This window comes from Rhipicephalus microplus, chromosome 3 (assembly GCF_043290135.1).
Source record: "Rhipicephalus microplus isolate Deutch F79 chromosome 3, USDA_Rmic, whole genome shotgun sequence".
Taxonomy (NCBI): domain Eukaryota; kingdom Metazoa; phylum Arthropoda; class Arachnida; order Ixodida; family Ixodidae; genus Rhipicephalus; species Rhipicephalus microplus.
This window is the reverse complement of record NC_134702.1, coordinates 41,305,506-41,593,863: the sequence shown is the minus strand read 5'-3', so window position 1 is coordinate 41,593,863 and position 288,358 is coordinate 41,305,506. Positions and strand designations below refer to the sequence as shown.

At 46.5% G+C, this 288,358-nt stretch overlaps 8 protein-coding genes across 21 annotated transcripts in view; 4 read left to right on the top strand and 4 right to left on the bottom strand.

Moving 5' to 3' along the window:
* The window catches only part of Rbp (RIMS binding protein), a 419,392-nt gene extending 410,315 nt beyond the window's left edge, over positions 1-9,077 (bottom strand). For all 5 annotated transcript variants that reach the window (XM_075889336.1, XM_075889331.1, XM_075889334.1 and 2 more), the window contains exon 1: positions 8,472-9,077. The gene's annotated coding sequence lies outside the window, so the exon portion shown is untranslated. The remainder of the gene's footprint in view (positions 1-8,471) is intronic.
* On the top strand, positions 8,448-81,168 carry LOC119161743 (carbonic anhydrase 1). The gene is made up of 9 exons (XM_075887827.1): positions 8,448-8,677; positions 27,663-27,802; positions 61,298-61,372; positions 62,733-62,897; positions 67,121-67,269; positions 73,506-73,598; positions 76,509-76,736; positions 77,562-77,683; positions 80,973-81,168. Exons 1-9 carry the CDS (start codon positions 8,448-8,450, stop codon positions 81,061-81,063), a joined length of 1,293 nt encoding a protein of 430 aa, XP_075743942.1. The 3' UTR covers positions 81,064-81,168.
* A 6,817-nt stretch (positions 81,169-87,985) lies between these two features.
* Positions 87,986-90,400, top strand: Vkor (Vitamin-K epoxide reductase). Its single transcript, XM_037426977.2, has 3 exons — positions 87,986-88,314; positions 89,067-89,176; positions 89,773-90,400. Exons 1-3 carry the CDS (start codon positions 88,127-88,129, stop codon positions 89,979-89,981), a joined length of 507 nt encoding a protein of 168 aa, XP_037282874.2. The 5' UTR covers positions 87,986-88,126; the 3' UTR covers positions 89,982-90,400.
* Positions 90,401-94,878: 4,478 nt separating this feature from the next.
* Tfb4 (transcription factor B4) lies at positions 94,879-120,404 on the bottom strand. Its single transcript, XM_037426990.2, has 12 exons — positions 120,255-120,404; positions 120,025-120,095; positions 119,359-119,465; positions 119,122-119,246; positions 117,606-117,668; positions 117,440-117,498; positions 117,296-117,370; positions 116,827-116,880; positions 115,605-115,673; positions 109,888-110,023; positions 97,767-97,803; positions 94,879-95,063 (listed from the first exon to the last, which is right to left on the bottom strand). Exons 1-12 carry the CDS (start codon positions 120,262-120,264, stop codon positions 94,988-94,990), a joined length of 882 nt encoding a protein of 293 aa, XP_037282887.1. The 5' UTR covers positions 120,265-120,404; the 3' UTR covers positions 94,879-94,987.
* A 283-nt stretch (positions 120,405-120,687) lies between these two features.
* On the top strand, positions 120,688-126,286 carry ox (ubiquinol-cytochrome C reductase complex subunit oxen). The gene is made up of 2 exons (XM_075889330.1): positions 120,688-120,948; positions 126,121-126,286. Exons 1-2 carry the CDS (start codon positions 120,802-120,804, stop codon positions 126,157-126,159), a joined length of 186 nt encoding a protein of 61 aa, XP_075745445.1. The 5' UTR covers positions 120,688-120,801; the 3' UTR covers positions 126,160-126,286.
* Positions 126,287-128,834: 2,548 nt separating this feature from the next.
* Positions 128,835-151,356, bottom strand: Snr1 (SWI/SNF related, matrix associated, actin dependent regulator of chromatin, subfamily b, member 1). 3 transcript variants are annotated; one of them, XM_037427003.2, is made up of 10 exons: positions 151,164-151,356; positions 150,950-151,055; positions 145,633-145,759; positions 142,491-142,625; positions 134,987-135,124; positions 133,873-134,000; positions 133,392-133,558; positions 131,136-131,326; positions 130,063-130,194; positions 128,835-129,248 (listed from the first exon to the last, which is right to left on the bottom strand). In XM_037427003.2, the coding sequence occupies exons 1-10, from the start codon at positions 151,242-151,244 to the stop codon at positions 129,209-129,211; spliced, it is 1,245 nt and encodes a 414-aa protein (XP_037282900.2). In that variant the 5' UTR covers positions 151,245-151,356; the 3' UTR covers positions 128,835-129,208. The 3 variants fall into 3 exon arrangements, with proteins under 3 accessions (XP_037282900.2, XP_037282918.1, XP_037282908.1); XM_037427021.2 differs by lacking the exons at positions 142,491-142,625; positions 145,633-145,759 and adding an exon at positions 145,905-146,031; XM_037427011.2 differs by lacking the exon at positions 142,491-142,625.
* A 3,651-nt stretch (positions 151,357-155,007) lies between these two features.
* LOC119161752 (carbonic anhydrase 7) lies at positions 155,008-166,868 on the top strand. The gene is made up of 6 exons (XM_075887826.1): positions 155,008-155,041; positions 155,651-155,812; positions 157,349-157,497; positions 159,560-159,649; positions 161,061-161,372; positions 166,626-166,868. The coding sequence occupies exons 1-6, from the start codon at positions 155,008-155,010 to the stop codon at positions 166,866-166,868; spliced, it is 990 nt and encodes a 329-aa protein (XP_075743941.1).
* Positions 166,869-167,645: 777 nt separating this feature from the next.
* Positions 167,646-288,110, bottom strand: LOC119175965 (NAD kinase). Of its 8 annotated transcripts, none has more exons than XM_037427071.2 (11): positions 287,986-288,110; positions 183,419-183,502; positions 180,323-180,452; positions 179,677-179,785; positions 174,841-174,926; positions 173,091-173,193; positions 172,077-172,177; positions 170,307-170,406; positions 169,124-169,281; positions 168,397-168,479; positions 167,646-167,938 (listed from the first exon to the last, which is right to left on the bottom strand). In XM_037427071.2, exons 2-11 carry the CDS (start codon positions 183,424-183,426, stop codon positions 167,770-167,772), a joined length of 1,047 nt encoding a protein of 348 aa, XP_037282968.1. In that variant the 5' UTR covers positions 183,427-183,502; positions 287,986-288,110; the 3' UTR covers positions 167,646-167,769. The 8 variants fall into 8 exon arrangements, with proteins under 8 accessions (XP_037282968.1, XP_075745441.1, XP_075745443.1 ...); XM_075889326.1 differs by lacking the exon at positions 287,986-288,110 and adding an exon at positions 286,010-286,151; XM_075889328.1 differs by lacking the exon at positions 287,986-288,110 and adding an exon at positions 250,719-250,762.
* Positions 288,111-288,358: the final 248 nt, after the last annotated feature.

Here is a 288,358-nt window from a genome sequence, read left to right as displayed (position 1 = left end):
TAACTTTAGAGATAACAACTGGCGAGCTTCCACGTCTCAAGACCACGATGCGATCACGAGAGACGATGTAGTGGAGAGTTGGGGTAACTCCGACGACCTGGCACTTATTAACATGCACTTCTATGTACACCACACTCTAGCATTTCGCCTTCATGGAAACGCAGCCGCCGCGGCCTGGATTCAATCGCGCGACCTTCGGTTCAGCAGTCGAGCGGCATAACCGGTAGATAAGCGTGGTGGGTATAGCTTATACCTCATCGCATACACCAATCTCTCCTCGCAAGTGCGCCTAGCTGTGCCGAAGCAGTGAAGAGGCACGCGTCTATTCACCTTTTCATAAACGCCTCCCTGGGCGCCACCATAGCCCTCCTTGGGCTGTGCGAATCGGCGCGTCCCCTCGAAAATGCACTGACAACGCTGCGCCCTTAGCCTTTGTACTCCCGCGCACAGCCCATCATGGCGGTGTTTTATTTCCTTCCTGTGAAAAGGTGTATATGTACTCGAGAATTGGTAGAAAAGGACAAAGCCCCGCCGCGGTGGTCTAGTGGCTAAGGTACTCGACTGCTGACCCGCAGGTCGCGGGTTCGAATCCCGGCTGCGGCGGCTGCATTCCCGATGGAGGCGGAAATGTTGTAGGCCCGTGTGCTCAGGTTTGGGTGCACGTTAAAGAACCCCAGGTGGTCGAAATTTCCGGAGTCCTCCACTACGGCGTCCCTCATAATCAAATGGTGGTTTTGGGACGTTAAACCCCACATATCAAACGTAGAAAAGGACAAAAAAAAGGGAAGGAAATGACCGCAGCTCTGCACACACACCCGGCGAAAATACAGAGAAAAGAAAGAGCGAAAGCGTGAGAAAGAAAAAAAACGGTATAGTCCTCGTCATTCGGTGATCCGAATGACCTCCCACAAGCGCGTGCGTTCACCTTCCCCCGTCGCGTCGCCGCTGTGTGCCAACGGAGCTCGCGCACGCACACACACACATCCGCACTGGGCGTGAAACAATGCGTGCGCTTACACATTGCGCCGCAGCACCTGCGACACAGAAGCGAGTAAAACACGGCCGCAGTATACGGTATACACACCGTGTCGGCGGCGGCGGGATCTACACAGTCACCGCTTCCGCGAAACCCGCCGAGCCGTCCCGGTTACCCGCTTTCTCTTTATTTTTATTTTTTATTTACCGCTTCCCGACACAAAGCCGGCACGCGCGGTTTACATCATTCGTTGCGCGACGAGGTTATGCAGCAAGAAACAAACACACAAACACACACGACAACAAAAACTCAAAGCGTGATGCGTCGCGCAGGTCTTGATTGATTGATATGTAGGGTTTAACGTCCCAAAACCACCGTATGAATATGAGAGACACCGTAGTGGAGGGCTCCGGAAATTTTGACCGCCTGGGGTTCTGTAACGTGCACCCAAATCTGAGCACACGGGCCTACAACATTTCCGTCTCCATCGGAAATGCAGCCGGTCGCGCAGGTCTTTTAGCATTGTGTGCACGCGGCTGCAATCGGAGCATGCATTATGTACGCGACCAGTGCGATGTGTAATGGGTGTAGGTGCGTAGTATCCGCTCAACGGCACCGGAAAGGTATACGGAACACCGGGCGCGGCGCGACGGACCACGCGGGGTCGCCGTATATTTATAGATATCGGTCGAACAATCGGCTGACGTGCGATGCTGCGTAACGATACCTCTAGCTGATAATAGCTTTTCGATCCCACCATCAGCTCCAGGTCCGATACCTGCGGGCTGTTTGCCCCCCCCCCCTCTCTCTCTCTCTCATCTATCTATCTATCTATCTATCTATCTATTTATCTATCTATCTCTATCTCTCTTTCTTTCTCTCTCTCTCCTGTCACTGTTCGCGTGAGTGCAACCCCCCCCCCCCTTTTTTTTTTCCTTTATCGCTCCAGCTGTAAAAATGTAATGGTTGAACGATGCGGTTAAACCAGGTTTTCCGCGCGCCAGCTGGGTTTTATTACTTTCTTAAGGAAAGAATAAAACCATTGGTTTATATAATTCCGACATTATTCGGCATGTCTTATTATTATATAAAGCATTCTAGAAGTCTACACACCTCGAGTCAACGCTGCGACAAGTGAGCCAACGTGTTGAACCACAACACACACAGAACATATACGTTACTTGGTGCAGTCCAGGCGCTCTAGGCGCGAACATACAGTTAACTTGAACGCAGCCTACACCACTTAGCGCCAATGCAATTTTGCCAATATTATAGGCGTATCGATAGAGAAACTTGAAGTTGGCACATCGGTACGGATGTCACTAGTTGCCACTCGCTCCCCGGCTCACTGAGAACTACTCCACTGCTAGGCAGACATTGACATGGGGGGAAAAGTGGGCTAGTTGGTTTATCTCCATGGTTAAGTCAGCGAAAAACAAGCGACAGCGTGTGTCCCGTGTCTTCGTCTCGTGTTGCCATTTTCTTGCGCTGCTTTTACCACAAACACAGGCATAACCCGTTCCAAACAGCGACCATGCTTAAAAGTGTAACAAACAACAACGAGAAGTAAGAGATTCCATTGTTTGTGTTTTTTATTGCCTTTGCCCTCGTATTCGCTTCGATGCATTCTCTCGAAACCCATCGGACTACACTCAATAACTATAAAGGGTTATTGCCACGCTTGCTTTCGATTGTCTTGCCCCCCCCCCCTTACCCCCCCCCCCCCCGCCACACACACACATAGCTCTTACCTCACTCGCTCCTCTGCAAAAGCGATGCGTGGCATCGACGCGATTTGCACGCCTTCTCCTCTCTTGAGTACTCTCCTTCAACGCTTTTCCCCGATATATTTGCTGTTTTCGTCTGAAATCTTTACCGCACACTCACTGTCTTTTCAATTCGGCAAAAGGCCCCCGAAACGCCGCGCAGCCAGGCGTTTCGGAGGGGAATCGAAGAAAGTGAGCAGTTGAAGAAAGTAAGTGAGCAGCAGGTCGGGCTCCGCACTGCCCGACCTGCCCACACACACTTTCTCTCCGTTGTCGCCTTCTTTTCTCCTCACACTTGGACCTCGTGTGTTTTAGTGCGTTTGCGCTGGAAGCGCCCTTGCTGACCTCTCCCCTTGTCCACCTCGAAACCGGACGCGCGCTGCGCCCCTGAATGGATGCGGCGTCGGCCATCATCATTACAGTACACAGACGCGCCGCTTAATGTATACGCGGGTGAAATGTAGCACCCGGAATGCAAACGCAGAAACACGCGCGTTCACCCTTCTGGAGTTCTCACAAACCGAAGCGTGATAGCACTCCACTTTTATGCTTTTTTTTTCATCGTCCCTTCACTCTCTCTACACTCCTTTGTTCACATCCTCGCGGGGCGGAAAGTAGCGCCGACGGTCGACATCGTGCGCGCCCTTTTAATAGAATAGAATGGAGTCAGAGCACGTGAAGCGCAGCATCGTAGCGCTTTCTATACAGATGCGCAGGTACATAACCCTGAAAAGCGCGAAGTGTGTTCGGTGTAGCCAGCTCGTACGAGGCGCATGCAAGATCCATAAGAAAACGTTACTTTTATACCCTATATGGGCCAGTGACACCCCTCCATGCTATAAACTACTCTATAATACCACACGCGTCGATAGACTTTCCTTTTTCTTTGGGGGGGGGGGGGGGGGGGGGCTCTCTGGGCGTTTTTTGTTGGGCCGAGTGCAAATTTTGCTCGTGAGAAGCAATTAGATGTTTCGCGGAGGTCCTTTTGTTGCGAATATGTCCCTTTGTATTGGCCCCATAGCAGTAACACCACGAATGCTACAGGTATGCACTGCCTATATACGTATATAAAGGTTATTATTGCTGCAGGTTTTCCTTGCTTTGGCGCACGTTTATCGTTTTAGTTTAAACAGCGGGACTTTGAACCTTAATGGCACGACGTTAAAGCGCGAGCCCTAAACAATACGTTCACAAAGAGAAACGAACTTATTACGTCCCGTAGCTGAACTGCAAGCGATGTGTGAGAGTTATTGCGCTAGGCTTACAACCCTAAGCATCCACACCGAAGACCTATAGAGCGCGAGTCGAACAGTCCATGAGGCAGTTTTTTTCAGTACTGAACACTTATACGCGATGGTAAATTGCGTAGCTGGGAAGGATGACTAATGAGAAACTTCCAACGCCTTCCGCAGCTATTGAATGAGTCAGCAGGAATGCCAAACGTTCACCGCGTCGCTTTTCTATAGCTGCTATGTCATTATAGGAGTGCACGTACAAGCAGTCGATTGTCACATACTGCGGCGTCGTCGACTGCAGAAAGCGGAACGTAGGCGAACTTTAAATATGGCATGCTACGCGCAATCTCTCAAGTTTTTCATCGCTAACAAGAGACAAATTGTAGTTTGTGAAGAGTAAAAAAAAAGTAGTCGAACAGCGTTACATGAAACGAAGGGTACGAGCAAATGCGACGCCTTTCAGATCTGAAGCCAAGCTCCAGAGCCTTGGTGCAACCCCAGTGTCAGAAAACAAGGTCCCAAGATCTCGACCTGTGGTTCGGCGCACGCGCAAGACTACGAAAGTTCTAGCGTGCCAATTGAAGAGGACCGGACTTCACGACCGTTAGTGAACTGCTAGCGTGAAATGTAACTTAGAAGTGCGGCAGCTTGGGCTAGTTGGTATGGCATGACGATAGTTATAGCGCGAGAACAAAACGACGACACAGAGACAAGAAGGACACGAAAGACGATTGTGTTTTGTGAGTTCACACTGGCTCTTCATTCTTCTTTACTCTCTATTACATATTACTCCCCTTTTTCCAGCACCTCACGTAACCCACCGAGCCAAGAAGTGGACAACCAGGTCAACCTTTCTGCCTTTCCCTTTCGTTTTTCTCTCTCACTCAAGCGCCCGAATTGGGCGTCCAGTACAACATGCAGCTTCGTCTATATATGTGACTGTGGTCTAAATTTCCGGAGCCCTCCACTACGGCGTCTCTCATAATCATATGGTGGTTTTGGGACGTTAAACCCGACATACCAATCAGTCGTCTACATGTGACTGAAAATAACTATATATCGATGAATTAACCTCGTCGGCTCGCTTCACAGTTTACACGCACAGCGCAACATGGCTAAATTCTCACGTATAGCTGCAGCTACGAACCTCGCAAGGCAGCGAATTAAGCTTTGCCACGTGCGTTAAGATATGCCCAAACTTCATCTCCACAGACCCTCACGTGTTCCTATCACAAGTTGCTCGTCGGTTCGCGAGTGCGTGCACTCGGTTGGACAATGTTATAAACTGAAATTTGGGTCGTAAAGGATGTATTTCCTGTGACTCGCCTAAAATTTGTTTCTCAGAGATCCTCCAAGTAGCTTAAAAAGTGAGATTTCCAAGTATCATAAAATATACGAGTGATTATATAAAAAAGAAACACGGCCTTCGAAAGTCATACTAAATGCCAAGTATTTTTCTCAGTTTAATGCATAAAATAAAGAAATCTGTTGCGTAAAAATCCCTATTTAAAAAAAGAACACATAATACACATAGCATCTTTAAAAACTATCACATTTCTCCTTCAATTCACGCTCCATGATAGGCGATCAAAATGTATACGCTGACCAAGGGTGCCACACCATTAGGCTGTTAAGTAGTCTGTGGGCAATATGATTAAACGGAAGTTGTATGAAATACTTTTTCCAGAGAACGATCTCAGACTTTTTTTTTTGCGAAGAATTTTTTGGAGAAGTTGAAAGAAAACGGCCTCTGAATTAAAAGGAATGTACGAAGGAAGAACGACTTTTGAATACCAAGATCCAATATAGAATGCTTTCTCATTTGTGAGCAAGAATATATACAAAGACATAGCAAAAAAACAGACTTATAAAAAAAGAAGCAAGGAAAGACATCACTACGACATTCGACTCATGTCTTGCAGCATCCAACGCCCTTATGAGCCGAGTCAAGTGAGTAAAGTTAATTGTAAGCTTCACCCACACCCATCCACGTCCAAACCAAAGATGATTTGCATAGATACAACACCCAATTGCGCTGGCTCCTTTCCGCGACGTCAACTACTTTTCGCGTGAATCGGAAAGGCGATTTTCCCATCAGACGCGCGTGTCCATGTCGCTTGTTCTGGGACAGAACCTCGAACTTCCCGGTAACTTGTGGGAGCTCTGAATGAAGCCTTCCAGAATATATTTTTTTTTTCAACAGAGGGGGTTGAGGTTTCAGCAACCTTTAAGTCTGTTCTAGCATGCATTTGTGTGTGTACGTGTATTAATTGATTGATATGTGGGGTTTAACGTCCCAAAGCCACTATATGATTATGAGAGACGCCGTAGTGGAGGGCTCCGGAAATTTCGACCACCTGGGGTTCTTTAACGTGCACCCAAATCTGAGCACACGGGCCTACAACATTTCCGCCTCCATCGAAAATGCAGCCGCCGCAGCCGGGATTTGAACCCGCGACCTGCGGGTCAGCAGCTGAGTGCCTTAGCCACTAGACCACCGCGGCGGGGCTGTACGTGTATGCATGTATAGAAAACATTTTGGGGGGGTGGGGGGGGGGCAAAAAGGCGAGCACCCCCCCCCCCCTCCCTATTGTCTATGCCTATTCCACCTGCTGCACTCCCCGAAACGCATAATTTCACCTACCTGTCTTCTCCAGTGAGGGTCCAATAACTGCCCACACATCGCATGTTAGAATTGAAACGATGATTTCGGTTATAAGAGAATATAGGGCGTGCAGACACGCCTTTCATTCATGTATCCTATTTTCCTTTGCGATGAATTCCAACCGAAAGACCCGACCTTACTTGGTTCTAAACGAACACTTTGTTATATGCGAACAGCGTACTTGATTGATTGATTTGTGGGGTTCTAACGCCCCAAAGCCACCATATTATTATGAGAGACGCCGTAGTGGAAGGCTCCGGAAATTTCGACCACCAGGGTTCTTTAACGTGCACCCAAATCTGAGCACATGGGCCTACAACATTTCCGCCTCCATCGGAAATGCAGCCGCCACAGCCGGGATTCGATCTCGCGACCTGCGGGTCAGCAGTCGAGTACCTTAGCCACTAGACCACCGTGGCGGGGCGCGAACAGCGTACTTGTATTCAATAATAGACAGCTATTCGATTAGTATACTGAAATTGCAAATATTCAAACAAACGCCCAATTATACTTTTACTTGCGACGACTCAGTTGGCCAACCACTCAAATATTGCACGTATGGATTACCGGTTGGAGAAAAACAGTGTTATAGCAAATTATCCATTAAATCGAACAAGGCTTTTACAATACATTTACAAAAAAAAATCATCGTGCATGTTTAAAACGCAGTCCACAGACGACTTCATGTATAATTCTAAGTTATTTAACATGCTTTCGTAAACTTGAAACCTTGCGCGAGATAAACAGACCTCAAACGTCAGTTATGTTCGTTGTAATGAAGATGTCGTGTATTTACCAGTTTAATTTTTATAATTATCCGCGTTTTACTGCCTCCAGCGTGTTTTAGTTATTTTATTCGTGCTTGAGAGCCGTTTATATTAAACTGAGTACATCGATCTCGAACAATATATATTTAAAATCGGCTTCTCTACGATACTAGCAACTGTGCACGCGAGTGTATGTGAAGGAATGCGAAGCATCCTGTTGGAATTATTGATGAAGGCTATATTGTATGAAAGTTCATTTAGAATGGTTGCCGGATCAAAGAACAGCTTTAATGAAACGCACCCGATATAACCGCTCGCTAATACCGTGGGTTTCCAACACACATAACGCGCGCCTTTCCAGTCAAGGCATTTGAGGTATAGACCAAGATTAACATCCGCTCACGCGATTACGACTGCAATCAACATCACCAAGAACCGCTTAATCAAGCAAACGAAGTCCGTGCATTCCTTTCTGTCTGCGCGCTCGGCAGAATGACAGTGACCGTTCGCGCATATAATGATTACAGGGGTCGCATCATCCGAGTGTAATGTCGTAGGTCACTTCGGTAGATATCAGCCCTCGATATGTCAGCCGAAATAGGACCACAGCGTCAGGTATAATTCATCATTTATTTCACGTCAAAATTTTAGACAGCATTCTGACAGACGGTTGTGTGCTCACTTGTATTTGTGTGTTTCTGTCTTCGTGTATATCTGTTTTTCTTTTGCAAAAAAATGTTTAGCGAGTATACGCCGAAGCCTTCGTGCACTGAAAGTTGTCGTTTTTGCCTATCCTTCGGCCGTGAATGCGCAGTTCTTTCCCCTGTTGTTTACACGTGCGCATTCTCATTCGACTGGGCAATGTCAATGCTCCAAGCTAAAATACCAAAATAACGGAGCTCCCATTATTATTTTTTTCACTCCTTCGACGACTGCAATGAAAACAAAACACGAACGGGCGCAGCCAACCAGAACCAAGGCGTTACGGCGGTAAACAGGTTAGTAAAAGCCGGCTGGCGGGGTCAAAGTGGAATACGAATGTGGCGCTGCTACTATACTCACCGTCAGCGGCTGAAACCGCCGGACACAGGTGTTACGGCTGAGGCTCGGCGACGGCAACGTAGCACGCCTGGCGCGCGGCGACGGCAGCAGCAGGTGAACAACATCCAGGCCGCGGCACAAGCATCACCACCGCACCGATTCGCACGCCTATTCGGCACTCGTCGGCACCCACTAACACTGGCAACACGGTCGCAGGCACAGCACCGGTGCGATCACTGGGCGACGAGATCGCGCATCGCCGCACTACATCAGCACATGGACGGGCGACGGACGGCACGGCTTCACGCGCTCGCTACAAAAACACACCACCGTGTAGTAACAGCCGGTATCGCGTCACCCACTCACCCGCTCAGTAGAAACTCGGGATGCGCGCCGCCTCCCGAGCAACTCGGCATCTTTTTTTTCTGGATGGAAAAAACGCGGTCTGCGATGCGTCGTTTCGTCAGAGCGATGGTGTTTCGACGGTCGTGTTTGAAGAGGTTCATTTAGGCGTTGCCGGAGTTGGGGAGGGGGGCGATGAAATGCCGCGTCATTACCGTAACACGCGCACGATACACGAACACGCGCTACCACAAGCCGTACCTATCGACGGCGGTTTCGCGGCAAAGAAGCAAGACGCGGCGGCAGCTAGCAGCCGGCACGCTGTGCGTCGTCTGCACAGGTTTGACCCTCGAGTAGGCCGCCCATTGGTCAGCGAACCGCTGAGGGGGAATTCAAGAAAGAGAAAGAGATTGAGGAAAAGGAAGAGAGACAAGCGCGGAAAGGAGGAGACCGAGCCTGAACAACAACAAAAAGTGTGCGAGTCATCGGAAAAGTGAAAGAGAAAAACATACGCGCTAAACAAAAGACGAAAGAAAAGCGGTAGTGGTTGCCAGACGGCACACGCTCTTCCCCGCCGGTTTCACGCCTAAGCCTAGATAAGCGCATGCAACGCGCGCTATTTCGTTTTGGGCATGTGCTGGTCGCTTCTCTGGCGCGCCGCCTCGGCTCAGCGCCTGACAGGTTTCGGGGCGTATTCGCCTGTCTGTTTCTTCAACGCCGGCACGTGTTCGCTATACTTTATCGTTTTGTTTTCGAGGCGGAAGCAGAGCAAGATTGCTCTAACGTATGTGTTTCGCGAGACACGTTCATCTGGCGTTGCATCCGCAAGTGCGAAAAATAGTGAAAGGAACCCTCGCTTTTATCCCCAGAATGCTGTTTCGTATTCCTCAACATGGTTCAGCTGTAAACGGCTACAGTGAGTAAAAAATTTGGCAGATCCCACGTACTTGGTAATCAACGTCTTGCGAAGCGTGTGGAGGGAAGGGGACCGCGTTGCAATTTTTTTAATGAGCAACACGTCGTGAAATGATGCTAACTATATTTAAAAAGATTGCACGCCCGGACATATGTTGAAGAGTTGTAGATGTTTATATAAACCAGTTGTTTGCGCTTGCGCAATGATGTCAACTAGAACATGCGTATTGGCAACACCGGAAGCTGACATGAAGCAATAATGCTTGCGAAGATGCTGGCCCTGGACACTGCCACATAAATCAACTTCAGCGCATGACAGCTAACCACAATTGACGTTAACCCGACGTGACGGCTGTATCAAAGGAGTACATAGGCAATGTTTATAAAATTTGGTAGGCAGCACTGCAACCACTATTCACATTTCACGAAGATTAGCGTCTAATTGAAAAGTAGTTCGGATACCTGGCGTGGTAACATGCTCTATTGCCCCGCCGAATGCTTGGGTTCAATTCCAGCTTAACGCTAGCCGTTAAAATTGCCCTTGTGTGTTCTCGTCGTTCCTGGGTAGATACCAAGTGTCAATCACCTGTGGCACACACCCGCATACCAGCGGCACATGCCCGCCCATGGGTATGTGCCACTGTTTGGCGGGAAGTGTTTGGCGACGTACGCGACAGGATTGTGACATTAGACAGGTCTTGCTTGACCAGCGCGTCATATTCGTCAAAATCATCTTACCGTCCCATGCTAATTTCGGTTCACGCAAAGTTAAGGGAGTGATAACAAGCGCACCCAAACGTAAGCGGCTAGATAGATAGATAGATAGATAGATAGATAGATAGATAGATAGATAGATAGATAGATAGATAGATAGATAGATAGATAGATAGATAGATAGATAGATAGATAGATAGATAGATAGATAGATAGATAGATAGATAGATAGATAGATAGATAGATAGATAGATAGACAGACAGACAGACAGACAGACAGACAGACAGACAGACAGACAGACAGACAGACAGACAGACAGACAGACAGACAGATAGATAGATAGATAGATAGATAGATAGATAGATAGATAGATAGATAGATAGATAGATAGATAGATAGATAGATAGATAGATAGATAGATAGATAGATAGATAGATAGATAGATAGATAGATAGATAGATAGATAGATAGATAGATAGATAGATAGATAGATAGATAGATAGATAGATAGATAGATAGATAGATAGATACGCTCAAAGTCGCCGAAGTTCGCCCATCCGCACCGGTTGCTGGCGGCCAAAACATGGGTTGCCGCGCATTTTTTTTTTTTTTTCGTCTGCTCGCGTGACGCTGGGAGAAAAGCAGCAATTTTTACGCGTGCATACACTCTGGACAATTAAAATGAATAAAAACCTCATTTTGAATAAACTTAAAAGTATAATGACGATCTTTCGCTACCTGACTGCGACAGAAGCGTGCAGGTCAGTGCAGTTTGTACACCAGCGAAGCGAGGTTTTTTGGTGCAAATTAACCATCGCGGTGGTGGTGTGTTGCGTGCTGTTCTGCGAATCAAGGCAAGGGAAGACTCCTTATCTGACTTTTCATGAGTTTCCAGTGACCGAGGTCCATGAAAAATGGATCAAGGTGATTTCTGTGTTGTAAAGGACTACGTGTCTCTAAAAGAGTGAGTTGCTGGGCTGGTTGGTGGTGCATGACAGACTGAAACTCATATTAGCGCAAAAAAATAATAAACCGACAACCTCAAGAAAGTAAACGACGACGCACTATACTCATAACTGCTTATTAACAAACAAAAAAGATGACATGAGCGCACATATGGCAACCATGTCACTACATGTTGTTATGCAACTAGGTTTTGAAACACAACCATTGTGTGAAGAATTAGCGTTGAATAAGTTATTTTAAGTGCTGCTTCGTTTCAAAACAATTGCAGAGTGTCTTTAATTGATTATTCATGTACCAGCGATCTACATTTGCCATTTGAGACGAAGATATTTATGCGCAAAATTATCTGTATTAGGTTGTTTTCTACGCGTGCCGGACGCCGCGGACACTGTCAAGTGTCATAATCTTTGCCCTTTTATGCCCAGACAGTAAATGCTGAGTGTAATCCAACGGCAACAAGTCTACCATTGTATACACATATAGCTGGTATCAGGAGTTAAATAAACATTTGGTGGCCAGCGCTCTTTTACAACCTGTCTACGTCGTCATTCTTTCTTGTTTTGCACACTGATACATGTGTTTGTACCTGATTTGCGATTCTATTTGAAAAATAATGCACTGAAATGTCAACTAAAATGCAAAAGAAGATTCTCAAAGTCACATGAAATAAAATGATTCAAGATAGCCGTCACATTTACTCAATTCACGATGAAGCTCTTCTCTAACCTGCGGCAAACCATGCATTCACTGGCGCTCAGCTGGGGTAACTCGAGCGCCCCCTAGGCAGCGAAGTTCGGAATCCGAGCCGGCGAAGGCAGCTCCGTAGACCGCCGCCAGCTGGGCAGGTCAGGAGTACAGTAGGTCGTGGTTTTGTGGGACAATATGGCCGTTGAAAACGTAATTGTTAGATTGCGGTGACATTGTCGGAGAGAGCACTTTCTTCAAAGCCCCCGTTTTCATACGTTGTCGTATTAAGTCTAGGCGCGTCTGAAGAGCCTTTAACGTCTCGGCGATCATATATCCTGCTCCGACCCTTGCTAGAATAATCTTGTGCTCGTAAACGTCAGCTTCCTCCATCTCTGCTTCCAAGTGATCGATGTCAACTGTGTCCTCTACTTCCCTGTCGATTCTTTTGAGTTCCTCATACTGCTCAATCAAAACTTGGTGAATACGTCGTAGCTCACAGATTGGTGGGCGATCCAATTGCCCGAAGACGTTCGACGTCGGCGATGATCTGCGTGACGGCCTAGCGGGTTTGACTCCGCCTTTCTTAGAGGGCCTCCATGATCCGGTCCAGTGTCGCAAACGTGAGAAGTCTCTGGCCAGCCGTGTCACGAGGCGAAGTCGGAGTCAACACGGCATCCATTGCAGAAGGTTCGCACAACGAATATCCGTCACTTCTCGGGCTGTCGTTCTTTATTATCTTGTGCATATCAGGCCATCGTCGTGAAGGGCGAGTCAGTACTGAGCCGGAGAAGACGTGAGGGCTCCCGTCTCGCGGGCCTCCAGATGGTGCCTGCACTCACGGGGCTGCGCTGTCAAGATGTACGTTGTTGACCTATGGACTGCTTTCACTTGTGAACATCGGGCCGTCGTCGTGAAGGGCGAGTCAGGACGGAGCTGAAGTAGACGTGAGGGCTTCCGTCTCGTGAACCTCCAGACGATACCTGCACTCACGTCAGTCCATGGGTGCTCCTAGTAGTCTTAGTTGCAACCGGAGTCGTGCTCCTAGGTGACAGCGATGGTTAGGCCTCGCACATCAGCTTAAGCCACGGCGACTTCACAAAAGTCCTCAAGGCTACGACTGCGGTCTAAATTCGTGAAGGCGACTCCGTCTCACCTCTGAAGGTCCTTCCTCTCGGGTTTCGCGGCACCAAACTGTTGAGGAAAGCAACTAGCCGCCGTGCCCGTGGCGAAGCCCACCCGTTGACCTCTTCTTGTCTTGTCTTGTCTTGTCTCCTAGGAGATCTTGGCTCATACCCACATGGGGGATTGGCCACACTGTACCTCATAATAGATCGTTTTTTACAACGCTTGCTAAAAAATAAAGAGAAATTATATAGGAACAACATTAATGTTCCTTTGAAAAAACGTGAAAAATTGCAGAAGAATGCGATAAACCAGATTATATAAAACAAATTAACAAGAATGAGGAAGGGGGAGAAAGAATTGGATATGTCCGGCAGTACCACTAGCAGCGTATGCTTCCGGTTGCCTGAATGAATTTATGTAGCGCTGACAGAATAGCACTGCGGCCCACACCCGACTGACTGGCTCCAAACGATAATAGGGTGGATGTATTGACTGGTAATCCGAACATACCAATCGGTCTTTCAAGAATTATTCGGCCCAGTGAGGCGAAGCGGCGGCATGTGAGAAGAAAGTGATCTATCGTTTCCGGTTCATGTCAAACTACACATAAGTTAGTTAATGAAAATCCTGATTTGTTGAGATAAAAATTTAACAGAGGAACTCTACAGCGAAAGCTTGTGAGGGTCACCTCACATTGACGGGAAAGGCATTTTGCGGTGTTCCATGTGAATTGCAAGTGCCGAAATTCTTCAGATTGTAGAAGCGACGTTTCGTTGATTATTAAGATTAACAGGCGTTTGAATCGTTCGGCAGTAATAAAAGGAAACTGTGGAGCTACTAGCACCACCGGGAAATTTAAAGATGCCGAAGCGAGCGAATCAGCAATTTCATTTAGTTCAATTCCAGCATGCCCCGGGACCCAAATAAACCGAACTTCCGATAGGCTATGCGGTACGATAGACCAAAATATCCTGAGAAGAGGAGAATCCTTTGCGGACGTGAGATGTGTGCATACAGACAAAGCATCCGAAATAATAATAGCTTTTGATTGCTGATAATTTAGTTTTCGAAGAGCCAATGTAATAGCCAGGAATTCTGCGAGATAAATTGGTGTGAAGTCAGGCAATCGGAGCGCGAAAGACCAATTAAGCTGATGAGAAAAAATACCTACTCCAGCCTTCTGAAGATTTTGCGTTGCGTCCGTCGAAATTACTACGTATTTAGGAAAATGACTGAGATGGTCTTGAAAGAGGCCCTCCAGAACATGCTTTGGAAGTAACTTGGCATTTTTTGGAAAAATATCATCGAAAATTAAGTCAACTGGCACCGAGCATTGGGTTTGGGGGGTTAAATGCCGTAGGGAAACGTGAAGATTTGATAACAGAGACTCGACGAAAATGACTTGGGGTCTTTGATAACGAAACCACGGGCGCTGAAAGAAAGAAACTGGATGTTGGATGAAAACTGTCTGTGACCAGAAGAAGGGTGCATTGTAAAGTTTTAAAAATGTTTGCACAGTAAGCTGTCGAAATCTAGCCTCAAGTGGAATGATTCTAGCTTCCAAATAAAGCACGCTATTCGCGACACACCTAGGTAGCCCGAGACACAGCCGCAGAGCTTGCCTTTCTAGCAATATAAGAGGTCTTAATTTGTACTCAGCACTTACAGAAAACAGAACGCAGCCAAACTCCAGAATCGGGCGTACGTAAAGTTTGTATATCATAAGTAACGTATCCCTGCGCATCCCTGACTTCCTATTGCAAAACCGGCGGAGCAATCCTACGGCGCTTTCTGCTTTACGGGTGTTTGATTCTATTTGTTGCTGCCAATTTAAATTGTCCACGTAAACAATACCAAGATATTTTAGCGCTGTTACTTGTGGAATCGGATCATTTCGATAATGCAGTGAAAGAAATACGGGAACGGATACCGGAAATACAAGCAGAGCACATTTGCTAACATTAGGTGAAAAAGACAGCCCGCCAAACCATACCTCAAGCTCACTCAAATAGGACTGTAAGATTTGATACAAACTATTGATATCTCGGGATGACGAGAAAAAAGCAATATCATCGGCGTAGACGTAAAGAGGAACATTTTTATGAACGGGAATAGATGATAATAATATATTAAATAAAAGAGGTGACAGGACTGATCCTTGCGGAACACCTCTTGTTTGCTTATATAAAGCCGAAGTAATTTCCTCGTGGCAACAAGAGAATTGTCTCTCAAAGAGAAACTCCTGAATCCAAGATATAATGTACTTGGGAAGCTCACAGTCCACTAATCTTGAAATTAATGTACTGTATTCCACACTATCGTAGGCTTTTGCGATATCTAACGTGACTAATGCAGAAAGCTCACCAGATACTTTTGCAAGGCGAATTCGGCTTTCCAAATCAGCATGAGCCGACCATATAGAGCACCCCTGTCTAAATCCTACTTGCCTTGGTGAAAGGATGTCCTGACGAGCGATGAATTTACTGAGCCTTCTATGAAGAATTCTTTCAATTATTTTTACTAGGTTTGAAGGAAGTGAAATTGGCGAAATGTTATCCAGGACATATCTGAGGCTTAGATTTTTTCGCAGCAACACAACTTTAGCAATTTTCCATGCGCTTGGAATCCATGCGTGCTGTAAGGAGCCGTTAACAATATTCAAAAGCTCCTCGGGATGGGAATTAAATATCAATTTAATCATAGAGTTTGTAATCTGATCTGGACCGGGAGCCGCTTGCTTTACAGTTAGTATGACATCTGCCAGTTCAGCCATAGTGACCTCCCGAAAGTCCGAGGTTGCGCTTTTTAATGTCACAGGTCTCAAGCATGACGAAGCGAAACGCGCTTGAAGTCCTTTCGCGATGCCCTCTAACAAATCTGTTGTCTCTTTAGGAGACAGCACTACTGAATGCGAATATGCTGGTACCTGCGTCGATTTTTTGTTCCGGAGAAACCTGTACAGGGCAGATCTTTCATCAGGTTTTGATAAACGCGAATGTAAGTCAGAATTGTGTTTATCTTTAGCTATTGCAACTGTACGTTTGAACAGCGCTGCGTGGAATTTATAGTCAACCCAATTTTTCGGAGTATGGTTGTGGCGTAAACGTTTCCAAGCAGCCTTACGTCGCCTATACGCAAGCGCACAATCTTCATTCCACCAAGCTGAATTTGACGGTGTGCTGCCGTACTTAACAGTAAACTCTGCCGGCTGGACAGAGTCACTTACACACTCTACGACTGAAGCAGCTCTTTGCTGTCCGACGCGTCCTCTCAATGACGAGAGCGCAGAGTTTAAAACAGTTTTATAAATTTTATAGTTGGTGAACCGTTGTTGCCGGATAGCAGAGGTAAGTTGTGGTAGCATGATTTCATAAGTAATTGGTACATGATCACTACTCGTCCCATTATCAAACGTTTCCCACGATGAAATCATAAACTGGCCACATGAAAATGTTAGGTCTAATGTTTATGAGCTTATCCCGCGTAGAAAGGTAACTTGTCCAGAGTTATGACAGCGAAAATTATTATCCTGCAACCAATTCCACAATCTTTTGCCACAGCCATCTGTTTTAAGCCCCCAATAAATGTGATGCGAGTTAAAATCCCCAGCCAATAAAATTGAATTTTACGAAGAATTCTTGATAACACAATCTAGGTGATCTGTGCGTCTTACTCCATTCGGAAAGTACGCATTAATCACTGTAATCCTGTTGGAGTCAGGTAACAAACAATCTATTTCTAACAATTCACAATCCGGACAAATATGTTGAAAAGTTACAGTAACATGATGACACATTTTTGAAGATATTAGAACTGTAGCGAAGCCTCCGAACGCTGAAATGGGTCGAACTCTTGAGTACCTTCTAGTGGGGCTACCCAACAAGGACGCCGCTCGCGCTGGGAGCCCGTGCTTGGCTGTGACTGTCGCCATTACATATTCTCGCTCGTTGCCGGCTAGTAAACGCCTTAACAATTTGGTGGAGAGTGCTGCGATCCCTGTCTATGCCTTTGGAGCTACGATCACGTACCCTGCCATCTACTATGTACCACGACGCTTCTCAGCAAACGCCTCCTCCAATGCCACCCCCTTGTCCCGGTGTCCCCAGAATCCGCGATCCACCCATCTTCACTGGCGCTGATGGCACTGACGTGGAGGACTGGCTCGCTATTTACGAGCGCGTGAGCGTCCCCAACAAATGGGATGAGGACGGCAAGCTGACCAACTTGGTATTCTACCTTACGGGTGTTGCCAGTTTGTGGTATAACAACCACGCGTCCGATTTTGCCACCTGGTCCGATTTCAAGACCGCAATCATCAACGTCTTCGGCCGCCCTGCTGTCCGCAAGCTGCAAGCCGAGCAGCGCTTGCGTGAACGTGCTCAGGAGGCTGGTGAGTCATTCACGAGCTATATTGAAGACGTCCTGGACCTATCCAACAAATCTAATCCCACCATGTCCGAGTCTGAAAAGATCCGGAACATCATGAAAGGCATTGACGATGATGCCTTCACGATGCTGCTCGCCAAAAACCCCGGCACAGTGGCTGAGGTCATCACACTGTGCCAGAGCTACGAGGAGCTCCGCCGGCAGCGTTCGATGACCCGACGCTCCCCACCACGAGCTGCAACGCTTGCTGGCTTGGAGGCCAGTTGTGACCAAGTGGCGTTGATGGCAGAACTAAAGTCCTTCATCCGTGAGGAAATCGCACGTCAGTTCTCGCTCCTGCCCTTCGCCCACCAACCGACTGTTCAACAATCGCCTACTACCCTTCTCCCGCCCATCCGTCGAACGATTGAACAGGAAATAGCGGAGGTAATGCCTGCGTACCACCCCCCACAGCCTCCGGCTCCTGCGCCCCTGAGTTACGCGCAAGTGGTCGCCAGGCCGCCCCAAGTCGTTCCAGCAACCGCCCCTCTGACTTACGCCGAAGCTGCCGCTCGACCTCCGTCCTTTGCAGCGGGTGTTCCCGCTACGTATGTTGACGTAACCCCTCAGCCTCAGCTTCAGTCCACCATGCAGCCACCGTTCCGTCCATCAGCCCTTGCGACGTGGGTGAGACCTACCCCGGTGAACAGATGGCGCACACCCGACAACCGGCCCATCTGCTTTGCGTGCGGTTACGCCGGTCACGTGGCCCGTTATTGCCATCGCGTACAGCCGGCTCCAATTTCTTCACCTGTTGCTGGCCAACTCAGCCGTCCTTATCGCGATGAACCACCGTCTATGCCACCTCGATCTCGCCCAGGTCCATATCGACGATCGCCGTCTCCACGACGTCGTTCCCTGTCCCCCATGCGGCCAAGTGCGGCAGCTCATGAGCGGGAAAACTAGTCGTCGCAGTCCCCGAGGCAAGGACTGCGACGCTATCGCAATGTGAAAGCCCTCAGAGCAGCCCCTCGAATGTCATTGACGTGTTTGTGGACGGTGTTTGTGCATCGGCGCTTATTGACACTGGAGCTGCCGTATCAGTTATGGACGAAAAACTCTGCCGCTTACTTCGAAAAGTGACGACGCCACTTTCTGGGTTATCCCTCCGTACTGCAAGTTTGCACCGCATTTATCCTACAGCAGGGTGCACAGCTCGCGTTGTCATCCGGGACGTTCTGTATGTCGCCCAGTTCATCGTCATTCAGGCATGCTCTCATGACGTCATCCTGGGGTGGGACTTTCTCTCCCGCCATGACGCCGTCATCCATTGTGCCACCGCCGAAATTGAGCTCTCACCCTTCTCGCATTTGACGCCAGAAGACAGTCCCCCGACACTGAGCAAGATTCTAACGAAAGACGATACAACAGTGCCTCCAAACTCGACGACGGCTGTGTCTGTCTACTGCGCTAGTCTCTCCGACACCATTGGACTTGTTTCGCCATCTGACCGCGCTTGCAGCAGGAGAGGGTTGCTAGTACCTTTCGCGACCGTGCAGGTCAACCAGGGCAACACTGCTATTTTTGTAACCAACCCGTCCCCGTATGCTGTTACCTTGCTTCGAGGGGAATGTCTCGGCAGAGTGGAACCAGTCGACGACGCACAAGTCCTGGACGTACCCGATGACACGCGCGGTCCCAGGTCGTGTACCATCAATGCTGTTTCCACTTCTGATTCGTCATCTGCTGATGTATTTGGCCCCTCCATCGCTGACAACCTTACGGCCGTACAGCGTTCCCAACTTCTGGACCTGTTGCAAGAATATCGTTCTTCTTTCTATGTCGGGCGAAGTTCTCTCGGTCGCACGTCCGTTGTTACGCATCGCATCGACACCGGTGCCAATCCACCTTTACGGCAACGTCCATATCGCGTGTCGCCTGCTGAACGTCGAGTAATTAATGATCAGGTTGACGATATGCTCCGACGCGATGTTATTCGGCCCTCGGACAGTCCATGGGCGTCTCCTGTTGTTCTTGTTGCGAAGAAAGACGGCTCTGTGCGGTTCTGTGTGGACTACAGACGGCTCAATAAGATCACTCGCAAAGATGTTTATCCACTGCCACGCATCGATGACGCGATTGACAGCCTTCATGGAGCCGATTTTTTTTCTTCTCTCGATCTGCGCTCGGGGTACTGGCAAGTACCCTTGGCTGACGACGCTCGACCAAAGACCGCCTTCATCACGCCAGACGGCTTGTACGAGTTCAACGTCATGCCGTTTGGTCTATGTAATGCACCTGCGACCTTTGAGCGCATGATGGACACCGTTCTGCGCAACTTGAAATGGTACACGTGCTTGTGTTACCTCGACGATGTCATTGTCTTTGCTCCGGATTTCTCCACGCATCTCCAACGTCTGAAAGAAGTTTTCGCACGTGTGAGCAATGCCGGCTTGCAACTAAATCTGAAAAAGTGCCGCTTTGCAGCACGGCAACTCACCATACTGGGGTACGTCGTGTCCAAAGACGGCATTCTTCCTGATCCTGCCAAGCTTCAGGCCGTGGCCGAATTCCCCAAACCTGCATCTGTCAAAGAACTGCGTAGTTTCGTGGGCCTGTGCTCCTACTTCCGACGCTTCATACGAAATTTTGCCACGATCATATCACCGCTGACGAAGCTCCTTGGAAGTAACGGGCCCTTCAATTCATGGTCATCCGAGTGCGACGACGCGTTCGCGAAGCTCCGCCATTTGTTGACGTCGCCTCCCATTCTACGCCACTACGACCCTACAGCCCCAACGGAGGTGCACACAGACGCCAGCGGCGTAGGCCTCGGCGCTGTCCTGGCGCAGCGAAAACCCGGATTCCCTGAATATGTCGTAGCATATGCAAGCCGTACGCTCACGAGAGCCGAGAAAAACTACACCGTCACGGATAAAGAGTGCCTGGCGATCGTCTGGGCTCTTACAAAGTTTCGACCTTATTTGTATGGTCGCCCATTCGATGTCGTCACCGACCATCATGCACTATGCTGGCTTTCTTCATTGAAGGATCCCTCAGGCCGTCTCGCCCGTTGGTCTCTTCGCTTACAAGACTACGACATCCGCGTGCTGTACCGCAACGGACGCCAGCATGCTGACGCCGACGCCCTCTCGCGCTCCCCTCTGCCTGAAGGTGATGTGCTCTGCTCAGTATCCACGGCTGATGTTTCTGCCATTGATGTTGACATCATCGCTACCGAACAGCGAAAGGATAATTGGATCGGCACGCTCATCGACATGCTCTCTGATCCATCCGCAACGCCATCCACGCGTGCCTTGCGTCGTCAAGCTCGCCATTTCACCATCCGTGACGGCCTTCTACACCGACGCAATTACGACGCCGACGGCCGGCAGTGGTTACTCGTGATACCCCGCAGTCTGCGGTCAGAAATATGTGAATCCTTCCATTCAGATCCGCAATGCGCGCACTCTGGGGTATTCAAGACCTACCATCGCATTCGACAACGCTACTTTTGGCGCGGCATGTACCGCTATGTGCAGCAGTTCGTTCACTCTTGCCTCACTTGCCAACGCCGTAAACCGTCAGTCCACATGTCGCACGCCGGTCTGCAACCGTTACCTTGCCCTGACCGTCCCTTTGGGCGCGTAGGTATCGATTTGTACGGACCACTTCCTCTGACGTCGGCTGGTAACCGCTGGGCCATCGTTGCCGTTGATCATTTAACGCGATACGCCGAAACCGCCGCTCTCCCTGCGGCTACTGCGCGCGATGTTGCGTCCTTCCTGCTGCATCGATTTATACTGCGCCACGGACCACCCCAAGAGCTTCTCAGCGATCGAGGCCGTGTCTTCTTGTCGGAAGTCGTCGAAGCCATTCTGACGGAGTGCCATTCTGTCCACCGCAAAACTACTGCTTACCACCCACAGACGAATGGCCTCACCGAACGCTTTAACCGCACCCTCGGCGACATGCTTTCTATGTACGTCGCTGCCAACCACACTGATTGGGATAATATACTGCCCTTCGTCACCTACGCCTACAACACCGCCCCTCAGAGCACGACTGGTTTTTCACCTTTCTACTTGCTGTACGGAAGGCACCCGTCGCACACCATGGACACGATACTCCCGTACACGCCGGATTCATCTGAGTGTACACCGATTTCCGAGACAGCCAGGCTTGCTCAAGAGTGTCGCGAGCTTGCGAAGACTTTTACAACGCAAGAGCAAGAGCGGCAGAAGAGTATTCGTGATGGCTCCACCACTTCTGAGCCCACGTTCCTTCCTGGTGCGCTTGTAGGGCTCTCGATCCCGACATCTGCAGCTGGCCCCTCTTCCAAGCTACGTTCAAAATACGAAGGCCCCTACCATGTCATCGAGCGCACCTCACCCGTCAACTATCTCATCGAACCCGTTGAACAATCTTCGGACATGCGCCGCCGTGGGCGAGACATCGTCAACGTGGAGCGCCTGAAGGCTTATTATGACCCGCTCATAGTAACGAGCTGTTAGGTCGCCAGGCGGCTCCCTCTTGGACCCAGGGGTAATTGTAGCGAAGCCTCCGAACGCTGAAATGGGTCGAACTCTTGAGTACCTTCTAGTGGGGCTACCCAACAAGGACGCCGCTCGCGCTGGGAGCCCGTGCTTGGCTGTGACTGTCGCCATTACATATTCTCGCTCGTTGCCGGCTAGTAAACGCCTTAACAGAACCAATAATCCACCTCCTCTACCTGGCCGATTCAGTCTAAAAGTTCGAAAATATTTCAGAGTAAATGTTTGGTTTACTGAAAGCCAAGACTTTTGAAGTAAAATTCTATTAGAATTTGTTTGATGTATGAGATAAATAAGATCTGTGTAAGCGGAAGATACGGAGTGACAATTCCACTGAAGAACTTTTACAGGCGCTATGATGGACCTAATATAGTTGACTCTACTGCAGAACGCAAAACGTCCTGCTCATTGTTGGTATCAGTAACAACTTTTTTTGGTTTTGACATTGACAAACTGGTTGGAGACAATGGAGCATTGCGTCGTTTATGAGTGATATTACCAAGCCTCATGTCGCCAAACGACCCACTGGGCCCCACAGGGGTCGGCGACTGAGTGCTGATGAGCGTTTTAGGGGTAACATCTTCTTGACGCCGATTATTTTGTTCATTGTCGGGGTGCTCAGCTTCACCCTGGACCATGACAGTGTGTGCAGCGAAGGAGGGAATAAGGCTGTTTAACCTGGCGGCGAGCATCTCGGTCAGACCTTCAGCAAAGGTGTTGAAAAGCCGTTCCATAATCATCGGCATGGCCTTATCTATCGCTGCCGACACTGCGGAAGCGACCGTTGCTTCAATTGACCCACATTGGCGTGACGTAGCAGCAGCGTACCCCACTTCGCGCTCTTTAATGAAGGAAGTTGCCTCAGACCGAGAACAACGGCGTTTCTCCAATATATCTAGAATTTGTGTTTCACGTTCTCGAGCAGGGCAGCTATTGTCCGTGGCTGTGTGTGCTCCATCACATAGGCAACACCTGCAGTTGTCTACCTTACAATTTGACGCGGCATGTGCCCCACCGCAATTCGCACATCTCAATGAGGACCTGCAAGCATTAGCGCTATGTCCAAATCGCCAGCAGTTACGGCATTGCAGTGGGCGAGGTGTCAATGCCTCTACACGGAATAGATAAGGCCAGGCCTTCAGTTCAGAGGGGCGTGTGAGACCAGCGAAGGTAACGATGACGCTTTCAGTAGGGACTCGCGTATCACCTAAAGGTTTGGTGCATCTGTAGACAGATGTCACGCCAGCCGGAGAGACCATCTTTAAGAATGCCTCACGACTAATGTTAGTTGGAACACCACGAACAATGCCCTTCACGTAAGCAAGATGAGGGGGGATAAAAGCGCGAACAGCAATGCACGCAAATCTCGTGGTGGCCAGTAAGTCTGTTAAGCATTGAATATTTGAAGACCTGCATAGTATGCCAGTCTTGCCGAAACGCCTCACCTCTGAGATGTCTAGAAAGTGACCGCTTATGTTGCGAAGTTCTTGAAACACCTCCGTTTCACTCAACCGAATGGCTCCACCATCAGTGGGCACAAGGGCGACAGGCAAACTGCTTACGCCGTTCTTGAGGAAACACTCCAGTGGTACCGATTCAGCGGGGCGACTAGCCGAGCAGGGCGAGCCCTAGCCGGGGCCGGAGACCGGCATTGATGGCTCCTGAAAAATCAGCAAAAAGAAATTCCACCGCTAATAAAGAGCCAAAGGTGATGAGTGTGGCCGATCCCCTCTCACAGCCGTGCAATCGAAAGCGCCAACTACTGCAGGAACGATCGCCTTCTTCCAGAAGCCAGATGACAGCTAGTGCGTAGGCGCCCAGGAAACCGTTCTCGGTCTTTATTCCAACCACAGCTTTCCCGCTAATGATGATATTACCACTCCTCGTCTTCTACATAATTTTCAACATCTCCAAACGCTTTCTTGGTTTTACGCTTGATTTTGCACCATCCTTGCTCTTTCCTAAACTCCGTCGGTGATAGCTCCTCTCCATCGACTTGCACGCCCATTTCAGACGCCATCCATCACAGCGGATCGGTAGTACCGGTTTGCGACGCCGACGCATCAGGCCTACCGTACCCGTCTACTGGCTTGTCGGGCCAGCGTGACGGTACGAAAAATGTTGTCGGGGTAGCCGAATTGCGGGCTCACCTGCCTAAAGCTGGTATCGGGAGAGTCCGCAAGACTTTCGCAGTCACTTGGGAATATCTAAACAGAATAGCAGGCAAGTAAATGTCGAAAACCGTAGAAAATCAGTGGAGCCGATGTGGAACGCGTCCACACTCCATGGCCCCTTAGCGACCACCCTCAAACGGCTATAATCAACAATAAATACAAGCACTGCCCACAATGTCGCGGCATGCTTATCAGAGTGCAAGGGTGGTTTCTTCTCAAACTGTAAGCACGTTTTCTATGCTACTGTAAATAACAGGCATAACACAAACTAAAGGATCGTCGTTCCTGTCTTCAGTATTACATTCGGCGGAGTAACGATGTGAGAACATTTGATAAAATTTGCCAAAATGTTCGAAAATTTTTTATTGAAAACTAGCGACCAAAACATGTGTATGCATTAACACACTGCTTGGGCTATCTACCAACATTTCATGCAAATTGTTTGACACAATTGTTCGCTACTGTGGCAATACCCCCCCCCCCCCCTGAAGTACGGGACGGCTGTATGCTCTCCCATAATAGAGTACCAAGTACTCTAAATCGTTAACAACTTTTTCTAAACACACTACCCCCCCCCCCCCCCCCACCGCACTTGACCGCAATAAAAGCGCCTTCACGAGATTGGTGATAGTGTGCACAGTGTTTGTGGTATGGACGCGCCGCTGCCTCGCGGAGTACAAAGGAAAATCGGTGAGGGCAGCCTACCCGGCGGTTTCCCGCGCGAAACTGCTCGTGTGGCAACACCTGAGCGAGGAACTGGAGACAAATGGAGAAGAAGCCTTCCTTCGCCGCTGGCACACTCGGTTCTTTTACACAAAAGATGGGAGGCTCAAGTTTCCCATTATTCCCTACTGACCTGCCCCCCACCACTCCCAGACCATCGTCTACCTAGCGCAACCATTTAACAACAAATAGGGTAATTTTTAGTATACCTCCTCCCCCCAAATAGGTGAACACAGGCGAATCCGAAGGAGCTGATAGAGCAAGAGTTGCTAGGGTTTACAACCCAAGGCGAGTACACACATTCGAGAAAAAATCTTCCCCCCTCCCGTGCGCAAAAAAAAAAAACCCGGTGTTGTTGTTGTTGTTGTTTTTTAAACACGTGGTGAACAGCCCACCCCTGTATGCTTTTTTTGTTACTTCACTGCTTTTGTAAAACCAAAAGCGTCAGATGTTTGTGTGCAAATTCTTAGTGCAAAGTAATCAACCCTTATTATTGTAAAGGTTATTCCCCCCACGTTGCTTTCGAACGCCGCACAAGTGAATGATTTATAGTGGTTTGTAAACACAACAAAAGTGTGATTATAGCTTTTGTAATCAATATTAGTTCGAACTCTGGCCGATAGGTGACAGTCCATGCTCTCTCGGTTGGCGAGTGTACGACGACATGGTTGTAAAGAGACAAATGAACTTCTCTTTGGTGTACAAGTTTACTCTCGTGATCATCGAGGGCATACGGGGCGGCTTTACGCTCTCCCATAGTAGAGTACCTAGTACTCAAAATCGTTACCCACTTTTTCTGAACACACTGTAAACTCCCTCAAGTGTGAGACCCATGGGACGGCTTGCTGCTCTCCCATAGTAGAGTATCAAGTACTCAAAACTGATACCCCATTATTATAGCACTATGGTTCAGCACTACCAAAGCTACGGGATGTAAGAAAGCCACATACTTGCCCAGTGAAACATAGTCCCAGATAGATATGAGTGCCTTGAAATTGGCAGGATTGTCTCAATTTGGCGTTTGTTTGGTGTGTGTTACGCGACATAGATACTCGATAAGTTTTTCTTCATCGCATGTATTTCCTACGCACTTAATGATTTGTGTGGGTTACCGGCGGTAACAATGGTTATATATAAACGTGGCAGCGCTTATGCACAAGCGACCGCCCGCTTCAATCCGAACTTGCTCCTGCTAAGCGGCCACAACAACAAAGACAGGGTGAAATCAGCCATCGATCTGTTCAATCTTACTTTGAGTATGAAGCATCAGGTACGTTTTGTCGTTACAAGCGAGATATGCTGCTTGCGTAGCCACATCTAAGCCTAACGCGCCAAGGCCGGTGCTCGGGTTGTGTCGCTTGACCAAGAACCCTGAATCTCCAAATATCGGACGTGCAACCTCGTACAGCGTTCCGCGCGTCGGATGGTCCTTCGGTGATACAAAAAAAAAAAAGATAGAAACGAAGCATTGCAGCGAGAGACCCGAAGGAACGCGATGACACAGAAGCAGTAATGCCAGAGCCCCGAACATGTATACAGCGTTGGAGAGCCACAAAGTGAAGTTATCCACAGGCATGCCTGAGCGTCTGCCAATCTTCCGCAGAGCCACAAATCGAATTGTTAAGACCTCACGCTTCCTCAAGTTGGAGTGTTGTGACTTGTTTGACAGTTTTACTTATTTCGTGAGGCTAATAAACCATGCACCCATGTTACAACATGCAATGAGCGTGCAAGGGAAATTCGGTGGGCAGACGCCGTCAAGACGGTGAGCAGACGATACGGCGCGGAATAATACATGTGGAGGGGCTCATCGCCTTTTCCTATTGGCTGGGGGCCCTGTAGCCTCCACAGGACTGAATGGAACTTCTGAAACAGAGTATATGGGCGACAAACGGGACTCGTTTACTTTATATATATATATATATATATATATATATATATATATATATATATATATATATATATATATATATATATATATATATATATATATATATATATGAGTACTAAGTGCTCTAAGTCATTAACTCCTTTTTCTGAACACACTAAAGGGGCTGTCTGCCTGCATCAGGCCATCAATCGCTTCAAAATTGGTTTTCCTGTGTAAGCAAACGTTATGATGTTATGTTGAATATTAAAAATGTGATCTGCATATAGAATATATTTTTCCAAGCACAGAGTTTATATGCAAACAATATGTGGGTGGGGCTTGTATATATTCTAAGAATGTGCCATAACATAGCAAGATGGCTGTTTTCCTTCTTTCTCCTTGCCGCAATATAAGTACAGTGGAGCACATGTATGCAGACCTGCCACGGTGGTCTATAGCAGCTAAGGCTGCTGACCCGCAGGTCGCGGGATCGAACCCCAGCCGCATTTTGATGGAGGCGAAAAAGCTTGAAGCCCGTGTGCTTCGCTAGAGTCAGGCGCCTGTTAAAAAAAAGAAACCCAGGTGGTCGGAATTTCCGGAGCCCTCCACTACGGCGTCTCTCATAATCATACGGTGATTTAGGGACGTTAAACATAAACAATTATTATATTGCAAATGATGGAACAACCAAAGTGAAATTGTAGTTCCTGGTGAGTTGAGTTGAGTTGAATAAACTTTATTTGCCCAACGGTTGTTGCTGTGCCCGGGGCTATTTAGCTGCCAGGGACACATTGTTAAAGGAACATCTTTTGAGGTCCTCGGCGACAGCCCTGGACCACTGTACGGCCCACACCTAGTCTTCAAGGGCCTCGCTGAGAAGGGCAGCTTGCCATCGCTCAGCAAGGCACCCCATTTCGGTGGGTCCCTCATTTGACGTCATCTTTTTTTGTGGCCTATCTAAAGAACTTGTTTCTCAGCCGATTAAGCAAACCGTTTATAGTGAATATGACACGCGGTAAATGATAAGGGCAAGGTGGGAAACGGAAAAATAAAAGTGATTTCGCGTTGTTTCCACCGGGAAGGTACAAAAAAGGCGAAAAGTACTAATTTTTTTTATTAGTGATAATATTCTTTTATTATCACTTTGAAAAAAAAAAACATCTCTGAAATTCTGAATTGGCCTGCCAATTGAGCTTGCAAGGCAGAGCAGACTGACAGCAGACTACAAGATTTCATATATATAAGACCGCATAGATGCAGACACTTTTTTAACGTATCTATACAAAATAAAGACGTGCTTGTACGACAGTGCAAGACAAAATAAAACTTATACTAACACAAGTAGCGTCACCTAGCCTGACATTTGATCATACAATAATAGGACAACATCAGATTTTTGATCACGCAAAGAAAAGAGAAAAAAACACAAGAAAACGAAAAATAACATGACAATGCATTATAATGTCGTTCTGATGCGTGCTGGGTAAAAAAGGAGGAGAAAATGTTAAAAAAAACATGAAATTATATTTCCTTTAGTACATCAAGGGCAACGCGTAGCCTGACGCAACATAGCGACCTTTAGGTTCTTATGCAGCCGATGCCTTTATCCGAGAGAAAAAAAACAAGCATAACCAAGGAGTTACATATCAATGCGACGAAGAAGTCGCTTCTGTTTGAATTTTGATTTAGCACGTTAAACGCTCGTAGGTACAGTTTATTAAAGCAAGGTGGTATGAAGTAGCTCCGAGTGCGCTGACCATATCTGGTGGAACAGCGAATTCCTCGAAAACTGTTTTTAGGTCGCTCATCTCACGCAGTGAACCCGGAACCACGAATCTGAATCAGTTGCGTCTCTCGATCAAGTGCACTAACCAAAAGGCAAGTTACTGGCAATGGCAGAAAACTAAGCGATAACTTTTCGCAGTATGTTATGAATCAGTCGTGTTCTTCAAGGAAGTGAGTCGACTTTCGGCCATCGGTGCACACGCTAGCACCAAGAATAATCAACAGAAAGGTTCTGCAAGAGGCGTAGGGCAAGGCTCGGGTTCATTTATTTATTTATTTATTTATTTATTTATTTATTTATTTATTTATTTATTTATTTATTTATTTATTTATTTATTTATAAATACTGCTGTCCCATGCCTGGGACATTGCAGGAGCGGGTACAGAAAAATCAACGAAAGCACAGAAACAAACAATAGTGCGCACAAATTTATGTGACTAACACATAAAATTTTTCCCGAACTCTACAGTGTTCATTCTACGCAATGCACCATCAAGCTTGTTCCAAACTTCCACCACACGCGGAAAAAAAAGGAGAATTTGAAACAATCCAAATGAGACCTGAAGGGTACAAGGTTCAAAGCGTCTGTACTATACGTGTTGTGCGCGCTGGTATATCAGCGAAAGATCAGAACAAAAGCTCGTGGTACAGCGTGTGCGATCCGAATAACGGACTTGTCGCGCTGAGAGTATTCCTTATACGTAAACGCCACACCTTCGTGAAGAGCTTTTCCTCAGTCGCTTCCCGTTTATGCTTAGACGCCGCATGCGAGCTACCTTCAATAGCTACTTGTATTATAGGCGTGTCCGTTTCTTAACTTTTTTTCAATCTTGAATGCTCTTGCTTTTATGTCAACTTATTCCACAACAAGCGCTGTTTGGCGATTATGAGTAATCACTGTCCCATTTCCAGCCACAACCTGTCTACCGTTTGCAGCTCAGTGAAAAAAAAAAAAAAAACAAGGGCGCGGACCAGGACGGGGAGAAAGTTTCGCCTTTGCATTTGCAAGCTTCCGTTCTTGCTCTGATGTTCGCGGCGACGCTTCAACCCACTCAATATAAGAACACCCTAACGAGCCCTCGCTCCCACATTCATACGTGCGCCTTCAAAGCAAACCACTTCCAAAAGTGGCTCACAGGACACCCATCGATCAGAGTATAGCGACACGTCGTTTTAATAAAGCTCACATGCATGCGAGTAATGGGATAAACAGAGCTAGTTGGTGCAGGATGGCTTAGCGTTGCGCTAAGGAAATTTAGTGCTCCTCTGGTTAAACTTTGGTTTGAAGTGTTACCCTATCATAAACGCATCGCTAGTCCATCGTATGCGAGCGACTCATACGAGAAGGAAGTGTATATATGTGTCCCTGCATTTGGCTTCGGTGACGTCCGATGGCGTCCGATAGCCCTGATACTGCCCATCCATCTATATAACTCATCCATCCATAAACGTTCAAAAAATGCTTATGGATGGATTGTACAACTTCAGTGAACGCCCGGCAAGGTTCGCGACCCGAGCTTCTCCCACATTTGCCCCCGCCGAGCCGTGGACCAAAGGCGAGCCCGTTTTGACCAGCACGTCGTTGCTTTTACGTTCGTTTTTATGGTCGTTGCCAAAGTTATGGTCATTGCAAAAAAAATTGTGGGGGGGGGGGGGGGGGGGGGAATTTAGCAGCATGCTTATGGTAAGTGCTAAAGTGGCTGAAGTGAGAAGACGTTCAACAGGAAATATGACTTGTGTATATATGTCGATAGGTGGACCTGTCCATAAAGTTCCCCATAAGTACACTAGAGGGTGCTCTGGTGCTATTGTCTACAGGAGCTGCAACGCACGGCGCTTGAGCGGGTATGGGAATGATGGGTATAGTACACGGATTGGTCTGATCTTCGTTCTTCTAGCTGCGTTTGGCTTTGCGGGGCTTAAAGCATGCTTCGTTGGGAAATGACTATCAGCAAATGTTCCGAAGTTGTATTTCACCACTTTAACCGTTTACGCTCACCAAATAAAATCAAGTCACGAAGTTCACAACGGTTCATTCTTTCATCCGAAACAAGAGCAAAACACTTCAATAAACAAAGCTTCAAGTGCGTTGGAAGCCCGCAAGCACAAATACTAGGAAGATCTGTGTACTATACCCATAATTCTCATGGTCGCTTAACGATCACAGCACCAGAGTTCCGTCTAGATAGGTTTAAAAAACTCTATGAACCTGTTCTCGTGAAGGCGTGTACACACACACATGCGTGCACAACGTTTAGTAGAGAACATCAGCGTATATTTACCGCAGCGAAATAAGCTGACTGCCATGCAGACAAGAGATACCACCGCTAGGGTGGCTAAAACACCAGAGAACGCCGATAGCACCAGAGAACACCAGAGAACACTAGAAAACACGAGGTAGCACCGCTGTCGCAGATGATGCGGTTCAACACCATCCTCCTCAAGCGCCTGCGCATTCGCCAGCTGCTGCCGGTGCGCGACTGCAGCGCTGGCCGTACCGTGATGCCTTGCGCTCCGAGATCTCGCCTAAGTGTGACACAAACTGTACGGAACACTGATTTGCCTGCGCATCTTCTATATTTATCTTGCGTATTTCGTGCGTTCTTTTCTAGTGTTTATGTGCAATATTTTCTTGTTTCCGAACGATTACCTGATATTTTTTATCCTTTCTGTTCTTTGCTTGCCCCGCCGCGGTGGTCTAGTGGCTAAGGTACTCGGCTGCTGACCCGCAGGGCGCGGGTTCGAATCCCGGCTGCGGCGGCTGCATTTCCGATGGGGACGGAAATGTTGTAGGCCCGTGTGCTCAGATTTGGGTGCACGTTAATGAACCCCAGGTGGTCAAAATTTCCGGAGCCCTCCACTACGGCGTCTCTCATAATCATATGGTGGTTTTGGGGCGTTAAACCCCACATAATCAAATCAATCTGTTCTTTGCTTGTGATTATCTCATCTGTTTTGTGATTATTCATATCCTGTTCTATAGTTTCTTTTCTGCTGTTTTTATACTAAGCTATTCTGTTCTTGTACGATTAATGTTTATATCTCTCTATCAAGAGCACCGATTTCGGGTATCAACAGCGGGCAGTCCAGAGGGCGGCGGTCGGACTTGGCCTGACTGTCCAAACGCGGGAGCGGCCCGCTGGCCGTTGAGTCGTGCACCTCAGGACTTCTAATAAAGTTTTGCCTCTATCCATCTCTTTCTCCTGACGCTGGCGCATCGCTGTCACTACGCCGGTCTACGCTTGAACTTGAACTTTATTTTCGCATCTATATACATCGTACGGATACTAGGAATACAGACGAAGTCACATAATGGCATGACGAGGTGTGTCCCCCCTTTCATCATTTTTTAAGCGACAAACATTAGAGGGTAAAAATGAAAAGTACAATACATAAAAAGAGTTATGTTCATATATAGAAAAAAAGAAGTGGGCATAAAAGACATGGCTGAACATTGATTAATCCAAAGAAAAACGTATTTCTGCGTCTTCTCAGAGAAAACACAGTACATTAGAGATAATTTGAAAGCACTTGTATCACAAACGCCGAAATAAATAATATACAAAGTTTGAAGCGCATCGCTATACACTTCAACATAAGGCCTCGAATAGACGAATTCGGTGACGCTAGCGTCCCAATGCGCCTACCTGCTCGGCTTATCTAAGTTCGTGACGCCAACATGAGACATTGTCTCACGTTGGCGAGACATTACAACGTTCATAACGTCTCGCGTGGCGAGACATTATAAACGTTGGCGAGGCAATAATACTATAGCTACGGAGCAGCTCAAAGAACAGGCGGTTTTTTGCCTGACTGCATTTCGTGTTCGTGCACGGAGCAGTTCGGGTCGTGGAGTGGAAATGCTCCGCAATCAGCCTTGTCGATTACGACGTGGGAAGGAGTACAAGCTCCACCCGCAGCTATTTGCAGGCCAACGCAAATGAATTTCGCAATCAATCAATCTCTGTCCAACCACGTTAGCCTGTTTTCATGACGTCAAGCACTTCTGCTGGCTTAAACACTCCTTAAGCTCCACCCGAATCTTTAGAAAGATAGGTAGACGATTTACAGTAGACATGTACTGCAGTATAAAAGCGGTCAGCAGTTCTCAAAAGATTAATGGGATTCTAATGTAAGTGTGGAAATGCCCGGGGGGGGGGGGGGGGTGAAGTGCAGTGCTAGCATTACCTAGAAAATTTAGTTCTTTAGTTATTCTGTTATAGTGATGATCATCTTTACTTGACTAAATTAAGGATAGACAGGCAGTTTTTTCGTAGAAAAAAATTCTACGATTGAGAGCAGTCTGCCAGCGACATAGCCTGATATTTAGTATCGTGGTCAAATGAAGTTTAGCTTACGGAAACAGTGGCTACATTTTTACACTAAACACTTCGAAATCACATCAGTAGAATTTATACAAACGCTAGACGCGATTCTACACAGACTTGAATAATACACTGTGCGCTGCTACGAAACCATGAAAAAAGAAACTTTGTGCTTAGAACAAATGTTCTGCGATTTTGAATACGATGTACTCTACTATGAGAGAGCGTTGAGCGGATCCTGGATGAAAACAACCTATAACCTGAGTTATGGAGCTTCGTAAAAAAAGCGAAGAATAGAGTGTGTTTAAGAAGTGGTTAGCAATTTACACTACTTGGTACTCTATGGGAAAGCATAAAGTCATCCCGTGCACACTCAGAAGGTGCGTTTAGAAAGAGTGGGTAACAATTCACGGTACTTGGTACTCTACCATGGGAGAGATGAAAGCCAGCCCTTGGGACTCACATTTGATGAGGCCGCATCGTCTTTAGAAAAAGTGAGTAACAATTCAGAGTACTAGGTACTCCACTATGGGAGAGAATAAAGCCGTCCCAGGGATCCTCCCTTCGTCAGGGGATGAGGTATACGGTGTGGTCAGAATAAAGGGATAACAATTTCGAGTACCTAATATTCTACTATGGGGGAGCATAAAGCCGTCCCGTGGGCCTCACACTGAGGACAAGCCCGATCGCACGGAGGAAGAACGGGTCCCACCGTCAGCAGATTTAGTGTTCCCATATAGTGTAGTCCATGATTGTGGTTATATCAGAAGAAAAGAAAAGAAAGGTGCCGACCCGTAACTGTCTCTCCTTACGAGGACACCTCAACAGGTCAGCAGAGGAATGGGATATGGGGAATAAAAGATATAGAGAGAAGGAATAAAAAGAATAGAAGGAAAATAGATGGATAAGAAGCCGCCAGCCAGCGAGAGGAAAAAAGAAGGAGATAGGAAAGTGGAGATCCGGTCGAAGCAGTCCAAGGGCGGGGTGCCACAATGCGAGAGCTGCACGGCATCAGGAGACCGCGGAGGGCGAACCAGTCGGCGGGAGCTACGCTGAAGTCGGAGATCGCGAGGGCACAACCGTCCAGCTTGAAATCCTCCGAGCGAATGAGTGTAGTCCATGCCGAGGTGCATGTGTTAGACACCCCAGTATTACCGTATGTATACGCAAGTTCACGTTACTGGTTTCAGTCGACCAGCATGAAGGACCCTACAATTATTATCAGATATTTTGATATCAGTACTCAGCCCCACACAACATATTAGTCGAGAGAGATAAACTTTTATCTTCAAATATTCCTAGTGTTCACATGAGAAGATAGAACTTGTGCTTCAAACGAAAAAAAAAATGGCAGCATATCCACGGAGTGAATGATGGAGAGTGGGGCGAAGCATTCGTCCGTCCATTCGTTCTTGCTTCCGTCCGTCCATGCGTCCGTCTGCGTGACCGTCCATGCGTCTATCCGCCCGTCCAGGCATGCGTCTGTTCGTGCGTCCGCCCCTGCGTTCGTCCATGCATACGCCTCTGCGTGCGTTCATGCGTCCATCCATGCATCTGTGTGTCCGTTCGTCCATCTATTCAACACTCCAAGTACCACCATCTCGCATCTTTTCACCATATATTCTCCATATAGAAGCACCGCCATCCAGCTGACATTCCAAGGACTAAACGAAAGGTGGCACACGCACACTTTCTTACGGCTTGCGCTTCGGGTCTACTTCCCACCTTTAACTACCTCGAGTTCATGGTATATGCTAGTTCACTGTATTCATGGCACTGCGGTCCAACGCTCGCTAAACCTTTCTAAAACCAAGGAGCTTACGCCCAGCGAGTATAACGTAGCAATTTTTTCCTGTCAGATAGCGCCCAATGTACATGCCAATGGCTGCTAATGGGAAATGAGAGACAAGAGAATTCGGCTTTTACTTTCTTACGGTTCGCGCTTCGTATCTACTTCCCACCTTTATTTACCTCGAGTTCATGGTATATACAAGCTCACTGTATTCATGGCACTGCGGCTCAAACGCTCGCTAAACCTTTCTAAAACCAAGGAGGTTACACCCAGCGAGTATAACGTAGCAACCCTTTCTTGTCAGATAGTGCTGAATGTACATGCCAGCGGCTGCTAATGGGGAATGAGAGACCGGAGCATTCGGCGTTTAGTTAACGCGCACGCCGCGAACTTTTTATTGTTCAACAAAGCACAGGAGAAATCTCCCACCGGCACCACCTTGCAGGTCGAAATGTAACACTAGTTACACACTACGACTACGACTACGAGGGACGAAAGGGTGCCGCTTTAAGAAGCTTCGTCCCTAAAACAGTTGACACAACTCGCAGACTCAGTGAAATACAGGCGCACTGAGTTTTTGTGGGCGGAGCGAGTTTTGGCGATCTCGAGTGGCATTGTGCCGCTGCGTACTTGTCGGCCGTCGACGGCGGCAGTCGTCGTTCTACGCCGAGCGACACTCCTAAGCCGGGTGCGACGACCGCGAAGGAACATGTCCGTGTGGTGTGAACAATAAAGCCTTGCGCACGTGTGGTACTGCCTGTTCGACATCACGCTGAACTCGTCAGACCATTATAGAGAGAGAGAGAGAGAGAGAGAGAGAGAGATAAAGATGCCAGGAAAGGCAGGGAGGTTAACCAGACACACATCCGGTTTGCTACCCTGCACTGGGGAAGGGATAAAGGGGAGAAAAGAGGTTGCAGAGAGATGAGGAGGTACACACAATCACGAGCACACTCGGGGAGCAGACACAGTCTACAGGCGGTCGCTCAGGTTTGTTGACTTGAGGTAAAGTAGCAGTGCTTTAGTTGCTTTCTGCGCAACTGAGGCAGATGCCCAAGGTCCTAGTATCTTCTGCACACAAAATGGTCCGGGGTCAAGTTGATTCAAAACCATCCGGAGCTGGCATCGCTGTGTGTCGTAGCAAGCGCAGCTGCACAGGACGTGTTCGATGGTCTCTTCAGCTCCGCAGTAGTCGCATGTAGGAGTGTCTGCCATACCAATGCGAAAGGAGTACACCTTTGTAAATGCAACACCCAACCAATTGCGGCATAACAGTGTCGCATCAGAGCGGGAAAGTTGTGATGGTAGCTTTAGCTTGAGCGAAGGATCCAGTTCATAAAATTGACAAAATCTCGATAATTAAATAGGAAGGATTGGCTTAGGCTGGGGCCCTAGATTTTTCTTCTTATTTTTTTAGTGATAAAAATGGCGCATTTGAACTCAAGCTGTATTCGGGTGAATTTCATTAATAATGTGTCGCGTTTCGCTCGCTAAATATACGATTGGATTATGAGGCGGTTCATAAAAGGAGTTGTTCAGATAATTTCGGCTTCCTTGGGTTCTTTAACGTGTCCAAACATTGCACAGTACACGGGTCTTTATCAGTTCGCCTCCACCAAAATGCAGTTAATCACTTCCGCCAAGACATTCGGTGTCCGAGGTCTCATATGACACGCTTTTTAAGCAGTACCAGTAGCGAAGTACGCCGTAGTTTCAATTGTAGTAGCAATAGTTCAAGTTAAGCTGTCAGGTTTTCTCTATCATTTTGCTGTATACTGATAGTCCTTCGAAAGTGCATAAGAGGTATGAAAGAACAGCTTGCGAGGTCTGTTACGCCACCCTAGTTATTCCCACGTTCAACAAGCCGTGCGCAGTCCGTTCATCGGTGAATGGTTTCCGTAAGCGGTATCGATAAAGAAATGCGAACAAAGAGACCCGAGGTCACGGCGTAAGATACAAAGTGTTTGTATATTACACCGTGCTCGAGGGCAATGTCTGCATCGCCAACCATTCAAAGGACAAACCCTCGTGTCTACTGTGTTCACCTCCAATGCACTGTGTTTAGCGATTTTGATCGCCGCTATACCAATACAACCATCTAGCACGGATGGATTCTCGTTCGTTCGTGTAAATGAAAATAGGTGTTCAGAAAAAGTGGGTAACAAATTAGAGCACAAGGTACTCTACTATGGGAGAGCTTAAAGCTTCGTTCCTGTAAATGTGTGTTAAGAAAAAGTGTGAAACGATTGCGAGTACTTTATACGCTACTAGAAGAACAGTAAGCCGTCCCGGTTTTAGAAAATTTTATTTCCGGATATATCTCACATAGCTTATGTGTTTAGAGAAAAAAAGGGTGACGCTTTAGAGGGGGTTTGAAAAAGGGGGTAACGATTTAGAGCACAGGGTACTCTACTATGGGAGAGCTTAAAGCCGTCCCCAATGAGTCAGAAGAAACGAGTACTGTTTAGAAAAAGTTTATTCTTTCATGGGACGCAACAAACCTAAGAGACAAGCGTCTGTATAACAGGCACAATAACACACGAAAGACAAAGCACAACATACACTACACATTTAAACTAAAGTGTCCAAGTCCGTAGGATGTCCATAGTCCGTTGTACTAATAACTGTACATATACTACGTAAATGCACTAATCACAATATGGACAATGTACATGATGATATATGTACAGAATTTACAAGACTTGGTGAAGATGTTAGAAAATATGTACAACAGGTATCAATATTCATAAAGGTTACATAACTTACAGCGTTAGAATGAAGTGCATATATAGGAGAGCTCACACCCATATTGAACACAAACAAACACATAAAAATAGTAAGCACATAGTGATTACATGCACCAATCAGACATTGACAGGTGACCTGGCTATAGGAACCAGGCCAGGTGGAAAACTAATTGAACGCGTCTGTCAACTACGGACAGAAAGCGGCACGACCATTGTCGCAGAAATTCTTCCTCCCCAAGGAAGAACAATTCCTCCGACAGAAACGATATGAGTTCATAGTAGAGGCGTTCCAGTATTAGAAAAAGAGCACGACGACGATGATCTGCCGCAACAGCTTCGCACCTATTACGCCATAAACAAAAAGCTCCCGCAGCTATTAGAAGGCATGCAAAGCGACTACGCGGGCAGCGACCAGATGTTACAAAGCGATTAACACCTAGGCCGCGAAAACTAGTGTTAACTGACTTCCAAAACACCTTTGCAATGACACATTGCTGCAGCATATGCTGGTTAGACTCCTGTAACGGGCAGTTAGGACAAGTGGAAGATGGGACCATGCCCCACCTCTCCAGTCTGTCCCGTGTTGGGAGTACTCTCCACCCAAGACGCCACATAAAGTCACGGAGGTGACCAGGCAAAAACAAGGCCGTTATCGCGCTCCACTAGACATGTCTCGATCGTGCTAGACGGGCTGGAGGAACCAGAGGAAGCAGAAGAGCCGCCGTTGTATCTACAATGCGGCTTTCAAGAATGTCCACATCGGGACAAACCTGCTGCGCGTGTCGATAAAATGCTACTGCCGTTGAGTAAAATGCAGGTACGTGAAGTGTTTGCGGTGCAGAATTAAGCCGTGCATCTGGTAGTAAATAGCGTAACTTGGTGCCTAAGAAATAGCAGGCGAGATCACGCGCGGGGCACTGATCTCCATGCAACAACCGAAGTAAGAATCGTAGGGCAAGCAGCCGGCAGCGAACAGAGACGGATGGGAACGCGAATCCACCGCAGTTTCTCGGTTGCCCAAGAGCTGCTCGGCAAACCAGCTCTGTTCCACCCGACCAGAAAAAAGAGCCAATGAGGGATTGCAACGACCTGGTGATTTGTAATGGGGGCTGTAAGACATGAGATATATACCATGCACGGCCGCAAAACACCGTCTGTGCTAAATGCCTTCTTTCTAGCATCGGTAAATCACACTCTTGTGCTTCCCGGACGTGTCGTTTTACATCATCGACTACTGAATTCCACAAGGAGGCTGATATGCCGTAGCAAGTATAATCAAGCCCCAGAATGCGAATAGAGTCACTTTTTTGAAGACCGAAAAAGGAACTTAGACTTGCGTCTGGTGAACCAATGAATAAATATCGACATTTGGAAAAATTTAACGCAGCACCTGAAATCGTGCCATACGTAGTAAAAAGTCGTAGGCTACGGGATAAACTGTCCTCATTCTTCAAATACAACGTGATGTCATCAGCAAATGCTGTCACTGTCACGGTACCACTACCTGGAAGAGGAAGGCCTCTAACGTAAGGATCAGCGATTAGCGATTGAAGGAATGGTTCGAGGCTGAATACAAAAAGCGCAGGGGATAGAGGACACCCCTGGCGAACACCACGGGTAACCGGAAATGGCGCACTCTCTAAACCATCAAGAAATAACGTGCTGCGTATATTTCGGTAAGCGTTTCTGAGAAGCTCGACGAAGTTTTGTGAGAAGCCAAATGCTGTCATTACGCTAAATATAAAGCTATGTTCGAGGCGATCGAATGCCTTTTCCTGGTCAAGTGAAACCAAGAGTCCCCGAGCTGATCTTGCTAACGTGTACGCAACTATATCGCGCGTAACAAAGGAGAGACTGTGGATTTCTCTTCCAGGAATAGAGCACGCCTGATGATGACCTATTAAGGAGGGCATCAGGCTTCTCAAACGCCGAGTGATAACTGCCGCGAAAGTTTTATAATCAACGTTGAGGAGCGTTATTGGTCGCCACTCCTCTGGGCGAACTGACGATGGGTCATGTTTAGGTATTAAAACAATTCGACCATCGCGAAAGCTATCAGGAAATTCAAAATTCTCGAAGCAGCGGCAAATAACAGAGGTGAAAAGGGCACCAATGTCGTCCCAAAACGTTAAATAAAACTCAACAGGCAACCCATCTGGCCCGGGAGCCGAGCCACGCTTCATGGAAGACAGTGCCTCTTTCACTTCGTCAGCTGACGGACTTGTGCACAGTTAGTTGTTCAGCTACTTCAGATGAAATTTGAGGGAGCCTACTTAACATTGTGGCTGTCTCGGTGGTACCGCGATGTGATGACATTGTCGTACGAGCCATGTTGGCAAAGTGAGCTAGAAAAACTGATTGATCACGTGTCGGCGGTAAGGCAGTGTGTAAAAATCTGGCCACCGGAGTTCCTAGTCGACTCGACGGGTTGAGAAGCGAGCTTTTCGCAAATCGTAGAACCTCAGGGTGAGCGCAAGGATTACGTCTGCAACGCCAAGCAGCCGCCGTCAATGACGAAGCTGCAATGAGGCGTTGAAAACGACCCCTTAACTCTCGCTGCCATGCGCGCATCAGGGGAGTTATTCGATCAACCCGAAGAGCAATACGCAGCTTTGTGGCAGTGTCCGCTAGTTCTTCGGGCGTACGGCGTCTAAGGGCCCGCCCTGCTACTGAGCAGTGTAAACGCCACTGCGTCTTGAGCGCGTCCCACACCTCCGGACCGCATCCCAAAAGAGAGGCGCGCAAGGTTCTAGATAAACTGGAGCGTGTACGCGCGTCGTGCAGAATGCGGATGTCAAGACGCCAAGGTTTCACTGATGATGAAAAGGGAAAGTGAGCCTCGAGCGTCACTGGTCGGTGGTCTGATATATAAACATGTGATGATGGTAATGTTACTACATCAGAGGGCGATACGTAAGAAGCTAGCGCGCTCGGCACATAGAAACGATCCAAACGACTAGACGATGTGCTACGCCGCCAAGTCCAGGCATACTGTGGTCCATGCACTAGTCTGTACGTATCTGTCAAAGAGAAATGGTGCACTAGGCGACGCAGCTCTCGCGCGTTCCAATCAGAGCGACCCCATCCTGGACCTTGCACGTCAGCTCGCGTGTCTAATACACAATTAAAGTCTCCAGTGAGTATTACATGACGACCGTCTAGAAAATACACGTCCAGGTCACGGAAAAAATTGTTAGACATCACTGCTTTAGCTGGCCATAAATACACAAAACACGCAGCTTGAAGGATGATAGGACGCAGTCAAAAGCCAATACCCGTCCGAACGCGTCATAGAAAACATGATGATTTCGCAGAAGAGCGCGGTTAAAAATAATAATTCCAACTCCAGAGAAGCGAGATGTCGCGAAGGAAAAATAACAGCCTAAATTAAATGCGCGTTTGAATGCACGAACGTGGCCAATGGTGAAAAAATTTGTTTCTTGTAAACACAGAATATCACAATGTTCTGCGCGGGCTATGCTGATAACCTCGGCTTGCTTTACTGGGTTACGGAACCCTTGAACATTTAAAGAAAGAATTTTCAGGGTGTCAGCCATATTGAAAAAAGATGTGTGACTTACCTGGTCGTGTTTTTCGATTCGGTATACCCCGGGGATTAGTCCGGGGGAACTGGAGTACGTACACTACACAGCACAATTCGATCCTCTAGAAGAGGGTCGAGGTTTCTTCGGTTGCTGGAATTCGGAGCGGCTGTCGTGGGTGCCGTCCGAGCTGGTGCCAGACTTGTGAGCACGCTTGACCTCTCGCGGGGCTTGCATTTCCACGTCACAACTGTCTGGGCTAGAAGGGAGTCCGATGCTACTGTCGACTTCGAGGCTGAAGCTGCTGTCTGACGAATCAGATGGTGGTAGGGCTGCAGCGTTAACGTTGTCGCCGCCTCCAACGACCTTGATCACGGATTGCTTATCGAGACGCGTCAGTAAAGAACTCCCATGGCATCTTGCTACTTGTTCAAGGGAGTCACGAGCCTGGCTTTCGGAATGATCCAAAGGGCTTTGCTCATTCGGTTTTAATTCTGTTCCAGGCGAGACACCAGCGCCCGTAGATCTCGCAACGTCAGCTTCTTCTGGGCACTCAGCTGCTAGGTTTAACGATGATTCCGGTGCCTCGGTGCCTACCAGCGCTTCTTTCTCGGCTTGCGCCGACGTCGAACATGGCACGACATGTTTGTCTGGGACAGACGCGAGGTCAATCGCGGTGGCTGTTTCTATTGCTGAGATTTGCAGACGTGGCGCGCTCGGGTTGGCCAAGCTGCACACTTCCTCATCTTTTAATGGAGCTCTCATAATCGGATTCTGGCGTTCTTCTAATACAGCTTCGGGTTCTCGTTCATCTGTTGCCGTTGGTGACACGGACGGTAGGGCAGGAAAGGTCCCCGCAGTAGCATCATAATATGAACCACGCACAGGGCAGACGGCGGTAGGGTGGTTATCTCCACAACGTCGGCAGGGGCGGTCGCAACCTTCGCTTTCGTGTCCATGCACACCACAGCGACCACAGAATGGTGCTGTGCACTGTGCTCGATAATGACCACTAGAGCCACACCGACGACAAACACGTTGCAGACCACGGTAGTCGAAGGTGACTCGATGACCAGAAACGCGAAGATAGTTGGGGACGCGATTTGTGGGACTCATTTCCATCCGGACATAGCGTGTGCCTGTGAGAACTCCGCGTCTTGCGCTCATGACGCCAGCGGTCACAGTCAGTACCTTGCCTTATGGGGACAAAACCTGGACGAGTACCTCGTTGGAGACGAAGGCTGGTAAAAACAGGCAGGCGACGTTAGTTACCTGCGGGCCGACGGGAACGACAGGGATACGCTCGCCACCGATGGTCAGGTAGCCAGCGTCGACGATGAGAGTCATGGAAGCCATGCTCTTGACAGTTACTTGGAAGTTCATGCCTCCCATGTGCTGAACGCAGTGTACCTCTGAGAGGCCAACTATTGAGGCCGTCGCGTCGACGACGGTCTCCGGACTAGTCCCCGCAGGGACGGCAACGTCGAAGGCCTGCGCCTTCGAAGGCGTCCACGACGTCGATGGCGCCATGGCTAGATGAGGAGGACGTCCCTGACGTGGAACACGCAGGGACGTCAACAGGATCACTTCCTCTGCGTCTTCCTCTTCTCCTTTTACAAGAAGTAGTGATGAAGTTGCGCGTACAGTACTGCGCAACAGTAACCACACGGTTTTTAAATATCCGTTTCGTTGCTTGCGACAAGAGCGACCCGGCGGACGATGCCTGAGCTTTTACTGTGAGACCCGCGGGACGGCCTTAAGCTCTCCCATTGTCAAGTACTAAGTACTCGAAGTCGTCACAGTACTGGTGCACACAGATGCATTGTTACGCATTTTTGCTGATGTTGGGGCGAAGCAGTGCACATTGCCTCATAAATCATGGCCTCTTATTTTGCTCTGGTTAACAGCCTTTCATTTTATTCTCGTAAACATTTTTTCTGCCCCATATACTTTCATTGAATTCTGGTTAAATGTTCACGTTTTTCCAGCGTTGTGATCTTTTTACTTGTTGGTTCTGATTAACAGAATTTTATAACATTTTGGTGTTTCACAAGTGTTTCGTTTTCAACAGCTGCTGCAGACGCCGGGCGGCGGTTTATCCAGGACGGTTTACGGACGGGGGAAAATTATACAAAGGGACCGCCGATTAGGATCGCGGGTCAAAAAGCAAGAACAGGAACCGGCAGCTTATATAAAGCGAGGTATAACAACGAAAGATAAATTCAACGGAGCACTCAATGAGCCTTTTGTCTTTACGCTCCGCCGCCGCGGTCCGGCACACGTGTAAGGGAAGGGAGTCATCGACACTGACCCTTTCCGACCGTGGCGATACAGAAACGCCGGCAGAGGTGAAAAAAAGAGAGAGGGCGCCCACATAATGGCTGTAATCCCGGAGGCTAGCCTCGTCACGCCTACCCAGTGTTTCCTTCCCTCCGCGAACAGCGGAGCTGCCATCGCTTTTTCAAATGGTCACAACGCGAACGCCACTGCACACTCGCGCAGTATTGTCAACGAAATACTCAAACCTGCCGCAGGTTGGACAGGGATGCAGGCTTCCGAGGAAGTATACAGCCGTACTCTGACCTCTTTGTTTCTCTTCCCCTTATTTTTTTTTCTGGGGTGGAGGCCCGGCAGAGAGAGAGAGACAGGTCATCCCGGAGATCAGAAAGAACGTTTCATACATTGCGTATATGTGATCTTTGTTCGTAACGATTATTTGAAACACGTGCGAGAGCGTAGCGAGGTTCTGCTACTGCTGTCAGCTATGAAAAAGATCAACTGGGCGAAAAAAGAACGCCTTTAGAACGGTCAAGCCCGTGAAGGGTGCGAAGTGAAGGATTGGGTATGAGGGGATTGGGGGGATGAGGAGGCAGTTGGTGTATAAGGGCCAGCGTCCAATGGGCGTGTGATGTTTCTGACCTGCGGGTGCTTGATCTGAAGCTAAAATGCGGCGCCTCAGACAGTTTCATTGTGACCTCTCTCGAAGAAAGAGAACCGCGCTGAAACGGACGCACTGGCTCCTGTTGCGCCGTGCAAGCCCATGGCGAAGTCAGATCCGGATCACTATAACAGCCATGACGATATATGCGATGGTTGCGTCCACACTATATGACGATCGTACTATGGTTTGTGGGTTCAGTATAGCGAACTCTCAACGCAACTAAATCTTCTCCCACACTCATTCCCCGATTATTATGAAGCTTATAATGTAGGTGAAGTGGCCAACATTTCTAGTTCCATTTAAATGACCTTCATTGTAACTTTGTTCCGAATATAACTGTTCTCTCTCTCTCTCTCCCTCTTTGTGTGTGTTCTTTGCTCTGTGTAGTCTACAAAATGAGCATTTGCGTGTCTTCGTATGTACCAACCAATACCGAGGAAAGCAGTGGTGCAAGGGTCGTGCTTATACCGAGGCTCAATTGGTGGCGCAATACTACCAATTATAGTTTCGTTTTCTTCTCGGTTTCCAATGTTGGAACGACGACACGTTGGTTTCTACGGACCTTCAAGTATGACGACGTTTTAATTAACGCATGCTAGAGTGTATACACGAGGAACGTTAGTAGCAAATAAGCTCGACATACGATTATGCAGTTTTCATTTAGAATGCGTTTGAAATTCGCCGTGAGAAAGTTGTTGACCCCATAACACGGGCGTATATACGCTCTCTCCGTGAAATTCTAGTAAAATTGTTATGCGCGCCATTCTCTTCGAATGTCACCGCTCCTAACGAGAGCTGAAGCTTTGATTTAAGTGGCGGATGTTGAATGCCCCCCCCCCCCTAAAATATAATCGCAGCATTTTTTAATGAAACTCTTCTTAAAGAAGGAATTGGGATTGAATCTCGAGCTCCTCTGGTATAAAATATGGTGGTTTACATACAATAGGCACCACAGAGCTTACCGCACAAACATGTCGCGCCTCGTCGACCAGCATAAAGTCCGTCTGTTGCGCCGTAGTTTGTCGCGGATAAGCCACCGGCAACAGAAAGGACGGAGCCCTTCATGTGGAGGGGGAAAGAAATAAGCGGAAGAAATACGCCCTTCTTGTCATCCTGCAAGCGCATCTGTCATTCCTAAACTATTAGGAATAATCTAGAAGCCTGTATAATATGAGGGAAAATTCGCCGCTACCCCACACTGCGAATGTGAACGTCCAGTGAAGCCGTACCAAACGCCACTAATGCTGACGGGGACTTCGTGGTCGTTGTGGTAGACCGTGATTGGTTCTGCGACCATTTTCAGCTATAGGTTAATCACGGCCGGTCTGGAATATTCCACGAAACGCTATAGCACGCCTTTTAGTCGGACCATGGGCCAAAAGGTTGTTTTTCGTCGAGCATTTTATTCACGCTCTCTAATGTCATTAATTTCCCACACGGACGCACGGACGCACGCACGGACGGACACATGGACGGATGGGTGGATGTATGTCTGTCTAAGACGGAAGTCTTAAAATGAAGTGAGTATGTTTGTGGATGGGTCTCCCTTTCATATATAAAAGTGGTAAACACATTCAAAGAGAATGAGAGTCACTTTACGCCATTCGAATCTCTCGTGTGAAGTGCAAAGCAGCTGCTTTTTCACCTTTACTGGGAACACGCGGAAGGGTGTTCACATTGTTCAGCGGCACCTTATGTGTTTTCGATGCTTGTTTTGTGGTTTTCTGCATTCAGACGAATACTGAAGCTCTGTGCTGTATCCCTGATTACCAAAAAAGACATATCGTTTGCCTGCAATTGTTAAAGGGCACCTACACCACCCAGAGGAGGCATTGCAGTTGTTCACGAGTTTACAGCAAACGCGTTCGTCGGTTCTTTTGTACACCCAGGGCTCTTGGTACTCCGAATGCCCTTCCTCGGCGACCGAGGTGAAAACGCAAGGAGTGGGCGCTTCTTCTAACAGAGGAGCCCACGACCACCTGATGGTGGCTTAGGGGCCCTTCAACCTGGCATTTTGTGTATCCTCCTTCCTCTATACCTTCTTGCTATAAGGCCTCCTTGCTATATCATACAACACGTGACCGTGCAATTCTTTACTCTCTACCCTCCTACTTTCTCACCTCACCATCCTCGCGTATCTTGATTACCTCTGCTGTACCCTTAAAATCATGACTATGCAATGGCTTACCATCTCCCCTTTTACTCCTTCTCGGTCTCCATTTTCCACCAATTTTCCCAGTAAGCAAAGCGATCGCACAACAGTGTCAAGTGGTTGCTATAGGCAACACGCAGTGACCTTATAGCCAGGCACCATGTCTGGTCTACGCTATGCGGAGAACGAAAAGCCTCTTTCAACAGCTCCACCTGTTGAAAGAGGATTCTCCACAAGTGCGACAGAAATTATTCACAGGAGGACAGCGGATAGTGGGCAAGGAACTGTTTCGCATCAGTTAGACTCGAAGAGACTTGATTAAGTGTCGCATGGTAACGTGCGTGACGTGGGTAGAGACGCATTGGTGGTGCAATCGTCGACCAGTTTTGCCATGATAACCTACTTGCATCATCATCATCATCATCATCATCATCATCATCATCATCATCATTCATTCATTCATTCATTCATTCAGCCGACCCCATTGCTTTCGCATTCATTATTCATATTGATCACCCTTTGTTTTAGAAGAAGGAAAAACAGGGCGTTATACCATCATGCTACCCTAAAGACGTGCGTTAGAAAGTGCAACTATGCGCACGTATTTAATTGCTATACAAAGGCTCAGAGATGGCCAGACGTGCGAATTTGTCTTTTGTCAAGGGATTTGTAATCCCGATGTGAATTGCGGTAGCACACATATAATTTTCGTATCAGTCAACGAAGGCGTCCATCTTACGGCCTTTGCAGTTCCTGCAAAGACCGTAAGATGGACGCCTTCGGGGCGATTACGCGACTCCATAGGTCGCGAGAATTGAGAGCCATTCACGTAACCTGGTTGATCACTCTGTGTGTGTGTGTGTGTGTGTGTGTGTGTGTGTGTGTGTGTGTGTGTGTGTGTGTGTGTGTGTGTGTGTGTGTGTGTGTGTGTGTGTACATGTGTGTGTGTGTGTGTGTGTGTGTGTGTGTGTGTGTGTGTGTGTGTGTGTGTGTGTGTGTGTGTGTGTGTGTGTGTGTGTGTGTGTGTGTGTGTGTGTGTGTGTGTGTGTGTGTGTGTGTGTGTGTGTGTGTGTGTGTGTCAATACTAGTACACGCCTGGGTACGCAACTAGAGTTATTGTGTATGCTTAAATACAGTAACTCTATACGCAACTTAGTGGCGGCGCCATCTCCTCCACCTACTGACTAATGCTACAGTTGAAAGGAAATGTAGGCTTCCGGCACCAAACTGATTGATAGTCCTCTTTCTTGATTCTCATCAGCACTTCCATGACCCAACAATAAATATGCAGCAGTACTCGTGCCGGAACCGAGCCCCACAAATCCTTATTACTTTTTGCACAGCCTGTCGGCTCGGTCTTCACGCATAGGCTACATCTGCGGCACTGGACACCTTCCCCGTCCTGTCCGCCACACAAAATTGGGCATGCCCTTCCCCCTGAGAGCAAACAGCCAAAATGTCCCCGTCATTCTGAAACTCGAAGCTCCCCCCTTCCACCTTTCTCAGTAAAAAAAATCCCAGCATATCCACGAGGTGAATGATGTTGAGTGGGTCGAGGCAGAGGGATGGATGGACGGACTCACGGAAGCACTGATACATGAACGCACGGACGCACGCGCGGACGGACACAGGGACGGATGGGTGGATGTCTGTCTGTCTGTCTGTCCATCTGGCTGTCTGTCTGTCTGTCTGTCTGTCTGTCCGTGCGTCAGTCCGTCCATTCGTCCGTGTGCCTATCAGTCCGTGCATGCGTCCATGCGTCCGATCACGTTCGAGAATGCAGATGGCGCGTGGGTAACACCGACGAGACGCGAGCCAAGGAAGCCGAGCGCAAGCGTCTTCAAGGCGCCCTCCGCTCTGCTTCGCCTTTGGGAGAAGCAGGGGTGGCTACTACGACGGACGCGGGACTAACCCACACCCTAAGGAGCTTCGCCCCCAAGATATCTCGGCGCTGTCCCTGATTCACGGACAGCCCACACATATTTACCCGAGCTCATCATCTATCATGTCTAAACTGGGCTGCGCATCGTGTCTCTCGTGCTGAAGAGTCACGTTAAAACCTGGCGCATTCCATTTCTTAAGCTGGAACGTAAAAGCGCTGTTCCTTTCAGACATGATAAGGCACTCTTAACTTGATCTGGTCCAAGGAGGATTGTGGTCGCTTTGGTCGTTTCTTCCCGTTATCCAATACTCTGTCATAAGGTTGACGTGTACTATACGAACGCGCCCGAATTTCGTGATTAATGGATATGATAATCCGTTCCCAACGGTGCTTCACAACGCCAACCCGGCAATATATCCAGTCCTCGTAAACGGTATTACGACATAACAGCATGCTGCCCGTACAAACAAGCGGTAGCCCTATCGAAGTAATCTCTCTAATGATAGATAATTAAATCGATCCAGCCGTGCGAAGGCCCATATCACCGAACTGACGCTGGTATGCATACTACACATCATATCGCATATCACATCGCAGAACACGTTCCTCAGCGTACAGTTTCCTACAGCGGCGGTGGCGGCGGCTTATAGTAGCTGCGCGGGGGCAAAGCCGACGGTGTCGATGCACTTGGCGCGCATGCCAACTAGCGGTCGCCTTCATTTCTCGGAACAGCGCATACCGGAGCAGGAAGGCATCGCAACGGGGCGCGACTCTTGTGAGCGGACAACGCGCGGTCTTGAAAGAGCAGCAAAAGAGAGCGAGCGTGGTGGTGTCTGCGGGAACGGTAATACCGGTTGCGCAACCACCTCCGGCAATGTGAGGGGGAAAGGGGGGTGTTGCATAAACGACCCGGACAGCATACGGAAGGGCGGCCGATGTACACTGGACGCCTCACACTAGTAGAGTAGAGTAAGGGAGGGTTGGAGAAGGTGAAACGGTCGCCTCGATTGGTGGGAGTGGCAGAACAGCAGGGGCACCCTGCGGCCGTAGGCCATAAAACGCCAATCTCTAGTACCCCCCCCCCCTCCCGCCCCTTCCACCCGCGTCCTACAACCTCCACAGAGAACCCCAAACTACCATCATACCTCGTACGACCTGGCCTAAAGCAGACACCCCGCTATGCAGAATTCTGACATGTGACCCCCAAGCGTGGTCACTTGGCCCAGCGAGTGTGTGGGAGGTCATCGCGGGCTAGACGGCGGTTTAGGAACGCGCGAATCCGTGTAGAAGGTTGTGCGGTGAATAGATCAGCTGTTCTATAGTTTATATGGACGAGCTTGTGTTTCGCGTGCTTCTTGGCTGCACGTTTTCTTTAAAACGGTGTGTCATGTTGTTGTCTACAATTACTTGTGACCGCTTTTTCAGCTAACGAGCTAACTAAGAAATTTCCAGGGTAAAAACGGGATCGCATACACCGTAGAGCAGAGTGGGTTGGAGATCAATGGGAGAGGCATTCGTCCTCCGGTGGATTTAAAAAGCCGAGAAAAGGACAACAACGACGATGCGTGAACACAATTATGGGGTGTATGCACGTACATATGCACCCTATTAGATGTATATGTGCGTGTACACCTCAAAATATGCACGTGTACACCCAAAATAAAGGCTCCGATAAGTGTACTCTTCGATAAATTCAGCTATCGTATTTACTCGTGCGCTACCAGCATTGATTAGCGCTTTTTCTTATGTGGTTCTTAAAGGAAAAAGAACAGAAAAGTGAGCCCCTCAACTGTCAGCATCAGAGTGCGACACCTCAACAGTAGCTCACAATGGATGGGCTAAGAAGGGATTAAAAGGATATGATTAAAGGTATACAGATAGAAAGAGGAAGGAGAGGGGGAGGCGCAGGGACTGCGAGCGACGGAAGTAAAGAGATGATAGGAAAGATGGGCACGGTCGCAGGAATCCGAGGACGAGGCACCACTCGACGAGAGCTCTTGTAGGCGTCAGGAGATGGCGTAGGGCGAGTCCAGTCAGCCAGAGCTACGCTGTCGTCGTGGTTGGAGATCGGCGTCAGTAGATGGCGTAGGACCAACCCAGTAAGCCAGAGCTGCACTGTGGTCGTAGATCGCGAGGGCACAACCGGTCGGCAACAAATCCAGCGAGCGAGTCGCCGATTAGCGCCACTTGCTCATAGAGGGTAAATGACGGCTAATGTATAGACGAATGTTAGCTATAAAGACGGTTGAATTATTTCTAATGATAGTGTGGGGCTGACTGCTAGCAAAATATTGGCTAGTGTGTGCTACCTGTCAGTAAATGTTGGCTGTAGTGATGTCATATGCCGCTTCAAATAACGGCTAGGGTTTGCTGAATGATAGTACATGTTGGCTGATTTGTCGAGGCATCGGTTGGCCGTTGCTGAAGGAGCCTTAAGCCACCCATCATGTTTGGTGTGTTTAGAAAAAGTTCTCAACAACAATTTAGAGTACTTCGTACTCTACTATGGGAGAGCATAGTAGACGCTGACACTGCGATGAAAAGCTCAGCCGGCGGGTCAAACGTTGCAGAGGTTATGTCAGCCTTTGTCGCGCAACTACACTTTGTACTGGTCGCTTCACAGGTCGTTTTCAAGACAGAACCCGCAAAGCGACGCCAGCAGAACGTCAGTGAGAAATAGTGTTGCTGCACATTTTGCATTTACTTAGCAGAGGCTTATTTTAGAAACTCCGCTATTTTTCATCGCCAAGCGCGAGGGTTCCTCCCTCCGGCGCAGCTCAGGCGCTTTCGTCGCTACGTATGAAGGGGGAAACTCACTGCACACGACAAGTGGCTCAACTTTTAGGTGCGAAGCTCCTTAAGGCTGTGCGTCCCCTGTATGTAGCCACCTCTCGTTTAGTTCTTGCAGTGTTCACTAGATGGCGGTACTTGTAGCTGATGATGAAAAGATGCAAGATGTTATAAACTAGACGGTGGTACTTGTAGTTGATGATGAAAGATGCGAGATGTTATAAAATAGGAATCATGTCACATATGGCGCGTGTCATTGGTAGAAGGCCATCGTTCGATTTAGTGCGACGACGTACGCTAGGGGGAGCGTTGTAATAAAATCGAGTGGGTAAAATGTACGGAGGATTCATGGTTTGCCAGCTTTACTTCCGGAGCTTCGCCCACTCATCATCATTCACTTCGTGGATATGGCGGCACTTTTTTAACACGCAAGATGTCGATAAATCGCAGCAAAAAAGTACCACTCATGTCGCCCGCCAAGTTCACGAATTTCCCTAACGAGATCCTGCTCCTGACCAGCAAACTGCGTGCACGCTTGCCTCAAACATTGACGTCATCGACAGGTTGGTAAAGAGAGGAGTGGCAACACTACGAATTGGAATCGCTTGGTGCCCGTGCATGGCCTCCGAGATGGCGAGCGTGCGGCGTGGAACCCGCCACGCGCCCACCATCTCGGAAGCCATGACCCGTGCTGCGCATTTCCTCAGGTTTCACAGCACTGAAGCTACATTCAGCACATGATTTAGAACTACACCAACCACTACACAGTTGTTGTTTTTTTTCACATCTACTTTTGCAACTTTACTCAGACAGTGGCAAGGTCTTGTTACTGTCTTCAACGCCTTGTTAGTCTTCCTGCTTAAAATTTTTTTCTTTTCTGTCCCTTCGCCAGCCCCATAGTTTGCCTTTGATGTATTCGCACTGCACGCGAAGCAGGAAAATTATTCTCTGCACAGAGAACTGCCACAGAAAGCCTAGCCGTATACAATGCGGCTAACAGAAGCGTATTATTAGCGGCGAAGGTCCACATTATTTCTGGTACGAAACACAGTTAGAAAATCATTTCATCGACCTCGGTAAGCGCTACGCCGTCATTAGCGGAAGAAGTCATTTTCGCGAGTCTACTGCGGTCGGTTCATGATTGCCAGTTTGGAGAGCGCGCGGTTTTTCGGTGGCCGACTCTTGTTAGCCGCAAAAGTGGACCCCGAAGCTAAATATCCAATGACGGCCTACGTGCGTGTTCCTCACAAAAAGAAAAAAAAATGCATCGTGCTGTGAAAAACAACATTTGCACAGTATATCTATTATAATTGCACGAGTTTTCGAAGCCCTCAAGCACAGTTTCTTTTTTTAGTTTGTAACCTTCATTTTGATGCACTGGAAAATGTATTGGTGTCCCTTCGTGGTTTCAATAGCGTTCTCATTCACAATCACCATACATAAGCTACACCAGGGCAATTGCAATGTCACTGTAATGAATAGAAAGAAAGAAAATAAAAACGACTTTCATTTTCACAAATCTAGCGTATATAATGTGAAATCGGGAAATTCTCGAATTTGAGGTATACTGAAGTGAGAGATTTAAAGTGCCAAATTTCAGATGTCCAAAACGTCGCGTTTTGCTACGTCATGACGGCACCACAAACTTTGGCGACTTGTGACGGCATGATGACGTCTTAAGGTGACATCATCCCGTGCCTATTTTTATTTTTATTGCACAAATCGTGTTGCGCGAGACGCCATTGGTGAAATTTCACGTTTGGTGAGTCACAGAATGGTTTCGCCTTAATAACACGTGTACGACTCAGTACCACTACATTTACTAAGGGATGGCTGTAAACTGGCGGGGGGAAGGGGGAGAGATTGAATTACGCTTTGTGGTTGACCTCCCTCCACCCCCTCGAAGTGACGAAAAAAACATTGATCGGTGAAGGTCGCCATCGTGACATCACATGTAAATATTCGTGACGTCACACGGCGACGTCATCACCCAACGTAATCGCTTGGTCAAACATGGGCCGATCTCGGAGGCAGTGCTGCTGCAGAGCCACTTGAGGTGCATAAAGCTTTTGGAAAAGATGTGGGAGGCAGGGCGGAGAAATAATCTTACAGACTAAGAAAATAAATGGACACTGTTTCCGCTTTTGAGTCGCCCTATAAATGAATGCACAAGGGGCCGTAAGACTACGTCGCTGTGTACATACAGAAGTCTTTCCGCGGTTGGCACGCTTCTATCTCGATCACGCAGCTTCCAGTCACCGCGAACGCGTTCTACGGGAAACCAAGCTGACATCAGCGTTGCGGAGCTGGTGATCCTGCGAACAGTGCAGCTGTGAGAAGGACAATTGAACGCGTTGCTCTCTAACGTCGAGAGTCATAAGCGTCATAAGATCTGAAATTAAGGCTATCCTCTTTTTTTTTTCTTTTGCCTCCCCCCTGTCGCAGCGCCCCACCTTACGTCATTATACGGGGCAGGGATTGCGCCCCCCTCTCACCGCCCCCCCCCTTCCCGTGCGGGCGCCTATACCGAGAGTACACCGTCAAGAGCGAGCATCGTATGCGAAAAAGAATGCACTTGTTTTGATGCGGACAAGCAAGTTGTTGCTGTGAAGGAACATGTAAGGGAGCTATTGATCGTGAGGTCTTGAAATAGGTCTTCAGGGGGCATGAAACATGTATAGATGACAAAATACCGGAATTCTGTAACACATTAATAAAATAAAGCAGAAACTCCTGCAGCAAGCTGAAATTTAGCACGATAACTTAAGCAATGTGATTTGTGAGAACGAAGCAAGAATGCGAGCCATAACTCGGTCGTAACTTAGCCAGAAGAAATGAAAGTTAATCTTAAAAGATCACTTACAAAAACAAAATACTCATGTTGAAATGACACATGAGTTGTAAATGATGCATTTGGCAAGTTCAACGCATCAAGATGACCCGCCGCAGTGGTCTAGTGGCTTAGGCACTCGGCTGCTGACGAATCTCGGCTGCGGCGGCTGCATTTTCGATGGAGGCGAAAAGGCTGTAGGCCCGTGTGCTTAGATTTAGGTACACGTTAACGAACACCAGCTGGTCAAAATGTAAGAAGCCCTCCAGCACATCGTCCCTCAATCATACCGTGGTTTTTGCGACGTTAGACCCCAGCAACTATTAATATTAACACACGTGGATGACTTTAAGTGTTCTCACAAAATTTTGCCCACACACAATCTTGTCCGAAAAGCCATTCTACTAACGGATAGCACGTGAAAGAGCCGTTACGTTACGTGAAGCAATAACAGAGATGTAGCATTGCGCACGCCTGCTCCACGTTCCTTGCGTACGTATGCGCTATTTTCAAAATATGCAGCCTTGGAATACGGTTCACAACGTTTGCGTTCACTCGTGTACACTAAACTCTCGAAATATGGCGTGCGTTATCTTGCCCCGACGCGGTGGTCTAGTGGCTAAGGTACTCGGCTGCTGACCCGCAGGTCGCGGGATTGAATCCCGGCAGCGGCGGCTGCGTTTCCGATGGAGGCGGAAGTGGTGTAGGCCCGTGTGCTCAGATTTGGTTGCACGTTAAAAAAACACCAAGTGGTCGAAATTCCCGGAGCCCTCCACTACGGCGTCTCTCACAACCATATGGTGGTTTTGGGACGTTAAACCCCACATATCAATCAAACATGACGTGCGCACTCAAGAGGTTAGCGTGTGATGCATACACAGTGGCGACAACGGCTAACGAAAAACATAGTGTATACTCTATTGCAAACTGCCTACAGTACGTACTCGTGATCTTAGCGTATTACGCATGCACAATGACAAGAAATGCGAGGAATTGTATCGCAAAGCTTTGGGTGTACAATATGTTAAAGCTGCCTAGAAACACACGGTGCAAAGCGCGCAGGGTGGACGTTGACGTATACGCAGCCAGCAAGAACTTCAATAGGCGAAGTTTAAGGCGTGTGTACAAAATGTGTGGTATTAGTGCGAAGTAAATTACAAAATAGCCATGAAAGAGCAACGTCGTGGGGACCACTGTCAGTGGCTGAACTGATAGGTCATATTTGTCAATTGTGTTTTGCTACAGTCGGGGAGGTGCGTTTCTGTGCATCCTATATCGACTGTCTTTAATTGCTTATGAAATCTTGCCTACAACAAAGCTCAGGTGCGACTTCGAGCTGAGGACATATTAAATCAGGAGAATGTATCACGTCGCTACAGCCAAGGAAGTACGGTGCCAAGGATCACGCGCCCTAATTGCGTCATATAACGAGCGTTACATGAATAGCTCGCTGTGGCGTGATAGAGAAGAGGCCGTGTTGTAGCAGGAGCAACGTGGGAAGCCAGTGACGTCATTCGTGACCCAATCACGCGTGGCATCCCAGATGATTTGGTGACGTCATGCATAACATCTTACGTTTGGTATGTTAGGCTAGGTGTTAGGGCGGGAATGTTATATAGGTACATCTCACTCGAGGGCTCCATCGTTGTTCTTCCATAAAGGACACTAACAATCCGCCCGCGTCATTGTCACGTTGAAGATCGGGTTAACAGCAGCAGCGAATAGGCTGCGTTGACATGACGTCATTGCAGCTCCCATGTAGTGAAGTATAAGAAGCTGCCGAGCCCGCGTAGCGTCAAGCGCAGACTATCAAACTGACAGGTTTATACGTGTGTGAGGGTATACAGAGTGCTTGATCGTCGCGTGCTCTATTACGACTTGTAGTCACGTTCAAGCTGACGTCGCGGAAGAGCCGACGTATTTCCGCTTCGCAGAAGGGCACGCGCAATGCCCCCTTCTGATTTCGTCAAAACGTGACCGACTCGCTTATGGTATCCAATTTCATTTCCTTCGCGGCTGTTCGCAAAGCGAACAGCCGTATGTGGCTAGTCGATGGTGGCTAGTCTATACGCATCACATCTTCACGATGCGACGAGAAAAATGCGGTGATGCCAGTCTTACCATTTGTCGGCGGCGGCCGCAGGCGGTCAACTTGTCCGAGATGGAAGGGCAGAAGACAGCTTCGATTGGCTCGACGATTGGCTTCGGGCCGGCGCGTACCAGAAGGCCGACCATGATCGTCTGCTTGAATGCACATGCACGCACTATACGGTGCACACACACACGCACGCACACGCACGCTACACACGCGGACACACGTCGCGTCGTCTGCTCGGAGACGTCAGCGTCGTCTGCTAGAAGGCACCCGACGTCGTCTGCTGCACCCGCGACCGGTCAACGGACTGGCGGTGAGCTGCGGCGTTTCTCAGGTGGCGGGGGGTGACCGGCGCCACCGGTATGTGCGTTTGTTCGTGTGCAACACTCTCGTAACACCGCCTTGCCGAGCTGCCACCGCGCTTCTTTTGATGCTGCTCTTTTACTTCACGGCCGCTCGCTTGTTGGCTTTTTGCTGATCGCTGCACGGCTTTCGTCTAACGCTGGACACGGCCTCCTTCAAGTGACGCGGAACGCTGAGCAAGCAAACACGCTCGCGACGCAGTTGAAAGAGCACGGCTCGAGCGGAGTGTATGGATTTGAGCACGGCTGTGCGACGGAGGCTTTCACAGAGTCTGGCCGCAGATTGAATTACTTTCGGCCGTTGTGCCGTGACAACGCAGTAAATCCACGAGGAAAACGGTTGAGATTGTCTGTTTCGTTTAATAGGCTCTGACGTTCGTTAAATGACATTTCGTTTCGCTTTCGAACTTTTTGTTGTTTTCCTACACGAAAGTCATCTCGCAACGTCCAACACCTGCTGTTCCAGGATCGTGCAGGTATACACTGGTATGCCGCGAGATTGTCCTGACGCGAACAAAAATTCAATTTACTATTCCGTTCTGCATATACAGCCGGCAGTTGAAGCATGAATGTCAAGGTTAGCTTTCTAAAAGGGTCGCAAACACCTTGCAGTCCCTCAGCTGAATAAACGGGGGACCTAGTGATTGGGTCGATTGTTGTCTTTAACTTGATGAAGTCGAAAACAATCTTGAAGTTTCATGTTTATCATTTGCAGTACATCTTCTTTTTTCTTTCTTTTCCCCTCTATATTTCTACTCTCTCTATTATGTAACAGCGGTCTAGCGGTCAACCATTCTTATGCGGTGCGTGCCAGCAGTGGAAGCTAGTCGTAAAAAACATCAACATTATCAACATTACAGTGATTAACCGTCGGAGATTTTTAATCATATAAAATTCTATCGGCAGACTGTACATTTAAACAAATTTAGATGCATCTGAATCAGGGATAACGTGGAAAGGATTTAAACATCTAACGTCTCCTCGTAAAAACCATTGGTGTCCATAAGCATAATCGAAAGTAAACAATTTTTAGTTTCGCTGCCTTGCTCCCTTGGCAAACCTCTATAGTAGGCTGGTTTCGCGGTATCGTCTCTATGAAAATTCTACGAGGAAGTTGAAACTATAGATCATCATTATTTTTTTGTCTTGTCAACGGTAGCATGTCGCAAGATCGAGAAAGTGCTTTTTGAAGCTCGACCAGCTTAACTTGAATAGAATTTAATTTTTAAATATTTGACTATCTTTAGACGCATTGGTATTTGGTTAAGGCCACATAGATGTTGTGGATGTGATTCTGTTTTGTATGTTTCCTTACAGTTATAATTGTGTGCGCTAAGAAATCATCTCCATGACGGATTCTATATTTAGTACTCCGAACTGATCTATCAAGGTTAGTCGTCCGCTTATTTCACCTGGTCGAGCGACAACACAACATTCATAGCTTCACTTCAATGCGATATGAGATTTTTGACGATTGATAGATATGTGGGGTTTAACGTCCCAAAACCACCCTATGATTATGAAAGACGCTGTAGGGGAGGGCTCCGGAAATTTCTACCACCTGGGGTTCTTTAACGTGCGCCCAAATCTGAGCACACGGGCCTACAGCATTTTCACCTCCATCGAAAATGCAGCCGCTGCAGGCGGGATTCGATACCGTGACCTGCGGGTCAGCAGCCGAGTACCATAGCCACTAGACCACAGCGGCGGGGCGATATGACATTTTTGTATGGTAGACAAACAAAGTGCTACATTTTTGTAGTAATGGCATTATTACTAAAACCACATTACTAAAGCTCTAGCTAGTTATTTCTCCTTTTGTAGCCACTGCTCTGGAATACAGCTATGGTGATGTTTCCTTCGCCAATGAGGAATTTATCATGCCGACTAAAGGAATATATAATCCTGCCAAGTTCTGTCGCTTTCAAATATGTTATTACCAACAATTGGCAACTAAAATGAATATATTTTTGGTGATGTGAAACGATTGTTGTATTTACAACATGGGCGCGCCAGCTAAAAACAGAACATCCAACGAGAGAACATGATCATGATGTTTTACATGCACTACACGGTCAGTGCTCGCATCTAGGAAAGTTGTTACCCTGTATAACTTAATAAAAATATTATTCCACTACTCATTCAATTCCCTGCACTGTGTATGAGTCATGTTTAGGGGGCAACAATAATCAGTGAGTCCGTTAACAAACTTTACTCGGGTCCTAAGGAACCACAGTGTAGTTCGTGTTGCGGGTCGCCCCCACGTTCGCGCCGGGAGACCACAGTTTTCCGCCCGTTCGCGGGTCCTTTGGACAGCCCTCAGTTGTCCACAGAAACTGCCACTTGTCAAGGCTTCCTCCCAGTCCTCCTGTTTATTAAAATAGGCATTTTGTAACGCTGAGCATTGCCAGAGCATGTGCGCTAACGAACATCAGATCTGCCACGGTGGTCTAGTGGCCAAGACTGCTGGCCCGCAGGTCGTGGGATTGAATCCCGGCTCCGGCGGCTGCATTTTCGATGAAGGTGAAAATGATGTAGGCCCATGTGCTCAGATTTGTGTGCACCTTAAAGAACCCCAAATGGTCGAAATTTTCGGACTCCTCCACTACGGCATCTCTCGTAATCATATGGTAGTTTTGGAACGTCGAACCCCACGTATCCATTAATCAATCATGAAAGAGAAATATTGTGTTATGTGTTTATCACTGTATATATCATAGTCATCACACGACACCTCGAGTAGCTTGCCAGGTGAAAAACCAGGCATACTTCTCCAGCTCTTCATTAAAATATTTCTCTCTCTCTTTTCATGACACACAGGGCAGTAAAAATTTATGTCGATAGTCGTAGTGATGATGATAGTACATGCCGTGGATCACATGGCATTATTATGGTGGTACATGCCATGGATCACATGGCACGTGCCCAAAATGAGGGAGAATGCAAGAATCGGACGGTTGCTGTTCTGGTTTAGTCGCTTTGCTCAAGACAACAACAACTACCCGATTCTTGGATTTTCCCTCATTGTGGGTACGTGCCGCGTTATCCAAGGTTATCATCATCACTAACATCGCCAGGTCTGTGCGCAGCAAGAGTACAACTAAAGCTGGCTGGTGCAGGTAAGCTCCCACGTCATTTGTGCTCGTGGTTCGTAGAGAACGATACGGGAATTCCAAGCCCATTGTAATCACACACTTTGCAGTTTGTGACGAAGCGCTGACACATGCTTGAAACCACAGGCTCTGCACGATTCGTCGAACACTTACATGGCCCAGAGTTTTTAGAGCCGTGAACGTGAAGGAGAGAAGCTCCGGTTTATGTTCATGTGGCCGTGTGAGTGTGCAGAGCGCCCCATCAAGGGAAGGAGAGAAAAAAACGATGTTTCTTCGCAGCCCCCCCCCCCCCACGCATTCTCCTGATGAAAATAAAAATGAAGCCATGACGAACCATTCACAGTCTTTTGTGCCTGTGTTTGGGAAGCTAAAGATCAGAAGTGAACAGTTTTTAGTACGCAACATCAAAAGTCATTGGCCGCCATTACCACTGAAAACATGTGTAATCATAACCCTGCTTATTTAACCATCGACGAGACAGTTACGACAGACAAGTGGTGCGGAGCACACTGTCATCCCCTCACCCCCCCTCCCTATAGATGTTCAGTGCGGGGCGTAGAAATGTAGAAGTCCGTTGAGGTGTCTCGACAATTTTAGATTCTATAGTCGTTTGCCCACATTTCGTGCCCGACGTCGGACGATGTCTTCACACTACCGTTTTCTCTCCAATTTTGCATCTTCAGAGCACAGCAGTGCTGACGCCGAATGACGCGGAATTCTGGCAATGCAGCGGGTCTGAAACGCTCCAAATTATTTGGTGTGGGTGTTTGCTGATGACCCGTCGCCATGGACGGAAAACAGCTGGCCTTCGTCCTACTCTGGCAAATTGTTGGTATGACGTTTGAGGACTCATAATTTGCTATCTATCTATCTATCTATCTATCTATCTATCTATCTATCTATCTATCTATCTATCTATCTATCTGTCTGTCTGTCTGTCTATCTATCTATCTATCTATCTATCTATCTATCTATCTATCTATCTATCTATCTATCTATCTATCTATCTATCTATCTATCTATCTATCTATCTGTCTGTCTGTCTGTCTGTCTGTCTGTCTGTCTGTCTGTCTGTTTGTCTGTCCGACTAGCTGGCTGGCCTGGCCTGGCTGGACTGGCCTGGCCTGGCTGGCTGGCCTGGCTGGCTGGCCTGGCTGGCTGGCCTGGCTGGCTGGCTGTCGTAGACTGAATATTTTATGGATTTTAGGGGCGAAGCTCCTTGGGGCGTGGGCTGTGCGTCCCCTGTAGCCTGTATGTAGCCACCCCTAGTTTAGTTCTTTCAGTGTTCACTAGATAGCGGTACCGTCCTCTGTATGTAGCCACCTCTAGTTTAGTTCTTGCAGTGTTCACTAGATGGTGGTACCGTCTCCTGTATGTAGCCACCTCTCGTTTAGTTCTTGTAGTGTTTACTAGATGGTGGTACTTGTAGCTGATGATGAAAAGATGCAAGATGTTATAAACTAGAAAGCGGTACTTGTAGTTGATGAAAGACGCGAGATCTTATAAAATAGGAATGATGTCACATATGGCGCGTGTCATTGGTTGAAGGCAATCGTTCGATTTAGTGCGGCGACGTACGCTAGGGGGAGCGTTGTAATAAAATCCGTTCGCTGTTGGCGCGCGCTCGGAGTCGCCGGATGGATAAGGCTGCACAGCGGAGAGAGCGCAAGGCGGCAGCAGCGCGCGCTCGCAGACAGAATCCCGATGTGCGAGCGCGCGAGGCAAGGGACATCGCAAGCCATCCATCGTCTAAGAACAAATAAAAGTTGATGTGTGTATATACACACACAGCGTTTCTCACGTCTTTACATGATGATCGACTGGGCGAATTACACGGAAGATTCACAGTTTACCGATGAATCCCTCCGGAGCTTCGCCCATTCATCATCATTCACCCCGTGAATATGCCGTAATTTTTTTCATTTAAACTACATCACGTAATCTTCGGTGTTGACAACAATTGACTGGCCTCAATATCTTTTAAACGAACAACCTTGTCATTATGCCCATGGTCATGCTTCTCCCATCTACGTATTTTCGTGTATTTCTCATAAGTTGCGCAGGGACTCGTGCGTGAGCGGTGGCATTACTACGTCCCCAAATGTCACATCCCAGGGCCCCAGCCAATCAGTGAGTACATTCGCCATGCAACGCTTACCTCGACCCCGATTCAAGGAAAATGTTCGTACTTACTTTGATTGCAACACATTCTACGGGCCACAGAGGCCAAATATTGATAAGGGTAACAAGTGACAACACGAATGTGCCGATATTAGGCCGAAGATAACCGCGACTTGTGCCATATCATATCGTTGTTTTTGCGTAAAAGTCCTGAATTCTTTATTTCATCTCAATATGTCATTTTCCCGACCACAATCGTAGTTATTATTATTATTATTATTATTATTGTTGTTGTTGTTGTTGTTGTTGTTGTTGTTGTTGTTGTTGTTGTTGTTGTTGTTGTTGTTGTTGTTGTTGTTGTTGTTGTTGTTGTTGTTGTTGTTGTTGTTGTTGTTGATATAAGTAGTAGTAGTAGTAGTAGTAGTAGTAGTAGCAGCAGCAGCAGCAGCAGAAGCAGTGGCGGCGGCGGTGGCGTACCAATGAATTGGTTCATCTAGCAGACTTGTTGATTTACTATGTGATTGATTAACTTATCAGTCGATTTAGTGACCGAGTGGCTCGCGTGGTTGCTGACCACCTGTCCGATAAGTTTTCTGACCTATTGATTCAATTGTCAAGTCAATAACTGGTTGGTTAATCATTGTTGAGTGGCTTGACCCCGTAATGTAAGTGCACAGTGTTGCATCAAGAACAATTAGGAGATTGTTCGCTTCGATTTTCAATTGTTAAAGAAAAAAATCCTCGTAAGTGCACATGATATTGTCTGAGTTAAAGCTTAATCAATTCAATAGCTTAATGTGCAGCAATTGCTTAATAACTATTCAAACCTAAAGCATCACTTGGAAAACAAAATGCAACCGTGGGCTTCAAACTCAACATCGTACGTTCGCTATTACAGGGTTATTAAGGGGCTTCGACTCCTCATCAAAGGTAAATATGACTGTTGGCGACATCGGCATCAACACGAGTGATGCCAAAAATCATGATGTGATGAAGTCACATTATGACGTAATCATGATGTCACTGGTCACCGTATTTTGGACGTGCTACGTTATCATTACGTCACGTCACTACATTGTCACATATGACACCTTCACTTCAGCAATAGTGGGCCGATACCGGAGGCGCTGCAAAGCCACGTGAGATGCAGAAAACTGCCAACACCTCTGATCCCGGAGGCCATTGTAAACCACTTTGTATGCACAAAACTTTAGTGGGGAGGGGCGACAATCAATGCAATAGCCTTAGCAGAAATGGAAGAAGATAGCTTTCGCCTTCGAGTCGTCTGAAGTAAATGCGTAAAGGACTGTGCAAGTTTTCATCGATTGATTGATTGATTGATTGATTGATTGATTGATTGATTGCACAGTCCCCCGCGAGTGGGGCCAGGAGTGGAGCAGCTGCAACGGCGACAAGCAGTCTCCCGTGCTCCTGCTGTCGCACAAGTCGATCGGTGTGGCGGTGCCGCCGCTGCGATTCCAGCACTTCTCCACGCCGCTCGCCAACCCGGTCGTCTACAACACCGGAAGAACGCGTAAGTATCCAGCATCGAACGAGTTCCGAGATTGCCTCAGTGCAATCCCGGAGGCCACTATGTCTCCCTCGGAGGATTGCCAAATTTCTCCGCTGTGTGGCAGCAGCATACCGCAACACAAGAAAAAAAAAAGAGTACTTGGAGTGTGTTTCGGCCACGGAACAATGGTTTCCATGTGGCTTCGTCGAAAGCTCGGCTATCATCATACCTCTCAGAAATGCAATGCCACCCTGATCTCGCGCACGTCGTTCGTGAACTGTAAGTGCTGGGACCGCGGTGATAACGTAGTAATGCAAAGTAGATCACGGTTACAGTTGCACGGCAGGAAAATACCCCAAATACTCTGTATTTCTTTTCTTATAGTGTCATCCATTGGCAGATTTGGAGCACTTCCAGTAATACTTTCTTATGCTCCGTGCGGAGCAAGTCTCTTCCATTGGTGGATTGAGAGTGCTCCCTGTATGTTCCATTGGCAGATCTGGAGCAGCTCCGTCGCCGAGATCCACTCCACGGAGCGACTTTTTCTACTCCGAGAAAATCGGTCGATTTGACCGGAATTCGATGGCGCCCCGTGCCTTAAAACGGTGCCAACTTTAGGCGCGCCAACAGATGGCGGTAGCGTCAGCTGCGCCTCGCGTGAGATCTGACCTTTTGCTATAGCGTAGCGTCGCCGTGCCCAGCGTGCCCACTCAAGCAAGCGCGCATCGCGTTCCATTCTGACTCTGCCATTTGCTCCAGAGGGAGCGCGTGTGTTCTATTGGTAGATTCTCCTCTGTTGCCCTCCGCCAGAGTGGTGTGCTCCAGCGCAGAGCTCGTGGGTCACTCCGAGTCCACCGATTGACATCGTCATTAGTAGAGGGCAATCCGAAACAAGTTGCAGAATCGTACGTGTGTTTGGCCTTTCGTGTTTGTTCAAAGTGAGCATAACATTACCTAATACGCTAAAACGCTAATGATCCATCTCACATCTTGGTATGTAAAAATACGTCCAGTGCTGCTGTATCTTCACTCTAGAGTCTCGCTTTATCGTACAGTTAAAACAACCTGAGAACCCTTCATTAAATGCCCAAAGGGACTGGTACTAGGTAGAGGGCTCCACATATCTTAGTAACAGCAGTCCGAGGCTTTAAGACGTGCTGTCATTCCCAGTACAAAATATGTTTTTTGTCATCTCCCAGTGGCCCTCGTGACGGGTTTATGCTCTCCCATAGAAGATTACCAGGTACTCTTAATCGCTAACGACTCATTCTAAACCAACATGTCTCGGGACGGCTTTCTGCTCTGCCATAGTAGAGTACCCGGTATTCTGAATCGTTAAACACTTTTTCTAAACACACCTGTGCCTCTTATTACTCAAATGTTATCATTTCTGGTACGTAGTTTAAACAAACTTTTTCTGAACAGTAGGGTACGGAAATTACGTCGAATGGCCTACATTTTGTTCTTAACACATGCTTGCTTTGCTTTTAATCATCAGCGCGTTTTCTCATACAGCTTATGCTCAGCCTGTTCAACCACCATTTAACTACATCTACGACCACATACAACAATGGACGCGCTCATTCAAACACAGACAATAATATCTGTCTCGCAACAATATTTACAGTTCAGCTGCTTAACTTTTCGTTATGCCGAGTGGCGTCACCAGAAAACCATCATTATAATAATAATCATCATCATCACCACCACCACCATCATCATCGTCGTCGTCGTCATCGGGAACCGGCCAAGGAAGTTTTACAAAACAAATGGCAGCATATCCACGGAGTGAATGATGGAGAGTGGGGCGAAGTATCCGTCCGTCCATTCGTTCTTGCTTCCGCACGTCCATGCGTCCATCTGTGTGACCGTTCGTGCGTCCATCCGCCCGTTCGTGCGTGCGTCTACCCGTGCGTCCGCACGTCCATCTGTGCGTTCGTCCCTGCGTTCATCCATGCATCCAGCCCTACGTCCCCCATGCATTCATCCGTCCGTGCAGCCATCCATGCGTCTGTCCATGCATCTGTCTGTGTGTCCGTTCGTCCATCTATTCAACACTCCGAGTACCACCATCACGCATCTTTTCATCATATATTCCTCATATAGAAGCACCACCATCCAGCGGACATTCCAAGGACAAAACGAGAGGTGGCACATGCACACTTTCTTACGGCTTGCGCTTCGTGTCTACTTCCCATCTTTAACCACCTCGAGTTCATGGTATATACTAGTTCACTGTATTCATGGCACTGCTGCCCAACGCTCGCTAAACCTTTCTAAAACCAAGGAGGTTACGCCCAGCGAGTATAACGTAGCGACCCTTTCTTGTCAGATAGTGCTCAATGTACATGCCGATGACTGCTAATGGGGAATGAGAGACCGGAGAATTCGGCTTTTACTTTCTTACAGTTCGCGCTTCGTATCTCTTTCCCACCTTTATTCACCTCGAGTTCGTGGTATATGCAAGTTCACTGTATTCATGGCACTGCGGCTCAAAGACTCGCTGAACCTTTCTAAAACCAAGGAGGTAACGCCCAGCGAGTATAACGTAGCAACCCTTTCTTGTCAGATAGTGCTCAATGTACATGCCAATGGCTGCTAATGGGGAATGAGAGACACGAGAATTCGGCTTTTAGTTGACGCACACGCTGCTAATTTTTATTGTCCAACAACGCACAGGAGAAATCTCCCACCGGCAACACCTTGCAGATCAAAACGTAAGACTGGTTACACACTACGACTACGACTACGACTACTACATGGGACGAACGGGTGCCGCTTTAAGGAGCTTCGCCCCTAAAAAAGTTGCTGGAGTGGAAGCTCCTGCAATGCTTTGCCAGCTTTTTCCCTCCAAAGATCTCCGAAACATCCTTTTTTTCTGGTGGTGCCCACTTAGACATCAAGTGGCTTTGATTTGTTAGTCTAAAGGATACGTTAATTATAAATTAAAAGATAGTTGTTTCCGATAAAATTATCCGAGGAGACTAGATTCGGCGACTTAATCTCCAATAAATTTTGCCTTGAATTCGAGGCATACGAAAGAAAAGTAGCAATGCAATGACGCACTTTGAGCACTATCTCAACCGGAAAGGTTGCTAAGTTAAACTCATGGGCGTGCAAGGAAAACACTCTTTTTCAATTGTTTGAAGTATGGATTCCAACTTACGGCAGACAAACAGACTTCCCTGGTGTCGGGGTTAGCGTGATCAACTGGGGTTTCTGTTTGCTTTTTTAGCGGGACGGCTACTCTCCCATAGTTGAGTACGGAGTACTCGAAATCGTTAGACATTTTTACTAAACATTGGCGAACGCCAACAGCTCATCATGCCCCTAGTAAGATGGCCATAGAGTAACATATGGCTGCCGCAGCCGCTATCTTATACGGTTGGCATTGCTTCACTCGTGGGCAAGAACTTCCACTCCAGCAATTTTTTTTAAAACCAAGCGCGCTCCTCTTTTCGTCCTCATCTTCACCCTCTCCTTCACTCCCAGAACACGTGCGCCTGTGTGTCCGGCGTGGGATGTAACAACTCTGACGAGGGAGAGAACGAGTGTATTGAGAGAACGAAAGAACAATAATATTATTAATTTTGGGCGTTTAACCTCCCCAAACCGCGATATGGTTAATAGAGACCCCGTAGTGCAGGGCTTCGGAAATTTCTACCCCCTGGGTGCACCTAAATCTGAGTACACAGGTCTAAAACATTTTCGTCTCCACCGAAAATGCGGTAGTCGCAGCAGAGATTCGATCACGAAAAAAGGTAGATGTAAATAGAAAAGAGAGAGAGGGAGAAGATTACAAGACAGGGAAAGGAATAGAGAAAGAAAGATACCCAAAAAGAGAGAGAGCAAGCGTAAGTATTGTATAGTGTGGCAAAGGTGTAGAAAATAGAAGAGAAGGGGATGGGAAAGAGAGAAGGGCAACGCCATCATCTGGCTCCACTGCGCTTCCTCAGTCTTAGCATCAGTGTAGCACGTAGCTGCCCCAAGTTCCCTCAGAATGGATTTGCAGTGGGGTTTTTCGGCTGATATATGTGGCTTATAGCTTGTAGGGTTTCGGGCTACCGCTAGCCCGATACCCCTCAGGGAAGACACCGAGACAGGCTAAGTGAGGGGGGTTCATGTGAATTTTGCCGTTTCTGCCCCCTTCGAGGTTAATAGTGAACTTCTTTCATGTCGACATGACTTCGCTTCGCGCTGCACCAATTGGTATTAGGCATTAATCACTGCTCTGTCCGTTGCAGTGCGTGTGCGCGCGTCGATGCCGAAACCGATCGTGACCGGAGGACTTCTGACGGAGGAGTACGTGTTCGATCAGGCCGAGTTCCACTGGGGCCGGGACGACCACAGCGGGAGCGAACACATCGTCGATGCGCTCAGCTACGCCGTCGAGGTGGGCCATCACTGATTGAGGGAATTCAGGCCGATATATGTGGCTGATAGCTTGTAGGGTTTCGGGATGCCACTAGCCCGGCACCCCTACGGGAAGACACCGAGACAGACTAGCAGCCATCTTTACCTAACCGGTATCCGGCCGCAACTGCCCGCTGCCAGCGGCTTCCGTGTGCCACGGGCGCACCCGCTAGCATCATTCTCCTCTTCTATACAGTGCGCTGGCTATAGTGAGCTATGAACCCCTTCACTGTTTGTTTAGATTTACAAACACAGACCTGTTTAGAAAAAGATTATTTACAGCATGTACAGAACACAAAGGCTTCATACCATTCCAGTAACAGGACATATACACTTCGGCACATCTATATTTCACGACTAACATCACTACGTTACAGTGAAGACATTTGCTCTAATATACATGACAATGTTGGCATATAGGTACACAAGAACTCAATGCAATATCATGATACAATGGTATAACGATATAATAGATGCAATGAAACACCATATGTAACAAATGAAATCATATAAAACAACTCAACGGTCGCTGCTTAGCTGGCTTGTTTAGAACACATTGATGACAACTGCTTTCGTCTGTTGATCTGCCAGAATAACATTAATGGGCGAAAAGAGCGTTAGAAAATAGCCCGCCGATTTTCTACACTTTTCTTCCCTAATTTGGCAAAATATATTCAAGTAAGTGTTCTTTTGGGCTACATAGAAACAGCAAAATATTGCTTTGAACGTTTCGCACTTTCTTTTTATCTGTAAAACTGATAAGAGACTTTCCTTACCCTGGAAAAAACGTAAAAACGACCTTTCAGTTTTGACGTTACGATCTGGTAAATGAGGTACCTCATTTACCAGATCGCAAAAAACTTCCGGTCACGTGACCGGAAGTTGTTTTTGGGCACAACGCTTGCAATCTTGAAACTGCGTATCTATAGTCGTTGGCAACCTAAGATTAAATATATAGGCTCCGCCCACGAGGCCGCATCGTCCTTATTTTACATGCCTCGGCGCTACAGAAGTAGTTCCCAAACAACGGCAATATTTTTTTTCCAAATACAAGCATTATCTTGCGATCTTTCATTGATATTGAGATAAATAAACCAAAGCTCATTAGAAAACCTGTGAGGACACGGAGTTCAGCGTCAGCTTAGCCATATATCTGTTGTTTAAATCGCACCTTCTACCACGCTCACCTCACAGTCGTCGAAGAAGCAATGTACATCTCTCGAAGGCAACGTTTTTACGCAGTACCTAAAAATAATGTCACTGGTAAAGTGAAGGTACAAAAAAAAGAATACTTCTTTCGCACTTTCAGAAAAACGACACAGGGACATAATTTTTTTTTTTCAATTTTTATGTTGTCTAAGAAACTTTCGCTGCCAAGTTTCTTCGCTATCTGCTGTAACTATAGGCGCACTATGACTAAAAGCGGAGAATGGAGAAGTGATCTGAGATTGACTTCGTGATTTTCGGTTCTTGTGCTGCCGTAAATACCGAATGTGCACCCCGCGTTTTGTCATCTTGTTTGAGATATGACGTCTTCTTGCAAAGAAATAAAAGCACGCAACGCACATTGTGTTTAGCAGTGGGAATCATCGCATACATTCTCGTTAAATATGATTCCAAGGCGATGTACGCGGCTAAATGGCGGTGACTAAGAGCTGTCGGTTGAACTTTTATATTCTTGGTCTGACAACTCTCACTGGATGCTTTTCCATGACTCGCATCAGCCCTTTAATATGGAACGTTTTCAAAACACGACTCAGCTTTGCTGGAACAGGGGTCACTACCTTCTATGAGTGTGTCTGTGCTGGCAAGAGGGATATCTCTCTCCAGTAAATGGGAGTGAATTACACGCTTGAGATTGTTTTCACAGTGAAGTGCAATACATCCTTCATGTTTTGTTACACGGGACTCCAATTTAGTATAAACCAGTTATCACTACGTAATACATGCACACAATACAGGCGAAATGCAAAACAAGAAGAGCTCCTTATACAAAACTAAGAGTTCCTAATATTAGAGAACTCCAGGTGGTCTAAATTTCCGGAGCCCTCCACTACGGCGTCTCCCATGATCATATGGTGGTTTTGGGACGTTAAACCCCACATATCAATCAAGAGTTCCTAATAAGATATCAACAAGTATTGTACATTAAGATCGCCCTAAAAACGCGATCTTTCTTTTTTTTTAGCCGTGTCACCTCAGTAACATTCACGGTCGATCCAACTGATCGCAATTGATTGTTATCGCTGCACTGATCACGATCGATGCAGTAATAAAAAATAGCGTACGTCATTTCGCGCTTTTAAAGACCTCGCATTGTTATGCCAAAGAACAGTCTTTCGAATAAAAAAAAAAGAACCTCGCACGGTGTTTTTCATGCAAGGTGTTCGGGCTTCGAGCATGAGACGAGCGCTTACTCAACGTGGCACATAATTAATCACACACACACACACACACACCGGATGACCACAATTCAATTAATAATGCATAGAACATTGCATATTATCCCCACCTGGTTTGTTTACTTTCGTACTGTGTCTCGTAGCACGTTATGTGTGACGCTTTTTTTTTCACGTTTTGTACGCACCCGCACCACTCATATGGGCGCGCATATCACACAAGATCACCGAGGTTCCCGCGTCACAATACCCAAGTAAAACACTCGCACACGCACATGTGACAACGCTGATGCCACAGTTTTTGCGGGCAATAAATCCCAGACGCTCACATTTCACAAAACACAGATGCGCCAATTCAGACTTCGCTTTCACCTTACTGCACGCAAATGACCACGACGAACAATCAATCGCCGAGAGTGGTCAGTGACCCTAAGGCGATATGCTTTGTGCATCCGAGCGACTGATGAAGTAGACGCCGAGTTTGCTGCTTCACGCTGCCGAAACGATGGAACGCGATGAAGCTTTGCCGCTTCGGCGCACTTCAAACTCTGCAAAATCAGAAACGTCACCATCGATTGACGGCTAGTGAGGATGATGCTGAGAGCGAGTCGATGAAACAGCTTCTTGAAGAAGAAAACGCCACAGGAAAACCGAATGGACGCCTACCGATCTCGGTGCAGCGGCACATCGCCTCTCGTCGCGAACGGCGCCATGCTGATTTCGTCATTGGTTCATCATGATTGTTACGTCATAGCAAGGAGCGGCCGCAGTTGGACGCACATAATACAAATGGACTGCGGTACACTATACTTTTTAAATGCGAAGCATTTCTCAGCGACCATCGGCGACTTTGAGCGTATCTATCTATCTATCTATCTATCTATCTATCTATCTATCTATCTATCTATCTATCTATCTATCTATCTATCTATCTATCTATCTATCTATCTATCTATCTATCTATAGCCGCCTACGACTTTTAGCTCTCCTGGCCACTTCAATAATGGTATCAATACGAAACTTGAAATGGCATAACATGACTGTATTACGAGCATAAGTGACTAGTCACAACATGACTATCATGACATGTATGTCATGAATGTCATGATTTACATTTCATGGTCTTGTTGATCTAGCGGTGGTTTCGTTCACATGACATGTCGCAGAACTGGCATGGTATGACATGACTGCATGGAAAACACAAATGACAGACCCTAACGTCGAAATCATGACATGAATGTCGTCTAAGTCATGAGTCATTACTATACGCTAAGCTCATGGTACGCTCGCGGTCGTTTCGCTAGCTTCACATATACCAAATTTGGTGTTACGGGACGTGAATGGATCACAAAGGTATGTGACTGGTGCAAGCATGATAATCATGAGATGCGTGTCATATAACATGACTACATGCCACACTCATGATGCGCTCGCAGCTGTTTCGCTAGCTTCACATACACCGAATTCGGTATTACGGCACGCGAACGAATGACATATGTAAATGACACTTCCAAACATGATAATCATGACGTGCGTGTCATGTGACAACATGACTACATGCCACACGCAAGACGCCAATACACTTCCACGTAACCCGGCGCGCGTTCGCACCGGCGTTCGTTTCATCGAGTCACACCGCCAATGCCACGCCAGGCGCTGATCTGCCTGGCATATGGTCGCAGGCGCGCGCCGCGCTGCGCTTCTCTGACGCATGCGCGTTTGAGCGCGCCTGGTGTCAATCCGTCACGAAGCTAGGCAGACGCGCTGCTGTCTAGGTAACGTCGTTGGCGCGAAATGCAGCATGTCGCGCCGGTTGCCGCTGAGCCTCGTGGACAGACGCTGATCGCACTTAGAGTCAGACTATGTGCTCGAGTTTTGCTAGCGTAATTTACCCTCGCTGCACCCAGCGTGCGCGGGCATCAACGCTACGTGCTCTCGCCGCTGTTCCGCTAGTTTCACATTTACCTGGTTTGGTATAACGGGACGTGAATGCACGACAAATGTATGGGACTGGTGGAAACATGATAATCATGAGATGCGTGTCATGTAACATGACCACATGCCACGCTCATGAGGCGTTCGTGGCCGTTTTGCTAGCGTCACATATACCAAATTTGGTATCGCATGACGTGAACAGACGACGAAGGTAATTGAGACGTCTGAACATGATAATCCTGATGTGCGTGTCATGTAAAACATGACTACATGCTACGCTGATAGCGTGCTTGCGGCCGTTTCACTAGTTACCCATATACCAAATTTGGTATCAGGTGATGTGAATAGATTACGAAGGTAAACGACACGCGCAAACGTGACAATCATCGCACGGAAGTAATGTACGGCATAATTTACCCCCACCTCGTAACGTTGTGCTGATTTTAAAGTGACATATGAACCTTCTTCATTCGTGCTTCGCATATCGTCCATTCCCGCTGTACGTGCGATCTGCCAATTTTTATTCTTAGCTTGTCACCGACCAAAGATTCTAGTTGCCTTTCGCTGCGCTCTGTTGCCTTGCCTGAACTTTCGTTGAAAAGCTTCTGCTCTAGCCTTTCGTCTACCACTGTTATGGTATCAATACGTTGCACTCTGTTATCGCAAATTATCTTTCTTTAAACCTGGGGAGGAGGGGGGGGGGTATATTTTTGTGGAAATTCTGCGTTTATTAGAGTTAATTTCTGGTGAATGACCAATTCTCAGTTTTTCTGAGTTTAATTTCAAAACTCCAATTTCTTAGACAAAACTGGTGGTATCGGACACGAAAACATGAGATCACACAGAGCGCGTATTCTTGTCTGGAAGGTTTAATGCACAAACACGCACATGCACAAGCACCAATACTTGTGTTAAAGATGTGTGCGCTCTCAAGTGCTGGCATGGCTTGGGGGGGGGGGGGGGGGGGCTCAAGCACGCTTGTGCTTTCGCTCCCCCCAAGTCACACCAGCATCTCCCCGCCCACTCCCCGTCTCGACGCAACACGGGATTTTTTTTGGGGGGGGGGGGGGGGGGTTGGGTGGAAAAGAGTGCGGGGGGCAAGCTTGTTGCACCCCTCCAAGACTAAATCCTGCCTATGCCCACTGCAGCCTATCTTCTTGCTTTATTCATGCGAAGAATTATGTACAGGAAATAAGTCAAGGTTTGTTTATTGATATGTGGTGTTTAACGTCTCAAAACCACCGTATGATTATGAGATACACCGTATAGTGGAGGGCTCCGGAAATTTTGACCACCTGGGGTTCTTTAACGTGCGCCCAAACCTGAGCACACGATCCTAAAACATTTCCGCCTCCATCGGAAATGCAGCCGCCGCAGCCGGGATTCGATCCCGCGACTTGCGGGTCAGCAGCCGAGTACTTTAGTCACTAGACCACCGTGGCGGGGCAAGTCAAGGTTTATGATGCAGTTCTCGTTGAGCCTTTATAAAAACATAATATTTTTAGCGAGAGTTTGGTAACGTTTCTAATAGTACAATGTTTTGCTTACGAAGTGCTTCTTAAAGCCATGATCAAGGCTAACTATATGCCAGAACATTATTTCAACTACGATCCCCTTTCGTCGGACTTCGTATTTAGCCCCTAAAACTCCAAAATTAAATTTAATTACTCTGTGATTCAGACTCTCCGAGACATTGCCCGTAAGCTTATGGATTTAGATAAGCTGCCTAATTACCAATCGGCTATTTTCGGGGGCGAGCTCGTGTTGTTTCCATATGGCAGCTATCTCGTTAGGGTGTGCTGTAGTGGTCGCATTCACAACAACTACACCCGATCGTCGTGCCGCTTTTCGCCGTGGTGGCCGAATAATTCTTTCGCTGCAGGTCCAGATGACGTTTCGACTACGGACGCCGTCGGCACAGGTGGACTGCAAGGAGTGCCCTCCTGCGTACATCGGCTTGGCCACGCAGCTCAAGGTATCAAAAAAAAAAAAAGAAAGCTGGTGAAGAGCGAGACACGTATAGGGAAGGGTGTTTCAGCTCGACTTTCATGTCACTTTCATTTTATTTTACCTTCAAGAGCGAAGTATTGCAGAGGAAAGTGATTCGCCCATCGCAAGGTTTCACGAACATTTCAAAAAACAATGCATAGATCTCCCATGGCGCTCAAGTTCTCACGTTAGCGAGGGGGGAATCGTGCTGCGTTTTGAGAGATCATTCTTGCCAAGCCTGAAACCGTCCGTGTAGGAAAGAGTGTTTCCGTTTCACCAACGTCGCCGAAAAGCTGCGTCGAAATGCAACTTAACTCGGAACGTCGTTCTTCCCTATACGCGCCCGGTTTCACTTCCCTGTGGCATGTATACGGAAAGGTGTTTTAGCTTGAGTAACGTCTCAGGCTATTCGTTGGCCTAACCGCTGCCTTATTCATTTTTAGTGGACCAATGCAGAGTTTTCTTGGCTCATACCTGTTTTACGATGGGCTGTGACTACTTGACCCACCGTGACGACATGACACGCCCACAAGCCGATACCCTATAAGGTGGTTCTCGCCTCACTCGTGCAAGCCCATGGAAAATTCGTAAACAGGGGGATGTGCGATAGAGCGGACGTTTCGACTAGCGGGCTTGTCGTCTTCGAGGCTCAACGTTTCGACGAGCGGGCTTGTCTTCAAGGCTGCAACTGTAACAGCCTTGAAGACGACAAGCCCGCTCGTCAAAGCGTCGGCTTCATCGCACATTTTGGCTTGTCGTAACGTCGGCTCCACCGCACATCCTTACAATTCTTCGCACATGCTTACAAATTCTTCATCGCAAGCTTTCATCTTTCTTTCATGCCTCTGTTCATATTAGTCCGTGCTATTATGCCCCGTAGAAAGATAAGAGGGGGCTTCGTTAAGAAACAATGCATGAGACCTTTTTTGCGGCGAGGCTGTTTTCATGCCGCAGTCCATCTGCAAGCACACCTGGTGCCCTTAGAGAGCTGTGGCAGAACTATGGATTCTATCGTGATGCTGTAAATGTGTTTTTGCAGTGCTAAATTGATGAAACCTCCGGTGTTCTAGGGATCGGTCGAGGAGCTAACGCATTAAAGTCATCAAATTTTCGCGGTACGCGCATGCGTTATGCCAAGTCAATCGAGTCAAGGCACTGCGTCAGCTTGGAAGCAACGCGATTACGAAGAACGGTGATGACAGCAGACACGGGAATGCGCCTGTCAGCTCCCCTGGTCACAGAGCAGAATGTTGCCGAGTTCTTTTTCTGTATTGATGGTCAAGAGCAGCGCACCTATAAAGAGACCCTGCATCATTTTATTGAGTAATAATCAACTGGCTTATTAATTGAGTCTGTTGTTTCACGAATCGACAACCTCAAAAAATTCACAGCACATCCACGGAGTGAATGATGATGAGTGAGGCGAAGCGTCCGTCCAGACGCAAGGACGTATGGACGCATGGACGGAAGGACAGACGCACGCACGGACGGACAGGCAGACAAGCAAATGAACGGACGGACGGACGGGCAAAGAAACTGACGAACGCACGCACGGACGGACTGACAGATGCTTCGCCCCTTCATCATTCCCTCCACGGATATGCTGTGACACCATTTTCATTTACATGCAATGCAATTTTATGACCTTGAAAACTGGCTACTACGACGACGATACGGGACGTACGACCCACGGCGCAAGGAGCTTCGCCCCCCAAAATTAGAATCCCTCCAGTGCGGGCTGAGTTACACGGAATTTCCCACGTGCTTTAAGCGCTTTCTCTCTCATTTAGTGCCAGAGAATGCAGCTACACCAGGAGGGGGCGAGTGAAGTGGAGGATGACAAGGTGGCAAAAAGCTACGTCCGTTGATAGCGCGTGTCTTGACTTCTAGCCCTTCTTTTCTTTTTCTTTTTTCTTCAAACACGTGGCTTACTTAAAATGTGACCGGGAGTGCGCGCGAAAACACGGCGAAGCAACCCGCGCCGCGGCTGCGGTAACTACGCAGCTTACCATGCTCAACTCAGCAAATAGCCGTAGCCTTTGTAGTTATGGCGCGGTCATACGGGTTTATAGGGCATCATTTGTCGAGAGAAGAGCGAGTGATTTCTAGATGACTCTGGCAATTGTCTGAAAATTTCAGGCTGCGCTATGTTTGGCTCAAGTGATCGCATGAGCCTGGAATATTAATCGGCAGCGTTTTCTGACCATGCCGAAGAAGTGTTGCAGGGACCGTGAGGGCGCGCTATGTATGCATGTTTCCCAAATGCAATTGCTTTTGCTTGAAGAAGAGCGTGAGGGAACAAACTTGCCCTAGAAGCCCGCCGTTTCAACTCCTATAGTCTAAGGAAACCACGTTTGGTCGGAGTTTTGTGAATCATGAGTGACCGACAACCACGGTAGCCACCGACCACGTTTGGCGCCAGTGGTCACTTACCATCATTAGTGACGTGAGCGAAACCCCAAATGTCTGTGCTGGCCGTGCTGACATGTGACGTGGAGTCAGGAATATACATTCTTGAGCTGAACGAGGATGCAAGAATAAAAAAAAAATCTGGACCTGAGTTCCCAAACAACACTTAGTGCATTTTGCCGTTGGCCAGCCGCGGCGTTTTTAATGGCATGCCAAGCTTCGTGATAGGCTGAAGATTACTCTTCCGAACAATTCTATAGGTGTGTGTGTGTGTGTGTGTGTGTGTGCGTGCGTGTGTGTGTGTGTGTGTGTGTGTGTGTGTGTGTGTGTGTGTGTGTGTGTGTGTGTGTGTGTGTGTGTGTGTGTGTGTGTGTGTGTGTGTGTGTGTGTGTGTGTGTGTGTGTGTGTGTGTGTGTGTGTGTGTGTGTGTGTGTGTGTGAAAAAATTGGTCTCTTTGATCCATAACGTCTACGGGTGTTCGTCGCAGACAGTTCGCCAGAACAACCCCCTGCTGCGCACGCTCATCGCCTCCCTGAGCTCGGTGTCGTACGCGCTGGAGCGGACTGACCTGGCCCTCCCGTTGCGGCTGATCGCCTTCCTGCCCAACGACACGCGCAACTACTACATGTACGAGGGCTCACGCACGGTGCCACCTTGCACCGAGAACGTGCTCTGGATCGTGTTCCGGGAGCCCGCCTTCATCGGCCGGGAGCAGGTGTGTGAGCGCGCAGTAACGACGAATTGTTTATTGCAGAGGACAGAAAAGCCAGGGCTACCCTTGCCCTACTCTGATCCACCAGACCCGAACTGGTTTACGGAGGAAGTGGGAAAAGTGAAGCACCGGAAGTAAAAACAGCGCACAAATATAGACAAGGACAGAGGAAGAGTCTATATTTGTGCGCTGTTTTTACTTCCAAAGTATGAACCACCAACTGGCCCAACTTTCGCTGTTATTAAAGCACCGGACTAGAAGAGTGGTTTAATATACAGGAGGACTATAGCAGTGCGTACGCTTTCCCGAAAGGATGGGGGGTAGTTTTCTCGTAGCCCTCCCATTGCTCTCATCCAAAAGACATGCTTACAGCGATTGAAGAACATGAAGGTTAAGTGGCAGCGTGATTGGCACAATGACCTGTCTCTGATCTCCAGCTTCCCAGGAGCGAAGATGGAAAGTAAACCGTTCTTGAAATGGGTGCCTTCGGCCGCCATTATCGTCAAAAACATGCTCGGCAATGAACCCATTCCTTAAGCAATGACGGGATAGGTCCGACGGAGTAACTCGACGGGGAAGACATTTCAGCACCCCTTGGTTATTAGGATGGGTAGTCCCCCCCCCCTCTCCCACACACACGTGTACACGACTATGCGGAAACCAGCGAACGCGAGTATTCAGCGTTAGCGTTGCATGCTACACAGTTCGCGTGCGCAGCCCGCAGACGTAGCCGGAGCTATTATGCGCGTTTCGCATCCAACTGCGTACGCGTTGCACTCGAACAGAGACGAGACAAACGTTCAAATTCTGCGCTCGTTTCGTGTGCAGGTAAAGATGCTCCGACAGCTGTACGCGTTCCCGGAGGTGTTCAACTGCAACAGGCACCTGGTGGCTAACCTGAGACCCCTGCAGGAGATTGGCCGTACCAGGATGCTCTACAGAACATTCAGGTGCGCGGACGGGGCGGCTCTCATACCGTTTTGCCTATGCATTCGGCGATCAGTCCGCAAACTTGTTCAGTTGGCGTTGCCGCGTGGCACAGCAGTTCTTACGTATCGACTATTTTACGGATGGGTTTCGGTGCCGCCATATTGGGTTGTAGCCTTGCCATTCTAAAACTTTAACAGCTAAACGAACAGAGCTACGGTAGAAGTACGGTAGGTTCCACTGTTAAAGAGAACACTTGCATGCACAGCATGTTTGTATTCCACACTCCTGCAAAATCATAGTGGCTTATATTTACCTGAAACTTCTGGTGCATGGCCGTTCTGGCTTCTTTTGACAGACTAGAGCCCCGCATAAAAATTGCATTGCTTCCTTATCCACCTGGCCGGCAATATGAAAGGTGCTCATTGTAGTGTTTCGTTTAGCAGTGGACGGTACTGTACATTCATATGGAAACGGTTGGCTTGGTGCATTCGACGTTGACAGTATGGTCTTATGAATTCACGTATGGTGTACAAAAGTAAGAAAACATTCCTTAAATAGCCCAACGAGGTGGCACCTATGTGTCGTAAGTAATATCTTCTATACTTCTCGCTTCTCAGCAAAGACATCTATTTAACTGCGGAATTTCGTTTACCGCACAACACGCACATAAAGAGCATAGGTCGTTTGGCCACATGACTCAAAGTACTGGACTTGCTCTTCCGAAAAGCACAACTCCACTGAACTAAGACGTTGAATGTTTTCTGTGCGCTCGTTGTTCACTCGCTAGCTCGGAGGAAGGATAAAGGAAGGAGGGAGGATTACTTCACCTGGTTGAAGCCCATCGTGTCTCGGCCCCCCATGTGATCAAAACATTAGACAGTGTGCTATGGGTTTTAGTAGTACATGTGGCGTTCTGTTTTCGAACCTTGAAGCTGCCGGTCTACACTGAACGCTTCGATCAAAAGCTAACGGGTACAGCACTCAGAACTCTCGAAGAATCTCATTTTTTGCGGTATGTTGACGTAAAAGGTCACGTGTTGGGCCGAGACTGCTGGCTTCAAAATGGGCTGGCTGGCCAAGGCTGGCTTCGTGACGTAATGCTGCCTCCTCTCTTTTAATTTCCTCCATGCTCGCAAGTGACAGCAATGCCATATTGTACACCGTGTGAAGCCGCACGTCTTATTTTAGCTTCATATGGTTCTTATGTAGTTTTTCTCTGTACACCATTTCACACCGTATGTTATCTCTCGGAGTCGCCACAACTTTAGTCAGAAGCCGCCTGGCAAGGTGGCTTTTTTGCATTATTTGGCATATTGCCGTGAATACATCTTTAAGGACAGAACGTTCGGTCGCGGGATGTGATGTCCACGATGTCGACTATAGTTCGAATGAATTCAACTGCCTTACTCACTCACATGTTGTCAGTATTGGTGAATGTTGTCTAACGTTGGCTCGTACTGGCTACTGTCACCTAATATGGGATGTCCGCTGTAATGACAGCTACATTGTCTTCACTACATTTCGTTTTGATAATTGAGCTGTGCTACCAGTATGCTTTCTCTAACTGTAACTTCCTTGAAAAGTACACGTACATTAGACGCCAAAGGCTGTTAGCTCTATATGTCATAATTTGATAAGGCATTTTTCACCCTATTCCAAACCTTTTTAACATGAGTCTTGCTACTCTCCAGAGACGACGCGACTTTTCTTCTCAGAAATATTTTGCCTAATTATGCAAAAAAACCGCGTTTTTCTTCACAAGGTCACATTTCACTTTCAGTTTCCTCTCGAATTCTCGACAATATCACGCCCTAAACGTTGTTTCGTATAGTTCTCGTTCAGGAATGTTCTCGTACAACTTGCTCTTCCCATACGATATTGTGCTCGAATGCTTTGCGCGGAAATTTGCCGAAATGACCTTTGGATTAATTTTCACTGCTATTATAATGTCCGCGTGAAACTTATTGCATTGTTTCTAATGCTGACAAAGTTACATGTGTGATTTTAGTATATTAAAATAAATTATAAAATAAAATAACACAACGCGTGATGCGGGCTTCACGAAAGGGCTCAGCTTGCGTGCAATCCTGACCCAATTAAGCATCTATACAGGAATAAAAATTTTCACTCAACTGTCGCGTACCGTGACGGGACATGCAATTGACTTAACACGAATGTATGCTTCTGAACTATACACGTACTTTCATGCTGTATCACACCATTACTTATATTGTAGAGTTAGCTACCACGGCCGAGGTTGTGCAGTTTCGCGTGGCTTATCGAGAGTCGTGCCGCGCATGCTCAATGAGCAGTGGCGTCACGCTGCGCAGAGCTGGCGCGCAAGAGATGGCCAGAACATGGAGTTTCCCAAAATTAAGTAGAGGACACTCTGGCGCTGCGATCGTTCAGCGACCATGGGAATGATGGGTAGTACACACATTTGCCTAGTCTTCGTACTTGCGGGTGGTGGATCGTACTTGCGGCTTCGTTTATTGACAGTTATGGTTTTGTTTTGAAAGAAAAAAACAAACCCTTTTCCACTTAGTGACTTGATTCGATATGGTAAGCCTAAAAGAATAAGGTTGTGAAGCGCAAACGGTGAGCATTTGCTAATTTATGTTTTCATGAAAAAAACAGCTTCAAGCCACACGAATACACACGGAGCCAGAAGCAGGCCAGAAGTACGAAAATTAGACAAATGTGTGTACTACCCATCATTCCCATGCTCCCTGAAGCGCAGTGTGTTGCAGCTTCCATAGACACTAGTGCCAGAGTTCCCTCTAGTACGTATTGTGGGAACCTCTATGGGCCAGAAGACTGGAAGTTGTGGAGTGACGTGTCACTAGAGGGCAGGCGCTTGACTCGCGTGAGCTCGCTCGCTAGTACATTCGTACGTTCATTTGTCTGTCTGTCTGTCTGTCTGTCTGTCTGTCTGTCTGTCTGTCTGTCTGTCTGTCTGTCTGTCTGTCTGTCTGTCTGTCTGTCTGTCTGTCTGTCTGTCTGTCTGTCTGTCTGTCTGTCTGTCTGTCTGTCTGTCTGTCTGTCTGTCGATCCGTCTGCCTGTCCTTCTCTGACTGTCTGTCTGTCTGTCTATCTGTGTCTGTCTGTCTGTTTGTCTGTCTGTCTGTCCGTCCGTCCGTCCGCCCGTCCGTCCGCCCGTCCGCCAGTCCGCCTGCAGCTCACGCAACGTATATCCTCGCATAGCCGAGCTATGTCCATGCTAATATTTACTCGATATGTACACATGTAGTGCTTGTTTTGTTTTCAATAATCCGCTGACTTTTCTGCATTTTTTCTCTTTATTTTCAGTTCCGCTCCATCAAAGCTACGGTTGAGCATCACCACAGCGCTGGCATCCATATTGTTTACCTTCAGAGGTCTAATTACGTCTATGAAATAACGCCATCGGATTGTTTTCGAGCTCAGTTAAATTCCCCACATATGCTGGCGAGTTCGGTAACATAGTAATCTTCCGAACGCTTATAAAATGACGTCAATAAATGATGACTCGCAAACAATGGTCCCCAGCGTTCCACTATTGACGACTGAACACACATACAGACGCACACGCACGCACACACCCGCACAAAACACCAACACACAAAATTGGTGCCTGGTGGCTGATTCTTCTGCATAGTGCAATCGGAACCAAGTGCCAGTGAGAATCTCGACTATTAAGCCGTTTCAATCAGAGCGAAAATCCAGTATCTGTATCTCAGCGCTAAGCTCAACCAGTAAGTGGCACTACTGTGCTATTTGCGTGTGGCTGTTCTGAGGAAAACGGTAAAGTAAGAATAAGTCAACTCGCCAAGTGAAGCAATAAAGAGTGATGGTTTTGTGAAAAAGTTTGCGGGGGGGGGGGGGGGGGGGAAGAGGCAAGGTAAAATTTCAAGCCTTTGGTTAATTAAAATTCAGGTGGCGAACGAGCGGTAGTGAAAGTAATTGCGCGAGTAGACATGAGCTGACATTTATTCAAGCAATGCTGAATTTGAGTAAGTAGAGTCTGTAAGAAAAGCAGGAGCTCACACAGGCTCACTCAAGAAATATATTTTGGGCTTAGGGCTCACTTGCGCATGGCATCCATTCCCTGCCCAGCACAACAAGCTCACTAGTTTGAGCAAATCACATTCTTATTCTTTTTTTATCTCTCTATTTTTTGATACCGTGGTGCTGAAGCCAACCAGCGAGAACACATTGTACAGAGTCCAATGAAGTTCTGAATGAATCAATAAGTAAATCAACAAACTAATCAAATCAGCCAATAGCCGTGAATTGAGTTATGTACTCGAAGGTAAAAAAAAAAAGGACGCATAAAGAACGAATGGAAAGAGGCGCGGACAGTATATACAGTATATGGCGCGGCCGTATATACTGGTAATGACATCATAAATTTGTCGTGAGAAGAGGGAGCGATTTCTATCTAGCTTAATTCGAGAATTAATTCTAATTTCGCGGCCACGCACGGTTCGATCTATTTATAGTGTTTGGCTCACGTGTACTCAGGAGCCTCGACTGCCGATTGGCAGTGTCTTTTGACCATGTTCAAAAAGCGTTGAAGGGCTTCTTTAAAGGGACACTATATAAAGAGAAAAACGATTTCTTTTTTTTTTGCGCATTAGTAAATTACTTTTCCACAATCCCGAAAACGGCACTCCGTGATAAAAAAAAATGCGGCTGGAGACGCCACCTAGAGAATCCCACACCAAACACCGCGTGACGTACGTCACAGATTTTGAAGGCTTCTGTTAGTTCCTGAGTAGTTTTTAATCTGCAAAACTGAAGTGCGTTGCCATCTGTGGGGGCCGAAGACCTAACACACGAAGTTTCAAAAAGTTTCATCGAGTCAACGTCACGAAAATGCGAAAAATACATTTTGAAGTTTTTGACATCACGCGTGGCCATTTCCGCTCGACATTTAAAAACCAAACTTCGACCTTGATTCTTCCCTTCTAATAATGAAATTATGATGGTGAAACTTATAAATAAAGAAATTGTTTCACTTTAGTGCCCTTTTAATGAGTATGAGTCCGAGTGAGCTCCACATTGTCTTGTCGACCTGTGGTAATGCGTTACAGACTTAATGTTACAGACATGTGGCCCACTTGAAGAAAAGGCTGACAGAAATTGCCAACTTATTCAAGTACCTTGGAGGAAAAACCTGGGGGACTTCAGTACATGCAATGATGCAATTGTACAAGACACTTTTTCTTGGCTATTTGCGCTACAGTTTCCCTGTGTTGATCAATACCTGTAGAACCAGCATTCGGACTCTTGAAAGCATCCAGGCTATGGGTCTGCGAGTTTGTCTGGGGCTACCGCGATGTTCATCAACAGCTGAGACAATCGAGATCGCTAATGACTACCCGCTCAAGACGCATATCATAATGGAAGTGCACACGTGAGGCATCTTACTCGCGCCCCTGCCCATCATCTAGCTTCACTGCCGGAAGACCGACCACGTGCCTCATTTTGCCAGACAGTCTTGTCATATCGCACACGCATTCCTACGGGATATACAACTCCATCCAGAATTTCAACGCCCCCACGGAGTATGACTTATGCACATGTTGAACTCACGGTTCCAGGCATAGGGTCAAAAGCCCGGCTCTCGTCTCCAGCGCTAAAGCAGGTTTCTCTTCTCTTGTTATATGAGAAGTACAGTGAGCACACTCATCTATACACTGACGCTTCAACTAAAGTGGATGGGTCTGCCGGGTCGGTGATCTTTCCTGCAACAGCAACAACGGTGAAGTTTCGGTTATCCCACCAGGCATCGTCGACAGCTGCGGAACTTGCTGCTCTACGTAGCGCAGTTAAAGTCATTAGACACCAAGAAATGGAGCGTGTTCATGGACTCTAAGGCAGCACTACAGTGTTTGATATTCGCCATACGCCGGGGACCTCATGAACAACTAGTGCTGGAAATTAGAGGCTGCTTCACCACCTCTTCAACGAAGGACACAGAATCACGTTTCAGTGGCTTCCAAGTCACTGCGGCATATTGGGCAACGAACATGCCGATGCAGCTGCTCGATCAACACACGAAGATGGTGAAGAAGAATCTACACCATTTTCAAGGACTGATGCTGCAACGTCAATCCGAAAAATCGCTAATGCCAAATTAAAATCCCTGTGGAACGCCGAGTGCTTACAGCACACGCGACTGCATAGACTGGACACGTCTCGTCGACTCCAGCCTCCGTGTGGACTCTCTCGACTCGAGACAACGGTGCTTTGTCGACTATGGCTTGGTGTCGCCTTCACCAAAGCTTTCACCTTCCGAATCGGCATGGAAGACAGCGCTGCTTGCGGTCATTGCGGCAGCGATGAAACTACAGAGCACGTTCTTTGTCACTGCCCTTGTTACAGCCTGCAAAGACGGCAACTAGCTGCTGCCTTAGCTCGCCTAGACGACAGACCTTTGTCTGAACAATCAGTGCTTGAAAAGCGACATGATTTGTGTGCTCACAGAAAATCAGTGAAGGCCTTAGTGAACTTTTTGCGTGGCAGTGGCCTATTGTATAGACTATAGCACCCCAGCCCCCCCTCCCTTTTTTTTTTGCGCGCGTCTATTTCCCTCTTCACTTTCTTTCCCATCTTTCTTCCCCATTCCCCCTTCCCCTAGTGCCGGGTAGCAAACCGGATGCTCCATTTTTCGGTTAACCTTCCGGACTTGCCCTCATTTTATTCTCTCTCTCTAGACGTACGCAGGGTTCATCAATAACGGGGGCGGAGGAAGGGGTGCAGTTTCACCATATTGCCGCCCCTCGAGCTTTCAGTTCCCTGGAAAACAGGCATCGCACTGGATATGCAAAGAAAAAAAAACACGCCAGGTCTGCGCGGAAAGCCCAGCACAATCACAGCTAAGGCTGCAAAAGCAGCCTTCCCGGAACTAGTTATATAGACTCTCTCGGGGCTACTAACACAAGTACGCTTGCAAGGTGTACCATTGTCAAGTTTGTCAAGTTGGAAAAAACCTACTAAGCCATTATTCGATATTCTGAGGATAAGAGAGGTGGATAAAAGAGAATTTTGGTTGAGGCCCGTGTAATGCCTATGCCTTGGTAACGTTCAAGGACCCACTTAATATGTTGCGTGATTCGTACTGTGTGACGCCTGGTTGTTATTTTACTGTTCTACCACTTTATATTACAAATGGCAACGCGGTTCCTTCGTGACATAACGCCTTTATGCAATAGAGTTTCAAGTCCCGGCATGGCTCTGTGGTAGAATGCTCGGGTATTAGCCATAGGGAATGAGGATGAATCACCATTTTACATAAATTGTTCCCATCAGGTTTACACGGCAGTCTGGAATACAAACTCAGCCTAATAAGGATAGTCCTAATTTATTATTTTACAAAGCACATCATTTCATTTCTTTATTTTTTATATCACCTGCCATTCTTAAAATAACATTTTAAATTCTCAACTTCGCATTCTTGGCCAACGCCCCAGAGTGGGCACGTGCCATAAATTGAAGGAAAAACAAACAAACAAACGAACGAACAAACAAACAAGACTGTCTTGTAAAGTATAGGGCACTCTCGAATGGCTGGATTTTACTCTGCCAGAAGACCCGCAAGACAGCCCCGCCGCGGTGGTCTAGTGGCTAAGGTACTCGGCTACTGACCCGCAGGTCGCGGGTTCGATTCCCGGCTGCGGCGGCTGCATTTCCGATGAAGGCGGAAATGTTGTAGGCCCGTGTGCTCAGATTTGGATGCACGTTAAAGAACCCCAGGTGGTCGAAATTTCCGGAGCCCTCCACTACGGCGTCTCTCATAATCATATGGTGGTTTTGGGACATTATACCCCACAAATCAATCAAATCAGACCCGCAAGACAGAATTTTACAAAAAGTGTAGCTAGGTTTATCGCGTTAGAAAGAACAAATAAAAGTGTTCCAGAAACAGGTTCTATAAACGTTGATGCATACGACCTACTGTACTCCTGACCTGCCCAGATAGCCCCTCTCCAGCGCCCACGTCTAGTTTGTATTTTCTGCCGCTATGGCCATAACCTACGAGCGGCGTGGCGCTAGCCAGCACCTGTTCGCTGACGTCACTTTCAGCGTTTGTGGTCATATTTCGGCCAGCAGAGCGCTTATAGTGCGTAATTATTATGTACAAATAAAACATAATTTGGAAATAAGCACATTAAAAGTCGTCACGAGTTTGTTTGCAATTAAATTGCGTGACACCACATCAGCTTCCCTACACTATGCAAGTCTACAGGTTCCCACGTTTGTCAACCAGTGTGCAAAAAGTACTTAACCACACTGAACAGCTTACTTGACCAGCCATCTAAGTGAAGAAATAGTCCCATATATGCCAGCAGTTTATCACAGAATACAGGCATTCTTTCTCCAGCGCAGTCTAAACAACCGTAGAGTAGCAGGAGATGGATGGATGGATGGATGGATGGATGGATGGATGGATGGATGTACGTGGCTGTACCCTTTAGATCGGGCGGCGGCTAACGTCACCTAGCCGTAATACTTAGCGAACTAACCACTAGATGTATCTTTTTTTTTCTTTAAATAGTAAAGTTGGACGGGTACTTTGCAGTGAACGGTTTAATTTTCACTCGTGCCTTGACTTTAGCCACCAATCAGATAACCTGCTTCTACGTAAGTCAACCCGCCTAAAGTCTATTTTGCCCTCCCTGTCCCTAAACCCCAGTGCTTTGAAAAACTCTGCGCCATCATCCTGAACTATAGGGTGAAGCCCTTTACAGAACATTATCAAGTGTTCGGCAGTTTCTTCTTCCTCTCCACACGCACTGCATACTGTGTCTACCCCTTCGTATTTGGCCCGATATGTCTTGGTTCGCAATACTCCCGTCCTGGCCTCAAACAGTAGAGAACTACCCTGAGTATTATCATAGATGCTTTCTTTGGCAATTTCCTGCTTAAAAGTTCGATAGATCTCTAGTGCGGACTTCTTAATCATGCCAATTCTCCACATGTCAGTCTCCGTTTCCTTCACTTTCTTTTTAACCGATAGTTCTTTTTGGTTTGGCCACCTGCTGTTTTCTAAGTATTTACCAGTCAATTTCCTGGTTCGCTTCTTCCATTTTGTATCGACATTCTTCATGTACAAGTAGCTGAAAACCTTCCTAGCCCAGCGCTCCTCCCCCATTTCTCTCAATCGCTTCTCAAATTTTATCTTGCTGCTAGCTTCCCTGCCCTCAAATGATGTCCATCCCATATTACCTTGTACTCCCTGATTTGGTGTATTCCCGTGAGCTCCTAAAGCAAGCCTACCTATTCCACGTTGCTTAATTTCTAACCTTGCTTGAACTTCTGACCTCATGCACAAGACCGCATTGCCGAACGTCAGCCCAGGAACCATGACCCCCTTCCATATTCCTCTCACCTCTCACCAACGTTGCCTTTCACAACATCATACCTCTTGTAATTCCACAGTGCCCCATTTTTCATCACTGCTGCATTCCTGTTACCTTTAGTCCTCACGTATATTTCGTGTTCCCTTGGGTACTCGGTCCCATTGCTTATCCATGCGCCCAGATATTTGTATTTATTTGTTATCTCTAGCGTGACTTCCTGTATTCTAAGCTCACTACCTTCGTTATGATTAAAAATCATGACTGGCGAGCACGTCATAGGTAGCGCCACCAGCGGTGAGCGATTGAACGAGAGCGGGGACACGCACTGTTTTCACTGACGCTCTTACCGCCATCTGGGCAGGCCAGGAGTACAGTAGGTCGCGTTTTAGGTCACTCTAATCAGAGGGCCTGTAGGCAGGACCACCAACAGCAAAGCAGCAGCAAGTCCGGCTAACCGGAGGCCACGGTGCCGGAGGCCGATGAGACGTCATCGCGTCGTCGCACTCGGCGAAGTTATGTTCTCTTCGAACGATTCAAACGAAGCGCCTAATCGAAAAGGTGTATGACGTCATTTCTGTGCAGCACAGCAGCTAATTCTGCGTGGAGGTGACTCGTGCCATAAAGTTTCCTAAAATTAATGGAACCGGAGGCCACGGTGCCGGAGGCCGATGAGACGTCATCGCGTCGTCGCACTCTGCGAAGTTATGTTCGCTTCGAACGATTCAAACGAAGCGCCTAATCGAAAAGGTGTATGACGTCATTTCTGTGCAGCACAGCAGCTAATTCTGCGTGGAGGTGACTCGTGCCATAGAGTTTCCATTAATTTTAGGAAACTTTATGGCTCGTGCAGCGAGCTGCAATCGCTTTGAACTTTGTGGCTTTCCAAAGCGATGCCGTGTAGTTTTATGAAGCTAGATAACGCAGACCACCACACAAATACAAGCCAACGTGCGGGCACAATAAACACTCGTTCTCAACACCACAGCCACATTGCCACAACAACCAGCCAAGACGCAAGTCGCAGGCGTCTGTCTCGTCTGTCAGCTCTCTTGCTTTTTTGTCGTCGCTATTCGTGTTCGTTTCTATCTTGCTTCTGCGGTTTCCGCATCGCACAGTATGTTGCCCGCGAACCCTCAAGCGAGGCGAAGCCGCCTCAAAATTTTCAACGCCGTGGTCTGCGTCGTGGGTATTCTGGTTTCGGTGTACGCGTACATCGTCGAAACGCGTGCTGAGGAAGATCCCAACTACGCGCCGATGTGTGATCTCAGTCCGAACGTCAGCTGCACCAAGGCGTTCAATTCAGCGTAAGTGTTCGCGATGCACAATTTCCTTGTTCCGTGTTGAATGTTTTCGTGTCCTTCGAAGCTTATGATTGGCACCTTTGATGACCGTGAAACTTCATGTTTCGCCGTTTGGCTTTTGTAATGCCGGAATTTATTGATTCGATTGGATTGATTTCATTGATTGATTGACTTGCTTGACTTGAGCATAGCGAGTTCCTTCCGCACCTGTACGTGTAATTGCCAAATGGTGATGGTGCGTCGTCCTGTTTTTCGGACGTTCACGAAAATCGATGGACTGATTTATTGATTGACTTGAATCTTTTAAATATCTTTTTGCGCCTCATAGGGACCTGTAACTGGTACAGCGTCGGGCGTAAAACTTGACAGCGAGTTTCGTAGCTTTAGGATTGATCGATTGATCCATCGATCGAAGCACTCGTGCTGCGGAATCAGGTCACAGATTACTCTTTCACGCACACCTAACTTGAAGTACACGATCGAGCTAGCGTACTTGCGCTTTGAAAACTTGCAGCCCCACGGCTACCGAAACCGTGTCCGCGACCTCACTTGAAACCAAATGAGCTCGCGGTAGATTTACGCTACAGTCGCTCTGTTGATCGAATGGCGCCAAGAACAGTGGAAGCAAAATAAATTCACTAAGAACGGTGATATGCGACGCACCTATCAAGCGATACCTCGCGATTAGAGCAGTAACCTATCATTTATAGATTCAATGTGGTCATTCACTTTGTGTCTCTCTCTCTCTCGCTCAGGTATGGTAAAGGAATGGGACTTCTCCAACATGTTGTTGGTTCCAAATCTGTACTCGTTCAGCCGAACAGCGTCTACGGAATCATATTCTACGTCATCGTCATGATCTGTGGTAAGAAACAAAAAAGCATTGCTATAGATAATTTGGTATAGTTTTTTCTTTCTTTCGTTCTTTGTCACTATATCAAAGGGCTAGTGCATTTTCATACAAGGCACAAGTTTCGCAGCATCACGCAGTAAGCATGCCCTAATTCCTCAATTCTACTTGAGTTAACGGTCTTTGCACGACCTATTGGCACAGTCGACAAGACACGAGTTTTGCTTTGAAGGTAGAGCTTTGCAAATAGTCAATTGTTTTGGATGTTCAGACACCCCTGGTAGTGTGTGATGTTCAGTTTGTATTCTGTTTCTCAATTAGTAAATTATTCTTTTCTTCAAAACGTACACAGCCAGGATAACAAAACTTACTTTTTTACTTGCTTGCTGTATGGTGAACATGAAGAGTGTTTAGATTCTATGATATGCCCCCAGTATAGCTGCGAATGTTGTTCTTCTGGGGCAGTAGTTCCATTTGTTTATATAGGTAATAATGCCTTCATTTAAATAATTTGCTGCTAGCCAGTAAAATCGGCATATAGGTTACTTGCCACATCTTTTTTTAACCATGCTGCAGCATTCTCTACACGCTTTATTCCCACTTATTCGCAGGCGTGTTTGACGGAAACCGCTGGGACAAGTTGCACCTCGCTCTCTGCATACTGTCCAACATCACATCAGTCTACCTTGCCTACATCCTTTACTTTATCCTTTACGACCTCTGCGTGGTTTGTGTGACGACGTACGTGTGCAATGCCCTGCTTCTCATCGGCAGCTGGTGTCGTCCGAGTGCGGTCGTTGGAAAACCGAAAGCGTCGTAACTCAAACTTCCGCGACTGTGATGCATGCACCCATTGGCTGCTGACCAGTCTGATAAAGCAAAAATGTTCTATTTACATTGTGACTGTATAACTCTGCTGCTTATGTACAAACGTGACAGCGATGATGTACTTCTACCCAGCAAGCTTTAAGATTTTACGCCGATCTCGTATTACGTCTTTTGCTTGTTATTTGTGTTCAAGATGAGACATAAAAAGGATTTGCACTGTATCTGCCATCCGATTCTTAGAACTACTTCATGGTTAACTGCTTACACAGCCTACCTTGTTTTGTCTGTTGTGACAGATATGTCGCCAAAGTTCTTATCATTGCAGACTTTCATTTTCATTAAAGGGGCCCAGCAACATTTTCTGAGCATGGGCATAAAACCCTGCCGATCGGTAGTAGAGGCTTTCGACAACACGCGAGCCAAATATTATAGCACAGCATGCGGTCTGGAATTCACAATAAATTGTCAAAGTCAGCTAAAAATAGCTTTCTCTTCTCTCGACAAATCACAGAAAATAAGCCCAGTAAGCCGATATATCAGCCGATGGCCGATTTGAACATGGCGCGCTCGGTTGTTACAGAGGTCGCCGCGAGAGGCCGTCACTTGTCCACGGGTGTGCGCACGATCACACTGAAAAAAGCCCCGTATTCGAAGAAAAAGAAAAGAAAAAAATGCTCAGGGTCACGAGGCACGAGTGAGGTTTTCTGCTTGCCCCTCCCTTCCCTCCTTGCTCAGCTTCCAGTGCTTTCGTCGGGACGAGAGAAGAGAGAATGTGATTGCAGCGTGTGACAAATTTTTGTAACTCCGCTCGCACTGGAGGGATTCTTGAAAGTTTTGCGGCGTTCAATTTGTGAGGAATACGCTTTTCCCGTGAATTAATTCTATGGTTCCTCAAAAAAGTGTTTCAGGGCCCCTTTAAGGGGGGAGACCCACTGCAAGAGAAGTGTCAAGTGACTAAACAGCCATGAACAAGTACTTCTGCTGCTTTGCTGGATGAAACTGGATGAAAAAAAAAAAAAAAACGGGGCATTGGCAGTGTGGCAAACCTTTTATTAATGCTGGAAAGGCCTGCTAATTGGACTGTGGCAACTGCATATGGACGCATCACATACGTGCTGTCTGTAGCCTAGTTAGGCACAACTGGCAGATGTCACCATCTGTCTAGTCTTGCAAAAAAAAAAAAAAAAAGACATGCGCACAAAGTTTCTGTGATGTATTCAGACAGTCTGGTCTAGGCAAATCAGAAATTTCTCAAGACAAGATGTGAAGCTACGGTGAAGTGCTCAGTTCTGAGCTCATTCAGCGTTCAGTTCATCCTTACTAGATAACGCCATCAAGTTTGAACGATTGCTATGTTGCTGGACCGAACATATTGCATGGCGAGATATTATGTACACATTTTGCTATTAATGTTTCTGGGTACTTCAAGTGAAACTTGGTACCTTATATGGGGTTTCCATCACTTGGTTATTAACTCCGTTCCACATAGCTTGTGCTCTCCGTCCAGATGAAATACAAGCACGAGAGAATCAAGAAGGCATATTTCCTCTTTGACTAATGTGATTAGTTTGTAGAAAATTGGTTTTTGGTCTAGAGTACACTTAGTTCCTGGCACAACAGGTCTACAGATCACTTTCATACCGTGTATCCTTAATATGACTCTGATGCATTACAATTTATGATATACAGTGAAATAGTAAATCTACAACAGTACTTGCCCATATCAGTATGTAACAAAACTAAACTGATGCATGCTTACAATGAACACTGGCTCTACAAACTTACAGTAAACTCTCATATAATAGAAATCTCTTAAATGGAACTGCTGGATAGCCCTACCGTGGTGGTCTAGTGGCCAAGATACTCTGCTGCTGACCTGCAGGTCACGAGATCGAATCCTGGCTGCGGCAGCTGCATTTTCGATGAAGGCGAAAGTGCCGTAGGCCCGTGTCCTCAAATTTAAATGCACGCCAAAGAATCCCAGGTGGTCGAAACTTCCAGAGCCCTCCACTACGACATCTCATAATCATATGGTGGTTTTTGGATGTTAAACCCCACATATCAATCAAGGCACTGTTGCATAATAGAAACAACTTTTCAATATCATTAATATTGCACTTGAAGCCCGTTCCACTGTTCATCTCTCATTAAATGAAACTCCGGTTAAACAGTATTATCATGTTGAATGAATTTTTATATAAACCTAGCATGTTTGAAGAAGTCATTTAAATCTATTATTATTATTAACAATATTGTGTTTGAGTGAAACCACAGTACAAATTTTCAGACGGCTTCCTTTATAGTTGAAGCTTTACCTGGAGTAAGGTCCACTTTTTTATTTTTGTAGTACTTTTTGAGGTGTCATTTTAATGTTGGCCAATGTTATGCATTGTAGCACTTCATCTGAACTAGGCATGTACAAGGCAGCTAGGAATTTGACCTAAGCTTGTATGTATGACTTGAAGGCTGTGTACAGCCTGCGTGTCAAAGTACATTGGGAGCAGAAGCCTTCATCATGCTATTTGGTCCTTAGCTTCTGGGACATAAAAGAAGAACCTCCATTCATTTCACTGGCATTTGTGAAGCGATATCACAATAGCTTTTGGAGGACAGCATTATAGCATTTGTGACACGATAGCATTTTAAGTGTTATAGTAAATGAAACTAACATTGTGGTGCATGGTACACCTTTGCTTTTGAAGATTTGCATCGAGCTGATTACGCAATGCTCACTTTATTGATGCTGCTGTAATGTGAGGGTATGGATGTGTGCTTCGAGTAGGCTCAAATTCATCAATGTGGAACGTTAAACACAATGTGCGAAGTTGTAGTCACGAGAGCAATTTACGCTGGCTAATCTCTGAAAAGTATACATACTGCACGATGTTTTTTTTGTTACTAACAGGTCACTATTTTGCCTTGAACAATGAACTGGGGTTATGTGATGTGCTTGAGGTTACATAATTCATTTACTGAGCAGTGCTGCGCATTGCACAAGCGTGTCTATTGTGCTGTTCAGGTACAGTGTTTTTGTAATACGTTAAGAGAAACATATACTATTTACTGCTTATTTTAGTACATAAAATATACATGTACTTCCCATGAATGTCTGTACTCAGAAGTCATATGATATAAAGATGTCTGAAATATATATACTTTTTTTGGAGATCATTTCTGTCTATGTATGTTGTCCTCTCCTACAGAACCTGTAGAAGACACAAGACCTATTGCAGCAGTTCAGACACATTAGATACATTGTGGCAGCTAAGGTTTCAAAGGCAATAGCATTCTTCTTGTTACCAAATTTCTTACAAGACATATTTTATGCCATTAACGTTTGCACAGTAGGTTGTTGCTAAGTGCTTAACTTACTTCATTCAGTTTACATTCTTGCAATATTTTATGAGAAAATTTTCAACCCTAATTACCTTATTTTACAAGCAAGGAGTGAAGCGAGATTTACATTTCTCATTTACGGTATAAAATAATTTTACTTGTTACCTTCTTTTGTTTAAAAAACGTGTGATCCTCCAGCGCATTGTTTTTTTCCTTTCCCTTCAAGCAGAATGTTTCCAACAGTGTAGGTTAGGTCAGCTGTTCTGAAAGTGTGTGTACCAATTGTGAAAACGTTCTACTGCACTCAAAGAACAAAGTACGACTGGCTTGTGCAATTACACTGTGGGCCAGATTACATAAAAGGAAATTGGAGCAAATGACATCGCAAAGATAAAGCTGAACTTTATCACCTTGTTCAAGAATAGGAGAAGTGTGCTGCAGGCACGCTTCAGTAAAACACAATTTCAACATGCTGCATCTAGTTATCTGCACCATCGCTCTCCACTACATGATGCTTCATCATAGTTGATCCCTGGAAGTCGTGCAATGCAACTGGCAGTAGAGCAAAGTGAAAAGGATGCACTTTCGCAAAACATTTGCTTTGTTTTACCTGCCTTCTAGCTGTTTTCGACACTGCATGTATTTAGTAGGTGAATCCTGACCACAAGTGGCCAACCTTATTTTATGTGCCCATCTAATTTTTCAAAATGGTTGATTGGGCAAGTTGGCAATTCATGATGCTTTGAAATATAAGCGTGATACGTGGACTGGCATAGACAGGGACAGGAAAGACACAGACAAGCGGGTACTACCGACTGAACGTTTAATCAGAAAGCTGTGAAATAGATACTGACAGATGAAACATTACATAAGGACATATGGTAAGACCACACCGCAAACAAAACAGAACCGATAGTAAACAAACAGAACGGTAATAAGTGCTTGTCCATGTCTTTCCTGTCCCTGTCTGCATATTGAGCACATATTTCAATGTCGATGTAATGTCCCGAGGTTACTATAAATACTTCACTCTTTCTGGGAATCTGCAATTCTTTCGCGTCTGCATTGAACACTGCTTTGCAAGTCCAGTACAAATATTCCAGGGTTTTTATGCACCATAACGTCACCTTGATGGTAACACATACTATAGTGGTGGAGTCCTTTATCTTCGATGATACAAGATTACTTAAAGCACGCCTTAATGTATGGATGTCCCTGCATATTGCCCCTTCCAAAATGCAGCTGCAATGTTTAGGAATCAAACCATAGCTTTTGTGGTTAGTAGTGTACTGCCATAGCAACCATGTCATTGTGGCAGGTACAGCACACCACATAAACACTAAATGGGCAGGAGAGGGCATCTGTACCAGTGTATTTACTACGGTTCCTGTGATTTGTCATACTAAACTACCAACAAGCCCAACTTTTTTATCCTTTTTCAATGTTGCTCAGCTCTTAACTTGCAGCCTATAATTCAACACTACTGGCTATTAGAAGCTACTACTTTTAAAGTTCAAAGCTTGCACGCCACGCAGAAGAAGTACCGAAGGAAGTGCTTTTGAGTGACTGTTTATTTCTCTCAAGCAGGATACCAAATGTAAGTGACAATGCTGATGGCTTTGCAGCAGTCCTGAAATGATTTCTCTGCATTTAAAAGAAATACTATATCCCGAGTTTCTGTTTTTTCTTCTTGCCTTTAAGCAATGATGGTAAAGGCCCAGTGAACTTGAAGGCAGTTCTGTAAGAGAGTCAAGGAGATAATTGAGCATTCCAAAAGCAGCAGTGCGACGTGTCAACCAGGAAGAGTTCTTAACAGCAGAGAGTTCTTAAGAGCAGAAAACTGGAAAATATCTAGACCTCCAATAGGTTTGCATGCCACAATTGAGGTTATGGCCCTTGAATAGGCACATGACCAAAGCGAGTAGAGAAGTGCTAATAGAGGGGTGCTGCGACACAAATTAAGTGTGTCACTTTCATCGCTATTTCTGGAACTGTGGAATGCACCGATATCATCATGGGAGTGGCAACGCAAAAAACAACACTCCTATAATTTCCTTTCAGCGGAGAAACCTCATTAGTTTGGCACCAAAGCGACACACAACGTCTTTTTTTTTTTTTAGATGGAAAGACGTTTCATCCAAAGAAGTGACGACATAGGCCGAGCATTTGGATTTGTATGACGTGACGAGTTGCATGTAATACCCATATGGTCCTAGCTACGTCATGCTATTGTGTGCTAAAACATATAAAAGCATTACTTATACTTCCTCAGATACAAAATGATTTCTGTTTCTAAATATGAAACTTTGAAAACGATTAGAAAATGAGACTATGGGCTCTGGACAATTTCCACCATCAAATGAGTCTTCCGGTATGGCTCCATAAGAAGCGCGCTGTGATTGGAAACGGCCTTGACGTCAGTAGGAGAGTGAAATGCAAAAGAGAATGTTTCTTGGAGTTGTTTTGCTCAAGTTTTGAACTTTGAAGGCTAATAAAATCAGTTTTCGTACACCAATTTTCATGATGCTTTTTGTGTTCAACTCGGCATTTATTACTACACATATAATAGCACTAAATAAGGCATTCGGAAAACTGCCGCAGAGCTTCTTTAAAGCAAGAAAGATTGGATCACAGAAGAAAAGAAACTGCTAAGAGAATAAATTTCCCATTATATGAAGGCAAATAGTGCCTGACTGTTCATCACTGTTGTTCTGACTATTAACACAGGCGCACACTGTTTTAACGAGATAGTGTTAAAAAGCTGGTTTTACAGAAATTTCGATGTTAATGGCAGCGTCCTTGTTTGCGAGCAATAATTCGAAGTAGATTCAAATGAAGAAATAAAAAATGTTCACCCACAGTGGGATCAGGGATTCGAACCTGTAAACCCTTGGTCTGGGCATGATGCGTTAAGCTCCTCGGTCACAGTGCTTTTATCTTCCAGCAAAGTCACGACGAGCTATTTATATACACCATTTAGCATTGGAGGTTCTTCAGTGGCCTTACTTAAATCTCAATGAAAACAGTCTGATTACACTGCCACATTGTACTCTTGAAAGCAAAGCTCAACTGCCTTTAAGCTTTAACTTTAAAAGTCTGGCAACAATATATTCAGGAGCATTTTTATCTAGAACTTGCCGAAATCGGATACACATTACAGTCCAGTAAATATAGTATTCCTGAAAGTGAGTAACCAAATACCACCCCATGTTATGAAGGCAAGTTCAGCTTATCTCTCACATTGCTGACATGCAAAAATTTGGTATATTTAACTGTACATGCTCTTGCAGTGCATTCAGAAATTAATACATGCAAAGTAAGTATGCTGCAAAGGCAAACTTTCCTGTATGTATATAAAAGGCAATGAACCATCGTACACGAGAACAGGGGCAGTGGGAAGCCATCAATTGGCTGAGTGAGACTTCTACTTGGTTTAAAATCCTGTTTGTCGATGCCACAGCATCCAATGTACGTTAGACAAGTTTAGAAGTGTCTTCATTTGACCAAGCTATATGTCTAATATTGTTTAACTGCTTTTCATTTTTGGTTGCCATTTGCATTATTCAGTGCACATATTCGTTCTACTATGTACCCAGAAACAGCGTAGTGGACATCATTTATTCGTCACATTCTGCAGAACCCCAGCAGACGAAATACAGGGCAAAAAAAGTACAGGGGTGACCAAAATTTTGGTGACCGAGGGAGTGTGATGAGAACAGCACCCCGGCGCCTTCTCATGGCCACCAGAGAAGCTCGAGAGTGTGCACTGCACACCGTTTGTCTCCTTCATTCCAGATGTTCCACAGCAACAAAAACCACAGCGGCAAAAATACGATGTGCTTCGCCAAGATACAGCACTGCTTGGTGATCTTATGCATAAAAAAAAAAAAACGGTGAATAAGCATGCTTCCACCGCCGCGGGAAGTCTAGAACTAAGGTGCAAAAGCGGTGCTCACCGAGCGCTGCCACTACAAGTTAGATATTTTTGTCACAACATCATCGCTTGGTGCTTCTGCGGCGACTGCAAAAGCGGCACCTTGCAATTTTTCTGGTGTTCCAGTGTGCACGCAGTTAAAGAGAGCGAAAGCGCAGCCTGGCAGGTAAAAAAGGATGCGCATGCGTAGTAGGCACTCTCGAGCTTCTCTTATGGCTATGAAAAGGCGCCGCAGTGCTGTTCTCCATGTGTTCCCATGGTCTCCAAAATTTTTATCGTCATTGTGCAAGTGCAAAGCCTCTTTTAGCTATCTTTTACCGCAAAATACTATTACAATGAACACAACAGCGGAGGTTCCTATAGTGCGTGCACGAGTTTTAAGTGATGTTAAATAACAAGACAATATGTTCTATGTTAATTTTACAGATGTTTAACTGAAATCCTTCAAAAGCCGAACTCATGCAAATGAGTCACGAAAATTTTTAAGTTAAGCAAAATGCTACTTACTGACATGTAGAGCAGATGGGACTGAATGCACAAAAAACTGGAAAAAACGGCCGCATCATTACTGTTAGAAATGTTTCACTTGCAATACGCATACACACCAAGTGCTTGCAACTATACAGTGAAAGATACCTAAACACCATTTTCGGCAGGTCTAAGCCACATGTTCACTATGCTTCACTTTGATTTAAAGTTGCCAAACCTTCAATAAATACGACAAGAAAGATTAAATAACCATATTCAATTCTATTACGTACACCATGTATATGAAATGGCGCATGAGACTGTCCTCACTTAAATGCGTTTTATTGTCAATGTTTTCTGCGGGATACCAAAAGCTGCCAAACCCAACAATGAATAAAAGAAGCTTAGGGATGGTTTTAGAAAATGGGGATCAGTGAACAGCACAGCAACATGCATTTCTACACTGTCCTTAGAAAAAAGTGTCATTTTATTAGTAATCTTTGATGCAAGTCTAGCAACCGGGCTTTGCAGTAACATGACTGAACTATGGAAGAATGCCACCGATAGACACGACACGCTTTATATATGTAGCATCTGGTCACATTTCAACTGAAATAAACTTTTTCGAATTCCTCCCTCAGGTTTCAGACACTCTGCCTTAACAGCATACATACATATAAAGATACAATGTACTTCTGCAAAGTACACCCATATTTAATTAAGTTTTATGCGACAATGTGCCTTTGCCTTGCAACAATCCTTTATTTAAGATATCCTAGCAGCACGACAAGCATCTGAAGCATAAACTTAAGTGGATCTTTAAGGTGTGCTAATTGGTGTTCAATGATCTTAAAAGGTGCAGTAAGTGAACACAGGCACAGTGCAGACGTCGAGTGCTGCATTTTTTTGTTTTGCGCTGTGTGTGTTCACCTAGTGAGCCTCTTAAGTTGAGTACAGACAAAAATTGTTTCCTGAATATCAACATTGCAAAATGCAGCTTGTCTTCTTCTTGAACTTCAGACCCTACTCACAGATTCAAAACTGAATGCAGGAACAGCACAACCTAGAAGTAGTTACTTCGTAACTACGGAAGCAAAAAAAAAAAAAAAACAAGGACAGAAAAGAGCGAGCAGCGCTCTTTTCTGTCCTTGTTTTTTTTTCGCTTCCGTAGTTACGAAGTAACTACTTCTAGGTTGCGCTGTTCCTGCATTCAGTTATGTCCTACCAACTTGCCCAAGCTTCCATGCTTCACAGATTCAAATACGCCATCAAATTTTTTAATGTAAAAACTGGTATGCACAATTTCTTTAGATAACCATGTCATGATGAGACAAATCTGGTCTTCAAAGTAACGTTGGCTCTGATCTATATGTTCAAAGCCAAAATTACGTAGATATGACCCATACTGGTGATGGTGGAAGTGAGAGTATGAGTATTACTTAGCCCTAATGTGTCCCATTTCAATCAGTGAGTACTGTACATGAGTCATCTCTCTGTTTGTGTACACCCTCCGGCAACCGTAAAACCATTGCTGGATTCCACTTTTTTTTTTTTTTTTTCAATAAAACAAGGTTTTACTGCGATGACAGGATTGGTAACTTCCAGAACAAAGATTGCTTTATGCAATGAAATATTCACTAGCCAATAAGTAATCTTGCTCAGGGTGTAGTTAAGGTGAGCGTACGGGTAGTCACTGTCAAAACCTGTGTGGCGAGTTAAACAATGTTGGAGAATTTAAGTAGTAGTCTTAACATACAGGTTATTTTGGACATGTACACAAATCACCAAACTAAGCATCAGTGGATATTGTGCAAATAGACCTCTCCCTGAATGTAAACAGTGTGACGTCACTGCGGACACCCCGCCCCTTACACCCTCTCTCAAAGCAGGTGCTGGTTGGCAAGAAAGCTCCTTCGGCGGCATCTTTATGCATAGCAGAGCTGCGTTTCTGCATTCTTTCGACAGAATTTTATACATTGCTATGTTCTAAAGTCACAGCTTTTTAAAGAAGGCGGTCGCGGAAGGGTCACTACTCATAGTGTGGGAATTTGCTCGTCGTAGTTGGATGGATGGAGAAACTTTGTTTAGAGTACTGAGAGATGCGACTAGGACGCAGTGGGCTTCACCTACGTAGATGGCAGCCATAAGAAAAGTCTGGTCTTTTTCGAAAGCAAATGTTTTGAATGTACACCATAACTGGCACTTTGAGAAATATTTGCATGGCATGGATGTAAACTAACTCAATTTCCACTTTGGCATGTGCAATGCAGTTTTAAACGAGGTTCAGCATTGGCGGCAGCATGGTTTTGAGCTGCTGTGCGCGACGTCACGAACAAGGTTCTTACTCATTGCCCAAAAGTCTCATCGGACAATGAAAAAAAAAACTTCTTGCCGTGGGTTAGGCTGAGGTTAACATATCCTCGTGAAAATCAAAGTGAAGTTCTGCCGCTGCGTTTCTCAATAACCCAGTGAAAATTTATGGTGATGTAAAACCCGACATCCTAATATTATATAGTATTATCTGGCACAGTTACCTTCCTGCATTTGACACCTATAACGTATGTTCGCACCAATCGCTCCTTTAGTCCTGATACACAAAGTTCTAACACGCATTGTCACTTCATAAGGATCGAGCCGTAAAAGTACAAAGTAGATAAAAAACCAAAATCTCCGCTGTTTCCATTAACACGTATCAGGTATCCATATTACGAGTTATAGCCGTGATGAAGCATATATGCAGATTCGGCAACGCTAGAACGTGCTTATAGCTCATGCGTAGTCGTATATATCACCAGGAGATCATGCACTTTTATTTTTCTGCACGCCGCGCATACGCTGAGTTGTACCTACTTACAGACGATCGCGTCGAATGTATTTTTACCTTGACTACAATGTCAGATCGTAAAGTTCCATCGACAATCAGTTACTGAAACCGGCCCACAACGAATACCAGTGTTTTCGCCAACAGGACGCATCGCATCATTCACACTGCACACACCACGCACAATATTCCCAGCTTTACCGTCCGTAAAGATGAACCAATATTGTCGATGCCTTTGAACGCACACTACACGCCACAGTCAACACTGTACATTTTCGAAGAAGATGCCGCTGTTCCTCGCACAGGCCACCACGTGTGTTCACTTCTCGTAGATAAACAGCCTGCCAGCGTGGGGAATATTTCATCACGCACTTTATCACACACCTAGATGTTCTCTGACACATGCCACAGCTAATGTTGCCACTGTGAGATGAAGATTAAGCTTTCAAAAAGAAAAAAAAATTGCCCCAAGTACCGAGCGACAGCACCCCACTCAGCCACTGGCGGGAGTGTTTTGCCAACCACTGCCTTGCACGTGCACCGGTGACGTCACGCTGTGACGTACATTGGTAGAGGTCTATTGTGCAAATGGAACAACTCTCCACAAATTTATGCTTATAAGTAGAGACGGAAACTTCAGGCACGAAAAAAGAATGTTTTAGGTGCCTATATTAGGCCCTAAATACAGCCATTTAGGCATATATAGGCACAATTGATAATTACTTCAGTAGCGGACAAACACTCAACTTCTAACAAACACAGCAGGCCAATTCTGTGATTTGGAAAAGCTAAGCTTATTTTCCATGGAAAGAATTACAACAAGCATTATCATTTGACCAGATTTATGTAAAAGCTGAGGTAATTTGACATTGTAGGAAAGGCTATAAAAACAGTCAAAAACCAGCATCATTTCAAGGTTTTTGGGCTTAAATTGTGCTTGCTTTGAGTCAGTATTTCCTTTTATGCGAAAAAAACGCTCAACGTCCCCTGAAGTTAGTGAAGTATATTTGTTGTTTAGCACTTTCAATGCTTTAATTGCATGTGGAATAATTGAATCAGTACCACTCGAAACTTTAGACACTTGCTTTAGCACATACAATCCGAGATTCTTTCCAATGCAGATTCAAACTTTGAGGCAACCCTGTCAACGACAGGTCTATTGGGAATGGCGCGAACCTTTTCTGCACGTCCGAAAAAACTATAGGTATCCTCAAGCTTTGCCTTGAAGCGTCGAACGCAACAGTGATATCCTGTCCCTGGTGCATACTTCAACCACTTAGTGCATATTTTTTATTGCATGATGTTACTTGAGAAGTTTAAATTGTGGATTACTATACTGTGTAAGCAATAAAGCTGAGAATCGCTTGTGTCAGCGAAGCTTTCGCATATGGTTGCATTCTGTGTAATAGGTGCATGTAAGTTCACAGATGCAGATATTAAAATAACAAAATGAATCTGTGTGCCCGTGGAATGACCACAAAATACATGTTATTCGCACAGATTCTGCGTTATTTTAAATAAATTGGCAGTTCCGTACGCAATCTTGGGAGCTTTCATGTCTACGAGTGCTTTAGAGTGGACATCTAACTCAAAATATTGTTGACTTTTCTGATGTCTTCTCTCTTGCTTTCCACATGGGCTGTTTCTTGATCGACGGAGTAGCGCTGTGATCCACTGATTCATTGCCTGACAAGTACACTTTACGGCTTCTTTTTATTCCGCATTGCTTGGCAGACTGCCTACAGCTGCCGTCATAAAGAACATAAATGCCAACGAAACTTACAAGCAGGCTGTAGGCGGCAGCGCTAGCCTAGCTTAGTTTCAGCTGATTAGAGTCCGTTCTAGCTACACTGTACTCTAGCCTCCCAAACGCAACCGCCGAGTCGCACTACTCTCGAACCCAGCGACAGGGATCTTCAAGGCGCCGGGGGCACACAAGCGTTAGCCTCTCCTCGCTTCCCTACAGTACACTGTATACCCATGCTCACGCAACCGCCATCCTGCACTACTCTCGAACCAAGCGACAGAAATCTTTTAGGGGGGCCTGCTAGCGCTATAGATGCTAGCCTCGCTGTGGTACAAACCCCGCTCACGTAAAGGCACGTTTATAGTGCGACATTATCGGAGCGTTGGCAAACGCCACATGCGTCGGAGCGCATTGGCAGAGTCTAGTTATACATTGGCTTTGGCAGTGCGTCAACGTATGACCTGTTTTCGCCAGCATGACGCAGACTATGCGCACGTCGACCCTACATCGAATCATAATTGCATCTTACCAGGAGCTAAAAACATGAATGAAAAAGAAAACAACTACCACGCGATGCACGTGTTGTCTTTATTAAGGCCACACCAAGCGCTTCTTGCTTTTCTCCATATTGTTACGGAACAGGTCATTTAAGCAAAATGTTTACTCGACGAATGTGAAAACGCATTTCCAGGCACTGAAAAGCTGATATAGGCACAAACCTCAGAATAGGCACTTATAGGGACATTAAATGTGTGATTAAAATGTTTCCCCTCCCTTAGTTCTTCATATGTTAAATAGACTCTAAACAGACTCCAGGAAAATATAGGCATTTTGCCTAAAAGTCTGCTCTTTACTTATAAGTAGGCTTTCGCAAATAGTGAAGTTTAGGTTCCAAGCGAATAGTGATTTCGGTCAAATCATTTTGAATCGAACATGAACAGTACAAATATATATTCGAAGGTCGCAGGTTCGGATCCTGCCCACGGCAAGTTATCTTTTCACACACTTTCCTTTATTCATATTTACTTGGGAAGTAGAAACAGCACGAAAATATAGACAAGGACAGAGGAAGAGATGACACCGCGCTCACACTTCACATTTACATTACACTTCGCCTAATAACTTCCCTATACCAATATATATATTGTGAGCGCAGACTACGTACTTCATCTTCATCTTTATGACCAAACCATTGTAGTGATCATCATCGTATGTCACGCGGGCTGGGTCTCTGACTCGTGCGTCTGGATTGAAAAGATAACCTGGTTACTGCTGTACCGGACGTGGTCTCATAAGTGGTAGAGCGTGCTTTGGTTCCCACGTCCTCCTGCTCAACCAGTCACCCCTGGAGCTCCGGTCTGGTCGACAGTTGTGCCCTCAAGCAACAGCGATGGCAGAACCCAACGCGTCCGCTGCTGCAACCACTCCTTCTCAGCCACTTAGGCTTCAGTACACCGTGAGTACCTCTCACCGAGACCCTCCAGTATTTTCCGACCTTCAAAAAATGTCGAAGAATGGCTAGACAGCTATGATCGAATCAGCGTTTGTAATTATTGGGACGTGGCGCACAAACTGCGCTACGTTCCTTTTTACCTCGATGGCGTCGCTAAAACCTGGTATTACAACCGCGAGAGCAACTTCTCCAATTGGTCGGCCTTCACGGGGCATCTCCGTCAGGTATTTGGCACGTCTGCAGGATGCTCTGCGGTAGCGAAACAGAAACTCGCAACCCACATACAGGGGGACGACAAATCATATACGTCCTACATTGAAGATGTTCTGGCTCTCTGTCGCCAAGCACAAAATAACATGACTGAGGCCGATCGCATCTGACACCTACTGAAAGGTATCAACTGTGTGGCCTTCAACGCTCTCAAGATCCAGAATCCAACTACCGTCCGGGACGTCATCACCACATGCCAACGCCTGGACGCGCTTCGTTACATGCGCCTTCCACACGCCTCCTGCGACTCTCGCTTTACCGGAGAGCATGAATTGCGAGCCCTTATCCGTACAATTGTCAGAGAAGAACTCCACGGCCTTGTTCCAGGTAACCCAACCATTTCGTCTGTCCGCACATGTCCTCCCAACCTGCGTGAGATAATCAAGGACAAACTAGCATCAATGACAAGCACTGCACATGCCCCGTCTCCTGTGCGCTTTCCAGCGCCTTCGCACGCAGAAGTTGCATCACGGGCCCCTGCACCAGTTCGAACCGTGCCTGCGGACGTCGGATGCGACCATTTGGCAGCGATGACAACGCAAGTGGCAAGGCCACCCCACTATTCTACATGGCGTCCTCCACACCCCATGTGCTTCTACTGTGGCATAAGGGGTAATATATCCCGTTTCTGCCGCCGCCGTCAGCAGGATGAACGACGTGGTTATCCAGTTTACGAAAGAGACTTTGCCCCAAGACCCGATGAATACAATCCCGCACCGTATCCGTCCACCTCCCGTCGATCGCCCTCCCCTCCACGGTCTCAAGCTGGGCCTCATCGTTCTCGTTCATCTCGCCGCCGTTTTCCGTCACCGTTACGGCGTACGTCATCACCCCTGCGTCCCACGCCGATCTCTCTGGACTCGGAAAACTAGAAGGTGCAGTTTTTGGAGGGGAAACTGCTTGTTGTCGGAACGTTACAACTCCTCCGTCTCGTCCAGCTAGTTTACTGCCTGTTTGTATGGAAGGTGTTTTTGTTAACGCCCTTATAGACACTGAAGCCGCCATTTCGGTAATTGATCGTGAATTGTGTTTTCGCCTGCGTAAAGTGCAAACTCTTTATGCCGGTCCCATATTATGCGGCGCTAATGACAGTCCGATTTGCCCGACCGGATTGTGTACTGCTCGTGTTCTCATCGATGCAATCCGTCATCACATACAATTGGCTGTGCTGTCTTCGTGCGCTCATCAGATAATCTTAGACTGGGACTTCTTGTCAGCTGCGTCTGCTGTGATTTCGTGTGGTCGGCCCCTCATTCGTATTACGGACACTGAGCTTTCTTCTGCTGCCGACCTTTCGTCGCCCAACCTTGTGACAGCTGCGGATTTCCTCCTGCCTCCCGGACAAGAACGTGTCCTTACAATCAAGTCACGAGACATTCTAGATGGTGACGCTGTGATTGTTCCTTGCCAGCGCTGCATTTTTTAGGAATCACCATCGCATCTTGTTTAGTGCGGTTCTCCCATGGTTATGCAAGCATCACCGCCTGCAACACGACGCCAGAACCACCACTTCTGCCAGAAGAGACCACTGTTGCCAGCATTACCGAAGAAGCACTGGTTTGTGCCGTCACTGGTTCATCTGCTTCGTCATTCTCAAAGTGTATGCCAGCGGAAGATTCATCTCCTGCTCTCAAGGCCACTTTGTGTGAATATCTCAACCCAACGCAAACTGATGCCTTGCTAGCGTTAATAATTAAGCACAAAACTTGCTTTGACGTTTGTTTCAAAGGTCTGGGTGAAACAACAGTGGCCGCTCATCGTATCGACACCGACGGATCCCGTGTCATTCGCCGTTGCCCTTACCGTGAGTCAGCTTCTGAACGCAAGCTTATAGAAGAACAAGTGAACGACATGCTTGCGCGCAACGTCATCAGGCCTTCGACAAGTGCATGGTCTTCCCCTGTCGTACTAGTAAAAAAAAAAAAGGATGGCTCGGTACGGTTTTGCATTGATTACAGACCACTACACAAAATTACTCATAAGGACGTCTACCCAATGCCTCGCATTAACAACGGTCTTGATACTTTACAAGGTACAGAGTGCTTTTTAAGTCTCGACTTGCGCTCTGGTTATTGGCAGATTCCGATGCACAAGTTTGATAAAAAGAAGACTGCGTTTGCTACACCAGATGGGCTCTTTGAATTCAATGTGATGCCTTTTGGCCTATGCAACCCCCCAGCCACATTCGATCAAATGATAGACACGGTACTGCGGGGATTAAAAGGGACGATCTGCTTTTGCTACCTGGACGACATTGTCATCTTTTCGTCCAGCTTCTCACAGCACCTGGAACGGCTAGACGAAGTCCTCACGTGTTTAGCTAAGGCCGGTCTCCAGCTCAACACTAAGAAGTGTCGGTTTCCCAGTCACAGTATCAAGGTATTAGGTCACGTCGTCAGTAAACATGGCGTTGAGCCCGATCCTGACAAGGTTGCTGCGGTACTGCACTTTCCTACACCAACCACACCCAAAGACCTCCGCGGATTCCTTGGCTTGGCCTCGTATTTCCACCGCTTTGTATGTGATTTCGCTACTATTGCGGCTCCTGTGCACAAACTTCTGACCACGAGTGCACCCTTTGTCTGGTCGGATGACTGCGAAGCCGCTTTTCACACCCTCAAGCGATGCCTCACATCACAGCCAGTCCTTCGCCATTTGCACCCTGCAGCACCTACTGTACTGGACTGACGCAAGTGGACTTGGCATCGCTCCTGTCCTTCTTCAGCGGAACCACGCTCTCAGAGAACAAGTCGTGGCCTATGCGAGCCGTACTCTTTCACCTGCAGAGCGAAATTACAGCATCACTGAGCAAGAATGTCTCGCCATCGTGTGGTCCGTACAAAAGTTTTGCCCTTATTTATACGGCCGGCATTTCACAATAGTGACTGACCATCATGCTCTGCGTTAGTTATCGTTTCTCAAAAATTTGTCGGGACGCCTTGGCCATTGGGTACTACGATTGCAAGAGTATGACTACAGCGTCACATATAGGTCGGGTTGACAGCACCAAGATGCCGACACTTTGTCACGTTGCCCGCTCTCGCAAAGCGCCGAAGTATCACCTTCTATCTGTTCGTCACCGCCCACCAAAGTGACCAAACAGACGGCTGCTGGTCCGAAAGAGTTTGTTGCCTCAGCGGACCTTCTTTCGTCCACAGATCTCACATCGCTCCAACATGCCAATGCCTACTGCCGCACAATCATCGATCGGCTCACTGGCTTATCGCGAGCTCCAAACAGCCGCCTAAGATGACAACTTGCCCGTTTCAAGCTTCAAAATGGAACATTATGTCGGCAAATTTACCATCCTCTCGGTAACCAATGGGTTCCCGTCATTCCTCGCTCGCTTCGTCTGGAAGTTTTACAAGCCTTTCATGACGATGCGACAGCTGGCCACTTAGGATTCCACAAGACTTACGACCGCCTCAAGACTCGCTGCTTTTGGCCCGGCCTCTCCACTTCTGTCGCCAAGTACGTCTCTTCCTGCACGTCATGCCAGCACCTAAAACGTACCACGTCTCTTCCCGCGGGACCATTGCAACCACTGCCGTGCCCATCGACTCCCTTTGAATTTGTGGGCATAGACTTATACGGACCTCTTCCGCTTACGCCAGCCGGTCACCGTTAGATTGTTACTGCCGTGGACCACCTTACTCGCTACGCGGAGACGGCAGCTCTTCCGTCTGGTGCTACCTCTGAAGTCGCCAATTTTCTCCTTCGCGCCATTATTTTACGACATGGCGCACCGCGTGTGCTTCTTAGTGACCGAGGCAAGACATATCTTTCACATGTCCTTGCTGAAGTCCTCTAGGCCTCTAACACCATTCACAAGACCACATCAGCGTATCACTCAAAAACTAATGGTCTGACTGAGCGCTTTCACCGAACTTTGTCCGACATGTACGTGCTCTATGTACGTGCAACCGGATCACAAAAACTGAGACACTATACTTCCTTTCATCACGTTTGCATATAATATTGCCATACAGGGTACGACAAATTTCAGCCCCTTTTTATCGTGTATGGCCGTGTACCAACTTTTGTTCTGGACACCACCTTTTTGTCCACATCTTCCGTTCCATCTTCATCTCTCCCGGAAGAGTTCGCTGCTCGCGTCGCCCGCTGCCATGAAATCACCCGCGCCAACACTGCTACCATTCAGGAGAAGAGGAAAATCGACATTGATGCAAAGTGTCGAGTTGTTGTGTTCCGCGCAGGCGACGAAGTCCTTTTGTGGACACCTGTTCGTGCACCTGGGCTCTGCGAAAAATTCCTTCACCAATATCTCGGTCCATACGCCATCCTAGAACGAACATCTGAAGTCAACTATCGCGTTGCTCCGGTCAACGCGGCTCTTGATCCTTGTTGCCGCCGCACCGAGATCGCCCATGTCTCTTGTCTGAAACGATATATTCGGCGTCCCAACCCTTTCTAACTTGCCGCCCTCTTTCGCGAAGGGGGAAAATAGTGTGAGCGCTGACTATGTACTTCATTTTCATCTGTATGACCAAACCATTGTAGTGATCATCATCGTATGTCACGCGGGCTGGGTCTCTGGCTCGAGCGTCTGGATCGAAAAGATAACCTGGTTACTGCCGTACCGGATGTGGTCTCATAATATGTACATGTATATATATATATATATATATATATATATATATGCAAAAATGGGCATGCTGCTTCTCACCTAACTAACCTGCACAATATGTTTAAAAAGTTGAAATAAGGCCTGTGCAAATGCCTTTTCTTCCTTCAAAGAAAGCGGAAACAACTTTGAATGGTAGCATGATTTGACTTACGGTAGAATGCAAGTTATAGCCTATAAAACATGCTACCTTTTAAAATTTGCTGTACTTGGAGCACATAAGACGATAAAGTAAGCTGTTAAACTTACAAAATGAATAGATTCGAGGGTAATATCCTCATTTAACAATAAAGTGGGAGTTTGCGGCATCGCAGATTTCTCCTGGATAGGTGTTTTCAAGGCTTAGCACAACTTCACTTCAAAGTATCACACCTTTAGAAAGTGTTACACAAGGACTAATATGCACCTATTAGTTCGTTTGGAATAATTCAAAATGTTTGCTAACTTAAATTTGATTTGAAGCGAATTTGAATACTGCATTATTCATTTGAATATTCGCACAAGCTTACTTATAAGTAAAGGAGTCCCTGTCTGCCAATAACTGAAGTGTAGTTTATCTGTCAAGTTTCATTTGTAGAGTATTTCTCCTTTGTGTCCCTAACAGAGGTCTTGAAACAATATCCAAACAGAGTACACTTGCAAAATCAGTAGATGATTGTCTCATGATCTATTCTATTGCTCTACACACACAATGACCCTTAGCGTCACCTTTTTAAAGCCTACAAAACTTTTCGTGTTCATCATGCTATACACTGATAAACATAATATACATTGACTGGATCGCACAGGGCATCAGGGGTTCTCAGTACCTATGGAAATACTAAATATGAAACCATTTAATGACTAGTGAGAGGTTGATATGATTTTGTGGCCGGAATAAATGCCGTCTGAGCTACACACTAGAATGAACACACAAACCGATGCTACTAATATGACTTAGCACCAAAGTGTTGAACTAAGCACAAAGCAATGCAAGGCGGCAAGCATTTGCAGTGCACCGACAATAACGAAAAACATGGAAGGGTGTAATTGTGTAGTAGGCTTGTAACTTATCATGTAATGAGTATCGAAAAGCTGTTGAAAAATGTCCATCATTTTTCCAACCACATGTAGACCAACACACATTGCCTGCTTTTCTCAATACACAATGCAAGGCTCCTTTGAAAGAAAAAAAAAAACTCCAATCACCAAAGCACATATACAAGATATCGAGAACAGACTCACTAGAAAGGCAGACTGAGCATACATAGCCAATCTCAATGAGATTCCTGTGACAAAAGCAGGCTGCTCTGTAGTCCACATGAACTGGTGGCGGGAAGACCAAGTAGTCCCTGGCTGGCTTGTCCGGAAGGAACAACCACTGCCGAGGGATGGTCGTAATGAGGTACAGAAAAAGCCGCTTGCGAACTTGACACACGTCTAGTATGTACTGCTTCAAGAGGGCAACAACTGCTGGTATCACTTGCCGTACAGCAGGCTGCCAAAAATCTAGCCTTATTATAGAATAGTTTAGGAATGCCATTCGAACTCCCATACCTGCTTTGAAGAGTAACTAACTGTTGCCAGCTGTAGAGACTACAAGCACATGTGCACTCCTTAATGAACAGTTGCAGAAAAAAAAAACAATGAGTTCAAAAATATATCATGGCATGTGAACCATTACACATAATAATCACTGAACACACTCGGACGACATTACGGAAAATTATGCGGATCCCACACCCTGGGAATCAATCTTATGTGAAGCACTATTCGAGCAGTTACGTATCTAACGTCTGCATACATACTAAGTAGTATAAACATGCGTGTCTAAGTACATACAACAGGTCCTTATTCCCTAATGTCAAGCATATATTGTGGCCTAATCGGTAGCGCTTGTACTACGGAATGCTCTAAATTTTATTGTAAAATGTACAGTTCTTTCATTAAAGAGCCTCCAAACCAGTGTTGTGGAATGGGTGTCTCCATTACATTCCGGGGAATTAGGACTTGTTGTCATTCCTTTCAATCCCAAGGAATGAAAAAACTTCATCCATTCCCACTCTAGGAATGGCGGGACAGTTCAATTCTATTATTGTCATTCCTCAACGTAAGAAAGGCAATCTTGATAGTTTTATCGGGTTAAGAAAGAACGCTCAATATAGTTCATGTCAGCAGATGCATTAAGAATTGAGAAAGTATGCAAGGCACGTTACCAGGGTCGAGAGATATTTTGGCGACCTGTCTTGTGCAGTACCACCACCCAACTAATTCTCAGAGGCACTTCTACCACTACCCATAATATTTGCATGGTCAGCATGTTTTAACGAATGGTGATGTTATAGCACTGCTTAAGCTTGTATGTGTTAATGCTGAAATAATGATGTAGCGTATTTTTATGCTGACAAAAGTAGTGTTCGAGAATACTATGCATTAAAAGGGTGAAAACACCGAGCTTGTTGGCTTGGCTTATCGCCATATCTTGCGATAGCTGTGCTATATTGTGATAGCTGTGCCCAGGAAATCTACGAAGCACTCACAATTTATTCCATTGGGCTGTTGTGCGTAAGCACACCATCGATTGTACTAATCGACAAGGCAATTAAGTATCTTCGCACGTAACCATAGCATGCTTTGTCATAAAATAGTTGCTAGGCATGTGCTGAGCTCTCCCCCACCCCCTCCCTTTTCTTCTACTTTCTATCACCTAAGAAGCATATATATTTGAGCGCTTATAAAACGAACGCTGCTGTTGTTAGCCATGCGCCAAGTCCTGTCAGTCTTTCTTGACACGTGTATCTCGATGTTTCCTGCTATGAAAACGACTGCTCTAAACCAAGCGTTTAGAGCAGTCGTGAATATGAAGAAAACTCAGACTTGGTTGATGAGCAAAAAACCCTCTAGATCTGTTGTTATTATTTAGAACAGTGCAACGCACAGGGACCTTGTGGCTTTGCATTGAGTATAAACCCCTAGGCTGCACTGCTCATCTGCGCTCGCGCCTCGCAACTACGGAGAACTTCCTGTGTTCGCCAGTGTGCAGGTATGCGATGTCTTTCTTGTTGCAAAGGTCGTTTACAAGTGTAGGCTCTGAACTGGTCGTGAGATGAAGATCAGGCTGTGCATAAAGTATTCGCCACTTTGATTGATATGTGGAATTTAACATCCAAAACCACCATATAATTATGAGAGATGCCATAGTGGAGGGCTCCAGAAATTTTGGCCACGTAAGGTTCCTTAACGTGCACCCAAATCAGAAAACACGGGCCTACAGCATTTTCGCCTTCATCGAAAATGCAGCCGCCGCAGCCAAGATTCAATCCCGCGACTTGTGGGTCAACAGCCAAATACCTTAGTCACTAGACCACTGCGGCAGCGCAGTATTTGCCACTTTCGTTGGGAGGGGTATCGATGGGAACAAATGCACAGAGATAATTTGTTTCTCTCTTCAGTCTATGATGGGATAATGCATTAGCTTGTACACGAACTTCTGTCTTGGCTTCTCTTCTAGTAATTGGCAGATCATTCACACTTTTATACCACACGTAACCTTGACTCTGGCTAACAAAAGGCGAACCAGTATTATAAAATGGTGGGGGGTGGGAAGATTGAGGTGAGACGGTGCGCAAGCTGGTATACGAAAGCTTGCAGTGAGCACAAGCATCGCGCCAGCGCCAGTATGCATCCCAACTTAGAGAAGGTTTTTTTCGAATGTGCATCCGAGTCCCCAATGAAGACAAAAGTAATAACAAAAGTGAAAGGTGGGGAGACAGCAGGCGGCTGTGGTATCGCTGAGGGAAAAAATCTCAAGGCATAAGGGAGAGTATGCCGCCGCCGTTGTTCTGCACAATGGATACTAACGGCATAGAACCGTGGTTACGCGAAGAATAGAGACAAAATTCGGAGCAACACAGTCTATGTAAGGACAGAATCGTAGTAGGCACGTCTCTCATATATTTACTGTGCTTGTAATCAATCAAGCCATTTTAAAAATACTGCTTCATTGTTAAATTTGAGGCTCTGACTTACTAATGTTTAAAGTTAGAAAAATAGTTGCAATAAGAAACGTGCTATATTTTCAGAAAAGACCTAATTTCTTTCCCATTCCATTCCAAGAAGAAGGCGCTTAATTCCATTCCCATTCCATTGTGGGGTTGCGAAAATGTTGAACGATTCCTGGGTCATTCCAGTTCAGGAGAGGCAACTCCGCAATACAAAGCAAGCAAAAAATTTACTTACATTAAAATGCCTGCTAAGACGCAGAGAATGCATCACATGAAAAGCAGCAAACCCTGTCACACCGTCACAAGTGGTAGTATTCTATGTGATTCACAGTAAATGGCACACGCACCACATGCCCCTGTGACCCGAAATTCGCAGTTTACACGGGTATTAAAAAAAATGGTGATGTTCATGCACAGGTTGCTTTACCAAAACATTAAAAATTACGCTTTTCATTTCAATATCCTTACTTCCTTCAATTTGACACTGCCGAAAATGCAATCCTACCGCCGCCAATTTGCTGTCGCAGAGAACAGCTCGCAAGCAAACACAAAAGCCGTCTCCCACTGAGAAGAGGAGTACGATTGTGCAAGTTGCTCAGAATAGTGCTATCAGTGATGGTAATGCCTTCCAGCATTTTGGAGCAGCCACTGGAACAGGCAAAATCTGCTTTTGGATCAGCTACCTCTGTGTTCGGAGTACACATGAGCTTTCCATGAAACACCAACAGGAAGAAAATTGAGCTTTAATTTAGTTTAAGGTTCCCTCAGCTTATATAATCACTTATACAGAAGCAGCAAGCCCACCAAATAAGTGCAAAAAGTAAACAAAGGTATGATTATGTACAGAAGCTGTGCCATAAGATAGCACAAGATATTACACCAACAAGCTAGCTACAGCATGAAGTTCATAGCATTGTATGCACACACACACGCAAATGCATGAACACACAGGCACATTTAAAGCTCGTTACAGTAAAACCTCGTTAATAATTACATACATACCGAGAACCTGCCAGGAACATGACTAACAACTGCCCACCAAACGTAATATGCATTAACCCCCAAGTACTTAAGCGTGTGCAAGAGGATGGGGGTGGCGAAGGCTCTTTGAAAATGGGGAAGGGGGGGCGAAGGTTCTTCGCCCCCCCCCCCCTCCCCATTTTTGCACAGCTATGACCGAGCACCCATTTGCATTTCTTTACGCGCGCATTGACCACTATAAAAGGAATGAGTACAGTGCCACAGAAAATACTGCCTAAAGTGCCCAACACGAAGCCATTTCTTTCTTTTCGCGAATGTTCAGAAATGATTGGCATTCTCGTACGACCGTCCGATGGCATGCGGTGGCGACACCTAAGAGCATTTAGGAACTACTACGAAGTCCGTGCGCGATACGCAGCCTACGCAGCAAGTGACATAGCGACTAAACAGACACAATTGGCTCTCCCCGACAAATGTGTCACGCAATCTGCTACTTTTAAGCATAAAAAATGGTTCTAAGGGTAACATTAGAAATTACAATGAGAATTCTAGTGGCCATTGTCATCTTCAACGGTCACCTTTTATTTATGGTGCGCTCAGGCTGCAAGCCACATTATAAAAACTTAGATTAGATTCACTATAACAATACAAGAATTGATGAGTGAAAGATCTAAGAACTGTTCAGGCTGATGGCAGGAGTGAATAAAGTTGTATTACTTTTCTAACCTCGCAGCATGACGAACAAAACAGATGCGCATGCACATGAGGCTGAGTGCACCATAAATAAAAGGTGACATATGAAGATGGCCATGGCTGCTTAAAGAGGGTTTACTTGGATCACATATTATTCTGTCTTACAAATGTTGATAATTTTTACCAAGCCCCTGTTTGGCAGAACAAAAGTGTCACAAGGGCATGGTTTCTGGAAATGCATTTAATATTGAATGCTATTAACTGTTAATCTCAATCACTGAGCCCATGTTTCCACACTGAAGAAGCAGCTTACACGCTGCAAATGACATTCACTAAAGTTGAGCGCTGGTTGGTGACCGATGATTATACCGTATAGTTAAGTAGTGCACTTTTTTTACAGGCTGCACATGCTTCGCTTCCATCGCTTGAGTGTGCGCAAAAATTTGTTTCGTGGATAAGAATGCATGAATTAATACTTGAACACTAAAGACAACTAGTCGTCGTTGATTGTTGAAAAAAAAAAACGGTCCAGAAACCTCGTAGTATTACTTTTGTGCCAAGGAAGGGGTTAATCTGAAATAAAACCACGTTTTAGTGGTCCGTATCGGGTTAGCCCACTTCAAATTACCCGCCCCCAGAAGCGGACTGTCTAATGTCACTGTTGTCGTGCACAACGTTGGCCGGCTTTACTGCGCAGCTTTACTAGTAGCAGCAGAACGAAAGCAGCGGAGCCACAGCAGCAACAGTGGCCAGTGATCAATTTCCTGTCATTGGCTCTATGATGGCAGATGTGTTTTGGTTCAACTAGGTCCTGCTAGATGGCACAGCCTGTCCAGTATAACCACATTGAATTTTCGAACCATTCACACCATTCCTCACAGCAATGTCCGGCGGTTCTTTCTTCCATGAATCGAACAGAAACGAACAAGCAGCATTTTATTGTGTCTCTTGATGCATGGAAGGTTCTTTATTTAGTGTAGCTAGATTTATTACTAGTGATTAATTGTAGGCGGTTCGTCTGACGTCATCGGGATCATTTTGAGAATGCCGTGTAAGGGAAGGAAGGTTTGTATAAAGGAAGGTTGGTGACAAAAGTATATAGCTTTGGAATTCGGTTGCTCTTGATGCGAGTTTAACCTGGTGCCTAAATTTAGCACTTCGAAGCACTGTCTGACTGAACTTGGACATGTTGCACGTAAGTCATGCATACTGACAGTGAAATCATTTTAACATCACTCATGCACAAAAGAACAAAACTGTTATTTGGGGCAACTGAACACTCACGAGTAAGTACTGTAAGAGACCTGTGTAGTTTGGCACCTTCATGTACTTCCCGCCAGTGATATCACAGCCCTGCAAGACAACACTGACATGGATTAGCACTTCGTGTTTCTATATACATATACAAGCGCAAACAAGATGGCATGACCCCAGTGTTGCGCTACGAAAATAATGCAGAAAACCTCCTATCTGGAAAGAATGCCTCCACTGCACACACTCGCATAATTCTTGCAACACTGGTCATTTCTTTTGATAGCCTACACAGCACCCTCTAGGTAACATCTCTGTAAATTGTGTTCGGGGAAAATGGGTGGCCTAACCACATGACCTGTTTTGACATAACTGCAACCAGAACACTAAGAAAAGTACCAGACTGATGCACTTTTGGCAATTTAACAATAAAGAGTTCATTATAAGTATGTCATTGAGTGATTAGGTGGGCAATACATCCTTTAGCCAGTCATCTGTACTAGAAACAGACAATCTGAAGAATTCTTTATTCTTTATTCAATGATTACCCCGCTTAGCCCGAAGGCGCTGCAGCAGGGGGGTTACAATGTCGAGAAAAACACATCTTCATTAATACAGCACACTTGTTCATTTCATAAGTGATTCCATTCTCTAATGGAACGAACAAAAAACGAATTAGCATAAAAATTAGATCTGGTACGGTACTCTAAAATCTTGAAACAATGATCATTTCGCGAAGAGATATAATGAGAATAGCTCGCTTGAAAAAATTGCGTGCGAATCTGTCGTGCAAGTGACAATTCAATACATAAATCACTAGCAGAAAATGCTATCCTGCGGTACGCTTTTGATAACAGGTAAATCTGACCCCCCCTCCCCCTTTTTTTTGATAAGCAGTAAAGTTATTTTACGTAACAACTCCTGAAACAGTATTACTCATGACCACAGCGATGAGTGATAGCACTGGTACATGCCTAATTTCTCACAGAAGTGGCTACCACAAGAGAAACATGCACCATGTTAAATAATCATTGTAATGACAACAGTATTAGTTACGAGACACATAGCAGGGCCGTACAAAAAAAAAAAAACAGACACAGAAAGGCAAGTACACAGAATTTCCATTCTGTATACTCGTCTTCATTGGTCGATGTTTTTCACACAGCTCTGCGATATGTGCTCAAGAATGCGCCGACTTAATAATAATTGTAGAATGAGAGAAAGAAGCACTGTTCCTGATGTTAAAGAAGCTTACCTGTTGAAGCAAGCCAGAGTCCTTTTCAAGGACACACGCATCTATGATGACATTCTGAAAAGGAATGCGAGCCGTGATAGTAAACTTGCGAACACAGCGACTATGAAATAGAGACCTATAAATGTGCTTGTTAACTCATATGGTGCACAAGACTGCCTTTTGTTGGGACATGTATTTTTCGTGAGAACCTTTTGAATGTTTGAGAACCTTATAAACTGGAGGTTGTAAAAGCATTGTCAAACAGTTCACTGACTATCAAGTGTACCTGTTCCCAATGCTACAGAGTTTAATAATATTTATTTCTGGTCTTTCTGGAGCAGTGGCGAATCTCACTGACTTTTCTGCAGGAGCAGTGCATACTTGTTACAAGTTGTAAGCCCGCTTACTGCTCTCTATTAGTGTTTTTGAAGATAGCAAGAGCTGTAAAATTGCATTAGTAATGAATGCAATGATTGATGCAAGCACAAACCTTCTTCTGTGCAGTAAAAAAAACATTCATGAAGTTGAGGTACTGAGAAGCACTTTCGCCTGATGCAGATAGCACCTGCAAGGGGGAAAAAAGGGGCGAATTAGCTACTCATAAATTTTCCATATTTCAGAGCACTGAACTTACCAGGATCCGAGATGCTATTTTTTTCTGACCTGCCGTCTCCTTCTCTATCCTATTAATGTCTGTGGTCGTGGTGCGCTCAGAAAAACACTCGGAAACACAACAAGATTGCAACAAACTCTACATAAAGAAAAAAAAAGAACCACGCACCAACTTTACAAAAAGATACAACAAAGTGCAAGGCTGAGCCCTCCCGTCAGCAGGGTCTCTGAAACTTGGGATTCGCCCTTATCTGAAAGTTAGACAGAAAGTGCACAGAAAGCAATGCTTCAAATGACTTTTCCAGCACTCTTTCTGAGCAACAAAAGTAGTGCATTTATCCATCAATACGGTCATTTAAAAACATTGTAATACTGTATTAGGATCTCGTGTTTTATGTGACAAAATCCCACGAATATGAGGCAAAACGCGATGAAGAAGTCTGAAAATTTTAGCCATCTGGTGTCTATTGATGTGCACTGGCAGCACACAATACACATGCCTTCAGCATTTCACCTCCCCAAAAATGCAACTACCCTTGCCAGAATCCAACCCATGATGTTCAAGTCAGCAGCTGAGCAAGAACCACCAAACAGCCACCAAGTGTATCAAGCCCACCTTTGAGCCTCGAAATTCTAAGCACACTTTTGCGTTAACAAACTCTTTTTTCCATGTTTGTTGGTGCACTTAAAGCATTTACGACACAAGTGCATGCACCCACGTAAATGCATGTTCCTTGCTTTATCAACAACATGGCACTATTGCCAGGGCAACGTACAATGTGAAGCAATGAGAAACTCGCTTCCCTTGGGCATCATTCCCAAGCGTGCATTATGTACACATAAGATTGTTTAACTGCGCACGAGCATACACAAGCAAGAAAAATTCACAGCATATCCACAACGAGTGGGGCGAAGCTCTCCGCAGGGAGAAGCATGGTCGCATGAACAGACACACGCACAGACGAATCGACGCTTCGCCCCACTCATCATCATTCACTCCGTGGATATGCTGTGACACCATTTTTATTGTCATGCAATGCAATTGGCTACTACGATGACATGGGACATACTACCTACGGCGTAAGGAGCTTGGGCCCTAAAAGAGTCTTTCACAGAGATACACAACTTGCATGGGCTGTCCTATATAACCAGATTCATATGCGAGAAGCAATAGAGCAGTCAGCACACCTAGTTTGTTTGCTTGTATTATTATAAAAGATACAGCATGTAAACATGCAACCAAATCTCAATCATGTTTCGGCAATAGCACAGCAACTATCACAATAGTTTTTTCATAACCAATTATGAACGAGCAAGTGGTTAAATCGCTTTCTGGCCAACATGCTTCTTGACAGTGCTGATATGTACTCATACAGTTGGCAGTAATGCAGTGAATGGTACGCATGAGTTATTTTTTTTTTTTTTTGTCAATGCTGTAAGCAATGCTTAAGCAAGTGCTGACCATCAGTGTACAAACACCTGCAATAAAAAATTAGTAGCCCTTTGGCTTTTTTCAATCTTTAAAATTCCCATGGGTGGTGCCAGGATTTTACTGCGCATCTGTTGTTGAGGAGGGGAGGGACTTGGAGGCAGGGAAGTTATGTGCTGTACTTTGTGTTTCTTCCTGGGGGAGGGCAGCAGTCACCCCCCCCCCCCCTATCGTGCCCTTACTGGGGATTCCATAGCTATGGAGCTAAAGCTTGCCTGATGAGACTAGTTCCTTAACGCCTTCCTTGATGGCATTTGTAACTTCACTGAAGAGTTCGTACTGCCCGTCCACTGATACAATATCTTGGGTAGAGGGCAGTGCTTTGGGGTAAAGAAATGAGCTGGAAAAAGAACGAGAGAGAAAACAACACATCCCCTGTTAATACTGGCCACGCACTAGCCACGAATGTTCACATCCACACGTAGTTACTGCACATCTTTTTCCAACTGTACCTTTTATGTGAATGGCAGGCAATGACTGCCAACCGATTGCATGGATTGAGCATCAAATGCGAGTTGCAAAACACTGTGGCCGCATCGAGAAACCTTGATACTATGCCCTGCAACAATAAGATGTAATCACATCAGATGAAGTTGTCCAGTCACCAATCCCATACAAATTCCAGCTGCAAAAACTACTCTGTGTGCACTGAGGTGACCGTTTGGGGCATGTTGGTAACACATTACAGAAACTACAAGCACACAAGACGAGTACAGAGAAGAAGTTTGAGACGCACAATGCTTGTGTATCCTAAACTCCTTTGTCCACGTCTTATGCGCCTAGTCTCCATCATTAGCAGGAAAAAGCGCACGCTACATGTTTCCAACCGTCCAAAATAAAGTTCAACGCAAGGTTATCTGCCGCACACATACACGCATCCGCGCGGTAGTCCAACACAATACCGAAACAGTCTGTGCATGTGTGACGTTGGGTGCGTGTTTTTAATTTCACGCCATGGCAAACCACGCCACCTCGAGTTCCCAAATAAAACTCAAAATAATACAGCACATTCAAATATAAGCAGCATAGCTTGCAGCAACATGCTGTGGATATGAGATGCAGCAGCGACTTTTGGGTTCTGCATTCAAATGCCATTAGGAGAGACAGGAGACGCTCACCTCTTCATTTTGAAGTAAACTAGCGCAAGGATTTGTGTCGAGGATTGTGACCAACAAGCTGCCTTCGTCTTCTGTCGAATAAAAAGAAAAAAGTTGGAGCAAAAGCGCTAACTATATAGCAATCACAGCGCACGACTAAGCGGGTAAATAGAGAAATCGCCAGGCAAATCAGAAACCGGCAGGTTTGTTTTGTTCTCGGGACAAGAAAAACCCTCAGAGAGAGAACCTACCCAAAGGCATGGCGAACAATAGTCAGGCACTTTTTCTGTAGTACGAAGTCCGAAACGGTGCTGAAACAAACAAAACTCGTCTGAACTTCGTAAACATTCACTGCACACGAATGAACCGCTTGGCTCGCGCGCGGTGCCGGCTACGGCAAGCCGCTTCAAGTGGCTTCGAGCATGCTCGAGGCCAAAACGGCCAAAACCAACCAACCAGCCTGTTGAGCAATGTTGACGTCACTATTTGGTGCGTTTTCTTGGCGTTTATATATCAATACAATTTTTGCTACATTATTCTAAAAAACTGATCTAAAAACAAACTATTTTTAATTATTAACTACAATTTTTATAACCTTATAATTTTCGCTGAAAACACACCTAACATATTTCAGAAAAATGGATTAGCGAGCAGCTTTCTAAAGCCAACTGTAGCACTAGCTACAGTCGCTGCTCTTTTGGCTTCGCAAGAGAAAGCAAGGACAAATCGCTCGTTGAGGTCGCCGGTGCCTCTAAACCTCCCTGCAGCTGCGCTCGTCGATCCCAGAACTTTATCGCGATGGCCGGTGGATTTGTGAATGTATTGTACAACAGCATCTTCAAGAAGACATCGACGTTTGCGTTAGCGGTGGTTGTGGGAGCATTCTTCTTCGAGCGTGCTACGGACGTTGCAGCGGACGCGATCTTCGAATCGGTGAATAAAGGGGTACGTACAGTGCTTCCAATAATATTATCATTGCGTGTACTGCGAAGTAGCACATGAGGTCGCCTAGTAACACACTTGTAATCCGCGGTACATGCGAACCGTTAGATGTTTCGGCCTGAGGCACCCCGAATCTTGCCAAGCTAAACTCTCGATATGCGGGGTCAAATTATGGCTGGGTTTAAGAGGTCCTTCTGTAGGGGATGCATATTCTTTAAAGACTGCTAATCATTAAATGTTGCGCCTAATGCAGCTCCACTTGCGTGAAATCTGCGGCAGTGCATAGAACGGGCAGCCAAGATTATGTTGTGTTACGGGGGTTTATTGAGGTACACAGCGACCGGGAAGATAGCAGCAGCAGCAGGAAAAGCGTAGCTAGGGAGCGAACAGCCGAGCGAGCCAGGCGATGGCAATGCGTTTCCGCATGTGTCCATCTTCTTCCTCACAATAACCCCCGGTATCGAGAGGTAGCCACCCTGGCGACTTAGAGCATAGCCTCCTCTATAACTTTGTGCCCGAGCGGTCGGTCCCTCAGCGCCGTCCCCCGAGCTATTATGGGATGCGAGCGCTCCTGGCGGAGCGCCGAGGCGCAAAACGAGAGAATGGATGGCAGCTATGGAGAAAAAACCGGCTTTGAGTAACTACCGAAAGGGCAAAAATGAAATAAGGAGGGAGGCATTTTACGATAATTCAAGGGGAAGCGCTTTACTGTTTGAAGCGAGATCGGGTTTGAAGCAAGAACAGTCCACGAAACCATTTCCTGTGATGAATGCTTCACTTTGGTGACTAAACCAAACACCTCTGCGCCATCGGATGCATTAATTAGGCACCAGGACAGAGGTGGACTCCTGTATCCGTCAACTGAGCTCGTAATGGTTCTAAATTCTCTAAAGAATTACGCGGAAGTTTTCCTCGCAAGAGCGAGAAAGATGAATCAGCCACTGAAGGCTGCCGTTGACAACGCCGCGCAAATACTACAGAAACGTGACAAACTCAAGTGCTCGACCCCGGGACATCATAAAAAACTTTTGGAGGTTGTGCTCGTGAAGTTTCTCCGCCCACTTTTTCTGAACTTCGCGACGAGTGTGACTGACAAACACGACTTGGCAAAAGATTTTCATGTCAAACCATTGTCTCGAAAAGTGCTCAAGCTTTGAGCGCGAAATCAAATAACAAAGCTCACATTGCATTCTGCATACAGTGCTTGTGTTAAAAATTTGGTGTGTGCGCACTTCTTAACGTATACACATAATCCAATGCAATGTAGACGGTTTCTAGACCGTCATAAACGCAAGCGTGCATAGGCCGCGTCGTCTGCTGTTATTATGGGATCGGTGCGGCATCTGGCGGCGAGCGCCAAAACTATAAGGGACGGATGGCGCGTATGTATTTAGCGCTAATGCGCGGGCACAAAAAAATATAGGAGGCTATGCTTAGAGAGAGGTCAGAGGGTCATAATACGGCTTGAGACGGTTAATGTGGACTGTTTCTCGCCCCCGACGACGAAGGTCGGAAGATGGCGTAGCGGGTTCAACCACATAATTAACAGAAGTCTGCGCAACCACGCGGTAGGGTCAGTGATACTTCGGAAGCTTAGACGAAAGGCCGGGAGCAGCAACTGGCGAGAGCCAAAGCCACACGAGAGAGTCGACGGTGAAAGGGTCAGGAGGAATGTCGGAGTCGTGACGCTGTTTTTGGCGACACTGTTGGTCGTAGGTGAAAGAACGGGCCAGTTGTCGGCATTTTTTCGGCGTGGTGAGTCATCGCAGACACAGGCTGGTAGTCGTCAACGTCTGGATGATATGGCAGAATCGTATCAATGGTGTCAGTCGTATCAATCGTATCAGTGGGTTCACGGCCGTATAGCAAGAAGAATGGTGAAAATCCGGTGGTGGCTTCGGAGGCGGTGTTGTAGGCGAATGTGACAAACGGAAGAACAAGGTCCCAATTGCAGTGGTCTGATGCAACATACATCGACATGTCACCCAGAGTTCGGTTAAATCGTTCCGTTAATCCATTTCTCTGTGGGTGATATGTGGTAGTGGTACGGTGAATAATTCTGCATTCGGATAGGAGTGATTGCAACTCGTCTGAGAGAAATACACAGCCCCAATCACTGAGCAGTTCAAGAGGGGTGCCATGGCGGAGAACAAAGCTGCGTAGAATAAACTAGGAAACGTCCTTGGCTGTTGTGGCTGGTAATGCAGCGGTTTCGGCGTATCTTGTCACGTGATCCACGGCGACGACAATCCAGTGGTTGCCAGCGTCAGTGCATGGGAGAGGCCCGTACAAGTCAATGCCGACGCGATCAAATGGGTGGGCTGGGCAGGAAAGTGGCTGGAGAGGTGCGAGACTGGTTTGCGTCGTTGGCAGGCGAGGCATGAGCGGACGTATTTGCAAGCGAAGCTGTACATTCCGCGCCAATAATAGCGTAGGCGAAGGCACGTGTACGTCTTGAACACGCCACCGTGGTCACAGTGAGGCTCATTGTGAAAAGCGGAGCACAGATCGCGTTCAAGATGGCGGGGCACGACCAATAACCATGTGCGGCCATCGTTGCTGTACTTACAGCGGTATAAAAGACCATCGCGGATAGCGTAAAGCTGCACTTGGCGGGGTAGCGCTCATGGAGCCGGGGTGGTCGGGGGCTTGACAAAAAGTTTAGAATTGTGGCGATCCATGGGTCATTTCGTTGCTCCGAGGCCATGTCCAAGATGTCAAGTGGTGAAATATCGTGATTGTGACTAGATGCACTGGCGTCTGAAATGAGTGGGAAGCGTGACAGGGCGTCAGCATCAGAGTGTTGTTGGCCATAACGATATACGACACGGATGTCGTATTCCTGGAGTCGGAGGGCCCACTGAGCAAGGCGACCTGACGGGTTCTTGAGGTTTGACAACCAACACAGAGCGTGGTGGTCTGTTACAACATCAAAAGGACAACCGTAAAAATATGGACGAAACTTCTGTAGAGCCCATATGATGGCCAGGCACTCTTTTTCGGTTAAGGTGCAATTGGTCTCAGGTTTTGTGAGTGCACGACTGGCATATGCAGCCACGTGTTCAGCGTTGACATCGTCACGTTGTACGAGCACAGCACCAAGGCCGACACCACTAGCATCAATGTAAATTTCTGTGCGTACGCTCGGAGCAAAATGACGCAAAATTGGTGGAGACGTAAGCAGGCGCCGAAGTGTCGTAAACACATCGTCACAAGCTTCTGACCAGGTAGATAGTTCGTTGTCGCCTTGGAGAAGTGCATTGAGAGGTGCGATGACAGTAGTAAAATAACGAACAAAGCGCCGAAAATAGGAGCATAGGCCAATGAAGGTGCGCAGTGCTTTCAGGTTAGTAGGCTTCAGGAACTCGGATATGGCTCGAAGTTTAGCAGGATCGGGCGATACTTGCGGGCGAATAGGCGGACTACGAGAGCTGTAACCTTGCATCACAGGCCTGGAAGCGACTGCGGCGTACGTCAGGGGAGCAGCAGTCGGGAGCCTGATGGTGCGAAGGTGAGACCTCTTCGGCGACCTGGTCCCTGATGATGTTGGGGCGCCAACGAGGAATTCGACTGGTCGTGAACAAGCAGTATCAGCGAAGGCTAGCGAGCGACCTCTTCACGAACGAAATCCTTAATCTGTAGCAGCAGAGATGAGTTGTCAGGAGCAACCGCCAATCCCGACATTGAAGTTGCCTGTGGACGAAAGCGGCGCGTGGCTGTGCATTGTTTGCGCAGCTCATCAAAACTTTTGCAAAGACTGACAAGTTCAGACACTATGGACGGGTTCTTTGCCAGCAGCACCTGAAAGGCGTCGTCTTCAATCCCTTTTAAGGTATGCCTGATCTTATCAGCATCGGCCAACGCGACATCAAGGCGGTTACACATGTCGACGTCTTCAATGTAACTGGTGAATGTTTCACCATTCTGCTGTGTGCGGCCACGCAACCGTTGCTCGGCTCGAAGTTTGCAAACAGTGGGGTGCCCAAATACTTCCGGCATGTGCGTTTTGAAAGCAGCCCACGTCGGGAAGTCGCGTTGGTGGTTTGGATGCCACACGCTGGCAACGGAACTCAAATAAAATGACACGTAGCTGAGCTTCGCAGCGTCATCCCAGCGGTTGATCACGCTTACCCGTTCGTATTCGACGAGCCAGTCTTCAACATCCTCCTCTTCTGTACCGCTGAAGATTGGTGGGTCGCGTTAACGCGATGGGCCAGGGCAGACCAATTTGGGCATCAGGACAGAAGGTTGTTGCTGCGCTGAATTTGGTACTTCATCCGGCATTGCAGAGGCTGGCTTGAGCTTCCGGCTGCAAAGTTCCAGGTTGGCGCGACCCAGCAGCTCCACCACTTGTTACAGGGATTTATTGAGGTACACAGCGACCGGGAAGATAGCAGCAGCAGCAGCAGGCAAAGTGTAGCAAGGGAACGAACAGCCGAGCGAGCCAAGCGATGGCAGTGCGCTTCTGCATGTGTCCATCTTCTTCCTCACAGTTTCACTAATTTTTTTAGCAGTGTTAGCCTCCCAGCGACATGAAGCAGTTGATGAATGACAAGCCATTTAAAGAACAAGGCGGAAGTCGACACATTTGGATCCCACATCTGTATCTGCCGGTGCGAACGTCGCATGCCGCCAAGGCACACTCAAGCCACATCAACGGAGATTGACAATGAAACTTTGATACATTTCACAACAAGTGGCCCCATTTATCAATAGGAAGCACAGCTCAGCGCCAGTGAATATTAGTTTTTTTACAGCTCACGCAGCTGGTTCTAAACTTTCCATGTAGGGTTGCGAAGTTTATATGTTAATAGTGCTTGAAAGACCTTACTTCAGGGTTTTATATAAGGGGATGGGCAGCACGAAAGTGGTTACGAACTTTTTGAAAAATTGGAGCGAGGGGAACTCGAGTGGTCTTTTATCTTTCATCAAAAAGTCATCGTGTATTTTGCATCGCCAGTTATATGAGATTGCAGTAATTCCAACACAAGTTTAATACAAAAGCAACACGAAGACATGAGGAAGCAGCCTTTTCATCTTTGTCTGTTTGTGCACACTAAAATCATCCTATTACAAGTTCCCACCAACTAGCCCAGTTTAAATTTCTTTTTCCCGAACATCATGTTTCTGTGCTGCGCTGCTCACACATTTTTGTCAATTTTTTTTTTTTTGCAGAAGCTGTGGAAAGACATCAAGAAGAACTACGAGGAGTAGAAGCTGCTTGAAAGGCTGTAGCACTTGGAAAACACTTGGAATGCCATCCCAGCCACAGAAGAGTGGATTGTTGGCTGGCCGATTGGAATAGCCGGCTATTTAACCAGTAAAATATGTGATATTCACATTGAGGCGTGGATGTTGTCCATTTCCCCTTTTATACCTCGGAACACACCTGTTGTGGGCATAATGGTGTACAAACCAGCGGAAACATTTTTGTAAAGCTGAAGGAACTGAGTAAAAAAAGCGGCAAGCGTCGCCAATTCCAGGGAGAAGACCTGCAGTGTAGGCAAACCATTTCTAGCATGTGTGCCTGCAGCTTCATCAATCTTTCATAAGAGTTAATTACTACTTTACAGGGTGTCAGACTGGTTCTTCCTAATTCAGAAAAATAGATTGATGCAGGTCGAAGTCTTGGGAAACAAAAATTTCAAATCGATTCACATCCGCAAAGTAACTGAACAAAGGTGACAGGACCAGAGAAAACCTACATTGTAGAGGAGTTTTCATATACATGAAAAATGGGTCGTGTTCCTTGCAATACCTGATTCAAACTGAATTTAAAATGTTCAGTTGCCAGCATTGGACGTTAGCGGTGGTCTTCGCATGTTGCATGTACTGTATTAGAAATGAGGTTTCCCACACTTAGGAATTTTTCATATGTGCATTTGTGTAAGGCCAGATGCAATGTACACATTTTCGTCGCACATCCCGTTTACAAACTTGCATGTTGAAAAGAAAAACCTTAATACGAAGCACCTTTTTTTCTATGGTGGTTGTGTAGGCATTCTACCTTGACCAAAGCTTTTATATGTAGGAGAGCGAATGGAAAAGCTTCCAAGTGTATCATTATTGAACTTGCCACCGATGAGCTTTGTTGAGAAGAGTGCCGTAGCATCTAGCATAGCAATAGGCACCAGCAAACGTGAGACATGGTTGACCGACATGAGTAATGTACCGAGTAAAGGGTATGCGGAAGGAATACACACTTTTCGACGTAAAGTCACTGCCCTCCCTCTCCTAAGTAACCAATTGAAATCTACCGAATAACCAATGAACACCTCCTCGGGTTTCTGCATTTGTCGTTGAGGAATCTTACTGTAGAAAGGAGTCTGCTAAGAGATTTTAGCAGCAAAGTCGCCTTTATTCTTTTTTCGTAACAGGTGTACACATTAAAACCGTGTGACATGTGCTAAAAATAAGCGTAATTGCTATTCTACTTTAGTACATCATTATTTTCAGTTCACCAAATTTTCTTCGCCTGGAAACTACATAGCCCCGGGCCTCCGCCATGTCAGCGGCCTGCAATTTGGCCCTCTTCCTGAAAAGGTTACCAACACCTGTTGTAGCTGATTGCATTTTACAGGCCACCACAGGGGTATCTATATGTGAAGGGCAATGCTGGTGACAACACCAGATGCAGAGCTCAACCTTAAACAGACTTACACTATTATTGCAGTGAGCCTAAACGTTTCATTTAACTGATGTTGTGAACACCCATGAGTGCTGAGGTCATTGATTATACCACAAAAAAATCCACGTCTAGTTTAGTTGGACCAAACTCTACAAGATCTCGCTATCAGATCTGCTACTGCCATTGAAGGAAGCACCGGTAACCCACTGTCCAGGAATGCAAGTTTACGGACACACAGAGGCTTCCTATTCCAGTGTAAGCACATTGTGAGTAGCAATTAGCCTTACATTTGAAAAAAAAAAAAAATGAATAGGCTGAGGTACTTGTTCTGTCTCCTCTGCCATACTTTTTCATTTTTCAAGCCTCGAGTCAACGACAAGTTTAGCAAGCATAGACATCTAACCAGGAATGCATTCTTTTCAAGCTCTTTATTTCACAATTAACCTTGAAACCGAGCACCAAAGGTAGCATATGACAATTCAATAACACGTAAGCAGGCAATATAGTAGTATGTCCTAGGGGCCTTGCTTTCCAGATACATTAAGCCTTACGGTTCATATTATCTTCATATATGTACACACGACGTCGAGAAAGATGCCTGGACTGGTAATACAGTCGAACTCCACTACAACGAATGCCGCTTCAACGAAATTTCCGCTAAAACAAAAAATTCACGGTTCCCCATCAGCAGTCTGCATGAATATTGTCGCCACAACGAACACTTTTTTTTCTGCCTTCCGGCTTCAACAAAATTTCACGATGCAATTCCAAGTACAGATATTTATTGCTACGCAGGAAACCCAATCTTTAACATTTTGATGCATTTTCAGAACCTGAAAATACGTCGACAAGTCTAAAACACGCGTTGGCACCACCAGAAACCGCCGCTGTTCAGCAAGCATGAGCGCCGCCATTGCTCGATAGCGATGGCAATGAGACCGTCCTGCCACGCCCTGCTTTTGCCACTGGCTTGCTCACGAGCCGCAGACGATCCCAAGCTGAAGCTCAGTCGCGACTCGCTCAGTTCATGGTTTTCTTCATGCAGCTGCTGGGTGCAAACGCGGAGCAATGCTTTTTCCAATTCCAATGCTTATCATCTTATTCGCGCTTGGCCAGTGTGGTACCTAATCGGAGCGGCTGTCCATCTGTATTATCAACCAAATCAGCTAGCCGCGAGAGATGGATGATAAGAATGGCATAGAATAAGGCAAAAGTCACCGCTCCACGATACCCTGCCTCTACCTCGGCGTTGTCGGATACACTTTGACGACGGACAGTTGCTGGTGTTGACGTGTTAATGCAACTGTTTGGTAAGTTAATTAAAGCAGTTGTAGGCGTTGTTTCAGCGTGGTTTACATCACGGCTTTGCTATGCATGACTGTGAATCGCGTCGTGCCGCTGCTGGGAAAGAATAGAAAGCAGCGGACACTTTTTTTTAATTTTCATAATAAACGTTCCTTTGTTTTGCTAGCTCAGATCAGATATAATTTTTCGATTTCACGGCAAGGAAATTCTCGCTTCAACGAAATATTTTTCGCGCCCCATGAAGTTCGTTGTAGCGGGGTTCGACTGTACACAATGGGTGTAAAGATTCGCTGAATGATGATGATGGGCTCTTCCATGCACTGCTCCATATCACCAAGTTGGTGCCGTATTGGCGAGTCTTCTCATGCGCCTGAAATAAGAAAAGGAACGAGGTGACGGGAGTGTAAAGTTGCTGCTACATTTTTCTAAATAAGAATAGCGAAGTGGGCGGGTTGGTTTAAATTCGATGTGACACACAGATGTGTCGAAATGCAGGTAAGAAAGGATTGAGGAAGTGAAAATGTTCGTCATTCTTTTGCTTCCTCAGTCCTCCCTTACCTGCACAGTCAAACCCCTTTGTAAGACACTGAGACACTTAGGCATAAGAGACACTAGGGTGCTTACATTTATATAGGAGTTCATTAGAAAATGCATCCATGGTACCCTGCTTATAAGTGACACCTCATATAGAAGACAATAAATGCTTCTTGGTGCACGACTTTTATAAAAGGGTTCAACTGTATTTCTGCACTTTCATGATTCCCGCTGCTGATCTTTGCCAAAGACATTTACATAGTTGATGTTCACAATATACGACTTCTCATTTGAAGAACACTTTCTATTAGTGTTTTATCTGTTGACAAGCAATCTGTTATAGCACGACTGCAAGACAATTTTAACCAAACATGCCCTTCTTCTCTTGTTCCTTATCAAAAATGTGATAATGAGCAATGAAGTTGTGACGCAAATAGAAATGAGATGACTCAATCATTTGCTTTCTCAGCAATATTCGTGGCTTGGTTACTATTTATGCTGACTGTCAGAGAATAAGACCACAGAGTCATTGGCACAGTGAACAAGTTGTCTTTGAAAACACAACCTACGAGGAACTGGAACAAAGGTTAAACTTGTTATTAAGAAATGGCAGCCAATTCATGGCTCAGGCTAGTGTGAGCGACTCTTACCGAGTATTCCTGTCCTGGTCCCGAATCTTCTTTTCCATTTCTGCGTCCGTAAGCGTCTCCAGGAACGGGCACCATTGGTCGGCCTCAGTCTGAGTACGGAACGGAAGCTCAACAGTCGGCAGCGGTGCCTCACTAGATGTGGGGAGATAAGACCACACTTGTGAAGCGCTTTCTTCTTTACTTTTGCAGGGAACGCATGGAACTTTTGCAGGGAACGCAGCTTGTGTGCTCCAACAACCTCACACTACTCACAAGATTTAGCTGGTACACAGCTCCCTTACTAAGATGAGGGACGCTGGTGTTCTGCTTAATCACAACAGAGCATTTAAGTTGTCAACAACAGAAAGGAACTGTCAACATTCGGAAAGGAACATAATGCAGAAGCAAACTTTGTGAAAATTCTGATACAACACTGCGAACACTCTTTAGCTGGGAGAAAAGAAAGTGTGATTGAACTCATCCGGTTAGTGCTCCCAGCAACACCATTTTTCTTTATCTCACCAATATAACTTATGATCAAACTAAAAAATGCCTGACAAATCAAAGACTGAGAGAAAGCACAATGTAAAGCATTTGAACCAAATCCCAACTACAGCTGCTCGAGCTGCTGCCATTTCTCATGACCCGTCACACATGCAAATTTTGCCTGTGTGACCGGTCATGTAAGATTTGCATGACTATGAAATAAAAGCAATTCAGGGTAACTTTACCCTAAATATGAAAATTCTTATATAAAAAAACAATTTTACAGAACCTTCGTCAACAAGTCGATTCTGCTGCAACTTTCCAGAGCATATGCTTACTTTAGTAAAGTCAAAATGTTCTCGACAATACTCCTCGAAACTGGCAATACATTGGACTCTCATTAAGCAAAACCTGTAATGACCGGGAAAATGCAATCCATTTAACAAAAATTCCATTTACTGAGCGGTGCACTGGAGTGCAGTATGCAGGGATGAAACCAATCAAACTAAAGGCAGAAGTCTTGTTTATCAGATTTCCGTTTACTGAGAGCCCACTGTGTTTTTCTCACAACGCATTAAGTGGAAAACAAATTGGTATTGCTGTCTCACCTGAAGGCATATGTGCGCTGGTGCCACGAGAGTTGACCACGGATACTGTAGGCGATGGCGGTCACAAACTCTCCACCCAAGCCCAACTCTGAGCAGAGCTTGAGAGCGAACCCCTCCGGGCTGTTCTCTTTCTCGGACATGTCCCATTCAAACTGGTCGACGAGAGAGATGTTGCCCACGTGAATGTTCAGCTGCAAAGGGGATGATGACGGCTACATCAGCACTCTTTCGAGTATTTCATTTAGCGGCCATATATTCATTAACTGTAGTGTAAAAAAGACAGCTCTAATGTGAAACGTTGAACTTGCTTTTCTTCTCTTTAACTTTTCTTACACTTTCATTCTGCTTATATTTTGTTTGTCACTAAGAACAGCACGTTTATGCGGGGAAAAAAAAGGGGGGGGGGGCATTTTCGTATTTGCAAAAAGATTTCAAATAAAGCGCAAAGCACTGACACGATTAAGAGGTGTCAATTATGCCCAGTAGAAATCACGGCCACCCAAACCAAAGCTTGAGTAACCTCCTTACCTTTCCCTTTCCTTTCTCCCTTTCTGTCAGTGCTCGTGTAAACAGGACCAACAGAGATGCAGTAATAATGTATTTAGAATAAATACTAGCTAAAAACTCCTGCTATTTCTTTGCCCTGCCTGTGTATTATCCTAAGCTGCTCACTTTAGCTAATTTCTTTCAGCTGTCTAGAGCCACTTTAGCATGCACTACATGATAGGTTGGCTGTAAGCTTCTTGAGACATAGCACTAATTGCATGTGCTTGTAATGTATGTGTTGAACACACTGATGTTGGTTAGTGAACACTCCGCATTTTCCTTCTATCCTTATTTCCTTTTTTTTTTTTTTAACAAATAGTGATGAAGAGTCGACTGCACACTACAGTGCCCCCCTCCCACCCTTCTTGGCACCATTTATGCCTTTAATTGCAGAGACATTACAACATGATGATGATACTTACCTGAAAAATACTATGAATGCAGCTGAAATATTCCTACGATACCTACACACTAGAAGTTTTACTGTTTTAATCTTTGCACTTGATCAATTCGAAATGCCCTATCTATTCTTTGCATGAATTGAGTGTTGATGTCTCCTGAAAGTCACATAACTTAGAGCCGCCAATTGTGACAGCGCACTGAGTTGTTAATTCGAGCCACTTCCGCACATAAGTGGACAAGATAAACCTGTAAAACGTAAAAGGTTTTGATAAAAGAATGACTGTAGAATTGGTATTAGCCACAGAGCGCTTAAAACACTCTTTCCATCATATCGTTACAAGAATAATAGTATCTTGCCATTAGTTGCTTGCACTGTAGACCATTTACAAGAAATATTTACAAAAGTGGTCATGCAGCTGACCAGTTCAGCTAAGAAAGCGAGCAGCAAGAGGTCTTCATTTTCTTCATCAGGCACATACTCATGTGGTTCAAGAGCTTGGCAATATGCATGTAACAATAAACACACATTCTCACACACTGTGTCTGCACGATTTTTCCTTCTTCCTGTGGCTTACAGCTTGTTCACGCTGGCAAATGTAGGATTATTTTAAGCTAATGTACTTTCGCCCTCAGAATGTCATCTTTGCAGCACGCTACTACGCGAGACAGGGAAGCATACTTAGGGAATTATGGTAATGGCGCTGGGTAAATAAGCAGCACAAAAGATATTCATTACTTTTAGGCAGCTTTTTTAAAGTACCAACGTATTTTAGCTGCAAGCAGTGTTTAAAATAAACATGCATTCATTGCACGGCTTGTACTATGCATGACCTTGGTGGCCGTGGATATAAACTGCCTGAAAACGAAAAAAGCAACATTGTATTTGTGCTATAGCATTTTTAACGCATCGCAATATTCATAATAGCAACAACGATAGTTTAAAAAATACTGTGAACTCAGCTTCTAATAAGAACTTGTCCATTTTAGAGCCACTATTACCGAGGCTAGACACTCCACGACAGCGAAGTGAGTTTGGACAATGCACTCACTGGCAAGTGTGCTTTTCATAGAGCGTCACTAAGCATCCCCGTGTGACAGCCTGCGAGTGCCACTAGCGGTGAAGTGCACTCTTTCAAACCTCACTTAAGTTGGCCTGTGCGACAGGGGTATAACAGTACGTGAAAAATTCTGTAGCACCAAATACTTCAACAGTTGAAGAAAGCACACTGATCTTAAACCAGCAAGTAAAGCCCCAACCAAGTTTTCCTGGTGCATGCTCAGTTGAAGGGTCTGAGACCCACAACTTGCCTTGATGATGACCCTCTGGTCAGTCTGCTCATCCAGCAGGTTGTCTGTCGGAAAAGCGTCGATTTGTTGGCGAATCGACTGAGAAATGGCTGGCACGAAAGAGAGCGGAGGGAGGTCCAAGTCATCGCAGAGAATTTCAGCAAACTGTTCCGGTGTAATCTGGGTCTCTGTAAAAAGTTGATGCGAAATTTCACTACCATACAAGTAGAATAAGCTGCTGGGTGCATGAACATCCATGTGCAAAAGGAACAAGCGAGATTCATTCCTTGCAATATTGATGTAGGGCGACAAGGCAAGCGAAGCTCGAACTAGAAGGGTGTAAAGTTTTAACAATAGTAACAATAAAGAAATACATATAGCAAATTGTATTTTATGAATGGGCACAATACTCTAGCATTCTGTTTTCCGGAGACAAGTTCAAGCACTAGGCCAGAATCTCACACCTAACACTGAACGAATAACATAACAAAAGTCAACCTACCGTTTTTGTTCCACGTGAATGTGTCCCGGAGTTTGTGGCCCTCAATTTCCATGTCGAGTCGTATGGGAACAAGTACCTCAGGCTGCGCAGAATTCTCGTGCAGTGTTGCGGGATCCAAGTCATCATACCTGAATGCATCCACCGGTAAATAATGATTGGGAAAACACTTGAGCATTGCCTTGAAGAGTTGCATGCAACGATATTCACATGTACACACACACTATTGCCTTCCCTATCGCTAGCCTGCCTTCGCTTCTCAGTGGAGACCTACTATGCCGTAAGGAAAGCTAAAGTGCAAACACCCTCCACTCCTGTTTTTATTTGCATCTTCCTCAAGTTTTCGCTCATGATCAAAGACACCGACACGGGAATATTTGAGAAACGAGCTTTCTAACACTATCACATTTAAGTGCATCCACATTAAGATCATTCAATATATAAGGGAGAGCAATTCGGCCACAAATAACTGACCAATGATTGTGACTTGTGTATCCAACTCGTGTAAGAAACTGAGCGCCTTTCCAACTACATTCTGAATATATACCCAATGCATCACTTTTGAATACTATACTTGTCTACTACATTACACAGCATAAGTCACTGCTTCCAGGGGTCGCTGGTAATTTAATGTATTCTAGAACTTGTCTATCTTGATCCCAGAAGGAAAATCTTCACAATCCCAAGACAGTGCAGGCAATTTTTCCATCGCACACTCCAAGTTTTAGCAATTCAATATTGTCCAGAATGGTTCAACAAGCACTGATAGAGCAGGAACACAATGATACATGGCTGCACCATCGTGCAATATAGCAAGACAAGTTATACTGAAATTTTACACAATGAATGGGATGTAGAGAAGCTTGTCAATGACTGCACTTAACACACATCAGCTTTTACTGTTGTAATAATGATGGTACGAAAGTAATGCCTGTAAACAAGAGGGCATTTAAAGCTTGAGCCTAAGAATAGCATCCACATGTTCCCGCCTCCCCCCTTATATTTGCAATTTATTGCGTCTTTCTAACTGTTGCTGCCTTCCTGTTCAGAATACCACAAATAGAGGCTAGCTGCTCACGAGTGGGCCCACACACACACACAAAAAAACTGTACGTACAAGAGTGGAAACGTGCGTATCTTCTTATGCGCTATCCTATTCCGATTGACAGGCGTAGAGCAGGGAACAGCGTCTAAGTGGTGTGAACTGTTTGGCAGAGTTGGCATCCACGTGGAGCCACGCTTGGACTTTGTTTCCCTGAGGCAAAAAAAGGAGAAAGACTGTTAGCCCAGTGACGGCAAAGACACAACTTGAACACCAAGGTACCTTCTTGCCAACCATTAAAGAAAAATCCCCTCACCAGGCCACTACGCAAATGTTGGTCATACAATGGAAGTTGTGAGGCAAGAGTGGTTTATGAAAATAATTCTTCATGTTAGTTAGTCAGTGGATGAGGTAAAATAAATACTAAATGTTCAGTTACAATGGCACAGGGAAGCTAGCATTACAGCTCAAACAGAAGCTGCACTATTTTACTTTGGCTAGCATTTACAAGCGGCATTCCTTCCCTACTTTACAACACGTACAGAGTTTGAGAGGTTCTATTGCACTCACACAATGAGGCCTACTTCGTTTTTGTTACTTGCTTAGCAGCACATTACCGAATAATATTTTTGCGCATTCCGTATAAGGATGACCAACTGGAGTTGATCATCTTGTATTGGTCGTGTTGCAAAGCAGACCGTGCTGCGCAGGGACATTTCTGTGCATATTCTTTAAAGCAACTCCCTGGACAGGAAGGTCATATGGTCATTTAGTTAAAAATTTCAGCAGTTTATCAAATAAAAGTGCTGTTACATACATTGCAGACAGAACCACCACTTTTTTTTTCTAAGCCGTGCACTCATTTGATTACAATGCCCAGTCTTGGTGAGGGGTTCCTTTAACTTTAATGGAGCCTGGCAACACTTTTCAAAGCCTGCAATCGGTAGACCAGAAATAATCCTGTGAATGCATGAGCCAAATACTAACTTATTACATGCTGTAGAAAATTAATATGACAATTGAACTTTGCATCTGGTCGCTCCCACCTGCACAACAACATTTTGAAGGTGAGAGCAAGTCAAGTTAGCCTGTTCCCAACACAAAAATGTATATTCCCCGCTGCGTGCAATGCAAAAATTTTAGGCTCACATGTTTACGAGTCCACACTACAGATTTGCAAATGTTTTGTGATGACTATGTTAAGTGTTGCAAGGGCCCACTCAATAAACATGCACATAGGACAAACAGGTTAAACACTACTAGCACAAACAAAACAATGCTTCGATCAGAGAAAGCACGTGAAACAGCTGCAATAACAAGAGCAACAAAACACAATCAGATAAAGGATGCAATTCGGTGAAAAAGCAAAACAGAATAACACAGTGGCTTAAATTAACATTGCACATCTATCAGTGAATGTGACATACGCTGGATAAGCAAGTTGGGCGGAAGCACAAAGGATGGAGGGAGTTTTACAAATAGATTTGTCTTTGTTAGTAGCTCCTTACAGCACCAAAATGGATGACTAATTTCTAACCATGTACCAGCATTCATCGCACATCTGAAAGTCTTCGCTACTAAACACTGCTATTCAATGTTGTCAAATATTTGCTTCATTCTAATGCTAGTGGACAAAAGGTATTTACAATATACAGCTAGCAAGCCTGATTTAAATGGAGACTTCAACGAATGATCCTGCTACAGGAAAATTGCCGGCTTTTGCTGAGACAAACCAGCTTCCGAATGAATACATGAGGAAGATAACTTACGAACGATAGAGCCTAGTTAAACAAACATGTCGCACTTGGGCCAACATAAATTTGTGGTTTCGATCACATTATTAGAAAACTGGACTAATCAAACAGCTTCACTACTTTTTGTTTAGAATAGCACAGGGAACTTAATAATGTGGTCTTGTATTGCTTTTCCAGCATCCTGGAAGATTGAAGTATGGAGTAGAGCTAGCCATATTCCATTGATGTACTGCTGGAACACATGGCAGTTTATGCAAAACTGAAATTTATCAAAATTTTGAAGAGTTACCGAAATTTTATAGCTAGTTGTAAAATTAGGCACTGCAAATTGAAATGAACACAAGGCTAAGAAGGTGGGATGCTTCATTAACTAGCCTCGTAAATACCCTTTTAGGTAGTGTTGAGATACTTTGTCTGAGACAGACAACACAAATCTTTATTCAGAAATCACTCCGTGATTTCACATGCCGAAAATATTATCCGACTATGGGCACCTTGCAGCAGGGAACTCAAGGTTGATTCTAACCGCCTATACGGCCACTTGACACAAGCATTCTTTTTTAAAATTACAGACTATCAAAGTGCTGCTGCTGCTACTGCCGCAGCGGCTAACATTGAAGCTACAACCTCGAGCTAAGCAGCAGAAGTCCTGCCACTATACTGTAGCCTAGTGGGGTACACTGGCAAGTCATGTAAAAATTTCAATCAAATAAACAGGATTCAAAGACAGCGTGAGGCCGGTAGCATAGTACTGCTGAATGCAAACTTGATTGCGATAGACTGTTCCTTGGAAGTGGAAAGGAACAAAAAAAGTCGATAACCCCATTTATGCAACAGCAGTGACAATGACTATTCACCCTAATAACTGAAAAACATTAAAGGCAACATCACCCGGTACAGATTGAGGACTCACACAGAGTAGACCTCACCCAATCTATCCAATCCAACACTAAAAAATGCAGTTAGGTATCATACAAATACATTAATTTAAGATAAGCAATAAGCAGACAAAGACTGCAATGGTACTATAAAATCTGGCCACACAAGTCCCAACTGGCTTTTCTTAAACTTGCAACAGTGAATGTAGAACTGTAGAGCGATGGAAGATAAGCCAACCAATTACAACTGTTTCATCCCAAATGTGCTTTTACAAGTTTTGAGCGTGAATGAATTACCAGCCTCTCTTAATCTGTGTTGCCATGTAGTTTGTTACAATGACCATCATTTTCTCATTTGCTACTTATAAATTAAAAGCTGAATTACTACAAATGAGAGTAGGGCTCTATCTATTCAGTATTGCCCACCTTACCTTAGCAATTCATTGAGCGCATCAATCCAAAAACGGTCAACCTTGTACGCTGAAGTATTCAGCTATTTCATTCTTGTGGAAACTTGTTGGGTTTAGAAAGCGACTAAGAAATGATATTTCAACACCAGAAAAAAAAAAAGGCTTACCATCAGCATGAGTAATCCTAGAGACCAAGTGTTATTGCCAGTTAACATCATCTTTAACCAAAAGACATAGCACACTGCAATACATTTTATCTCAATATGAGAATCATCACAGCTAACCACCGCTATTGCATTTAATTGTACAACTTTACAGGTCAATTTCTAACCAAGTTTCTTTTTATTTTTCCTGCCATTTTAGTTCACAAAAGTAAACTATTGCCAAGGGCAAGGCAGTCGCTTTACAGGTAAACAAAAAAGGTCAAGAGTCTTCAAAAGCTCCAATCACGGCCAACAGCAGGATTCGTATTCTCACAGCCTGTTTTATAAAATGATTAACTATTTGATGCAAATTCGGTCCACACTTTTGAATAAATAATGAAGAAAGGCTAGTTAGAGGACTATGAAAGCTAAGACGAATGTGCGGCATTACCTGTGCGAAGGTATTGCAACATCACAAATTAGAACAAGTTACGGCAGACGCTGTAGTATGTCAGAATAAAAAATTCCTCCTTTATATATGAAAAAAAAAAGATATAGGAAGACTACTGACATGTATCTGCATGTCCTTAAATGAAAATAATAGATCACAATCATTATTCTTTATACTCTAGCATGTTTGCAAATATTGATGTATACTTGTCACGAACGTCATGTGCAGTTGTGCTTGCTTTTTATGGGTATTTTTGTTGTTAAGCCGCCAATTGATGCCGCCTCTCTGGTGTAAATCTGGTGTAAATCTCATACCTGCGCAGCTTCCTGTGTAGATTAGTGCAGATTTAATGTGACAAGGAGAATATAACTACAGCATCATTTGCATATCAAAGAAAAAAAAAAGAATTCCATTTTGAAAACTAACAAAATAAATAAGTTGGCTTCGTGATTCAGAAATCAAAATACATGTCAACTAAAATGCATAACAGACAAGCCACACCGCAAAGGCCAGTGCTAATTTGGATATAGAAAAGTATAATAACAATGTATGCTAACTCAATCTGCTGATAGACTTATAATATCAAGATGCCACTAGACATGCATTCATTTCATTTAATGTCACCATAATGACAGGTGCAGCGAATTTACAGCATTTATCACTAAATCACATTTTAATAAAAATAACCAATAACAATTCATCTCATAGGTTAATTTGTAATAAATGGCAGCAAAAGCAATATTGCATGTATTTTATAGAAATGATCAGAGATTACTTAAAAAACATTTTCTTCTGAAAAAATGGTAACACTGAGAGAAAGAGCAAACACTTCAATACTAGATTAGTCATGAGAATGACACTACAGTGGTAGTTATGCTGCAAAAAAGGGCAGAAATGTTACACATGCAGTGAAGATGAGGTAAGGACCGAGAGAGGGCCAACTAACAACTAATATTTATGCAAGAAAAGCCAGCGCAAATGTACCACTATTTAACAACAAGAACAACAACAGTTTTGCTTATATGCAGCAAAAAGAAAACTTCAAAAGCAGCCTTTCTCTGGAAAGGAGAGGAGAGAAGACCTTACAATCATGGCGATAAAAATGTGCCTATGTCACTTTTGAAGCAAAGGGTTGTAATGCTAACAAGAACACAGGCTCTAAAATAATTTATTGCAGCGCGCACTAAGTTGCGCAACGATGGCTCACAAAGGAGTCGGTGGGTACCAAACTGGTTCTGGCTTGGCTAGTAAAGATGCAGAACTATAGTTCTCTATCACGCACCCCTTCGTCGGAGGAAGGACGTCTTTGGATTGGGATACTTTTGGCAACAGACTATGCGAAGACGGTGCCGCTGAGTCTTCCCTGCACCTTCAGCGACACTGGACGTATGAGTTTAGAGGAAATGGCCTCCACGGGGGAGACGCATGCCCCTGAAAAATTTAACTGCTTCAGCGGCTGGTTGACATTCAACCAGTCAAGAGCGTGGTCAGCAGTGTCGAGAGTCTTGCATAGGCGGCGAGCGTGGAGTGTCCCACGCAACGATTGACTGGGGAGCAACACCGGGCACCCGCATCGTCTACCTAAGCTGGCGAGACCATTAGCGGAAGCCTATCAACTCCCTTGCTACCCCACGAGCTGGCATAGTCTGCACGAAACATTTTATTCTGATCTTCCTTTGTTACGGTGTTATTTTGTTATACCCCTCTTTAAGCCCTTATTGCCGAGTCTTGCGAATTCGCGACATATAGGAAAACTTTGAACAAGCAAGCCACGAAATGCGTGTCGCCTTTAATGCCAGCTGTCAAGAGCTCACCGGGAATGTATCTTTCACCATGATAAATCCAGCACCATCTCGTCCAAGGTATTTTATGCTAGAACCAATTGTTTTGTAGCAGATGATGGAGAGCGCGAAACGTGTGCAACAGCCCTCACATAGTTTTTTTTTTTCCTCGCCTGGATGATGCAAGTTCTACCTTCAGTAATTTTATTTATTTGATGTGTACACGCCCGCACAGTGGCACACAACTTGTTACAGAGTACTGATGTACGTTTTTCGTTGCAAGGTCCTCGCTTTAGTGGCATATGGAGAATTCGTGCATGCATGAAATAAAGTTGCATTTTAGATAATATAGCTGTAAAATCATTTAAAAGTGGCTATTTAAAGCTAGATAATTCCAAACATTTTTATTTTGTTCAGCAGTTTCATAAATCAGGCATTAAAGAGTTACCGTAACTGTTGTCTTAGTGTGTGCGGCGTTGCACAAGAAGCTCCAGAGCGGGAGCACGATCTTTTTCATAGTTTTTTTTTTACTTTTTCTTTAGTCTCTTTTGATCTCCATCATCTAGAATTATTTTATTAACATTCCGAAATGTATATAGTTCTATCTCTTGTAAGTCATTCAGTACCAGCTTGTTTTGTAGTTGTTCCTTTCATTGCGTACATTTCTTTTTGTATCCCCCTTGATTTGTTAGCTCTTGATATTGCCCTCATTATATTTAAAAGCATGCTTGTTTTTAATGAGATGTCCACGCTTGCTCTACAAGCCCAGTCTATCATTCTGAACATCCCTACATGTGCAAACCCGCACGGATCGACCAGCCCACAAAATTACGAAATGTACCATTTCGAGGTCTTTCAGGCGTCGAAGACCGAACTGAAGTGGGAGCCTGTGAGTCTGCTGCAACACCAATGTTAGATCAGAGGGGCCTCACCCGAACTGTGTGGCAGACAACTAGTACTGCCAGAAGGAAAGCCTCCATGATGAAGAGACGTTTCACGACTTTTTGCTAGGGGAGTAGTGTATGCACCAGAGTATCAGAAAAAAAAAGCACATTGCGAATGAGCATGTAATGTGAGCGTGAGCAAAAAGCTTGTTGCTTGGGCTGAACTGCAGCACATTTGCAATGGTAGTGAGCTATACGAAAGCAAGAGGATGCCCCACCTTGTGCAATCCAGGGCTTGGTGCCTGCTCAATGCACGAGATTTTCATAAATGCTTAGCAGTGGTCAGATATTTGGAGCGTACACCTGCAATGCTGGTGGTACTGCATTCGATCCCCAGTGGTGCCCAGTGCCCGACAATTTTTTTAATGTGGAGAGAACTACTCCGGCCTAGAACCTTATATTGTCTATACTGATTCATGAAGAAGGTGGCCTCTCCTTTCCACTATTCTTTCAATCCTTTTCTCATCCCCTTGTTGACGCTGACCCCTGCTCTCTTATGGGTTGCAAGTATAAGTATTTTTCTCTTCTCAAACCCGCCGCGGTGGTCTAGTGGCTAAGGTACTCGGCTGCTGACCCGCAGGTCGTGGGATCAAATCCCGGCTGCGGCGACTGCATTTCCAATGGAGGCGGAAATGGTGTTCGCCCGTGTGCTTAGATTTGGGCACACGTTAAAGAACCCCAGGTGTTCAAAAATTTCCGGAGCCCTCCACTACGGTGTCTCTCATAATCATATGGTGGTTTTGGGACATTAAACAACACATATCTATCTATCTTTTCTCTTCTCAAACACATATTGATTAGTCACTAAGTAAGCATGAAGTGACTGGCATGGCAGCATCTCAATCTCTGTGAATACGCCTGCTAAGGGATATGAAAAGTGGCTGAACTCTATGATTACTGTAAAAGGGTCTTCTCATTGACACACTAATTAGTTTTATCTAATTAGAAAAAAACATTACTCTTGGCTGCAGCACAACTAGTTAACACTAGAATGGCAGCCAACAGGGCTGCAGGTGTTTTAACAAATAGAAGATTGCAAAAACTCCAGAAAAGAATCATGTATATATCATGCCTAAAACTCCCATGATACTTGGGTAGTTAAAACTCCCATGTCAAACGTAGCACCCCACACAGCATATGACATACACAAAAAAAAAGTAGGAAGAGAAAATAAAAACATGAAAGATAGTGGCCAATTCAAAAAGAACCTGTACTCACTTCTCTGATGTATGTGAATTAGCATCCAATTTAACTGAGAACTTAGCTTGCTGCCTCCTGTTTGTGTGAGGGGCACCAATCAAGCTGTTGATATATTTCATAGATTGTGTTTTAAAGACAAACCCCGTCGGTCCACTTCATAAAAATGCCGAGAAAGGAAAACAGGCATATACGTGAGAGAAAAACCACACTGCACAATCTCATTCTTCTATATAAGATTACTGCTCTAGCTCCAAAAGCCTCCTCCTGTTTAACATCTTAGGTAATGTTTGGATAATTGGATAAGGCTACAATACATAGTTAGCAGACTGCTTGATATTGCTGAAAAGTGGGCATTAAAATAGTGTCTACAATGCTCACACATAACTCAAAATTATGGATGCAATTTTGTGTAATTTGAAATTGTACATAAGAGCATCGTTAATATGTTCTTGTTTGTCAGTTACGTGAGCATTTCCATTCCTAAAAACATGACATCATTAAATAATGAAAAGAATTGTGTTATGCTGTGAATACTCTCTGTGTGCTCCTCTCAACATTATTTCATCCCGAGAAAGTTAATCTAAACGGCATTCATGCCTACCTGTCAGTTAAATTTTATCAGCATGTTTTATTTTATGCTTTGCATTTTATCAGTAACGTCATTTGTGAAAAACAATTACTGAGTTGACCATGGTGTAAAACCTTCAAGAAACTATAGGCATAGGCTCGGCTTGTTTTTATTCAGTGATGGAAGATTTGCCCCAACTTTTTGTGCAAACGACAACACAAATGAAAGCTGATTTGCTGTAGTGACACGCTATCTTCATGCAGCTTCTAACGTATGTCTATGCATCAGATTTAACGGCAAAAATAGGCTATGAATAAAGCGGACATGGCTCAACACAAAGCATTCTGATTAAGATCGCCAGGTAGTATATAATTATTTCACTAGAATTATGTTCTCTGTACATATATATCTTGGTATAATAATAAAGCCATATATGTCCACCATTTGAACTTGCAAAAGTTGAGCGTTAAATAATATTTCTGAAGACGCGTTTCTAGAACTGCACATTTTCGAAGACGTCTCTTTAACGTTATCATTCCCCTTGACTGAGCTCTGTGTCACACAAAGAATAAATGACTGCCGCACTAACGGCCCTGGCAAGCATACAGTGGCAGTACAGCGAAGCTCTACCACAGGAGAGCACAGCCAATCGATGATAGAACAACAGCCAACTGATGATATTAGCTATACTTCAAGTTAAAGGGACTCTAAAGGCAAATAACAATTTGCATTACAATGAAGGCTTAATGTATTATGTTTAAAACGGCAATCAACAGCAGTGCCCTGCTAACCGAGAAATGACACAACGTGCACCACGAGTGGCACATTTTAGAAATGATCCCGGTGATGTGAGAGCGTCTGACTGCAATTAATCACTAGTAATCAAACTAGATGCAACAAAAAAAGCACCTTTCGTGCATCAAGAGACGTAATTAGATGCTGTTGTCCATTTATGTTTGACTTATAGACAAAAAAAAACGCATAGCATTACTATGGAGAAAAGCACGAATGTTTCAAAAGTTCTGTTTTCGCCTGGTTAGGCTGGACAAGTGATGCTATCTAGTGGGGCCCAGTTGAACCAAGCGTTCACAAAATTTTTCCATGGTCTTTGCTGCTGCTGTGGCTCCGCTACTTTCGTTTTGCTGCTGCTAGTGTCACTGCTGCAACAGTGACGTCAGAAAGATAGCTTCCAGGTGGGTGATTTAAAGTGTGTTAACCCGATGCAGACACTAAAACAATTTTATTCCAAAAAAAAAGCACTTCCTTGGCACAAAAGTGGCACTACGAGGTTTCTCGAATGTCATTTCAGCAATCAACGTTGATTTAAAATTTGTATTTATTGTCCCTTTAAGGTCGATCTGCCTAATCTGAGAATGAGGTTCTATAAGGCCTAACCACACTTTACGCGTTGCAGCGTGTCACCTCGTGGTTTTTGACACGGCATCGCACTTTCTCCCTATCGAAAGAGAGAGCACGCAACTTCATGCAGCCACCTGTCTTCTCTCTCTTCATCGGGAGAAGGCCCGGCACCTCGTTGAAAAGCCACGCGTTGACACGCTGCAATGCACGCATGTGGCCAGGCCTTTTGGACTTCATTAGTGATGTAACACTAAAAAACTTTTGCACTGAAATTCTCCCTCAGGACCTGGCACTTTTACAAATGTTTCAGCTGTTTCATCCCTGCTTCATTTCATTTGTCTACTCTGTTCGCTATTAAGCTTGCTTATCGATTGTGTCTGCTCCATATGACAGCCCCAGATAGCAACAGAATGGAAAGCTTGAAGTATGTGTCGGCAACTTAACATGTTCGTTTAATTTTTATATTATGTCGAGAATATAAACAGACGATTCTGAAGGATAAATATTGAATACCGGGCCACCATATCGTGTATGGCAAAGAATAGTTCAATGAGGTGGTCGGGTAGCGTATTGCCTTCTTCCAACGTGACACATAGGGTAAGATTTGTCTATTAGAATAACTGTTAATTTTACTACCCAATGTACATGTACATAGTACCAGACATACTATGTGCATACTGTGTGAAAAGTTTAGAGACCACTAGATCTTTAAAAACATTAAACTTCTTAGAAATTTACTTCACTTGGTCAAACTGTACAGCAAATGTTCCGAGTGCGTTTAAGAACGGGCTGGAAATCTGAATCCAAACTTGTATGCCAAAAGAGTGGGAATGTTAAGCTTTTTCTTCTGCCTCATTGTCTCTGAACTTTTGATGCTGACTATACACTGTAAATACCAGTGCAATGTGCAGTGCAACACCGGAAAAAAAGTTGATAACAAAAGATAGAATTCCTCCCAGCCACCACTGCTCAACAAGAAAACGCGTCTTGCTAACAGAAAAATCCAGAAATCAAGCAGAGCGCCTTGCTCAAACCAAGCACCAAATTACACTTTCATAAACATTTGAAGGCATGCAGTTCATCGCAGAGACACCAGGGGAGCCAAGGTGAGCAAGCAGCACACAGGGAGGGCCGGAACAGACATGGCGGCACGAGACATCCAATCCATCCGACAGCAGCGGCATTCATTTCTTGTTTTTTTTTTCTTTCCCACAACACACCAAAAAAGCTCACCTGGGAACCGGAGGCTCCGTGCTCACCGATACGGCACGATACTTGTCGTCTTTGCCGTCAAAAATTTCATCCACCTCAGTAGCCCTAAGAAGGCTGATGCTCGTTGCAAGACTGTGAGGGCCCAAGCCTGAACACGACCCCCGTCGGTGCGGCGGCAGCAACAGCAGCAGGACCCACAATATACAGACGAGAGCAGGGAGGATAGAGAAAGAAAGAGGGAGAGAAAGGAGGAGGGAGAGAAAGACAAAAAAGATCAGGAACGAGGAACTCACCTGGAGACCGGGGGCTCTGTGCTCACGCACACTGCCTTGTACTTCTCATCATTGCCCGCTACAATTTCATCCACCTCAGAAACCCTGAGAAGGGAAACGTTGGTGGCCAGAATGTGCAGCCCAACACCTGTGGCAGAGACACATGGCGAGGAAAGGGAGAGGTGGGAGTGCTGTGGTTGGCCCCAGCGCCTCACCGCTTCCACTCCCAACGAAACCGCAATTCCCAGCCCACCAGGAAGGGTGTGGAGTGAGGAAAAGGGGGGCCGTTCGAGTTGCGTGTCCCAGGAAAAAACGCACTAGAGTGTATGAGTAGACAAGACGAGTGACGGAAGTGGACCAGATGTTAGAGAGGACCGCATGCTTCAGCCAACCACAATTTTCCATGCCCTATGCATGCAACGGTTGAGGCGATCTATAGATTCTATGAGAGGGTGCTGCAGCAACCAGCTCTACACTAGCCTCTATCAATCAACAGTGCCACGGCTACATTGCACAGAAGAGTTCGCAATGCGCACGGTACTTTTCTATGCTTTCTAAATTCATGAAAGGAGTGATAAAGGAAGGTTCAACAAAGTGGTCTGTGTACCAGGAAACTTGCAAAACCTGTTCAAGGCAGGTGAAAACCTTCATCAATCACATTCAAGTGACCCAGGTGCAAACTAACGAATGGTGTAAAACATATCACGAATTTGTGGGCATCATTTTCTTGCGAATATTTTCATCAAAATATGATTGTTGATGCAGTATCTACCAATATTATTTCCAGCATTCAAATGCAGCCCATGTCATTATATAATATGGCAATATATGGCTATAGTGTTCCAAATAACAGAATATGGCACAGTACTGTGCCAGTTGTTCCAGCAGCTATGTCATGAGAGTGGACAAGTCATTGTGCAATGGCACATTTCACACAGAGTGTGTCTGGAAAAACAAACCATTAGTGTACTCCTTTTAGTGAGCTATACCTGAATGATCCTACACTGAACAGAAGGTTACATAATATGCGTAGGTTGCCTTCACAGGATTCTTTCGGTTGATATTTGCAGTTCTGCATCGGATTTTAAGACCAATTCTCAGATGTTGATGCCTATAGCGCAACACTTGTGCGATATGCTAGACCAATGACTCAACCTGCAGATTAGCATGATAAAGATGAATTGTAATGAATGGCGCTGCTGGCAGCTCATCAGGATTCAACGGCACTGAAACATACTAGTCAAATATTCAGCGCGAATAACGAACTAGCCCGCCACAACAATTATTTCCAACCTCAAACTGTGCAATAACTGCACTTCAGTGATGAATAGAAGAAAAGGTTCGTGCAACATTTATGCACGTAGCAGCTTGCTAGAGAAAGTTGTGACAGAGATCACGGAGAGCAGGATTTTTCACATGCACACAAACACATGGTGTGCACAGTGGTGCAGAGAAGTGCAGTGTCAAGGGCTTTTTTTTTTCATCTGCCACAGGTAGATGGGTTGCAAATCCTGAGGCACGCTACTAATGCCACAGTCGGAATTTCAGGAAAGACCCAAGCGGTGCGTGTTAAATTTCATGCACTCGGCTGTAGGCTTCTTTGACATTTTGACATTCCAACTCCCTTTACTGTGATAATGTAAATCAGTGGCTCCTTCCTCAACCCACCTTCAAGTTTGTCTTGTGCAATTCTGCAGATTCAGATAAGCAATGACAAACAAGACACATGACATGCAGTAAACGTGGGCCAATGCCCCAGATGTCAGTAAGAATCGAGTGGGGTTGCATAGCCTTTTGGCTCTGCAGCAACTACACAGGAGCATACATAAGCACATGAAAACACGTAAGCATGTAAAAGATAGAGTTGAAAAGACGACAAAAATGTTAAGGAGACAGACATGTTGCATCACTGTATTTCCATATTTAATACTTGCACACATTTCAGTTCAGTAAAATCAAGAAGACAGAAATTATACTCCATGCAAAAAACGTGGCACATTACAGTGGTAGCTATGAATATATTGGTAGTCTATGAACAGGCTGTAGGTCAGTGGCGAATCCAGGGGTGTGGTTTGAAGCATAGTTTCCTAAATTAACTAGAGGGGACTGGCGCTGCGATTGTTCAACGACTATGGGAATGATGGGTAGTACACAAACTTGCCTGGTCCTCGTGCTAGCGGGCTTTGAACGTACACGTAAGTTTGTTTTTTGTTGTGTTTTGGTTTTGTAAGGAATGGGTCGGTGTTCATTTCGAGAGCCAATTTGAATTGGTGAGCCTAAAAGGTTAAGGCGGTGAAGTGCAGCTGCTGAACATTTGTCGATTGCCGTCTCGTGACAAGGCAGCTCCAAGCCCCGCGAAGCCAAACGTAGCCGAAAGAACGAAGATTAAGACAAATTTGCGTACCACCCATAATTCCCACACTCACTGAAGTGCTGTGCGTTGCAGCTCCCACAGACACTAGTGCCAGAGTTCCCTCTGATGTACTTATAGAAAACTCTATGGTGTCAAGGGCAGTCTCCACTCCCTCCCTAATTTTATATTTTGTTTTTGCATGTGTGCACACATACATACATAAGAAAAAGTCAGCTCCCTCTCTCACCCTCCAAAAAAAAAGACGAATTTTTGCCCATTATAGACTACCAATCCATATGGAATTATTTAGGTATCCAAACAGCACTGCATATAATGGGATTAGCAGCGAACGGCATGCAAACCTTATGTATTGCCACACGAAATTGCCATTGCTCCACACAACGCTAACGAAAAGAAACGCTAATGGTGCAACTACGAGCGATGAAGCCAGCCGCAATGCATGAGCTGGCCCTGCATGCGCACGGGACTCCACCGAACAGCCAACGTGCGTGAAGAAGAGAACGAGGGTGCTCTAAGCAGAGGCTCACGAGGACGACCGGCTTTCGGATCTTCTTGAATGCTGTGCGTCGTTTCTATTGTTGCTTCCGACCGAAACTCGGCAACAGTGTCGTCGTTTTGTTCTCGCGCTATAACTATCGTCGTGCCCGGGGAATTGCGAATGAGTCCCGCGAACAGCTCTTGTTTTACCCCATGCATGAGACGACGCACCTTCTTTTCTGGGATCAGCTCGCTTGAACAGGCGGGACATGTCTTCTATGTACATAGCGACAGTCTCGTTTGTGCACCGATTTTGTGCATGATGAGCTACTTCTGCCTTTTCCCGGCGACCATTGTTGCCAAACGTACACAGTAGCTGCCGCCGGAACTCTTTCCAGGACGTCAGAGATGCGTCGAGGTTTTCGTACCACACTCGCGCTGCGTCTTCAAAAGAGACAAAGACGTTGTGCAAATTGCCTGCTTCGTTCCATTGGTTTATGTTCCCCACCCTCTCGAAATGATCCAGCCAGTCTTCGATGTCCTCGACCGGATTACCATGGAACACCTTCGGTATGCCTGGTTAGCTGACAATGAGCTGTGATGGTGCAACTTGGCTAGTCATGGGTGGTGGCGTTTCTTGTCTCCATCGCCGATGCCCTTGGTACAGAGGGAAGTGGTCCAAATTTCTGTGAATCCCCTCGAATACGGTTACTGGTTCATTGGTGTACAGGGGTAAGCTCCACGGCTTGCGGATGGTCAGGGCTTGGACTTCGCTCTTTCGTGCGATTTGGAATCATTTACCCCGCGCTTCCACCAGAAAATGTACGGAAAGTAGCAGCCTCACAAGGATGTCTATTTACACAGCTTATTAAGGGACGAGCTTGTGCCCTAAGTGAACGACGCACAGCATTCAAGAAGATCTGAAGGTCGGTCGTCCTCCTGAGCCTCTGCCTACAGCACCCTCGTTCTCTTCTTCTTCCCGAGCGTTGGCTGTTCGGTGAAGTCCGGTGCGCATGCAGGGCCGGCTCGTGTATTGCGGCTGGCTTCATCGCTCGTAGTTGTGCTGTTAGCGTTTCTCTAAGTTAGAATTGTGCAGAGCAATGGCGATTTCCTGTGGCAATATGACTACAGGTAGCAATGCATACCTTGCACTGTGCAGCGCTTTGTGCCTCATTCAACCATGCTTCCGCAGCACTGTAGAATTATGGAGCAAACTAAACTAGTAAAGCAGTAATTAATCTCAGATGTAAGCATTAACTACACCGAGCCTCATAAAAATGAATAAGCAGTGCTCTCTTACAGCTGCCATAAATATATCATCAATTTGAAATTTTGATGGTGCTTGTATGACAGAGCTTGCTTATGTTCCAAGCTTGTATGTCAAAGCCAAGCACATATACTGCAGAGAATAGCTTGTTGCCAAGACAGCTTAATAGCTTTATGCAGCTGTCATTCATGCAGACGGACAAAGAACATCAGCACTGTTATAATATTGAGGAGCGAGACGGTTTTAAAAGAAAGTGCACCAAACGCTGCTACTGTTCTCTATGCCATGCTAATCAGTTACTAATTATGGTCAAAGTATTTGAAAACGCGGTTCTCGCTTTTTTTTTTTTGCGTGTCCCGCTCATTTCGAGGTTCCTGCAAAAGCAACTGAGGTGGACGGCACCACCAACAATCTTCATATTCTATCTTCTTTATATTATTTCCACAGTTTACACCGTTCCGAAAGCCAACTAAAGCAAATTATGCAGGGGTTGTTATTTTTCACTGCACCAACCACAGAATCCAAAGGCCGTTTTCTTACAAATGAGCTATGATCACACACACACAAATGATTTTTTTTTTTTTTTTTACTCTAAGCTGATTTAAACGTCTCGGTCTGGTCTTCAGAATGCGGTACCGACCCCTACTCTTTTTACACTCAACGTTAAAACGACAGCTATGCTTACGACTCTTTTTTTTTTTTTTTTACAAAGTGCGTCAATCACGAATGGTGAAATAAGAACGATGAATGATTGTTTGAAATGAGAGCGCACTACTTAGACGCGGACCGGACAGACGGGGACAAGCGCTTACTACCAACTGTACGTTTATTCGGAAAGCTTTTAAACAGCCATGTATCACCAACTCGCCCAATCAACCATATCGACAAGAACAATGAAAGGAACACAAGTCTCGCATGCAGCCAACGCGAATTCAAACGAAAGGTTACCTAATGAGGCGATCTTTTTTCGTTCATCGACAGTGACCAAACGTCGCCAGAGGGACGGATATTTCTTGTAAAGTGATCCACGAAACATGCGAAGGTAGTTTCCCACCTGTCGTAGAAAAGTAAGAGAAGTTGACATTGCGGCAAACGATCCGACTCTTGTCCATGCGAGAAAGCCGGTGTATCGAGCGCAAAGCGCAGCACAAAGCCTATTCACCTCGGACCCAATATAGTAGAATTCGCCATCTTCTTCCAACTGGAACGCAGTCGGCTTGTCTCCGAATGTTCGCATAGTCATCTTGATGCTACTGTGTGGAAGCCTGAGCCAGTTAGAACGAAATGCGGAGCTAAGGAACTGAAGAAATTAAAGAAACGACTAAACACGACGCTAATGGACGCCGCCAACGAAACGGCTCACATCGTTTTGGCTTGGCTTTGTCGCTGGCGACAAACCGACACTGTTTCTGTTCTGGTTTCGGAATTCGCGCTCATCGATGTGCTAGCTGTTTTCAGAACTTTAAATTTTGGTCCTTTCACGGTCTTACTAAAAGACAGCATGCAGCATAAGACGTCTTAGAGCCCCATCTTTTTATCAAAGAAAATTTCATATATAACTTAAAAGTTATCTTGAAAATTTTCTGATTCTTGGCCAATCGCCTAGCTAAGGTGTGTGCCACGGCCATTTTGCACCAAGAGGTTTAAATAAAATTTTACTTAAAACCTCCTAAAACGAGTCGAATACGAATTATTATTATTGAAAGATAGCGCTACGCTTTCTAGGCCAAACCCAGAGTGTGTATGTGTTATAATATAGAGGAAACAAAGAAATTATTATTCTTTTCTTTCTCCTCCCAGTCGTCTGGATATGTCGTACTTCATGTTTCTTTTTCCTTGTAAAATATGTTTTGATTATTGATAAATTTTAAATGCAAAGCTTTTTTTGCGTACTGAAAGCACTTTTGGCGACTATCTATCTATCTATCTATCTATCTATCTATCTATCTATCTATCTATCTATCTATCTATCTATCCGCTTACATCTGGGTGCTACCATAATTTCCCCTAGTAAGTTGGCGTGAACCAAAATTAGTATGCGAGGGTGATATGGTTTCACAAAAATGACGCGCTGGTCAAAACATACATAATGTCACAATCCCATCGCGTACGTCGCCAAACACTTCCCGCCAAACAGTGGCACATAACCAGCCAAAGCTGATTGACACTTGGTATCTACCCAGGAACGGCGAAAACGCACACGAGTAATTTGAAAAAACCTGACAATGGCAGCGTTGTCCCGATGAATGCAAAGAATAAATGTCACGCTCCAGGAATGGAACCCTGGCATTCTGTGTGGGAATTAAGTATTTTACCACAGAGCCACGCCAGGTTTCGGAACTGCTTTTGTAATAGACTGTAATGCTCGTGAAACGTCAATTGTGGTTGCAGTAATGGATATCCAGTTTTATAAGCATGACATAATTGTAATCCTATGATATAGTCTTCATATCGGGTTAGTGTCAATTGTATATAGATGCCATCCGCTTAAGTTGATCTATGTATCAGTGCGCAGTGCAACCATCCTAGCGAGCGCCAGCGCTTCATATAGCTTGTGGTGTTGCTAATACTTGTGTTCCTGTCAGCATCGTTGCGCAAGTGCAAACAACTGCTTTGCACTAGCTGACTTGTTCAACATCTTCAACTGTTCAACATATGTATGCGTGCATGAAACAGCTGTACACATATTCAGCAACATTTCATAACGTGTCCCTTGATCAAAAAAAAAATTACAACACGGTCACCTTTCCTCCGCATGCTTCTCATAACTTCGATTCCCAAGGTACGTGGGATCTGCCGATGTTTTTTTTTTCTATCATTTCTGTATTTCATTGTCACGATATCGTTTTCTGTAACCAATATCTCATTTCATCGTAATTCATTCTTGTATTTATTTGACAGTTACATAAAACGAGTGAACGTGAGTTAGTACGTATCTATAATTAAAAACAGCGCGAAGAAAACACGGACCAGAATTCACGCGCACTACGACCGTTGACTGCCAGCTACTTGATTTATTGCAAAAGGCATACAATGAAACGGATTACGGGAACATATCGAATCTTCTGGTGGCGCCTGCGTCCAGCGGCACATTATTGTTTAGTTGCAAGAGATTAGTTCTCAAGATAACTACACTCTACTCCTATTCTTTTAGGTTCAATTACGTATTTTAACTACATATACTCGTTCACCATAATTGAAATCCTAGATTCTTCTAACCTAACTGGTTCTTGTTCTATCCCGAGAGTGGGTAGGCGCTAGTAACGTTTATATAGAGTGGTTTTACTATACTCATACGCGAGACGTTCGATGGAAAAGAAGAAGATGCTGTATCGAAGAATCGGTGGCGTATGGCTTCTATTCGTCAGAGATTATTCATCGTTGTTTGTAATACTCACGGCGACTTCGGTTGCCGTCGAGGACACCTACGCAGAACCCGCAGGCAAGTGTATGGAAACCACTTCGCCTTATTTCGTGCTCTGGCGTGACACTGTATACTCAGTGACAGCATGTGGGACAATGGGAGAGCACTCATAAAGGCTGAAGTAAAATATGAAGCGCGAAGGGAATGACGTTTTGTGTAGATGATTATGACTGGGATATTACTAAAGTGTGTGTCTTCACTTTCTTTTTCAGATAAGTTTATCGAAGAGTATTGTGACGGATTCCGGTGGATTCATACGAAACCCGAGTGTATGAAGCGAAGAAGTACATTTACGCTGCTGGGTATGTTTCTTATTTCATTGTGGAAAACAGGCGTCCAATGGCAGCTGGCACAAAGAAAATACATTCTGGGTTCTCCATAGTGGGGGTTAAAGTGTAGCGGGAAAAAATGCGTATAGTGTTCTTTATATGTTTGTGTTTACACAATGTTAAAACAATCTTTTGGTAAAAGCCAACAGGCAATCAAGCGAAGGAGACTATATGGGATGTTATTCGCAGGTTGTGTCTACATAGAAAAACGAGCCCTAATGAATTCCCCTTCTTTGGTTTATTTTCTCGCAGTGTATTTGTGTGGAAGGGCAAATGAAATGCAGCTATTGAATTCCACCTCCTTACGTCATTGTGACCCCATTTGTTCCTTTCTGGGGGGACGTATATACTCGGGTTTGTTGAAGACTGGTTGATTGCTCGTTCATATACTTCTCTACCCTCATAGCCTCAGAAATCTAGCAACACGCACCCATAGACATAGGCTATGCTTTTAAAGACGATAGTATTTCTTGGGGACCTACGCAAAAATTTTGGTCTGTCTGTCTGTCTGTCTGTTTGTTTGTTTGTACATTTGTCTCTCTGTCCCCTCTTTCCGGCATCGGGTACTTGAAACGGCCAACCCCATCCGCAGCGCCCACCAATGTTGCTCAAGGTTGAGCGTTCATGCTTGTGCAATTGTCCATTAAAAAGCAATTATTGTGGATGTGTGGAGCACCATAACAACACGCATATATTCTGCATATGCATCTCTTACTAGAAAACGCATACAAAGGTAATTTTAAGGACCGCAGCGCTTATCACGCTGCGCTAACCATGAAACGCTTGCACGGAACGGGGAGTGTTTCCAACGCTTTGCTAAGACGAGATGGTGGTGGCGCCTACCCGTCGCCTCGCGTTCTACACCTTATCACCTCTGAGACGGGCGCGCATGGCCACGCGCTTTGTTTTCCAAAAGAAACTGCCAGATGGCGCTCATGTCTCACGTGTGACGTGACTTGATGCACTCGTTCGCCTCCGCTGCGCGCTCGAGGCACTCTAACGCAGCGCCTCCGGAATACCATTCACCGATTTTCTTGCGCAGAACATTAAATAAATGTTTTGTTCACTCTCTCCACACGCAGGACTATCGTCTTTCGACGACATTTGCATACTACATGCAGATACGGGGCCATTTTTTTTTCATTCGGAACCTTGTCTTACGTCACACAGAGAAATGTTCATTCATGATCTTTATCGTACATCGGTGCTCGAAGTAAATATGCCATTTGCGTATATAATTCCGTATAACCGCCATGGCCCTGGAGTATGCACACGCTTCTATGAAAGGTGAAGGAAATGAAACCAAAAAAAAAAAAACCTTAGCAGTTCCGTGTACGAATATAACTACTGAGCGAAGCTCCTTAGCAATAGGACCAAATTGATTGATATGTGGGGTTTAACGTCCCAAAACCACCATATAATTATGAGAGACGCCGTAGTGGAGGGCTCCGGAAATTTCGACCACCTGGGGTGCTTTAACGTGCACCCAAATTTGAGCACACGGGCCTACAACATTTCCGCCTCCATCGGACAATAGGACCAAAGGTCTTTGCGCCTGATCCATCTGATGGCTTACAAGAAGGCGGTGGGGTAGGGAGCGGGTGGGGAGAGCGTCTGCTTTTCGCGGTGGAAGGAACGCCTGAGCGAGTGAGTGTGCGGCGCAGTGCGAGCCATCTGCCACTACACTTCCGCTTCGCCTGAAGCGCGCACCTGTTGTATTACTCGGTGCGCTTGCCCGGCATAGGGAGCACAGGGAGTTTCTTCGGAAATTTGATAGTATGTAGTATGTGCCAATGCAGCCTTACTTGAGCTAGTTTTGGTTCTAGATTAGGCCCATTTCGAAAAAAAAGCTATACCACAATCGCATAATTAACCTCATTAATACCCGCTCTACAGAGTACCCGGAGTGGAAGACCAGGTACAAGTCGTGCGGAGACGCTGTGCAGTCGCCGATCCACGTTAGGTACCTGGACAGCCAGTTCCGCCAGTTCAAGCCTATCTATTACACCGGATTCGAGAACCTCTACGAGTACTTCGTCGAAAACGGCGCGCACGGCAGTGAGTGGCTTCTCGGAAGTTGCTTATTCGTTACGACGTTATACACGTTGAGTATGCTTACCTCCCACCATGAGTGTACCCTTCATGCCACACACCATGATACTCATTTTACACCATCATTTTTCCGGAATCAATATTGGGAGACGAGCGCCTCTTGCAACACCTAAACTTCCGCGATATATCACGATTCGATGCCTGCAAGGGACATTTCTATCGCGCTGTCTTACAACAGTACTGAGATGAGAAATGAGTGAACAGTGGGTGCGTGTTGGAGCCGATGGTTCGACAACTGTACTTGCCTTTTTCAAGGATGCAACTGTGACAGTGTTGAAGAAATATATACAAAGCAAAAAATGAGCCGACACAGGAAACAACGAAAAAGACAGGAAAGCGGCTGTCCCTGTGTTCGTCACCGCTTCCGTCACTTAATCTCCTGTCATCACCATAAGCTTGTGCGGTGTTCTGCTTCCGGGAAAGGGAAAGGGGGGTGGGGGTAAGGCACATTGCAGCGCTCATATTTACTACGTCAAAGTATATAGGGCACATTTTGCGCCTCCCCCTCTCCCATGCGCGCACCCATACTCATGAACGTTTCCTGTGCTCGTTCTTTTTTGGCTATAGATGTATATTTCTTCAGTGCAGTGAACCAACCAATCTAACTGCGTGTTATAGTATCGTCTTATAACAGCTAGCACAGGCCCAGACTACTATGATCCTAAATCGCCGAGAGCGTCCGGTTGTAGTCTCGTAAAATATCTCGAAAGTGGTATCACCGAAAGTTACCGTTATCACTGCGCCAGGAGCATAAACGAATGAAGGTGGACAAAGGTGTTCTTTTGAGGATTTCACTAAATCGAGGTTTGTTATAACGAGGTTTCACTGTAGGTAGGATTTCTTCACAGTGCTCATTGCTGGGTTGCATAGAAAGATTGAAAAAGAAAAGTAAATTCGAAAATAGGATTGGGTGTAGCATTGAATAGATTGAAAAACGTAACGAAACACATGTTATCCTCTAATTAGCTTTAAAATATTAACAGCTGCCTTCCCATCCAACACACATAGTTTCGACGCGTATAAACTTATAAATTTAATTTTTTTAAAGCCACTTCGTGAACGTGCTCTTGAATCAAGCTCACCTGCTGATGGTGAGCAAACTTCAGCAGTGTTATGGGAGACCTGCACATGTTATCGCAAATCACTTCATTAATTGTCGCAGCTTTATGCGAAGACAGTGGATGTGTCTCAAGTCAAGCCTGCGCCGTCTGCGTGTATGTCCGTTGTCACACAGACAGCGGGGCAGGTGCCCCACCTCAGCTCCAGGGGCGCTTAAGATGAAGTTGCTATGTGATGATGATTTTTAGAAAATAATAACGGTGCTAAATCACCATGGCGGTGAGGATGCTCGTAATATCGTTAGCTAATCCTAGGTTTCATACCGTGGAACTGGTGGATTTTTTTTTTCACTTCTTGAAGAGTGCTCTTGGTACCGGTTCGCAAGTATTCTTTTGGGTAATGTTGACGGGCTGGGCTTTTAAGTCTACATCACCCTGGCGGACGGAACGGTGAGCATCTACGGCGGGCCGCTGCCCGTCCGCTACAACCTGTCTCGCGTAATCCTGCGTTTCGGGCGAGCGGCGGGACCCGGCTCCGAGCATCGCATCGATGACGAGGAGTTCGTCGCGGAGGTATGCCGACAGAATTATGAACCGCAGACTCTGACATAAACAATAGGAGTGGGTGCTTCGTTTCTTTGCATAAGTGTAAGAAAATCTTTTTATTCGTTCACACTTATGAAATCACTGGACGGGCGCGACATTCAAGACGTCAGCGCCTTTTAAGCCGCGGTCAGACCCCATGGTTGGGGTCATTAGGGGACACGTGGATGGGGGGCGTAAACTCCGTGTAGAAGGAACTCGAAAGCGAGTGTGGTGGCGGTGTTACTTGTAGACCGATCATTGGCGTCGTCAGGGGGTTCAAAATGGGCCCTTGCTCCCAACCCAAGCTACACCAGCACTGCCCCCCCCCCCCCCCCTCGTCCACAGTCGTTATGCAACAAGGGTTTACAATATCCTGCCGAAACTCATAAGGCCGATGTTGCCAGCTTCTGACATTACTCCGTACGTGGCCTCCGAGATTGCGGGCGCGCGACAGGTGCCTCGCACTCTCGGAGGCCATGCTCCGTAGTGCGCGCCGCGCATCCCTCTCGTCCAAGGGCGCTCGCGTCTCGCGCGCACGGTGCTCTTGCCTTGTTGTCTTGCCTCCATGGTGGGGCCACTAGCGCAGGTCGCCACATTTTATCGTCTACCCGAATTAACTTCATCACCAATGCTAAATACAACATTCCCCAAAACATACACAAACAATTACTCATACCGCCCCTTCCTAAAAACATGCATCCAACATATCATGCTAAGCGCCGAATCCAAAGAGCAAAAGCTCTTCAGAAAAAAATTGCATGGAGCCAATGACGTGCTTTATGTCGATGCGGCAGAATAGAAATCCTCCTCATCCTATGCCCTCTCTGCTGTCGACTATAACGGCAAGGCGCTCACAACGGCATCCGTCACTGTCAGCTCTTCGGAGGAGGCGGAGGAGGCTGCCATCGCTTTAGGTTTATCCATCCCCAATATCACTATGATTGTAAGTGACTCAAAAACTGCCATACGCAACTTCAGTGCAGGTCGCATCTCATCAACTGCCCTTTCAATTCTTAAGAAACATCCTCCCACGCTAGACGTTGCTCTCATATGGACGCCCGCGCATGCGGGGTTCAGTGACAATGAGGCGGCTCATACCTGTGCTCGAGGAATGACCGGCCGAGCGCAGGCCTCTGATGGCGCCTTAGACCACGTGGCCTTTTTCAGCGCAAGAGATCGTCTTTTGACCTTCCACGATATAACAAATCACTACCGCCTATAGCGCACTATATACCCCCCCTTACATCATGGAGCTTCGCGCTACCATGAAATACTATGGCGCCAGTTACAGACCCGTACGTTTCCTACCCCATCTTTTCGCCATCTTATACACCCTGCGATATACCCCTCCCCTTTGTGCATTTTCTCTCAACAAAGAGCTAACTTAGACCATATCATGTGGGGGTGTACTCGAAACCCACCACCCAATTCTCTACACATTAATAGTAAGGAGCAGTGGGAGGCTGCTATGTGCAGCTCGGCGCCCGAGGTCCAGGACCAGATTTTGGATTGGGCCAAGAGGGTAGCGGAGACCTACGCTGGGTAGGCTCCTCTGACACTCCACCATCGCACCTTTCCCTTTTGGGATGAATAAAGTTTTTCTCCTCCTCCTCCATGGTGGCGTAAACACCATGGCGATGTCACCACGGAGCTTTGGTCGTAGGTGGGGTGGGAGAAGGCTGGTTAATAAAATTTGATTAATTAATCGATTTGTACAGTTATCGCACAATCTGTGGGCTCGGGCCTTATTCCGATCCTTTAGGCTTACGTTGATTCAATGAGGTCGGTCGAATGGGTGGTGGGGTGAGGGTTTACAGTCAATAAGTTCTCCTTGAAGCATGTTTACTTTCTTTTTTATTCTCGCTGGTCGATACATGGCAAGTGGCTGTCGCTGTAAGGGGAAAAATTGGTGTGTACACGTGGCGTTGAGATGGCTACAACAAAACTACTGAAACGCCGATTTCTTGCGTATTTCTGATACTACATTGTCCTAAACGACATTCGTTGTTCATGCCTGTTGTGCTCGAGCGCGCTTTATCCATAACTGCAGATGCAGCTTCTGTTCTCTTCCAAGAAGCCAACCACAACAAGCTGCCTTTACGATAATTCTGGAGCCGCCATCCTGGCTGTCCTTTTCCGCGTAAGTGTGCATGAGCACCGCGAACATTCAGCTGATACGCGTATGCTTTTCTAAAGACAAATGTTTGCATTTAGCGCATCTTTTCTACGGGCGCCGTTACACCAGCAGCCCCTGCGTTCACCTCCACACTGCCGCCACTGTATAAAATAATCGATCAATAACATCGTTTTCTTTTATACATGACTCTTTCTCCCTCTAGTTGAGGTAACGAGCGCATAACATGGCAATACCGATCAGTTCGGCTTAAAGGGGTTTTTTTTTTGCTATACCATTCAAGCCAGGGTCGTCCCCAGAAATATCTTTCGGGGGATGTTTTTGTGTAGAACGACCAACTCTGGCGACTGGTTGTTGATGTGAAGGTATTTAAATACTCTAGTATGACCCGAAAAGTTACAGCAATAAAAAAAATTCAGGGGCTTTCCCAACACCCTCTAGTTACGGCCATGGTCCCGGCTTTGGTCCTGCTTTGGCGAACACACGGCTGTTTGGGAACGATTCTCTACTGCATTCGACACGCCCCCTCCACCCACCCCGTCAGTTGGTAAAGAAAGAGGAATCAAATTCAGCACTGTTAACATTTGCTACCCTGCAGGTAGCACACGAATTTCATGTGTCGCATACAGTTGGAATTACATTACGCACTTTGGAAACGTTCTCAATAAGACTGCCCCAATGTCATCGCAATCGGGAAATGGGCTACGTGTTGGTTTTTTATTAGTGAAAATCATGCTCTGTTTCATACATTATCTGCAACGCTGTGGAGGCTAACGAGGCTTTTCGCAGTCGACGCGTTCACGACAAAAATAGTTCACTGTTATTACCACCAATTACAGAATTTTCTTGCGTGGTTATGGTGAGAAGTAATCGAAGATATTTTGTGCCTTCCACGCGACGCCACAAATAGGCTCTCTGCTCTGGGTAGGTCACGATGTCGGGAACCTGGACTTTGTCATATTGCAAGTAAATGTAGCGCAACGTGGAAGTCCCAAGAGACACTCACACATTCACACACTTTTCGCCTCAAGAAACACACACCACACACAGTGCTCATGAGGCTGTCAGCGGGGGAGGACACCACGGAGTCGTTCGGTACCCGCGTTCTATCATGCTCTCCCCGCTCTCTTCTGTTCGCCAGTTGCACCGAGGGAGACAACAAGTAAATGCGGTGAAGCACAGGCGCTAATCAGATGTCACGCGAGCGACCACAAGCGGAGTTTCCACAGCGTTGCATCTGCATCATGTGCGCAACGCAGTATCTGTGAGTGTACAACTGGCGTCTACATACCAGCTAGAAAAACACTTAATTGCTGTGTGTAGCATTGGAATCGCTACAAGATACACAAACTGAAATGCATGTTTATGGGGAATCATATACAGTTACGCTGTTTGTGCTCAGACACCTTTCTTGCAGCGAAGCCAAAGGCAGGGTGGATTAGTGTCGCTGTTTCCCGCGTCTGTGCTGAAAGGTGAAGAGCCGGCGCGTGCTTGGGGCTCGCAGGAGGTTCCGGGGAGCGTGAAGGGCCTGGAGCCCCTCGTTCAGAGCACGCGGCAGCTGCGCGGCGCGTGGGGCGCCCGGGTGCCGGTGAAGATGCGGTTGAGCGCGCTCATGGCGCCCAAGGCGCAGCACTACTACGCCTACGCGGGGTCGCTCACTTTCCCGCCCTGCACGAGCAGCATACCCACCATGGTGATGGCCAAGCCCGCCACCATCGGAGAGGACCAGGTGACTTTATCGGCGATACATTTCTGGTTATGAGGACGGACAACGGGCCAGATCGTGCCATTAGATCAATATGCCGTGTATTATAACGACGAATCAAGCATTCTTTTCAAGGTTCAATTATAATTTACATTTTATTGAGATATCATTTATATAGACACTGCAGGCGAATTTGTGCAGTTGCCGTTGTCGTGATGATCCGTATACCGGGTGTTCAAAATTAAGCTTTATGATTTTTTTAAAATTAGGCGCTCGAAGGCACGTGAGAACCACTTGTGCAAATAAGTTAAGCGGCCAGGGGGACAGAAAGTTAGATGATAATTATCGCTGTCAGCAGCCCAATTAACTAAAATTTAATAATTAACTTTTTACTGGCTGCGGTAAGTTGGCATGTTTATATTGAAAAAATGTAGGCAGTGGTGTTTGTACACAGTTTCAGTTGGAAGATTTTTTCTAGCACGCCTGTGTTCCGAGATATCCGGCTCCAAAGTTTAATTGTCTTTCGCACGATTACGCATGCAAGAGGGTGAGGGTCCGCGCAAAGCTCCTCCCTAAAGTGACGCATCTGTTGCGTGTGGTGTTTAGTGTGTGAAGAGGGTGGAAGCGTAGGCATAGGTGATAGCAATTACCCTTGCCCTCTTCGGCCGTCGAAATCAAAAATCGAAGAACGCTTGCAACCAGTGTCGTAACACGCAACTGCAGAGCCTCTAACGATAGTGGCAGATACCATGCCGAGATAATGGTGCGAGCGGAGAATCTGGATGCCAGTGCGCGTGCGTAATAATCACTAGAGAAGCATGCGTGGTCGTTGCCTGGGCTACGCGAATAGCGTGACTGCTGATGTCCGAGTACTGTAACTTTTATTGAAACAAGAGCAACAACTCCACCAATAATAACTGAAACAGTTTTATCCTTGCTAACGCATATTTCCTGCTGCTACATAAGCATATTTCGGTCATGCACAAATCTCATCGAAACTCTTCACCTCTCAAGACGTCAATGCCCCAAAAAGTGTTCAAAATGCCTGCCTTCGGCAGCAACGCAAAGCATGAACCGCTGTCGCGTCGACTCGATGACTCGGCGCAGTACTTCTGCAGGAATACTCGCACAGGCAGATGTTATCCTGTCCTTCATGTCATTAACATCGCTGGGCTCTGTTACGTAAACTCGATCTTTAACGTAGCCCCAAAGGAAAAAGTCGAGCGGAGAAAGGTCAGGTGATCTTGGTGGCCAAAACATCGCTCCTGCGCGCCCAATCCACTGTTGTGGAAAACGTCTGTCCAACCAGTTCTTCGCCCTGGTAGAAAAATGTGGTGGTGCTCCATCGTGCTGAAACCATACTTGGCGCAGGTCATTCAGGGAAAGACTGCAGACAAGATCATCAATGACAACACCTAATATTTCTTCTGTGTACATCTTTCCGTTCAAGTTGTCCTCAAAAAAGTGAGGTCCGATGATCCTGTCCCCGAGTATGCCGCACCACACATTCACACTCCAGCGAACTTGATGCTTGTGCTGCCTCAGCCAGTGTGGGTTTTCTTGTGCCCAATAATGGGCGTTGTGAAGATTAACACTTCCATTTCGGCAAAACCGAGCTTCATCAGTCCAAATTATTCTGTGCAAAAAGTCATTTTCTTGATCAGTTTTGATGAGGCCCCAATTGCAGAAGTCAACTCGCCTTTCAAAGTCCGCCTCATTTAGGTCCTGATGAAGGTAAACGTGATATGGATGGAACTTGTGCTTTCTTAAAACATTTGTGACTGTTCCGATGCTGCGACCGCACTGATCGGCAATCTGTCGGATGCTGAGCTCTGGCATCGAGGTTACGCACGCGACAACGTCGATTTCAAAGTCTTCATCGACGATTGCCTTCCTGGTCCGTCTCGGAAGGTGGACAGAGCCTGTTGTGCAGAAGCGTCGAAACAGGTTTGTGAAAGTGGGCCTTGTTGGAAGGGGACGGTGTGGGTGGCGAGACGCGTAAAGCTCCATTGCTAACGAAGCGTTGCCATTCATTTCAGCCATTGCAAGCACCACGTCTACTTTTACTTTGGTAGAATACCTCACGCCAGAAGCAGCCATATTAGCTCGAAAGGACTCCACGTGGATTTCCTTGGTAGACCTTCAATGCAGAGACGCTGTGCTCTAACCGGAGGCACCCTAGTGCAGGACGGTCCTGCTAACGCGTTCACAAGAAGATGTCTCAGTGTGATCTAAAGTCACGAAAAAACGTCGCGAAAAATGGTCTCCTGTTATCGCGTTCATCAGGATCATGCGTAAGGCTCATGGCGCACCGCGCTGTCACATTTTGATTTCGCCGGCCGAAGAGGGCAAGGGTAATTGCTATCACCTATGCCTACGCTTCCACCCTCTTCACACACTAAACACCACACGCAACAGATGCGTCACTTTAGGGAGGAGCTTTGCGCGGACCCTCACCCTCTTGCATGCGTAATCGTGCGAAAGACAATTAAACTTTGGAGCCGGATATCTCGGAACACAGGCGTGCTAGAAAAAATCTTCCAACTGAAACTGTGTACAAACACCACTGCCTACATTTTTTCAATATAAACATGCCAACTTACCGCAGCCAGTAAAAAGTTAATTATTAAATTTTAGTTAATTGGGCTGCTGACAGCGATAATTATCATCTAACTTTCTGTCCCCCTGGCCGCTTAACTTATTTGCACAAGTGGTTCTCACGTGCCTTCGAGCGCCTAATTTTAAAAAAATCATAAAGCTTAATTTTGAACACCCGGTATAATCCGAATTGATAACATCGCACCACACGTCACTTGGACTATGTGCGAATGGAAGTATGCGAGGGCAGCTCGCAATAGCGGCACAAGCGGAGGGTAAAGGCGCAGGCCTTCAATAGAGGCAATGGACAATATTCGAAGGAAGATGCGAGTGGTGAAAACACTTTATTTCAGCTGATAATGTCAGCCTATTGATGCGCTGGCTGGATATCGCGTAGGGTAACCGGTACCTCATGGCTCTCAGTGAATCTTAATGCCCAGCCATTCGGCGGCTTTGGTGCAGCCCGGTCCGAGCTGGACACTGTGAACTCCCGTCGCTGTACGTATTCGAAGGGTGGCTGCAGGTCATACCACACGTATCTACATACATGGTGTGGACGAAATCTGCTCTGGGTGCTCCGCATAGTGTGTATTCGGGAATATCGCGGGGTCAACAGGAGCAAAGTGAGATGGAGATAAAAAGATTAAAGTTGACGCTAAGTTGATGTTGATGCTCGAGTTTAGAGGGAGATTCATGTGGGGGTGCAGGTTGATGCCGGATCTTCCTACAGTGGAGGGAGGATTCATTGCATTCAACCATGCGTTTGCGTGTGGTGCCTGGGTCTGTGGTTGGTCCTGCTTGGTTGAAGTCCGCTCGAGCAGTGTTATGAGCCACTTTAATTGCAGGGTTGCCTGCACGAGCAGGTATACGCATTGGTTTTGAATTGATCCAGTCGGAATTCAGAATTTTGACAGCACGCATGTGAACCCTGCCTCGCACTAAATTCCGGATTGCTGCGCTGGAGTCACGAAAGATTATAGTTTGGTAGTGGTTTAGGAGATTGCCAAGGCTATTACGCCTTCATCTGTCTATAGGGCGGACAGAGCATTAGTCGAACCTGAAACTATTTGGTGGAGTGTGTTGGAAACAGAACTGAAGGCAAAAGACGATAGTTATTGCGCGAGAACAAAACGACGACACAGAGACAAGAAGGACACGAAAGACACGAGCGCTTTAGTGTCCTTCTTGTCTCTGTGTCGTCGTTTTGTTCTCGCGCTATAACTATCGTCATGCCATACCAACTAGCCCAAGCTGCCACACTTGAAGGCAAAAGGCTCGGTGAGTGGCATATTGTTTGTGTGGTATTGTGCTTGTTTAAGCGCCGTGGCTCTGGCTTTTCCGCCGAGCTGGATGGTGGTCTGGATGGACAATTTTGAGGAGTTGACAAATTGTTAGTTGGGAACGAATTTCTCTCGGGGTGAAGTGCGTGGGTGTGGGAGAGCTTGAAGGATAGGGGCCCAGAGATGAAAGAACGCGCTGCCCCGTAGCTGTGTACCATAGACGCTCGAGTTGACCTGTACGACGGGCCTCGACAAGCTCGCCTAAAGTGTTGTGAACCTCCATACGTAGTAGACCGCTGACGGACGTGTGCCTGAGGAGATTGAGAACTGTTTCGTAGACTTTCCTGATAAGTGCATTGATTCGTTCTTCCCTCTTCTTCTGAAAGAAACAAAATATACGCCACTAGACGTACTACTACAACAGATTGAATAAGGCAGCAGAGGTCACGACCTCGCATGCCTCGGTGGCGATTCGCAATCCGTCGGATCATTCTTATGAGCAATGGCTACACGCCAGCACGCGCGGAGCTTCTCGCCACCGGCTGTATACAGGGACGCCGTCCAGTAGAAGGCTCCGGAAACTTTCAACCAATATGGCGTTCTTCAACGTCTACAGACAACGCGCAGTACATGGGGACCCTTAATATTTCGCTCTTATGGAAACGCGACCACCACGGCTTGGATCGAACCCCCGACCTTTGGGTCGAGCACCGTATACATGCACTGTGTCGGAATGGTCCCTTCCTGAATTAGCATGTTATCGGCATTAAAGAAACGTTGCATTGAATGTCACTTACATCGATACATGGGCTGTGTTCCAATACTCACCGTAGACGGCTAAATAGACAGCTAAATGGACGACGGCCATCTTAAGTCCCATTCCAGTTCTCACGTGGCGGGCAAAGTAGACAGCTCCGAGAAGACCGCATCGTAGACAAGTACGATGCAGGCTACCTTGCCGTCTAAACAAGATGGCGGCTCAGTGAATCGCTCAGATAGATCAAATCTCGCCAGAATGGCCGTCTGGACACAAGCAGACGCTTTCCCAGACGCTCAATGCGAGTAAAACTTATCTGTTTTTGATTTCAACACGAAACAAGCCAGAAATTTAAACTGTTACGTTTGTTTCTTCTAGGTTTTTGTTCTCGACGTGAGTTGGTGCATCGTCGCGTAAAATCTGTCTAAACGTGTTCCAATTCTCGGACAGCATGGGCTCGGTGCGGTCTTCTAAGCAGTCTGCGTAGACTGTTTACGTGCTGTCTAAGAATTGGAACACAGCCATGGTTTCTAGCGTAACGTCATTCTCTGTTATTTTTTTTAAATAGCGATGTTGTTCATAGTTCACAACAGATAAATGCACACCTCATGCCATGGATTGCTTCGCGCCGCGTGCATGCAGATTGACGCTCTTCGACGGAACATGTTCGTGTCCCTCAACTACTGCGTCTACCACATGGCCGGCCAGTTGAGGCCCACCTTCGACGCACAGAACCGCGACCTGTACCGCTCGTTCAAGTACTTCAGCAGCCGCAGCGGCGCCGATGCACCACCGACGGCAGTGTTGCTGGCGCTGCTACTGCTGGGCCTAACCTTTAGGGCCGCAGCGCCATTAACCGAAACGTGGATTCTGCGCCGAGACTGAGGCCATGTTTTTATCACCACCGTGTGAAGAGTGAACTCGTACACAATTCTAGATGCGTGTCTAGAGCGCGCTTGCACCGGCCCGTCCACGTGACTGCTATCTTAATGTAATTGCATCAAATATTTGCCTCCATACGCGATATTAAATATAGTCTTCGCTCTCTTCTAGACGGTTATTTCATTTGATGATGGTTATGATTGGTTCAAAAAACTAGGACGGAATGCACCTGCATGCGTGGTATTCGAGCGTCCACTGTAATAATAATAATAAATAATAATAATAATAATTTACGCCCCAAACTGGCATATGATTATGAATGACGCAGTAGGTCTCTATAGCATTTCTCCCCCATAGGAACAACGAATTGGTTACCTCAGCGGAAGCGATTATGACGAAACTAATAGCTCCAGTCAAGAGTTGTTCCTTTAGATTGGTTAATGACCAGCACACACATAGCTTCATCTCCTTCCTCTCGAGGCGAAGAGCTTTGATTTGATTGGTATGTGGGGTTTAACGCCCACAAAACACCATATGATTACGAGAGACGCCGTAGTGGAGGACTCCGGAAATTTCGACCACCTGGGGTTCTTTAACGTGCACACTGAGCTAGCACACGGGCCTACAGCGTTTCCGCCTCCATCGGAAATGCAGCCGCCGCAGCCGGGATTAGATCCCGCGATCTGCGGGTCAGCAGCCGAGTACCTTAGCCACTATAGACCATTACTACCAAAATTATATCAAAAACAACTTTGACCACGCAAAGAAACACTCGACACAATCGCGATTAAATCTTCATTTGTATACAGGGTCGCTACAAGACAACAAGAAACGCTTAAAATAAAATAAAAACGAGATAGAGACAAGGAGCGCGCAGTTATCGTCAACAGAAACGGGTCGTCGATTATTTGGGCTCCGCGGGCGTCTTGTCGATGTCGGAGCTTTCCGTTAGCTGGCGCTGCTTCTTGCGCATGTTCCAGTGCAGGCACTCGGCGAGGCTGTCGAACCAGTCGGATATCTGGTCTTGGTCGCAGATCGAAGGCACCGGGTAAATGGACGTGGTCACCTTCAGGCTGCGGGAAAGAGCGCGATGTGATTAGTTTTATCTTCATTGGGGACGCGAGAGACGAGCGGAACTATTGCTTCTCTTTCAAGCAATACCAGCCGATCACTTACTTCCAATTTTAAGAATACCGAGGAAAATTTTCGTTAGAATGAAGGGCCCTATCTTGTGGTATGGACATAGATTGGCACAGGAGCACAGGTCACGGACATGGTTCACAGTTTACATCATGATTAAAAAAAAAGACGTGCCTGTCGCCAAACGCCAATATTGCAGACAGTCCTGGATCTAAGAAGGTCTAACGTATATACGTCACATAACATGCGACGTCGTATGTCTTGCGATTTAGGGTAGCTCGACTGCTTTAAGAGGAGCTGTACCTACAGTACATGCATAGGCCAACAAATGTGGACCGCAAGGACAGTGTAGGAGGCGACGTTCGCTTGGCACCTACGTAAACGAACCCACCTTTCTCCATGTTGGAGCTCCTGACGAAGGCGACCGTCGAAAGAGGCCCACACCGAACTGCGGGCCTCGGGCGAAACCATTATCTGCGCGGGAAAACGAGCATGAAATGTATTAAGGCGATAGCCTTAGACGACTCGACAAACGCGGGAAGTGACCGTGGGTGTGTACACGATTGGTGCAATAAACCATCATGTGATGACTGCAGCCCATGACGTCGCAAGTCACCACAATTCATGACGTCACCTTAATGTCACTATGACGTCACATAACTTGCCGTCGTCTCGCGCTATCATCGCTTGGTCACAGGAGGGCCGATCCCGGAGACACTGCGTAACTACGCGTGGTGAACCACATTTAAGGATGAAGATCTTACGTTAATTGTTTACTTATATTCGGCTAAATTCGCAGGAATGGGCCCACCAGCTACAAAAGACACGGCTTCATCATCATCGTCGTCGTCGTCATCACTCCACTACAATCATGGAGGAAGAAAAAATAAAAAGTTTTTCCTTCCTCTATGACTACTATCACATTATTCAATTTATGAAGCCATAAAGTCGTTCGCAATCACAAATGTCCGAGTATTAAGCAGCTCCATGTACAATGTCCACACTTTCCATGCTGGCACAAACTGTCATGCTTGCTACCTCCGGGGAGCGCGAGTTATCTGACGAATCTGGTTATCGTGACACCAGGCGTTGTTATCGTCAAGTGTGTATGGACGCACCTTGAGCTCCACGCCGGCCGGCACGACGATGGAGCGGAACGAGAGGGAGTGCGGGCAGATGGGCGTCACCATGATGGCAGGCACGCTGGGGTGGATCATCGAGGCGCCCGCCGCCACCGCGTACGCCGTGGAACCCGTGGGCGTGGACACAATCAGACCTACGTTAGTATGCAATCAATCAATCACTCAATGACATTAATCGCACACCTGAGTGATATATATTGATTGATTTGTGGGGTTTAACGTCCCAAAACCACCATTTGATTATGAGAGACGCTGTAGTGGAGGGCTCCGGAAATTTTGACCACCTGGGGTTCTTTAACGTGCACCCAAATCTGAGTACACGGGCCTATAACATTTCCGCCTCCATCGGAAATGCAGCCGCCGCAGCCGGGAATCGAACCCGCGACCTGCGGGTCAGCAGCCGAGTACCTTAGCCACTAGACCACCGCGGCGGGGCACCTGAGTGATATATAGGGGCGTAATAAGGGAGCATGAGGCAGGAAGTAAAGTCCCCAGATTTTTTTTTGTAAGGCTTTAGTGGAGGCTAGTAACCAGAAATCAAGTCCGAGAGAGAGAGATACATATATAACAATTATTTAAACATCCAGGGTGTAGGAAGTCCCCGGCCTCGCAGGGCGCGGATGTTCCCTATCTTAAGATTACGGCTATTACGGAGTCCGATAATCTCAGAACCTAGAGGTTGAAGATGTGCTCCGACTAGGCGACAGTTACTCGAGTGCCTCCGCACCCGTTAGACGGGTCGTCGACTCTTTTTCTAAGTTGCTTCGCCAAAGCCTCTTCAAGCCGCTGGATTCAACTTGCTCTGGAATTATTACATTTTATTTGCACTCGTAGATGCACTGATATACACGTAACGAAAAGTCGGAACCCCTCCCTCGTCGACGGAATCGGTTGATCGATATGTGAGGGCGTCGCTTCGTAATCATACGGGACGTTAAACCCCACAGCGTCGCTTCGTAATCATATGGTGGTTTTGAGACGTTAACCGATCAACCGATTCCGAAAACGAGGGAGGGGTTCCGACCTTCCCTTACGTATATGTCAGTGTGTCTACAATTGCAAGTAAAATGTAATAATTCCAGAGCAGGTTGAATCCCCCACCCCTTTGGTTATAAAAATGGTGAGCGATGTCACGTGGTGTGGCTGCCAACGTACTCACCGTCTCCCTGGACAGTGGTGATCAGTTTGCCGTCCAGGTAGAGGTCAATGTTGGACAGGTAGGGCGAAGGACCCCTGTCGACGACAACCTCGTTGAGAACCTGCGCATGCGCAATCGAATTCATGCTGACCGCATGACACAAGCGCACCGATAAAGCCTACGCACGAAGGCATATGCATTTTACTGTGACGTCCCACAAAAACGAACCATGCCTGAAAGTTGGCTTCACGGCTCACAGAAAAATATAAATAAGGTATTCTCAACTTCTGGGTGCCAAAAAAATAATATAGGTATGTGCCACGCTATAGCGGGTAGTCCAAATTAATCTTTACTGCTTGGCTTCCTTTGATAGAATGAACTCACTCAATCAAAGCCTAAGCTTTCATTGATTGAGTGCGCCGACTGAGTGAGTGCACTGATTGAGTGAGTGCGCCGATTGAGTGAGTGCGCCGAGTAAGGCTTTGACTGCGCCGACTCGTATTGGACTCCCGTTCACGCTATACACGTATTAGACATTTCACGGCACGTAGTAAAGCAACTGCGCCTAAAGTTCAGAAACATACTTGCTGATGACAAGGTCCGGAGAGTTTTCTCTAAAAGAGAAGAAGAAGCGTTTGATTGTTGGATAACAAATGAAGCCAGAAAATCCCATGAGAACACGATCTACCAAACGCTGACAGAATATATATATATATATATATATATATATATATATATATATATATATATATATATATATATATATATATATATATATATATATATATATCAATGCTGGACTTTCACGTGTGCCACTTATCTCATTGTCAATCATGATATGGAAAACTAATCAGTAATCACACCCGAGTGAACAATAAAAACAGCACCAGTGGAAGTTTCAGAGGACTTCGACTATAGTTTTGCTACTCAGCATTTAAATCTAGAAATTTCGTGCGAATGTAGGCCCGTATCCCCACACCCTTATCCTTATCATTGCGTTTTCCTTATCAGTATTCTGCTTTTAGTGCGCTTAATAAACAAGGTGGGCCACTAATTATGAGTCGATATTTTGGGGGCGAAGCTCCTTGTGGCGTGGCTTGTGCGTCCCCCGTTGTCGTAGTGCGTAACCGTGGCACATACCCGCATACCAGTGGCTCATACCCGCCCTCAGGCACATATCCGCATGTTCACAAGTTAGGAAAAACGTAGCACGGCATCGTTATCACGCTCTCAATGTTAACAGAGCGCTGACAGCAGAAATGTGGCACATACTTCGTTTAGTCCTTGGATTGCCCGCTGGATGGCGGTACTTGTATATGATGAATGTATGATAAAAAGGAGCGAGATGGTGATACTTGAAGCGTTCGCTAGATGGACGCACGGACAGACAGACAGACAGACAGACAGACAGACAGACAGACAGACAGACAGACAGACAGACAGACAGACAGACAGACAAGCGCACGGATAGGCAGACAGACGGACGCACGAACGGATGGACTAACGCACGCACGGACGGACGCTTCGTCCCGCTCATCATCATGCATTCCGGGGGTATGCTGTGATTTTTTTTCCTTCTTACCGTGTTTGCGTTCTTATCACACACGCAGAGAAACTCAAGGAAAACATGGGGTAACGTTAAGGTTGGTTTGTGAACACGAGCCTCAGTCTACGATAGCTGTACTACTCCTTCAACGGCGTCCGACACTGCGTTGCAAATTAGGCGTCAAAATGAATGAATGAATGAATGAATGAATGGATGAATGAATGAATCAAATACAATATACTTACTAGGCACGATGAGTTGCAGTTAAGATTGTTGTCGTTGGAATCGCTCTCGCTGCGGTATATGCTACATTTTAGTCTGCTCCGTAGGGTGAGCGCCGCGTGCCCTGTACGATGTAAGAAAGAGGAGGAAAAAAAACAAACAAAAATAACACGAATTTGAGACATTCACAATGCAAAATGCAAGAACACAAACGTGATGCAGCATGCTACACTTAGCACACTTGGCAACGTTGCGATGACCGAAAAATTGTATACAAACAGTGTATAATTCAACGCAATAAGGTAATTATAGATGTCATATTAAATACAGCAAATGAAGAAACTTCCGTGAAATGTTTCTTTTTTTTTCAAGTTTTTGCGACTGTACTACTATAGCTATTTCCCAATCGATGGGAAATAGCTTAACTCCGCTAAGAGCTCGCGGAGTTAAGCGCCGATGCAAGCATCAGCGTTTTGTTCAAATGCATCCAGGCACATAATTGATTGGTATGTGGGGTTTAACGTCCCAAAACCACCATTTGGTTATGAGAGACGCCGTAGTGGAGGGCTCCGGAAATTTCGACCACCTGGGGTTCTTTAATGTGCACCCAAATTTGAGCACACGGGCCTACAACATTCCTGCCTCCATCAGAAATGCAGCCGTCGCAGCCGGGATTCTAACCCGCGACCTGCGGGTCAGCAGCCGAGTACCTTAGCCACTAGACCACCGCGGCGGGGCCATCCAGGCACATACAAGATCTCTCAATAATGACTTGCGAGATTAGCCGGCGGTGCACCGCCAGCTAATCTCGGAGGCCGCGGTTCAATGGATCTTTTGTGCGGGAGGCTCCACCGACGCACTGCGCGCAGAGCCAGCTTTGCAGCCGCTGCGCCACTTGTCACGTGATCATAGAGGGCGGTGGCGAGCTTCGGGCTGGGCGGAGCCTAAACGCCGTGACGGCACTACAAGTGCCTCAGTATGCCGACGGCGCCTACCGCTGTTTAGAAACACGAAATAGGTCTATTTAGGTATAATACCTTCGAGCACGTTGTTGACCTTGTCCTGGAAGTTGTCAAAGTCAAACGGTGTGAGGAAGCCCAAAGAGCCCATGTGGAAGGCCATCACGGGTGGCACGCTTTGCTGTCAACGACACAAAAAAAAGGTACACACAGTTAAAACTCACACCTTGATGGGTCAGTGGAGTTGAGCCCTACCCATAAATGAACGCTTAAGAATCAGTTTTAGTGATAAGCACAAAATGCCTCAAGTTTTTTTCTTCTTATATGATAATACGGTGCTAACAAACAATTTCTTTTTGATTTTTTTATAAAAAAATTGGCCCGAATCTACATGTTACACTGTAAGTGTCGTCGAAAGACGATAGTCTTGCGTATGGAGAGAGTGAACAAAACGTTTATTTGATGTTCTGCGCAAGAAAATTGGTTAATGGTATTCTGAAGGCGCTGCGTTAGAGTGCCTCAAGTGTGTAGCGGAGGCGAACAAGCGCATCTAGGCACGTTAGACACGAGCGCCATCTGGCAGTTATCTTCGAAAACGAAGGCGTGCGCGACCGCGGAGAAAGCTGCGCGCCAGTCTCGGAGGTGATAAGGTGTAGAATGCAAAGCGACGGGCAGGTACCACCACAGTGTCGTCGTAGCAAAACGTTGAAAACACCTTCTTGAGCATCGCGTTGCACTGTCAGCGCAGCGCGATAAACGCTACAGTCCTTAGAGTTACTCGTGTGTGCCTCTTCTAGTATAAAGGCAGACATACAAAACATAGACGTGTTGTTATGGCACTTCAGATATGCACAATACTTGCTTTTTTTAATTGACAATCGCACAACTATGAACGCTGAACCTTGAGCAATATTGGAGGGCGCTGTGGATGGGGTTGACCGTTTGGTGCCGTTTGAGGTATCGTTAGGGCGGACAAACAGACAAACGTACAGACAGACAGACAGACCAAAAATTTTTTGTCGGAGGTCCCCAAGAAAGACTATCGTCTTTAAAAAGCTATCGTAATGTAGTGCGGTCCTACAGAAAGAGTTTGCGGTCAAAGACCGCACTGTCTAAATCTGTCGACGTGAAGCCCGCATGATCTCGTTTCGTTCTAGCAACGGCACCCGGATGTCTAATTTTGGCGCCCCGATCACAGAGCTGGCTATTGGCTCGGTGTCACTTGGAGGTCACCGATCAGGGAAGGTAAACACGTTTCATGCTCCAAAAAGCCATCCACGTAACAAACATGTTTGTCGTACTTCACCGTTGCGAGGCACCAAAGCGGCAAGCAGAGTATATAAATGCTTAATTAAACCGAGAGGTTCTCGTCATCCGGGAAACGCGCACGCGCAATCGATACGATTAGAATTTCAACATACCCAGCTTTTTCAGCGTATAACGAGGGGGCTGTCATTGACAAGTTACGCACGTAATCGAAAGTTTCCCTGAACGTGCCTACCTCAAGCGAGCCTTTCGAACGCCTTTAGCGCGGTGACATTTCTCTAAAGGATCACATTTTCAGGCAATCTGCGACGTGCACGGAACTATATATATACTCAGTATAGAGAAGACGTGCCCGTATCCACGTCACGCACTTAGTTCGAACTAAGATCATTTGCTGCATGCATCACATCGTACGAATATCTTGCTGCTGTAGTCTTTCACTCTCTATATATAGAGACAAGTCCTTACGTACATCATTTTTTTTCTTTAGGCACAGTATAGAACAAGGACGAGTAGACATCGCGTCCTGGTTCGGCCATCCTTGCCAGAAAGGCAAACCCACCTGAAACAGCGAGGACGCGTAGAGCAGCGTGCCGTCTCCACCGAGACAGATGATGAAGTCGATACGGTCTGTGAGCTCATCTCTACCTGACGAAGAAGAGAAAAAAAATATCGTTGGTCCGTTATTACGCACGTACGTTATACTCCGCCTTTCTTCTTTTCTGGTCGATTGCAAGTGTCAAACATTAGAGGACAAATATCGCAGCTCTGCTCTTTTTTTTTTTTGGTTCATAACGAAACAAGCACCAAAAAGTACAAACACTCCGAAAGGACACTGCAGGACGAACGCTTTCTAGCAATTGAAAACTTTTATTTCGAAACGAACACTGATATATTCAAAACACGCATGTACGTCATCTCAAACCACCCCGGTTATCCTAAACAACGTGACATACCGAAAAAACCACTCCTATAATCGATGGCACAAAACCGAAAAAAAAAGTGTTAAGCCACCAAAAAACTACAAAAACAAAACGTACAAAATATGTAATGGCTTATGTTGCGTCCAAAGAAAAAAATTCGGCATCTGTTAGTAGAACAGACACTTTACTAATGCACTAGTCACCTACTTTCTTAATTCGATACACTTCCATTATTTCTCTCGTCGTCCGCTTCCTGTGCCTGTCAATTGCTCGTGCGTCTGAAAATTTCCGTTGTCAAATGCACTCCTTGCAGTGCATCGCTAAGTGCGAGTATGTCCCCCCCCCCCCCGCCCCCTTTGGTGAAGAAAAAAAGTGGCATTACCTTTGGACGACTGCAATAAGCGGCTAATGCTATCTGTGCCTATCCAATGGTATACCTATCTGTGGCTATCGCGAGGCAACTCACTCAATTATACACCACTGAGCTTCTCAGTCTACTGCGTTGTTTTTACACCAAGCTACAGCGTCATGTGATGACGTAACGAAGATCAGCCTCTGTTGCGTCATTAGAACGTCACGTGGTGTCGTCACAACAAGCCGTTTCCTCTCCACACGCCTCTCGCTCGCAAAATATCCCGTGCATTGTCACACGACCTCCTTCCCTTTGCACACTGAGAAAGTGCGCGTCTTTCTATTCATGCTCTCGCCGCGAACGTCAAAATAATTTAATGAGTGCCACATGAAAGGAAAGAAACGTTTTCGCCGGTGCCCTTATTGAAATGCAGCCAGTCCTTTACTTACAACGTACGAATGAATGTTATAGTCCCCAACCACTTAACTACAGCCCACTGGTCCGTCAACGCTGTAAAGAAGTCGTGCCAGTTAGTTTTACCTTGAAACGCAAATACTATCTCACTGCTAATGTAGAACATAATAGGTATATTGTGAGATACGTTTGTACCGGCTAAAACTATATTTTGTTGAATAATTTAGGTTCGCAACTACAGAAAACGCTCATTGTGCTTGCAACACCAGTAAAAAAAAACAAAAAAAAAACAAGGATGGCCACGCCTAATAGGGTCATCGCTCTACTTTCCTTTGAGGCTCTGCTGATCGCGTTGCTTGGTTGAAGACGAATAGGTGCTGTGCGAGGACCGCCTCATCGGCATAAAGGATTTCACTGGCGAAACAGCGGGAAATAGTTTCGCGGTGCGTGCTAACATCGAGCCTCTTTAGCGAATCATATCAGATTTACTTCAAGTTAAATAACCTGTCCAGCGAGTTCAAGGTTTAAGAAGGCAACTGCTCATGCGGAGCGGACCTCACCGAAAGCCTGCGCAAGCACTGGTGCGTTGCGCTGCTAAGGGCAAGACCCTAACAGTTATCACTGCGCTGCCACTCGTTCTCCCGTTTTCGTGCATACCATTGAGTACCGCTGTACCATCAAAAGCTCAATACACATGCCGTTCAGTTGATTGCAAAACGAAGCTATGCCCATGGGTCCGTGTATCTCGATATATAGCAAGTCCTATACAGGGTGTCCCACATAACTTGAGCCAAGAATTCGAAAATGAAGACACTTCAGTGGCGAATTAAACCAAACGCATGCTACTCGCACTAGCCTTTAAGGTACTCGGGCTATTTTTCATTTCTCTCCATGCTATTTAATTAATAATTCTCAATTAGCTATTTTTTAAATTATGGGCTGTAAACCGAAAATGTGAACACGGAGTTGTAGAGCCCTTTCAGAAACCACCGTCTAAATGGTTTCCCGTACGATACGCCTAGCGCTCTTATTTTTTCCACGTTGTAAACTTTTTCCACAAATGCGGCGAGGGTGCAGCTGCTCAATCTCCCCGTGAATCACTGACAATTTAACTGTCTTCCTACGGAGCGCAAAAAGTAACCCCAATGAAACCCGGTCACTGGGAATGTGAGTTGAGCAAAATTGTTAAACGATTTAGAGTACTTCGTTCTCTACTACAGGGGAGCATTAGGCCGTCCCACGTAACCTTCAAGTGCGATTAGAATAAGTGGTTAACAATTTAGAGTACTTGGTACTCTACTATGCGTCCGTCCGTCCGTGCAGCCTTCCGTGCGTCCGTCCATGCATCTGTCTATGTGTCCGTTCGTCCACCTATTCAACACTCCAAGTACCCCCATCTCGCATCTTTACCTCACATATTCCCTATATAGAAGCACCGCCATCCAGCGGACATTCCAAGGACTGAACGAGGGAAGGCACACGCACACTTTCTTACGGCATGCCCGTCGAGCCTAGTTCCCACATTTAACCACCTCGAGTTCATGGTTATATACTAGTTCATTGTATTCATTGCACTGCGGCCCAACGCTCACTAAACCTTTCTAAAACCTAGGAGGTTACTCCCAGCGAGTATAACGTAGCAACCCTTTGTCTTCTGTGCATTGTTGAACAATAAAAAATTCACAGCGTGAGCTTCCACTAAAAGCCGAATTCTCCTGTCTCTCATTCCCCCTTAGCAGCCTTTGGCATGTACGTTGAGCATTATTTCTTATTGTTCAACAACGCACAGAAGAAACCTCTCACCGGCACCACCTTGGAGGTCAAAATGTTATACTTGTTACACACTACTACTACGGCTACGAGGGACGAACGGGTGCCACGATAAAAACCTTCGCCCCCCCCCCCCCCCAAAAAAAAAAGAAAAACGGTATGCCGACGAACTGCGTTGCGGTCAGATGTGAGTCGCGCCTCATAACTTAGTTTTGTTTGTTGGCGCACATCGCAGCCCTCAGCGGTTATGGCGGAAGTTACGCGCGGACGTCGCTATAATTTTACTCATGATGTCGACAACGGGCTACCTGTGTTTACAAACATGGAATGGGTCTATAATGTAACAAGGGGCGGGAAAGCGACGGTTAGAAAGGGAGAAAGAAAAATGGTAATGCATAGCATAGCCACTTGTAGTGCAGTATAGCAAGGTGGTGGTAAAATGTAGTGAGGGTGAGAAGGAAAAAAGGAGGATAGGAGGATGAAGCAGAGCGTAGCCATGAATACTGTAGTATTGCAACGAGTGGAAATGGTAGACGAGGAAGGAGAGGAGGTAAAAGGGGAGGGAAGAGGTTAAATGAAACGTAGTCTACTATGCTATACATATGCACATTAAGGGATAGGAAAGAAAAGTGAGGGTGATGAGGAGGAAAAGGAGGAGACGAGGGTGAAGCACAGCATAGCCACGTATAGTATAGTATTGCAAAAGGTGGAAATGGTAGACGAGGAAGAAGAGGAGGCAACTGGGGAGGGAAGAGGTTATAAACATAACGTAGTCTTTGATATATATATATATATATATATATATATATATATATATATATATATATATATATATATATATATATATATATATATATATATATATATATATATATATATATACATATATATATATATATATATATATATATATATCTTCGACCACTTGAAATACAACGGTTCAGCTGACGCTCTTTCAAGCAGCAGCAAGATGGCGCCGATGAAGAAGAGGAACGGGGCGAAGACTGATGATGGTTATTGACAGATGAGGAAGATGACGTCCAATGAATTCTCACAATATATATATATATATATATATATATATATATATATATATATATATATATATATATATATATATATATTTACGGGCTCGTTTTTCTGTGTTTTACACAATATTAATGAGATCTAACAGACAATAACGCCAAGGAAAGTATAGGGGAAGATATTAGACCGAATTATGATGTAGATATGAAGAAAAAAAAATATATATATATATTACATCAAGGGGCAAGAAAGGCAAGTGAGGGTGAGAAAGAGGAAAAGGAGCACGGCACACTACCAGCTGCGCTGTTTCCTCATTCATCGCACGACCAGTGCGTAGCTGCTTCAATAAATTTTCAAAATGGCGCCGTAATATGGGCTTGGTGTTCGAAATGCGGCCCTCGCTTGTTTTGACTGCTGATGCAAGCTCGTGACAGGTTTCGCTGTTAATTGGATGATTCAGATAGAGTGCAGCACATAGAATTAATACTAGTGAGAAATATGACTTTCTGCTTCAAAACGACGGCCTGCTTGTGTAAAGCAATCCACGCGACTCTTCTTTTTTGCTCAGCGTTGGCTTTTCGCGTATGCAGCGACGGGTTTTAATTTACACAATGAATTTGATGTTATCCTTTCGCTTTTCTACAGGCCATAGAGCTGTATAGACTCAGCCCAAGACGAAAAGCATGAAAGTAATGAATCAGAATGAGCTCCCCTTATGAGGAGATAAAGCTTTCTATACCCTAACTCGAATAATCTTTTCTGGCAAGCTACCAATCCACCTTCAGAACCACTTCATTAAGCACGTATTAATCCACCTGTCAAGCCGCCTGTTGAATCACCTGCTAAGGCAACTAATCCAGTTGATTACAATTGATACGCCACTATTCCTACATTACTTGTCGACAGGCAATACCTTCTGTGAAGGTGCAGAGCTTGTCCTTGAGGTCGAGAAAAGCCTTGTTGTTCTTCAAAAAGGGGTCTTCCAGGATGGCGTCCTCAACGAAAACAACCATGTTCTTGACCTGCCATGACGGACAACAGAAGCAACATGAAATAGGAGTGAATCTCGAGCGCTGTTTTGCGTAAGCTGCTTTCCTAGAGATAGATAACGAACCGGGGCAAACGTAAGGCAGTCAGCAACGAAAGAGAGTGTTTTGAACGAAACTGTAGCAGTGTTTAATTACTGTTGACGATTGAATTGAAATTGCTTTTTCGGTGGTCAAAATTTCCTGAGCCCTCCACTACGGCGTCTCTCATAATCATATGGTGGTTTTGAGACGTTAAACCCCACAAATCAATCAAATTTCACAAATGCGCGTCAGAACTGACTCTGAGCGTAAAACATTTGGACAACATAATCACTGGAATTTGACACGCCGTGTATTTGCGGGTGGAGGGGGGGGGCACACTACAAAGGACGTAACTGCAGCCAAATAAAAGAAGAACCCACCACGGAAAAGGAGACAACAGCATCACACAGGTGCCCATATTTCTTGATTAAGCACCAAATGTTTGTCCTTACACGTGCGTGATCAGAAAGAGTGCGTGTCAAGCCTTACCCAGATGAGCCACTGGACGAGCTCGTTGAAGGGCTTGACGACGTTGGCGTCCATGGTCTTCTTGATGACGAGCACAGACAGCGGTGGTTTGTGCCACGTCAGCCGCTGGCCCGCGGGGTCCTGTATGGTCCTGGACAACAGAGAATAAACTTTAATGAAACAAAGGAGCACTCGGACTACCCGGCGAGCCCTGCTGGCCACAGCGGCTCGCCGGGCCTGGTCAAGGGTCTCCAGCTGGCTTACCAGGAAGGGATCGACAAGTTGCGCCTCCCACGAATACGTTCGTGGTTGTGCACGACCAGAGTCGACCGCGAGGGGTAACTCAGGAGAGATGCATGTTACATCCGATAGAAGATGATGTTAAATGCGACATACACGTCCTTGTATCTGTTTGGATATAGTTTGTAGTCTGCGTGACGGAATAAGAATATGTACTAGTCTGTATAACGACACCAGTCCTACGCTTGTTGCTGTCCTGACAAAGAAAAGGTTGCGCTACATCCAAGCTTTGGTTAGAGGCAATCGACCAATGAAGAACAAACACGTATATGTGGACACTTAAGCCTAAACATAGCATTCTTATCATTTTGCGCTGTAGCGCAAAGATGCAAGCGTATAGGAGCTCAGCCAACTAGAAATGCGGAACTGCGGTGATGTGCGTCCGTGACCCACCAAGCCGGCTTCGTGCCCCACCGGAGTCACTTTGCGGAAGAAAATTATTGCATTACGAGCAATGATGAATATACTTGTAATATAGAGAGACATCTACGTAGGACTTCGTGAACCTATGCAACTCTGACGTATATACAAGACCTAAGCATGAAACTAATTTTATATATGGGGTACTAGGCGGCGCGTGTGACTGTGCCTCGTATCACGCCGCGTGTAGTCTTCGTTGCTAGATCAGTTTATTTCAAGACAGAGTATATCAGCCGGTGGTCACGATCATACTGTCTGACATAATTACCATTTCGCACACCCTTTTTGGTATACCACCTTTGAGAAAAACATGCCTGAATTCACTTTGAACCCGGACAAGTGGAAGGCCTCTCTACTTGAAAATTAACTTTTCCAAGCCTATAGCACATATCGAACGTAACCTAAAATCATCGTTGTCTTGGAGTTTTTTTTTTAACGACACAGCATGATTCATTCAGTTATTGTTGCAACAGCATGAGTAATCCCAACAGGATGGGCGTAGAAGGCCTCACGTAAAATGTTATTGAAGCTTACATTATGAGAAAAAAAATTCAGTAGCAACAAACAAGGGTTCATCATACAAACGTGATACAAACTTGCACCAAAAGGTGAATTCGTATAAGGTATACGCACGTTATGCGTATGTGGGCCCTCTGATCAATCAATAGGGTCTAAACAAAAAAAAATACCCGAGAGAAATTTGTCGTGAGCAATACCTGAAAATACGAGGCGTCACATGCTATAAGCATGTGACACTAATTAGAGGAAGGAAGTTATGCACAATCGTGATGATTACTTATTTGTTTACTAGCTTCATTACGAGGGAATCTCTGTAACACCGCCAGAACATTGCGAGCCGGGATATTTTGTTTTGCAATGCGGCTGTTTCCGCATCTCCTGCTGCATAGCTCGATGAAGAGCAAGTACACACATCTGATACTCAGCAGTCTGATACTGCGGGAAAATTGGATTTGCCGACGAGAGCAGCGTGGCAGTAATCAAGCACGAGCTTGTCCGCGTTTGAACGTGGCATCTGTCATGTTCAACTCGAATCTGCGCTGACATTTGCAGGACACACATGCGTCTATCCCATGCAGCGTCTCAGTTTGTGGATCCAGGTACACCGTACAGACTTGGAGAGGAGCACTGGTGCAGCTAAGGTGGGGAATGCCGCACACCCGAAAGCAACAGTTTACAGGACGTTCACTCCGCGACAGTTGACAAGTTATTCTCTGTTAGTACGTAATGCTTCTGATCTGGCCGGTTAGCACACAGAATGCCGGCTACTAGCTGGGTCATTTCTACGGAGGTTATGTACTCAGACACCGCGATAATATAGAACTCGGGACAATGTCGTGTGCCCCCAAAATTTCACTGTTTCGAGTACCTCTGGAAACGAAACTTCAAATACGCTTTGATACGGTTTGCAAACGGCATTTTCTTCCTATATAAAGAAGCGATGTATGTTTATTTTCACATTGCAAAGACTCGTACAGAGCAAGACCACTTTTTTTTTAGCGCGTTTTTTTTTTTGATCGCTGGTCGACCATGCGATGCGAGCATTATTGGTGACATAGTACTTCATTTTTTTTTTCTGGATGCCTCCATGTTATGGCATCACCATTGTGGCAGAACACCGTTTACAAACGTTTCGCGCACTTTGTACTCTATAGACTTCCACATAAATGAGAATGAATGAAAGCTCACCTGAATAGAAGGACCTTCACCACAGGACTGAAGTGTAACACATTACCAGTCTATCAATTACCATGCGTAGTTACCATTACGTATAATATTTCTATATACATCGCTTATATTACACCCATAGAGGGCTGTTTAAGGTAATAAAATGCCTCAACTGCACATTGGCATCGCGTTTTCTGACTAGGCTGAAAAAGTGTTGCAGGGCTTCTTTTAAGAGACGTGTTCGAAAACACAGCTACATGGGGTGCTTTTCGTCGTATGTGATGACGAAATGACCAAGATCGGGGGTCAACAACGTGCGGCCAGGAGGCCGCAATGCGGCCTCCTGAGCAATCTTATCCCAATATGAGAACACCTCTTCCACTCCTTCCCTCCTGACTTCCTATCTGAAGGCCGGTATGGCAGTTTTGACGTATGGGGTTTTCGCTTGCAACTTATGTTAGTAAATCACAACGTTGTGACATGTCTACAGAAAATAAACACAATTTTTTATTCCAATTTTGTACCTTGTAAATCATTTTTTTTCCTTGCCCACAAAGTTCCTTCCTCCTCCGCCTCCAAAACTTGCTGTGCGGCCCCCGCTGCGTCGGCTTCATGCAAACTTGGCCGTTTGCCTCAAAAGATTAATCACCAACCCCTGGTCTAGATCAAAGTTTAAGGGGCGCAGTAAAGTGCCTATATGCATCTACTCACATGACCATGGCTGAGTTCTTGAGGATGCGACCACATGGTCCGAACTGGTACACGGGACTTGGGGCATTCAGAGACCGGGTCCTCCTGCAAAAAAGAAACAAAAACAAACAAAAAAGCATTTAGAGCGAAGCAATGTATGTATACTTCATACGTGGCTATAGAAAGTCGTCAAACTAGAGGTAGCCTATAACTGAAATTTCAAACGAAGCTCATTCTGGTATTGTCGGAAAAATTTTCTCAAAGCAAGCATGTGCCGTAACAGCACGCTTACGCTACCAGGCGACCGAAGAAAGTAAGTCACAAGTCGTTATAGACGCGCGCCGGTATGCGGTGCAGCAGATGCGAAGCAGCGGCTTTTGCTATGCTGTTCGGTGGCGGGACTTCACGCGCCAGATCTCAGCGGCACATCAGTGGTGATCCCAATCTTAGAGCGTGAAAATGCACAAAGCAGGGGATTTCAAAGTCTGCGACAAAACACAAGCAAAAACAGAGAAATACAAGCAGATATTGCAGCAATAAAACCAGCGAAAATAAAGTACCGTGAATGACTAAGTCAAAGAAAAAGAAAAGGCGAACGTATTTTGGGCTTTCTGTTAGTCTTGCGCATAAAAAATGTGCCATAAATGAAGAAAAAGTGTGCATCGTTTTTTTTTTCTTTCAGCTCTAAAGCTTTTGCGACAACCCTAGAGGGTTGTTTAAGGTAATAAAATGCAATGAAATGAAAAAATAAACTACGGCTGCTTGGCTCAATGTTTACAGTGACCACGCGGAACCACTGGACTGCCCTACGGCAGGTTTTAGAGATACCCTGCAACCTTTCATCTTAGACAAGTAATTCTCCTGGAGTTCTTAGTCCAGGGCCCCTGTATCAATCAATCAATCATTCAATGAGAACCTGTCGATCAGCTTGAGGTCCGAAATTCCGGCGTGGATGTCAACAGCATTGATTGGGATACTTCTGCTTTGGTGTTGGAAGAATATCACCTTGTACAATCGTATTTGTTATTTCTTGGTTATCTTCTTTTGATCGCCCTTTTCTCGTTCATGTTGTGGTATCTATTCCGCCACAAAAGGGAATGAACTTCATTGTTTAAAGTTAACGCTTTGTTGTGCGTGTATCCTGCTTGTGCCTCGTCGATCACTTGCACTTACAATCTACAGTCATGCTTTACGAACATACCCAGTCTTCAACCTCGGCAAAGCAAAGACGCTGACCCACACTAAAGCGTGGGGATATTCATAAACAGCACACTCTGTAGGCACTGTCCGCTAATCGAGGGAGCCCAACTTGTGATTTTCATTGAGACATTAACTGCTTTGTAAGAAAAAAAAAGGTTGCGATTGAGTGGGGGATTGCCATGCCTATCGTATTATTATCGTATTCACACACGGCAATATGGAAATGTTTCAATAACCAATCTGCGTGCGCTAGGAAACGAGAAAACGCAAATGTGAAATGAAAGCGTTATCACGTGTACTTCAACAGAGCCTTTCCCCGGTTCTTGGGCCGGCCAAAGAGACTTATCACTTGTCAGCCCAGGTGTGCGCGAAGCCTATGTGGCTTACTTTATAGCACAAATGCTAACGAGAATACGGTAAGCAATATTTACACGTTAAAGAAACAGCTCTGAAGCCGTAAATCAGTCGAATTTACACCGTGGTCGCATTCATCCACAGAGGCATAACAATATACTTTGATTGATTATAGATGGACAGATGATCATATATGGTTGGAACGGACTTGACTGTTGAGAGACACCGCATATTAGAAGACTGCAATGAATCGACTAGGACCAGCAGCGCTTCTTCAACGCGTTCCGATAACTGGCAGGGAGTGAACTTTTTTCAGCGCCTCAATTAACCGCTTCAACGTGCGACCGCCGCGGCCAATAATTGGAGAGGTGTCATCGCGTCGAACGGCGAAAAAAAAAGCAACTATCAGCTCAGGGGAGAGTACACTTCTCAGGGAAGCCAGACAGAGAAAAAAAAAAAACAAGTCACCAAACCACACCCACAAGTGTGCCTAAGGTTCGACATTAGTGTTTCACTTAAAACTAAGGTCGAAATTGCGTTATTCAAAAGACGACAAGCGTCTCATCGAAGACTGCCAACGTTGCGAAGCAGGCCTACCCTGTGAGTTTCCACTTTTTCGCTGACGACGTAGTGTTCAACGAGGCCGCGCTAGCCTGGTGACCGGTTTGGCGAGACGTCCGCAAGTTCCCCATGGCGCGGCGGACTCGGAACAACGAATGTTTATGTTCGGTGGACGATCGCGTGACGGAATCGACGCTGCGTCGTAAATAACACTCTCCGTATTATAAAACAACGACAGGTACGTAGCTAGGCGGTACAACCAATAACGGGCAAAGAAAACTGGGCCATTTGGCCAGGTAGACGCAAAGCGAAGACATTCACCAGCAATCGCGGATGGTGTCCATGACGTTTGGCAGAGCGACGATTGAGAAGACGAAGACGACGACCGGTGGCGCTTTTCGGCGTCCTCGTCTTCTTCTCGGAAAAGCAAGAAGGCGACGGCAAAACGAGATTGCCGCATGAAGCGTCGTCTAATGCGTCAGTTCAAGAATGGGAACGTCGTGGTACACGAAGAACGCGAAGAAGACGCTTGAAGCACACCGAGACCCCGAAGTGGGTTTGAACCATTCGTAGAAGACAACAACAACAGTAGGTACTTAGTCCGCCACGCAGTCTGTCGTTGTTCTTCGTTTCTTGGCGAGTACGTCGCGTAGTCGTTGAGACAAGAGCATGCACAATGCCGCTGCCGTTGTTGGTACTGCTGTTTACGCCGCCGTTGGATACACGAGGCGCAGAAAAGAGAGCAACACCCTGGAGACACACAAGAACTCACATGTCACGCGGGCATGCTGCGCCTCAGAGACAAACAAGTGAGAGCCGTGATGATGACGGTGATGTTCTTTCACATATGGCACGTACCCATACTGGGGAATGGTCAATGTCTTGTGCTTCAGCGACAAGAGCCCACCTTCTCCAATCACTGGCCACAGAAGCGAACAGTGCTTTCCACGGACGGCGCTAGCGTAGTGCCAACACCACTGATGATAATAAGTCTGCGTGTACACACTGTAACGGCCTTGCAGCTGCCGCCCTACACTGCACCGTGTATACAGTTACACGAGCTGGACGCCGGGCCATGCAACGCGCGCACCGCCAAGCCAGCGCTGTTTTGAGCGTCGTTCGGACAGCAAGTGGGACGGAAACTCCAAGTGGCCCTCGTACAGCGAGAAGCAGCGCATCGATTGCGAAGCGGTGCCCTTGGACGAACGCGTCACTCCCCTCCGTGCAGCCCACACCGTTCGATAAGCTTGTGGGCGAAACGTGTACTGCGTGTGGAGGCTCACTTTCGCTTTGATTTGTCTCCGTTTTCCTTTTATTTTGCTTTTATTTAACGGTGCAGTCTATGCTTTGCTGTTCTGACAGCACATCGGACGGTACGTATTAACGTCGCATAATAACGGTCCTCGCTTGCGAACACCTGCAGATGAAAGCGTGCAGGCGTAACAGCTGTATGCTTCAGTTCGGAGACCTGCTGCGGTCGACACAGCATGGTACCATTCCTGTGTCAGAATTAAAAGTGAGGGCCAGAGATATTGAACGGGAGAGAGAGAGCGACAGGCAGAGCGATAGAAAGAGAGAGGAAAAATTAGTTTGCTTTAATCAAAATGTTTTCGTGTAGCGTTTTAATAGTTGTGAGGTCCTCTTCCCTATCAAACTTCACTTTTTTTCACATGCTGGAGCGTCAGGTGCAGTGATCGCGTGTCCCCTTGGGAAACTTATTTTATTTTGGTAATTAGTTGCTTCAAAGAAGTCGGTATGGCGTACACCTATATGGTCAAGCTACTCTGCGCTGTAGTGACCGGAGTGTGTTCAAAAAAAAAAAAAACTTGAAGGACACTTGAGCTTCGCCTTACAAAGTGGAACGTGATCGGGTGTCTCGCCCATCACAGTCGACGTAAGAAAAGGAACATTTGCGTACATAACAAAGGCCATTTTAGGCACTCATAAAATGCCTGCTACAAGTACAGTTGCATAGTGTCCCTACGTTTTAATTCTTCGTTTTGCGAATCGGCAAAGCACGAAGTACGCTCCCGTGCAAGGCACCACGTGCAGCTGCGTATCTGCACACTTTGTAATGGGTGGGCAGTTTCAAACTACCCACTCGTTGTGAATATCACATGTTCTGACACCTGGTGCGATTTTAAGATTCTGCCACGCATTATTGCATACGTCAAAGACACTACGTACTGTGCATAAGGATAGCATTTCTTACGAAGCAATGTCAGGCACCGGCATGGCTCAGTGGTGGAATACATTCTTGCTGCGCAGACTACCAACAGATATTTTCTGTTATCATTCATTTGCATCTAGCTCAAAGTGTCGCTCACGGATAACACCGAGTTTCTCGCTCCCAATCAATGCTGTTGACGTCCACGCCGGAATTTCGGACCTCAAGCTGATCGACAGGTTCTCATTGATTGATTGATTGATTGATTGATTGATTGATTGATTGATTGATTGATTGATACAGGGGCCCTGGACTAAGGACTCCAGGAGAATTACTTGTCTAGGATGAAGCTCTAACAGCGAAGCTCCTCGAGACGACACGATATTCGTCCGGCTTCAGTCCGTCCAAGCGCAGTGCACAGTCGAAGCGTAGGTGGTAAACATCTGTGCGCAAAACCGTTACCAGAGCACACATAGCGCGCACATGATTTAAAAATAAAAGGCCACCACACCGTAAGAACATCGACATTTAACCACCAATCAATCGAAGCGTACGACAAAGTAAAAGCTTAACCAGAACAAAAGAGAAGGCCAGAATTCACAATCCCATCTTCACTGCTTGGCCCCATAATCAGCATTGACTTCGTGGATCTGCCTTAATTTTTTTACCAATAATTCTGCGCAACGAGCTCTTGAACGCGTTGAAACGTGGAAGTGATTGTGTTTGGAGCAAACGTTCGATGATTTAGAGTACGATGTACTTTACTGTGGGAGAGCACTTGGCTTTTCCCGTTTTAGGGAAGACAAAACCGGACGTCCAGGATTAATAATAATTGTTGGGGTTTAACATCACAAAACCATGATGTGTTCATGAAAGACGCCGTAGTGGTGGGCTCCGGAAATTTCGACCACCTGTTGTTCCTTTTGTGTGTTTAAAAAGCGTGGTTGACGATTTTGAGTACTGTGCGTTTATAATAGAAACAGCGGGTAAAAATTTGGAGTACTACGTGAGTGTTTAGAAAAACTGTTTAACGCTTCTGAGTATTTCGTAGTCAACTATGGGAGAACACTCAGCAGTAAGCCGTCCCGTAAGAGCCCACCAAAGTGAGTTGTTTAGAAAAAGTGGTTAACGATTTATTTCGTAGTTCGTACGAACTCTAAGGAAATAAAGACATAACCGCCCGAGCACTCCGTATACGTATAGTTCACCGGCAAAGGTGAAACGCGTGACCCCTGTGTTCATCACAGGGTTAGTCGCGAGGGTTCATTAATGTATTTATCGATTATTGGTCAAGCATGTCCACAAAATCGATTCATGTCTGTGCGTTCTCTTCGTCATTTTTGGTATGCCAGAGGTTAGCTGCGGCTCTTGACCAATTTATGTGGCACGTACGCGCTGAGACCGTTTGCGTACATAGCTTGGACGAATTTCTTTGTCGCCCGCGGTTATACAATTACACCGTCACCCACTAAAGGGAACCATGGGTAGCAGCAAAAAGAATAGAACATAAATGAAGAAATGGAGAAAGTAAGCGATGGAAAATACAAGGAGATGGGAAAGTTTGGAGCTGGTCGAAGCAGTCCAAGGACGGGCCACCACTCAGCGAGAGCTTCACGGCGTCAGGAGACCACGGAGGGCGAACCAGTCGGCGAAAGTTACGCTATCGTCGGAGATCGCGGAGGCACTACCGTTCAGCTTGAAATCCTCCTGGAAACTCCCATCGCAAGCCTGCAGAATCTCGCTCCCCGACACAATTGCTTGATTGCCGAGAGAGTGCAAGAGGGAGAAGTGACAGCGTCTTATACCCAGCCCCTTACACAGGCCGGAACGCGCTAGAACGTGAGCGCGTTCTGGTACAGCTTGGGCCAGCTGTTGCGCTCTTGTTTCCGACTGCGGCCGCTGCAAATCACCGGATGTAAGGTTTGAAGCTATTCGACATGCGCTGGCGTGTTCGAGCTCGTATTGCTCACGATAGTACATCTTTAGCACGCCGCCTTCGTCGACATGGGACCGCCGCGGCCCATATCGAATCCGCGAGCTTCGGGCATGTCAATCACCGTAACGTCACGACAACCGCGGTATGTACGGAATTTGACAACAGGGCGCAATTTCGCAGTGCCTAGAATAGCAAATCCGGACTCTCTCCTCCAGGTCAGACTGCACATCAATGACACGGACGTACAGCAGGACACGGCCCGGTTCCAAGACTCGGACACGCGTGGAACGGCCGGATGACGACGCTTCCACGAGATCGGCAGCCTCCTGGTTGAGTGGTTGCCCGTGGGTCGTTCGCTTACGCACGCACATGCCGCGTCGCCTATCCATCCCCGCGAGCTAGTGCTTTAGAGCCGGGCGCAACACGGATGACGTGGGCCGCTCTTGCGACGCTTGGTAGGAAGAGAAGGGAAGAGAGATAAGTAGAGAGGAAAGGCAGGGAGGTTAACCAAGCTGGGCTCGGTTGAAGAGAAGGGAGGGTGAGCATTACGACTGTATACCTGACCGGGTTTTTGTTGTTGCTGTTTTCTTCTTCCGGCTTCTTTGGAGCTGCTGGAGGCGGCTATACGAATGCGGCTCAAGGACTACATAACCCCGTCGCCCAGCTGCCGGATCGTTGCAGTACATTTGTCGTCTGGCTGATGGAGATAATGGGAACGGCTATAGGTTAACGAGCCCCCCACGTCCACGTGTGTGTGCATGCCGCCACCGCCGCCGTAGGCAGGACCTCCTTAATTACGTTCCCGAACCGACCGCTAAAAAGTGCTTGCTCTTATCGGAAAAGCGGCGCGCTAATTAGGTCCAAATGGAGAGGCCTGCCGCAGCGATGACTGCGAAACCTTGAGCAGCGAGCATCTTGTACGACATACCACGCACTGCCACGTGCAACGCGTGCGCAACTGATTCAAACGCAGACACTTTGAAAAAAAAATGATCGCACATCTCCCCGTGAAGAGAACCTTGAGTAGTACGCGAAGCAGCCAGGGGTAGACTTAAGTTCTGCAAAGAGGTGATCTTTATTCATCACCGTAGGCATGCACGGTTGCGCACACAGCCGCTTTGCGAGCCCTCGACTCCGCCACACTCATGCTCGCGCCTTCATTCGTACTCCTACACTGTGCGTTGGAAAGAGAGAGGAGTAAGCGATTTCGTAATACAGAGCAGTGCAGCGCCGCTAGCGCTCTCCCCTCACACAAGAGCACACGCCGGTGGGGAGCGAGCGCTCGGTCGTAGAGCCATCTAGTGGGCGCTCTGAGTACTAACGTGGCTACGACGACGGACAAGCGAAAAGCTCCTACAATAAGCTGCTTCTCATCTGTGTGCATAGAGAAAATGGTTAACGATTTCGAGTACTTCGTACTCAACTATGGGAGAGCAGTGAGCCGTCCGTTGATGCATGCGGATAGAACGTCGCGGTAATTACCAGGTAGAGGTAAGCAATGATCGAGCAAAGGTACTAAAAATGAGCCAGTTTCACCCGTGAAAACGGGCGTACAAAAAAGCTCATTCGAATGGAACTAACGTTGCAAGTTGGACAAGTTGGTACGGGGTTATCTTCTGAAAAAAAAACTGCCGGGCAGAACGGGACACGGAGAAAGAAACGACAAACAATTAAGCGCACACTCACAACTATATCTTATTGAAGAAATGCATCAATCTTAAATAATCGCAGTCATTATCATCGAATAACAGCGTAGCCTAGAAACAACAACAATCAAGGATTTCAAACGAACAATCTACTAACTACACGGTATTGATGGTTCATTTGAAATCCTTGACTGTTGTTCCTTGGTTACGCTGCCATTGGTTGACAATGGCACGCCATCCTTGCTGCGGTTATTTAAGGCTTACACATAATTTCAATTAACTAGTTGTGATTGCACTCGTTTGTCGTTTCTATCTTCCTTAGTTTTCCGTTCTGCCACACAGATTTTTAGAAGATATATTGTATGTTAATGGCTAGCGAGATCAAACGGTTGCGTAAATTCATTGCTGAATTTGAAATGCGAGCGATGACACCTTATTCAGAGAGCGCGGATGTACATCCCAGAGGTAATGACGTTTGCCTTCCGGCTGGTCGGTATCAGGTTTAAACCCCGCCCGACCAAGGACGTTTATTTGATCTTAAATTTTTATTTTTCATCTCCTCGTCCCGTCATGGGAGGCTTAGACCCGGCCACCTAAACCTGCTGGTTTCTTATGATAAAGTTTATTCCTCCTCCTGATCTCTCCTCCCGATCACGTGATCTGCGTGACGCCACCTACTACTTCACCGACGATGACGATGGCACAGTGCGCGTGAACACAGCTTCACTGCCTGGATGGACGGGACGAGACCCGGATAGACGGACGGACAGAAGCACGGACGGACTGAGGGACGCATGGACGGACGCACTGACGGAAGCAAGAAGGAACAGACGGACGAAAGCACGGGTGGACGGACGGACAGACCGATGCAGGAACAGAAGCACGGAAGCAAGAACGAACAGACGTACAGAAGCACGGACGCACTGATGGACGGACTCACGAACGGAATCACGCATGAACGGACGCATGGAAGGACAGACAGACGGACGGACAGACGAATGGACATATAGACAGACGGACGGACAGAAGCACGGATAGGTGGACGGAAGCCTGGACGTATGGACGGACGCTTGGACAGACGAACAGAAGCACGGAACCATGAAGGTACGGACGGATGTACGGACAGATGGTCGAACATACAGACGCACGGACGGTCGGACACATGAATGGACGGACGGACGCTTCGCCCCACTCATAAACTCCGCGGTTATGCTGTGCCAAAGGTCCAAGGTGTAGCTTCGGCTTCTCCTATTCTTTTACTATACTGGCTTGCATCGTGAAGTTGTGAATAACCACAAAAAAAGTGCCAAATTGGCATGTGAATGAACATTGAACCAGATTAACAACAACAAATGGACACATTCTGGTACAATATAACGCAATAGAAATATTCACACATCATAAATGTTCACACATACTCCAAACGCACACGCCTTACAAGAGTTCACCGACGTGTTCACACAACAGTCACTGGGCGCTTGGTCTCACTTAAAAGGTTGATTAATTAAAGAAAAACAAGCAGCATATTAACGTACAAAGATGGCGTCGTCTACGCCCGGAGAGCGAATGAATGCGTTCTTTACTGAAAGCTTGATCTCTCCTGAATGTGCCACACCCTCTGGCACACATTATTAAACGCTCGAGAGACCGAATGGAGCTTTGATACCGTGGGGCACCGATCGCGACATTGGCAGGTGATTCATTATACGCGGTTCGGGCGGCTCTGTATATACGCCACTGCAGATTGCGTCGTGCGCTGCTTTGCCCAGCCCATCGCAGCAAAATCGAGGCGTTAGCGGTACTTATTACTATCACGTGCAAATCGACTTTGCCTTCGGCCGATGGGGCCAGCACTACATCTTTCCAGGCTACTTGTCGTCTGTTTCGCGAATTGTACTCATCGGAAAGTTCAATCGGTCGACCCTCGCAGCTGCTCGATCGGTCAAGCTCATTGCACAGTCTTATCAGATGCACGCCGATAAGCTATAGCACGCGCTCGCACGTAGGTGCAACAATAGCTGACCCTAACGATATAAGGGCAGCCTTTGCGAACCGTAACACTGACAAAGGATAAAGCTCGGGCACGTACCAATGGGTATTCACAATTATAAGAAAACACCGTATCTAGCTCAACCTCGAAGTGTATAGACTGAAATGGTTGGTTCCTCAAAGGTTACCTGGAAGCGCATGGGCATCGGCCAGGAGGCTTAAAAATGGCTTCTGCTTCCTTTCCTACACTCTCTACTTCAAGTCACACCAGCACTTTCCTTCCATGGAAGCAAAATCAGCATACCTCCCCCTCACCCACAATGCAAACAGCTTTAATCCCCCCCCCCCCCCAAGACAAAATCCTGCAGACACCCAATAACACCACTGGGCGCCAGCTAATCAATTCAACAGAGTATATACTGATAGGTGTACAACGTAAAGACGGCAATGCAAGAATAAACGTCATCAAAACGAGTCATACGGGATAAATAAAGCATCGGAACGGTACAAACGCCGAGAACGATGACGTACACACGAACCCACGTTTTTCGGCGAAAGGGCTAACGATGACAGCCTAGGTAGATGAGCGGAAAGCGGAAACCTGCTGCCGTACCCTTGGAGGGAAGGCGGTACACGCTCGATGGAATTCGCGAGTAATCTCTCGCGCGCTGTGGGTCAGTATCGCACCTATAATGTCCACGCCGACCTCGACCACACAGTAACCTCAGCCTCACTCGCGTATAGCGCCAGCTTCCTTTCTTTTTGCGACGGCACGTGGACGCAATCATGGCGGCGGAAAGGTCGATTCTTTCTTTCTTTCTTTCCAAGGCTATGGTCTTCCGTTTCACGCGAAACATCGACCAAACGCAACGACGTTCGACAGATTGCACGGAAACGCTGTCACTCCATACGCCGCGTTTGTTGCTTTCTCCTGTGCAACAGAGTCGCGGTGGTTGCGGTGCGCAGCGGCTGCCCAGAAGGTCGCGGCATCGAATCCCGGCAGCGGAGGTCGCATATCGACGGAGGCAGACTGCTGTAGGCCCGCGTGCTTAGATCACGTTAAAGAAACGCGGTCAAAATTTCCGGAACCTTCCATGACGTAACACCTCACCAATTACTAACGTAGTCTGAAACAAATTCACTCTTTTAATATAAAGAACAAGTAAATTTCTTTCTCTCTTGCTCTATCTTGTTTTTCTTTTACTCTCTCTCACTTTTTCCCAGCTGTACAGTTCCTGCATATCCAACGCGGATATTGTCGTTGATCGTTAAGTAACTGTGAACATGTCGTAAGTCATGACGTCAGTTCCGTCAGTCATAGGTTGATACCCTTCCATGACAATGCCGGTATCTTCTGCGGCTTTTTTCTAATTTTGAACAACGCCGGCGGCGAAATAGAGGTGCTTCGCAAGCAACGTGATGTAAACAAACAGTGGGGGGGGGGGGGGGAGAGAGAGAGAAGGAGAGTGAAGTGTGGGGAAAAAAGGAATGTCGCATCGATTGAACTACGAGACTCGGATCGATGAAGCGAGACGAGCGTTAATAAGACAAGATCAATCAATAAATACGAACGTGCGCGGTGCATGCGGACACGTGTAAGCCTGTCAGCGTGAAGCGCGGTCGAATCACGCTATCGAGACATCACGACGAGGAAGGCCGGACCATCTCGCTCAAGGACGGAAACGTGCGAATCAATAAACGCGGGCCCGTTGTTAAATAAGAACGATGAAATAGCTCGCGCCTGGCGAAAGGAAAAAGAAGGTGCGGTAGAGTACAGCACGCGACGCAGAGCAGTCTTCGGCTTATATCCGAACAGAATAGTAGCGAAATAAATAAATTAATTAACTAGAGGCAACCCTAATACATGTCCATATGTTTAGTGTAGTAGTACTCACACGTGGGACCTCCTGGGCCCTGGTGTATTGCTTAACTTCCTGCTTGGTTGCACTGCCGGAACAGATCACAGTGGCCATGTAGACAAAAATCGCGTGGTTGGGATCTTTTCCACCAGGTGCCGCCACCCATAGATTTTCCTAAAGTTAACAAGAGGGAACTGTGGCGCTGCGATCGTTCAGCAACGATGGGAATGTTGGGTAGTACGCGGATTTGCCCAGACTTCGTGCTGGCGGCCTCTGAACGCACTTGTGCATGGCCTCGTTTATTACAGTGTTTCGGATTTGTTTTGTCGTGACCAGATCTGAATTGGTGAGCCTAGAAGGTTCATGTGGTGAAGCACCACTGCTACACCTTTGCTGATTGTCCTCTCGTGACAAAGCAGCTCCATGCCACGCAAAGCCAAACGGAACCAAAAGTACAAAGATTAGACAAATCCATGCAGTACCCATCATTCGAATGCTCGCTGAAGCGCCATATGCTGCAGCTCCCATAACACTAGCGCCAGAGTTCCCACTAGTGTATTTCTTGGAAACTATGCCGCAACCGTCCGAGCTGATCACAATCTTTCAATGAACTCAATCATTTAACTTTCGTAATTACCCTGAAAGTTAATGTCAGAACAGTTAATGATAGCCAATGAAGACGTCTTGAAAGCGAAAGCCATTTTTTTTATTTGTAGTCAATTGTATTGTTGAAAATAACAAGCAAGGCACGCATAAAAGAAATGTGCCAATATACCTCCAAAGAAAGAAGCCCACATGTGAATCGCAAATGGTGACAGAATGGCAACAACGCTAAATTAAAGAGTAGTAACATCATTTTCGCGTGCGAAGCGGCCCTGTCAGACATGGGCGTCGGCGGGAGGGGAAACGAAGGGTGTGCAAAAAAGGCACCTCCTCCCCTCAAACCTCACCAGCTCTTGCCCTCACCCAAGCTACACAGATGCCCCCTCCCCCCTCTTCCCCCAGCCACGATGCAACATGGGTTTGCAGTCCGCAAGGCAACATCCTGCCGACGCTCATGCTGTGAGATACAGCTAGGAAAACATGTAAGAGATATCAAAACAATCTTCAAAGAATATACGTAGTAGATGCCCCTATACACCGGTCGTATATTTCACTTAGGTTGGAACGAATGCGCAGATGAACAGCTCGAGCATGTCACGTTGAACGATTCTGTTTACAGTTGCGTGCCGAGTATACATAAATAACAGCGTTCCCGAGTATATGCTTGAAGCTTGTCCTGGTTGCCAAGGTTAACGCTGGCTTCAGAGTTAATGAAACCGCGCTATGCAAATCCTCCCGAGACAGCTATAGAGGTCGCAAGCCGTCAAGTCGCTGCGGTCGGAGGCTGATGGTTAGAGGTTGACTATAGCCGTGGAGCTAGCAAGCGCTCCGCCTGCTAACTTCGTTCATTTTGGTGTGGCCAGTATATCAACATCGCGCCCTTGGCTGTCTACCTTGTAGTATATATGCAGCGTATCGTATAATGAGATAGCAAGTCAGTGTGTCCAGCCTTTGGGATATTATATGACCCCGAGAGCATGCGTCTTTTCTTTTTCTTTTTTTTTCAAAGTCAGGTCTATGCGATCGCGTGGGCGATTTTAAGACTCCTCGTGTAAATAGGAAACGCTGTTGGGGCCCACATTGCGGTATACTTGGCGTTCTGCGTGTTGGTGCACGATTCAACATGTCGTATCAGCGCTTTCTCGTAAAGTGAACAACTTTTTCGAAACAAGCACGCCATACGAATGGTCAACCACCGAAGCTGAAACGCGCGGAACCGATGTATAATTACTTGGTTATTCTCTACGGGTAATTAAAGTGCGTCTTAATTACCGCCCACGTCCGTCCGGAAACCTTAATTGCTGTTTGACACTCGCGTGTTTCCTTCAATTTTTAGTGGACCAGTAGAGAGAAGTGTAGTTTGCCCTATTTCTGAGGCCCGAAAATTCTCGCCCGCGGACGACTTATTCATTTTCAGAGGGCCAACGCTAAGGCAGTGACGGTTACCCAATTTCTGTGGCGCATACGCGATAGGAGCGTTTAAGCACATAGGGCGTTAGGATTTTCGTTTCGCCAAGCCACATGCAGTTTCGCTCTTTGTAAGAGCGGACGCAGCCAAGATGGTGCATGAATTTCCACGAAGGGCGAATAATACCCACAATTATTCCCTAGTTACACTAATAGTGTTTACTCTTTTGCCAGTTAAGCAGTTCAGTAAATAATTCCTGGTTTATCCCGCACGACAACGACAAAAAAGAAAGAGCTGCCACCATCATTAATGGGTCTGTGCCACAAAAATTGGGTGAAATTCACTACTGACCACTGGTCCTCCAAAAGTGAAGCAGACAACAGTTCACCCAACAAATGGCTGCGAACCGATGAGGGCGAGCTGAACATACACCTACAGTGTACTAGAATCTATTCTAGTACACTGTAATACACCGCATACCCGGAAATCGGGGGACATACGGACGTGGCGCTATCTCTCGGCGGCAACGGCAGCCTGCCACAACTGAAGAGGAAACAGGCGAGAAAAATCATATCTCTTCAGAAAAGCTAGCCGTCAAAAACGACTTCAGGTTCTACGTAGCAGCGACCCACTGGTACGTTTTGGTAGAATTGCAGTATCACGCCGTGAAGCGTCTGGCTTTAGCCTCCTAGATTTCCCTTGCCTGCCGTATGAGCGCGAAACGCCCGTCATCTGTGGCGGCGCTACCTACGTAGGAGTAAGGGTCTTTGTACTTGGCCTTTGAGATCGGCAATTTTGGCGTTTGCTAATTTCAGAGGCTATGCCGTGTATGAAAGGGGTCGCCTGCTGAATGAGCGCAAAACGCCTGTCACCTATTACGCCGGCACTTAACGTACATAGGTTAATTATAATTACGTTTACGCATATTTAAAACTTACGTCATTTTTGTTGCATATAAGCTACAAAAATGTGAAAACCTATTTGAAGACACCCATACTTAAGTGGCGCCACCGCCATAGTTCCGACGACGGCCGCTTCCCAAGTGACCGCCGATAATCCGGCAGGCAAGGGAAATCTAGGAGGCTATGCAAGGACAATTGAACACCGTCCACAGAGGCACACTCTGGGAAGCCACACGGTTAGCAGTGCGACACTGTAACTTTGCCAGACTATTCAAGTACGTCTCTGCTCTATAGAACCGGGAGTCGCTTTTGGTAACTACCTTTTTTTCTTTTCGTCAGATAAGATTTTGTTCTCGCCTATTTGCCATTGAGTTACGGCAGGCCGCCGCTTTAGCCGACGAGAGACGGTATTAATCGCAGACGTCCCCAAATCCTGGTCATGCCGAAATAATTCGTATGCGTTGCGCGTGCCTCTTTATCAGCCTGATAATGTTCGCACAGCCACAACGGTGAGATAACAGCGGTGCTAAAAACCGCCGCTGCTACCGCATCGGAGTGGCCGTGCTATATGTAACGCTATTCGACTGAATGAAGATGCACGCATTCCACTGAGGACGAACTATTGGTGTCTGGAAGAAGAAGGAAATGTGTTTGCAAGGGGGCAAAGACGAAGGTATTTAAGGCGTACAACCACCGCTGTTGCCGTATTGCCAGCACTCCGCTAAGTGACGCAGAGCGGCAGCTGCTAAGCTGACTCAACGCGTCGATCGTTGGCCTCGGAACGCGACGCGCAACAGGAAAACTGTCAGCGAACGATACATCGCCGACGGTTAGTCGAGAAGCTTGTTATTGTCGCCGGGAGGAAAGCAAAGCGTTGCGCAATTGCTCGGCGCAGATATGCGAGCGTGTCACTCTCACCACTTGGCGAAATCGATATAGCGGTATTTCATAATGTGTTTGGAAAATGTGGGCGACGATTTAGAGTACTATAGATACTCTACTATGGGAGAGCATAAAGCCATCCCGTGGGTCTCGGACTTGACGAGGCCCTGTTGACGAAAATGGCGCCGCGAACGAGTTCACGACGGTAGATGTTCAACAAGCAGCTTTGGTAACGAGGCTTTGAACGACACGTTAAAGCATGCTAGTTGACGAGCATGCCAGTACGTTCGAGATTCACGCCGGAAGGCAACGAAGGCACCGCCGGCGTTTCCGCTGTCAACCGCCCTCATTGAACTCCTATGAAACCGACATGATCTGTGTATGTGCGCGGGCACTCACAGACAAACACGTGAGCACACAAAAGACACAAGATACGGGAGTGTGTGTGTTTTCCTTTACTTTTTTCCGTTATATCTTAAACCTTTTGCCCAGCCGTGGTGATCTAGTGGCTAAGGTACTCGGCTGCTGACCCGCATGTCGCGGGATCGAATTCCGGCAGCCGCGGGTGCATTTTCGATGGAGACGGAAATGCTGTAGGCCCGTACGCTCAGATTTGGGGGTGTACGTTAAAGAACCCCAGGTAGACAAAATTTGCGGAGCCCTCCACTACGGCGTTTCGCAGTCATGTGACGGTTTTGGGACATTAAACTCTACTTATCAACCGATAAATTTTAAACCTTTTCTTTCGCTTTTTTTTTCGTGCATCTCAATAATACCCTTTTGCACAGTGCAGGGTAACAAACCGGATGTGGTTATAACCTCCTCGTCTTTCACTTAACCTTTATTTTCTTCTCTCTAAAGATGTGCACTAAAGGTCACTGTTTCAACAGAGCACTTCGTGTTCACACACGTCTTCTTTTTCATTAAGATGCATCTAAACACTTTGATTTATTTGCCAACGTGCAAATGACAGAATTATTGAAAAGTATTCAATGAGACATAAACAACACTAACTCACGCAAAAGCAACTGTGCTCATTAATTTTAATATTTATGCTCCTTTTGTGTGTGCGTATTATACAGCCTGAAGCAGTACGAGAAGGAACCGCACTTAAACGCAGTTCGCAAGCGCAAAAGTGTTCGTAGCGCTATATTTTCACGCGGCATGATATTTTTGGTAATTCAACGCGTCGCATTCGTACGGCGTGCGGTTCATATGTTGTGTAAACATGAGTTTTGTGTTCCCGATTACATTGTTCACAACTGTACGTTTACATTGGGCCTGAGGAGGAAGAGAAGTGGGACGTGGCGCAAACGTATATGTATTAAATGCATATATACGCATTGCACACACAACGCTCATGCGCAAAGTACAGTCGCATCCAATTGCAGTTGCAACACGCTGTCCATGGTAAAGGCGGCGCTAACGCTGCACGGTGGCGTCGACATGGGAAACAACCAGTGACGTAAAACACGTTTCGACTATACAGGTATTTCCAAAACAGATTTCACTTTCGCCGGTGATTGAGTAAAGGCATTGGGCCCTTTCAACCATGGCCAATGTTGGCAACTCTGTACGTGTGCTCGTTTCGAGCGTCACTTCGTTCTATACCATGCCCTTTTTGAACAACTCTGTGTCAGTAGACCACACGCTGTAATACTATCTTGCCCGTGTTGGGGCTCCACTATCTTAACATTATCGATCTCACAACAAAAGGGGACAATAAGTGGCAAAACGAATACGCCGATTTACTGGTACTATTGCTTTACAACCGGAAATATCGCGTAAGCGCCATTCGGAAGGCGGAACTGAAGACACGATCGGAACTTATCTGTAACGGATTACTTGCAGGCTCAGTTCCCAGAAGGACGCACGCCAAAAAGCTGTTTCCGTAGTTCCCTGTGTCGCCGTTATGCAAGATCCGGTCCCGTTTGTTGTTTTCTGCTTTCTTAGTCTACTTATATCGAAGACCAGGTTCGGTTGTGTCATGGCTGCCGCTCAAGTCACTCATATATGCGCCTTACGGGCTACGCATGCACGGCAAAGCGTGGCCGCGCATTGTACGCACGTTTCATATATAGACGGGCGATAATTCATATTTATGTACGCACATACGCCCCCCCCTCCCCCCCCCAACCGGACGCAACGAGAATGTCCCCTCATTTCGGTCTTGTTTGCTACGAGAAGACAGATACTCTTCTTAAGAAAGCCATTACGAGAAGGTGTTTCGCCAGCGATCGAGGAAAAAAAGATGAACCGAAGGCCACGGAGCGTCTGCCGACAGTGGCCGGACTGGCGCATCCGTCTAACGCAAGAAGAAAAGTACAAAAAGAAAAGAATAGGCGGAAAGTTGTCGGCCACCGATGCGAGAGACAAATACGGTATGGCGCCAGCCACGGCCGTATGTCATGGCTCGCACGCCACGCAAGCGTCCTCCATCGTTTCGAGATGTGTGTGTGTGTGTGTAAACGGGGAAGCCAGCGTTTAGTGGGCAGCAGTGACAATATTTATCGGGGTTTTACGTCCCAAGACCACGACGTAATTATGAAAGACGCCGTAAAGGAGTGTTCAGTAAATTTCGACCATCTGAGCACGCGGCCCTCTAGCGTCTATCGAGAATGCGGCCGCCGGGATTCCATCCCGCGACCCGGAGCACCACAAGCACCGTAATCACTCGACCTTACCATCGGGCAACAAGAATATATACCACGACTGGGACGCTTGCGAGTAGTGGGCAGGAAGATGATTGGGACGTTGCCTGCAAACCACTGCTTTTAAGCTTTTCCGTGCAGGACCTTCACCCTGCACAAGGACTACCTTTACTAGATAGCAAATACGTGACATCAACGTCTTACCACCCTGCCATGCGGTGGAACATTCTCTGCATGCCTTAGACAGCGCGGCAAGCCTCCTATTTATTGTATACAAGTCTTATAGCGATTATTACGATGTGTACGTAGATAGTAACAGCCACAATGTAGCAACTACAGGCGTGCCGCGGATAGTGTTCGTGCTTCGAATTAATTTCGTTTACTCGGTTTTCTTTTTCGCCTTATCGCCCACTCTTAATCTTGAGTCAGCGTTCTGGCATTTCATCTCTGTCTGAACGCAGCAGCTTGCTTTTGAGAATTGAACCCGCAATCCCATCCATGCTCAGAAACTCGACATCACAATCAGACAGCTGTCGAGGCAGGTTCGCATTCTGTAAGTGATGTTATTTTCAATCGCACGATTGCGTAGCGAATAGTCGGCACACGCTTGTGGCTGAAGGTTTTAAAACGGGATCAATGGCAAATCTCTGCGAAAACCTTTCACCAGTTAAGGTTATGCAAAACACTTTCGTTCTTGTGCCGACGGCATTTGGTAATCCTCTTAATAAACCGCGTACGTCTGAAGACAGTAAGGGGTGCGGTTAACACCTTGATACCACGAGGTCCCAGCTGTTGGGTCAACTTCTAGCATAAAGGCAATGCGCTGAACCACCCTGCAGGGCGAGGAAGCGAATACACAGCCGCATTGATTACACAGTAATACCGAACTTTCTACCAGTTTATCCGCCTTCTATGCGGCGAATGCAGGTTTAGTCTCTATTCGTTGCTTACCGGTGTGCTGAACCAAGAATCACCGACCATGCAGGCGCCTGCGAAACTGTAACACACCAATGACGCTCGGCAATTATAAGAGCGTAACAACTTTCGTTCTATTAATTTAACCAAATCGATGATGCGAAGCGCAACATAAAATCAAGATTTCTAACACCCTTGCAGGTTAGGGCATACAAAAGGCCCAGTTAATGGCTATTGTTGCAGTTAAAATGATACGATAGTCCAAATGCAGGGTCCACGTTACGAAAACCGCAGACTTCCTTTGATGACAACCTTACAAACGAAGCCTTCATTTTTTTCAGAAACATGGCGGAACACTGCGCTTTCGAGCCCCGCCGTGGTGGTTTAGTGGCTAAGGTACTAGGCTGCTGACCCGCAGGTGGCAGGTTCGAATCCCGGCTGCATTTCCGATGGAGGAGGAAATGTTGTAGGCCCGTGTGCTCAGATTTGGGTGCACGTTAAAGAACCCCTGGTGGTCGAAATTTCCGGAGCCCTCCACAACAGCGTCTCTCATAATCATATGGTGGTTTTGGGACGTTAAACCCCACATATCAATCAATCAACACTGCACTTCCGAATGGTCCTATTAGCTTCGCGGTGAAACATGTGGCATATCCTAAGTGACAAAAAAACGAAGCTGATTGAAGCTGATCACGACTTATTTAAATATATTCGTTGTCCTAACCAGAACGATACATGCCAAAAACCTACTCACCTGAATCTTTGTCGCATCTGAATTCCACTTGCAGACATGCTACGTATGTACGATAGGCCTGAAGTAAGTTTCCAGTACTTAAAAAAGTTTTGGTAAGCCATAATCAGACAAGGCGATATGAATCGTTCCCTTAACAACCACCAAGTTCAGCGCAAATGCAGTCGTTATCTGCAGCTAGAAACTACATCACTACGATGCCCATTTTGTCCGTGACATTCGCGCCTGCTCTGTAAGAAAGCCCAGAGCTGTGCAAGATTGAGCACAGCCTTCGGTCCAGGGAACTAAGATAACGAAACGCCACCGCGATGGCACAGTGATCGGTTGCTAAGCCAAGTTGTGGGTTTTGATTCATGCCGCGGCGTTCGTTTTTCGACGGATGCAAATCGACACAGACGTTATATTCAAGTGAAAGTTAAGATACCCCCCCCCCCCCCCAGGTGATCAAAAAATTTCCGGAGCCCTCCAATGCTGCGGGGTTCGTGGTCATGTCTTGGTTTTGGCACGTAAAAAACCCTCGATAACTATAGAGCAAACGAACCGTTATTGCGGTCAGGATTTGAATGAGATAAAAGTGGATGCTGCCAGCAGCGATACTCGCATCATTCGCCAGGTCTGCTGCGGCATGCTTGTTCATTACCTGAACACGGCGATCCTGGACTTGAGTTGAGCCACGCGACACTTCTTGTCTCGTGGGTCTTCGGACGGCATGTTGGCGAACGTCGTCGGAGAAGGCTTGCCTCCGACACCGGACGTCGGAAACTTGTCAGCGCAGACGCCCCCAACACCACCGTGCATCTCGGCGACGTTGTTCACCTCGTGCACCACGGGCAGTTCGGCCTTGCAAGGCTCGTCCGTCTCCGGCACGACGGTGTCTTGTAGACTGGTCATCGTAACAGCGGCGAGTCTTGTAGGTTCGGGCTCCGTCGAGATTTACTAAGTTCTGGTGCGCCTTTTGGGGCGAGTTTGCTGCTATCACCGTTCAACACGCAACAGCAGTTGTGAAACGTACAGGCAAGGTGGCTTGCCTTCCTACTCCTCTGCAGAGCCTGTAAACGCAGTACGGCGGTTACAAGAAGCGATGCTGCTATCAGCACTTATATTACGCTACGCTCGAAAGGTCTCCTGTTGCGATTTGAAGCGGGTTCAGCCAGAGTCACCCGGATCAGCAACTTTCTGGCTTGACGGTCCTTGTACAGCACTGCTCAAGTAACACAACTGGAACCCCCAGTACACGGCTTCTGCCGACTTCATCCAGGCGCGCTCAGCAATTATCTCTTTGATACCAATTCCTCCACGTAGTGCGGCTTGGCTATAGGCTTTTTGGTATCCCCGTCACTCGAGACCTGTCACACACACGAACTCACTTTGACACAGCGGCCAACGTGAACGTTGTCCTGTCGGATCCACAAGCGGCGGCACTTGGAAACCGTCGCACACCGACACCCTTACGTGACAGCGCAGAAAGCAGGGTCTTTCAGCGGACGTGAGCTGGACGACAGCGGTATGACTGTATCACTCAGGCGTCGTCGCTTTCGCTGATCGACGTTGGTGCGGCTAGCTCCGGCGGCTGCCGCCACAACGAAGACAACACGCCGCAAGCCTGCGTCGTCCACACATCCACATATCGCCGGGACTTTTTCTTCTCCTCTCTTCTCGACTAGATAAACACGTTCCTTCTCCTTCTTCTCAATCGGCCACACCACACCAGAAAGCGCGCGGCGTTCCGCTGTGCTCACCACCTCACCATCGCCCAACTCCCGCGAACGTAACGCCGAGCGCCGTACAACTCACTCGCACGTTACGTATTTCTTTCTTTCTTCGCCGCGCGCTTTCCTTCCCCTGGATGCTGGTCTCGTCGTGGGAGAGGATAGGCGAGAAGGAGAACGGAAGGGAAGGCCCCGTTTGTTTTGTGTGCGCGCGCCCTTATTACAATTCCTACGCGGCGGTACGTCGCCTGAAGGCGCCCGTCGTCGAAACGAACGTCCACGACACCCTCGAGGCTGCTGTCAGAAGAGGGCGAGAGGGAATGTAAAGGAGTGCCCGCGAGTCGTGCAATCTCAGCCCGCACGTGTCGGCGTGTGTCGGTGTGCGCTTGTGTGTGTGTGTCGGGCACGAGCGCCCGCTCACTACCTGCGGCACGGACTATCATCGGGACTCGATAATTATTAGCGGCTCGCACACTCGATCGCTCTCGCCAAGCGGGGGAGCACGCGGAGGAAAGTCGCTCCGAATTTTCGCCCGCGTGTTCGTAGGTGTCGGTCGTAACATGACTTCCCATTCCAAGGTAGTGTGTTCGAATCACACTGATGGACAGGATCTTTTCGTGTCCTTTCATATTCAATTTTCGCAACAACGCCTCCCCCCTCCCCTAAAACCAATTACAGCGAAAGCTGTTATGAGTCTCGCGCAGCGTCATAGTTGTCCGCTGCCACCGCTGGTGTTCGTAACCACATCGCGCGGAATCGGAAAATAAACCTAGTACCAATGACGCAGTGGGGCTCAAACTCGGGTCCACAAGGTGCCAGCCCAGTATTCTACCACTGAGCTACGCCGGTGCTTGGGACTTGTTGGCAAACTTGCCCTAGGCAGGCTTGATGTCGGGAAAGCAATCGCGTTCAGATGATTTATGAAGCGTTTTAAAACAGCGAAAGAACAAGCAGTCATCGCACAATTCGAATAGCGTAACGAGCGGGTCGTCCTATGCTCCAGCCTATTACAAAAGCTTGTTTTTGTTCAGCTATTAACTGTGACGCATACCTGCTTCAGCCATAATTCCTCATCGTCTTCGGCCACTGCATGAACGATTGGCACAAAATTCCTCGCAATAGTTTAGCGGATACCACGCTTCTCAGAAGAATAAAAAAGATAGCATAGCAAATGCCGGATTCTGGACATTGTCGAATTCGGCCATGTTGTCAAATTCTGCCAATAATTGATGCTAATTAGCCAAGTGAGCTGCTACGAACTCTCTGATTGGCTTAAAATGCCGTCATTACGAAATTTGACAAAATGACGGAATTAGACAGTGTCCAGAATAGCACCCCGGCTTACTACTCTAAAATTTTTATTAATAATGCCGTAGTGGGCATCAAGCAAGTGTGATTGCATCAGTTGCACAATGAGTGTCAGAAAAGACTCTTGAAAGACCACTTTTCTAGCATTCGCTGCGACTGTGCTGCGCCTTCCTCGTAGGCCTGGCGTTTTTCTGTCTACGCCACTGCGAGGCACACAGTACTACAACATATGAGCGGACGTAATGTAGCGATCACTTTCATTTCGTTCCATTCGTTTTTCATCATACACCGCTGAAGACGGGCCGATCATAGCGATAACAAACCTTAAAAAAACGACAAGAAAAGGGAAATATGTCACTATCTTTAGTGGGTTCTGACTTGACCTCACCGATGTGCTCATTGGCGCAGTTTTTTGTGAGAGCAGCTGTCTTTCTTTGGAGGACAAATAAACATTAAATTGAATTGAATCGAATTGCCGCATATATGGCTATATTTAAAAAGGCATGTTAACTCTCTAATTGGTCCCATTACTCTCAAAGGGGAGTATAATTTATCTCGTTATTCGAAGAGAACGCGTATCATTCCGGCAGACTTGATGCACGTATAGTATAGCATTTCGTCAGCTTGGTTGGTTGCGAAACTTTATTGTGGTCCTGCAAGGTGCGCCTCAGCCTTTAGCGGGCGACTCCCATGTCGGGACCTTTAGGCCAAGCCTATCAGCCGCTCCGCGGGCCTGCTGGACGGCCCAAAGTTTGTCAGCTGTCCACTTGTCAAAAGTTCACGTGCTTCATGACGCCTTGGGGCAAAAATGAAAAGCTTCGCACGCTCACCCTACATGGCTACGAGTGGCGATAACACTCCAAGGTTTCACGCATATAAATACCCGATAATGTGGACGAGGGGAGGACCGCCCCCGTAGCCTAATTGATAAATGCATAGCGAGCACAGTCCGGAGGTTGCAAGTTAGGTCCGTACCCGTGGCAAGTTTTTTTTTCTTTCGTTCACTTTACTTTCTTCGCATTTATTTCATATAACCACTACAATACTCTTAAAAGCTGTACAGTTAACGTCCCCCATACCTTCCTAGGCTTCGTTATCTACGGGCTTACATGAAGGTTGACCTAAAACAAAGAAACGAGCAGGACTCCCTTCTTTCGCTTCATAAAAATTTACAAATAAAAAGAATCTTCTTTTCTTCGAGAGTACACAGTTCGGAGCGCCGCCCAGATTGCTGAGAACACGCGAAAATAAAGTGTCCTGCGGCGGCTGCATTTTCGATGGAGGCGAAAATGCTATAGGCCCGTGTGCTCAGATATGGGTGCACGTCAAAGAACCCCAGGTGGTGGAAATTTCCGCAGCTCTCCACTACGGCGTCTCTCATAATCATATTGTGGCTGTGGGACATTAAACCACACATATATATCTATCAATCTGTGAAAAGAAAGTTGATGATCATGAAATTGATGGTCACGAAATATAATCCGAGGTATTCAAGATGGTCACGTTGATCGTAGTCGCTTTCTGTTTTGCTCTGCCAACTGGCACGCTACGTTGAGAGAGTGGCTGGGATTGCCGCCGTGTCGCTATAGAGGCGAACGATGACAGTGACGTCATGGCGTCAGAAGATGGGTGGGCCGGGAGGCGAGGTCGCGGGCGCGTTTCCCGGATCTGCCTGCGGGTGCCGCTCGCCACGGCTCTCGTTGGTCTTCCGCCTGACTGCTTAACGTCGCGCGTGTTGTGGCGAGAAAGAGCTCGGATTGCACCAACGCGTTCGCGGTCGTTGCCACATGCGAGACGCGTCAGAGGCACTGGCGTGTGGACGCGCAGAAAAGTAAAAACGAACGAAAAAAAAGGCAAAGTAAGAAAAAGCAAGCGGGAAACAATGGCTCGTGTCTGCAGACTAAAAAAAAAAAAGAGACAGGCACCACGCGACCTTCGACTGTTTCGGTGTCTGCCGAAGAAGGAAGTTTCTTTATTATACCAGGCGGGGGTGTTTTCTCTTTCGGTTTTACTTCTCTCTTTGTGTAATAAAAAACAAACAAAAACACTGACGCAGAAAGGAGGAAGAGGAGGAAGGGACGTATTGCGTAAAGGGCTACAACAGTCGACATGCTAGAACAAGTCGTTGGCGTTTCTTTCTTTTTTTCCCCCTTCCGCTCGACGTATATACGTGAACTGAGAGAAGGATTGTCATTGGCTGCGCTGTATCATTCGCGTTTCCGTCTCGCGCTGTTTTAATTTCGCGTTTTTTTGCGCAGATCTTTCGTCCCGGCCATTCAGACGCGTGCTGTCATTCAGTAAATAGCCCCGAAAGTCGGCATGCATATATATTCGCGGCGAACAGCGCTGAAACTTGGGCTAGGAGGTGAGCATTCAATGCGGCTGAGGTGAAATGCCAGTTTTGCTCTATGGGAAACCGCAAGGAATACATCCTCCTTCGACCCTTTTTTTTTTCTATTTGTATCGTATATAGTCGTAAAAAGCTGTTTAATTGCGTAATTATTTCGACGTATCCATCTAAAGAGCGAACATTTGTATTGAAGAACGTCCACACTCATTTCTTCTCTTGTCAACTGAAAATCAGCGAACCTTGTCCTCTTTCCCTTTCTCCTCCTCTCTTTAATTATGTTTGTCTTGTCATCTTACCCTCCCGCGTTGTAGGGTAGCAAACTGTAAGCTCCCCGCCTTTTTTGTGTTTTCTTCATCTGTTTCTTTCCGCTATCTCTTTTTAAAGCTGCCCCGCTGCTTTCCTGAGTGCAGGAAGTAGAGTACCGCCCCACCGCGGTGGTCTAGTGGCTAAGGCACTCGGCTTCCGACCCACAGGTCGCGGGATCGAATCCCGGTTGCGGCGGCTGCATTTCCGAAGGAGGCGGAAATGTTGTAGGCCCGTGTGCTCAGATTTGGGTGCACGTTAAAGAACCCCAGGTGGTCGAAATTTCCGGAGCCCTCCACTACGGCGTCTCTCATAATCATATGGTGGTTTTGGGACGTTAAACCTCACATATCAATCAATCAATAACGCCCCATCTGTTGTGTTCCGTGCGATTTTTCTTTGGATGACATATAGGCCGCCATTTACCAGAGTCTTATTGTTGCTATCGCACGCCAAAACCTGCCCTGATAGCTTATATTATATAGACCAGATTATTTTCACTCTCGGAACACCATTCAGAACATGCATACATAATCTTGACGTCAGTTGTCATCTGTCGGCGAGGCCAGCGTAAGGGCTGCAAAATGGTTACGTCACAGCTGACGGCGAACGAACAGTGGCGGTCATCATGTGATGAGAACAGGTTAGATGCTAACGTAGTCGTCCGTTCTATCAGCAGCCCACAAGCAAAAACGGCTGTCCCCCTGTAAGTGATGAAAATTTTGGTCGATAGCGGCTAAGGAATATACGCTCTGTGCTCCGCGGGACGCAGGCTCTGATTCCCGGTCACGGCGGCTTGATTTTCACGGGGATGAGATGCAGAAACGTCCTTGTACTAACATTCAGGTGCGCTTACTACCTAAGTATACTGGAGTATTCACAGGCATGTGGCCACGATGGGTGCAGCCGGCACATCTTTTTTTAGGGGTTCGTTCTTCAACCATGCACCGTTTATGTTTGCTCGCGTGTCCGTTGGTATGTGTTCGTGTATATGTACACACACAAATATTTTAAATTTAGGGTGAGGAGGAGGGATTGAACCTTCCCAGACCTTCCCGCTATATATCTATGTCAATGGTGGCCCCTCGGCATGCTTGCTGACCCGCATGCACAAACGTTCGTGCATACAAAAAAAAAAAAACTCCCAAGCATTTCCCCGAGCGTGAACACGGTTAAGTGCGAATACACGGGGTGATGCTATGAGGGGTATTTATTAATTCGCTCTATTATATTTATTAATCACACTATGGTGCCTTTATGGTGTAATGGTTCCTGGGAATCGCAATTTGATCACACGGGGGAGTTTACGTTAACTCACTGGCGAATGCCAACGGATTTTAACTTTACTCCCCCTCACGACCCGCTCTCGACGGGAGACTGAGAGAGAAGGCGGGCGCGCGAGAGAGAGGGGTGCGCGCGCAGCTGCAGCGAGCGAGGAGAGCGGAGGAGCGAGCGAAGGGGGAGGGGGTATAAGGCGCGTTACTGACACCGATATCAGCGTCGCGTCCGTGGCTTATTCAGTAGAGCGTCGCGCTGCGGCCCGCCAAGTCCTCTTTCTTTTAAAGATAGAGAGAAGACTGCGGACGCCGCCGACGGCGGTGGATGGTTTGGGGTCGCTTATAAAGTGTATTCACACTTAAAATATTATCGAATTTTACGCGTACACGGTGCAAAATTTACGTGAAATTCTCACATTTACATATTTAGACATTTCTAACTAAACTGAATTCGCTTGACAGGGATACGAGACCAAAGGGTGTAATAAACAATGCCGAACGTTAATGTCGATATCGACCTATTGAGAGAGCGTTCTCTCAATTGATCGCGATTTTATGCGTCTAAACGACCTTCGTCCGCACGCAAGCATGGACATGGTACGACGCGCCACTCGATAGTACTATTGATCATTTCTCCCGCAGGGTGAAAACAACGATTCCGGGCACTCATTTCGTGTGATTTATGTCCAGCCTAACACTTCCAACACGCCATCGTGAAAACGCAGAACCGAGGTACATCCTCGCTCACAATTTCTACATTTACGTATTCAGCAATCGAACCTGTGCTCGGCTGCTCACCCGAAGGTTGCGGGTTCGTTCCCGGCAAATGAGTGATTGATTGATTTGTGGGGTTTAACGTGCCAAAACTACCATATGATTATGAGAGACGCCGTAGTCGAGGGCTCCGAAAATTTCGGCTATATACTTGGGGTTCGATGCTCTAACCACTGAGCTACCACAGCGGCCTATATACTTGGGGTTCTTCAACGTGCACCCAAACCTGAGCACACGGGCCTACAACATTTCCGCCTCCATCGGAAATGCAGCCGCCGCAGCCGGGATTCGATCCCGCGACCTGCGGGTCAGCAGCCGAGTATTTTAGCCACTAGGCCACCGCGGTGGGGCACGTTCCGTCAAAGGCGATCACATATCAAATGCATGCTGATACAACCACGCCACTCTCGTACTGCCGCTGAAATTAGCCAACGGCCTTCACTTTTTAAGTGATAGTGAACATCTTCAAGACGATGAAATGAAAATACGAATCCGAAATATTGCTTCGCTAAAGTATATTATATAATACTTCTGGGACTTTTCCGGTGTATAGTGTTTAGTATACATCGTTTCCAGTAATTTATCATATAATACCAATACGACTTCAAACGATCTTTTCATACTGGGTGAATGCAGAGCGCCACCCACGTGTCCAGAATAATTTTCAGCAGTGAAACTCGGAATACGTAGAACCGCGTGATAAGTTAGAGACTTTCGAAAAAAAATACGAACGGCTGGCAGCTGTGGTATGTACACGTTTGCTTCGACCCTTTTCGTACAGATGTTCGAAAGCACAGCTTTTAACACGGGCACTGGTGCTGCCAAAATTGGGGAGGTGGTCAAGCCTTACTGTAATGTATCAGTTTCGCATTTATATATATACAAGCTCACAAACGCATGCACGTGCGAACATACACAAGGTATGGAAACAACACTCACCCCCCCGCTTGGACGAGTGGTCTCAAATATACGCACCATTTCACCAGCGTCCCGACGCACTCAAATAGGAGTGCGCCCGGGGGGGGGGGGGGGGGTCAGCTGGAGGGTGCTCTGCTTTAGTAATCTAAGCGAGAGGGGTGTGAAGGCAGCCCCGTACGTTGACATAATAGAGAAGGCGGGGTGTATGATTACCAACTATAGCCCAGCTACAAGTACAATCAGGCTCGATAACTTTCGAGGCCCTCGGCTCGGCTTACCTGAAAAAAAACGCTTCGTTGCAGGCTGTTGGAGTGTCATGCGAGGCCTAAGCGATAGCGAGCATTCGAGGCAATCGGTGCTTCACGCAGCTGTAAACGCGAACCGTATATGGCTGTGACTGGACGCGCGGCAACAACTGCGAGTGCACGGCGAGTGAATGCCAATTACTACGTGCCCTTCTCCCCGCAAGAAAATAAAAAAAAATACTGATAGATGTTTTGTTTTTGTATATACCTTTCAAAAACAACTTCGCTTGGTCCCGCGTGGTTGGCGAATGGACCCGTAGCTTGTGAAAGTGCTCGCGATAAAACGTAAACATGCCAACTTTCTACCGAGAGCCGTTACAAAATGAACTGCCGGCGTTATAAAAGCGAGCTGTATTTTTACATAGTTATATATACATTTTCAGTTGTGCATCATGCCGGTATTGTGACACTCGTGGTATGTGGAAGAGATGGTCATCGACATCTCAAACCCCAGGTTCTATTGATAGGCGTAGCCACGATTTTTTTTCGGGAGGAAGGGGGGGGGGGGGCGTTTAATTACCCTTCATGCAGCTTCGTGTGCGCGTTTGTATACGTGTGCGTGTATATATACACATTTTGGGGGGGGGGAAGGTGTTGCGGAGGGAAGTGTTAAACAACCGCCTTCCCCCACATTAGTTACTTCAGTGCCTTGAATAGTGTCTTCTACCCAACGTAATTTTCCGCTTCTGCTTATCGACAGAAGCGAGTGAAGTTGATGTGGAAATAAAACAGGTATAAGCTTCGATTCTATTTTTTATTTTTTTTTTTGCAAGTTTCCCTGTACTATACATAGCGAGATCACCTTCCTGACGGAGCGTGTGCTTCGCGTTGTCGCTTTTACATCGTGCCCTACCGTCGGTTGCCTTATTCTGCTGCAACAATATTTCAAGTGCTTGCTGCAGAGCGCTGTGCAGATCGTATTCCTTGATCGGGCGTCACGCCACGTGCAAGCGAAAGCTGTTGTCAAGTCCAAGCACTTTTCCAAAGAAGCTGCCTGGCGAAAGCGGAAGCGTTCACGATTGGAAAGCGAGCATTTGTGAGTATACAAGAATATTTATACCTTAGAGATTCACTAACAGGACAGCCTAATTACGAAAAGAAAATTCATCAAAGAATAAGAATGGGCTGGAGTGCTTTCGGCATGCACTCCCGAACTATGTCAGGAAGTGGACCACTGTTTTTAAGCGAAAAGCATACCATTACCACATGCTACCAGTCCTAGCATATGAGAATATGGGGCCGAATTGAGAATAAGGAAGCAGCTAGAAGAAAAAATGGCCGCTTGGTTCCCCGCAAACGTCATTGAAAGACGATAGTCTTCTGTCTGTAGGCGCTGCGTGAGATATGGGCGCCATCTGACAGTAATGTCGGGAAACAGAAGGTTGTGTAAAACTTAGAGCCACTGGTAGGTGGCTGCGCCATAGCAAGGCGTAGGAGAGACACCTGCTCTGTCGGGGAGAGCATCGCATTGTCAGCGCAGCGTAAGAAACACTAGGGTCTTTATAATTACGTATCTGTGCATTTTCTAGTAAACAATCACACCATCTATTACTTACGTACTCATGTCGCGCCTCAGTTATGTGTAATATTTGCTTTTTGATCGACAATATTCACAAGTATGAAAGGAGCCACGAGTTCAAGATGCCCGGTGTTGAGGAAGTCCTTAAACGTTGGCCGGGTAACTGCTGAATCGTTTCAAGTGACAGATAGACAGACCAAAATTCTGCGTCAAGTATATCAATAAATACTATCGTGCTTAAAGAAAAAAAAATGGCAGATCCTACGCACGCATTGTGCGATTTGACTTCATGCGAAGCAGGCTGCGAACAGCTTTGTGTGTTGCATTTTTTTTTCTGTTTTGAGCGTTACGAGGTGGCTCGACGTAATTTTGCAGGAGAGATAGTTGTGTGCACATCGTGCGCTAAACAGGCATGCCGTTTACCTATAGACGTTTAATGGGCGACCTGACGTGATGTAAGCACAGGCGTCGGTTTTATTGAAGCAAAGCGCATGACACTAAGCAATTCCCATATCGAGTTGCTCGACCCCTGAGCATGCAATGCACTATAAGGAATTCTACGTATAATATTCACATTATCGTACGCTTTGATGGGATGCTGTGAATATCATATACGGAATACGTTAGTTAATATTTCCGGTAGCGAGAAACGCTTAAATATAGGCTGCTGAGACATAAAGGGATACATATGTAGAGTTTATTAAAAGTGAAAAAGCCAACACTGGAACAATACCTTTTAAGCAGATATGAACCAGCATATGGGTACATATGTAAGAATGATTTACAGACAAAACTGCAGTTGACGTAGCACCGACATGACTTGCATAGTGTTTTTGCCAGAGCAATAGAGTAAGAGCAACAGAATGGATAACGGGATACGCAGCCGAGGAAGGCAGGCAGTTCCATAGAGTGGAAAAAAATTATCTAGTTCGCAGGAATAAAATGGGATCGGCTGGCACAGGATAGGGTAAACCAGAAATCACTGGGACATGCTTTTGTCCGTCAGTGGGCTAAAACAGGCCGCGAAATGCGGCGAGCGTGTACTTGTTCCCCATTTTCTCCTCTAGCGTTCGTATGTCGAATTAAACACGTGTAATCTTTCATATCCGTAGTCGATGCAAGCATGGCTACGACTAGCTGTCGGGGTAACTACGCGTAAACGCACAGTTGCACATACTGCCCATGTTAGTATTTTGCGTTTAAATGTACTGCTTTCGAAGCTCACGTCGTGAACGCAAGTGTGGTTGATTAAAGAAGCGTGACGTCTGGTCATTGAGGCACGCTTGGTGACTGCTAGGCTGATAGGTCATGTCAAGTAAAGAAAAGAGCGAGCGAAGTTTTTAAGGTCTGGTCAGAGAAAGTGCCACATATAGTATAACTAAATATTGAATACAAATAGTAACGGACTGTTTTCTGCTGGTATGCCGGCAACAATATTGGCAGCTTTCAATTTGCTCTCCCGTAGTATAGTACAAAGCACTCTAAATCGTTGAACTTTTTTTCATAACGCACAGTTGCTCTTAGGAATGAATTTCTGTGCTCTCCTATAGTAGAGTACCAAGTATTCTAAGTTGTTCAACTCTCTTTCCAAGTACAGTCTGAAACCGGAACAGCTTGTTGCGAACGACGGACCTATCCCGCCGCTGCCACCACTATAGCGAAAGACGGCGACGCCAACACGGTGCCGAAGGCGCCACTGCTTCCGACTCCGCCGGGAAGGTCACCAGCCGTTTGGTAGCGTATGTTTCTCAGCTCGCGACTGCTTCTGCGCAGAGCTGATCAGACGAGCGGACGAGACGACGGTGAGTCAAACAAGGTTTATGTACAGCATATATACAGAGGCGTTACAATTTCGGCACTGGGGCCGACAGAGACTCGAAGAGCCGAGCTCTTCTCTCTAACACATAGATCAGCCTTTCGCCTAAGACCGCTGACTCACACACATGTCGGCACTCCGACACGGGGACGCCTCTCACATAGGACCGCCGATCGCGACGCGCCGCAGGGCTTCTTTTATTTACACCGGGTCCAACCAAAATGTCCAATCAGAAGCGCCGCTGGTCGTCCGGGCAGATTCCGCCAATGGGGCCGCCGCGCCATGCGTCAGACCACCTGACACGAGGACGCCGGCTCGCTGTCACGTGCGCAACTGACTCACTGCACGTGGGCCAGAGGAGCGCCGCGCGTGTTCACGCCGTCGAGGTGATCGCGCCAGGCAGACTGCGGGCTGGCCTTGACCCAGATTGCCTTTTTCAGAGGCACGGTCGTTTGACGAGGACTCGCTGGCATAACAGCACCCCCGCCGCCAGACAATGCACCGGAAAGACGAGCTGCTTCCACGGGGCTCGGATGTCAGGTGCGCTCGTTCGCCAGGTCCCTCCAGGTTCGCCTCCAGGGCCATGGGGAGACTACAGCTCCAGACTGTTCCGGGAACACATCCCATTTTGACGACGGATCCCAGCCCCACTGGCTTGTCGCCACAACTTGCTGACCAGCTTCACTCGTCTCTTCTGACCATCTTCGGTTTCAGCACTTGTCGATGGTTCTGCAACTTGCCAAGAACGGATCGACAACAGACAACACACGACACACGCAAGTGCCTTCGGTCACCCGACAGAACACCAGACAAAGTATAGTACAACATATACCTATCTACGTGTCTATCGGAATTTTGTTCCCTCTACATCAAGAGGCACATGTGGGACACAAGACTCTTAAAATGACAACTCAATTTTTTTTCCACGTACAACAACGTAACGAATTAGAATACCACATAAAGTTGGCCCCTTGAGATCACTCTGAACGAGAGCGCTCAGCCCAGGTCGTGATGAGGTCAAAATTTTGCCCCGAATCGCCAGCGAGAAACCGAAAGGTTGAGAAGTTACTAGCTGGAACGCACTGCTCAATGCACCTGCATTAGCGTTTACCTTTCCCTTTTTTTTTTCTTTAGCGAACGTCAAAGTTGCGCTGTGGAGCAACATGCTCCACCTCAGTAACCGGCCACTTTTAGGCGACGATACCTATGCGGCACCAAGAGCGGCTCACACTTGCGACGTTGCACAGGAGAACAACGATACGGCTTGCTACTGATTGACTCCTCACCGCTTAGCCCGATATCGTGTTCGATCACCCTCATGTTTCCGGGGCGGTCCGAAAACACGTCTTCAAACTCGGAACCAATCTTTCTCAGGTCCTCTTTCTCAGGTCCTCCTTCACTTAAGCTAGGCTCTAGGTTTATCTGCTCCCAAATTACTTTCGATCCCCCTTCGATCACCTCACTAGAACTCAAATTTTCTGCTCCCTCTTCCTCTGAAGCCTTCAACAGCTGATTTACGACCGCTTGATGTTGAACATTGGGTTTCATCAAGTTGTAAATTTTGTTCTGCCGCCTTCCTACTTGCACCTCATAAGTTGTATCGCAAGGCTTCGATAATACTGTGGCGGGCCCTTCCCAATCAACCTCAAGCTTGTTCCTTTTGGGTGGCTGCAGCCGCATTACCTGATTATCAACTTCAAAAGCGCGCTTCTTCCCCGATTTCTCGTAGTGCTCCTTCGACAGCACTTTTGCCGCGTTTTTCTGGCTTTCCACTCGCGCTTCAATTTGGCTTTCCACTAGCGCTTCAATCGAGAGATCCTCACGCTGCCCTCGAATGAGCGTCTCTCGATCAACTCTCGGCAGCTCGCTCCAACTTTCCGCTACAGGCGAGAGCGTTGCAACCCTCTCGCTCTGACTCAATGGCGCCACGTCGTCTCCCCCAGCGCATACCGCGCCGGCCGCTCCCGCGACGGGCCGCTCGCGTGACTGCTCACATGACTCATGCGGAAAATTTCCTTTCTGGGGTTCCGTCGACCCGCCGACAAGGTCACTTGAGAGTTCACCGCATGGAACCAAGTCAAGCTTCCGCGAAAGCTTTCGCGCTTGCGATCGCGTGGGAGCCATGCACGCTAAGTTGGGGAAGAACGATTTGCCCTGCTCTTTGAGAAGCTGCTCCGAGTTGTTGGAGAAAAGATAAGAAAAACGACCATTCAGCGCGGCAGACACAGCCGCTTCGGTGCAAAGCTTACCGAACGGGCCTTCAATGACAACGGTGGCGATTGGTAAGCGAACACTCTGCTCCTCGGCGACTTGCCTGATCCACGCGCATTCTCCTGTGAAGTCATCCGGAGACACCAATGAAGGATGGACAACGTCCATGGTTGCCGCTGAGTCTCTAAGTGCTCGGCACGTTTTCTCATTGACCCTAATTTCTTGGAGATACGGCTCCAACAACCGCATGTTTTTTTCTGATTCTCGGATCGTTGCGAAGGCAAACTTTTCCTGACAGTTTCTCGCGATGTGCCCTTCCTTTTTACAGTTGTAGCAAATTAGCGGCTTCCGTTTGTTTTCCGGTTCTAATGCCTGTGTGGTAGAAACCTCACTCGATTTCTCCGCTTCTGTTTGCCCTTCCCCTACACTGTCCTTCGTAAGAGACGGGTCCTTCTTGAAATTACGGTGCGGAACGGGTTTCCGTTGATCAGGTTTCCTTGAAAAGCCCTCTTTCCTTTCATCCTTTTCAACGCGCACTGCCCTGCTATGCAACTTTCGGCGAGTATAATACTCCTCAGCTAACTCTGCTGCCTTGTTTAGCTGTACTTCACCAAGTTTGTCCTGCAGCCAAAGTTTGACATCCTCCTCGATGCAGCGGTAGAATTGCTCCAGTGCAACGCATTCCACCACTTTATCGCGGTCGTCATAAACACCTTCGCCCTTGAGCCATTCAATCAAATCGGCTTTAAGACGAAACGCGAAGTCAACGTGTGACTCATTCCCCTTTCTAGCATACCGGAACCTTTGCCTGAAAGCCTCGGGTGACAACTTATAACGTCTCAAGAGCACTTCCTTAACCTCGTCATAGCTCTCAAACGCTTCCCTCGACAAGCAAGTTATCGCGTCGGACACTTCGCCGGGAAGAAGAGCTAGCAGGTTCCGCGCCCAAAGAGACCGCTCCAAAGCGTTTCGCTCACAGACGTGTTCAAACTTGACGAGATACTTCGCCATGTCCTCGCCTACTACGAACGGTGGCAGTTGGTCACGAATTCTAAAACCGCTGACCTGAATCGTCGGAGAAGCTACGCTAGGCGCCTGCGAACACTGTAGGATTGCCAATTCTAGTCGTTTCATCTCTAGGCGCTCTTGTCTCTCGGCCTCCTCGCGCTCGCGACGTTCTCGCCTTTCAGCTTCTTCACGTTCGCGAGCTTCTCGCCTTTCTTCACGTTCGCGAGCTTCGCGCCTTTCAGCCTCCTCACGTTCGCGAGCTTCTACTTCTCGCCTTTCAGCCTCCTCACGGCGTGCTTTGATATCCACCCAGGCCTCATCGACTTCCTCAGCCGACACTCCCTCATCCTTCATGATCTCAAGGATCGCTTGCTTTCGTTTCGCACGGCCCAAAGTAATGCCGAGTTCCTCACAAATTTCGATGAGTTCCTTCACTTTAAGGTTCTCCATCGTTCACACTAGCTTCTTGCTGTTTGCCCCTGTTAACAATTTACTTGCCGTACCCACTATAAGTCAACTAGCAAGACGCGCAAGCAACTTTTCACTCTCCCGTGTTTACCCCCTCCGCATTAACTTTGGTTTCAAAGCACTTCGACTTTGCTTGAAACGATCAAAGCTCACTCTAATGCTTCACACAGCCCTTCTCTAAACTACTACAACCTGAGCTAGAGTAGTCTGGTGAACTGAGGGGAAAACATCAGGCACTCACCGCATCGATGTCGCTGACGCCGGCCGATCCCGCAGCTGCCAACCACTGTTGCGAACGACGGACCTATCCCGCCGCTGCCACCACTATAGCGAAAGACGGCGACGCCAACACGGTGCCGAAGGCGCCACTGCTTCCGACTCCGCCGGGAAGGTCACCAGCCGTTTGGTAGCGTATGTTTCTCAGCTCGCGACTGCTTCTGCGCAGAGCTGATCAGACGAGCGGACGAGACGACGGTGAGTCAAACAAGGTTTATGTACAGCATATATACAGAGGCGTTACAATTTCGGCACTGGGGCCGACAGAGACTCGAAGAGCCGAGCTCTTCTCTCTAACACATAGATCAGCCTTTCGCCTAAGACCGCTGACTCACACACATGTCGGCACTCCGACACGGGGACGCCTCTCACATAGGACCGCCGATCGCGACGCGCCGCAGGGCTTCTTTTATTTACACCGGGTCCAACCAAAATGTCCAATCAGAAGCGCCGCTGGTCGTCCGGGCAGATTCCGCCAATGGGGCCGCCGCGCCATGCGTCAGACCACCTGACACGAGGACGCCGGCTCGCTGTCACGTGCGCAACTGACTCACTGCACGTGGGCCAGAGGAGCGCCGCGCGTGTTCACGCCGTCGAGGTGATCGCGCCAGGCAGACTGCGGGCTGGCCTTGACCCAGATTGCCTTTTTCAGAGGCACGGTCGTTTGACGAGGACTCGCTGGCATAACAAGCTGCATGTAGCTCTCCTATCTTCATCGTCATCATCGTTAACACCATCATCAGCCTCACTACATTGGCACTACCGTGAGCTAGAACTGGCACTTCAGGGCAAAATCCTCTCCCGTGTTTCGCCAATTATCCCGGTCCTGTGCAGTAATGGGGCTGTTACCTCGCTCAAGGCCACGAATTTCGAAATGCTCTTGCTTTATAAACGGGTCCAAAGCAACGAGACTTCCTGTCTCCCCCTGGCGTGCTTGACTTCGCTTGAAATCAGGTCTGTTACTTTCAGTGACTAGTGGGTACACGCTACATTATCTGCACATGTTAATTTCTTTTTACTGATTTTGACTGAAGCGTCAAAACGTGCCCTGCCCCGCTCTGCTCCCTTATTTTCCCTTAAGGTTACATTCATTTTTTCCCTTTCCGTGCCTCGCTCTCCATGGACGTTTAACCCTTTCTTTTAGCCTTCAAGTATTTTTCTCGTAGGTAAGCAATGGTAAAATGCAGCTGTTATTCGCTTTCCCCTTGAGGGATACATGCAAACTGCTCTTCATAATTTCTAATTACTTGCCAAATGTGCTCCACCCTATTCCTGGTCTTCCATTTACCACACTCTCAATTTTCTGATCTGCGATCACTTAGCAGGCGTATTCCTTCACCACCTACAGTGTCTCGCTACTTATCCCGAGCCATTGTTCACTACAAAGACTGCGGAACATTAGCTCAGTTTTCGGCGTATTGGCTTTTAGACCTGCGGTTGTGTTATAACTGCCCAATTAAGTATCATATTTTGCAAGTCGCCCCCAGATTCACTCAGCAAGGCAGTGTCGTCCATGAGTCCGAGAGTTGAATTGAGTTGAATGAATTTTATTTGTTCAACGGTTGTTGCTGTGCCAGGGGCTAGGCTGCCAGGTACACGTCGTTCTAGAAACATCTTTCGAGGTCCTCGGCGACGGCCCTGGCCCGTTGGACGGCCCGCACCTGGTCTTCGAGGGCCTCACTGACAAGCGTGGCTTGTCATGGCTCAGCAAAGTGCCCCATTTCGGAGGTTACTAAGGTATTATTAAAAAGAAAGCTTGGACCATCTCACTAAAGGTAACCCTTACGCTATGCGAAGCAGCAGCGTTGCGCACAAGTGGCGTCACGGGTTGAACGGCGCTAACGCGGGTGCTGCGGTGCGCGCTGGAAGATTCGTTTGAAGCGATGGCTGGCATAGGTCTTGTAGGTAACACTTACAAACATGTTTCAACGCGTACGTAAGGCGAACGTCAGGTTTATTGCGCGTGAACCAACGAGTCGGTGGTGTAGCAAGCCGCGGTCGCGGCAAGTGTTGCGGGTGAACGGACGAGGCGGCAGCTGCGGGTGCCGCGGCGAGCACGCGGCAGGCGAGAGAGAGTGTGACGTAAGCTCGCATTGCGAGGGGAGCGTGATGTCAACGCGCAGCAGCGCCGTGACCTACTTGGCACCACGCCAACACCTGCAACGCGCGGCGCGTTCGTATGGAAAGACAGCGCTACACAAGCTGGTCAAAGAGGTGCTTTGCACCTAAAATTCTTGTCCCAGACTGCTTCCTATCCAGGGCTCTGATAAGCTCGTTGAAACAAGTGGTGAATAGAGTTGGCAAGTGAAATCGCACTGCCGGCCTTACACCCTTTTTATTAGAACATTAGTGCTTTATTTATGGAGGATCGAACCCGGTGGTTGCGGGGCCAGTGTAGATTTGTCTCGGTATTTTTATATATGGTTTATTTACTTCATTTACACCTTCACTCCGTAATCCCCATATTCCCGAGGTTGTCTCATAGTTCTAACGAGGGAGTGTACAAATTAGGCTGAATCGTCTAGATTTTTTTCTAAAAACACATATCGCATCTGAACTGCTCGTTGGATTCGCCACAGCTCTCTTTATTGTATGCTATGTTATGCTATACTATACTATACTACACTTCACTACACTACACCATACCAAGCTAAACATTGCATGAGTAACACATCACTCTAAACCGTTCAGTGTTTATATTAAACTCCTTGTGAACCTCCTGCTATCCATGAAAGGGACACCCGACTGCCCTCCCTCTGTCATTATTTCAACATTTGTTCTGAACACAAATTACTCTGGGCCCACAGCCCATGTTCTCATTTTTCTACACAATGCACAGTACAGGTACAGCCACTAAAAGCCGTTGAAGGACAGAAAAAAAAAGAAATTATGTCTCCAATGTAAGCTGTGAAGGTGGTTGTACCGCGAAACTGGATTTGACGCCCCGAACCATTGCGACGTCGTTTGGATTGGATGGCCTTCCGCATCGTAGTCACCCGAGAGTGAGATTGGCGTCTGACCTTGTTCTGTAGCGATGGCCCAGACACGCGTATGATTGTGCAGACCGACCATGCACACACAACCATCGTACACAACCATCTAACTCGGCACGTTCATAGCCATGATTCTTTACTTTGGTTCTCAAAGTCGTCAACGTCTATCAGCCTGTTGACCTCGTCTTCGTCTGTCCCCCTGTTTCTGAGGTACATTGAAAGTCTGTGGGTTGACGCGAACGTCGTGTACAGAACACACACACACACACACACACACACACACACACACACACACACACACACACACACACACACACACACACACACACTCATATATATATATATATATATATATATATATATATATATATATATATATATATATATATATATATATATATATATATATATATATATATATATATATATATATATATATATATATCAGGCGAGTGTCTTCTGTGAATCCAGTGATAAATAGAAATTGGCTTGAGCGGACAAACGTACGAAAACTTTTATTACTCCTACGTTTCGGCCGGGGTCCGGCCTTTTCTGACGAAGGCCGGACTTCGGCCGAAACGTAGGAGTAATAAAAGTTTTCGTACGTTTGTCCGCTCAAGCCAATATATACATACATATATATATATATATATTTATAAGGAAAAGAAGTATATATCATTTAAGGGCTCGTTTATTTGTGTCCCGACACAACATTATGAGATATAACAGACAATAATGCCAAAGAATGTATAGGGGAAGTCATTTGACCAATTGTAATGTAAATGTAAAGAAAGAAATGTGGGTGTAAAGACAACCTTCCGTGAGCAGGAACCGAACCTGCGACCTTCTAATAACGCGTTCAATGCTCTACCACTAAGCTACCACGGCGGCTATCCCCCAAGTCACTTTATTGGGTCCATATGTGAATTTAAACGTGGGAGTGTCAGTCAGTGCCACCTGTAGCCATAGATGCGAGTGTGGCACGCTTTTTATGAGCCTGTTTGGCGTCACGTAGCACGTGAACTCATTACGAGCTGGCAGCTGACCAATATTCCCTCGTATACAACCTAACGACATCAAGTCGGCCAGTAGGAGACCCTCCTTAATGAATAAGGGAAAGAAGTATATACTTAAGGGCTCGTTTATTCGTGTCCTGACACAACATTAATGGGATCTAACAGACAATAATGCCAAGGAATGTATGCCAAGGAATGTATATCCTGGCTGATCTGTAAGAAAGGTCTGCCCCCCCCCCCCCCACTCGCAAAAGAGTTGGTACGCCACTGGGAGGGCGTGTCTCTAGCCTGCTACTCCTAAGCGTAGTTGAGGGAAGAAGGGCATTTGAAGGTGATTATGCTATAGCCCTACACTACGGTACAACATAAGATCTTGTAAGGCAACATAACATCAAGTTGGGCAAGGACCATGGTCGATCATGAATGCAATAAATCTTGTTGTTGCCCGTTAATAAAAGTGCACTGTTGCACTTGTAAGGCTGTTTACCAATATAACCCTTCTAATATAACCTTTCAATCAAGGACGTCGGCAAGAGGTGCAAAAAAAAAAAAGGTTACCTGCTGTATATCGTTCGAACTACCCGGTTCATGGCCAATCCCCTAGCGTGGGTGGGTGCGTGCCACCGATACCAGGCTATCTTCTTCTTCCAGCCCCTTGCACCTAGATGCAGCACGGTTCTGCAAAATCCACCCCCCCCCCCCTTCCTCCCTAAGCTAATTCCTTCCGACTGACGCGCATGGCTTCTAGCAGAAGTGTCGCGTTAGGTGAAAAGCGAGCTTGGTTTCATGCGCTCAATGTGCCACACTTGTTCGGCAGAAGACTATTTTCTTTACAAGCTAAACGCAAAAAAAAAAAGAATGTATGGCACGTACGCCGAAACCTATCGAGCAGAACGACGACACAGCGTAAAACTCCGAGCAGCCGGGAGGATGCTACTTATCGTTCGAGAAGAGCTCGGAAATCGGAGGTCCGCCACTGCAAGAACCGTTGGACCAAATCGGGGTCTTTCTGAACCGCGTTTTTGAAAGTGGTGCCGTGTCCACCGTGAAGTGGTTCGAAAGTGGTTTTACCCTGCACTTTTCGTCCGATGGGCCCAGCACCACCCACTGACACCCGCCCACACGCAGAACGACGCTTTCAGCTTGTCCGTAATGTTGCTTTCGCTATCATCGTTCCCGAGCGGAACGTAGGAACCATCTCCAGCAAGAAAGCAGCGCTTTGCCAGTTGAGTATTCAGATAAGCAGAGGACATTGCTTTGATGTAAGATAAAGGCGATAATTTCTGTGATTCATAAGGCAGCGGTCTAAAACGTGGTCCACGGTCTCACAAGGAATAAAATGTTTGGCGCTTTGCATTGTCTACTCGCCCTTCGCAATTAATGACGCTTTGTTCAGGTAAGCTGCAGAGACCGGACTGGTGGGAAGCAAATTTGTATTTCGGAAGGCGCCCTATGCGGACAAGATATCTTGAAACATAACGATGGAACAATATCTCTATGTTTCATAATGTTCGTTCAAATTTGAGTCATCCTATAGATCTGTGTCAATATTTTCCCCGAATCATACGCCAAATCACCGTCGGAAATGATAAACGGCAGTGTTATGCAGCATTTTGTTCAAACTCTCCTCCTCCCCCACCACCACCGCTTCGAATTTTTTCAACGTCCCGGGCCTCGCGGGACTAAATTTTGTTACTTCGGCCAACTATATAGCTGCGGTGAGTCGTATACCTCTGCCATATAAGAGAACGGTGCATTAAGATTAGAAAATTTTCCCAGTCATCATTTGTTTACCCTTAAGGTCCACCCCTGAGGCATCATATAGGGAAGTGGGGGTAACAAAAGGTAACCATGCATGGGTAAAAAAAAGGAAAGCGAATAAATACAGGTTGGAAAACCAAGTAAACACAGTAAACGCACGGAAAGTAATACTGCCTGCAAACAAGAAGGGAAAAGAGCCATTACGGGATATTCATCATCATTATCATCATCAGCTTGACTACGTCCACTGCAGGACAAAGGCCTCTCCCATGTTCCGCCAGTTAACCCGGTCCTGTGCTTGCTGCTGCCAATTTATACCCGCAAACTTCTTAATCTCATCTGCCCACCTAACCTTCTGTCTCCCCCTAATCCTTTTGCCTTCTCTGTTAATCCAGTTAGTTACCCTTAATGACCAGCGGTTATCCTGTCTACGCGCTACATGCCCGGTCCATGTCCATTTCTTCTTCTTGATTTCAGCTATGATATCCTTAACCCCCGTTTGTTCCCTAATCCACTCTGCTCTCTTCTTGTCTCTTTAGGTTACACCTACCATTTTTCTTTCCATTGCTCGCTGCGTCGTCCTCAATTTAAGCTGAACCCTCATTGTAAGTCTCCAGGTTTCTGCTCCGTAGCTAAGTATCGGCAAAATACAGCTGTTATATACCTTCCTCTTGAGGGGTGGTGGCAATCTACCTGTCATAATTTGAGAGTGCTTGCCAAATGTGCTCCACCCCATTCTTATTGTTCTAGTTACCTCAATCTCGCGATATTATAATTGTTCAAATTTTACACAATTGGAAGTAGATTCTAATCAGATATGGCTGCAGGAAGATGATTTGTCTAGGGTTGAACGATGAATGCGTTAGACATTGTGACAATCAAGCACACGTCGTGATGACGTCACGGGTGGTGGAATAAGCATTTCAAGTGGGCTAATTCAATAATGTTGTTGTATAGCTTATGAAAAACTACCGTAAGTTTACGAAGACCTCCTATTTTACGACAGGAAGCTAGGGGAGTTAGATCAATCGAAAGTTTTGATGTTAGCATCACTCAGCCAAGAATTATATTTACAAATTATAAAACGAGCAGATCGATTTCATAATACTTCCAACGTCTGAATTAGATACTCTTGATTGAGGTTACTGATAGGGGACACGTATTCATGTTTGGTACTGATGAAAGTTTCGTGCGCGATTAGGTTAACCTGTGTCGTCTAACTGTGAGCGAAGCAAACGTGAGTGATCGATCATCTGATGAAACCCAGTGGTGTAAAAATGCTTGCAGAAAGTGACGAGATACGCTATGACCACCTTAATTTACTTGTCATTAATTTGTTCCTACAGCTTTGTGCACTGCTCATTTAGTTTAGTTGTAGCACGTGTTTACAAAAGGATCGAACAAGCACCTGACTTTTGAATGCTTGGTCGATTTTTATTCCCAGTATCACTCTCGAACGAGGAATTTCGAAACTATGGCTAACCTGTTTAACAGCACTGTGCTATCAACCTCGGGTATACGGGAGAATCACGCAGAAAGCTCCATCTTGATTGTTCACACAAATAATCGGTGCCCGGGCCTCCTAGCGTTGACCAACCGAGGGCCCCCTGTCAGGCGTCGGTCTGTGTTCGGACAGTCACTTCGTCCAACTTCATACCCCTCCAACTGATTATGTGGTAAAGAAGGACTAGGGGGAAAAATGCTCCAGGCAGCGCTCGAAGCGGCTCTACTGCTTGAGATAGATGGGTGGAGGCCACGCCTGCACGGCCGGAGGCGTCGTGGTGATCTTTGACCTTGTAACGTCGTCGTCGTCTTGCGCGACGACAAGTTCCTTGGCTCGAGTGGTGGTGGTGGTGGCGAACCTTGCAATTAGGCCCACTCTGTCCTCACTAGCGGTTGCGTGAGCGCACCTTCGTCGTCGTCTCGCGACGGCTGCCAAATGCAGATGTGTGTGTTTTTTGTTTTGTTTTTGTGCGTGTGTCTGCGTGTGCGACATACCTGTCATGGTGTGGCGGGCCATCGAGGTGCCCAGCGTGAGTGAGCCGAACGGACCCTCCCCGGCCACGCCGTCATTTAACCGGAGAAAGAAAGGAGGCGTGATGGGGGCTTTGGAAGGCGTTTCGCGGCCGAGCGTACATTCAAGTGACGTCGGAATGCCACGCGACTGCTGGCAACGGGCGACCGCCCGTGGAATGCCGCACACAAGAGGGAATGAACTTTCTGCGAGAAGACAACGACGATCCGGAGACCTTTATCTGCCGACGTCCCTCCGAGGCAGCAATTAGGAGCGCAGTTGAGCAACGCGTTTAATGACGCCTCTTGAGGGGCACTTTTCAAGTTACTGCTAGTGTCAACCAATCACGCCGCAAGGCAGAAAGAAGCCCGTAATTCCGGGCAGCCGTCTTGACAAGCTCGTTCGCCTAATAGTTTGCCAAGTTTAATTGTAGGTTAAAAAGTGCTCGTGCCACTTCTGGAGCAGCCACAGCAATGAACATACCCTGTTGGAAAATAGAGTGTTCTAAGCGCTGCGCACCTAAGGGGGACGGGCTGTCGTGTGCTGTCGTGGGCTGTCATCGTCTTATACGCGTTAGTAGTTTGGCGTAACGCAGCTATTTGAACGCGCGCTCGCGCCACAGAGAAGTATTCTTACTCTTGTTCTTTGAGTGCCTTGATGATGATAGAAATGAATAAATAGAAAGAAAAAACACCTTAAGAACGGGAAAAGGTGAGAGAGAAAGAGAGGAGGAAAGAAAGAGAAAGGAAAACATAGGAGTCGGCCCAGCTCCTCTCTTCCACTAGTGCAAAGCAGCTTTAATATGATTTTTTTTAACAGGCAAAATTATTATGCTGTCGGTAACTTGTGCTCCGTCGTAGAAGAACTATCGTCATCATAAACTGGCGGGCTCTCTCTGTGAAAAACGAAGATGAGACCCGCACACACGTCTGCTTACATCATGGGTCACATTGGCCTGAACCAAAGCTCGCCAAGGCAGTCTTACTTCCCTGATCGAGAAGGCGAACGCATGTACTGCCCATCCCACGGCGCCCTGTACCTGTAGCACTTGCCCAGAAGTAACAGTATAAACGTGGAGCCCTACTATTCGCCCTACAAGTTCCTCAAGCCCGATCCTGGCGGTAGGATGTCGAGTTCGTCTTCCCTCAAGCACAAGCAAGTCGACGATCGGGACGGTGAGCAGCAGCGCTACTACTAGCCGTACCCAACAAGGTACATGGACCCCATGACCATCTACGACGTCACCGAATGCCACAAGATAGCGTATAACACCCGAGACCTGCACGTGATGTACAATTGCTACATCACACATCTCCAGCACTACGCCATACGCATCATGCAGAGAACCGGCGGAAACGAAGACTCTCTCGAAGCGGGACACACCATAATCGATCGACAAGTTATCGGGGGACCCGCTTAGCGATGTCTCCAAAAACGCCACCATGGCTCAGTCTCATGCACCCGAAAACGTCAGCTCGATGTGCGCCGTCGTTCGCGACGCCGGGACGGGCGCCGACCATCCGCTACCGGCCACAGAACACGTCGACGAATATCCGCGGTCTTCAAACGCGGCCGCGATTCTGGTCCTTGGTGAGATCACTGCCCGACAAAACCAGAATGCTTCGGCATCGTCGTCCTCATCGAGTGAGGAAGAACAGTCGTTTTCAATACCGAAGCCTTCATCCAGCTCGTATGCAATTTCGAACCAAGCTCACGCGAACGACTACCTTATCCTCCCAAGTGGACAAGCAGCGAATGAGCGCGCAGCACATACAGAAGCTTCAGATGCAACACCAGGAGCAGATGACGAACATCACTCCCAAGGAGCGCGCGAACTATAGAGAAACCTCTCTGGTCTATGAAAGCAGGCCAAGATCAGACTCGTTCCTACTATACAAGCGACGCAAGAAGTGCAGAAGCTCCCACTGTGACGTGAAGGGGGCAAAGAACGTGACCACGAAGACCTCTGGACATCAAAGCGAGATTGAACGACCGTCACCGCAAGACAAGCCGCCGCCTCCCCAAGTTACGTGATTGGCAAGGCCTCTTTCGTCATTGTGTAAGGCCTCCTGGCAGACTCACACACAGCTTTCTTAAAGCGCGTGCAAGTTTGCCGGCCGCGGGAGCGTGTTACAAATAAAGGAGGAAGAAGGGGCGGTGGGCACGAGCGACAGCCACGGGTGCTGGCTCACTCAGTAGTTCTGTCGACCTTAGATGTAGGCAGACGTTCGGGTCTGGGTCTCCTTCTTCGTTTCTCACACTCCCTTTATTCTCTTCATTGTGCGAAACTCTTCAGGCGGTAATGCGTAACGAAAGTGGACACGTGGGGAAGAAAAAGGAAAAGGAAGAGGAATACAGAGGTAAATAAAAGGAAAATAAAGACAGCAAAAGAGAAAAGGACAAAACAATACACAGAGGGGTAAAGAAGGAGTAAAATGTATTGAGAAAATAAGAAATAAGAACAGATTTACGACAGAGAACTGTAGACGCGAGCCTAATTTCTCCGACCGGGTTGCAGAAATTAGGCGCCTTCTGCTTTTTCCAAATTGCTACCACCACCCACGAAACCCCTACACGGGGAGGATGGGGGACACGTGAAACACGTGAAAGAGGCATAAGGAGAGAAAAAAAATAGAGATAGATAGAATCAAAGTGATACAATTATAGAAACAACAGAAATAAATATATAAAGGCATAGAGAGAAATAGACAGGGAAAGAGAGAAAGACACGAAAAAAAGATGACAAAAAAAAAGAAACAGAGCAAGAGAAAAAAATAAAAATAAAGAGAAACAAATAAAAAGACAGAAAGAAGCAGAGATAGAGAGAAATATATAGAAAAGTAGAATGATATACAAAGAAACACACAGAAAAAAAAGGAAAAAAATCAGAGAGCGAGACAGAAAGAGACATGGAGATAAAAAAAAGTGAGAAAGAGCTAGAGAGAGAAATAAAGAAAGAAATTGGAAGAAACGGATAAAAGGATAAAAAAGGGAGACTCATTAAATAGATGAAAAAAAAAAACAGCCTTGAGGTTTCGCACCAGTGTTGCCAAACCTTCAGGCTTGCGAGCATTAGTGCGAAGCTGCCACGGTTTTATTTTAACACAGAGACGCTGTTTACAAAGACAGGCGTAGGAACTTCGGTTCACTTCCACACTTCCACAGCATACGTACTACGCTTCACTGTGATGCCGAAGGACATTAACTGCGCATTTATCACCACTACAAACAAAAATGCATAACATAACGAGTATACGCCATTTACATCGAGAATACGGGGAGGCCTTGTTTTCACGCTTTCTCTCTCTCTTTTACCTCCTTATTCCCCCTTCCTATGTGTGGGGTAGCAAACTGTATGTAGTCAAGTTAACCGCCATTCATTTCCGATGTTGTCTCTTTCTCTCTCCGTACTTCTCTTCCCTGTTCTGTTTTCTTTCTTTTCGTGCCTCTGTCTAAGCTGGCTAAGAAAATACACCCATGTCTAAGTAGCCTCCCTGATTTTTCTTCGATTTCCTCCACCTTCTCCGTCCCAAGACTGCACCCACAACACGCAACCAAAGGCGATAACCTTCGTTTGCAGTGAACATACTGCAGTTTGTATTCCACGCGAGTCCCACGTACCGTATGCAGCAAAGTGCACTTTCCACGCAATAAAAACACCGCAGTCCCCGCTAGGATTCAAATCCCGTGCGTTTCCAGCAACAACCAGACACTGCCCTCGACAAGATAACGTTTCGCCCGAGTTTGGGCGATTTCCACGCCATTTCACACGACGATGACACTCCTGTGATTACCAAGTAGCTGCGTTCACTCAAGCATAATATAGCGCCGACGTCTCCAGGGATATTTTTAGGGGTTGAAGGTTTATGAATTCGTTAGTACCCCTCGACACGCGCACTACTTCGCACATCCGTGCTACTGCTGTGACCTTGACAGGGGTACGCTTTGACGGCGAAGCACGGGAAAGGTGTTCTGCTTTACGAACATTTGTTTCTTTTTTTATTTGTTCTCACCTCAAGTGACAAAAAAGGCAGGCTCTCTTCTTTAATCATAGCATAAAGCGTTTTTCTTTCATTCTCTTTCCCAGATTCAAAGCTCAAACGAATTGAAGATGTGTTAATGCGGAGCTAAAAAAACAACGGTTAATGCACCAGCTCGCGTCATGTCGAATATTTATGAGACGACGTTAGGCCTGCAGAGTCGTCTGCTTTTTACTCTTACAAACTACGCCCCGCCGTATAGTGGTCTAGGAGATGAGGTACTTGGCTGCTGACCCGCAGGTCGCGTGATCGAATCCCGGCTGTGGTGACTGCATTTTCGATGAAGGCGAAAATACTGTGGGCACGTATGCTGAGATTTGGATGCACGTTAAAGAGCCCCATGGGTGGTCGAAATTTCCGGAGCCCTGCACTACGGCGTCTCTCATAATCATATGCTGGTTTTGGAACGTTAAACCCCCAGATATCGATCGATTGCTCTTACAAGCCATACATTTCTACCAAAGCTCCTTTCTCGTACACCGTAACCTGCACGCACGCACATCAGAGATAGAAGAGTAGTTATCTTTATTTTATGGTTGATCTGTGAGGTTTGACGTCCCGAAGCTACTAAACTATAAAGGACGCTATGGAAGCCTCCGCATAACTTACAACTACGTGGCGTTCTTCAACGTGTACTGCAATCAGGCGTCACGGTAGTCTACATGTTAGGGTGCACGACTTAGAACCCGAAGGGTCACGTGATCGAATCCCGGCCGCGGCGGCGGCGGCATTCAGATGGAGTGGAAACGCTAGAGGACAGTGCACTTTGATTTAGGCGCACGTTAATGAACGACACACGGTCAAGATTTGCAGAGCCCTGGACTACTGTGCCCCTCATAGTCATATGGTAGTTTCGGGACACATCCCTGCGATTACACGAAATCGCGAAGTAGAGGGCACCGGGTATACTCTATAGCACCTCGCCTCCATCTAAATGCGACCTTTGCGACGGGTTACTTTGCGACAGGTTGATTGAATCCGCGAGTTTTGGGTCAGCAGCAAAGCACTAGAACCATAGGGCACCGCCCCCCCCCTTCTGCTACCCCTCCCCCTCATGTCCTCCCCTGTGCTGACGTCTCTCTGCACCCGCTATGCGCAGATATATGCTAACAGGGGTTGTTACTCCGAATATTGACAGTAACCGTTAGAAGATGTGGTCTACGGAAGAAAACAAAATCCTTTCTTCGTAACTATTAAGCTGTCCGGTTCGTGGATGTACCGGATATAATGACACTGACCCCGCGCTGGAATATTGCACTGACCCGGCATTGTGGCGAAAACGCGTCGCCTTTAATAGTTTAATAAATATCGCAGCAAGACACCATGACTAAAGTGCATACATCTCACTAGCATGCGCACGCATTTACTTTTATCTATGATTGATTGATGTGTAGGGTTTAACGTCCCAAAACCACCATTTGATTATGAGAGACGCCGTAGTGGAGGGCTCTGGAAATTCCGACCACCTGTGGTTCTTTGAAGTGCGCCCAAATCTGAGCACACGGGCCTACAACATTTCCGCCTCCATCGGAGACGCAGCCGCCGCAGCCGCCGCAGCCGGGATTCGAACCCGCGACCTGCGTGTCAGCAGCCGAGTAACTTATCCACTAGACCACCGCGGCGGGGCATACTTTTATCTAGTGGATCGAACTAACGCGGACTACTTCAACCGCAGCAAATTTCATTGGCACGCTCGGCACGTGCATCCACTGAATACCGTCTTCTATTTCGGTGACAGGTGACGTTATACGCATCCTGATTCTCCATAATCCGAGGCCATCGATCGAAATAAAGCGTTTATTTGTGGCTTTTTTCCGCAAGTGCGTCTGCGCCTCCACTCCGCTCCCCGAAGAAAGTCAGAAATCCGAAAAGACGCCACCATTTCGGGCGAGAATAGATGCAAATCTCCACCGCGCTTAGTTGACGGTAATTTTCCAGTATGAGATGACGGTACTTTTCCAGTAGTTTGTGTGCTCACTTAGGAGTTTCTAAGAGGCGAATGTACACGTAACGGGACGCCCCGTTGAAAAAAAAAAACAAGAAAAAAGAGGAAAGAATAACAAGCAGCTTTTTCTTCTGATTCAGAACAACTTCTATGAATTCGGATCATGAAGACGCGCCTGGGTACGAATTCAGATGTCAACAAAAAAAAAATCATATTATCCATGCTTGGGTTGTAAAAGGGTACCCTGTAAACGATTTGCATTTTGCTGTGTGCCTTCGTATGCGATCACTGGCACGTGTATCGAATGTTGTGATACTGATCGTTTGATCGATATTGATCGAACTGAAACTTAGCTCCCTGGTATACGTACATATGCTAGTTGTAGCACTTCCAAACTTGAAATCCATAGTGTTTGCTGGTCGATTGTTTCGTTGCTCAGAAGATGCTTGACGCAACCCACCCCCGGGGGATCGGCCACTAATCGGACGGTGCATTGTTTAGAACGAAAATTGGCTTGGCGAAAGAATGACCTTAGGAAGAAACACTTAAGCGGTGACTCATTATTGATGAAAACAAATAAACTCGAATGGTCATGTGCCGAATTTCTTGACTTCGTCCTCGTCTCTGTTAGCGCTTTTGATCGTTTTTTTCGAGGTTGGCGCTGGTGTATTGCTTGTCTTTGTAAATGTGACTGTGAGGAAGACGGCAATCATAATATTGTGTGTGCGTTTGCGTCTGAGCACGTGTGCGTGCATGCGCGTGCATGTGTGTGTGTGTGTGTGTGTGTGTGTGTGTGTGTGTGTGTGTGTGTGTGTGTGTGTGTGTGTGTGTGTGTGTGTGTGTGTGTGTGTGTGTGTGTGTGTGTGTGTGTGTGTGTGTACTAATCTCTATGTGTGCGCGTTTGGCAGAAAGCCTAATGGAATCGATGACAGCTTCGCGAATCTCTGGGCGTTGGCTATAGGCGACAGCACTTGCATAACATTTCTGTATTTTTAACACAAACTTCGCCATCTCCGAGCGTACGAGCAAATTTGTTGCGTAGGCGCGATAGTAAAAGCGTCCGTGAGGTGTTGGATAAACGTTTGCAGCCTAAGGTAGCGGCACAACAACGCCGTCCAGCGGAAATGAATCTCTCATTTGTGCGCGTATACTTTCGCGCATCACCGGCCTTGGAAAAACAAAAGGAAAGAAAGAAGCAAAGAAGACACTCCACTCGCTTTCTTTTTATTTCTTGGGGAGTTTGTCGTAGGTCGTCTTAAAGCGCAACACGCAGACCCCAAGCTCAAACGATTCGATTTAATTGATAATGGGTTGTAAAGGTGCAATTATCATCCCAACTATAATCAATATTCGTGGTGCTGCCCACATGGTGGTAATATATCGGCAGAGCTTTAACTTTAGCGTGACGTTGCATTAGAAGGGCATAGAACGTGTTTCACTGGTCCGTGTCAATGGCTCAGATTAACGCTTGCCCAAAAAAGGTACACGTAATCACCATAATCCTAGACGACGCAGAAAATGTCGATGCACCATGTTTATTTATTGCCCGGCAATCATCGACGCGCGTTTATATGTCGGAGTGTTTTTTTGTTATTTCTAATTGCACCTATACTCGCTCAGCTTATGAAGCTGAAGGAAACCTTGGCGATTCCGCGCTTCCACCAGTGTTCTTCCTGCGGAGCTCAAGGTATACCGTGCCTCTGTTTCAGGGTGGTAACACCTCTTTGAACATTTCATTGCCCCTGCAATTATTAAGTGCAGCATTAAAGCAGTGGTGCTCGCGCTTCACCGGCATCGTTGATTGGCTTGCAGCGAGTCGTCTGAGAACAAAAGAGCACTGAAAACTATTGAGGGCACCGTAAAGCTAGGTTGTCCATAGATTTTAACTGCTTTTTCGAGATCCCTTTTAATCCTTCAATGACGTATGCGATCCATTTGTCTGCTCCAAGGGCTTAGGCGTGAGCACAAAAGAGCAGCTGCCTCCACTTGCCCGTCCTCGTCTTTATGCTGCGTTTTGATTGTAAATGCCTCAGAAGAAAAGTGGGGTTGGGGAAAGGGAGGTGTTGCAGCGCAACTTCACCCACAAAGGAACGCCACCCAGAGTACCTCATCCCATGGCATGTGTTGACGTCATTTCGATCACGTGTTCGGGACAACAAGTCGGGCTTCAATCGTTTGACATGATGCTACTTCCTTTCTTGTTCCTTCCTCCATATTATCAGCTTCCTGTCACGTGCTTTCAGGTGATATCATGACGTTCCCACGACCTCTTCGCGCCCGGGCTACGCGGGCGATGCACAATCGGCAGTTTTGAATGCTTCAGTGACGCGCAAGCGGTCATTATGGAAGTCTTCGTACCTGACGTCATCAGGACAAGCCAGACTGCTGCGTGAAGTTGCCTGAATTAGTGCTGTGTCTGACGTCAAACTAGTGTCAATATCGGTAAATGAGCTATCGGAAAATTTATCTTAATGCTAAAATAAAATATGCGCATTTATCGGGGTTCACACTTACTCATATCCGTCTCAGTCAAGAGATCCACATGACAGAGCAAACTCGCTTACGAAAAATGGTGTCAGTGCCCTTTTAAGTAAATTCCTGCCTTATCTACCCCTGGAATGAGAGATTGCAATCACTTCGTCTACATCTGCCTGCTCGAATCCCGCACACGCTTCCGCAAAGCCACGATTTCTGCTGTTTCTCCGTTTATAACTTCGCAATGTCCTTGAGTTAAGCAAAACGGCTCGTATAATCAACCAACCGGACGTGAACGTGACTGCGATGCAGATGGCTGCCGTCAGCTTCTGAACAAGAGATACGACCATTTTAGCAGCTAATGTAAGCTGCTGATAGCAATGACCGCTACTTGAGTGAAACTTTCCATACAACGAACGTATATAGGCCGCTTGCATCTGCGGAGTGTTTAGTGAGGCCCCGAAACGGCATCGAATAGAGACAGAAATAGAGAGGGAGAGGGGTGGCAAGTGGAAAGCTGGGAGGTTAACCAGCAAGAAATTATCTGGCTTCCAACCCTACACTGGGGAAAGGGTAAAGGGAGACAGAAAAGTAAGAGAGGAAAGAGCCAGCATCTGATCATTTATTTATTCAATTTCTTCGGATACTTAAACACAGAAATTTTGGTATGTCTGTGTGCGTGTGTTTGAAAGAAAAGTATAGACCATCTCCCCGAAGGGAGCTATAATAGGATGCGAAGCAGCTCGCAGCGGTGAGCACACCGTTGACCCGGCTGAAACGGACGTCGACGCGGGTGCTGGAAGAACGTTTTAAAGCGAAACTCGGTGTAGCCTTTACTCGAGCAAACGTTTCTTCGAAACGCAAGGACACGGGAGGCGGTTTGGGTTTCGTATAAGTTCCATGGGCAGAAAAGCGAACCGAAATAGTGTTTCCACTCGATGTGCGCTCGATCGTTGCGAGCGGTGGAGAGGGTGAAGCGAAAGAGGTGACACGTGGCGAGCGGCGACAGGCTAGGAAGAGAGTGACGTCAACATGCGTGCACTGCGAGGGAAGTTGTGACCTACTTTGCACCGCCCCAACACCTGCGGCTAAGGGAGCACGGTGCGGACGGAGGGACAGCATTACACAGGATAGTCAAAGGGCTGCTTCGCGTTTAAAATGATTGACGATTCAGAGTACCTCATGTACTCTCTTACGGCAGAATACCAAGGGGAGGAGGAGGAGGACTGAAAGAGGAAGGACAGGGAGGTTAGCCATTTCTACATAGGGGAGAGTACATACGTGAGAGTACTAGCTCTCCTACGGTAGGGTACCCCCGGATACGCTCTGTTTTTCTGTCTGTCTGTCAGTCGTCAAACGAAACAACCAGCCACCCGGCTCACTTGCTCAATTTCCAGCCATCTTGAAGTGGTGGCAGCGTCTATACTTGGGAACATAGTCGAACGAAAAGCAAATATTACGCACATCCAAGGTGCAACATGAACACGTAAGTGTTCGGTGGTGTGTTCATTTACTAGAAAGTACATAAATGCATAACTATAAAGACCCTAGTGTTCCTTAGGTTGCGCTGAAAATGCGACGATATGTACGAAAGAAGTCCTGCAGAAGAATATCGTCTTTCGACGACATTTGCAGCGAAGCACGCTGGAAAAGTCATTTTTCTGCAAACGTATGACATTAGAGTTCAGAAAGTGGAGTTGGTCAATCTAAACCAAGTCATTATTTTTCTTTGCTGTCCCTTTGCTTCAGCTAACACGAATCGCATAACACGAGTTTAGAAGGAAGCATGAACGATTCTGAGTACCATAGAAGTATACGTGCTTAGAAAAAGTGGTAAATGATTTTAGTGCTTAGTACTCAACTATGGGAGGACACAAACATGTAACAAACATGTGTTTAGAAAAATTGTTTTAAAGATTTAAAGTACAATGTACTTTTCTATGGGAGAGCATTAGGCTGCCCTGTTAACCTGTAAAGACAATGTGTATTCAGAAAAAGTGGGTAACAATTTAAAGTATTAGGTACTCTACTATGGAATAGCATAACGCTATTCCGTGGACCTCACACTTGATGAGGCCCTTTTTACAAAAATTACACCGTGAACGAGTTTACGACGATTCCGCATTTGGGTTATGAGTACACACGCGTGCCCACGAAGTGAATGCTGTGTTGAGAAAAAAAAGTGGTTAACGATTTATGGTACTCGGCACTCTACTATGGGAGAGCTGAGAGCCGTCTTTTGGGTTTCTCACTTGATGAAGCCTCGTCGACAAAATTGTGGTTTGTGTGTGTTCGGAAAAAGTGGTGAACGATTTAGAGTGTACTTGGTCCTCTACTATGGGATAGCTGAAAGCCTTCCCGTGGGCGTCACACTTGATGAGGCCAAATGACGTCGAATTCCATACTGAACCACTGTATTAGGCTATGTGTCGCAAACACGTGGCGAGAGAAATGCCAGCATACTGAGGCTACCTCGAGGGATCTCCACACTTGCGCTAGTGTCGTTTCAGGTTTTGTCAGAGGGTATATCTACAGGGATATACCCGCAACAGCAGGAATCACTACTCAAAAAATACTCGCAAGTATCGTCGATATTTTTACAGCTAACATACAAGTTCAAAACGCGCCTCCCCTAAATGTGACGACAGAAAAAAGGAACATTGCAGGCAGACCACACTTCAACCGATCCCAGCCCGTGATAAACACCGTGGCAGCACGTGCCAGCTTCGCTGAATAAACATCTGCACATAGAGCTTGCGTGGAGAACTTTTTGAAGGCTTTCAAGCACTTTTTCGATTTTATAAACAACCTATACCCCTTGTAGAATTTACCGTCGAGAATCATTTCACAGCTTCTTCACCAAGAGACGAGGTAATGAAAAACGCTCACAACTCAGGCATGCATGCTTCGGCTGCAAGTGAGAACATCTTACTTAACGGTTTAAAATTGTTTAAGGCTCTTCTATATGGTTCAGAAAGCTACCTAAATCTGCATGGTCTTTGTTTACACCCCGATCAGACTTCAAGAAAGAACTTTGGGAGCCTCATCTCGCCAGCTCGGACCCGGAAACGCCATCCGCGATACTAGTCAGGTGCACCAATCGGCGAAAGCCAGTGGAGTCCCGTGTACCTGATTCTGAACGCCGTGTGTCGCTTCTAATCGAGCACAGTTGTTGCCCCACTCATCGTACTTGCAAAACTCTACCACTTCATATAATTAAGTAGGCAGCCCGCCAGTGTGTGCGCACATAAATAACTTGGTCACGCACGTCATGGTTTTTTCTTTAGTTTCAGACTCGGCAGGAGGAAAGTGACCGCCCAGCTTGGAGAACTTGCACAAACCGCAAAACGTCTTCTGCGAAACTGAGAACGTGCTCTGTTCACCGTTTGCGATACAAAGCTACAAGGACCTTAGATTTTTCCTTTCCAGCATCGTGCTTTCCAGGATCGGCTCGCTGCTTTTGTTAGATGACCCTTAAGAAACCGACAGACGATGGAACTAAGGAAGGTAGTGGAGGCATAATTTGTAGGTTTTAACTGTAGTATTACAAATGACATAAATAGAAAGTAATTAAAGCGGATGCAAAATCAGCTTGTCACAGTTAAGGACCGAGCTAGGAGGCTGCGAGTAGCTCGGACTGAGACTCCCAGGATTGCAGAAACGCAAACACCAAACTAAGAACGTGAAGAAAGGGACCACAGCTGTAGGCTCAATACGAGTTATGCGAAGGTTGTACGCTCGCCGCCTACTGGCAACAAGTTGATTTTTCGTCCACCTTCATTCCTCTATATTATTGTTATAATTACTGTACTAAAGTTAGAACATACCAAGCCATGTCCCCCAACACCCTTCTTAGATTCGTGGTCTGTTAGCTTCATTATAGCAGAGAGAGGGAATCTTTGCGCCACGAATAACACCTTTAGCAACGATTGGCACACCTAGCCCAAAAAAAAAAAAAACAAGTTCTCCTAGCGTACCATCTCAACTCTTACATTGCAGGTCAAACCTATTCCCGCCGGAGAGTACCTGATACTCTTACTACTGGCATTCAATCACAAAAGTGTACGCAGCCCGGCGACCCACACACTCACCGGTCCGGTGGTGGCCCGACTCGCCGGACGTCCTCGCTTCTCTGGCGCCCATCACTCGGACGGCTTTCCTCGGCAAAGCGGAGTCAGTTTGAGTTGCAGTACTCGGCGTAGGTGGCCTTGCACTGAGCTGCCAAGCCTGCTGTGGGCTGTACACCCGAGCGCTCGTCGCGTAACACTCGCGCACGTTCTCGCCAGGTCGAAATTCCTCTCTGGATCAGGTCACTGCCGACGATGGTCACTGGCGGAACGCGGGCGGGTGTACGCGCACGCACCGATGCCTCGTAAGGAGAGGCCGGCGGGGAAAACGAATTGGCGGCTGCAGTTCCTGCGGAGGCGACGGGCAAGGACGATAATTCCAGTGGCGCGCGCTCCCAGTCGCTACCAGAGGGGAGAACGAGCGCGCATCTCTTCTTCTTCTTCACCTGAAGGGAGACGGGCCGTTATTGCGTCGCTCGCACGTGATCGACGAATGGCCGCGGGAAGCGAAGAAAAATTTGCCAGTTGTCGCCCCCCTCCTTTCACCTCTCGTCGTCGTCCGTGGCGCGAAGGACGGGAACCACCTGCGACGGCGCTGATGGAGCGTGCTAGCTAAGAAGAAGCGTCGGAGAGACAGAAAGAGAAGAGGCAGGCACTCGGTAGTCCAGGAAGGGTGCTGCTCGATCGCCGTCACTCGAGGCGGCAACCTGTTGGCAGCGGCGGCTCGTTTTAATATTCCAGAATAAAACTTCCACTCCCAGCCCTGCGGGGCCGATGGCCACGTGCTGACGTGCATTGGCGAGCTCGCTTTCCGCGTAGACTTCTCGCCTTTCGGCTGTGTCGGAAAGAGAAACGTGTGTTGTACGATTCCTCCAACGGGTCAGGAGCCCTTGTTTGTCCCATCGGGGAAAAAAAAAGGGGGGGGGGTGGGCAAGCTAGGCTAGTGTCGTGCACTTTCTAGTATTCTTTTTGTGCTTTTTTAGCGCTGATTGTGATAAGCTTGGCGTGCGTGCGAGACTGACGTCACCTGTTTGGGCTGCTTTTTGTTTTCTCCTTTTTTTCAGACACATGTAGCAAATATACATAATCAGTACAACTGATAGCCGCCTTTCGTCACTTGTTCTGACTTACTCCTTTCTTCCTTTCTTTCTTTCTTTCTTTCTTTCTTTCTTCCTTTCTTTCTTTCTTTCTTTCTTTCTTTCTTTCTTTCTTTCTTTCTTTGTTTCTTTCTTTTTTCTTTCTTTCTCCCTCTTTCTTTATCTATTACGTCTTTTCTTTCTTTATCTCTTTCCTTTTCTTAATCAGCAATGCTCCCTCCCAACAGTTTCGTTATTCTGCGCTGGGAATCGGACTTTCATTCACGTGCTTAGCAGCCCAGCACCTCATTTGCTACTGGCAACAGTCATAGTCATGAGCTGATATCGGTTCACATCAAGCAACAATAAAATGTGCCAACGTGATGATCACAAATTGTCTCAATTGAAGATCACACTGTCACAATGAAAACTCACGGCATATTCACGAGGTGAATGATGACGATCGGCGAAACTGACGGATGGACTGAAGGATGCACGGACGGACGCACAGACGGACGAACGGTTGGACGAACACACGGACGGACGCACGGAAGCATGGGTGGACTAACGGACGCTTCGCCCCACTCATCATTATTCACTCCGCGGATATGCTGTGAAATCGTTTTTATTGACATGCGAAACAAATAAGAAGTGTCCCCTTGTTTACAATTATACAGCTGATGGAAACATCCTAAATCGAGTAATAGAGTACAAGTATCTAGGCTTGCATATATGTAGCAACCTCCACTGGGATCGACATATCGACTACATATCTAATAATGCAATGATGAAATTACACTTTTTGAGACGTTCTCTTCGCTATTCATCATACGACACTAAAATTCTGGCGTACAAATCTCTTATCCAACCCATTTTGGATTATGGAAACATTATCTGGGATCCTTACACCAATGTCAATATCCATAAACTAGATAGAAACCAAAACAAGGCTGTCCGATTTATTTTCAAGAAATACGGCCCAACATCAGTCTCTGAATTAGTTGCTAAAGCGGGATTCAAACGGACTTCAGAAAGAAATAGAATTTCTCGTTTGTTGTTCTTCTTTAAGATAGTTAATGGTCGAATAAATAGTAACACAGGTGAATACTTAAAGTTCTCTTCCGGTTACTCTACCAGACAACGTCATAAACGCACTGTCGTTCCTTTCCAGCCCAATAATAATACTTTCAAGTATTCCTTTTTTCCGCGCACTGCCAAAGAATGGAATGAGCTTGACAGCAAAATTATTGAAACAGACAGTATCGAGGCATTTGAAAAATTTATATCTGACTAGTGTTTTTTTTTTCTTCGTGAAACATTTTTTATGTTGTTTGAGGTGCTTTGTTCTGTGTTGACTGCAGTATTGTACTGTTGATTTTGTTGTACTATGTACACCCACTCTGCTATGGCCCCAAGTTGGGGCTAGCAGTATTGCTAAATAAAAAAAAATAATAAAAAAAAAACAATGCAACTGGCTACTACGACGACTACGACGACACGGGACATGCGACCCATGGCGTAAGGGGCTTCGCCCCTAAAAAGAAACCACGGATCCTGCGTGGAACGCGCAGCACTCTCACAGCGAAAGCTGGAAGAGCGGCCCTTCAGAGCCTTCTTTTAACGCACTTTGGATAGCTACTGCAAGCACACTTGAGGGTATGATTGTGTGATAGGCAGGCGTTCACTATGCCATCCTTCGTCATTCTTCAAAGAAGCGCAGCACCCTCAGCACACTTGCAAGGGACTTTGTGCATCTTTTTTTCTGTGTGTGCTGTGGCTGACGCCGATTAAAATTATGCTAGAAGCTTTTGTAATCCACACAATCCCAATAGTGAGTATGCGCCAAAGTTAACAGGTGAACAAGATCAAACTTAATCCCGCAGCATGTGTCTGTGCCACATATTTCAAGCTCTGCCTTCCTTCCTTCCTTTCAGGGGTGTAACAGGGAAGTTTATTGCAAACTGGTAACAACGTTTCAGGTGAGTACAACTGTCTGGTGTAACAAAATCACTTCAGTGGCGTGTACAAACAAGAGAACATAGACAGCGTGTAACACACAGCACTTCCAATATTCTCACAGATCACGAATCACTCAAGAAAACAAAGAGAAAAGAAACGCAAAAAACCAGCAAATTGGAACAGATTCACATATTATGTGCGGCGAGAAGCAATTTTCTCTCCCGAGTTGAAGCTCCTTATAGCGGCACCCGTTCGTCCTTCGTAGTCGTAGTCGTAGTGTGCAACCAGTCTTACATTTTCACCTGCTAGGTGGTGCCGGTGGGAGATTTTTCCTGTGCTTTGTTGAACAATAAAAAGTTCGCGGCGTGCGCGTTAACTAAAAGCCGAATGCTCCCGTCTCTCATTCCCCATTAGCAGCCATTGTCATGTACATTGAGCACTATTTGACAAGAAAGGATTGCTATATGTTATACTCCCTGGGTGTAACCTCCTTAGTTTTAGAAAGGTTTTAGTGAGCGTTGAGCCGCAGTGCCATGAATTCAATCATCTAGTATATACCATGAACTCGAGGTGGTTAAAGGTGGAAAGAAGATACGAAGCTCAAGCCGTAAGAAAGTAAAAGCCGAATTCTCCTGTCTCTCATTTCCCATTAACAGCCACTGGCATGCACATTGAGCACTATCTGACAGAAAAAGGTTGCTACGTTATACTCGCTGGGCGTAACCTCCTTGGTTTTAGAAAGGTTTAGCGAGCGTAGGACCGCAGTGCCATGAATACAGTGAACTAGTATATACCATGAACTCGAGGTGGTTTAAGGTGGGAAGTGGACCCGAAGCGCAAGCCGTAAGAAAGTGTGCATGTGCCACCTCTCGTTTAGTCCTTGGAATGTCCGCTGGATGGCGGTGCTTCTATATGGGGAATATATGATAAAAAGATGCGAGATGGTGGTACTTGGAGTGTTGAGTAGATGGACGAACGGACACACAGACAGATGCATGGACGGACGCATGGATGGCTGCACGGACAGATGAATGCATGGGCGGACGTAGGGCTGGATGCATGGATGAACGTAGGGACGGACGCACAGATGGACGTGCGGACGCACGAACAGACGCACGCACGGGCAGGCGAATGGACGCGCGGACGGTCACACCGACGGACGCATGGACGGACGGAAGCAAGAACGAATGAACGGACGGATGCTTCGCCCCACTCTCCATCATTCACTCCGTGGATATGCTGCCATTTTTTTTTTTGTAACGGCTAAGCGCCGCTCGGTGCGAATTTCGCACCATGTGACACATCATTGTTCATTTCCTGTTTTAAAACGCTTTATCACTCATGTTAACGCGATTGCTTTCCCGACATCAAGCCTGCCTAAGGTAACTTTGCAGAGAGGTTCGAAGCACCGGCGTGGCTCAGTGATAGAGTACTTGGCTGGCGCATAGGGGAACCGGTTCGAATTCTGTTGTGTCCTTCGTGTTTTGCAGTGGTTACGGGCCTCGGCGGTGACGGCGGTGGCGCACAACTAAGACGCGCATTCGAATCGTGTTGTGATTCCATAACAGCCTCACTGTAAAACGGGTGATCAATGATCCCCGACAAGCATTCGATCGGGAAAGCATGAGTCGTTGAATAAAAGCGTACACAAATACACCTGTCACCAGTACACCTATTATGGCTGCATCTATATATATGCTTGCCAGCGCAAAGTTTTAGCAAGCTCCAAAAACACTGCGTTTTCAGCCTGAACGTAAAGCACGTATTTCAGGCCGAAGTATTCTTTTGGCGGGACGGCTCAGTGCTCTCCCATAGTTGAGTACGAACTACTCGAAATCGTTAAACATTTTTTCTAAACACAGGTTGTCTGCAAGGGACGGCTTACTGCTCGCCCATAGTTGAGTACGACGTACTCAAAATCGTTTAACATGTGTTCTAAACAAATTGACCCCGGCGAGCTCCAACGAGATGCGTGTATGGCGGAGCGACGCACTCTCTGTTAGGCGGTTGCACACGATAGTGTGTATTTGCCCTGCCAGGGACTTCTATTATTCACACAAGAGCGGTGACTGAGTTCAGCTACTGAGATTATCCTGACCTTGGAAAAGAAGCAGCCCATCGGCATCGATAGCGTTTCCGTTGGTTAATTTGTCCAAATTGCACCGCGGTACCTTTAGGGGCGAAGCTTCTTACGCCGTGTGTCGTACCTCCCGTGTCGTCCTAGTCGTTGCAACAGCCAGCTGGATTGCAATGCATGTCAATAAAAACTGTGTCACAGCATATTCTTGGAGGGAATGATGATGAGTGGGGCGAAGCGTCCGTCCGTGCTTCCTCCCCTCGTTATCATTCACCTCCTGGATATGCTGTGATTTTTTTTCGATCGATCGGCATTATGGAGCTCAGTTTTAAACCAGATTTGACATATCAATGCAAGTTCGTGTGCCAGACTTGATGGAATTCTGGCAGCGGCAGCTGCATTTTCGATGGAGCCGAAAATGCTGCAGGCCCGTGTGCTCAGATTTGGGTGCACGTTAAAGAACTCCAGGTGGTCGAAACTTCCAGTGCCCCCCCCCCCCCCCTACGGTGGGTCTCATGATCATATGGCGGTTTTGGGACGTTAAACCCCACATATAAATCGAATCATCGTGGGTCAGACTTTCCGCGCCGCTACGCCGAAACGAACATGTATAAAGCATGCGAACCACGTCGGCTGTGGCGTTTCACTGACGTCCGGTTGCGTAGCCTCTGGGGTGAAAATTCAACGCCGGCAAATTGCTCGGGCGCTGCCTAAGAAAACGGTATAAACATGCACAATGTGGCCGTGCACACTGATGAGTGAAAATGCCCTGCTTTGCATCTAAACATGGCCCTTTTCTTTCACATGCGCTAGTGTGTGAATTCATTAGGTTTTTTGACTTGTTTAGTAAACAAGATGCACACCTTGCGAATGTTTAGGATCGTTTACTTCGTTCTCGGGTTCGCTGAAAATACATTTACTGGTAAACTTTGTAAAACAGATCATAACATCAAAGCATTAGTTTTATCTGTTGCTGCTCAAAAGGAGTCTGCTCCAAGATACGCTCATAAATTCAGTGCATGGTAGAGCCAAGTGAACTTGTAGTAACTATACGAATTTGTACATTTTTCGTAAGCTTACAATCAAGCATATTACATTTGTAAGAACCATACAGTCCATCCAGTTGGGCAATCGACTAGCTTTGCTCTCTGAAGAACGTTACTAAGACAAATATAATTACGCTGTCATTTACAAGACAAATTCACCTAAGTATAGCAATGTTATGTCCACGCTACCTTCCTTGTATGCAGTTTTCCCGTATATATTTTTCTTAGTCATGCACCACAAATCCATTCACGCTTCTACCAGAATAGCCACGACTGTTTTTTTTTCCTCTTACAACCCAAGCGCAGCCTCCAAGGAACTGTTCATTTCAGCATGCATGTTTAACTATTTCTGTCTTAACCTCCTGATGATTAGGTTTTTTTTCTTTCTTCTCGAAAAACTGGACAAAAGAGAGATCATTGGTTTCCAAGCTACCGACATGAAATCGCAAGAAGCTCAACAGTCGCCACAGTGACAACCCCACGCCCTACCCATATACCAGGCGGACAAATTGAAGCCGTATTGAGTATAGGTTGCTGTGAATGTGAAGGCTTGCAAGAATGTGGAAGGTACAACTACAATGGGCCTAGAACAAAACGTTACTGATACTGCGTGCTTGTTCGGAGTAACACTGCCAAGGTTCTAAAAGAAGAAACTGAGCAAGCACTCGTCCATTGATTATTGATTGATTGATATGTGGGATTAAACATCCCAAAACCACCATATGATCATGAGAGACGCCGTAGTGGAGGGCTCCGGAAATTTCGACCACCTGGGAGTTTTTAACGTGCACTCAAATCTGAGCACAAGGGCCTACAACATTTTCGCCTCCATCGGAAATGCAGCCGCCGCAGCCGGGATCGTCCATTGATTAGGCGAGACGTGCCATGTAGAGGTTATCTGCAAGACAGAGGTCCCCACTCTGGAACACATAACGTTTTGGACAGTGTTCTATGAAACAGGCTGAGAAAATATAGACCATATTAAATATTTGTTCTTATTTTAGTTCAATCAACTTTGTTAATATATCAACGGGATATGTTAACAGACACTGTCCAGAGAAGGAGGGTACATCACTGTTGCATTTGTGTAAGTAATTTGTTTCGTATGTGAATTTGAGTGACAGACAAAGAGCACACAAAGTAAAAGCTTGTTGATTCGTACTCGAAGGGCACTGCGAAATTTTTAAAATTAATGGGTGGCCACTAGAACAAACAGACACTGCACCACTGCGCGTGAGCAGAATGCAAGGAAGCCACGTCTGGACTTGTTATCACGAAGCGCTACTACTCATTTGCAGTAGGTGGATTTGCAAATTAGGTTCATCTAGCTCCAACAGTGACCGAATTGTCCGGTAATTAATAGGCCAAAAATACGCATCGCCATGCACGTGACCAGTTAACCTTAATGTCGAAACTTATGGTAATATCTCCGCTTCGAAACATGTTTATTTACATGGCAGATTTAGCACAATGGAAATGAAAAGTAACGAGTCATTTGCATTTTCTTGCATTTCTGCTAGTACACCTCCATCATCATCGCTCTTAGCTTCCCCAAGGGCTCCAGTTCAGCCTCAGAAATCCCATCTGCTGAGAAATGATGCAGTTTTGTTGTTTTCCACCTAAAGTAAATTTAGTTTGATTGAATTTTGCAAAATACTGGGATCACTCTGGACAGAATTCTGTGAGCAGTGACAAAAACAAGGGGCTCCCAGTTTTAATTAACTGTTTTGGATACTAATGCATTCAAATTATCAAGAAAATTTCCTCACAGAAATACACAGTGATCTACCGGTACCAGGATGTCGTTCCGAATGAGTGGCAGGTTTTAACTACCTGAGTTCAAATAATGATCTTTTACTGTAGTAATATTTATCCCATCTAAAAGACCCGACACACGAGAAGAAATGTTTAAAGGTATGCCTATTTTTAACGGAACAATAATTGAGTGTATTCAGTGGGTACCATGAGAGTTGGCATATGTTATCAAATGTTGATTATTTTAATGTGTACTAACAGCTATTATCTTGCTACTGTAGTGGACTATGTAGCCAAAATGGCCAGTTTTGTGTAACACCCATGTTAACAGTGAGGCAGACAGTTAGGAAGTAGCGAAGAATGAAAATGTGAATTCATCTGCTGCCGTCATCCATCGTTTTTGCAGTGTCTGATTACTATGCTCCATGGGCATAAAAAAATGGACTCATTCATCTGCCAATGCAAAGCATAACAACATAATGAGGGTCATTCAAAAAGTGTGGGTCGTTTGGTTTCAAACAAGTGAACATTCATTAGCAAAAGTTGTTATTGGCGGGCTCAGTTTAAGAAAAAAAAAAACCTGCTTCACTTTTCTACAGAATCACTGTTCACTTCTTAGCACTTCTCGTTTTGCTGGAGTATTTCCTATAGTCCCTATGCATAAATGTTCACCACCTGGGAACTGCCCCTGTTGCCAACAGTGATCTTGAATTCTCTTCAAATCGTTGTACACCGAGCCACTGTTTCAAGAAAAGGAAGAGGACATAGTCGCATGGTGCTGGGTCAGCGCAGTAGGATGCGCCATTGTTTTCCCAACCAATATCTTGGATTTTCTCATTGGTTCTGACTGTGGCACGAAAATGTGCGTTGTCATGGAGGAGGATAATTCTGGGTGAGAATTAGCGACGTCACTAATGTTTATCGCACTTTTTTTTTTACTTTGGAGAGCATTTGACAGTAAACGTCACCGTTAGGTGTGACCCAGACTTTATGAAATCAAACACTAAAATGACATTTTAGACTTAAAAAATGGAAGCCATTATTTTCTAACAGGAGTAAGCTAAATGCTTAAATTTTTTTCAGTTTCTGTCAAGAGGAATTGTGGCAGCATTACACTGATTCTCTTGTTTCTGCTATTGCGTACACTATCAAGCATCATCCCCTGTACTGTGTGCAAAAACAAATCATCTCTGTCTTATCGGTAGCAATCCAAAAGCGCTCGTCCACTTGACATCCTTTGGTGTTTTGAGTTGGTCGGTAAGAAATTTGGAATCCAGCTTGACGAAACTTTGCGATATCTTAGTATATCGGCTACAATTGAGCCGATCGTAGTGAGGCTAACAAGGGCAACTTTTTCTTACACACCACTAACTGTTGGTCGTCAATGTAATCGCAACATCCATTCCACTTGAACAGTTTAATCGGTATGGATGCTTGACGTGGCCCTCCACGTTTCGTCGTACACATCTGGGCAGACCTTTCGCAAGTCTCAACACCGTGTTCTGACACTCATTTCACTCCTCACAGTTGGTCCATCATCTAAGCATTAACTCCCCATAATATGTAGAAGCCAGTCATTTTTTTTTTCATGCAAAAATGTAGTTACACTGTGCACCTCACAAGAGGCGTATATAAGCGACAATATTCGCCAACGTTGTCGTCTGCGTTTCCCGACAAGCAGATCAATACTGAATCAGGACAATCACTTCACTACTTTCTCGGGGAAGTAACAGACAGTGCTTCGCATGGAACTATTGAATCTTACGTGCAAATATTAAAATATTAGGAAATGCCCCGTACTTTATGAATAAACATCGTTGCAAATTTCATTATACAGATTTGAATGCAATCATTACTCACTGCCTATTTTTTCCACCATTGCTTCCGTGACTTCCAGAACTCCTTAGCTTTCTAGTGTTACTAGAGTTCATTATGTCGCTATCGTATGCGTATATATTATGTGCAGTGTATTGCGAGTGTTGTCCACTGGTGCATATATATATATTTTTACAAATGAGTGACTTGAAAACACCCTAAAGCATCCTCTATATCGTCTGTCAGCTGATCAACAGTGGTCGAGCAAAGGCAAGGGTAGCTCATTCTTTGAACTGATAACCTGTGACAAGTTCCAGAAGAATGTTCACTCGCTGAAATGTTTTGCTCGGGCTCAGGGTTTCGTTATTCAGCAACTGTTACTCGATTGGAGTGTATGTCACTGGAACCTTTTTACCTCTTTTGGGACGTTAACTAAGTCTTCTTTTTACCATGATACTGTAATTAGTGTTTGTCCAGGATACACGTGCTAAGCGCAACTGGAAGCTGATCTAGTTAGTCGGAATCGGCCGTAAAAAGATCGAACGCACAGTTGCGAACACATAGATATTAATCACAATATGAAAAACAATTTTATATGCAGAGATACCTAGAAAAACGGCGTGGGGTCATTTTTTTTTTTCAACGTGGTGTGCCTCTCTCAGTGTCTTGTCAAAATATCACATTGCGGCTCAGGCTAATCTTACTGACACGGGCCTTTTGAAGGCAGGTGTGGTGAGGACAACTGGCAGCATGGTACCAAGCGTGCAAGGGCTGTCCGGCGTAAATGTCGTTGTCTGACTGAACGGGACAAGACACAAAGTTGCACAACTTCAGCGGGTAATTTTAATAAACAGAGGGCTAATACTGTTTTTGGTTGTATTGTTGAACTCCATGATTGACAATGTTCGTTATTTACATGTTGATTGATATGTTGGGTTTAACGTCCCAAAACCACTATATGATTATGAGAGACGCCGTAGTGGAGGGCTCCGGAAATTTAGACCACCTGGGGTTCTTTAACGTGCACCCAAATCTGAGCACACGGGCCTACAACATTTCCGCCTCCATCGGAAATGCAGCCGCCGCAGCCGGGATTTGAACCCGCGCCCTGTGGGTCAGCAGCCGAGTACCTTAGCCACTAGACCACCGCGGCGGGGCTCGTTATTTACATGTGTACTGCTACATTCACGATTGTCAATAAACAATATACGCTTACTTGTTTGGCATGTGTTTTACCAGTTGAGGCCTCTCGGTCACGTGGCGACACAGCTGAAATATTTCTAGTAACGTTAGAATGCCGTGAGGACGGGCGGATGGACGCATGGTCGGTCACACAGACGGACGAATGGACGGACGAAAGCAAGAACGAATGAACTAACGAATTCTTCGCCCAACTCTCCATCATTCACTCCATGGATATGCTGTCAATTTTTTTTCAGCGCTGTGGCTGATGACGATGAAAATTATGCAAGAAGCTTTTTTTAATCCCCACAATCTTCATAGTGAGTATGCGCCAAAGTTAAAATGCGAACATGATCAAGCTTAATCCCCCAGCATGTGTCTGTGCCACAGATTTCAAGCTCTGCCTTCCTTCTTTCCTATTTGTGAAGGGTTAAGACCCGCTCGGTGCGCAATTCGCATCATGTGACACCTCGTTGTTCATTTGCTGTTCTAAAACGCTTTATCACTCATGTTAACGCGATTGCTTTCCCGACATCAAGCCTGCCAAACTCCACTTTGCAGAGAGGTTCGAAGCACCGGAGTGGCTCAGTGGTAGAGTACTGGGCTGGTACATAGGGGAACCGGGTGCGGATTCTGTTGTGTCCTTCGTGTTTTGCAGTGGTTACGGGCCTCAGTGGTGACGGTGGTGGCACACAACTAAGACGCGCATGCGACTCGTGCTGTGATTTCATAACAGCCTCACTGTAAAACGGGTGATCATTGATCCCCGACAAGCATCCGATCGGGAAAGCATGAGTCGTTGAATAAAAGCGCACACAAATACGCCTGTCACCAGTGCACCTATTATGGCTGCATTTATATATATGCTTGCCAGCGCAAAGTTTCAGCAAGCACCAATAACACTGCGTTTTCAGCCTGAACGTAATGGTTGTCTGAAAATTCTTTCTTTAAACGTTCAAGGGTTCCGTAACCCAGTAAAGCAAGCCGAGGTTATCAGCATAGCCCGCGCAGAACATTGTGATATTCTGTGTTTACAAGAAACAAATTTTTTCACCATTGGCCACGTTCGTGCATTCAAACGCGCATTTAATTTAGACTGTTATATTTCCTTCGCGACATCTCGCTTCTCTGGAGTTGGAATTATTATTTTTAACCGCGCTCTTCTGCGAAATCATCATGTTTTCTATGACGCGTTCGGACGGGTATTGGCTTTTGACTGCGTCCTATCATCCTTCAAGCTGCGTGTTTTGTGTATTTATGGGCCAGCTCAAGCAGCGATGTCTAACGATTTTTTCCGTGACCTGGACGTGTATTTTCTAGACGGTCGTCATGTTATACTCACTGGAGACTTTAATTGTGTATTAGACACGCGAGCTGACGTGCAAGGTCCAGGATGGGGTCGCTCTGATTGGAACGCGCGAGAGCTGCGTCGCCTAGTGCAACATTTCTCTTTGATAGATACGTACAGACTAGTGCATGGACCACAGTATGCCTGGACTTGGCGGCGTAGCACGTCGTCTAGTCGTTTGGATCGTTTCTATGTGCCGAGCGCGCTAGCTTCTTACGTATCGCACTCTGATGTAGTAACATTACCATCATCGCCTGTTTATATATCAGACCACCGACCAGTGACGCTCGAGGCTCACTTTCCCTTTTCATCATCAGTGAAACCTTGGCGTCTTGACATCCGCATTCTGCACGACGCGCCTACACGCTCCAGTTTATCTAGAAGCTTGCGGGCCTCTCTCTTGGGATGCGGTCCGGAGGTGTGGGACGCGCTCAAGACACAGTGGCGTTTACACTGCTCAGTAGCAGGGCGGGCCCTCAGACGCCGTACGTCCGAAGAACTAGCGGACACTGCCACAAAGCTGCGTATTGCTCTTCGGGTTGATCGACTAACTCCCTTGATGCGCGCATGGCAGCGAGAGTTAAGGGGTCGTTTTCAACGACTCATTGCAGCTTCGTCATTGACGGCGGCTGCTTGGCGTTGCAGACGTAATCCATGTGCTCACCCTGAGGTTCTACGCTTTGCGAAAAGCTCGCTTCTCAACCCGTCGAGTCGACTAGGAACTCCGGCGGCCAGATTCTTACACACTGCGTTGCCGCCGACACGTGATCAATCAATTTTCCTAGCTCACTTTGCCAACATGGCTCGTACGACAATGTCATCACATCGCGGTACCACCGAGACAGCCACAATGTTAAGTAGGCTACCTCAAATTTCATCTGAAGTCACTGAACAACTGTGCACAAGTCCGTCAGCTGACGAAGTGAAAGAGGCACTGTCTTCCATGAAGCGTGGCTCGGCCCCCGGGCCCGATGGGTTGCCTGTTGAGTTTTATTTAACGTTTTGGGACGACATTGGTACTCTTTTCACCTCTGTTATTTGCCGCTGTTTCGAGAACTTTGATTTTCCTGATAGCTTTCGCGATGGTCGAATTGTTTTATTACCTAAGCATGACCCATCGTCAGTTCGCCCAGAGGAGTGGAGACCAATAACGCTCCTCAACGTTGATTATAAAACTTTCGCGGCAATTATCACTCGGCGTTTGAGAAGCTTGATGCCCTCCTTAATAGGTCATCATCAGGCGTGCTCTATTCCTGGAAGAGAAATCCACAGTCTTTCCTTTGTTACACGCGATATAGTTGCGTACACGTTAACAAGATCAGCTCAGGGACTCTTGGTTTCACTTGACCAAGAAAAGGCATTCGATCGCCTCGAACATAGCTTTATATTTAGCGTAATGGCAGCATTTGGCTTCTCACAAAACTTCGTTGAGCTTCTCAGAAACGCATACCTAAATATACGCAGCACGTTGTTTCTTGATGGTTTAGAGAGTGCGCCATTTCCGGTTACCCGTGGTGTTCGCCAGGGGTGTCCTTTATCCCCTGTACTTTTTGTACTCAGCCTCGAACCATTCCTTCAATCGCTAATCGCTGACCCTTACGTTAGAGGCCTTCCTCTCCCAGGTAGTGGTACCGTGACAATGACAGCATTTGCTGATGACATCACGTTGTATTTGAAGAATGAGGACAGTTTATCCCGTAGCCTACGACTTTTTACGACGTATGGCATGATTTCAGGTGCCGCTTTAAATTTTTCCAAATGTCGATATTTATTCATTGGTTCCCCAGACGCATGTCTAAGTTCCTTTTTCGGTCTTCAGAAAAGTGACTCTATTCGTATTCTGGGGCTTGATTATACTTCCTACGGCATATCAGGCTCCTTGTGGAATTCAGTAGTCGAAGATGTAAAACGACACGTCCGGGAAGCACAAGAGTATGATTTACCGATGCTCGAAAGAAGGTATTTAGCACAGACGGTGTTTTGCGGCCGTGCATGGTACATATCTCACGTCTTACAGCCCCCATTACGAATCACCAGGTCGTTGCAATCCCTCATTGGCTCCTTTTTCTGGTCGGGTGGAACAGAGCTGGTTTGCCGAGCAGCTCTTGGGCAACCGAGAAACTGCGGTGGATTCGCATTCCCATCCGTCTCTGTTCGCTGCCGGCTGCTTGCCCTACGATTCTTACTTCGGTTGTTGCATGGTGATCAGTGCCCCGCGCGTGATCTTGCCTGTTATTTCTTGGGCACCAAACTACGCTATTTACTACCTGATGCACGGCTTAATTCTGCACCGCAAACACTTAACGTGCCTGCATTTTACTCAACGGTAGTAGCATTTTATCGACACGCGCAGCAGGTTTGTCCCGATGTGGACATTCTTGAAAGCCGCATCGTAGATACAACGGCGGCTCTTCTGCTTCCTCTGGTTCCTCCAGCCCGTCTAGCACGATCGAGACATGTCTCGTGGAGCGCGATAACGGCATCGTTTTTGCCTGGTCACCTCCGTGACTTTATGTGGCGTCTTGGATGGGGAGTACTCCCAACACGGGACAGATTGGAGAGGTGGCGCATGGTCCCATCTTCCACTTGTCCTAACTGCCCGTTACAGGAGTCTAACCAGCATATGCTGAAGCAATGTGTCATCGCAAAGGTGTTTTGGAAGTCAGTTAACGCTAGTTTTCGTGGCCTAGGTGTTAATCGCTTTGTAACATCTGGTCGCTGCTCGCGTAGTCGCTTTGCACGCCTTCTAATAGCTGCGGGAGCCTTTTGTTTATGGCGTAATAGGTGCGAAGCTGTTGCGGCAGGTCATCGTCGTCGTGCTCTTTTTCCGATTCTGGAACGCCTCTACTGTGAACTCTTATCGTTTCTGTCGGAGGAATTGTTCTTCCTTGGGGAGGAAGAATTTCTGCGACAATGGTCGTGCCGCTTTCTGTCCGTAGTTGACAGACGCGTTCGATTAGTCTTCCACTTGGCCTGGTTCCTATAGCCAGGTCACCTGTTAATGTCTGATTGGTGCATGTAATCAGTATGTGTTTACTATTTTATGTGTTTGTGTATGTCCCATATTGGTGTGAGCTCTTCTATATATGCACTTCATTCTAACGCTGTAAGTTATGTAACTTTTACGAATATTGATACCTGTTGTACATATTTTCTAACATCTTCACCAAGTCTTGTAAATTCTGCACATATATCATCATGTACATTGTCCATATTGTGATTAGTGCATTTATGTAGTGTATGTATAGTTATTAGTACTATGAACGATGGACATCCTACGGACTTGGACACTTGTTTAAATGTGTAATGTATGTTGTGCTTTGTCTTTTGTTTGTTATTGTGCCTGTTATACAGACGCTTGTCCCTTAGCTTTGTTGCGTCCCAGGAGAGAATAAACTTTTTCTAAACACAATGGTTGTCTGCAAGGGACGGCTTACTGCTCTCCCATAGTTGAGTACGAAGTACTCAAAATCGTTAAACATGTTCTAAACACATTGACCCCGGCCAGTGCGTCCTTTATAACTTTTAGTGCCCGGTAAAAGCGGAAGAGAACAATGAAACTACTCCGTCGGCGCGAGTGCGGCGCCTCGTCACCAGGTGCCGCTGCCTAAACAGGGTACCTGCAAAGAGCGGTGGTCAACGCAAACCAAGAGATATGGCGGATGAGTCGAGAGAAAGGCTTTGAGGTGGTGGAAATAAACAGAGAGGTGCATAGGTGGGAGGGTTTTCAACGAGACAGAATTCACTTCGATGGGCGGCTAGGTCATGAGGTGGGTTGGCGACTTGCAGGACGCGCAGTAGCTTTTTTGGGGGGCAAGCGAGCCCTTCGGGGTGCAGGATAGCTTGTAACGAGGAAAACAACCAGGGAGACTCTTCGACAGATGGTATGGACAGATACGATTCCAAAGTGGCACCAATATCTAAGATACGTAGAGTCCGGGGCATAAATAGACGTAGCCACGAGCGCCGAGCCAATTCAGACATAGGGTATATTAACATGCAGTGTGGTAGGAACAGGCTGAAGTGGGAAGAGATAGAAGAACAGCTAAGGGAAGAGAGGCCGATGGTATACGGTTTTGTAGAAACACATCTCAGGGACATGGAACAACCTCCGAACAATCCGGACTATGCGTGGGAGTATTGTAATAGAACAGAAGGCAGCAGAAAGGGGGGTGGTATTGGGGCATTCATTCATAAAAGTACAGACTGGCAAAGGGTCAAGCAGGAGTGCAAGGAACATTTATGGCTAAAAGGGAAAGTGGCAGGTCAAATGACACTCCTTGGTTTCGTGTACTTGTGGACGGGAGCAAAGGCCAGAGAGGAAAACCAGGCAATGGTAGAGTGTATATCAAAGGACATGCAGGAGTTAGGAAGAGAGTGCGAGATAATTATACTAGGAGACATGAATGCGCACATAAAAGATATAGATGGGTATACCGACCCGACAGGCAAAATGATCATGGATATGTGTGAAAGGCTTGATTTGATCATTTGCAACAGTACCGAGAAGTGTGAAGGGCAAATAACATGGGAGGTAGGAAGGCTTCAGTCGACGATAGATTATGCACTGATGTCACATAAGATGTATGATAAGCTCAGGGAAATGCACATAGATGAAGGTGGCTCCAGAAGTCTGGGTAGCGATCACAAACGTATCAAGCTAAGTTTTGGAAGAGCAGTGAAAGTGGGAAGGAGACAAGTTGAGCAACTACAGGAAAAATTTTATCCAGAAAGGCAAATTGAAATAGCCACTAAACAAACTGAGAAAGTAATCACGGAGGATAATAAGACAGTGTGGACATACACGAATCTAATTAGACTCTTTGAGATAGAGCTTGCTAAGACGCGTGACAAGTCACCCCGGAAAAGAAGACACAAACCCAAAAGTTGGTGGGATGAGGAAGTTAAGAGAGCCATAGCAAAACGCCAGGAAGCCTTTAGGGAACACAGACATGCTAAGCAGCGGGGTGAACCGACAGATGATGTGGAAAGAAAATGGGCAACCTTTCTAAGCTGTAGAAGGGATGCATCCCTTCTGATCAATGAAAAGATTAGAAGGAAGGGAGCTCAGTGGCTGGCAGAAGTACATAAAAAAGATAGAAAGGCAGCTGCGAAATTTTGGAACCATCTAAACTCCCTAAGAAATGAGATGAGCCTAGAGCAGAACTTTATAACTACAGCCCAAGGTGCTAGGCTAGAAGGGGACGAAGCTATTGAATATATAAGAACAAGGGTGACAGAAAAATTTCAACAAAGAAGTACTTCATGCACCACAATAGACAAAGACGAATCAAGTGGTGCAATGGCTCCATTTTCACAACAAGAGTGGGAAAGGGCTGAGAAAAGGGTTCCTAGTAGTACATCAACAGGCCCAGATGGCATTCCAATTAGGCTGATAAAAACAATAGGTCCGAGGTCTAAGCAGGCTTTGAGAGAGGCAGTGAGTACAATAATAATCGATGGTGAAGTTCCCGATGGATGGAAACTTAGCAGGATGAGCATGATCTATAAAGGAAAGGGGGACAAAGCTGACATAAACAACTACCGTCCTATAACAGTGACATCAGTGGTCTACAGGCTGGCGATGCAGATTATAAAGGAAAGACTGCAGGCGTGGATAGAGGATGAGGGGGTGCTGGGGGAACTGCAGAATGGGTTTCGGAAACACAGGAGGTTGGAAGACAATCTGTTCTCACTGACGCAGTGCATCGAAATAGCAGAAAAAGAACACAGGCCCCTGTGGCTAGCATTTTTGGATATCAAGGGAGCGTACGATAGCGTGGTTCAAGAGGAATTGTGGGGAATACTGGACACACTAGGCGTGGAACATGTAGTCACTAATCTTTTAAAGGGTGTCTATAAAGGTAACAAGGTAGTTATAAAGTGGGAAAAACAGGTATCCAAGCCTGCAGAGGTAAAACGGGGGCTTAGGCAGGGGTGCCCCCTGTCACCCTTATTATTCATGATGTACCTACAAGGATTAGAGGCAAAATTAGAGGGAAGTGGACTGGGCTTCAACCTCTCTTTAGTCAAACAAGGAAAACTTATTGATCAGGCACTACCAGCATTAATGTACGCAGATGATATAGTGATAATGGCCAACAACAAGGAAGATTTGCAGAGATTGATGGACATCTGCGGTAATGAGGGAGATAGGTTAGATTTTAGATTCAGTAGGGAAAAATCAGCAGTCATGATTTTCAATGACAACGAAGGTAGTGAGCTTAGAATACAGGAGGTCATGCTAGAGATAACAGATAAATACAAATATCTGGGCGTATGGATAAGCAATGGGACCGAGTATCTGAGGGAACACGAAATATACGTGACGACTAAAGGTAACAGGAATGCAACAGTCATGAAAAATAGGGCACTGTGGAATTACAATAGGTATGATGTTGTGAGAGGAATATGGAAAGGGGTCATGATTCCTGGGCTGACGTTCAGCAATGCGGTCTTGTGCATGAGATCAGAAGTTCAAGCAAGATTAGAAATTAAGCAACGTGAAATAGGTAGGCTTGCTTTAGGAGCTCACGGGAATACACCAAATCAGGGAGTACAAGGTGATATGGGATGGACATCATTTGAGGGCAGGGAAGCTAGCAGCAAGATAAAATTTGAGAAGCGATTGAGAGAAATGGGGGAAAAGCGTTGGGCTAGGAAGGTTTTCAGCTACTTGTACATGAAGAATGTCGATACAAAATGGAGGAAGCGAACCAGGAAGTTGACTGGTAAATACTTAGAAAACAGTAGGTGGCCAAACCAAAAAGAACTATCGGTTAAGAAAAAAGTGAAGGAAACGGAGACTGACATGTGGAGAATGGGCATAATTAAGAAGTCCGCACTAGAGATCTATCGAACTTTTAAGCAGGAAATTGCCAAGGAAAGGATCTATGATAATACTCGGGGTAGTTCTCTACTGTTTGAGGCCAGGACGGGAGTACTGCGAACCAAGACATATCGGGACAAATACGAAGGGGTCGACACAGTATGCAGTGCGTGTGGAGAGAAAGAAGAAACTGCCGAACACTTGATAATGTTCTGTAAAGGGCTTCACCCTATAGTTCAGGATGATGGCACAGAGTTTTTCAAAGCACTGGGATTTAGGGACAGCGAGGGCAAAATAGACTTTAAGCGGGTAGACTTAACTAGAAGGAGGTTATCTGATTGGTGGCTAAAGTCAAGGCACGAGTGAAAATGAAACCCTTCAGTGCGAAGTACGAATCCTCAACTTCATTATTTAAAGGAAAAAAAAGATGAATGTAATGGTTAGTTCACTAAGTATTACGGCTAGGTGGCGTTAGCCGCCGCCCGATCTAAAGGGTACAGCTACATCCATCCATCCGTCCATCCGGAGTTCGCTACGTGCCACAGCCGCCGTGGTTCTGGCGCCGCACTCAAAATTAAACAGATTAAATCCTTAATGTTCTGCGCTCAAACCTCAATATATCGCGGCTGTAATCGCTGAATTATGTCACCGAGTGTTTCAGAGATCTGGTTTCCAGCTTTCACGTAATAGCCGCAAGCGAAGAACACCTCGCTAAATGAATACCAAAAACATGCCGCGTACGCACACACCTACATGCTTGGACATAATGTACATAAATTTCCAACGTTGACTTGCCATGCATAGCAGCTCTATATTCCGCAAAATGAAGCCAATTGATGCGCGTAGAGGTCCTCGGGTGATCTGCGAATTCCCAGCTGATGGCAGCGTAGTTTTCACCGTAAAAGTCCGATTTCACAGAGATAAAGAAAAAGGAAGAATATGCAAGTACATGAGATGGTGCATCAAAACAGGAATGAAAATCGCCTATATTTCTTTGCTCAATCTGCCGAAAGCGTGATGTCACCGCCGCGGTAAGCAATGCGATCGAGCCATTGTTTATGTTTGTAGCGTTTTTTCTATAGCCTAACTCTTTGTGTAGTTCACTCGACAGCCTGGTGCTAAATACTCAGTTGTCTTTCGTAATTCGCTATTGACCCCCCCCCCCCCCCCCTAAGACCAAGCCTCGGATAATGACACTGACAAACATGTATCTGGTATCTGTTTCATTTGAAATTTCATAGGGTCGACAGTTTTCCAGGGGTTATTTTCTCGAGCGGAGCAAGAAAAAAATGGCAGCATATCCACGGAGTTAACGATGGAGAGTGGGGCGAAGCACTCGTCCGTCCATTCGTTCTTGCTTCCGTCCGTCCACGCGTCCGTCTGTGTGACCGTCCATCCGCCCGTCCATGCGTGCGTCTGTTCGTGCGTCCGTCCCTGTGTTCGTCCATGCATCCGCCCCTGCGTCCGTCCATGCGTCCATCCATGCGTCCGTTCGTCCATCTATTCAACACTCCAAGTACCACCATCTCGCATCTTTGCATCATATATTCCCCTTATAGCAGCACCGCCATCCAGCGGACATTCCAAGGACTAAACGAGAGGTGGCACACGCACACCTTTTTACGGCTTGCGCTTCGGGCCTACTTCCCACTTTTAACCACCTCGAGTTCATGATATATACTAGTTCACTGTATTCATGGCACTGCGGCCCAACGCTTGCTAAACCTTTCTAAAACCAAGGAGGTTACGCCCAGCGAGTATAACATAGCAACCTTTTCCTCTCAGATAGTGCTCAATGTACATGCCAATGGCTGCTAATGGAAAATGAGAGACAGGGGAATTCGGCTTTTACTTTCTTGTGGCTTGCGCTTCGTATCTACTTCCAACCTTTACCCACTTCGAGTTCATGGTATATACTAGTTCATTGTATTCATGGCACTGCGGCTCAACGCTCGCTAAACCTTTCTAAAACTCAGGAGGTTACACCCAGCGAGTATAACGTAGCAACCCTTTCTTGTCAGATAGTGCTCAATGTACATGTCAATGGCTGCTAATGAGGATCGCAGCGTGCACGTTAACTAAAAGCCGAATGCTCCTGTCTCTCATTCCCCTTAGCAGCCATTGGCATGTACATTGAGCACTATCTCTTATTGTTCAACAACGCACAGAATAAATCTCTCACCGGCACCACCTTAGAGGTCAAAATGTTACAGTTGTTACACACTACAACGGCTACGAGGGACAAACGGGTGCCGCTATAAGGAGCTTCGCCCATAAAAACCATAGACGGTTACAATTAACCTCCTTGGTTACAGCCACGGCGTGTGTGTTCGTAAATCGCGAAGTGTGTCCAGCGAAAGCCTGTGCCAATTTGAGAAGGAGTTGGTCAAAATGGAATGCGATGCGCGCGTCTCCCTTCTTACACGAGTGGGCATATTGTGGCTGGGCTACAGGGGAGACGCGTGCGCGTTCGTTTGACTAACTGGGCTGCTGCAACGAGACACTGTGCCATTACGTGGTTGCTGAGAGAGTGTGAGGGAGAGAGACCACAGCTGGCACCTTTACAGGGCACGGACGGACGGACGCCGCGAGTAAGAGCCGTGGTACGGCCCCATCCTTCACCTCTGTAAGAAGGCCTCTCGCGGTAGTTTGTTTTAAAGACGCAAATACTTTCTCTCCACTGATGCAAAGTAAGCGTATTAGGACATAAAAGTGTGTAGTGTCGGTGCAAAGAATGTTGTTTGGCTGGCGCTGGTCTCAGAAACTCTGGTCGAAACTGATTGGGAGAATCGAGTTAGTGACCCGAAACCAGCGAAACCAGCTAATACCTGCGCGGTGAAATCGACGGACTTATTTACATCTGCTGTATGCTAGCTGCAGTAATTTTGCTCTCGACTTAGGCGCATGTGTTTGTGTGTGTCCCATATGGGTGTGCGCTCTCCTATATATGCACTTCATTCTAACGCTGTAAGATATGTAACTTTTATGAATATTGATACCTGTTGTACATATTTTCTAACATCTTCACCAAGTCTTGTAAATTCTGTACATATATCATCATGTACATTGTCCATATTGTGATTAGTGCATTTACGTAGTATATGTACAGTTATTAGTACAACGGACTATGGACATCCTACGGACTTGGACACTTTAGTTTAAATGTGTAGTGTATGTTGTGCTTTGTCTTTTGTATGTTATTGTGCCTGTTATACAGACGCTTGTCTCTTAGGTTTGTTGCGTCCCATGAAAGAATAAACTTTTTCTAAACAGGTCATGCGCCTCCTGCATGTTGTAGCCATCTCTAATCTTAGTCCTTGGAACGTCCGCTGAATGACGGTGCTTGTATAGGAAGCTAAAGCAACGAATGGTGGCGCTGCGAATCCGAACGGGCAGCGCCATCTTTGGTAGAAAAGTATTAATCGGAGATGTATTTCACTCGTTTTTCCTTCCCGCGAACGCTTTTGCCGCTTGCTTACCTGCTCGTGCAAGGCGCGCGCAGTGCGTTTGAGTTGCCTCACAATGTACCACCTGCAGTGCGGCTTCAAAAAAGATCTCTGAGCTGGAAAATCACTTCTGAAAAGTGAATGTGGAGCAAACTATAGAAGAATAAGAGGCCCGAGTCACTACGAAAAGCGTTTCTCAAGTCGGGACAATACCGTGTACGACGTATGCCTCGAGGTAAGTCTCGTTCTCTCGCCATAAAGCCGCGTACTTTGTCAATGTGCTGCGTTGACGTTTATGAAAATCATATGATTGTTCTTTTGATGTGGTATCTAACAGAATCAGTCGTGTAATATCATGTGCAAACGTTTCCGGTGTGCTGAATAGGAACTGAACTTGTGCGGCTATGGCATTAAAATCTCCTAGAAGTTTTAGAGTGAAGTTCAAGGGCTCGGCTCATTTTTTTCTGGCTCTCGTGTCCTGCTTGCTCTATCTTTCGCGATCGGCTCAGTGTGAGTGGTGCCGAATCACAGGCGAGGTGTGGTATCGGTCACGTGACGCGCAATTAGCGCGCACGTAAACGCGCACCGGAAGCACTGTGCGGAAAGTAATTAATTTTCAAGCATGTTCTGTCACCTTAATTATCGCTTTGTACGCGCTCCTGAAAAATTTTGGCAGAGGTGCAAACCTGAGGTTAGCTTTGAAACGTGCGCTGTCATGTAAATACGCTGCTGAGTATATATAGGCAAGCTTGAGAAGGCAGTTGCATGTGAAAAACAGTGGCTACTGCCTATCCAGTTTTTTCTTCTCCTATAGTTGGCATGGTCATGCTAGGAGAAACAGGATCTTTGTATTCGAGAAGTCACATGGAGCTGCAAAGCTGGCATTAAAGCACATTGCAAGCACGCAATCATGGTATACATCCACGTAAATAACGAAGTGAATTCATGCACCAGTCAACCCAAGAGTTGGGGCGAACCGAGCGGGAAACCGAACAGGACCTCTTGGAACTCCGTCCATGTGAGTTGGCAAAAGATTCATGCTGTATTATGCACCGTTTTGGTGAAGTAAATTCATCAGTACTGAAAGTCTTACACAACCTTTCTATTAACAGTTTATTGATTAGTTTTTAACGGACCTCTTCATGGATGGCGAAATTTCACGCAGCGTTCACGAAAACTATCATACCGGTGCGCACATCGTATGCCGGGGAATCGATTCAGCTTCACGTGGAAAGCGTGCATTCGCGTTGTCTACATTGTTGTGGCAACCCATGGCGCAACAATGCTTTGGACCTCGCTGACGCTTCCGGGGCGTCACCTCTGCCGTCGCGGAAGTGCAACTATACGCACAGCGAGCGCCTCGCTTCTGCGCGCCAAGCTGTCGACACGGCGCTGCAGTCTACCCGCAGCTAAATCCCTTTACCCGCACCGACTGCAGAATGCGTTCTGCGGGTAACGCGTGCTCCCGCTTTGGGGAAATGGGCAAAAAACAGTGAAGGCGCCCTGCGCCCTCCGCCGCACCTGTCCTCGAGTTCATCGGAGCTTGCCGCCAGGGTCAGGCGCGGCGTTGTCGTCGCTCCGCTAACTTGAGCTTCTATTCCCTCTATGATGAATATGTGATGAAAAGATTGATTGATTGATATGTGGGGTTTAACGTCCCAAAACCACTATATGATTATGAGAGACGCCGTAGTGGAGGGCTCCGGAAATTTAGATCACCTGGGGTTCTTTAACGTGCACCCAAATCTGAGTACACGGGCCTACAACATTTCCGCCTCCATCGGAAATGCAGCCGCCGCAGCCGGGATTCGAACCCGCGCCCTGCGGGTCAGCAGCCGAGTACCTTAGCCACTAGACCACCGCGGCGGGGCATGTGATGAAAAGATGTGAGATGATGGTACTTGGAGTGTTCACTATAGAAGAACGGACGGACGAACAGACAAAAATGCAGACAGATAAACATGCGGACAGACAGACAGACAGACAGACAGACAGACAGACAGACAGACAGACAGACAGACAGACAGACAGACAGACAGATGGACGGACGGACGGACAGACGGATGGATGGGCGCGGCCAGCGGATGATTGACGGTTTGCGATAAAACCCTTCGAAGCTTCGCCCCACTCATCATCATTCACTCCGCAGATATGCTTAATTTTTTTTAATTGTTCACCTTTTGTTCTAAACAAAGGGTTGGCTTTAAACAGTCTATAGGCGGATATTGACTATAGTCAGGTATAAGCATAAGTGTAAGCTCCGCCCACAGCGGACACTGTCTTACCCAGGCCGAGTATGCATAAATGTCTATTGAATTACAGCCTGTTATTTTCGCGACGTCCGGACCTTTTACATATTTCAGGCATATAACTTTAACGTATAGGCACGTCTTCATTTCAATAGTCATCAGTCGGAAATTTTAACTTTTTGGAAAATCTCATAAAAAATTCCGCCGTCACTTTTCAGCCAAACGTAACAAAAAAATAATACGGCAATCTTTTAGTTCATAATATGCAGCGTTGGCGGCGAGGTTATCCCCACTGATCCCACAGTGTTCCAGCAGCGATTGAAAGATTATGTCCTGTCCTTGGTTAATTGCGCGATGATTGATTTCATTGATTTGATACACCAACTGATGGTAGTTCCCGCCTCGTAGATTTCACACATATTGGCGGGCCACCCTGGAGTCGCAGAATATAGGCCACTTACCAAGATATTCTTGCATGAAATTTTCATGGCGGCTTGAAGGGCGGCGAGCTCGGAGCCTGGGTGGAGCTTCTATTTATTCTTAGGTTGTAAACGATGGTATAGAATGGAATTTGACTGCGCGGTATTTGTCGTCTCGCACGTACTATACCCCGCTAAACGTTAGGCTGCGGCTGCCTTCTCTCTGCCGATCGGATTGCGTTTATTCCGTGCACTTGTGACATGTTTTCTGGCATTCCGGAACGTAGCAGTTGGCAGGCACAAATGACAACACCGCAGCTTCGGCAGTACGATAAAGAAGCTGTGCTTGAACAGCCTGAAATGGCGGCGTGCCAATGGTTGCGTAGTGGGCTTCACGTCTCCGCTCGTTGGCAGCATCATTAGAGATTAGGGTTGACAGCAGTCTGTTTTTAATTCCCGATTCTCGTTTTTGCACGGCTTTCCCGTAAAATAGCAAGCGATGCCACCGAGCCCATGTGGAAATTCGCCGCAACAGACAACGCTAGCGCCTACGCATTGTCAGATTAAACTTAACGACAACGAAGCCGATAAAGGTGTTGATGACATTATTTGCAATCTTCTAACCTTAGTGTAGTGGTTATGATGTAAATGTAAACAAATGAAGGTGCAAGAAGAGAGAACTTACCACTTGTCTGTAGGGAGGTTCGGTCCCTCCGTAGTGAGCTTTACGGTACTAAGTGGTTTAAAAAGAAGAGGTTACGAATGCTGCTAATTTTGCAGCCCACTTTCCATCTTTCTTCCCCATTCCCTCTTCCCCTAGTGCAGGGTAGCGGACCGGATGCTCCATTTTCTGGTTAACCTCCCTGCCTTTCCCTCATTTTATTCTCTCTCTCTTGCAGCCCACAAAGGAATATGGTGAAGCTTAGTGGAGGGGGGAGAGGAGGGAAATGAAATAAGAAAGACGGGGGAACAGAGCTCTGGGAGTCGAACCCAATACCGCGTTCATTGGAGACGTGCACTCTACGACGGGATCGGCGCCGTGGTTCTCGGACCTCCATATCGAACTGGAACCCGCACGATACATGCACGAAATTGTGGCTCCGAATATATAGGCTCTTTTTCTTGACTATTGAGTGCGTATACCCCGTGTTTTTGTTCGATTCTTTTTTTTTTGCTTTTCCATTTGCTTTTATCTTCAGTTCCCGCCTTTCGTGCCTGAACACTAAGAAACGAGCAGGTTTACGCCCGTACTTAGTGTGATTGTATATACATATGCATCGACTCGCACACCTGCAACATGTCTAATGTAATATTGATCTTGAACTCAAGATTAGCCGTAATTATTAGCAAGTACAAACTAATTATCCCGGAAAAGTTTAGCACGTTTGCGTGCCAAAGCGTAAAAACGCCTGCCAGATGCCTCGGCATGCCCGCTAATATTGCCAAATGCCGTCCTGATTGATTGTAGTGATTGGCTGTATATATGCGCTTGTCTGCTTAGTGAAACGAAACGGATCGCCAACTGTTTTCCTTTTGTTTGTCATTGTCGTCGTCGTCGTCTTCGTCGTCGTCGTCGTCATCGTTGTTGTTGTTGTTGTTGTTGTTGTTCGCACACAGCATCATTTGCAGTTCTACGAAGAACTACCTCGGCGCCTAATCGGCATATCTCAGGCTCAGAAAGTTTGCTTATCGAGAAAAAAAAAAGAGATGCTGTGATGTCACAGTTTCAGCCCGTTACTATGAGAAATATAGGTTGGGCAATTCAGAATACGCCAGGTAATGAAAACCACCAAATAATGAAGGGAATAAATGTATATATAGTCGATGTAGATGTAGACGGAAAGACACTTAGGTCAATTAGTACAACTAATGTTGACTATATACCTTCCTTAGCTTCATCATCTTCTGGTTTCCATTAAGGCTGTGCCAAAGAAAGAAACGAGCCCTTGAAGTCCCCTTCTTTTGTGCATAATACGTCCAGGGGACGTCGTTCGTTATTCCTTCTCGTTAGGGATTGTGTCGTGTGCACGTCTACGGGTAGAGATGTTGGGGGCAGCGGAAGCGAAGGAATGGGCATTTTTCAGGAGAGTAGCCTGCGCATGCGCAGCGCCAGTGACGACACGCGGGCCATATTTTTCGGGGGTCACTGGCACCGTTTTCAAATTATCACGAAATATACCTTGCCCCCGAGATTTTCCATTGACGACTTCGCAGGCCACTGACCATCCGTTTCGATTGGGGCGATCTTCATTGAGGGCGTTATTCGGGACCCGAAGAAGGCCCATTGGGTGGAGGTCAAGTAGACTTACTTCAATGTACTGCCGTACAGGGGAGGTGTACTGCCGTACAGGGAGGGAGGTGGGGTAGAAGAGAGTAAGACAGACAAAACTGCTGTACACACCATCATTCACATTCCACATTGAATATAGTGCAGCGCAGCTATACAGTCGGGAACTAAGGGCGATCACTTTTACGCATTATTATTATTATTATTATTATTATTATTATTATTATTATTATTATTATTATTATTATTATTATTATTATTATTATTATTATTATTATTACTATTATTATTATTATTATTATTATTATATGAAGTTTAACAGCCGAAACCGCCATATGTTTGTGAAACACGCCGTAGAGGAGGGCTCCGAAAATGTCGGCCCCCTGGGGCACCTAAATCTTAGTACACGGTCCTCTATACCACATCGCCCCCATCGAAACGCAACCGCCGTGGCTGGGATCGAAACCACGTACCGTGGGTTAGCTGCCCGGCCACCTCCCCCGACTGTTGTTTCACGCGTCGACCTCAAGACGACCCAAGGCACTGGCGAGTGTTTGGCGCTGTTGATACCGCAGCACTACAGCATTCCAAGTTTGGTATAGGAGATTCCGGAGGTCGCATACCACAGTGACGTCACCAAATACAGTGAGGCATTTCAAGGACTCTCTGTTCTCGGTCCGGAGCGACCACTGATGTTTTACGCTCGAACGATTGCCGCTCAAGGATTAGAGGGGAACGGCCGTATCGGTCGGAAAAACAGAGGTGCTTTCTCCTTTCATGGTTCGGCGATCCCGAGGCTGCATGGATTGCGGTTTCTACGAGAATCGTGCAGACGATGACTCAGCTTCGTTAGGAGATCTAGAGGACGCGTGTGCTTTAAGTACGCTTTTATACTCTGTTTGATAGTAATAACCTACTACGATCAGTGGTTGCTCTTAAACTGACCGACTGACCGACCAACCGATCAATCGATTTACTTAATTATATATATTTATTTATTGATTGATTGAGTGAGTGAGTGAGTGAGTGAGTTTATGTGTTTAGAACTCAGTAATTTAGACGCAGTAACACCCAAGGCCAGCCGCATCTCGGCTGCTCGGTTCAGCAGATTCATGTGCTTATTTTTCAGACAGGCTGTAGTGCCAAGAACGCCAGCTCACAAGCCCGTGTTGTTGCGAATGGCTACGGCATGTCCACTACCTTATCTTCGGCATTTAACTTCAAACGGGAGAAATGCACACGGCGGTAATATAAGGCCTCTGAGATTCACGTCCAGTAGCTTAACCGCGCAGCCCGTTTTCTGTGTCTCACTGCAAGACTACAAGCTGCTGGCAACATTTATTGAGTCGGTCACGCGTTTCGGTTATGCAATGAGATGTGGTTATTGGCACTCAGGTGTCAGTAAAAGAGGTTCCTTAGACCGATCGTATAGTTCAGGTTCGCCATCGAAGTGGCCTGGCGAGTGCGTAACAAGAAAAAAGTTATCGGTGACGCCCGGAACTCCAAGTAGAGGCCTGCGGAACACCTATATCCTGCGGAACCCGCTTTGAGAAAGCATGGCTCAAGGTTATGACCCAGCATGAAATTCTGTGCCCGCGGCAGTTGTATACCCTACAATCACTTTGAAGGGTACATTGCACAAGAGAGAAAGGAGATATGATATGGTCTTGTCGAGGGGATGGAAACTATCGGCGCCATATGCGGTGTCAACGTTATAGTTGACTAGAATAGATTCGGTACTGGTTGATTATGCACATAGCCAAGCAAAATTAAGAAGAAAAAATGAACTTCTTTAAAAGGCGAAGCTTCTCAAAGCGGCACCCGTTCATCCCTCGTCGTAGTAGGTAACATGTCTTACGCTTTGACCTGCAAGGTGGTGCCGGTGGGAGATTTCTCTTGTGCGTTGTTGAACAATAAAAAATTCGCAGCGTGCCTATTAACTAAAAGCCGAATTCTCCTGTTTCTCATTCCCAATGAGCAGCCATTGGCATGTACATTGAGCACCATCTGACAATAAAGGGTTGCTAGGTTATACTCGCTGGGCGTAACCTCCCTGGTTTTAGAAAGGTTTAGCGAGCGTTGGGGCGCAGTGCCATGAATACAGTGAACTATTATATACCATGAACTCGAGGTGGCTAAAGGTGGGAAGTAGACACGAATCGCAAGCCGTAAGAAAGTGTGCGTGTGCCACATCTCATTTAGTCCTTGGAATGTCCGCTGGACGGCGGTGCTTCTATATGAGGAATATATGATGAAAAGATGCGAGATGGGGGTACTTGGAGTGTTGACTAGATGTACGAACGGACAAACAGACAGATGCATGGACGGACGCACGAATGGCTGCACGGACGGATGGACGCATGGACGGACTCTGGGGCGGATGCATGGACAAACGCAGGAATGGATGCTCCAATGAACGTGTGGACGCACGAGCAGACGCACGCACGGACGGGCGGATGGACGCATGGACGGTCACAGAGACGCACGCATGGACGGACGGAAGCAAGAAAGAATGGACGGACGGATGCTTCGCCCCACTCTCCATCATTCACCCCGTGGATATGCTGCCATTTGTTTATTACATTGCCAGTAAGTCTACGGTATTGCAGTTCTATCGCTAAAGCTGCAGCTGGCTCAAGCCACGAAAATGCCACGGCAAACGGAATGCAGATGCCCATATTGGACGGTAAGTCCTCGTAGCTATAAGAGTATAAAGATACGCGGTAAGCCTTTATGCAAACGACGACCTGTTTGTTTATCTAGGTGGTGAAGTTGTTACGGTGCTGACCCGAAGGTCGCCGGTTCGATCCCTTCGCTTCGGTTGCATTTTGGTGCGAGCGAAATGCTTGCAGCCCGTGTACAGTGTGATGTGAGCGTATACGTTGTATAGCACCAGCTAGTGAAAATTTTACGGAGCCCTTCAGTCCCTGCTGCGTGCCTAGTAATGATATCTTGGTTTTGCGACGGGAAACCCCATAGGTTGTTATCGATGTTTTCGCATAGGTATAGCTCTCATAATGTACCCGACATGGCGATCTCGTGGTGAATGGGCTCGACTGCTGGCCCGAGGGATCGAACACCGGTCGAGGTGACCGCATTTTTAATGGAGGCGATAGTGCTTGGTGCCTGCAGTGTGCTTTGATTTAGGTGCAAGTTAAAGGAACTCAGCAGGCGGTAATTCCTGGAACCCTCTACTACAGCGTATCTCGTTTTCATATCGTGGTTTTCAGACGTTAGACCTTAACAATTATTATTAACCCCCATAATGTGTTAACAACATTTAAAACACAGATGTATTTCCTAAACAGAGATGCATTTCAGTAGCGTGTGGAATTAGTCTAGTTAAGTTAGTGAGCTTGAAGAAGTGAACACTGCAAAAAGCGCAAACTGCGGACCCTTGCTCGCTGAATAAGCAGCGTTAGGCTGACACGTAGAACAACGCCAATGCGAGGTCCTCGAAAAGAGTTTCCGTATCACAAAAGGAGGAGATAAAATAATATCAGCGTGCCACCACTATCGTTACATTTAAAAACTAAATGCTGTGCTGATGAAACATTGACAAAGCATCATGTGATATTCAGTAATATCCCCACATCTTCGTCGTAATTCAGTGCTTTTGCGCATCAAAACTACAGCACACGCTGCGATTTTGAACCACAGCGTATAGTGGGACACTATGGGTTGATTCTGAACACTTTGACACCTTCATACTTGATATTTTCTTATACAAACACTCAATACAGCTTGGTTGTTATTCATCGTGTCAATTCGTCATCCTGCCTTCGTCGTCTTCACAAGCGTTGTTCCTTCCTTCGATTCCGTTAGTATACTTGGATTTGCGCGCGCAAAATCTATCCGGACCCAGCCACAGCTGCCGTGCCTCATAACAGGTCGTTTGGCTTAAAACATTCGTAAATTAATAAACTCAGAACGCACTGTGACGCCCAGGGTCAGAGTGTTGTCCCGAATGCTTTCGCGTTCGGGACGACACTTTGAGCATGGCTTTCCAGCAGTCCATTTCAATATATATTATCTTTTTCATGAACCAGAAACACACTTTTTGCGCGAAGGTGCTGGTAATAAAGGTCACGTACGGATATTATTTTTTTTTAATCGGGGGTTAATGTAGACCTTTCGCGAACGTCCGAGTTTTAAATCGCTGAAACGAAGGCAACAGCGCTAACTACGCAGTTGTCGGCGAACACGGGAGAAACTTCTAGAGCATTCCATGTTCGGCAGCAGCATGATGACGCGACTTTTTTTCTTGCTCTTTTCTTTCCTACATCGCCAGTTCCACTGATCACGGTGATAAGACACTTTCGCGGTAGTGTGCGATCGAGTGACGCAAGGCGAGACTGACCAGTGCGTGAACGAAGAAAACGTTCCGGGCATATCGGCGCATGCGCCAAGCAGCACGGGATCAAGATCGCCGCGGTCAGCGAGCATCTTTCCGGTGTCTGGGACCGCCACTTTACTTTGTTCGCTCGACTTTCGTGGTTGTTCTGTCTGACCGCTGATCTCTGTGTCGCATTGCTATCGCAGACTGGTCACGCTCAACGAGATTGCACCTGTGTTGCCGTACGTCGTCAGTACGGACTCCCGAAGAACTGGCTTCAACTATCAGACGTTGAAAGTGTGAGGAACGCTTCCTGAAAATTTCGTACCTGGCAAGCCTTCTGACGCTGCCGCAGATAATCTGTTTAGGTTGTCCGGATTCTGCCAGAGACTGCTCGTTGTTTGACATGTGCAAGTGGCTATACCAACACGCCACGGAAATTTCTGCCCGCAAGTTCTTCTTGCACCACAGTTCTCGCCCTAGCTCCATGCGAGCTTCGGGAATAGATGCCATGCTCGGCGAATCAATTCCTCGAAACCTCGCCACGTTCAACAACGTTAACATATAGGCCTAACACTAATGGCTCTCCGGTGAAGCCGAAAAGCGCGAACTTACAACTTGCAAGTCATGCTTGCCTTGGACTGGTTTTTCGTAGTGCGCGTTCACGGTCTGTTGGCGTCGCCTGGCCAAAGGACTCCGATTCATGGCGGACTATTCTCCGAAAACCAATGGAACCACCTCTCTTCACGAAGTTCTTGGTCATCTGTCAAAAAGTAAAATAGAAAGTCCTCGAGCTCACGAGGCTGGTACGTAGCTTTGTCTATCCGTGAGTTGAGTTTGTTGAATTCGTGCTCGCTAGGCGTCTTGAAAAAAAAATTGCGTGAGGTTTAGATGCATTGTAAAATTAAGCCCGGTTAGTGTTTGGGTGAGCTGCGGCCACATGTCGGGTGTCCGTCGTAGTGAAATGTGAGAGGACGGGCCGCGTCGATGGTGTGGCGACGCACATAGCTTCATCTAAAAACGTTGGCTCACGGTTAGGCCGGCAGCTAACACTAGATATAGGTAGATTGACGGACGTCCTCTTTTGATTTCGTCGGGGACATTTGCCCGATCCGAATGACGTTGCGACCTTGAACACTATTTTGTGCTTGGGTAGTTCGTATGATACGAGTGGTAGCAAGGTGTGGATATCTTTCAAACAAAAAGTGGCTTTTGGGAAGTAAACGGCATGCGGAATTACTTCGTTGGTTCGATACGTTGTTAGTGCTGCGAAACTTCTTCAGGCTGCCGGTCATGAGTTCCTGCTGCAACCGATGTGAGTTTATGGCCATCATCCTTGTTGCACTTCATATGAGTAAGTCTACAAAGGTAAGTCGTTATCATGCTGCCAAAGACACAGTGGGCAAATAGACATACGCCTCATTCACATGACAAGAGAGCATGCGGCATCTTTAGAAAGAACCATTGCGGTACATTTTGCATTTCACGCTCGCCAGTGCACTGTCAAACAGCATGTCAAGATTTTAGCAAGAAACAATGTCAAGCTAACACTTGAAATTGACAATCTCAATGCTTGAAAGTGGACAATCATGCGCCAGCACTCCATCCACACTGCTGATAGAAAAAAAAAGATTTGTGAGCACAAACAAACAATCTATCAGTGAGATATGCATTCGCTAACAACTGCTAGAACTATAAAAAAGGAGATTCAATAAATATTCGATTCCTTGTCCAGCAGTGTGCCGTCTCTCTTTCTGTCCTCGTCCCATAAGTTGTTGGTGTCTCACGAAGAACAGCAGTTCTACAGGAGGAGAAAGAGAAAGACCCTTTATTCAGAGAAAAAAGAAGGTAAATGCAGGCAGTTGTGGTCGGGCCCTCAGACCAGGGCTCCACTGGAACGAGCGGCTCGCTGGACCTGGTCAAGCAAAGCTATTTGGCTCTGCTTGGCTTCGTCCGCAAGACATGCCTCCCACTGACTGCCTGTGTAGCATGTGTGGATGGTTAGTAACGTGTGTACTGTCTATGTGCGTGGGCCTTTTGGTGCACGCCAGTGTTATGTGGATGAGTGTCGGTGTATCTGAACACCATGGACATATTCCTCTAAATTGGGTAGGATATATTCTACTTAGATGGTACAAATTTTGAAACCTATTGGTTTGCATGCGTCTCCGACCCCTGCTTTGTTTGCTATCGAAATATTTATGCGGAATGTCATATTCTCTTCGTTGTTCCCTTTGTTTGAAAAATATGTCACGACTATAAAGCGGTTCAAAATCTGTGCCGGCCATCGCTCTGTTGGTGAAGGCTCGAGCAGCAGTTTGACAGTGCAGTGGTGAGTGTGAAATGCAAGATGTCCAGTAGGGATTCTTTCTTAAGATGCCACATTCTCTCTTGTGTATGCGCTGTCGGCCTTATACTCGCAGTGTGTTAGCTGTTATCATATAAGAGTGATAGCGTGATTTCTGTTTGTTACTAAGACTGACCCACCCCCAACACCTATATGAAGGCGCGCCGATAAACTTTGCACTGCTTCTTGTTCCCGTCAGCATGCAGTTGCCTATGATCTTTGTCGGACGCGCGTCACGTTACATGGTCTCGGAAGTGGGGTCCCAGCGACGACGATGGAACTTTTGAAGGCACTCCACCGCCCTTGCAACTGACCGGGAACCTCTCGGCAAACCGGAGGCGCTTAAAACAGAAGTTTGACCTTTTCCTGCAGGTGGTGCGTCGTCTGTCTTTATGTCCACGCCCAAGTAGTTGGCGGCAACCCTCTTAGCTGTGCGCAACGAACGAGCTCAAGCAAGAATGATTCTGTTTGTTACTTGAGCACGGTAACAACCTAACTGAACTTGCTGCAGGGAACACTTATATCTCGACTGCCTTAACAAGCAGGAAGTTGATAAGGCGCGGCAAAAGAGAGCGTGCATGTAGCACCCCCGAGTTTTCGAATCTCCCCAACAAGATTTTACTCGTTCTGAGGAAACCCTACATGCTTACCTCAACCTGACGTCATCGAGGGTTTGGTAAACGGAGCAGAGGGAACCATACGAACGGAAATTGCTGGGTGCCCACGCTACGCCCTTCCCCAGGTTTCACAGTAGAGGAGCTGCATATAGCACAGGGTTTAGAATTACACCAATTGCTACAGAGGCTTCCTTTTCAGGGCAAAAACCTGAAATGCATCGTCAAACGCGAAAACTGACCGCGTCCTGCGTCGGCGGCGTCAACACGAGTTATGCCCGAAAAAAATCCCGTGATGACGTCAACACATCACGTCACATAAGATCAAGATTTGTGACGTCATTATGAGGTCATTATGGCGTCACGTGGCGTAACACCATGACGTTACCACACGACATTGTAGCTTCATTTTTCGGAGAGGGGGGCACATTCGTGTGCATGGGGCTCGGGCAGGGCCGATGTGATCTATAGTGTCATTTTGTTCTCTGTGCGCTCCCCCCCCCCCCCCCCCACACACACACACACTGCCAGCTACGTCACGTCGGAGACAGTGGACAGCCACCTTAGATGCAGCAAGCTTTCGGGTAGGATGGATACGTACCGACTAAGAAAAAACAAAAAACGAAATGGCTTTCAACTTGTAGTCGTCTTAGGTCAAACCTTCAGGGCCTTTGTATGTTTTTGTGTGTGTGTGTGCGAATGGCTGCAACCGATATTTTTTTTGTAACATCCCACAAAATGGCGACAATAGCCTATGTTCTGCATCCAATCAGCGGCGATATTCTAGCTGCCAAACCACTTTCTCTAATTACCCTCCCTCCCTCCCTCGTACGAGTGGACCCAATAGAATAACCTATATTACCTGCAGCAACGAAGCGTTGCTGGATCTAATCACGGTGGCCAGACACCACCTAATGTACCAATGGCGCTCTCCCGGGAAGCATCCGCCTTCGAGGTGCGGAAATCGCGTTCGCGCGCTAAACGCCGTGTGTGCAGCGACCAACCGCTCTGCGCGGGACGCGAGGCGAAGAAGAAGCGCTTGCATTCTCCCTTCTCTGGGGAGTGCTGTTGCAAGCAGTGACGGCGGTTACGCGTTCTATTGTCCATGATCATCGCACCTCGGAATGACCGAACTGGGCTACCAGGACGCCCCACGCGGGAGCTAGACCGGTGCGTCGTGGGCCGACTGACTTCATGGCCCGATGCATTCGCCGTTGTGCCCACCGCGGACGCTGCAGCCGACACGACGTGTATACCCTGTACCGTACTTCCATGGTGAGTGTCCTGCATGTGGTGTTGTCTGTGATTGCCATTGCTCCAATAGAGTGGCTACTTGGGCTGGTTGGTAATGCATTTTTGAAAGAAATGCATTTTCTTAGTGCACGGGGAACGTGTTTAGGAAGAATAAAGATAGGACACAGCGTTCTGTCCTATCTGTCTTCTTCTTGAAAACATTCTCTGCGCACTATAAAGTGTATTTCTTTCGAAAACGCCCATGCGTACTTGCCAGGAGTGATAGAACTACGCTATATACATTGCGGAGAGCCCCGACACCAGAGGTCTTTATATGCACGAAGGTTGGCGTAGTTGTGTAAGTTTCGCTACTTTGTCACTGTCATTGGTTAGTCCGCGTAACTGGCGCAGTAACCTACGCTGTGCCGCTTGGTGGTACTCACTATGGTGCTAGTGTCACTTAAACAACGAGCTGAACAGAAGCGTCCCGCAGGTTGCGCGATCGAATCCCGATGACAGCGGCTGCATTTTCGATGTAGGCGAAACTGGTGTAGGCCCGTGGGCTCAGATTTGGGTGCACGTTAAAGAACCCCAGGTAGTCGAAATGTCTGGAGCCCTCCACTACGGCGTCTTTCATAATCATATGGTGGTTTTGGGACGTTAAACCCAATATCAATCTATCACGAACAGAAGCGTGCCATATAAGGTCGTAGATTGTCACAGATAACATCACTGCTTTTTGCATTGCTGGCGAAATAGCGAGAATTGTGAAGCGGCGTGGCATAGATTACTGCTATATGAAAAGAATGACAGTTCATTGAAACATGCTAATCTTATCGATGCGTGCACAAGTGCATTGCTTCTTGCAGCGATTAACATCGATAGCATTGCTAAAAGAAAGCGGCCCATGTTTTGAGCCTGAAAGGAAGAAAAAAAAAGAATAGACAAGAAAAACGCTTACGACTGGTGGTCAGCTGCAGCTTATTTCTGTAAATATACAGAATACGTGAATCGCATTCAATGTTTGAACCAGTCAAGCAAATTCCTGATAAAATTCATTATAGAGCATGAAACCCTTATTTTGAATTGGATTAAATGTGGCCATTAAAAAAAGGCCAACTCCCTGTGAGGTAATGACACAGGTGGCGTGCGAACGTGTTTGTCCCCCCCCCCCTACGCCTTATAAATAATGCATTGATTATTTCGAAGGCGATAGAGTGATCGCGTAGGGTGAGGAAGTGTATTAGAAATAGTCAGACGAAAGAGAAACATTACCGCTTGACCCCATGCGTTGTGGGAATCAATTTTCATTGGAAGCACGGAGCACCACGCGGAAGCAAGGGGGGGGGGGGGCAAGGAGGAGGGAGAATGAATGATGCCTGCAACAGTTTCGTCTTTCATTTGATAGAAATCATGTACAGTCGTTATCTGTGTAGACAACCCGACACATCGGTCTAATGATAATGGCGCTCGCGTAAGGACCTGTTGCAGGTCGCGTGATCGAATCCCAGGAATGGCGGTCTCATCTTCGACAGAGGCGAAAATGGTTGAGACCCGTGTGGGTGCTTAGATTTAAGTGAAGGAACCCCGAGTTGCCTCGATTTTCAGAGTCCTCCACTACGGCATCTGTTATAAATCATATCGTAGTTTCGCGACGTTAAACACATTGATTTGTGAGGTTTAACGTCCCAAAACCACCATATGATTATGAGAGACGCTGTAGTGGAGGGCTCCGGAAATTTCGACCACCTGGGGTTTTTTTATCATCATCATCATCAGCCTGACTACGTCCACTGCAGGACAAAGGCCTCTCCCATGTTCCGACTGTTAACCCGGTCCTGTGCTTGCTGCTGCCAATATATACCCGCAAACTTCTTAATCTCATCTGTCCACCTAACCTTCTGTCTCCCCCTAACCCGCTTTCCTTCTCTGGGAATCCATTTAGTTACCCTTAACGACCAGTGGTTATCCTGTCTACGCGCTACATGCCCGGCCCATGTCCATTTCTTCTTTTTGATTTCAGCTATGATATCCTTAACCCCCGTTTGTTCCCTAATCCACTCTGCTCTCTTCTTGTCTCTTAAGGTTACACCTACAATTTTCTTTCCATTGCTCGCTGCGTCGTCCTCAATTTAGGCTGAACCCTCTTTGTAAGTCTCCAGGTTTCTGCTCCGTAGCTAAGTACCGGCAAGATAAAGCTGTTATATACCTTCCTCTTGAGGGATAGTGGCAATCTACCTGTCATAATTTGCGAGTGCTTGCCAAATGTTCTCCACCCCATTCTTATTCTTCTAGTTACTTCAATCTCGTGGTTCGGCTCCGCGGTTATTACCTGCCCTAAGTAGACATAGTCTTTTACAACTTGAAGTGCACTATTACCTATCTCGAAGCGCTGCTCTTTTCCGAGGTTGTTGTACATTACTTTCGTTTTCTGCTGATTCATTTTAAGACCTACCTTTCTGCTCTCCTTGTCTAACTCCGTAATCATGAGTTGTAATTCGTCCCCTGAGTTACTCTGCAATGCAATGTCATCGGCGAAGCGCAGGTTACTAAGGTACTCTCCATTAACTCTTATCCCTAACTGTTCCCATTCTAGGCTTCTGAAAACCTCCTGTAAGCACGCGGTAAATAGCATTGGGGAGATTGTATCCCCCTGCCTTACACCCTTCTTGATTGGTATTCTGTTGCTTTCTTTATGAAGCACTATGGTAGCAGTTGATCCCCTGTATATTTCTTCCAGGATGTTTATATATACTTCATCGACGCCCTGATTCCGCAGTGTCTGCATGACGGCTGATATTTCTATTGAACCAAATGCCTTCTCGTAATCTATGAAGGCTATGTATAGTGGTTAGTTATATTCTGAGCGTTTCTCTATTACCTGATTGATAGTATGAATGTGGTCAATTGTTGAGTAGCCTGTTCGAAATCCTGCTTGCTCCTTTGGTTGATTGAGTTTTAATATTGTCTTAATTCTGTTAGCAATTACCTTTGTATATAGCTTGTATACTACAAAGAGCAAGCTAATCGGCCTGTAATTCTTTAAGTCCTTGTCATCTCCTTTCTTATGTATTAAGATGATGTAAGCGTTCTTCCAAGACTATGGTACTCTTCCCGTCAGGAGACACCTCGTAAACAAGGTGGCTAGTTTTTCTAACACAATCTGTCCTCCATCTTTCAGCAGATCTGATGTTACCTGATTCTAACCAGCAGCTTTTCCTCTTTGCATGATCTCCGAAGCTTTTTTGACTTCTTCTATCATCACTGGTGGGGTGTCATCTGGGTTACTGCTAGTTCTTATAGTATTAAAGTCGTGGTTGTCTCGGCTACTGTACAGATCTCTGTAAAACTCCTCCACTATTTTAACTATCCTATCCATATTGGTGGTTATTTTGCCTTCTTTGTCCCTTAGTGCATACATCCGATTTTTGCCTATCCCAAGTTTCCTCTTCACTGCTTTGACGCTTCCTCCGTTTTTCAGAGCGTGTTCAATTTACTCCATGTTATACCTTCTTACGTCGGATACCTTACGCCTATTAATCAACTTCGAAAGCTCTGCCAGTTCTATTTTGTCTGTTGTACTTGAGACTTTCATGATTTGACGCTTCTTAATGAGATTCTTCGTTTCCTGGGAAAGCTTGCCAGTGTCCTGTCTAACTACCCTGCCTCCAACTTCCACTGCACACTCCATAATGATACTCGTCAGATTGTCATTCATTGTATCTATGCTAAGGTTGGTTTCCTCACTAAGAGCCGAGTACCTGTTCTTAAGCGAGACTCTGAATTCCTGTACTTTGCCTCTCAGTGCTAGCTCATTGATTGGCTTCTTGCGCATCAGTTTCTGTCGTTCCTTTCTCAAGTCTAGGCGAATTCGAGACCATACCATTCTATGGTCACTGCATCGTACCTTGCCAACCACTTCCACATCCTGCACGATGCCTGGGTGTGCACTCATTATAAAGTCTATTTCGTGCTTATTTTCGGCATTGGGGCTCCTCCATGTCCACTTGCGGTTTCCTTGTTTTCGGTAGAAGGTATTCAAAATTCGTAAATTATTGCGGTCTGCGAATTCTACTAGTATCTCTCCTCTGGCGTTTCTAGTACCGATTCCATAATCTCCTACTGCCTGGTCTCCAGCCTGCTTCTTCTCTACCTTTGCATTAAAGTCTATACCATCAGTATTGTATACTGTGTTTTTACCTTACTCATTGCCGATTCCACGTCTTCATAGAAGCTTTCAACTGAAACGTCATCATGGCTGGATGTAGGCGCGTAAGCCTGTACCACCTTCATCTTGTATCTCTTATTCAGTTTAATTACGATACCTACCACCCTTTAATTAATGCTATAGTATTCCTCTATGTTTCCAGCTATGTTTCTGTGAATTAGGAACCCCACTCCTAGTTCTCTTCTGTCAGCCTAGCCCCGATAGCAAAGGACGTGCCCATTCTGTAGCACCGTATAGGCCTCATCTGTCCTCCTAACCTCAATGAGCCCTATTATATCCCATTTAACACCCTCTAGCTCCTCGAATAGTACAGCTAGACTTCCCTCACTAGATAAGGATCTAGCGTTAAACGTTGCCAAGTTCAGGTTCCAATGGCGGCCTGTCCGGATCCAGAGATTCTTAGCACCCTCTGCTGCGTTGCAGATCTGACCGCCGCCGTGGTCAGTTGCTTCGCAGCTGCTGGGGACTGAGGGCCGTGAGTTATTTGACGTATGCATGTGGGAGGTAGTAGCCAGATACTGCAACAGGGTGGCCAATCCTTCTCTGGTGAGGGAGTGTGTTCGCGGTGGTGGTTAGCGGTGAGGCCGCACTCCAGGCCTCGTAATGCAGTTCCATCACCACGCGGATTTTTTTTTTTAAATCCAGTTGGGAACTGCGCGGCACCGGGATTTTAAACATGGACCTTTTGCATGCGAGGTGGATGCTTTAACCACTACGCCGTCTTTAACGGGTTCTTTAACGTGCGCTGAAATCTGAGCACCCGGGCTTACAATATTTCCGCCTCCATCGGAAATGCAGCCGCCGCAATCGGGATTTGATCCCGCGACCTGCAGTCGAGTACCTTAGCCATTCTTCTTCTTCTTCTTCTTCTTCTTCTTCTTCTTCTTCTTCTTCTTCTTCTTCTTCTTCTTCTTCTTCTTCTTCTTCTTCTTCTTCTTCTTCTTCTTCTTCTTCTTCTTCTTCTTCTTCAGCAGCAGCAGCAGCAGCAGCAGCAGCAGCAGCAGCAGCAGCAGCAGCAGCAGCAGCAGCAGCAGCAGCAGCAGCAGCAGCAGCAGCCATTCCGCTTTGGGCGTTTTTGTTTGTTTGTTGGTTTTCTACGCGAATGCCGCGCAACGTGACGTCCAAACTGCGACCTTGTTCCCCGCTGACAGACAGGGACGCTTCGTCGACCTTTTCTCGTTGCTTATAGCACACGCCAAGTTACGCGCCACTCGTGGTATACGGACAAAGAGAAAAAACGCGCAGGAGAAGAAAATAAAGAAAACGAAAGGACGGAGGCGGAAGCCGTGCGCCCGGACGGATATTCCCCGCCGAGTATGACGTATAGTGTAAGGGCCGGTGTGACCGAGGGAGTGCTTGCGGCCCTGCGACGGTCACGGGCACTCGTGCGTCGGCAGCGACCCTGGTGGCGCCGACGGGCAATCGACGGCGCGTGAAAAATCGCACGCGTAGTTTAGGTGACGGATGCCCGTGCACTCACGCACCCCCACGTGGGCAAGCCGGGGCACATCAACAGAACTTGTAGAGCGGAGTTATCTTTCCGAACAATGCCGCCGTTATCATAGTGTTACAGTAAGCCGACGTGCCTTGTTGGCGTACGTGCGTGACGTCATGTATGAAGTTGTTCGAGGACACGCGATACAGTGTCACGGCCACAGAGGGGGGGAGGTTGGGTGGTTTATTCTTGCCTGAAATATTTTTATTTTTTATTTGCATATATAAACGCACGCACATAAACAGGTTGGTATGTGGGGTTTAACGTCCCAAAACCACTATATGATTATGAGAGACGCCGTAGTGGAGGGCTCCGGAAATTTAGACCACCTGGGGTTTTTTAACGTGCACCCAAATCTGAGCACACGGGCCTACAACATTTCCGCCTCCATCGGAAATGCAGCCGCCGTAGCCGGGATTCGAACCCGCGCCCTGCGGGTCAGCAGCCGAGTACCTTAGCCACTAGACCACCGCGGTGGGGCACCAGGCACATATACAGGCAGTGTAGATACATAAAGTATGGTTGAGCATGTGTACCAAGATTTCTGACTACGTCCCTAAGGTGTTTATAGTCGTGCACGTTCGCAGAGACCAATTTTTTACTGTAATATGCCTTACGACAATTACGGGTTTCAAGTGCTAACACCAAGATATGGTTATGAAGCACGCCCTAGCGAGGATCTTCGGAATAATTTTGACCTATAAAAGTTCCCGAAAATAGCTCCAAAATCAAAGTGCAATTATTGTTTAGTATTTCACTTCCAACAAAATGCGACTGCCCTGGCGGATATTCAAATCCGCGCCCTCTGACTTATCACAGTGACACGGTACTTGCTTTTCGACCGCATGGGGTTCTTTAACGTGCACCCAAATCTGAGCACACGGGCCTACAACATTTCCGCCTCCATCGGAAATTCAGTCGCCACAGCCGGGATTTGATCCCGCGACCTGCGGGTCAGCAGCCGAGTACCTTAAAGGCCACTAGGCCACCGTGGCGGGGCCTGCTGCAGAAGAACAGGAGATAAAAGGCGCCTACTTTCAGCAAGGGTTCTGATGCTTGATGTGTTCTTTGGTAGGCCAAGGCACACCCTTAGGGCCTTTGCTTGAGCTTCAGTCAGCGCTTGTATGTTGGTTCGAGAAATTCCATGTATCGCAGGAAGGCTGTAACGTAGAAGACCTTCGCAGAGAGCGGTATACATTCGTAACATAACATTAACGGAACAGCCATCGGCATTTTCTGATAACAAGCGAAAGATGCTCGCGTATGACGCAACTTTTTCCTTTAATATCCGAACGTGGGGAATCCACTTAATCAGCCGGTCGATTGTCACTATCAGAAACTTATGATTTGTCACGTACAGAATGGGAGAATGGGCTACCTTTAATGTGTGGCGTGAGACATCGCGCCTCGTAAAAGCAACGGCGGCACACTTTTCTGGTGACATCGTTGGACCTCGTTCGAGTAGGAATTTTTCGATCGAGTTGAGAGTTTTCTGCAATCTTGCTCGTAGAACACGTCTGCTAAGACCACTGCTCCATCGACCACTGCTCCAGTGAGTGACGTCACTGTTACCCTCAATCGTGACGAAGGTACACTACTTTAGTCTACTGTTGTGTGCGATGTTACATCCCAAGCCCCGTCTTCATTTAGCTCTATACGCAGTCGGGTTACAGGAATTCTGTAATTTAAACAGCGGCTAAATAATCCTAATTATACACGATACGCTGTAAGCATACTCCTTCCCTGCCCAGCACATGGGTGCTACGCAACCGCAAAACTCCACTTTGTGATGTTCACTTACAGTGGACCCACAGGCGAAGATGACCCCCCTCCCCCCTCCCCCCCCCGTTTGCCGAGTCTGAAAGGCAACATGTTTCGCTATGGATGAAAAGGAAAACAAAAATAAAGTGATGGTATGCGTCTTACGATAGCCTGCCTTTGATGCCAATTTTTCCGAGAGTGCCGATGGGAAATAAACTGTTCTTGGAACGCAACATCAGGCCGTAAACCTGCTCTTAAAACAAGGAAAGGGCACGTCCATCTCAGTAAAAGTATGACGTACAATTTGCGCCCCTATCTTGAGTTGTTAAAGTATGCGACCCCTGGCCCGCATCGGCACCTTTCTGCCTTCCACGGTGGTCTAGTGGTACAGTGGTTCTCGAATGCTGACCCACAGGTATAGCGGTCCCGAATCACCGCCGTGGCGCTCAAAATTTCAATTGAATCGGAAATGCTTGAGGTGCGTGTACTTAGATTTAGGTGCACGTTTGAAAACTCCAAGAGATCGACATTTCCGGAGCCCTTCATATACTGCGTCGCTGTAAATGGTCTCGTAGTGTTGGGATTTTCAAGCCCAACAATTATTACTATACCATTATTATTATTATTATTATTATTATTATTATTATTATTATTATTATTGTTGTTGTTGTTGTTGTTGTTGTTGTTGTTGTTGTTGTTGTTGTTGTTGTTGTTGTTGTTGTTGTTGTTGTTGTTGTTGTTGTTGTTGTTGTTGTTGTTGTTGCTATTAATGCACTTCTAGGGGTTCTCTGTCCTGAATTTAATCCTCATTAAGTTTCGTATACAATTCACGCAACGGTTAACCAGAACCATCCCTACGCTTCTTAAATGTTATTTATTTATTTCTTTGGAACTTCCGCGCTATAGCCTTACGTCGACAGGAAGCCCCATTCAGAAAAAAAACAAAAAAAAGGAATACAGGGCTTCATAGCTTAATATTGCTTTGTGGCACAAGACGAAAGGTAAACCATTCAGGTTATTACGTACAATACCATGGAGAGCCTTGTTCTGCTGTTCCTGAAACAACTTTCTATAGACCTTAGGTCAATGAACGCACTCTTGAGTCGACTCGCCCAGACTAAGGTCGGGTCGTGAGTCTGAATTTGAGTGAGTGTGGGTGAGTAACATCTTGGTGAGTTTCACTTGGTGTGAGTCGGGTTGAAGACAATGTTCGTGGGTCCGAGTGTGTCCAAAGTGCCAAATTTATTTCATGAGTGAATCTGAGTGATCTCAACGAATTCTTGCCAACCCATGTTCCAGACAAAGTGCAGTGCGAATGGCTTGCGTTTAGGAAAAATGCGTGCGATACGGAATACCTAATATGAGAGAACAGTATGCCGTTTTGTGGTCCAGTACAGTCTTACATAACGTAACGTAACGTAACGTAACGTCACGTAACGTCACGTAACGTCACGTAACGTCACGTAACGTAACGTAACGTAACGTCACGTCACGTCACGTCACGACACGACACGACACGACACGACATGACATGACAGCCTTATGAAAGACTTCAAGAACAGGCATAAAAGACTAAGGCAATAATAAGCTTTAGATGAAAAATGGCAAGCAGCGATTGGAACATTTCTGATTGATATATGGGGTTTAAGGTCCCAAGACTACCATAATATCATGAGAGACGCCGTAGTGGAGGGCTCCAGAAATTTTGATCACCTGGGGTTCCTTAACGTGCACCTAAATCTGAGAAACATTTTTTTCGCCTCCATGGAAAATGCAGCTGCCACAGCCGGGATTCCATCCCGTGACCTGCGGGTCAGCATCCGAGTACCCACTAGACCACCACGGCGGGGCGATGGAAACATTCCTCTGTTGTAGGTTTCAAGAGTGGGTGCATCTAACAGGTTATTCAATATTACACCATCTGAATGTGGACGCCAGGGGCGGTGATGGATATCGCCGTAAGTATAGACGGTCTCAAGATCACAAGTGTTGTACCCCAAAAAACTTTCGCTCACCTCGTTTACCAGCTCCTAACGGCGAAACTGAAGTTTCAATTTCTTTTCAAGGGTAAGAAAGTTTCGTTTTTCACATAAAAGAAACGTGCGTAAATTACAAGCGAATGTTCAATCATTTTTATGTTGTTCAAAAGAACATTTATTTAAATATATTTTGCCAAACATGAGAAAGAAACTATAGAAAATCAGCGAGCTAGTTTCTAAAGCTCTTGTCCACTGGTGCTAATAAGGCACATCGGCTGACAAAACCATGTGTGATCAAGGCCTGTGTTTGTAGAACTTGAAAGGGTCTATGGAACACATTCGGGAAACTTCAGAAAAGGCTTCCGTTTTTGCCATACGTAAGTTAAGGTGCACACAGGCCGAATTTAGTGCGACAATCCTTCATTTCCAATTATCGGGACGGCCCTGCCGCGGTAGTCTAGTGGCTAAGGTACTCGGCTGCTGACTAACAGGTCGCGGGATCGAATCCCGGTTGCGGTGACTGAATTTCCGATGGAGGCGGAAATGTTTTTGGCCCGTGTGCTCATCAGATTTGGATGCACGTTAAAGAACCCCAGGTGGTCGAAATTTCCGGAGCCCTCCACTGCGGCGTCTCTCATAATCATATGGTGGTTTTGGGACGTTAAACCCCACATCTATATAAATCAGTGATCGGGGCGTTGTTTCTATTGATCGATTTTAGGTAAGTACAGTCATAAATTACATGAAATCCTACCTTGACGATGACGCAGACGGTCGGTTATTTCTGTCTGGAGAGGAAAAATCAAGTGGACGCGAATGAAATGGGCCTGTGTGGCGCTGCGGATGAAATGACATCTGCAGCCTATCAAGATTTTGAGCTTATTGGTCGAACTTGCAATCATATGCTCGTTAAAAAAAAAGGTCGATGCCGGCATTTGATCATGCAGCGATAGCTAGCGTACGGGAGAGATGAAGTTCTTGTTTACGTACAGATAGAAACACGGCGATAATGAGCCAATCGGTAACTCACCACATCGTCTTCATTATTGGATACAAGCTACTGCCGGAACTATACCACGTCTATTGTTTTTAAAACGCCTGGGTTCAGTGCGCAAGAGTCACTGCTTACGGCGTCACATTTTTCACGCGCTTCCATCGCATCGCAAGCATTTTTTCTGCTTTGAACACGCTTAGTCTGACGCAGATTGCGTCAAAGCGAGTGGTTATCTGTTGCTTCCTTTTTTTTTCTTTTTTTTGTCAAGTGAGAGATATCATCAAAAGGGGCCAGTACCATCGACAGATAAGGATAAGTGATAAAGTGGTGAGATGGCAGCACGCGTTTTCCGGACGTGTTTGTCTCCACTGCGAGTGCGATTGTGTTCGAAGCTGTGCGCGTCCTCATCATGTATCATGCATTTGGGCCAACAGTGCTACGGAGAGCATATCGATGAAGTAGTGAACCAAAGTTCATCGAACTCTCTTTACGCCTCTCGTATGCGGTTTCAAAAGTGCACAGTATTCAGATGCTGGCAATACAAATATTTAGCACCTTCAGAGAAAAATTAGCAATAAAACGACTGTATAGTGAGGTATTAGCGCTCGTACTGGCTTTACTTGTTCAAACGAAATGACAAAAAAAAAAGCTATAGCTCATGTGATCTACTGTTCGAAGCTCTCAGTTACGTGATTTTTGCTTAAACTGCTCGATCTTGAGGCTTTCGAAGCTGTGGGTGTGTTAACTCTCATTTACTTGAATACTACCCCTCTGAAACCTTTAGAGGAGAGTCCTTTAGAGAGAGAGAGAGAGAGATCAAGGAGAGACGAAGAGATTAAACAAAGACATAGTTCTGTTTTGCAACCCTTCTCTGGGCAGGGATTAGGGCATTAAAAAAATAGATTGGGAAAAGCAGAGAATGAAAGAGAGACAAGCTTGAACAATGTAACAGCTTAAACTGATGGCCAAGAACTTATCTGAAGGCCGCTGTGGTAGCTCAGTGGTTAGAGCATCGAACGCTTTATTCGAAAGCACTTATCTGACCTGCATCGTAAAAGTAATAATGAACGTGCCCCAGATGAAAATTGACAAGTTATTAATGAGGAGGTAGTTGGTGCTGATTCGTTATCAGAGAACGCCAATAATTGGAGTAAGTGGATAGAAGTCACCAGTCCCCTGTCTTTCGCGCTGTTTTTATTTGAAGTCTGATGTACCAAGCCGACTCAACTATACATCCACTACAGCTACATGGAAGTTGAGAGGGACAGAGCCAGAAAGGCGCGCAAGTGTTTTGTGGCTAGCAGATTCGTAATATAGCCGAGAACATGGAAGACCAAAATGAAATAAAGACTACTCAATTTCAGTCACGTAAGCTGCAGTGGATCGGTGCGTAATTTTATTTTCATTTTAATCATTTCCAGTTTAAGGAAAAACGAGTGAGACAATGATAATTTCCGGGAGGTCGCACTCGAGTTGGCATTGCGTCGAAAAGTTCTCCGTCAGTGTTTACGGACGTGAAATACGATATCCTGTAATGCGATTCGCTGCTTTCACCGTGCTTCTGGATACAAACAGATCACGATGAGAAGGAGCGTTTCCCTCTGACAGCCCTATACAACAAAATGCCGTTCTCGATGAAGCGAGGACATGTTCGGACCCCTTATGACGCGTCTAGCGTTCATGTTGCTGCTTCTTCAGAAAACCGCCAGAGACAAGCTAAAATAAATATAACGTACGTGTCCGTCTTTGCATGCTTGCTTCCAAAAGGAAGGGCTGTTTCCGTCGGTCCTATACTTCCAGGCCTTCACCGCAAAGTATGCGCAGGAGAAGTGTACTTTAGGATCCTATACACAGTGTCTCACAGGATCGCACAATGGCAACTGTGCACGATCGATTACCCGTTGCCTCCGATTCCATTGATACTTCCTTCTCGCTGCGTTAAAGACGCCAAGCCGACGTCAGTCGACCGGCGCGTCGACGTGCCGCGGTGTCGGCCTCTTGCGTAACCAATATCTGTTTCTTGTTTCCGTCTAAGTATGCATACTACTCATTGCCTCTCTTCTTGGCTGAGAGAGCGTGCACAGTTCCCGCCATCGTTTCGTTGTTTTG

Bases quoted from the DNA above. Each gene is read 5' to 3' on its own strand.
- LOC119161743 (XM_075887827.1), top strand. From the start codon at position 8,448: ATGTGGCGCTGCTACTATACTCACCGTCAGCGGCTGAAACCGCCGGAC. The intron at 27,803-61,297 runs GTGGGTCCCTCA...ATTTCTCATAAG, and splicing joins CAGCAAGGCACCCCATTTCG to TTGCGCAGGGACTCGTGCGT. The intron at 77,684-80,972 runs GTGCGCGGACGG...CTTTATTTTCAG, and splicing joins ATGCTCTACAGAACATTCAG to TTCCGCTCCATCAAAGCTAC.
- ox (XM_075889330.1), top strand. From the start codon at position 120,802: ATGGCCGGTGGATTTGTGAATGTATTGTACAACAGCATCTTCAAGAAG. The intron at 120,949-126,120 runs GTACGTACAGTG...TTTTTTTTGCAG, and splicing joins TCGAATCGGTGAATAAAGGG to AAGCTGTGGAAAGACATCAA.
- Tfb4 (XM_037426990.2), bottom strand. The intron at 119,247-119,358 runs GTACAGTTGGAA...TTCTTTTTCCAG, and splicing joins GCCTGCCATTCACATAAAAG to CTCATTTCTTTACCCCAAAG. The intron at 117,499-117,605 runs GTATCTTTTTGT...CCACGACCACAG, and splicing joins GCTCAGCCTTGCACTTTGTT to ACATTAATAGGATAGAGAAG.
- Vkor (XM_037426977.2), top strand. From the start codon at position 88,127: ATGTTGCCCGCGAACCCTCAAGCGAGGCGAAGCCGCCTCAAAATTTTC. The intron at 88,315-89,066 runs GTAAGTGTTCGC...TCTCTCGCTCAG, and splicing joins ACCAAGGCGTTCAATTCAGC to GTATGGTAAAGGAATGGGAC. The intron at 89,177-89,772 runs GTAAGAAACAAA...ACTTATTCGCAG, and splicing joins CGTCATCGTCATGATCTGTG to GCGTGTTTGACGGAAACCGC.
- LOC119175965 (XM_037427044.2), bottom strand. From the start codon at position 204,112: ATGACCAGTCTACAAGACACCGTCGTGCCGGAGACGGACGAGCCTTGC. The intron at 180,453-183,418 runs GTGAGTAGATGC...TCTGTTGTCCAG, and splicing joins AAGAACTCAGCCATGGTCAT to GACCATACAGGACCCCGCGG. The intron at 169,282-170,306 runs GTGAGTACGTTG...ATACTAACGTAG, and splicing joins CACCACTGTCCAGGGAGACG to GTCTGATTGTGTCCACGCCC.
- Snr1 (XM_037427003.2), bottom strand. From the start codon at position 151,244: ATGACTATGCGAACATTCGGAGACAAGCCGACTGCGTTCCAGTTGGAA. The intron at 134,001-134,986 runs GTACGTACAGTT...GGATGCATTCAG, and splicing joins ATACGCACGTTTCCACTCTT to GTATGATGACTTGGATCCCG. The intron at 131,327-133,391 runs GCAAGTTGTGGG...TCCCCTTTGCAG, and splicing joins ACCAGAGGGTCATCATCAAG to CTGAACATTCACGTGGGCAA.
- LOC119161752 (XM_075887826.1), top strand. From the start codon at position 155,008: ATGGCCCTGGAGTATGCACACGCTTCTATGAAAG. The intron at 155,042-155,650 runs GTGAAGGAAATG...CCCGCTCTACAG, and splicing joins TGCACACGCTTCTATGAAAG to AGTACCCGGAGTGGAAGACC. The intron at 155,813-157,348 runs GTGAGTGGCTTC...TGGGCTTTTAAG, and splicing joins CGAAAACGGCGCGCACGGCA to TCTACATCACCCTGGCGGAC.